This window comes from Lampris incognitus, chromosome 3 (genome assembly GCF_029633865.1).
Source record: "Lampris incognitus isolate fLamInc1 chromosome 3, fLamInc1.hap2, whole genome shotgun sequence".
NCBI lineage: Eukaryota > Metazoa > Chordata > Actinopteri > Lampriformes > Lampridae > Lampris > Lampris incognitus.
In genome coordinates, this window is record NC_079213.1 from 77,928,644 (window position 1) to 78,217,001 (window position 288,358).

Sequence of the window (288,358 nt, forward strand, 5' to 3'; positions counted from 1 at the left end):
ACTTACATAACTAAAATTTGGTCCTTCCTGTGCTTGTCTGATGCAGGGACCTTAACGCATTTGTTTCATCTAGACTTGATTACTGTAATGTTCCATTTTCAGGCCTGCTAAATGCTAGTACCAAAAGTCTTAAGATGATTCAAAATACTGCAGCTAGAATCCAAACTAAAACTGGAAAATGTGACATTACAACACCAATTCTTGCCTCCCTTCATTGATGTACTATCCATGTTATATCAGACTTCAAGGTGCTTCTGCTGATTTATAAAATCCTAAATGGGCTGGCCCCATTTTACCAATCTGAGCTCCTTAAACCGTACATTCCATCTCAAGCTCTTCACTCTCAAAATACAGAGCTCCGGGGGGGGGGGGGGGGCCGCTGGTGAACAGTAACATGTGAGGACGTCTTTAGATTGAGCTCCTGATCAGGGCGAACTTTTCATTAATATTTTAACTTTTCAGATCAAACACAGATAAATTAGGTTTAACACACACGATACTTAACCGCTAGCACACCGGACTCACAACGCTGTACTTGCATATCGATCATCTAGAAGACGCGATGGGCAAAAACAAATCCAGCAGTGACCAGGCCGCTAAAGCCTCGGGCTCTGTGAAAGCCCCGGACGAGGAGTCTACAGACCTATCTGGGGTGATGGCTGCCATCGCGAGCAGTGAGAGCAAGATCTTGGCACGGATAGATTCATTCACAGAGGATCTGAATGCAAAAATAGACGCTATAAAGCAAAACAAGAGACCCGTCTGAAAGACGTGGAGGACGGCCTGAACACATACTCAGACAAGACCACGAAAATGGAGGAGGACATCGGCCAGCTAAAATCTGAAGTCGCTATGCTACGCCAGAAGGTAGACGGCATGGAGGGGCGACAACGCCGGTGTAATGCACGCATTGTCGGGATAAAGGAGGGATTCGAGACCAGCGGAGGCCAGCAGCCTGCTGTTACCATCGCTACACTACTGCAGGAGTTACTGGGCCTCAGCTTCACCCCTGTAATGATCTGTGCCCTCTGGCTATGTTAACTTATAACATTAATAAAGCAAGGACAACTTCTCTCGTGCTGGGTGTTTATTTACCGACCGGATTCCGACTGACGTTCTTACATACATCACGTGACTTTGTTGTGGCGCTACGGAAAGCCGTAAGGGACATTAGCAAATCAAATGTTACTAGCAAATATTACATCTCCCTTTTACTGAAAAGTGCTGCTTTCTCTGCAGAGATACAGACCACGTTGAGCACGTTTATAAGCGAATACAATCTTAATAAGAAAGAATATGAAAGTGGAACTCTTATATAACTGGACTGCAACAAAGTAGTGTAAAACATTTCCTTCACTGTCTAAATGTGACACCGTAATAACATTTCATCTTTATTTCTCTTTTTCATTTCATTACTGGTAACTGCAAACAGCAGGTAGGTACACAAGGTAAGTGAACGCTGTAAATATTTCTTTTCAAAACATAGCAGGTATAGTACAGGTTGGTGTAAAATTCTCTCTTTTTTTAACATTCATAAGTCAAGGATTTGTCTTGGTTTGATCGTGCGACCTGACCTCGTGGTGTAACCAGGCTGTGTGTCTGGTTGTCGCTGATTGTTCGTGTCTGGAGGTTCAGCATGCTCTTGCTGATGGGCTTGTGTGTTGTTAGCGCTGGTAACAGTCTGCTGTTAAGTGTGTGTGTGTGTGTAGTGTGAGTGTTCACTCTGCTTTGTCGCAGGTGTTGACGTTTGCGTTGGTAGATCTGACCTTCTTTGGTTTGGATGTGGTAGCTCCTGTCTGTGTTCGCTGGTCTTTCCACAGTTGCAGGTCTCCAGGATCCATCCTCCTGCCGGAAGCGGATTGGTGTGCCTGCGGGCAGGTGGGGCAGAGGTTTGGCTGTTCGGTTGTAGTATGCCTGCTGGCGCTGTTGACATACCTCTCTCCTTTTGTGAACATCCTCCTGACTGGCGATCTGTGGCTGCAGGTGTTTTGCTGTTGATGGGAGAATGGACCGCAGCCTCCGACTCATCAGTAGCTGTGCCGGTGATTTCAGGTTGTCCACCGGTGTGTTGCGATACTCCAGTAAGCTCATGTAGGGGTCTTTGTTCTCAGCTTTGGCTTTGTCCAGGATGCGTTTGGCCGTCTGGACAGTCTTCTCGGAGAGGCCGTTGCTCTGTGGGTAGTGGGGGCTTGTGGTGGTGTGTGAGAAACCCCATGTCTGTGAGAAGTTGCGGAACTCACCAGAGCTGTAGCACGGACCGTTGTCGCTGATGATAGTCTCGGGGATTCCGTGTCGAGCCATTGCTGCTTTCAGCTTCATGATGACGGCAGATGAGGTGCAGCTGTAAAGTCTCTCTAGCTCGAAGAATCTGGAGTAGTAGTCCACAGTGACTATGAAGTCCTGTGAGTTCCATGTGAATAGGTCTGTGCCTATCACTTGCCACGGCCGCTCGGGTATGGCGTGTGACCTCATTGGTTCCTTTGCATTTGCGCTGCGCCGTTCTTGGCATATGCTGCAGTCTGCTACCGCATCCTCGATCTGTTTCCCCATGCCAGGCCAGAACAGTAAGTCTCTTGCTCGGCATTTGCTTTTTTCCACGCCAAGGTGGCTGGCATGGATGCGCTGTATCATGTCCTTGCGAAGCTTTTGGGGGACAATGATTCTCTCACCTTTGAACAGGATACCGTCCATTTCTGAGATTTCTGCTCTGTGGTTCCAGTATTCCTGGATGCTGGGCGGGCACTTTTTCTTTGTGTCTGGCCAGCCAGTGAGTGTGGCTCGTCTGAGTGCGGTGAGCTGTGGATCTTGCGCTGTTTCCTGCTTGATTTCTGTGAGTCTTGTGTCGCTCACAGGGATGTTGCTGAGGACTGTGTGCACTTGGGCCTCCATCCCTTCCTGTAGGTCACTGTCGTGGTGTTCTATTGACTTGCGTGACAGTGTGTTGGCCACCGGTATGTCCTTACCGGGGCGGTGGATGATTTGGATGTCGTATTTTTGGAGCGCCAGGATCATCCGTTGCAGCCGGGGTGGTGCTGCTGCCAGTGGCTTTTTTAGTATTGCCTCCAGAGGCTTGTGGTCTGACTCCACAATCACTTTTCGTCCGTACATGTACTCGTGGAACCTCTTGCAGCCGAAGACCACAGCGTAGAGCTCCTTCTCTATCTGTGCGTAGTTTTCTTCAGTGCTGTTGAGTGACTTGGATGCATAGGCAATTGGTTTGCCATCTTGGAGCATGACGGCCCCAAGGCCACTTTTGGATGCATCCACTTGGAGTCGCAGCTCTTTCTGCGGGTCGAAATATGAGAGTACTGGACCTGGGTGCTGTGTAATGAGATTCTTCATCTCTTGGAACGCCTTGTCGTGGACTGCATCCCACACAAACTCACTGTCCTGTTTCAGAAGCTGTCTGAGGGGTGAGTTTATCTGTGAGAGGTGTGGAGCGAATCTGGCGAGGTAGTTGATCATGCCGAGGACTGTCTCCAGCTCTGCTTTGTTCTGTGGGGGTTGCATGTTCTTGACCGCCTTCACCTTGTGTGGGTCTGGTTTGATGCCTTCGTGTGAGAGCGTGTGGCCGAAGTAGCTTACCTCGGACACGCATATGTGACACTTGTCGGGGTTGAGCCTCACCCCTCGCTCCCTTGTGCGCTTCAGCATCGCTCTGAGACGCTGGTCATGTTCCTCTTTAGTCTTGCCGAACACTAGTATGTCGTCCACTATGGCCGTCACACCATCCAATCCCTCATATGTTTCATCCACGCGTCTCTGGAACTCGTCTTGAGTGGACACGATTCCGAATGGCAGTCTGAGGAAACGATACCTGCCAAACACTGTGTTAAATGTCGTCAACATTGAGGATTCAGTGCTCAGTTTGATGGCCCAATAGCCTGACCACGCGTCTAACACGCTAAAGTACTCAGCTCCAGCGAGCTTTGTGGTGGCGTCCTCCAGCGTGGGGAGGGGGTAGTGAGGTCGTTGTATCACTTTGTTAAGAGCTCTGGGGTCTAAACACACTCTAAATTTGCCTGTCTTTGGCTTCTCAACAATGACGAGTGCGTTCACCCATTCTGTGGGTTCTGTTACCTTACAGATTATGCTGCCATTCTCCATGCTGTCAAGCTCGTCCCTCAGTTTGCTGCGTAGGGCGATGGGGATTCTGCGTGGCGGGCAGACGACCGGCGTTGCATCTGGTGTGACGCGGAAGGTGCACTCGCCTGGGAACTCTCCTATTCCCTGGAAAACATCTGCATACTCATCCATTATGCTCTGTGATGTGACATTGTTTTCCTCGCTCACAGCCATCACTATTTTTACCAAGTTTAGGTCACGGCATGTTTTCATTGCCATGACTGGTGGGGCGTTTGTGTCAATGACGTAAAAGTCCAGCATCATTGCATTGTCTCTGTACTTACATTTGAGTTTGCATGTAACTTTCACGCTCAGCGCGCCTCCTCCATATTCAGTGAGTCTGTGTATTGCTGGTTTCAGTGTCACATTTTTGAACAGCGCCTGGAACAGGTTGGTGGGAATAGTATTGGCCTGTGCCCCAGTGTCTAGTTTAAACTTTAGCTTCTGTGGAGGTGTGCCAATTCCAACCTCTACGTAAGCCTGCTCGTTGCTTTTTCCGTTGTTCTCTATTGAGATGCAGTCTATGTACAGCTCTGTCTGTTCTCCCACAGTGGTGCTCTCCACTGTAGTGTTGTCGAAGTACAGTTCTTCCTGCTCTCTGTCAGTGGTGTACTCTTCTGGGTTCTCTCCGACGGCATGTACTCTGCCGCGGTAGTACTTTGTCTGTCCCTGGGAGCTAGACTTGCATACTTTAGCAAAATGATTGAACTTCTTGCATTTAATGCATTGTTTACCCTTAGCTGGGCAAGTGGCTTTAGCGCCGTGTAGCCCTCCACAATAGCTACACGCCCTGGCGGCGGTGCTAACGTTACCCTCCCTTTGTCTGAAGTTAGCGTTAGCTGCTTTGGGTGCGTTCGGTTTGTAAGTCTTTCTGCCTATTGCGTGCACCGTTTCATGTGTGCTGCCCTGGCCCATAAACTTTAGCTGTTGCTTTGCTAGCTCGTGTGAGTGGGCTACATCTATGGCTTTCTCTAGCGTTAGCTCAGCTCCCTGGCTAAGTAGCTTTTCTCTCACTCTGGGTGAGTTAGTGGCAAACACGATGCGGTCCCTGACCATCTCGTCGGCATTTGGGTAGCCACAGTCTTTGACTAGGAGCTTTAGCTCAGTTACAAATTGTTCGAAGGATTCACTCTCTCCCTGCATCTTTTCATGAAATTTATATCTGGCATAAATCGGGTTTGCTTTGGGGGTGATGTACTCAGTGTACTTATCGTAGTACGTTTCTAGCTTCTTGGCTTGTTCTCCGCTGAGTGTCCAAGTGTTGTGCACATCGCGCCCTTTTCCCCCTATCCAGAGCAGGAGGTAGCTGCATTTCTCCTCTTCGTTCTCCCCGCGCAGGGGGCCCTTGAACATTAGCTCCGTTGTTTGTCGAAATCGTCTCCATGCTTCAGGTAAGTTCGCCGATTCCCAGTCCATCCGTGGAGCTGGAACGCCGTACGAATCCATATTGGGTATTTAAACTCCGCTACTCTGACACCATGTAATGATCTGTGCCCTCTGGCTATGTTAACTTATAACATTAATAAAGCAAGGACGACTTCTCTCGTGGTGGGTGTTTATTCACCGACCGGATTCCGACTGACGTTGTTACGTACATCACGTGACTTTGTTGTGGCGCTACGGAAAGCCGTAAGGGACATTAGCAAATTAAATGTTACTAGCAAATATTACAACCCCGACCCTAGACTGGGCTCACCGCGGCCTGCGGCACTCGACCAACGAAGGAGAACCCCCAGGATCATCGTGGTGAAGTTTCACTATTTCTCAGAGAGGGAGGAGGTTTTCCGCAAAGCTGCCCGTTCAGCTCCGTTGAGCCTGCACGGCAAGAGAGTGAGCATCTTCCCGGATTACACCGCGGCAGTGGCGAAGAAGAGAGCGGCCTTCCCCGAAGCTAAACGGCTCCTCCGGAGCTGCCAGGGCGTCAAGTTCGGGATCCAGTTCCCGGCGGTGCTTCGTATCACTTCATCGTCCGGCCAAGAAAAGCAGTTCGAAGACCCATCTAAGGCGATGGGTTATATCAGGGAGAATCTAAAGCCTCAGGACAATGTACAGTAAGATGTTGATAACCAATATATTTGTGGCTAACTGGTATTGGCGGCTAATTGATATTAGCTGCTAAGTGCCAACAGCTAGCGGAAGTAACTAGCTAAGACACCAAGACAACAGGGTAACGTTATGGTTTAACTTTATCTATCTACTTTAACTTTTGTAATTTGAGACTCACAGATAATGTTACAGTTTTCATTTAATAAGAATGTCTCATACCTGCTGCCCATTTAAAAAAGCTATTTTTCTGTTTTATTATTATCGTGTGTGTGCATGTATATGTGTGTATGGATGCTAATTATTATGAGACCTGTAACAATGCTTTGGTGACGACTGCTAGGGCGACACCCAGGTCAGTGTCACTTACCTACACAGGAACTGTATTATAACTGCTGTTATATGGGTGTAGATATATTTTCCTTCCTTTTCTTTTTTTTTAAATTTTTTTTAAAAATGTTTAATATGGATGTTGATATATAGTTCTTAGGTATATAAATACTTTTTGGATTTAATATAAGCTTAACAAGACCACTGTTCGCCCTGGTTGGGGCTTGTTAGAGGGTTTTTATATGGTTATTTGCCAGGTTATACTAGAAATGGGGGATGCTATCTCTAGGGAATTAGTAGATCAGCATGGGTTCTCAAGGCTCTGTTTTTGTTTTGTAGCTAGTAGGCAGGGACTTTTTCTTTTCTTTTCTCTTTTCATTTTTAGAAAAAATGTTTGACACTCAGAATACAGGTTATCTTCGTTTTTTGAGCTGGAATATAAAGGGAATTCACAATCCAGTAAAGCGTAGTAGGGTTTTTGTACATTTAAAATCTTTGAGAGCTGATGTCATATTCTTACAGGAAACCCACCTTCGGTCAAGTGAACACACAAAACTAAAAAAAGCTTGGATAGGACAAATTTTCTGTTCCAGGAATGAGAACAGAACGCGGGGCACGGCCATCTTGATCAGGAAGGGTATCCCATTCGTTCCACTACTGACTATTTCTGACCCCAGGGGAAGGTATGTGATAGTGACAGGTAACCTGTATGGTACACTTGTGGCACTGGCAAATGTATATGGACCAAACTGGGATGACCCACTTTTTTTCTCTAGTTTCATAGCAGCCCTCCCAGACTTAAATAATTACCGATTAATATTGGGGGGAGATTTTAATTGTGTATTACATCCATATTTGGACAGATCAAACCCAAGACCTAATAGTAAAGTTTCGAAGGCAGGTGCTGTTATCCATTCATTTATGGAATCCTACTCTCTTTTTGATCCCTGGAGAAGAAACAACCCAACCACTAAACAATACTCCTTTTTTTCCCCAGTGCACCATTCTTACTCAAGGATTGATTTTTTTCTCCTGGATAGTAGGGTCCTTCCTATGGTTAGGGGGAGCCAATATAATAGTATTGTTATTTCGGATCATAGTCCTGTACATCTAGATATAGGTTTCATAGACTGCCCTAAACCCCAACGCACCTGGCGATTTGATCCTCTATTACTGTCCAGGGACTCCTTTAAAAATTTTCTCTCCCAGCAGATAGATATCTTTATGGAATTCAACCATACTCCAGATATGCCACTAACTATTGTTTGGGAGGCTCTCAAAGCCTACCTTAGAGGCCAAATAATCTCATACACAGCACATGAGAGAAAGAAACATAAACAACGTCTAACAGAACTGTCCCATAGTATAGCGGAAGTGGACCGTTCATATGCCGATTCCCCAACACCTGAACTTTATAAGAAAAAATTATTATTAAAAACAGAATTCGACAATCTCTCCATTAAACAAACAGAACAATGATTCTTTAAATCAAAACAGACATTTTATGAGCATGGAGAGAAAGCTGGAAAACTATTAGCCAATCAGGTTAGACAGTCCATAGCCGCTAACACTATTTCTGAAATTTGCACAGCAGCTGGGGTAAAGACTGCCGACCCTGACACCATCAATAACCAGTTTAAACAATTTATATTACCCTTTATAGTTCAAAACCGCCCAGCGACTTGTTGCATATTTCAACTTTTTTAGATGGTCTGACCACACCAAAAATTGCCCTTGAAGACAGAGCACAGATAGACAGAGAGATATCAACAGAGGAAGTGATACAAGCAATTAAATCCATGCAGAGCAACAAAGCACCAGGTCCGGATGGTTTCACAATTGAAATGTATAAAGAATTTGCTACCAAGCTGGCACCAATACTTAACCTGATGTATCAGGAAATTTTTAACCAACAGAAATTGCCCCAAACTATGATGCAGGCAATCATATCAGTGTTACTTAAAAAAGAAAAAGATCCCCTAATGTGTGGCTCCTACCATCCTGTAAGCTTGTTGAATTGCGACTACAAAATCCTTACAAAAATCTTGGCCACCCGTATTGAAACTGTTGTCCCAACGGTTGTTAACCCTGATCAAACTGGTTTTATACCAGGCAGGCAGTCATTCTATAACATGCGCCGCCTATTTAATGTACTGTACACACCACATTCCGTAGAACAGACAGAAGTAGTGATTTCTTTAGATGCTGAGAAGGCATTTGACCGCATCGAATGGCAATATCTATTTGCTGTTCTAGAAAGGTTTGGCTTTGGTTTCACATTCCTAGCATGGGTTAAAATATTGTATTGCTCACCGACAGCCGCAGTGCGGACGAATAATATTATTTCTGATTATTTTTCACTCCATAGGGGCTGCAGACAGGGCTGCAGCCTCTCTCCTTACTTGTTCGATTTGGCAATTGAGCCACTCGCTATAGCTCTTAGGGCAGAGGATGGCATTAAAGGTATCTCACGAGGTGGTAAATTGCATAAGGTATCACTTTATGCAGATGACCTGTTGTTATATATATCCAACCCAATAGAATCTATACCAAGACTATTACTTACCCTGGATAACTTTGGTCGCCTGTCAGGTTATAAGATAAACTATTCAAAGAGCTTGCTTTTTCCGATTAACCACACTGATAGAGACTACTCTAGCTTTCCATTCAAACTTGAACATAATGTATTTACATATTTAGGAATCAAAGTCACTCATACAATGGGGAGGTTATATAACCATAACTTTAAAACACTAATAGAACGAACAAAACAAGATTTTAAAAAGTGGTCAACGCTACCAATTTCATTAGCGGGCCGCATTAATATAGTTAAAATGACAGTCTTACCCAGATTTCTCTATCTTTTTCAAATGATTCCCATATTCATACCTAAGACAACTTTTCAACAATTAGATAGATTAATTTCATCATTCATCTGGAACAATTCAAACCCCAGGATGAAGAAAATATACTTGGAGGTCCCTAAGGAGACAGGGGGATTAGGTTTGCCTAACTTTATTTGTTACTACTGGGCTGCGAACATTGTAAAACTTTTACATTGGGTATTTACATATGAGAATCAACAGGGTACAGATTGGGTTCACATGGAACTCTTATCCAATCCTTTACCGATATTCACCTCTCCACTACCACATAATCGTAACATACAAATAACAAACCCAGTGGTTAAAGCTTCACTTAGGATATGGCTCCAGTTTAGGAGGCACTTTGGATTAAAGCATGCTAGCGGTCTTTTTCCAGTAGCAAATAATCAATTCTTCTTGCCATCTGTGTTAGATAACACATTTCAACTTTGGCATAGAAATGGACTGGTGTTTTTCTGTGATCTATTTAAAGATGGAGCATTCGCCTCATTTGAAACACTTACCAAAGACCATAACATACCCAGATCCCATTTTTTTAGATACCTTCAAATCCGTAGTTTTGCCAAGAAAGTGTTTCCCTCATTTCCGTATCTGCCAACCAGGAGCCAATTAGATGTTATTCTAGAGAAGGATCCCTTTGGGAAAAACGGGTCTCTATAATTTACACACTGATACAGGGATTGAAACAGATATCCTGGGACAAAACAAAAACTGCATGGGAGAGAGATTTGGGTGTAGAGCTTTCTGAAGAGGCATGGCGGGACAGCTTAACTCGTATTCATACGTCTTCATTGTGTATACGACATGGGTTAATTCAGTTTAAGGTGCTTCACCGTCTTCACTACTCGGGGGACAAGCTTGCCAGAATCTTTCCCACCACAGACCCTAGCTGTCCGAGGTGCAGTCATAGTCCAGCCTCGGTGGGACACATGTTCTGGGCATGCCCCTCCCTCAACAGTTATTGGGGACAGATATTTAATGTATTCTCACATATCTGTAAACAGACCATAAACCCCGATTTTCACACAGCCGTCTTTGGCATACCACCCCCTAACTGCAAGGTCACAACTTTGCAGGCAAATGCTCTAGCATTTGCCTCACTACTAGCACGCAGACTGATCCTATTTAGCTGGAAGTCAAATAAAGCGCCATCATTTTTGCAGTGGTTGAGGGAGGTGCTGTCCTTTCTACCTTTAGAAAAGCTCCGATATAAAATATGTAAAACCCGCAAAAACTTTACTTTGACCTGGAGTCCTTTCATAGACTTTATTGAAGGGTTTCCCTTTTATTGAATGTACTTTTTATTTACCTGGTTGTAACGAAAATACTTATAGATATATGTGTACAACGTTATATTGTCTTCAAAAATATGGTTATTATGTAGAATTGGAATAAGAAATCCCTGCGTAGTCCTTTTTTTTTTTAGCCTTGGGGGGGAGGGGGGATTCCTGCATGTTTATTTTTGTTGTTGTTGTTGTTGTTGTTGTTGTTCGTGTGCTTTGTATACCTGTTCCAAAAAAACTTGAAAATTGGAAAATAAAGTTTATAAAAAAAAATACAGAGCTCCTGTGTGTACCCAAAGTTAAAATGAAGTCAGCTGGTGGCACGGCCTTTTCCTATCGGGCAACATAATTGTGGAATAGCCTGTCTTCTGCCGTCAGACAATCAGAGTCTGAGTCCTTTAAGACCAAATTTAAAACTAATCTTTTTACCTTAACCTACAATTAGTTGTCTTTTAAATCGAGTACTTCAAGACCTGTATTGCATGGTGGGTCAGTTTTCTGTCTCAGTGAATTTACCAAGCACTGTTCTGCCGACAAGATTATAGTTTCAATTATTGACTATTGCAAACTGTTCTCTTCTCTCACGGCTAGCTTGGTCTAGTCAGAAAGGCACGAACTGGTGAAGCCTCTTGGATGAGAGGCGAAACATCTTCATGGATATATACCAAGTCCAGTTGCACTTGATTCAATTCCTTTGGATAACCATGACCTGGATAAATGAGAACTTTCACAGACTTCTCTCACATCTTTTCTCTCGCTCTGAATGATGTCTTGTCCTTTCTCTTCTCCTGTGTATATGAATGGTGTGATGTGAGTCTCCCCCTGTGTGGATGTGTAGTCTGTCCTCCTCCCAGGTCTCCGTGGTGATGGTGGTTGCCACCTGGACACTGCGTGGCATCCACCTCATCACATTTTTATGTATCTTATAAATCCATATAATTTTGTTATCCTGTTTCGATGTTATATCCTTCTCTCCCACCAATATGTGACTAATGTATTTTCTTGCCTCTTCTCCCGTATATGTGAATGGTGTGATGTGAGTTTCCGCTGTGTGCATTGTAGTCCGTCTTCCTGCCAGGTCTATATGGTGATGGTGGTCATGTGGATCAGGTTCTAAGCTGTTCGGACGGCATCTGCACACTGCTTGGCATCCTTCTCATCATATTTTATAATTCCATTATATCGTTATCCTCCTTCAATGTTGTATTCTGTAAATTGTATTTTATTCTGGACACACAACATCCATTGCACGTCTGTCTGTCTTGGGAGAGCAATCCCTCAGCTGTTGCTCTTCCTGAGGTTTCTACCTATTTTTTTTTCCCTGTTAAAGGAGTTTTTTTAGGAAGTTGTTCATTATCTGATGCAAGGGTCCAAGGACAGGATGTTGTATTGCTGTAAACCCAGGCAAATGTGTGATACTGGGCTATATAAATATAACTGACTTGACTTGTTTTTATGCACGTTCAATAATCCTGGTAAGGATATCACAGAAAGTTGCATCAGTTCATCTGGACACAGCGTTTATTGGTAAAAACGTTTCATCACTCATCTAAGTGACATATCAGTCTCAACTGACTGCAGGTATCCCCACCCTTATAAACAATACTGTGGCGAGCCGACATGGAGAGATAGGGATCTCTTATTTGCAACGTTCGTGTCCCATACCGCACGACCCCGAGAGTGCTCTTTAATTTCAACACCCCGCCAGAACCGAACAGCACTGACGGGAAAGGAGAGGCAAGAGGCAAAGATTCATTTTAGAATGGCAGCTCCTGTGTCCCGTACACAGCACCACCCCAGGCGTGTACTTTTATTCTGCCCCTCCCCATTAGATGCCGAACAATGGCTTCCCCCAACAAGGTCGACGTTGAACAGGAGTCACAGTCACGGTCCTACAGTCAGTCAATGAGTCAGTAACATAGTCGTCTACCCAGTCCCAGTCAACCATCCAAACTACAACACAACAACAATCAAAATATGAACATTATTAAAGCATAATTTGAACACGAACATGAACAGTCCCATAAATCCTTGCCCTACCCGAGCGCGGAGCCGCCAACAGTCGGCGCGACCGCCTCCCCGGTCACTACCAATACAGTGGCATAACGACCGAAAACAACTATCGGTTTCATATGCAAATTTCCCCCGATATAAAAGTCATTGCAGTCTGTAATGATCTGTGCCCTCTGGCTATGTTAACTTATAACATTAATGAAGCAAGGACGACTTCTCTCGTGCTGGGTGTTTATTCACCGACCGGATTCCGACTGACGTTGTTACGTACATCACGTGACTTTGTTGTGGCGCTACGGAAAGCCGTAAGGGACATTAGCAAATCAAATATTACTAGCAAATATTACATCTCCCTTTTTCTGAAAAGTGCTGCTTTCTCTGCAGAGATACAGACCACGTTGAGCACGTTTATAAGCGAATACAATCTTAATAAGAAAGAATATGAAAGTGGAACTCTTATATAACTGGACTGCAACAAAGTAGTGTAAAACATTTCCTTCACTGTCTAAATGTGACGCCGTAATCACATTTCATCTTTTTTTTTTATTTCATTACTGGTAACTGCAAACAGCAGGTAGGTACACAAGGTAAGTGAACGCTGTAAATATTTCTTTTCAAAACATAGCAGGTATAGTACAGGTTGGTGTAAAATTATCTTTTTTTTAACATTCATAAGTCAAGGATTTGTCTTGGTTTGATCGTGCGACCTGACCTCGTGGTGTAACCAGGCTGTGTGTCTGGTTGTCGCTGATTGTTCGTGTCTGGAGGTTCAGCATGCTCTTGCTGATGGGCTTGTGTGTTGTTGTTAGCGCTGGTAACAGTCTGCTGTGAAGTGTGTGTGTGTGTAGTGTGAGTGTTCACTCTGCTTTGTCGCAGGTGTTGACGGTTGCGTTGGTAGATCTGACCTTCTTTGGTTTGGATGTGGTAGCTCCTCTCTGTGTTCGCTGGTCTTTCCACAGTTGCAGGTCTCCAGGATCCATCCTCCTGCCGGAAGCGGATTGGTGTGCCTGCGGGCAGGTGGGGCAGAGGTTTGGCTGTTCGGTTGTAGTATGCCTGCTGGCGCTGTTGACATACCTCTCTCCTTTTGTGAACATCCTCCTGACTGGCGATCTGTGGCTGCAGGTGTTTTGCTGTTGATGGGAGAATGGACCGCAGCCTCCGACTCATCAGTAGCTGTGCCGGTGATTTCAGGTTGTCCACCGGTGTGTTGCGATACTCCAGCAAGCTCATGTAGGGGTCTTTGTTCTCAGCTTTGGCTTTGTCCAGGATGCGTTTGGCCGTCTGGACAGTCTTCTCGGAGAGGCCGTTGCTCTGTGGGTAGTGGGGGCTTGTGGTGGTGTGTGAGAAACCCCATGTCTGTGAGAAGTTGCGGAACTCACCAGAGCTGTAGCACGGACCGTTGTCGCTGATGATAGTCTCGGGGATTCCGTGTCGAGCCATTGCTGCTTTCAGCTTCATGATGACGGCAGATGAGGTGCAGCTGTAAAGTCTTTCTAGCTCGAAGAATCTGGAGTAGTAGTCCACAGTGACTATGAAGTCCTGTGAGTTCCATGTGAATAGGTCTGTGCCTATCACTTGCCACGGCCGCTCGGGTATGGCGTGTGACATCATTGGTTCCTTTGCATTTGCGCTGCGCCGTTCTTGGCATATGCTGCAGTCTGCTACCGCATCCTCGATCTGTTTCCCCATGCCAGGCCAGAACAGTAAGTCTCTTGCTCGGCATTTGCTTTTTTCCACGCCAAGGTGGCTGGCATGGATGCGCTGTATCATGTCCTTGCGAAGCTTTTGGGGGACAATGATTCTCTCACCTTTGAACAGGATACCGTCCATTTCTGAGATTTCTGCTCTGTGGTTCCAGTATTCCTGGATGCTGGGCGGGCACTTTTTCTTTGTGTCTGGCCAGCCAGTGAGTGTGGCTCGTCTGAGTGCGGTGAGCTGTGGATCTTGCGCTGTTTCCTGCTTGATTTCTGTGAGTCTTGTGTCGCTCACAGGGATGTTGCTGAGGACTGTGTGCACTTGGGCCTCCATCCCTTCCTGTAGGTCACTGTCGTGGTGTTCTATTGACTTGCGTGACAGTGTGTCGGCCACCGGTATGTCCTTACCGGGGCGGTGGATGATTTGGATGTCGTATTTTTGGAGCGCCAGGATCATCCGTTGCAGCCGGGGTGGTGCTGCTGCCAGTGGCTTTTTTAGTATTGCCTCCAGAGGCTTGTGGTCTGACTCCACAATCACTTTTCGTCCATACATGTACTCGTGGAACCTCTTGCAGCCGAAGACCACAGCGTAGAGCTCCTTCTCTATCTGTGCGTAGTTTTCTTCAGTGCTGTTGAGTGACTTGGACGCATAGGCAATTGGTTTGCCATCTTGGAGCATGACAGCCCCAAGGCCACTTTTGGATGCATCCACTTGGAGTCGCAGCTCTTTCTGCGGGTCGAAATATGAGAGTACTGGACCTGGGTGCTGTGTAATGAGATTCTTCATCTCTTGGAACGCCTTGTCGTGGACTGCATCCCACACAAACTCACTGTCCTGTTTCAGAAGCTGTCTGAGGGGTGAGTTTATCTGTGAGAGGTGTGGAGCAAATCTGGCGAGGTAGTTGATCATGCCGAGGACTGTCTCCAGCTCTGCTTTGTTCTGTGGGGGTTGCATGTCCTTGACCGCCTTCACCTTGTGTGGGTCTGGTTTGATGCCTTCGTGTGAGAGCGTGTGGCCGAAGTAGCTTACCTCGGACACGCATATGTGACACTTGTCGGGGTTGAGCCTCACCCCTCGCTCCCTTGTGCGCTTCAGCATCGCTCTGAGACGCTGGTCATGTTCCTCTTTAGTCTTGCCGAACACTAGTATGTCGTCCACTATGGCCGTCACACCGTCCAATCCTTCATATGTTTCATCCACGCGTCTCTGGAACTCGTCTTGAGCGGACACGATTCCGAATGGCAGTCTGAGGAAACGATACCTGCCAAACACTGTGTTAAATGTCGTCAACATTGAGGATTCAGTGCTCAGTTTGATGGCCCAATAGCCTGACCGCGCGTCTAACACGCTAAAGTACTCAGCTCCAGCAAGCTTTGTGGTGGCGTCCTCCAGCGTGGGGAGGGGGTAGTGAGGTCGTTGTATCACTTTGTTAAGAGCTCTGGGGTCTAAACACACTCTAAGTTTGCCTGTCTTTGGCTTCTCAACAATGACGAGTGCGTTCACCCATTCTGTGGGTTCTGTTACCTTACAGATTATGCCGCCTTTCTCCATGCTGTCAAGCTCATCCCTCAGTTTGCTGCGTAGGGCGATGGGGATTCTGCGTGGCGGGCAGACGACCGGCGTTGCATCTGGTGTGACGCGGAAGGTGCACTCGCCTGGGAACTCTCCTATTCCTTGGAAAACATCTGCATACTCATCCATTATGCTCTGTGATGTGACATTGTTTTCCTCGCTCACAGCCATCACTATTTTTACCAAGTTTAGGTCACGGCATGTTTTCATTGCCATGACTGGTGGGGCGTTTGTGTCAATGACGTAAAAGTCCAGCATAATTGCATTGTCTCTGTACTTACATTTGAGTTTGCATGTGCCTTTCACGCTCAGCGCGCCTCCTCCATATTCAGTGAGTCTGTGTATTGCTGGTTTCAGTGTCACATTTTTGAACAGCGCCTGGAACAGGTTGGTGGGAATAGTATTGGCCTGTGCCCCAGTGTCTAGTTTAAACTTTACCTTCTGTGGAGGTGTGCCAATTCCAACCTCTACGTAAGCCTGCTCGTTGCTTTTTCCGTTGTTCTCTATTGAGATGCAGTCTATGTACAGCTCTGTCTGTTCTCCCACAGCGGTGCTCTCCACTGTAATGTTGTCGAAGTACAGTTCTTCCTGCTCTCTGTCAGTGGTGTACTCTTCTGGGTTCTCTCCGACGGCATGTACTGTGCCGCGGTAGTACTTTGTCTGTCCCTGGGAGCTAGACTTGCATACTTTAGCAAAATGATTGAGCTTCTTGCATTTAATGCATTGTTTACCCTTAGCTGGGCAAGTGGCTTTAGCGCCGTGTAGCCCTCCACAATAGCTACACGCCCTGGCGGCGGTGCTAACGTCCCTTTGTCTGAAGTTAGCGTTAGCTGCTTTGGGTGCGTTCGGTTTGTAAGTCTTTCTGCCTATTGCGTGCACCGTTTCATGTGTGCTGCCCTGGCCCATAAACGTTAGCTGTTGCTTTGCTAGCTCGTGTGAGCGGGCTACATCTATGGCTTTTTCTAGCGTTAGCTCAGCTCCCTGGCTAAGTAGCTTTTCTCTCACTCTGGGTGAGTTGGTGGCAAACACGATGCGGTCCCTGACCATCTCGTCGGCATTTGGGTAGCCACAGTCTTTGACTAGGAGCTTTAGCTCAGTTACAAATCGTTCGAAGGATTCACTCTCTCCCTGCATCTTTTCATGAAATTTATATCTGGCATAAATCGGGTTTGCTTTGGGGGTGATGTACTCAGTGTACTTATCGTAGTACGTTTCTAGCTTCTTGGCTTGTTCTCCGCTGAGTGTCCAAGTGTTGTGCACATCGCGCCCTTTTTCCCCTATCCAGAGCAGGAGGTAGCTGCATTTCTCCTCTTCATTCTTCCCGCGCAGGGGGCCCGTGAACATTAGCTCCGTTGTTTGTCGAAATCGTCTCCATGCTTCAGGTAAGTTCGCCGATTCCCAGTCCATCCGTGGAGCTGGAACGCCGTACGAATCCATATTGGGTATTTAAACTCCGCTACTCTGACACCATGTAATGATCTGTGCCCTCTGGCTATGTTAACTTATAACATTAATGAAGCAAGGACGACTTCTCTCGTGCTGGGTGTTTATTCACCGACCGGATTCCGACTGACGTTGTTACGTACATCACGTGACTTTGTTGTGGCGCTACGGAAAGCCGTAAGGGACATTAGCAAATCAAATATTACTAGCAAATATTACACAGTCCTCCCAGCACTTAACGGCAATCACTGTATTGCCGTTTGTGCCGGGGGACGTGGACCCGATCCTTCGGGTGGGTCAATTTCTGGCGCAATTTCAACACGTGGCCTTCCTTACCTGTAGCGGAGGGAAACTGTTCAGCACTGCAGAGGATTGCGCAGACGCGCTGAATCGCTCGTGTCGTGGGACATCCGTAGGATTATCCACGAAAAATTGTGCATAACTTTTCGTTCAATATCACACGAACCGTTTCATGAGAATATTGTAACGTGTATGGATAAGTAGCCACATTGGTCATCGACTGGTTAACGTTGTCGCTTGCGGAGTGGGAGACGCAGGTTCGTGTCCAGGCTGTGGCGAGGGTTCCGAATTCGCTACAATGCGTTAAAATAACACGCGGCTCCTAGCCGAGAAGAGTACAGATAACTCTTGTCTGAATGAGTGATAACGAACCGCCCGACGCCAAGCCGGGTGTGTTAAAATTGTGCATAAAAACAAAATGGTGTGTTGAAATTTTGCATTAAAACGAAGCGTAGTATTGAAATTTGCGTTAAAACAAATTGGAGGTGGTTAAAATTTTGCGTCAAAACAAAGCGGAGTGTGATAAAATAACATAAAGCGGAGAGTGTTAAAATTGTGTCAAAACAAAGCGGAGTGTATTTAAACAATGTTGAGTGTGTTAAAATGCTGCTTTAAAACAACGGAGTGCGTTAAAATAAAGCAGAATGCGTTAAAATTTTGGGTTAAAATTTAAGCGGGGCGTGTAAAATGAAGCATGCTCACTGCGCTTGCTACTTGAGTCTGTGTGGTTGTGGTTTAATTTAGAACGGTTTGTTATGTATGCACACATCGACAGTGCTGCATTTGATTTGGTGCTGTTCTATTGTGCTGGGATCGATTGGTGATGCCTGCGGGCTCTGGGTTGTTTGATCGGGTCTGCCTTTGATGCTGTGTCAGTCTAAATAAAGAATGCCACGGAGAGGTTGTGTCGAGCGACAGCGCTGCGTCCTGACGTGATTTCTAAATACAATACTGTTGTGCATTAATTTAGAACTGATTCAAACTTGAGCAGAACTACGTGTGCGTCATACGGGTTTGACGCACACACTCGAACCAATCAGACTCGTATTCTTTGTTACCATGGTATAAATCATTTTACATGGTCGGTCCACTCGATGTTGCCCGTTGAATTGAGGGCTTATTTACATACAGTGGTGCTTGAAAGTTTGTGAACCCTTAAGAATCTTCTATATTTCTGCATAAATGTGACCTAATACCATCATCAGATTGTCACACAAGTCCTAAAAGTAGATAAAGAGAACCCAATTAAACAAATGAGACAAAAATATTGTACTTCGTCATTTATTTATTAAGGAAAATGATCCAATATTACATATCTGTGAGTGGCAAAAGTATGTGAACCTCTAGGATTAGCAGTTAATTTGAAGGTAAAATTAAGAGTCAGGTGTTTTCAATCAATGGGATGACAATCAGGTGAGTGGGCACCCTATTTTATTTAATGAACAGGGATCTATCAAAGTCTGATCTTCACAACACATGTTTGTGGAAGAGTATCATGGCAAGAACAAAGGAGATTTCTGAGGACCTCAGAAAAAGCGTTGTTGATGCTCATCAGGCTGGAAAAGGTTACAAAACCATCTCTAAAGAGTTTGAACTCCATCAATCCACAGTCAGATAGATTGTGTACAAATGGAGGAAATTCAAGACCATTGTTACCCTCCCCAGGAGTGGTCGACCATCAAAGATCACTCCAAGAGCAAGGCGTGTAATAGTCGGCCAGGTCACAAAGGAACCCAGGGTAACTTCTAAGCAACTAAAGGCCTCTCTCACATTGGTTAATGTTAATGTTCATGTTCATGAGTCCACCATCAGCAGAACACTGAACAACAATGGTGTGCATGGCAGGGTTGCAAGGAGAAAGCCACTGCTCTCCAAAAACAACATTGCTGCCTGTCTGCAGTTTGATAAAGATCAAGTGGACAAGCCAGAAAGCTATTGGAAAAATGTTTTGTGGATGGATAAGACCAAAACAGAACTTTTTGGTTTAAATGAGAAGTGTTATGTTTGTAGAAAGGAAAACACTGCATTAGAGCATAAGAACCTTATCCCATCTGTGAAACATGGTGGTGGTAGTATCATGGTTTGGGCCTGTTTCGCTGCATCTGGGCCAGGGCGGCTTGCCATCATTGATTGAACAAAGAATTCTGAATTATACCAGCGAATTCCTAAGGAAAATGTCAGGACATCTGTCCGTGAACTGAATCTCAAGAGAGCATGGGTTATGCAGCAAGACAACGACCCTAAGCACACAACTTTTTCTACCAAAGAATGGTTGAAGAAAAATAAAGTTAATGTTTTGGAATGGCCAAGTCAAAATCCTGACCTTAATCTGATTGAAATGTTGTGGAAGGACCTGAAGCAAGCAGTTCATGTGAGGAAACCCACAAACATCCCAGAGTTGAAGCTGTTCTGTACGGAGGAATGGGTTAAAATTCCTCCAAGCCAATGAGCAGGACTGATCAACAGTTACCAGAAACGTTTAGTTGCAGTTATTGCTGAAGGGGGGGTCACACCAGATACTGAAAGCAAAGGTTCCCATACTTGCATAAGAGATACGGAACAAGATAAAAAGAAATTAAATAAGAGTTTCTTTTAAAAATGTAAAGATAACAAATGGAATGAAAAAGTGCAAGCTCAAAATGAAAGTCAAGCTATACAGAGAAGATTTCTGTGAGGCACAAATGCACACTGGTCTTGTGAGCTGGGGTGCCAGAGATGCTGGCTTGTGCACAACAAATGAAGAAATAATAGCAAGTCGGGGGCTAAAAAAGACAAAACAAAAAATACTACTTTAAATCATAGTTTTCAAATAAAGGTCCATCTTGACCTCCACTGATCCCCCCCCCCACTTGTCCCCCCACTGATCACTCATTTATAAGAAGTAATATTAGATTGAACAACTATCAAGTAGCAGGTTACCCTTCAACTTAAATTCACATAGTTATTATGATTTATGGATGGACTTGATGCCGTACAAAGTGCTCATATTTAAAATCTCACTGGACTGCACTGGATCACAAGGGGCTGAGAGATGGTGCTCAGGGACGGGGGAGACAAAGAGGCAGACAGTTCGGAGGGAGAGCAGGCAGGGTCCTCCTGCAGCAGCATGTGACTGCATGTGGGAGGTAGATGGAAAAAACACGGTCCATTGTGCGCAGCAGTAAAAATGCCATTCAGTTTACACTGGTCTTGCTGTGTGCTGTAAATGATCAAAGTAACCACCAGCCTTATACATGTTTCAGACTTTATTCTGTTTATTAGAAACCATGCCATGGTTTTAAAAGTTTGGTCGATGAACGAGCCATGTTTAAATTGACAGTGTAAATTTGTAATTTGTGATATTGGGCTATACAAATAAAACTGACTTGACTTGACTTGGAATATGTGGTGCCTCCATTAGAAACCACATCTCACTGTTAAATCTCGAACAACTGCTTGATTTCAATAATCTGCTTGGTAGGGAGCGGAACGTGTCATACCTGACACGTTCCGAGTATGCACAAATCCTGGAGGAACTCGTGATTACAAGTGAACTTTTCTGCCTTTAATTCTTGGAAATGTGAAGGTCGTATTATGGTGAGGCAGGCAGTGAGACTGAAGACGGACCACTCCCACTGCACATGACTACCAGAATTTCATACAGTCTGACAATGACCTAAGGTTACAACTGTCAAACAGAAAGCGCTGGCATATGTATGTATGTGTTGTTGCACATAAACACAAATTGTGAATTTGGTATTTGGAAAAAAATCTGTAATATGTAACAGAAACAACAGGACAACTCCAATATTGCTCAACTTTCACGTGATACACATGGTGTATAAAAGTAATACATTGCTAAACTGTGTGCTACCTAATCATAGTGAAGACACTCAAAATAAATGTCTATTGAGTCTCTTTTCATGTAAGTGACCAACTGACATTATGGTCCATAGTAACCTAAATAACAGTTATCTGGAGATGAATGACTGTTTATTACGTTGCATTCTCCTCCTTCTCAGCCTGGGGCCTTGACTACATTTGAGAGCACCTGACCACCGCTAGCATAATGTACTTTGTGATTATTACTGAAGAAAAAGCTAAGTCTGCAAAGAATGCTAATGATTTTTAAGCCAAATTAAGCAATCATAAAAAGTTTTTTCCTTCCTTCCTTCTGGTGTCCAAAAGCAAAACTTTGAAACATGTGGGGCCGTGCATGGTTTTACATGGTACATAGGAGTGAGTAGAAAAAGGCAGACACTCCCTACGGAGGGATTATTGCAGGCAGGAAGACAAAGAGGAATGTAAAGTGAAGCTTCTGCACGAGAGGAAAATGAGCTAAGTGATATGGGTCTTAGGAGTCCACATTTTTTCCCAGCACGTGAAGGGGGCCAAAGCCACACAGTCATGATGGTGAAGCAAGGCTTAAAACAGTAGACCTCTGAGGTAATTATGGGAGATTTCTTTAATCTCATAGAGGTGGAGGCTGACAGGAATGTCTAACATCGGGTCATAAGTCCCCCCTCGCCATGCCGCCCGCCATCTGTGTATCACACTGCAATCCCACTACATTATGTGAGAAGCATTTTAAGATTTTTTTATATATATATATATACAAAAAGCAACACCAGATTCAAGTCCAAATCAAGCATGGCCAGATGAAAGAGGAGAGATTGTCTCAAACATGAATAAAGCTCTGACCTAATGCAGAAAATTCAACAGCATGGTTTTTAAGCAGTGAGGAAACCAGCTCCTATTGCATTAAAACAGCAATGTTAATCCAGGCTACAATCACTGATGGGGACAAAAGGACTTAAGGGTATTGTTCAAAACAATTTTCAGATATATTTTAAATATTCAATTTTTAAACCACAAAAAAAACTTTGTTGCTGATGAGATGGCCATTACTTGATCCACCCCTCTCATTTTCTCCATTATAAAGTATATAATTTAAGATGAAATACTACTACTACTACTTTCGGCTGCTCCCGTTAGGGGCCGCCACAGCGGATCATCCATTTCCATCTCTTCTTGTCCTCTGCATCTTCCTCTGTCACACCAGCCACCTGCATGTTCTCTCACCGCATCCATAAACCTCCTCTTTGGCCATCCTCTTTTCCTCTCCCCTGGCAGCTCCATATTCAGGATCCTTCTCCCAATATACCCAGCATTCATAATTTAAGATAAGATTTACTTTAGTAATCCCCATGGGGAAATTCAATCTCTGCATTTCATCATCATCATCATCATCATTGGTAGTCACTCGAAGCGATTATGACCGTCCTCTCTGTTGGGTTGTCTACTTATGGGTCTTCGGATGGCTATAGAGGCTGATCTGCGATCCACATACTTTAGTGCAGTGTGGACAAGGCAAAGTGGTGGTGGTTGGTGGTTGAGCCTTTTTCTCTCTCTCCTTGTGGTGCTGTCGCTTTTTCTCTGCGGCAGTTCCATTTCATGATGTGCAGCTCCTTCTTGCATGGATTTCTTCCAGGAGTGCCTATCCAGTGCAATGTGTTCCCAGTTGCTCAATGTGATGTCGAATTTCTTCAGACTGGTCTTGATATTTTCCTTGAAACATTTCTTTTGCCCGCTGGCCTTCATGGAGCTGGGAGTACAGGATCTGTTTGGGGAGACACCTGTTGGACATGTGGATGACATTGCCTGTCCATTGGAGTTGGTGTTGCATTATTGTGGTGGTGATGCTAGTCATATTGGCTTCTTCCAGAATGCTGATGTTGGTGCGTCTGTCCTTTCAGCTGATCCTCACGATCTTTCGTAAGGATCTTTGGTGGTATTGTTCCAGGGCTCTCAGGTGCCTGCTGTAGGCGTTCCATGACTCTGCTCCATATAGCAGGGTGGGGAGAACAGCAGCTCTGTAGACCAGGAGTTTTGTTTGGGCCTTTAGCTCTCAGTCTTCAAAGACTCTTTTCCTGAGTATTGACCTCTGCATGTCTTTTGATGGTGGGAGGAAACCCCCACAGACATGGGGAGAACATGCAAACGCCACACAGAAAGGACCTGGGGCGGCCTGGGGTACGAACCCAGTGCTAACCACTGGGTCACCGTGCTGCTCCATAAGACTATTTTATGAAATATTGAAGTACCCAGTAATGTGGCTGAATAAATGTACTCTATAAATATCTGAGATAAATAAACCATACAGCATTTTAACATATAACAAAAGCAGACTCTGTCTTTTTAACTTAAATTTATTAACAGAAATGTATTAACATTTAATATGTAGGAATGGGACCTTTTGTGGATACATGGCACAATCATATTATATACATTCTTCATGGAGACAGTGCACAAACATGGTTGGGGAGGAGCATAAGTACAGGAATCTTAAAATGACCCTTGGGTGGGCTTTGATTGATGTGAGCCAGGTGAGAAACACTGACCTTTAAGTTAAAAAGGATCTTATAAAGAAACATCGCTATTATCAAGAAAGAAAACATTAATACCACTGATCTGTTACGTTTCATTTCTATATACAATCTAGGGACATGTAATCCACAAAAACCAATGAAAGAAATCTACCACAGTGCTAGGCTAGAGCCTTGTTTTGTTTTTTAAGCTCTTCAATATACATAATTTCCATGAAACACGACATCCATGTGTGCAGGTCATATCGGCACCCTTTTTATAGAAACTAAATAAGATCAAACTTTCTTCAGCTTATAATGCTTTCAAATCTAATTGCACATTTTCCCCCCACTTAGGTTTTTAGTCTTAGTAGAACGAATGCAATGTGTGAATGTGTATTAATAGGTGAGATTAACGCAGTCTTTAAATTGCAGCTTCTTCACTGCAACCAGTCGCAGGTTTTTTCAGTCAACATTTTAAAGGGGCAGAGTTCAGTGTCCTGTCAAGTAGTCCTGGGTGGAGTCCGAAGCGAAGGAGTCTGCATCCTCATTATCAGAATCTTCACTGCTGTCGTCGGCGGCTGGCTCCCCAGACAGAGCAATGCGGGCATAGTCATCTGTATCGATAGACTTGCAGAAGTGAATAGCGTACTTAAGTTTCTCCTCCAAAACCTGCTTGCAGGAGTACCTGGGCAGCTTGAGCAGAAAGAAACATGTGTAGGACTCTGGAAGGAAGTGGTCTGGGGGGTTATACTTATCCAGGACCTACACACAGGGGAGAATGGAGTTTTGAGTTAAATCCGCATTCATGTATGCCATTAGAACATCAACAAAACAAATAGTTAACAGTTCCAATCATGGACCTCAGTGTAGGCTAGTAAAATGTAAATTTCTCACCTGAACAACAAAATCCCGACCACGGAAGTCAGCGATGGTCCGGGGCAGACGTGTACGGCCCCAGACAAACCTGAGGAAGAGAGACCTCTCTGTGTTGGAAAATGACTCCATCACCTCCCAGAACCAATGGATGAGTGGCGCCGTGGGCTCCACTCCTTTATAAGTGGCCACTGATTTGAGGAGGTGGAGAGGGATGTCAGGGCTTCCACAGACCTAAAGTGGGGGGGGGGGGGGTGAAATTCACTGTGGGTTAGTGACTAATGCACAATGCAGAGGACAGAGCATGTGATGAAAACAGGTCACTAACATGGTACTAACAATGTGTTCCATATGGGAACTGAAGGTGCAGGGTAACCAAAGCTGCCCATTGGCTCACTAGCTGCTTGATGGGTAGGTAGCTAAGATGGGAGCCTCAATTACATGAGCAACCATGAGACACACAAATTGTAGTTCATTATATAGAGAAAGGTTCAAGTACAAAACTATATTTTCAAGTGCCAATAAGAACAGATTAAAGAACTATACTTGTCAGAAAAAAGGCCTCTCATCACAAAGAATGTAAAGAAATTTAATGAAAGAAAGCCACTTTATTTTTGTCATTGCACAGGTTACAACGAAATGTGTTCTCTGCATTTAACCCGTTCTATTGTATAGGAGCAGTATGCAGCTGCAGCACCCAGGGACCAACTCCAGTTCTTCTTTCCATTGCCTTGGTCAGGGGCACAGACAGGAATATTAACCCTAAGGGCCCAAACACACCAAACCAACTAGCGGCAACAAAAGCTGACTGTTGTGCTGCCTCACGTCACCTGCCGCCTGGGCCAAAAAGTAGCACTTAAACACACCGCAAAGACTACAGTCAATGGCCGACTAGCATGTACGTTATGCACTGAGTCACGAAGCTGAACAGCCAATCAGTGATCTCGCTACCTGACGGGCTCCACCGATTCAACATGCTGAATCGGCCGAAAAGCTGCCGACAGGGGTCCAACTAGTGCCGACGGTGCAGAACACACCACAAAAGCTAGGGTCACAGACGCTCACTGACAGCCTGACATTGGCCGATGGGTGTGTCAGAGCCCTAACATGCATGTCTTTTTGATGGTGGGAGGAAACCGGAGCACCCAGAGGGAATCCATAGACACAGGAAGAACATGCAAACTCCACACAGAAAGGACCTGGGATGGCCTGGGGTTCAAACCCAGGACCTTCTTGCTGTGAGGCAACAGTGCTAACCACTGGGCCAACGTGCCGTTGTGCTATTTTATCTTGTGGTGTACACCAACCTAGATTGTAACCATCTCTGCTCACCAGTTGCTTATTAGCTTAACTCAGGGGTCAGGAACCTTTTTGACTGGGAGAGCCATAAAAGCCAAATATTTCTAAATATATTTCACTGAGAGCCATATAGTATTTTTAACGTATAATAAATTAAATATGTCTTACTTTTAATGCGACTTCTGGTGCTGCATGGTGCGTATCGAGGTGCCGCTTTATATTTGACCGTTTCATCGATGCAATTTTATCATTGCATATTAGACATACCGCAGATCCTGCTCTCTCCACAAATGCAAATTCCTCTGTCCACGCAGCCTGGAATGCACGGTAATCATCGTCTTTTTTTCTTTCCGCCATCTTTTCCGTTACAAGGGTTGAAGCGGATAAACTAGTTGGCTATCTGATAAAATTGATTTCTTCACCTTTACAATGACCCGGACATGCTCGCGAGCCATTGGTTCCCGACCCGACCCACGGGTGACCCGTGACCCGTGAAATTTATCTTCAAAACTAATTTCTGTTTACTTTAAAATGACACAGTAGTATTAAGAAATATCACAAGTATTTTAAAATCAGTTCCAAACTAATTTTTTTTTTCAACTCAAAATTGTCTGGGAGCCATATGCCGTCACCGGAAGAGCCATATATGGCTCGCGAGCCATAGGTTCCCGACCGCTGGCTTAACTGATGGATCATCAGTTAAGCTAATAAGCAACTGGTAAGCAGATTTTTTTTTAAAACACGATCAATACAACTCAAGTCACTACCAAATGAAAAGTTAAGATGAGCCAAGTTGGGGTCCGTGGTGGTGTAGCGGTCTAAGTATCGACTTTGTGTCGATGCCGTTGCCCACTGGGACCGGGGTCCGCACCCCGGTCTCATCAGATCTGACTATGGCCGGACTCGATGAAGCAGCAATAATTGGCAATGCTGTCTTCAGGAGGGGGCGGAGTCGGCTTGTGTTCGTCACATGAATGCATCTCTGTGTGTGTCGGAAAAAGCAGTGAGTCGGCCTGGATTCGCCTTGTCACGGAAGTGGCGAGGCGTTTCCTTCGAGACTGACAGCCGGAGAGATGCAGTTGGCGAACGCATACAGTATGAGGGTGGGTGTTTGAACTAAGAATAGGGAGCGATTGGCCACTAAATTGGGAGAAGAAGGGGGAAATAAATAGAAAAAAAAAAAGAGGAGCCAAGTTCCCATGAAACAGTGGAAATAGTCACAAGTAAGAGATTGGTCCTTATTTGTATTGAATAGAACCTGGGTGGTACAGTGTGGTAAATTTTTAGATGTTCATTCTTCAATGAAAAAAATTCTAAAGAAATCAGACAGAGAAAGCAGTATTACTTCAAAAATCGCACCCATCGTTGCCTGTTTGCTTTTATCAAATAAACTATAATGTAGATAGAAGGCAACCAGAGAGGCTGCGATGATGTAGACTTTGCCTCCCCTATTTACCATGGTTTCCAGTTCATAGCCGGTGAAGAGGGAGAGCAGAGGAACAGGCACCACGCGAGCCATTCCCTCCCGCACTGCAGACACCTGCTCGTCAAACTCATGGAGCCTGCAGGGCACAAAAGCTTAGCAGGGTGAGATGGAGGGACATGTACATACACCAGTGAATAACAAACACAAACACACTAATATTTGAAAATTAATGACCAAAAAAACCGGCTGGTTCTCTCACCTGTAGTTTATTGCTAGGCGTACATATTCGGCCCGGTTCTCCAGGGTAATGTGGGAGTATTTGGAGCTGAGTTGGATGTCCTGGCCACTAGCATTAGGCACTGTGAAGGGCAGTGTCATGGCCTCAAACTCCTCAGCTGTGGCCTCATTGTCCCTGATGTACATCAGCCCAGGGATGAAATCCTTATCAACCTGCAAGGAATGAAGAGATGAGCATTATGTACTTAACACATGTATCTCTGCACTACTTGTTATTGCAAGCATATCAATCATCACGATTTTACACAGTATTTGTATGCTTACTTGCATGTACATGTGTTTTACAAACTCATGTGCCTGCTCCATTATTCTCCAAACTTATAAGGGTGGTGATGTGCTCTTGGCAAGTCTTGTGCCAAAATAGCTTCTCATCTAACCTTTCTAATGTCTCAAGGCAAAACCCCAAAACAAGAGCAGCATTGTGAGTAAGTGGCTTCTTCCCGCACGGAAATCCTCCTGAAATTGTTTCAGAGGCTCATGATTACAACGTGAAGGCAGAAGCAAATGCACATCTTCTATCGAAGAATAGCTTGTGTTGAAGTTCATAACCACATTCACTGAAACAAATGGATATATTCATACTGAAGAACCGGTAGAAGCTAAAGAAAGTCTTTTAATACTATATCCTTACTTAAATTTAAAAAAAAAATCATACTGTACCTCTAGGAATCAGTACCAAATCATGGCGCTTGTTAATTAGCACTGAACTGATGGGTATAAGTTGTAATCTTGGTAAGAATGTAGAGAAATGTATTAACTATATAATACTAGTTTATATAACTGATCTTAAGGGCTACAATTCTTACAAAAAGCCATGCAAAAAGATATACATTCCTTTTACTTCATGAAACGCATATGGAAGACAGAATTATTCTATCCAGAGAGAATTATGATATTCTAGATGACCTTTCAGATGGTTATAAGTGTGTAATGTGCAAGTAATATTATACAACCAAAGGTCCCTTATCTTGTTCACTGTATGTCTTGACGAAATAATGACATTTTTTTTGATGCACCGCCCAAATGAAATCCATCGCGAGTATTTCAGCAGTGAGGACATATACATAAAAAACCAATAACCTTATTACTGGGGGTAACATGTTAAAGGCAATGTTCTAATTAAAGGGTTTACATGGTTTGAAATAACCAGATTTTTTTGGAAAAACCTGGTTACACATCAATTCCTTGACTTATTGGTTAGTGGTAAGGCAGCTCCTCCAGTACTTTTTCTGGTCAATGCCTGATTGTTGCAGTGACAGACCTCAAGCAAGCATGTCTGATTATTTTCAATACCTGTCTTTCTGTTCATGTCGATTTCACACACACGCACACACATTATTCTAGAGCACCTTAACACAAGCATCACCATTTGTGTGCTTTACACAAATAAAAACAGAAAAGGAACAAAAAGAACACTGAATTAGTTGCCCTGTGTACAAAATGTGCTTTATAAATAAACTTGCTTGCTTGCTCACCTTATCCTCAAAATCAATAGTGTTTTGAAGGTGATGTTCATTACTGCCTACCAGCGGGTTAAGTGTAGATGCCACAGTACACCTGTCGCCATCTTACAAGGCTGTGATTGCAACTATTCCCCAATCCTCTGTGAATTGTACACATGGCCATTGTAACTTTGGTTAATGGCCACGTCTATCTGCATATGAAACCAATCGTTGGTTTCGCTCATTATGCAACTGTACAGTTTATAAGGGTGGGGATACCTTTTTCATTTTATAAAATTTTATAAGCTTTTAATAAACAAATAGGAACAATCACATATAAAATATAATTAAAAGAGTACAACGCACATAAAATGTACTTTGAAATACTAATTAAAAAAGTAATATAATTAAAAGACAGGTACTATAAAAAGAAAAGACAAAGTACAAAAAAATTGAATAAAAACATAGCCACTTCCCTACCGGGAATGACTAGAGCGCTACTTCCATCTACTTCCAGGGACATCTTGAGGGACATCATTATGGAGAAGGATGAAACAATGGTCTCTTACGATGTTAGGTCTCTCTTCATGTAAATTCTTGTTGATGAAGCAGTGGAGATGGTCCGTATGAAATTACAGGACGACCCCACCCTTAGCAATAGTACCACCCTTAACATTGACCAAGCCTATCTGCTTCTGAAGCTGTCTTCAGTCCATGCCCTTCACATATAGGGCCAGTACAGAGGTATGGGTGTGCTGTGGGTTCCCCTGTTTCACCTATACTGGCCAACTTGTATATGGAGGAAGTGGAAAAGAAGGCTCTGATGTCCTATCCAAGGACACCACCTAGCCATTGGTTCAGATTTGTGGATGACACCTGGGTTAAAATTAAATCTCAGGATGTATCACATTTAACTGACCCCATTAACTCTGTGGACAACCACATCACGTTCCCCAGGGAGGATGTGAAAATAATAGGGTTTGCCTTCTTAGACTGAAATTGCAGTTGGTGATGGGGGACATTTAATTGCTGATGTTTACCATAAACCAACACATATTGATCAGTACTTAAGGTTTGACTCTCATCATCTACTGGAGCACAAACTAGGAGTCATCAGGACGCTGTACCATCGAGCTGGCAATGCCCTCACCGACACAGCAGCCGGGGAAGGGGAGAAATCCCACATTAAACAGGACCTGGTTAAGTGTAGTTATCCTAACTGGGCATTTGTCAAAGCCAGGAAGATGCCAAAACAGTGCACCAGCTGATCAAAGAGAGGAGAAGGACAACAGCTGTCTAAGTGTAAACCAGTGGTGATTCCGTATGTGGCAGGAGTGTCTGTAGAGTTGAGATGTGTATTTTCCAAACATCACATCTCAATTGCTTTCAAATCCCAAACCACGCTGTGCCAGAAGTTGGTGCACCTCAAGGATCGGGTCCCTGGCACAAACAGAGCAATATAGTGTACGCTGTTAAGTGCCAGGAGGATTGCCGTGACTTGTACATTGGAGAAACCAAACAGACGCTGGCCAAGAGGATGGCACAACGCACAAGAGCTAACACGTCAGGCCAGGACTCCACAGTCTACACCCATCTACAGGCCAGTGGCCATTTTTTCAGGGATAAGGATGTGCACATCCTTGAAAGGGAGGAACGCTGGTTTGAACGGGGAGTCAAAGAGGTTCTCTATGTGACGAGGGAATGACCATCCCTGAACCGAAGGGATGGTCATTCATGTAAGAGTACATCTGTCATCATCTTACAATTCTTTAATTGCAACTATTCCCCAATCTCACCTCATCTCATCTTTAGCTGCTTTTCCGGGGTCGGGTCGCAGTGGCATCAAGCTAAGTAGGGCACTCCACACGTCCCTCTCCCCAACAACGCCCTCCAGCTCCTCCTGGGGAATCTCAAGGCGTTCCCAGGCCAGATTGGACATGTAGTCCCTCCAGCGAGTTCTGGGTCTACCCCGGGGTCTCCTCCCAGTTGGCCGTGCCCGGTAAACCTCCAAAGGTAGGTGCCCAGGAGGCATCCTAATCAGATGCCCGAACCATCTCAACTGGCTCCTTTCAATGTAGTCCATGGGCCAGACGATATTTCGGTACACTCAAGGTGGCAAAACTTACTTATAATTTTTGAAAGGATCCATGTCTGTAGATGATATTTTGGTATGATAACCATTCCTGAGCGGCAGCTGTATCACAGTTATCAGCTCATGAAGTTAACCACCCGCTAAACTAAATTGCATTTTAGACGCTGGTGCATATCCTGGTTTAGCCTCATGGTCAGGACATTTTTCAATGTTCTATAATATTGTCTTTGGTATCATTTTAAAGGGGACCTTCTTAGCTTTCATTCAAGCCCTGTTGTGGATATTTCTCACAAATATAGAGGTCACTTGAGCTCTTCAACCCGTCAATAACACACATCTTTCTGCAATTTTCGCCTAAACTATATACTTTCTTTTAGCCCTGTGGCATCTAGGAATATCAGGGACACAAAACACAAAAACTGGAATACTCACAGGACTGTAAAGATTCAGGAAATGTATAATATACCCATACTATTTCATTGTGTGAGGTGATTGTGAGCCTTAAATGAGAACTAGACCAAAGCCAGTTAGGTCACAAACTGGTCTCTATACATTTGTTTAAATACACAATCAAAACACATGATAAAAAGGAATACCATAGTGAGTGGGGTAATGAACTATTTTAATATTTTAAACAACATTGACATTTACATATACTTAGTCAATGATACATGTAATCCCATATCATTAGTGGGTATATGTAATGGTAATGGGTAGGGTAATGGGTATATGTGAATATGGTTACATTATTGTTATCAAGCTCTGGGTAACCAAGTCCAGAATCAACATCCTGTGCATCAATAGACTACTACCACAGTAATACCATCAGAATCATCACACTGTCATTCATCAAACTGCTCGTTTCTCTCATCATCTGACTCCCCAAGTTCAAAGTCCAGTTCTGGACCATCCTGCTGTTTTTGGTTACTGCAGGTCTGTAACCTGCACATGTCTGTGGATGGAAGTCCATTTGACAGGCACATGCAGCTTGGCATTTTGCATGAATGCACACACTTGCATGTTAGCATTTCCAAGACCACATCTGGTGCAGGTGGGGAGCGCATCCAGTAAATGGCCAGCTTGCCTTCATCGTCTGTCCATCCATACTCAGTAGGGCTTGGCACCACAGGGTTAGCCTGCAGACAGCACTTCCATATTGCTGCCTGATAGTTGGCTCGTTGAACATGCATAAAGAGACAGTCTCTACATGGTGGCAGCTGGCTGGACTCAACCTCTCCCCTTTTGGTGCAGAAGAGCTGGTAACGCAGTTTGTTCACCTCAGCAGTGCTGCTATTAGCAACATACATCCGACAGGTGAACTGCTCAATTTTCTGGAACAGCTCATCACTCACATTCCATGTCTGTCCCAGTTGACTAAAAGTCTCTTGGCAGGAAGTGTGCTTTCTCACTATCTTCAGGGCATTCAGCTTCCCTCGACCAGCGAATGCACTGACAGTGTCGCAGCCTGTGAAGGCATGTAAGCCAATTAGGCTGCCACAGATGCTGTCTCCAAGTGAACTTGCCAGTTTGGTGATGTCGACAAACCGTGTGCGGTTCTGAGTCCCACACTTCTGGTAGATGGGACAGGTGATGTCCTTCTGGAAGCCAAGACAAAGCACCATGACATCAGTGTCCTCAGCTGTGATGATAACTGACTTTGAGCCCGCATTTGCTGCATGCAATGCATGCAGGAGCAGACGGGTGTCAGCTTCTTCATGTGTGGAGTGCAGTTCTGCTGCTTCCTCACACCCATCTTCTGTCAACTTGTAGCAGGTTTCCTCACAGGTCATGTACAACACCTTGCCATGCAGCATAGCTCTGTATCGTGGGAGTTTCCACTCTTCCACCAGAAACTTGATGAGACTGGTCTTGTTGGAGGAACTGCACAGAAATTTTCTCCACTGCTGGACGTGGTGTCCCCCTGCAAGATTCTTGTACTGGAGAGTGATGTCTCCACCCCGGTTCAGTCGTTCAGCATCTTTGATCGAAGTCTGGTGATAGACATCAAAAACAACATCAATCCTCCCACTCTGTGCTCCCTCATGGAGGACCTGAGTCAAGGCTGACTCTGCCACCTGTGCAAAGGTTTTGTTGTTGCCATTCATTTTTTGGACCAGGCTCATCCCATCAATGATGGAAGTAGATGGGATTGGGATGTCTTCTGCAGGAGATACATTCTTTTCAAGCTCTCTGGCAAGTGCAGCCTTGTTTGTTTTTCGTAAGGACCCATCAGCATTTGCCAGTGCCCATGGTAGTGGGCCCAATGGGTAGGCAAGGACATCCTTCAGATTCACCTTCCTGCTTTCAGCCACCAGGATCATGTGACTGAAAAGGTTTCTATCTGCCTTCAGAACCACGTCCTGTACTTTCTTTCCATGAGCTTGTTTTGTGCTGACATTGGAGAATGTTTTCAGACTTTGCTTGGTCATCTTGTCGTGGAATTTCACAGGTGGTGGGTCTGCATCTAACCTTGTTTGCTGGAATGCTTGGTAGGCCTCTTCTCCTTTCTCAAGAGCTCTCAAGAGATCTATGGTCACATCAGGTGGAGCCATGTTGCCAGTGGAGAGGCTAACCAAATCAATCTCATCAGGGGACATAGGATTGAGCCAGTTATTCTCCATAAGGTCCATGAGAGACTGGACATCTGCTTCATCTCTCTTGATCCTTGGACTCTGTAGATCTGGATGAGACCATTTGCACCTGCCTTGACCTGTCAGGTCTCTCAGCTGTCTGAGGTACATGCTTCTATATTCAGCTGTGAGATAATATTTGGTCACAGCTCCTGGCTTCAAGCTGAATCCCTTTGTCCCTCCAGCTGTTTGGGTGTCTTTGTTCACTGTTTCTTCTATAGCTTGGTCAACAGGGATTCGGCCAAAGGGATTGGTGGAGCCCAGTTGGACTGAGAAGCCTCCTTCCATGAATTCTGTGTACACATCTGGGTGTGTGATGGGCAGCTCAGACATCTGGGCGTAGTAGTAGGGGAGGTAGCGTGCATAATTCATCCTGTCATAAGCAAAGCACCATGGGATCATTGCTCGAATGCTAGCCAAGTGTAGCATCCAGTCTCCCTCTCTGGATGCTCGGATGAGCCCCAACAAGATTTCAACCATGTCCAAATAGGACATCCAGAAGTTCGAGAGGCTGCCGTTTCCACCTCTAAGGAATTCACGGTAGACTTCAAATAGATCCATGATGCGTGTACAAGAGCTGTTCTCGAGGACCTCCTTCAAAGCATGTTGTGAGACTTCTTTCCCAAGGCTGTCAATGGTCTTCAGTGTCTCATTCAGGTGAGCCATGTCATTCCTGTGAGTTTCTTCCAACCAGGACAGGAAACCATTCAAGGTCAGTCGCATGAGAGCCTCATACAGGAGCTTGTGTAGTCGCACTGCCCTGTTGTACTTGCGGCCATCCATAACACCAGCAATTGAGCCTTCTGCAATCATGCCAGACTCAATGCAGAGGTCTTTGAGTCCAGCATCTTGGAAACGCTTTCCTATTATTGCCAGCAGTGTGCAGATGGTGTGGAATACCCCAAGCCTAACGATGATATCATGGAACTTGTCATGGTGTTTCCATGTGATCTCGACAGCCTTCGCATACAGGGCTTGGTCAAAGACACAGACAATCTTCCTCAGGCCTAAGCACTGCATGATGCTCAGTGACTGGTTAAGCACCTCGTTGACAGTAGACATTTGTGTCGCTGGAGCATTGATGGTAGGCAGATAGCCTATATTGTCGGGGATGACCGTCATCTCTCCTCGAGTCAGGATGTTGAAGCCTGTCCAGCTGCTGACTGACTGTTCTTCTTGTTGTGACATGTGTGCTAGGACCCAAAGAAGGTTTTTCTCTCTGGCAAGCTTAGTATTGGCTGCAGTATCGGCATCTGACTTTTTGCTTTGTGGTGGCCCTACCCGTTGTCCAGCATTGTAAGTTGGTAACATTGGTGGGGGTCCATCAATGCTCCTCTTCTTTGTTTTGGGAACAGTGGGCATGGGTTGGACAGGAAGTGGGTTGACTGGCTTTGCTTGCACAGCAATCCCATTGACTCTGTGAGATGTTCCCTCACCACTGACAGTTTCTTCAAGACGGTCGATATTGTCCCAGGCTAAAGTTGTGAATATGCCAGGATGGATGTTAGCTGGAAGGGCAATGCCACTCCCTGATGATGAGAGTTTCTGGAGACACAGGGCAGTGTTGATCTCTTCCATCTGTGAATAGGACACACTGTGACCAAGTCGGTTGAGGATGTTTATCAACTCTACATTTCCTGTCAACGATTTGACACTGAATGGCAGAACAATGTGCTTGGAAGGCTTGGTATTTCCACATGTCACTGCATATACTATGTCATGGCCAAATGACTGCAGAAGGCACTGCACTCTCTGGGATGCATGATCAGGATCATTTGAGCCTGTGAGTAGAGAGTACAGGAAGATAATGAGCGACTCTGGAATGGTAGGACATTCTGCTTCTGGTTTGACTTCAGGCGGCCAGGTTTGAGGAACATCTTGACTTTTAATGTCTGCTCTCAATTTGATGGCTGCTTTGGCTATAACATCTTGTGCACTGACACTTTTCAGGGTCTGCAGCTCCCTTTTGAGAGACTGATTTTCTTTGGCAAGTTCCCTCATGGACAAGTTATCGGGATAGAGGAGGAATTTTCCTTTCTCATCAGGGAATATCTGCAAGGCTCCAGCAAACTCACTCTCCAGGTTTCGCCTTATGTGCTTCTTGGTTGATTCCTTGACTTGGGCAATGCCTTGGGAGTTCATTGAAGCTACCAGTCTAGAAGAGAGATCAGTCATTGTCATCACTTGAGGATTGCCAAAAAGCTCCATCCTGATGAAGAGGAACAGCTCATTGTATGCCTTATTCACAGCAGCTTCATACTGGGCTGCAGCATCATCATCTTCATTGCTGGCAACCTCTCCTTTGGAAACCTCTTCTTTGGTGTAAAGTCTATAGCATGACCTGTGGTAGTGCCCTTCAGCTGCTACAAGGTCTCTACTCACAATGGCAAGGATTCTGCTGTCCCTTTTCTTTGTGGCTGCACTCCTGATCTTTGCATCAGCTCGCAGTTCTCGACACTGCACCAGTACTTCTCTCGTATTCTGTCTCTTGGAATATTTGCTGTTTTTCTGACAAAATATGCACTCTGCATCATAAGCCCTAGATGTACTTGGAGCATGTCGAGTTACTCTCTTAGATTGTTTCTCTTCAGCAGAGACACAACTTTTCTTTTCTTTTGCAAGGAGGCCATCAAGAATTTGCTTCATAGTGAAGATACTGCGACACTTTCTGTGGTAGTAGATTGCTGGAATCTGTCCCTCAGGAATGTCTTTTGCCAGTTTCAAAACTGGTGCATGATTTCGTATCTGAGCTGCCCTGAGCAGAGTTCTCCATGAGTCGACACTTTGTAGTGAAACCAGCTTATCTGTATCATCAGAACAGTGGATAATGCACTCCACCCGTGGGCGCTTTGGTATTGGGTAAAAACTTGCTTGTTCACCAGTGGCCATATTCAGTCAGTTTTCACCTGCCACATACAAACAAATACATGTAACTTAGGTGTATGAACACTACTAAAACAAAGTTTACTTTGCTTCACCAGCGTCATATTACCATTATTTATCTTACATAGCCACAAATAGATACATTACCTAGTTGCTATGCAACAGCTGTATTTTGTCCACATGAGGCCGCTAAAATCAACACAAGATGAAAGTTCCTCATAGCCACTTTAACTAATCATATCAACATATACATTAAAAGAACATGCTAACATTATGGGAAATTAGCTTACAATCTTCTCCAGAGTGAGACAAGAAGATAGATACCAGTTTCCTCTATATGTGTTTAGTAGAAAGCTATCTGGCTGCACGTTAGCCTAGCTTAGCACAATGAATGGAAGTACACAGTACTGGTTATCCTTGGTTGTTGGCCAACTAAGAACTGTCCCAGAGTTTAAGCTAGGCTAATCAGTACCAGGGGTGTTGAAATGCTATATTTGTAAAAATCTGGGCAAATACACAATCGTGAGAGGCACAGAAACAGGTTTCCTGAAAGAAAATGAAATGGCTGCTCATTTGGAAAGGTTATCATGTATTATTTTACTTCTGTTAGTGTACCAAATAAAATGGCACCAGTGAAGTTGTGTCACCTTGGGTGATATCGATATCTGGTCTGACCCATGGACTAACTGGCTTTGGTCTAGTTAGTTTCTTAGTAATAATGCCCTTCTAATTTAAGGTTCACAATCACCTCACACAATGAAATAGTATGGGTATATTATACATTTCCTGAATCTTTACAGTCCTGTGAGTATTCCAGTTTTTGTGTTTTGTGTCCCTGATATTCCTAGATGCCACAGGGCTAAAAGAAAGTATATAGTTTAGGCGAACATTGCAGAAAGATGTGTGTTATTGACGGGTTGAAGAGCTCAAGTGACCTCTATATTTGTGAGAAATATCCACAACAGGGCTTGAATGAAAGCTAAGAAGGTCGACTTTAAAATGATACCAAAGACAATATTATAGAACATTGAAAAATGTCCTGACCATGAGGCTAAACCAGGATATGCACCAGCGTCTAAAATGCAATTTACTTTAGGGGGTGGTTAACTTCATGAGCTGATAACTGTGATACAGCTGCCACTCAGGAATGGTTATCATACCAAAATATCATCTACAGACATGGATCCTTTCAAAAATTATAAGTAAGTTTTGCCACCTTGAGTGTACCGAAATAGGAAATTTTGGGCTCTGGCCCATGGACTAATGTGAAGGAGCAGCAGCTCTACTCCAAGCTCCCTCCAGATGTCCGAGCTCCTCACCCTATCGCTAAGGCTGATGAGCCCAGACACCCTACGGAGGAAACTAATTTCAGCCGCTTGTTCCCCAATCCCCTGTGCATAATACATATGCCCATTGAAACTCTAGATAATGGCCACGCCTATTTGCATATGAAGCCAATTGTTGGTTTCGGTCGTTATGCAACTGTGCTGTTTATAAGGCTCAACGTTTCTCCCACTAAACGTTGTGTCTAGATGAACTGATTCACCTTTTTGTGACATTATGGGAGATTTTATTTTTGTTTTTTCACCGCTCTTAGCCTGTCTTGGCCTCCTAACCGCCATGTGGATCACAAAAAAAGTTTTCTAAAGTTGCGCTTAAGACAGTGACAATGGCTGACAACTTGAGCGAGGGGAGCAACACTGATGCAGAGTACAGCAGTTACTTTGAGGAGGAAAACATCAATAAATTAGAAGATTCAGACCCAGATTATGACGTGACTGCTGACCAGCTAGCCAAAGCCCAGTGGGGGAGAGACATGTTTGAGGAGGAGGAGGATTTCGGCGAGTTTGCCGGATTCCGGACTTTTTGTTTATTGATATTTTTCTTTGAAATGTTTATGAACATTAGGACAAGGGCAATCATTTCCAATTAAAGCCAAATGTTTAAGCACTCAAATGGTTTTGATTTCATGTTTCTATCTGCCACAGAGGCTGAGAAAAAAAGTTTTAGTGAACACTGACAATTCTGTCAACTTTTTCAGAAAACCCTTGGGTTTTAGGAGGTTGTTTTCAAACAACGCCTTATATTTTAGTGTGTTTTTTGAGGGGTGCCTTGGGTCATAATGGGTTAAAAAAAAGAAAAATGGAGAGATGGAAGATGGATCCTTCAACCATGTTTATGAGTGTTGCCGTTGCGTAGTTTGCAACTCCACTGTTGACAACACACGAGTTTGGAACACAACAAATCACAATAGCCAGTTGCCCCAAGCAGAGTTTAGCAGAGTAGCCCACGACGGAGATCATCTGTCTTCATGGTAAGTAAGGATAATTGTCACTTGAAATACATTACTTAAATAATAATAAATATCCCCATCACTTCTCCTTAGCCTAAATAAGCCTGAAAACATTCATGTCAGTCATGCCTGGCTTTGCTGCAGTAACCTGAAAGCCGCTATCCTCAGTCAAAACATCAAAATTACGTTTAACGTTACGGTAGTTGAGTGGCGTGGCTAAGCTGTTGACAAACTTAACTGTAGGTTTATTTATGAAACATTGTGGCAGTTCTAGCGAGTAAACAAACAACGGTCCTTGTCACTTCTAAAAATTCTATGGCAACATTGCTTACAGCAGCTGATAACGCTGTCCATTGCTAAATTAGGTTACCCACAAAGCTAGCCATGTTTATCAGTGCAAGACCGCTAACGTAAATGAGCGGTTATACTATAGCATTAAACTTATTCTGCCTAAATGAAGCAATGGTAAATATATCTGTGACTTGCATGTCTGTAGTTACAGTCGGTGCATTGGAAGTTATTAAACCAAAGGGAACACATAAATAAGCATGAGCTGAACAGGTATCTAACATGGCTTGGTAGCCAAACAAAGTTACCTAGCTACACATAAATAGTCAGCAATTGCCCGATGCAGAACAGAACTTATAATTTAGCCATTTATTTTTATTTATTCTTTATTTTGTCAGTGTTCATTTCTAGACTTGGTTGACAATGTATAGTAATGTTAAACATTCTTTAATAAAGTTATTTGTTTAAGTAGGCAGCCTTCTGAGTACCTTTGCATAGTCATACTGGTACAAAAATCAGTGCACAATCCACCTTGAAAAGGTCTAAAATTCACTAAATCGGCTGCCATATTGGCAATCGGTGAATTTTTCCTCTCTAAAATTGGTATTGGCCTCAAAAATCCCGTATCAGTCAAGCTCTAATTATTTTCATGACAGTGCTGTGACAATAAGCAACTCAAACCTGAAAGACTTAACAAAAGAATTGATACAACTTAAGATTGTCATGAAGACAAAAGATGCTGGATTGACAGTGTCCAACTTTAAGCTGTATAATGGTTGCACATTGAAACAATTCTTTTTCTGGCACCCAGTGTTAACACTGTAACATTAGGTACTACATTTTGAGATGTCAAACATTCAGAATATGAGACTCATCCAAAGAACTGCACTGCCACATCAGCTAGAAGCTGCCTGTCATACTGGGAGACTGTGATAATAGTCTAAGTTCTTCCATTTCCAATGTCTAGGGCATTAAATGATAAAGTGACACTGAACCAGTTCAAGTCATTCAAGTCTTTTTTCATTGATCAGTTGTAAGTATTTTCCCTTTTTACTTGAAAATTAATGACAAATATTTTAAGGCACTTCTGTGATAGTTGTTAATCAACAGTGGTGTTATATTATACACTGCACAATCGGATATTATCAGATAAAATGCATAATTTACTTCATTCCGCTCTAAGAAGGCCGCTCTAAGAAAAATAAAGTAGGCTCATTATTTATTGTTTACCTTATTTTCTTTTTATCCATACCCCCCCCCCCCCATTTTTCTCCCCAATTGTATCCGGCCAATTATCCTTACTCTTCCGAACCATCCCAGTCGCTGCTCCACCCTCTCTGCCGATCCGGGGAGGGCTGCAGACTACCACATACCTCCTCCGATACATGTGGAGTCACCAGCCGCTTCTTCACATCTGACAGTGAGGAGTTTCACCAGGGGGCATAGCGCTTGGGAGGCGCTAGTCCAACGACCAGGACACATACCCACATCCGGCTTCCCACCCACAGACATGGCCAATTGTGTCTGTAGGGACACCTGACCAAGCCAGAGTTAACGTGGAGATTCGATCCCCATGTTGGTAGGCAATGGAATAGACCGCCACACTACCCAGACACCCCTATCTTGTTTTCTTTGCTAGTTTTTTTTTATATTTTCACCTAATGGGCACATGTTAGAATGTTAACTTTCAAAATGATGCTTGATGAAGTCTTATCTGTTAGTGCTAATGGGTTCAGTTGCTGCACACATTAGAGTGCAAAGTTGTAATTAGCTGAACCTGTTGTTATGAGCATCCAAATCCTGCATCATTTTGTTTCCATAATGTTTTCATTATATCACCACTGTTACTCATAGCCAGGTCAGTTACATTACTATCACCAGTCTAACGCTAAGGTCCTTGTGTTCAAGATGTTCTGTTCATAAAGAAAACTACAATTCTGAACTTTGCAAAATAAAGACTATTCATTTTGCAATGGAGTGTCATGCCATCTAAAAATATTCAATTCTGGTTCCTCTACGCCTTTTTTTTTTCCCCCATTCTCAATAGGGCATGAATAAAGTTGTTGCTCATGAATTTTACAGAAATAGGTATGTTGTGATTTGGGCTGAGCAGTCATAAAGACTTGAGACTCAAGCTGACTTGCATTTAAAACTCTTGTAAGCATCTTTGTTGTGTATGTACCTCACTGAGGTCAGCAATGGTCAGGTTCATCCCAGCCAGCTGTTTCCATACTGGCTCTGCCAGATTCAGACTGAGGGGGCTACCAGTACGGATGGCAATGCCCAGAAGCACTCCTGCGATTTAAAGAAAAAGGTAGAGCATGTTAATCCTATTACATAAGAACACACAGAACAAATGTCAACATTGTTCTACTTTCACACTGTTATGTGGAAAACACATGGAGCAATAGGAAAAAGAAATAGCTTCTTTGCAAGCACACAATCTGAGTACCTGAAGTTGGATGCAGAATCACTGAATGTGCAATTCAATCACAAACTTTTTCATAAAAAAAGAAAAGGTGGTGTACAATTGGAAAATGTTTACATAACGCATACATTTGGAAAAAAATGCAAAACCAAAAAGAGCACAATAGACAGATATGAAAAAAAACCAACATATATTTTAAGAAATAGAAAAACTATACATTTTCTTCAGTTGGATTGTTAAGGTGGAGTGATAGGGGCAGACGGAAAGTGTGTAATACCTAGGAAACGGAACATGTTCATGTGAAGCGGAGACTTGGCGGCGGGGTTGAGTAGAAAACAGTCTCTGTTGGCACCCGACTCATCGCGGCCGTTGGGGGTGACAATGAGGAGTGGCGTCAGGCCATTCTGCAGTTCCTCGCACATTTCGGCAATGGACTCGCTGTAGCCTCCGCCACAGTCATCTACAGACTCCCCTGAGAAAAGTGTGCATGAGGACGGTGAACAATTTATATTTTTTGCTGATAACCAATGATTTCCATGATCATTTTGGCTGATGCCAATGTCAATATTTTTCATTTCATTTCAATTCCACCATGTCTTAGCTTCCAGCAGTTGAGTTTACCTATCATTATACTGTAACTTTGATGCTTGGTACAGACAGAGACACCTAAAAAACACTCCTTTATTACTTCCTGTCCTGATCTATTACTAAGCACTACACTCTTTCCAAGTGTCTACATTCACTGAGGGAGAGAAACACAAATGACTTCAAATTAAATGGAGACGTGTACAATTTGTTTTGGCACAACACTTTCGCATATCTTTGTTTTTACATTTGTTGTGCAACAGGTTGATCCTCAAAGCTTCTCGATAAAATACTGATTATCACACTTGTCGTCTCAAGTGAAAACTGTTTGCTGTAAATACCAAAAAGGGATATTTGCTCCCTTCAGTCATCAATAAAATTTTTTAGAAATGCACATAAAGTTGGGTATAACATTAGAAATAAGCTTGTCACATTGAAAAAGAAATGGCCCACACTACAGACATTTCTACGTGAGATGTAGCGCCACCTGTCAATCCATCAACGGATGTCGTCATCACCGTCAACAACACATAACGAATGCATCATCATACCAGTGTGACATCCATCCATCCATTATTCTAATCGTTTATCCTGCTCTCAGGGTCACGGGGATGCTGGAGCCTATCCCAGCAGTCATTGGGCGGCAGACGAGGAGACACCCTGGACAGGCCATCACAGGGCCACACCCTGGACAGGCCACCAGGCCATCACAGGGCCACACCCTGGATAGGCTGCCAGGCCATCACAGGGCCCAGTCAGAATAAAAATGCCTCATTGGCGGCACAGTGGCACAGTGGTTAGCGCTGTTGCCTCACAGCAAGAAGGTCCTGGGTTCGAACCCGGCCTAATTTTTTATATCTGTCCTGATATCTGTAACACATTTTTTTTTAGCAATTATTGGCTGATACTTCCATAATTTACAAGTTCATTTTTAAAGAAAGAAAGACTAAAGATGTTACAACACAAACACCCCCCCCATAGCAATCTCTGGTTCCACTCCCATGTTCACTCCTTCAGCCAGCGGGCGATGGCACCTACCCACAAATTTGACCTTCCAGACGCGATGAGGGAGCAGCAGGCTGTCTGGGCTGAAAGAACTCATCTTGGCACACATCTGACCAAATACAGACTTTGTTCCATCAGGGCCTGCCAGGCCGCCTTTGCTACGAGAGCGCTTCACCTGCAGGGGAAAGGCAACAGGAAGGAGATTGTGGCTTGATCTTTGTGTCTCCGTTCTCCAATTTCAGACTCTTTGGTAGAAGGAGAGCCAACACTGATAGGCATGAATTCCTAGAAGTGACAGCCGTCTGCACCGTGCATGCAGCCAGAGCTACAGGGGGTTTGCATGGATGCAGTGGCCCGAATCAAAACTATGTGGAGTAAAGTCTACAGCTCAGACAAAGAGCCTGTACAGACAGGTCAGTGCACGGATCACACATCACACAAAAATCCCTTTATGAAAGAGATCACATGTAATGTTCAGTACTAACTCCGTCTGGAACATAGCCCGACAGTGAGGGAACGAGAGGCAGGAGAGGTGGGGGGGGTGGGGAAGGTTCAGAGGCTGGAGAGAGCATAAAGGAAGGTGGATGTGAGACTGTTCATGAGAGCTAGGTGACCGGGGTGCACGTTGCCTTCAAGGGTTTTCCATTATACCTGTATCCTATTGAGCTCTACTACAGGTCCATGCTGTCTGTCCCTCACCATTGTGGCCTGAACCACCTTCCGAAAAGCAGCTTCCTGTTCAGACAAAATAACAGATAAGAATGTGCTAATTAGATTAAATTCTTTGTGCCATGCAAGTTGTTTTTATTATCATTTTGGCTTGGCACTGCTGCCTCTGTATCATGTGCATATTCATGTAATTTTTAGATGGTGTGACACCTTACCTTGCCCTGAGAAATGAGGATGCCCCTGAGTGTGTCAAAGCCCACTGAGGGACCATGGCCTGTCTGTCCCAGCCGACCCTCCAGGTCAAACATGGGGATGCAGGGGCAGAAGAGCTCAGAGATGTGGTGCAGCAGCAACAGCCTGTTCCTCAGGGCCATGATGGTGATCTCCTGAAGGTGGTTGTACTCCATGGGAACCTTGAACATAACACAAAGTTAAATCAGTGACCGACAGTGCAACAGACGATTCATGTGAGCAGTGTCATGTGAGATTCCCACTGTTTGAGAAGCTTTACTGCCATCTAGTGGACGTCATATATTTTCACCTGTAGCTTTGCACAAACTCAGATCACAGTTTGCATGGTTTTAAAAGCATCTACAGGGTGTCCTGGTGGCTCAGCCAGTTAAGCACGTACCATGCAGTCTCAGGCCTGATCGCAGCATCGCCAGTTCAAACCAGCCAGGTGACTTTTGCTGCCTGTCTTACTACTCTCTTCATCCTGCATTTCCCTTCTCACTCTACTGTCCTGTCAAATTAAGCTAAAAAAAATATCCCTAAAAAATAAAATCAAAAGCGTTTTCAGTACCTGCGCTGGCAGTTTGCCGGCATTGGTGGGCTTGCTTGTAGACCAGGCGAGGGTGTGAGCGGAACCACAGGCAACCCTGTTAATCTTTTTGCCCTGCAGTGCGGCCACAAGCCGTGGCCTCTGGATGGCATTTGTTGTTCCATCACCAAGTTGGCCCTCATCATTGTCACCCCATGTGTACACTTCTCCTGAGTCAAACAAGACAGCAGAGCTTTCTATGCAGCCAAATGGGAAAAGCATGCCTCAAACAAGCTAAACATGACAACAGCATATAAGAACTTAATTTGAACATGTATGTAATAACTACTTTTATGTATTAAAAAATATCTACAGGCATGTACAAGTCATTTTCCTCCCTACCATCCTCTGTGCAGCACACACAGTGGAGTGATCCAGTAGCAATGGCAATGACCTTTTTCCCTTGAAGGCCCTGGACCTGTCGGGGCCTACGAACATGGTCATCAGAACCATGACCCAGTCGATGGTAGTCTCCTTTACCCCTGGGAAAACATGTATGCACATGTGAGTCACACACTTCCTCCTGTCTGTAACATTTCACAGTGATACAAGCAGCCACAACTGATGTGTGAGTGTGTACAATACCATACATACCATGTATACACTGCTCCAGACTTGGTGAGGGCTACAGAGAATTGTGAGCCACACTCCACTTTGACCACTCCCAGGCCAGTCAGAGAATCAATCTGTAAACACCAAGGCACATGGATATCAAGGTACAGATTTTATTCATTCTATCAATTCCACAGACCATGGACAACAATCATGGCAGTCTCCTGGATGAAGTCATTCATTCTGGCACATCTTACAGTGCAATGTGCCTTAATGTCTATTTTTGTTAAGCCCTGTTGGGTCTGTTTGTAAATCCAATTTGATCCTTAGTTTGAAAATGAAAGCACTCGAGTTTCGCGGATTAAGATGCAAAAATATTAGCAAGGTTTATGTGTTCAGGTGTCTGATGAGACAAAGTGACGATTGAGAAACATGTCAAATCATATTTACAATAGAGGGGTAAGTCATTTGAATAGCATGTAAATCAAAAATCCTTTGTCTATATGATATTCTTCTGCATCTCATTCGTCACTTAAGTTTGCTGAAGAGAGTGACATGAATAGGGAATTCTCAGTGTTCTCAATTAATTAATCTCCAGTTTGGCGTCAGAGGATGCACCGATGCCAGTTCAGGGATAAACTTCTTAGACAAAAAAAACATTAGATGCATTTCTAAAAGAAATTAGTTGCTAAAAACGTTACCACAAGCCAGAAAGCTGTCAACTCTATATGCACAGTTAATTGTTATATTTGGAGCATTCAGCCCGCTATCAATTAAAGGTGCTGTGAAGGGGTTGTGAGATGTTCTACTTGAATTCTGACCTCCATCTTTCATGGTGAGAATAACAAATCAAAGCAAGCAAGTCAAACACATTCAAAGAGAGAAGCAGGAGATAAAAACACATTTGCTAAGATGTGTTTTTTTTTAACGCCTTCAATAGATCCCTTTTTCTATTATAGTATATATACTGTATAGTTGGGGGAACTATGAGGGTAAGCCTTCTGATATTTACATGTCATATTATGCTTAATATAGTCATATTATGGAAAAGCTGACATATTACACATAGGACCTTAAAGCAACTCTTTTTTAGGTAGCAATCCTGGCTGAATAGGTGTGGGAGGCAATGATCAGAGGAAATTATGCTATTATGATACTGGTGAAACCTTGCGTAGAACATGACTTTCTTTAATTTCTGGCACTTGGCAAAAAAGTATACCCTGAATATTGGCATAATGACAAAGTAGCCCCTGGTGTATAGAGGTTTCCAGCGGATGCCAGCATGTTCTGCAGCGAAATTTTCCATACCTTCATGGGCACTTTGCAACCATCACTCCCTCCACGGCCCAGTTTGCCATAATCTCCATCTCCCCATGACCAAACCATGTCATCGTCCGTTAGACACAGAGTCTGGGCATCTCCACTGCCACAGGCTACATCAATAACCCTGTGACCCTGCAGTGCATCCACCTGAATAAATCACACAGACACCAACATCAGCTTTGCCTCCTAAGAATCCCCCTGGGCAAGCTTGTCAGAGTCAGGCAGCACAAACAATTTGAATCCTGTCCAAACACTGTTATCTAGAATCCTGCTTGACATGGTGCAAAACAGCCAAGTAACCAAGTGTACAATACAGCAGTTACAAATAAGATCAGAAATCAGTCAAGTGTATTGGAAAACCTTGTTTCTTAAAAATACAAGGAACATCATATATTATGTGTAGTACTGAATTAAACAAAGCACGTATAAATAAACTTGGGTTAGAGAGATGCTGTTTCTGTTGCCTACTGACCAGTTTGGGTTTGAGCTGGTCCTCGCTGTCTCCATGGCCAAGTCGGCCATAGCGACCTTTGCCCCAAGTGTAGAGTTCTCCACTGGCTGTGATACAGGCACTGTGTGCCCCTCCAGCTGCAATGTCCACCACTTCTACCCCCCTCAGGGACTCAATCACACGAGGACGGTCACAAGGGCTGGAAGTAAGAGCAGTCCGCGTCACTAGGAAGTATGACCTTTGCACTACCTACATCCTTTCATCTCATATTATCATGATTGTTTCCAAGTGTAGCTGTGAGACAATGTGTCATAGAGGTGAGCCTAAAAATGCCAGTGAACATCTTGACAGACAGCATATTATTAAGGATCTGAAAAATAAATGTGCAGGGTATATCTGATATTAAATAAGGTGTTGACCTCCTGTTTCCATGTCCCAGCTTTCCATCCTCAGCCTCTCCCCAAGAATAAACCTCGCCTTCAGAAGACAGAGCAAGGCAGTGCTTTCCTCCAGAGTTAACAGCTACTTTCCGGATGAAGACATGTTGGATGGACTCCAACAGGGTGGGAGTGGACACAGACTCAGTGCCACCAATACCCAGCCTACCCCCAGCTCCATATCCTGTTGCATACAGCTGAAGGCAGAGATCATAACACATCAGTATATCATCATTTACGTAGGATCTATAGCTCTATCAAATTCACATTGCCAATCAATATTTCAAAATGATTGTGTCATAATCTATACGGTAGAGCGGGCCGCCTACTAGAGACTGTGTGTCTCAGGTATATAGACAGTGTGCAACTGTTGGCACGGTGGCCTAACCTTTCCATCAGCAGTGACAGCAAAAAGAGTCTGCTCTCCCCCGATGAGCTGGACAGGGCGCAATGTAGCTAGGGCTTCAGTAGGAGTGGGCACTTTGACTTTTGCCCCCTCAATGCCCCCTAGCTGACCTCTGTGGTTGTGGCCCCAGCCGTAGATGGTTCCACTCCCTCCAGCAGAGAGGGTCCAGTCGTCTGGTCGCCGGTTCATCCACTGTACCAGCTGCTCATCATGCTCACGCTTGAATAAGTCATGACTTTCGTGGAGCCCATTCATGCTCTCATGATCAGCCATAAGCTCACGGATTTTCTTGGTCACCTTCAAAGAATAAGAATCGAGTAGAAAAAGGATTAACAACATTCTCGGGCTGGAGTATCATGAGAAAAATTGAAGACTGGCACAGACAGCGCAGACTGGTGCACCCACCTCATCCAGGAAAGGTCTGGGTAGTGGAGTCCTCTTGTCCAAAGCTACAGCCACTCTGGAGGCAGTGCAATATCTGCGGAACCATGCCCACTTATGGGTCTCTGCACAGCAGGGTAAGGTGTCCAGCTCAAGGTCGCAGGCAAGAGCAACCAACACCTAGACCCAATGAACATATGAGTATGTGACAAAAAATGGCTACAGATTCAACATAAACTCAAACCATCATTTTATTACATGGTTAAGGGCCAAATCCTTAAAATACCTTGAAAAATGGGCTGTGGAGCAACTGCTTCCCTCCCCTGACGATTGGGTCCTCATATTCATACTGCCTCTGCAGGGCCTCAGGAAGCCCCTTCACCAGGGCGGCCAGTGCACTGCCAGTGAAACTCTGAAATTACATGGATCATACATTTTCATTAAAAAATTGGCAGCATTGTTCAAATTGGGGAACTGGTTCTGCATGTAATTTCTCAGTGGAGCTATTCAGTGGACATTTCCCATCTGTGTATTCATAGAGTCCTCACCATAGAGCGAGCCTCGCCTTCACTCTCACCCAGCAGCCTGTTTATGTTAATGGACTGGCCGTACTCGGTGGTAAGTAGCTTGCGCAGTCTCTGCAAGGCCCACATCCTATGCCCAGCAGCTACAAAGATAAAAGATGATTAAAAAAAGAATCAGTATTAGGTATTCTACACATTTTTCATTTCAAGATGCAAGCTATTTCAAATGCTTAATTTCTTGACTAGATGGGGAGAAAATACACTGAAGTACAATATGTCTTCTATGTTAACAGGTGCTGGACATCACAACCAGTCAATCAAATGTGGGTCTAAAAATACATATAATGTTAAGATATCAGGAACTGAACAAAAACTTTCCCAAAACGTTTCCATTTTTTAAATCTTTGCCCAAAAACCTTTACAGGTGGAAATTTTCAAAAGTACTTTCCAAACCTGCAAAAGACCCCTACAGTATGCAGTTCAACTTTAAGAAAGAATCCTAGTCCTAAATGAAGTCTGTCAACTATACTTATAAATAATAATAATAACAATAATTACATTTATATACCGCTTTTCTAGACACCCAAACTGCTTCACATTGAAGGGGGTAACTCACCTCAACCACCATCAATGTGTAGCACCCACCTGGGTGATGCACAGCAGCCATTTTGTGGCAGAACATTCACCACACATCAGCTTGAGGAAAACTTACTTATTAAAAACATGTAAAGAAAGGGAATTTCCCTGATTGCTCTAAATCGTCTATTCTCTGAACCCCAATAAGCAGCCCAAGGGCCAGGTCCGGCCCGTGAGAGCCAAATATCTGGCCCACGCCAACCCATTGGCACTAACGCACCTGTTATTACGTGAAATAAAGTGTGTGCTGTTCTACTTTATTTTGACCTCACCCAACACTGTACACTTGACCTATGCCGTAGAGCATACGTAGACATAAGATGTACTCCATAGTCTCTACGGTCCTTGACTAGACAGAGCCACTCACCAGCTAAGTCACAGATAATTAATAACTGTCCTAAACCAAGAACATGGCCTCCGTGAAAAAGCGGAAAGTCGACCAGGAAAACCATCAGTTTAAATCCGACTGGACTGATCAGTTTTATCTTACCCGACCACGCCAATGCCAAACCGACATGCTTAATATGCATGCAGACCGTAGCTGTCTGCAAAGCAGGTAATCTCAAGCGGCACTTTGACACTATGCATGCTGCCAGTTTTAATACCAACTACCCTACAAAATCAGATCACCGCAAACAATAAAATAACAAATATGACATCATACAAGCACTCCGTTTCTACTATCTGTAAATCAACATCAGCACAAGAGAGTGCAACAGCTGCATCACTGCATGTTTCATGGGACCTTGCTAAAGCTAAGAAGCCATTCAATGATGCTGAGTTAATTAAAACATGTGCAATTGATATGGTTGACGACATTTTAAGTCATGATGAGAAAAACAAGGAAACGGTTGTGGAGCTATTAAAGCAGGTGCCATTGTCGGCTAAAACTGGGAAACAAGAAGAGTAGAACTTGTAGCGGAGGAGTGTTTTTTCCAATCTATTCGCCGATTTGAAGAAAGCAGAAGCCATATCACTAGCCATAGACTCGTCTTGTGACCGAATCAATATGGAACAGCTACATGTGTACGCAAGATTTTTTGATGGGAAAACCTTTCAGGGGAGCTACTTTGTTTGCTTCCTCTCTGGGCGCGCAACTGGGGAAATAATCTTTAATGACTTAACAGTTCTTTGAGAAGAATGGCTTGGATATGAGCAAATTGTGTCCGTTGTCACCGATGGGGCTACGTCGGTCAATGGTGCGACAACACAAGGGCTTGGTAAGCAGGCTTGTCGCTGTTAACCCAGCACTCTTAGCATTTCATTGCATTATTCACAAATCAGTGTTGTGCACTAAACGGTGTGGGGGAAAGGAAAGAGGTGATGGATACTGTGACGAGACTGGTAAATTTTGTTCGCAAGAGTTCTAGTCTGCAACATTGCCTTTTCAGAGCTTTGCTGGAGGAAATGTCAGCTGAACACAAGGATCTTTTGCTGCATAATGATGTTTGCTAGCTGAGCAAAGACCGTGTGTTGGAGAGGGTGCGCAACCTGCGCAATGAGCTTGTGTCATTTTTACCCGGACTACGGAGCTAAAAAGACCAAGAATATCAGGTTTTTAAGTGACAATAAGGTGATGGCATATGTTAATTATTTGTGTGACATCATGTCTCATCAAAATCACCTTAATCTGCAATTACAAAGCAAGAACCACACTGTTGCAGACATGTACTAGGTGGTTGAAGCTTTCCAGTCAAAGCTGAACCTTTTGGAGAGGCATTCACGGGAGAAAGTCACACTTTCCAAGTCTGCGGGAGCATTACAAGAAGAACGAAATGTGGGAGGCTCCAGCGATGAAGAATTTCATGACGAGCCTGGCAGAAAACTTCAAAGAACAATTTGAAAGCTCCCTTAAATTCTCAGGTGACATCCTCCTCTTTCTGAGACAGCCGTTCTCCGTTTTGGCTGACAGACAGTGGACTGCAGAGGCCAAAAGGCTGGTGCCTTTCACTGATGAGGCAACTCTTCAGATGGAGGTCTTAGAGATGGGAGCATCTGATTTGCTCAAAGCACAACACAAGGCCATTGGGGTGAGTAACTTTTGGATCAACATGGTTCCCCAAGCTCAATTCAAAAACATGAGAGCTATTGCAATGCTCCTACTCACAATCTTCCCCTCCATGTACATATGTGAGTCATCCTTTTCTTCGATGAACTCTATCAAGAACCAGGAAAGAAACACTCTCTAATGTACATCTTGGCCAGTGCCTCAGGCTTGCCACAACAGAATACAGGCCCAACATCAGAAGGACTGCCTCATCCCATTGCTCTCACTTCTCTCACTGATTGGTGAATGAACATCCATTTATTTTTGTCCATAATTACATGGTTGGTTTTGAACTTATTTTGTTTCAAGAGTGCTTTTTTTGTGTGACCTGCTTTAAAAATCCCAGGCCTAAATTATTACTACCACCACCACCACTACCACTACTAACTACTACTACTAACAATAATAATAATAATAACAACAATAATAATAATAATCGTAATAGCAGCAACAACAACATCTGCATATAAAACAACTTTTGCTGGCGCAATGGGGGAAAAAAAACAGACATTTTGCCCCTTGGCTTGGTGTGCATGACATGATTTGGTCCTTGGGGAAAACTAATTGGGGAACCCTACCCTATATATTATATTGTGAACTGCAAATCTCCTCTTACCCAAGGCGCTAAGCTGGGCACAAGCTGCCAGTGAAGCAGCTAACCGGGGTACTATGCTCCTGTTAGAGGCAAAGTTGAGCCTGAAGTCGAGCAAACAAGTGACCAGGTCCATGGAGGGGCAGGAGAGGATACAGCGATCAGACAGCAAGTCTTTGGGACCTAGTTAAAAAAAAAAAAAAACAGAACAAAACAAAACAAAACAAAACAAGAAAAGGCTTAATGTCACAGAGACCACTTTTATTTAGTATTATGACAGATTATAATTGCTGGGCTGACAGCAGTGTTTTAAAATGATTTTTGTTAGTTCTTACTTTTCTGAAAACTGATCAGCATATATGACTATCATGTCAGGAACATCCTCTACCTTATCAGAAGATCTGATTTAAATAAACCAGAAACACATTTATCTGGAATGATGTGTTGGTGTCTGGGAGAAAAGGAACCCTCCTCTGCCCACTTTACTGGGCAAACACCACATGGTCACTCATCATTTTAGACTGGCTCACTGTTCTTGGCTTTGCAAGAGCAAAGAGGGTAGACTGGGGAGACACTCTCTTGTGCAATCAGAGAAGTAGGTTTATGAAAAAAAAAATTAAACAAGTTCTTTCTTAGCGATGGTTTTTGGCCTTACATTGAGAAACGCCGACTACTTGATTACTAGACAAATCCGCTGTAATGACCAACTGTACTATGCAATACATTTTACAGGGGGACCCTAACCCTTGGATTAACCCACAGTGAGCTGACAGCACACATGCAGTAAAATATGGTGCTGTGACATAAAATTTGTAAAACCTCATAAAAATATCAAGTCAAGCCAAGCTTGTGTGTGTGTGTGTGCATATATATATATATATATATATATATATATACACTGCCCAATTCCAATGAAGTTGGGACGTTGTGTTAAACATGAATAAAAACAGAATACAATGATTTGCAAATCCTTTTCGACCTGTATTCAATTGAATACACTACAAAGACAAGATATTTAATGTTCAAACTGATAAACTTTATTTTTTGCAAATATTCACTCATTTTGAATTTGATGCCTGCAATATGTTCCAAAGAAGCTGGGACAGGGGCAACAAAAGACTGGGAAAGTTGAGGAATGCTCAAAAAACACCTGTTTGGAATGTTCCACAGGTGAACAGCTTAATTGGAAACAGGTGAGTGTCATGATTGGGTATAAAAGGAGCATCCCCGAAAGGCTCAGTCGTTCACAAGCAAGGATGGGGCGAGGTTCACCACTTTGTGAACAACTGCGTGAGCAAATAGTCCGACAGTTTTAAGATCAACGTTTCTCAACGTACAGTTGCAAGGAATTTAGGGATTTCATCATCTACAGCCCATAATATCATCAAAAGATTCAGAGAATCCGAAGAAATCTATGCATGTAAGCGGCAAGGCCGAAAACCAACATTGAATGCCCGTGACCTTCGATCCCTCAGGCGGCACTGCATTAAAAACTGACATCATACTGTAAAAGATATTACCCCGTGGGCTCAGGAAAACTTGGGAAAACCATCGTCAGTTAACACAGTTCATCGCTACATCTACAAGTGCAAGTTAAAACTCTACCATGCAAAGCGAAAGCCATATATCAACAACACCCAGAAACGCTACTGGCTTCTCCGGGCCCGAGCTCATCTGAGATGGACTGACGCAAAGTGGAAAAGTGTGCTGTGGTCTGACGAGTCCACATTTCAAATTGTTTTTGGAAATCATGGATGTCATGTCCTCCGGGCTAAAGAGGAAAAGGACCATCCAGATTGTTATCAGTGCAAAGTTCAAAAGCCAGCATCTGTGATGGTATGGGGGTGTGTTAGTGCCCATGGCATGGGTAGCTTGCACATCTGTGAAGGCGCCATTAATACTGAAAGGTACATACAGGTTTTGGAGCAACATATGCTGCCATCCAAGCGACGTCTTTTTCAGGGACGTCCCTGCTTATTTCAGCAAGACAATGCCAAGCCACATTCTGCACGTGTTACAACAGCATGGCTTCGTAGTACAAGAGTGCGGGTACTAGACTGGCCTGCCTGCAGTCCAGACCTGTCTCCCATTGAAAATGTGTGGCGCATTATGAAGCACAAAACACGACAACGGGGACCCTGGACTGTTGAGCAACTAAAGTCGTACATCAAGCAAGAATGGGAAAGAATTCCACCTACAAAGCTTCAACAATTAGTGTCCTCATTTCCCAAACGCTTATTGAGTGTTGTTAAAAGGAAAAGTGATGTAACACAGTGGTGAACATGCCCCTGTCCCAGCTTTTTTTGGAACGTGTTGCAGGCATCAAATTCAAAATGAGTGAATATTTGCAACAACAAAAAAAAAACAATAAAGTTTATCAGTTTGAACATTAAATATCTTGTCTTTGTAGTGTATTCAACTGAATATAGGTCGAAAAGGATTTGCAAATCATTGTATTCTGTTTTTATTTACATTTTACACAACGTCCCAAATTCATTGGAATTGGGGTTTATATATATATATATATATATATATATATATATATATATATATATATATATATATATATATATATATATATACACACACACACACACACACACACACCCTGAATGGAAGCACCAAGGAAGAAGTTTTAACACTAGCCATTGTAGTTTGTTGGAGTGCTGAAGAGAGTATTTAGCTGAAATCAGCTATTGCCGAACTTTGTAGTAGGAGAGGACTGTCAATGTTTAGCTAAGTCTAGTCTAGAAATTGCTCAATTCTGCAAGGCACATGGGAGAGTGCCTTGCAGAATGGAGTTCTGTAAGTTACTAGTTCATATTTACTAGCAGTTAGCTAGTACAGATTATTGCTATTAGTTTGGCTTGCAAGGAGGAAAAGATTGCTATTCTTCCACAGTTTGAAGATGCTAGGAACTAGCTAGCAGTGCAGTGCCTTCTATGTGGACATTTGAGGACATACTTCTAAGAGCAAGTGTCTTTATGCACGCTCAATAATCCAGGTAAGGAAATCACAGAAAGTTGAATGAGTTCATCTGGACACACGTTTATTGGGAGAATCTTTTCATCACTCATCATCACTTTTCATCACAAGTGACTTCTTCAGTCTCAACTGACCGCAGGTATCCCCACCCTTATGAACAGCACAGTTGCATAACAACTGAAACCAATGATCGGTTTCATATGCAAATTGCCGAAATGGCCTCTATTCTTAACCTGTTGGTAGGCAGTAATGAACATCACATTCAGAACACTATGGATTTTGTGGATAAGGTGAGGGACATCATTATGGAGGCGAATGAAACAATGGTCTCTTATGATGTTAAGTCTCTCATCACGTAAATTCCTGTTGATGAAGCAGTGGAGGTAGTCTGTATGAAATTACAAAACGTCTCCACCCTTAGCAATAGGACCACCCTTAACACTGACCAAGTGTGTCTGCTCTTGAAGCTATCTTCAATCCACGTACTTCACATACAGGAGTCAATACTACAGTCAGAAGCATGGGTATGCTATGGGTTCCCCAGTTTCACCTGGAGTGGCCAACTGTCTATGGAGGAAGTGGGAAAAAGAGGGCTCTGATGTCCTATCCAGAGACACCACCTAGCTATTGTTTCAGATTTGTGGATGACACCTGGGTTAAATTTAATCTCAGGATTTACCACATTTCACCAACCACATTAACTCTGTGGACAACCACATCAAGTTCACCAGGGAGTATGTGAAAAATGGCAGATTAGCCTTCTTGGACTGTGAAATTGCAATTGGTGATGAGGACATTTGATTGTTGATGTTTACTGTAAACCAACACATTGATCAGTACTTAAGGTTTGACTCTCATCATCCACTGGAGCACAAACTAGGAGTCATCAGGACGCTGCACCATCGAGCTGACAACATCCTCATTGATGCAACGACCGAGGAAGGGGAGAAATCCCACATTAAACAGGCTCTCGGTAAGTGTGTTTATCCTAACTGGGCATTTGTCAAAGCGAGGAAGACACCCCAACAGTGCACCAGCCGATCGAAGAGAGAAGAAGGACAACAGCTGTCTAAGCGTAAACCAGTAGTGATTCCATATGTGGCGGGAGTGTCTGAACAGTTGAGACACATATTTTCCTAACACTGTGTTTCAGTGGCTTTCAAACCCCAAAACACGCTGCACCAGAAATTGGTCTACCCCTAGGCTCGGGTCCCCCAGCACAAACACAGTAATATAGTGTATGCTGTTAAGTGCTAGGAGGATTGTACAGTGACTTGTACATTGGGGACACCAAACAGACACTGGCTAAGAGGATGGCACAAAACAGAAGAGCTACCTCGACAGGCCGTGGTCTACACCCATCTACAGGCCAGTGGCCACTCTTTCAAGGATGAGGATGTGCACACCCTTGATGGGGAGGAACACTGGTTTGAATCGGGAGTCCAAGAGGCCATCTATGTGAAGAGGGTACGACCATGAGTGATGAAACGTTTCTCCCAATAAACAGTGTCCAGATGAACTGATTCAGCTTTCTGTGATTGTAACAGCAAGTCTCTCAAAAACGAAACAATCCAGGACTGAAGTACCTGGAGAAATTCTGCGCTCAAGCCAACGGACAGCAGAGCTGACTTTTGGTTTTATGACAATACTAATGAGTTTGCATCCATGTTCATTGAGTGTATTAAAAGCCTCACCAGCAGCAGGCATGATGGGGTAAACAGTGAAGCGCCAGCCCCAGCCGTTGACTGAGCCATCACTGGTGAACTTCCACTTGAGTTCATCCCCAGGGATCCTCAGTTCACTAGACCAATCAGACCATTCCCGCCCTGTTCATAACACATATAACAGCTCACTTAATTAATTTCTATTCCCTCAGCTATGCTTGTACTTGATCAGGTGACATCAGGTTAGGGCTTATGTCATGGCACCTGAGCGAACAGATACAATCCTATTGGCTCCATCCATGATTGTTAGTGGGTCATGGCGTCTTTCAGTGGAACACTGCCTGTCAAACTCAACCCTCAGGCCCTCAGCACCTGCAAAAAAAGCGCAATAGAAAAAGATCTTTACACAATTCAAATAGGCAAATTTCATAAATACAAAAGACAGTACTTTATAGGTCAAGGTGGATGAGCGGTGTTTTAGTTGGGGTCAACGTCTTCTAAACAAAAGGTCTTCAGCTAACCACCATAGCAGCCATAGTGTCTATCAGCAGACATGGTTCCTATTTGTTGCACATTTGTATTTACCTGGGATTTTCACAGTGCCGCTGGTGGAGGTGTCATCTGTGTATGGGTGGCTGCTCTCCACCACCACTGGCTGGGACGACAGACGGCCACTTTGAGAGTCTGTGGCCACATCCTCCAACTCAGTCACACACAATTCTAAGAGCATGTCCGCAACCTGCAAACCATCAGAGACACACACAGTAGACAACCTTTACAAGTCAGCTTCTTTTAAATCGGGACATGTATGCACGCACGCGTGTACAAACACACACACACACACACACACACACACACACACACACACACACACACACACACACACACACACACACACACACACACACACACACACACACACAGTAGCAAAAGTATTTCACCTGTGGATAAGCTGTACCCATGCCAGAAAGCACAGCAGAGAGAACCTCCTTGCCCTTCTCCCCAGAGCGCTGAGACACTGCCAGCTTGAGCAAGTCCACCATCACGCGTGTGTCATCAGGCACCAGCAGGCAGGTGAACTCATCCAGGTACTGAGGTTCTGGACCCACTACTTTACTCTGACTTTCAGAGTCCTAAAAAAATAAAAAATTGTGTAAGAACTAGTCATTAATTTTTGCATGGAGTGAGATGTGTATGAATGGGTGTCTCTGGCTAGGGCAAATTCATATATACAAATCCTTCCTGGGTTGGCTGACCTCTTTTGTCTTGGTCATGGTCTCAGCAATGATGCTGGCTGCTCCAGGGTCATCAGTGACAGGGATGAAGGGACGTGAGGATGCACCGGAGGCCGATGGAGTCACGGCTGACGATGGGGTGATGGCATCTTCTGAGGAAGGAACCTGCTCCACACACACACACACAAAAAGAGAAAGCACAGATGTTGACATCGTTTTTTTAGTGACAGGATGGGAGTATGAATAAATATTTCAGCTGCATATTTCAGCATGTTATTTCAGCATCTCTTGATATATTCTCTGCACCATTACACTTTATCACCTCTTATTTCACCTGTATAAGTCAATCTTTGTGTATATATCTGAAGATTGATGTGTTGTAGTGTTGTTATTCTATATTAAGTACACAGAGAGCCACAAAATTGGAGTCAAATTCCATGTATGTGCAAGTTTACATGGCCAATAAACATGATTCTGATATGCATCATCCATGGGTTAGTTTAGCTAAGTCCATTACCCACCTCTCCCTTCTTGTCTTGCCAGAGGTTAGGGCTGATGCGCTCCTCAGTTTCAGGGTGGACAGGTGGCCCCTCTTCATCGCTCATACATGACGAAGAGGACGAGTCAGATGGAGGGACTGGGGAGCTAGATGGACACTCCACTGGCAACATCATACAGGCAGGCATCAGAGCATCTACTACTGAATCCCTGGGAACACAAAACATGACATGCAGCCCATCACATTAACACCCACTACAGCACTCAGCAAGTTAAATGATTTAGAGGAATGTCATCAATAATTGTCACATCTCGTGTAAACTGCAACAAGAAAATTCAGAAGACTGTAAAATCTATTTCTGGTTCAGTCAAAAATCACTCTTGTGCTCCAGCTTGGTCAGCAAGCAGCAGTAAGGAATCTAACTCAAAGTCAAATGAAGAGACCATATATCTCCCCAATTTTATTATGTTTAACCAGTCAGATGTAAAGTTGATTTAAGATGTTAATGACCTGCATCAAAGCACAACTAGGCATGGCTCCTTGCCAAACTACAAACCTCACAGTCTGAGATACTTGCTATCAGGGATCCACATGACTGTGGAATGGCTTGCTTGAAGAACAGGCCAGCTAATTCAGCTGAACTGCTTCGTAAAACAATTTAATGGACTAGCCTTTATGTCGTGTCTTTGCCAAGTTTTATTTTGGGTTGTAGTTTATATATTTATATTCATACTTTCTATGAATATTTCCAAACTGTATTTCTCAATTTTCATGCCTGTTGCCTACACAGCTTTGTAAAAACACTTTCTAAACTCCACTTCTATATTAGTGCTACGTAAAGTGTATCATCATGAGAGATACATTTCAACCCAGGGCACAACATACCTAGCATACATGATCTGCAAGGCAGAAAGCACATGAGACAGGGCCTGTTGTTTGGCCAGATTACCATCCAGAGACAGAAGGATCTTAGCCAAAGAGGGTCGATTAGGCTTCACACTGCTCTGCCCACTCATTTTGTTGCTGATAGCAGATGAATCACTGTCTGACTGGACACCTGTGTTGAATAGCAGCACCAAAAACACAAAAAAAAATAATGTCAGCTACATCATATAATGTTCATTTCCTGGGGATCCGCCCAAGACTTTGGGAACAGGCTCACTTCTGACAGAGGGGTTACCTAAGTAGGAGGCACCAAGGGAGTCCCTGGCTGTTTGAAAGAGGACAGGCTCGTGAACTGAGGGTGTGGTCACGTCTACGGTGGTCCAAGCCACGCTGTGGGATGAGCCACAAGCCACACGAGTGATCTTCTGGCCCTCCAGACCCTGCACCAGCGTGGGCTTCCTATTCACTGTGGTAGTACCATTTCCCTGCTGTCCATGGTCATTATCACCCCATGCATACACCTAAAGCAGGAATAAAGTTTTGTTTGAGCAAGTAAGCACTATCTGGTTCTATGATTTATATATAAAGCAAAAAAGCTAAGAGAGAAACTCTGAAAAAGAGGTGCAGGAAAGAAAATTGTGGTGGACATTTCATGTAGGCCAGCAGAGGCACACATTTTTCTCCAGAGATAGTAGGTGTAACCACTTGACTGTCGGCACGGAGGAACTAACACTGTTCCTATTTTTTTTCAATACTTTGGTCAGACTTTTATTTCCTGACTGAATTTAAGGTTTTGTTCTGTGTTAAATATAATGCATGCTGATGGTGACAGTGCTATGATTGACAAGTTTTGCCTATATTTCCCCTGCCTTCCCAGACTTTTATGCAATTCTAAAACTTAAGGACAAGGACATTTTTCAAAGCAATTTCCCATGATTTTCTCTCAGACCTGTAAAGAGCCTCAAGAGAATTACGTTTCACATAATTCAAGAGAAAAAAAAACAACAGTGATCTACATCCTAACTCCTGTAACAAATCTCGTAAAGTGCTAAAATATTGAGCAGCTGGCTAAGATCATCAAGGGTGAAAGGACATCATCAAATTATTCCTGAGTAAGTGTATATAGCACAAGGTGAAAGGACGGTTTTAACAGTGAAGGACAGAGGTGAGGGAGAGTAAATATATCAACTCCAAATACAGAAAGTAGTGGAAGCTGGAACGGCACCATATGGAACAGTGCCATGACAGTAAATGAACTAGTGCTTTACTGATGTGCTTTGGTTAAAACTGCTCTGGTGAACGTGCTTGGCACAAACCTGGCCTGTTTCAGTGACAGCCAGACAGTGCAGTGCTCCAACAGCCACGTGGACAATCTTTTTTCCTCTCAGTCCCTCTACCATCTGGGGCTTACGCACGTGGACATCAGTGCCATGGCCCAGTCGGAAGTAGTCCCCTTTGCCCCTGGTTGAAAATAAAAAGTAATTTGCTGTAAAACAAGGAGAAACCTGACCATTAATGATGCAATTGGCTGTATTATACAACCATCTTACCAGGTCCATACTACTCCTGACTTGGTGAGAGCCAAAGAGAACTGTGCTCCACACTCAATTTGGCAGACGCCCTGTCCATTGAGCCGTTCAATATTCTGGGGGATGTTGCAGCCCTCACTGCCCCCACGGCCCAGTTTACCAAAATCCCCATCCCCCCAAGAGAACACCAAGCCTGGTAAGAAACAATAATAATGAAGGACATGAATAAAGCCATCTGTCCACTTCTACAAAAGGCCCCATACAAAGGAGCAGAAACTGTATTGACAGCTGTACCTTCATCAGTGAGGGCTAGAGTTTGAGCATCCCTGCTTCCACAAGCCACCTGAATAACACGGTGTCCCAGAAGCACCTTCACCTGCATTGCAAAGATGGAGCAAGAACGTTAGCAGTTATAGGGATGCAATATATCAGCGATGAAATGTAAATTGAATGAAGTAAATCCAATATCATTTCATCATTTACATCATTATCAAGACAGATGACAGCAAAAAGCACCACCTAGGTACAGGGGACTTCTTTGCCCAACAAAGCCTTTGACAATGAATCTATTAAACACAAATTAGCATTTCTATCAATATAGGCCATATAAACATGCTTTAAAGTACACAGGATTGTAACAGTAGAATACGCAGTCACAGATCAGTAACTGCTGAAATTATTGGGCATTTAGTACCTTTCTTTGAAGCATACCTACATTTCAGCTTTGTAGAAGTGATATTGGCATTACAGTCTAAGTATTGTACTTTGAGATCTCTTGTTTTAGGGCTCTGTCCAGTTATAGCTACAGTGCTGATTAAGTGTCGTTTCTCATGTCCTGGCTGTCATTTGGAGGCCAGCATATGTTCGATTTACCAGTTTGGGCCTGAGCTGAGTAGTGTTATCCCCATGTCCGAGGCGTCCATACTCTCCCAAACCCCAGCTATACAGCTCCCCACTGGAAGTAATGGCTGCACTATGAGAGCTGCCACAGGCAATGTCCCGAATGCGCTTGGTCTTCAGTGCCTCAATCAATCGAGGCTTGTCACAGTTCCTGGAAGAAAAAACAAACCTTTAGCACTTATTTAATTGAAGGGGTTGGTAACAAAATCTACAGAGAAGTTAGTTGGATAAGAATAAGTAAGTGACTCAATTTTAAAACTCATGATCTAAAGGAGCTGAATCCCTATTTGAGGACACGAATAGCCAAGAGTCTAACCTGTGATGTCAAAAAAACCTGGAGGTGTTCTGTTAGCAACTGAAAAAAATGCCGTTGCACACTCACTATGTTTTGAAAATTAACAAACAAGTATAAATTGGGGAAAAAAAATCTTTATCCATCCTGGGTACTAGCACAGTGAACTGTTACCATCTCTACAGAGCTGCATGCTAAAATGACAAACTGACACTCACTGTCCCAGTGGAGGACTGTGGTGAATGTCATAAAAATAGGCCAAACTTTGATGATCAACAGTGATAGCACGATTCAGAAAGATTATCCAGGTATGTTCTTCTTTAAGGTGATGACATACATTCTGCTGAAGTGTCCCAGTTTGCCATCGTCTCCTTCACCCCAAGAGAAGACCTTTCCATCCACTGTCAGGGCCATGGCATGACGCCCCCCAGAGTGCACAGCAACCTTCTTCACCACATAGTTGCTGAGAGCGGTGATCTGGCGGGGAATGGGGATGGTCCCACTAGACAAACCTAGGCCCAACCTGCCATTTGTAGCCTCTCCGCATGCGTACACCTTCCCTTCCACTGTCACTGTATACACAACGCATCAAGTAAATTTGAAAAATCCAAACACTGCACACAGCTAAACATGTGGAAAATTATAAATGCATTGCTAGGCTGTGGGCCAGTGAATGAGGTTCAATAACATTTTAATCTATCTTGAATAACCCATTTCATTTTTAGATTAGGAGTGGCGCCCCTTGCCTTACATTTTCAGCATCTTGAGAACTAGAGCACTATTTGCCCCTCTTCACACCAATTGCAGTCGTACACACATGTAAACTATTCATGAAGTAGCAAGGCTCACTCACCTGCAAAGAGGCTCTTCGACCCTCCAGCCACTTGTACCACATTGAGAGCAGAAAGGGTTTCAGAAAAGGATGGCACCTTGATCTGTGACCAACACAAACAATATACATGAGCAGACCGAAGATTGAAGGGGGAAGTTATTCTCTCATCATGCAACACATTTCACCTTTGATCCCTTGAGTCCTCCCAGCTGGTCCTTGTCATTTAGTCCCCAAACAAACACTTTGGTCCTGATGGTGGCTGCTGACTCCAATCCTGATGATTTCTTACGGGCAAGACTGGCGAGCAACAGAAATTTGAGCTGAGTATTAGAATCTGAATCTAATGCATCTTCATTTTGTCATTTTGTTTGTTTTCAGTTGGAAAAATCAACAGGAATTGTATGCTATATTTTCTACAGGAATATAGCTGAAAGACACACAGAGACAGAGTATACATTGGCCCATAAAGTCAAACATCAGTCAACCAAACTAATCTCAAACCTGTCTCAATAGAAAAGCTTTCAGAGTGGAATTTACCAGTGTGGAAGAATTTATTGTGACCATCTTCTGTGTTAATAAACAAGAGCAAGTATTAAAAAGGAAATCTGGATTGGATTTTAGAGTTAAGATGGGTGGTGGTGTGTGTGTGTGTGTGTGTGTGTGTGTGTATATATGTGTGTGTGTGTGTGTGTGTGTGTGTGTGTGTGTGTGTGTGTGTGTGTGTGTGTGTGTGTGTGTGTTGTGGTTGGGGTGTTTAAACCAACTCTTGCAGAGCAGCTGATCTAAAATAACATCAACAGAACCTTCCCTTTTATTGTCTCACTTGTGAAACTGCCAGAGTACAAACTGCGATAAAGGTGAGCCAAGTTTGTCAGCACTACCATGCTTGCTAATGACAGGGTTATGATTGGGAATGTTAGATAGAATCACAACACATTCATTCCTTCAAAAGGAGGAGAACATAGGACTATACAACACATAGAGGAAAACAAAATGAATAACATGTATTCTCTGGGCCACCGTACCTCCCGGAGGCAGTTTTATCATCATCCTCTTCTTCATTGTCAGATGCAAGGAAGGGGACTGTGGCCAAGTCTTCATCTTCTGCTCTGATTCTCCCAACAATGCCAAGGCCATGAATTTTGCAGTCTATACCAGAGCTGCGGCATTGCTTGATGGCAATCTCAATGTATCTGTGATACTGGGGGAGAGACATAATCTAGGTTTTTAAAACTTGTAAGCCTACAGGGACACCTCAAGTGAGATTTTGGTTTGAATAGCAATGGGGAATTTAAGTCTATAAGCAAGTCTTCAGCCAACCAACCTCAGTGCAGTCACTAAGTAGAGGAACAGTGGTGTCGGTAGGATTAATATTGATTGTCTTCAACTCAATCAAGTTGTTCAGAGAGCTGCCACCTATACATTAAAGAGTTAAGTGCTTAAAATCATTTGAGTGATACAGACAGTGGATAACAATATAGACAGTGTCTGTGGTGTGTCTCCTTTTCACACAAGAGAAACAAGGAGGTATGATGGCAAGGAAAGTGGCAGAGAAGTTTTTCTTTGGGATGCCATTACCTGACACAACTACCAGAGAGGGCATGTAACTGCTGTCTGCTGGGTCCACAATCATTTTCAGCCTGTGGACCAGAACATCTGGGAATAACTCCAGACGAATCCAATGCTGCAGAAAAAGAACAACACAACCCTTCACACCATGCAATCCCATCTCTGACAAAGAAAAAGTCAGATCATTTTTGCTGCTGAAAAGCACTGTCACATCTCCCACCTTTCCCTGGGAGCCAGAGGACTGCCAGCACTGATCGCTGCAGTCAATGAGGCGTGAGACCTGGTTAATGGAGGATGAGACATTGAGGCTCTTGACAGCACGAGACCATTCATCAATCAGCATTCCGCGCTGGCTGCTGTGATGCTTCTTCAGCTGCTTTCCTGAACGCCCACAGAATGCTGGAGACTGGCCTAATGATGAGATAAACAACAGCTTTACATAAACATGCACTAACACCCAACAACTTGACGTTTGAAGTATGACTTCGTAAGTGACATACTTCACTGTTCCCTAAACCGACTTTTTTTTTCTTTCTTTTTTTTGTACTCGTGCCCTCCACATTGGTCAGGGACCACTTGCCCCCTGACAGATGCAGTACCCTTGAGGATGAGGAGGATCAGGTCTTGTTAAAGGAAACTACCCATATGTGGTTGCTGGCTGAATGGACGGTCTATGCTACCTATATGTCAACAACTATGCTAGTATATGAATGTGTGACTAACCAGGCTCGTTGATTCTGCCAAAACAATGCCTGGTGTTGTGCTTGCGGGTCTTGAAGCAGTTTTCACAGAAGTCAAAGTCATCGCAGTTCCTGCACTTGAACCTGGGACCATTGATGGGGAACATCTGACAGCCGTCACACCTGGCAATAGCATATCGGTTAGATGCCAACAGCATGACTGTGTGCACACAGGTCATCAATTTGGACACACTCCTACCTCACTCCAGGGTGAACACTGGGCACCAGCTCCATCTCAGACAGCAGGCCAGTCCAGTGAGACTGCTGAGGGAAGTCCACAATAACATCCTTTCCATTGGCACTGAAAGCTAAACCCAGCAGTTTGTCCAGTAAGATAACAGTTGGAGATGAAGATAAACAGAAACAAAAAAAGCGCAAATCTATTCTAGGGTGCTACAGAGATGGGCTTACCTTTCACAACTCCAACACTCCTGTGAGTGACAGAGCCCCACTTGTACTTAGGTGTGGTGACTGTTGGTTTCACCCTGACTTTGTCACCAATTTTTATATGGGATGGAGAACTCTGCGGTGGGAATCCTGATACAGCGACCAGAAAATATAAATCAGATTGGAAACAATTCCATTTATTTCCCACACTTCACAGAATCATACGCTTCAGCACATTTTAGGAGAAACAATGTTCTCCAGAATGAGTAAAACAGAATTAAAACAGAATGGGGGAAAAAGTTCTCACATTTCACCAACACCATCCACAACATTCAGTATCCAAGTGTCAGTTTACAATTGAATGAGCTAACAGCAGCACTTACCAAGGAGCTCATTGTGGATGTAGCGGACCCAGTACGTCCCTCCTTTCTGTTGCCAGTCACACTGCACATTCAAATCATGAAGTCCATCTCGATCCAGCTTGATCACTCTCCCGACGTCCCCCTCATACACTTCCTCATACGTTCTACAGCACTTTACCATCATCCCCACCTTCACAGAGGTTGATTATCTTTCAGAATAATGTCACACCTCCTGATATCACTGTCAGAAGATTTTAAGGGTATGTTTATCTTACCTGAATGTTCTCTCTCACATACACTGCGTAATCATCATTGCTTTGGAAATCTGATCTTTTCTTAAATGTTTGGCTCTCGGTGACCACTGCTCCCGGAGGCTGATGAAACAAATGGGCAAGATTAGATATCAGGCTGTTATAAATCATAGTATGCAGTAGACAAGTTGACAGGTTAATTGAGAGGTGACTAAATGGGGACATTTCTTTGAATAATGGCTCAGATAAAACAAAACGAATTACCACGGGGAAGGCAGGCTCTGTCTCCTCTAGCTCCTCCAGCACCTCCTCATCAGAGTATTCATCTGACACAGTGTCTGCATCTGACAGCTCAGTGATGTGAACATCAGGATGGTCCAGGAGCCAGCCGACTAGAGCCTCCACACCTGACAGTAAAAGCCCAATTACTCTCACATAAACATTACATAATTTACTATTACAAACAAGACAACAACAAAAAAATATTTCGCAGGGCTGCCGATATTTATCAGCAACCTCTTTTTGCCAAGTTCCCAAACACCACGTGAATATACTACCAGCTCAACTTTTTCGTACCAAAACTGAGGCCAAACCTGTCAGACAGTTTTTTTAGGATTATCAGCAAAAAGGAAAAGGTCTCCACTCACAAAGAAAATATTTACATTTATTTGAACTAAGACCCCCTAAAATGACATATGACATGCAAAAAAATACCCCCTAAGATGACCCAAAACATGTAAAAAATATTGTTTCACAAGTAAGCTGAAGACAAATGTAACAAATCATAATACCTGCTATTCAATGCAGGAAAAAGTTAATTTAAGTATTGAGCAGTTCTTGTCCTATGATTTGTTAAAACAATACACTTATATGTATATTTGCAGGGAGTGGAAATTCAAAATAAGGCTCTCCAACTATAATGATTATATCAATGTGTGGTTCCTGCATTATGAACCAAGGTGAAACATCACTTGTGTTACAGTGTTGCTGTATATTGTTTCTCATGAACACTAACTGTTGCAGGTACACTTCTGTCACGTGCTACTTTACCTGGGACACCAGAGGCACTGCCAGTAGTTCCAGATAGTGACTTCAGGGCAAACTCAATGTTTTTCCTTGGGAAACCCATCTCCATTAGTTGAAGAACTATGGGTAGTGGAGGGGTAGGAGAAGCCTTCTGTTTCTTCTGTTTGGGTGGTCTGACATGCTGCACTGTGACAGGAGTGGTGGCCTCACTGGAGCTGCTCTCCTCAAACAGTGGTGAAGAGGGGTGGGTGGATTCTACAGCCAGGTACTGACAAACTGCCAGAGCTGCAGCCTACACATAGAGCAATACATAGGTAGCATTAAATCTTAATCAGATAAACCCACTTTTTCTTATGTACTTTTTTTCTCCCCTTATCTTAATTTGGCACATACAAATTCCTCTTCTCCCAAGGAACCCACCATTGCAAAACCCTTACAGTGGCGTCCTCCGATACTTAAGGAGCCAGTCGATCCTTATTTTCATCTGCAGGTTTCTCCAGGAGAATGCATGCACAGGTTCATGCAATTTTCATCTGGTTTACCCACAGTTGTACAGGCACCCAACCACTTGTAGGAGTCACTAATTGCAATGGTGGGACACACTGGCCCTACTGGCTTCCCACCCAGGAGCATTTCCAGCTGTGCTCCCTGTCACACCTGGATGCCCATTATATGTTATATTATAGTTGAAATATATTTCATATTGGTTCACTGAAGAATGGTTGAGTCACCTCCAGCTCCTGCCTGTCAAATATGGCCTTGATTGGAGAAGGCTGGGTAGCAGCGGCCAGCAGCTGCTGTAACAGGATCAGTGGAGGGAGTGGCCCCTCAGGAGACAAGTCACCCGCATCAGGCGATGACACCACTGGGTCCTCTGCACAGAGAGATGCCATTGTTCCAATCAGCTCAAGCAAAAATATAATGCTCATTAATGGTAGACTATATTACAATATGTGGTTGGCAAAATGCAGCCAAATGCCTTTTTTCAGAAAAAAAGGGTATAAGTCTATCTAGTCTTCCTTGGAGTCATCAGTACATCCACCCACATGAGATCTCACAGCAAACCCCTGAGGTGTGCAAGGTAAAGAGACTGTGAAATCAGACATTACTAAATGCGCCCACCCACACAGTGGCTGCTATACAGAATTAAAGAGAACCTGCTCTGGTAATACATACACAGCTCATCGTGAGTGAGAACCATGTCCACCCACTGGGTGCCAAGCAAGCAAAACAAAGCACCAGGTGGGTGGGCTTGGGTCACTCATCATCGTGATCTAGGGACATTCTTCCCCCCCAGCAGTGGAGTGGAAGAGAAAGCAGAGGAGGATCGCTGGGATTCATTAGGTTTCTCCCAGCTTCCATCTCAGGCTGGCTGTAGATGACTTATTATTCTTCCCTGTCAGTTTTGCTTACCACTGTACAGAGTTTTATTCAAACAAAACTCAGTTATTATCCCCACCAAGCAGATAGCCTGGAGGGGATAGTACACTTGGTCGCGTGTGTGTGCGCAGCTAATCTTGCAAACTACTGGACCTGTCAGCCAAAAAAAATTTTGTGCAGTTATGACTGTATGCAGTTATGACTATGATGAGAACCTTTCGTGGTTGTGGGGATTCAAAACCTTCAAAAAGACATTTGTTCTCGCTATCACTCCTCCCTCTCCTCAGTCCCTCTCTAGCTCGCTAGACCGATGCTACTCTCTGTTGCTGCCCAATCTAAGTCAATCATACACATGCGCGACACACATCTAAGGTTGACTCTGATCGGCCAGCGACATGAACCTTGAGTTATTAAAAGAATTTTGATAGTTGAAAAATGCAAAAGTTATAAAGGAACAACTTCCTCTAGGTTGCAGTCAAAACAGGAAGTGTTGCATATTCTTGTCGCTGTCCGATCTGAGTCAACCACAGATGTGAGTTGCACATGCACAAGCGTAAACGATTTAATCAGCTTTATTATATTATGAAAATAAAGACAGGGTTAGGGTTAGACGAAAATGGTCATAGAGCAAACCTTTTCTTTTTGGAAAGTACAAGTTCATATCAGACTTGGTCTCATTCATGCGAGGGTCCACCTAGGAGGCTGCGCACCCACAGACTGAGAGGCAAAACGTTTTTATTAGGTAGATCTTTTTTAGCTTGAGCACTACATTATTAAAAACTTTTTTTTTCCATATTCCCCGTTCAATCGACAAGGCACTGTGCAAAAGTCTTACAATGGCAGGAAAAACACTGGTTTTTCTGTCCATGTGTGCGTGTATCTGTTCGCTGCTAATCTCACATACTACTGGGCCTGTCAGCCTAATACTTTTTGTGCACAATTATGACTATGATTGAGGACCTCTCATGGTTGCAGTGATTCAAAACCTTTGAAAAACCTGTTTTACACCGCAGTTGAGTGCTAACTCCTCAGCTGGTTTTTCACCCATGTCCAAGCATCGGAGCAGGGGAGATACGCCTGGCGGGGATCTTTACTCTACTGAGTGCAATTTTCTAGTTGTATGTGTAAACTGTCTTAACATGTCTGCTCGCATACCAGTCACTACATTTTTTATATTTTCTGCTTGTATTGCTACTTGTATTTCTTTAACTATTGGCAATTAATTTATTTTTTCTCTTTTTTCTCTTTCTTTCTTTTTTTTTTTGGGAACCTATAGATACATAAACTTTTTGGAAGTGCCTTTACAAATATGTCAGAATAAAACAGCAACATTTTCCCCATGCATTTCAAACCTTTTCATACCTGAACCTTTCAGATTAATTTTCCATACTTTATGGGCCTGAGCTGGAACCCTGCTTTGGGTGAAGTCTTACCACTGGGGTTGGGTCCTATGTCCACAACTGCGGGTTGGGAGAGGATCTGCCTGAGTTTGTCCTGGTGAGAGAGCAGGGCCCGTGCTGCCTTTAAAATATACAGCCTCAGCTGCTGGCACCGCAGCAAATGAATGTCCACCTGGTCAGCTGACAACAGAATGGATCACAAACACACACACCAATTATTCCAATTGGTCAACAGCTTGCTGCTTTTGCATAATATAATGAAAAGAATGGATAACAACATAATTAAGTGTCTGGCAGTGCCTGTAGAAAAGTGAGATGAATGCTACATGTGATTATTTGCTTGTGCGTATAATTTACTAATGTGTCATAACCATTGGTCTGCATAACCATTGGGCTGTTGCTTTCAGCAGCCTCTTTACATTTGTTGTACCTGTAAGTCCTCTGCTGAGGGACTTCTTCATGCGCTGTTTCTCTAGCTTGCTGCCTGCTAGATTGACCAGCTGGGCCCACACTGCTAGCATGGGCTCTGTGAAGGGCAAGTTCTGCACACCGAAGGACACTACTGGCAGCTGGGCAAATCAAAAAGCAAAAGTATCGGTACAATTGTCTAATGAGTATATCTAATGAGCGATCAGGGCCAATTAGTAAGTTGCATGTAGACACATGCAAGCATATAAAAACTTTGGTTACCGGTTTGAGTTGGCTGAGTAAGCAAACCCTACATGTCCTCATCTCATGAAACTGGACAGTGATGCGTCCTTTTGGGGTAATGTGGGTGACTGTTCCCTCTCCATACTCCTCATGAACCACCTGGCCGCCTAGTCTGAGACGCCCATCAATTCCTCCAATCACTGCCAGCACAGCCATCAAACTGCCCACTCTAGAGCCCTCTGGGTCAGGAAAGTACTCTTCCAGGTATGCCTGAAGTAGGGAGACAGCAGATTTATGATTTGGATTTTAAGTAATCAGATAATTGACTGCTTGCAAAATTCTGATTGGCATAACCATCCATCAATCATTGCTTAGCGATTGCCTCTACTTCCTATGCATCCAACAACCTACTAAGAGCAATAAAGAGCTGTTTTTGATGCAATATCCGACAAATAAAGCTGTATAGAAAGACATAGCGAAACAAAAAAGAATTGTTAAAAAGTGTAGTTGGAGCATCTGGGTGGCGTGGCAGTCTATTTCGTTGCCTACCAACATGGGGTTTGGCAGTTTGAATCCCCATGTTACTTCCGGCTTGGTCGGGCGCCCCTGTGTGTGGGAAGCCAAATGTGGGTATGTGTCCTGGTCGCTGCACTAACGCCTCCTTTGGTCTGTCAGGGCGCCGGTTCAGGGGGTAGGGGGAACTCGGGGGAATAGCGTGATCCTCCCACAAGCTACGTCCCCCTGGCGAAACTCCTCACTGTTAGGGGAAAAGAAGCGACTGGCAACTCCACAAGTATCAGAGGAGGCACGTGGTAGTCTGCAGCCCTCCCCGGATCGGCAGAGGGGGTGGAGCAGCGACCGGGATGACTCAGTGGAGTGGGGTAATTGGCCAAGTATAATTGGGGAGAAAAAAAAAGTATAGTAGGGGAACTAAAAGAGTTTTTCCTGCTATACCCAGCAACTAAAAAGTAATGTATTTTTTCATCCCTTCCCCAAACCTGAATTCACTTCTATGGATTTAAGTGTCTTTATGCATGCTCAATAATCAAGGTAAGAAAATCAAAGATGGTTGAATCAGTTCATCTAGATACAACGTTTATTGACAGATATGTTTCACCACTCATTTAAGTGACCTCTTCAGTCTAAACTGACTGCAGATATCCCCACCCCTTTAAACAATACAGTTGCATAACGACCAAAACCAACGAACGGTTTCATATGCAAATAAGGGCGCGACCATTAACTACAGTTTCAATGGCCATGTGTACTATTCACAGAGGATATGGGAATGTTTGCAATCACAGGACTGTAAGATGGCGACAGACAGAAGAATGTGTCTGACAGACAACTCACCCAGGCGGAGAAAGACGTCCTTGCTAAGGGGCTGAACTTTGCTGTCACGCCAAGGGAAATCCCGCTAGTGGAACTGATCACAGCCACGGAATCAGCGATCCATAAAAACAACATTGTGCACCCGGAAGCAGAGCAACTGCGGACGAAAGTTTCAGCCTGCCTAAGCAATGCGAAGGCGCCACCATCCAACATCAGCAGAGACAAGAGGAAAGCTTTCACAAATTTCAGTAAAGACAATAACATCATCATCCTCCTGGCGGACAAAGGCAGGAGGATGATGTATTAAACCAGACAGACCATCATGAGAAAGTTATGACGTTACTTAGTGGCATGAATATATATGAGCCCCTGAACTGAGATCCAGGTAATAGATACAAGAAAAAGGTGATAGATTCCCTGAAGCTGTTAGAACAGGACAATGCTATTGAAGAATTTTGTACCATAGATTATACCCAGGGGAAGCTACACCTAGTCTGTATGGTTTACCTAAAATACATAAACAGGATGTGCCACTACGGCCTATTGTTTGTATGATTTACTCAGTGACCTATAACATCTCTAAGTTGATTGCATCTATTCTTAACTCATTGGTAGGCAGTAATGAACATCACATTCAGAAAACTATGGATTTTGTGGATAAGGTGAGGGACATCATTATGGAGAGGGCTAAAACAACAGTCTCTTATGATGTTAAGGCTCTCTTCGCGTGCGTTCCTGTTGATGAAGCAGTGGAGGTAGTCCGTTTGAAATTACAGGCATGAGGACCATCCTTAACACTGACCAAGTGTGTCTGCTCCTGAAACTGTCTTCAGTCCATGTACTTCACATACAGGGTGCAGTACTATAGGCAGAGGCATGGGTGTGCTATGGGTTCCCCAGTCTCACCTGTAGTGGCCAACTTGTATATGGAGGACATGGAAAAAGGGCTCTGGTGTCCTATCCAGGGACAGCACCTAGCAATTGGTTCAGATTTGTGGACGACACCTGGGTTAAAATTAATTCCCAGGATGTACCACATTTCACCAACCACATTAACTCTGAGGACAACCACATCAAGTTCCCAAGAGAGGATGGGAAAAATTACAGGTTAGACTTCTTAAGACTGTGAAATTGCAATTGGTGATGGGGGACATTTGATTGTCGATGTTTACCATAACCCAACACATATTGATCAGTACTTAAGGTTTGACTCTCATCATCCACTGGAGCACAAACTAGGAGTCATCAGGACGCTGTACCACCGAGCTGACAACGTCCCCACTGACACAGCGGCTGGGGAAGGGGAGAAATCCCACGTTAAACAGGCCCTGGTTAAGTGTGGTTATCCTAACTGGGCGTTTGTCAAAGCCAGGAAGATGCCCAAACAGTGCACCAGCCGATCAAAGAGAGGAGAAGCACAACAGCTGCCTAAGCGTAAACCGGTGGTGATTCCATATGTGGCGGAAGTGTCTGAACAGTTGAGATGCGTATTTTCCTGACTTCACGTCTCGGTTGCTTTCAAACCCCAAAACACAATGCGCCAGAAGTTGGTCCACCCCAAGGATCGGATCCCCTGGCACAAACAGAGCAATATAGGATTGCCATGACTTAAACATTGGGGAAACTAAACAGATGCTGGCTAACAGGATGGCACAACAAAGGACAGCTAACACGTCAGGCTAGGACTCCACAATCTACACCCATCTACAGGCCAGTGGCCACTCTTTCAGGGATGAGGATGTGCACATCCTTGATAGGGAGGGACGCTGGTTTGAAAAGGGGAGTCCAAGAGGCCATCATGTTAAGAGGGAACGATCATCCCTGAACCGGGGGGGGCTAAGAGTACATCTGTCGCCATCTTGCAATGCTGTGATTGCAAACATTCCCAAATCCTCTGTGAATAGTACACATGGCCATTGAAACTGCAGTTAATGGTTACACCCATATTTGCAAATGAAACTGGTCGTTGGTTTGGGTCGTTATGCAACTGTATTGTTTATAAGGGTGGGGATATCTGCAGTCAGTTTAGGGCCCTGACACACCAGGCCGATGGTTGGCTGTCAGCTAATGTCGAGCCGTCAGTTGAGCGTCTGTGGCCCTAGTTGGACCCCTGTGGCACTAGTCGGACCCCTGTCAGCAGCTTTTCGGCCAATTCAGCATGTTGAATCGGCGGAGCCTGTCAGTGAGAAAGATCACTCTGATTCGCTGTTCTGCTTAGCGACTCAGTGCAGAACGTACATGCCAGTTGGCCATCGGCTGTAGTCTTTGCGGTGTGTTCAAGTGCTACTTTTTGGCACAGACAGCAGGCAATGTGAGGCGACACAACAGTCAGCCTTCGTCGCCGCTAGTCAGTTTGGTGTGTCTGGACCTTTAGACTGAATAGGTCACTTAGATGAGTGATGAAACGTATCTGTCAATAAACGTTGTTGCCAGATGAAACGATTCAACCTTCTTTGATTCTATGGATCAAATTCTAGTTTAAGAAAACTCTGTGGAATAAGATCATCTCGAAAAGGTTTTGAATACAGCAACAGCAGCTAAGGCTACACCTCAAATCCAACTAAACCAATTTTTTTCCTTAAATATGACACAGACTGGATTTTGAAGAGAAACATGAGCATCAAAAAAATAAAAACCCACACACATGGAAAAGTTTGAATTCAGATTTGGGACACTTTCAAAATGTTGATCAGATTATCAGATACATATCCTATACATGGCAATGTGACTTGTGTCTCAAAGCGTCAATCGTTGTTGTTCACTTGCACTGACGCCAGACATGGGTCCATTTCAAACATGAATGTGAACTATGAAACAAAACAAAAAAAAATCAGATCTGAGCAAAAAATAATAATAAATAAAATATATAAGAAAATATTGGAATTGAGTAATAAGGCCAGCAGTCTGAACATAGCCAAAAGGAGGTGGGAGATTCTGCAAACAGCAAATTAAAGGTACTTAAACAAGCAATTAAATAAAAATAAATTATCCATGGAAATTGTATAAATATGGTAATCAAATTAAAGCTTTTTCTGGAAAAAAAAATCTAATACCCATACAATTTTATCTTTTAAAACATCTGACAGCTCTACAAAGTCTGTTAGGTTGTAGTCTGATCTCAAACAAAACAATGGGTCCCATGTGAGGATGTGCGCCTTAGGAGCAAATTAATTTTCTTAGTTTGGATGGATATACATTTAATTGGTGGGTAAGGTGTACACGCCCATATGAGACCCGCTGTTGTGTTTGAATTCAGACCACAACATAAAAGATTTTGTAGGGCTGTCAAATTTTCTAAAATATAAAATTAGATGGGTTGTAGATTTTTTTTTTTGTTGGGAAAAGCAATACTTTGTATACCATATTTATGCAATTCCAATGGATGTGTTATTTTTGTTTGTATTTTACCTTTGACGCCAACATCATGTCATCATCCAATATCAAAGCAAACAACTGACATACAGTATACTTATAATTCACATAACATTGGACAATAGCACTTACTGCTTCAGACTGGCGGCCTGCCATGACGTCTCCAATGGAACTGAGCTGAATGTTAATGTATTCATTTATCAGGCCATTCCATTGACCTAGAGAGTGTAAAGTGCGCAGGACAGCAACAATCTCTTCAGCCAATGTACTGCTGTGAGTGGCAGTGAGGGACGCCTGAGGGCGGGACTTCCTCCGTCGCATGGAGCCCTCTGTGGCAAGACATAAGCATTTGAGAGAATGCATATGGGAGAAGGAAAAAAAACACTTAACTTGCACATTTCCATAAGCCTGAATGAAATCTTGGACCACACCTCTGAGAAGTGGCAGATCCGAGGAACAGGTGCTCAACAGGCTGCCCAGGAAGCCAAACAACTTCTCGACGAGGAATTTCATGTCCTGAGAGCGCTCCATCTTGTCCCATGATGGCAACACTGCCTGCAGAAGACGCAGCGCTAGGATCTGGAAACAGGGAGGTTGGTCAAAGTAAAGGTAGGGAAAACAAAAAATTGATAGTGGGGCACTTAAATGTGTTCAGGTGGGCTCGAAATGAAAACATAGAAATTACAAAAAACATTTAGAAATTTCATATACTGTACATAAAAAAAAGAACTCAGTGTTCAGTTCCTCTGCGAGTCCTCCTCAGATGGATCATACCATTTTTGAATACTATGATAAGCTGCTTGCCATACAAAATACACCCTCATAAGCCTCACCCCATCTGAAAACATATAGAGTAAGACCAGGTGTCAACCAGGGACTTCCTTCAAAGAAACATCTCTAGCCTCTGGAGGCAAGCACTTGGATAGTGCTACAGAAAAAAGCCAAGTGCTGAGTGCTGGGAGAATATGTTAGGTAGTTGTTGCTACATAGTGAGATACGTTTCATGGCAAAAATTTTGTTCCTGAGTTTTCTTTATTCAAATTATGATAATTTGCATAAAGTTTTGGTCAGCATTATTGGCACCGCTGAATTTTAAGTACATCATGTAAAATATCTCCTAAAAAAGTGTGCAGTGAAACAGCTTTGGTCTATATGCACTCATGTGTTTAGATACAGAACTGCACAGGATAAAACAATGACAACTTTTAAAAGAAATGAGGAAAATGTAAAAAAAAAGGAAACATTGCTATGATACAATTATTGGCACCCATCTGAGGAATTCAAATCAGTTAGAAAAAAGAACTAGATTAGACTCACCTGCGGTAAATTAAAAATTAGACTCACTTGTGATAAATTGTCAGTGCTCAGACAATGACAATGAATGATGGCTTTAATGCCTAAAGATGTCACTTTTATTCCGTTTCTTTTTCCACAATGGAAAAGACAAGAGAGCTGAGAGCATCAGAAATGCTATTATCACTAAACACAAAAATTCTAAAGGGTACAAGTAAACTTTATTTATATAGCACTTTTCAAAACGGCAGTTACAAAATTCTTCACAGTTAAAAATAAAATGCATAATAGTACACAACATATGAAAATAGCAAGTAAAACATATAATTTATAAAATGGAAACAAATGCAACAATAAAAGCCATATAATCATACAAAACAAGATTAAAAGATAAGTAAAACTGATAAGAATTGAAGAGTAACAATTTTACAAAAAACGCCAGCCTACACAAGTGTTTTTGGTTTTTTTACTTTTCCCCCCTTTTTCTTCCCAATTGTACTTGGCTAATTACCCCACTCTTCCGAGCCCTCCCAGTTGCTGCCCCACCCCCTCTGCCGATCTGGGGAGGGCTGCAGACTACCACATGCCTCCTCCGATACATGTGGTGTCGCCAGCCACTTCTTTTCACCTGACAGTGAGGAGTTTCGCCAGGAAGACATAGTGCATGGGAGGATCACATTTTTCCCCCAGTTCCCCCTCCCCCCCTGAACAGGCGCCCTGATCGACCAGGGCAGGCGCTAGTGCAGCAACCAGGGCACATAACCACATCCCGCTTCCCACCCGCAGACATGGCCAATTGTGTCTGCAGGGATGCCTGACCAAGCCAGAGGTAACACAGGGATTCGAACCAGCGATCCCCGTGTTGGTAAGCAACGGAATAGGCCACTACACTACCCGGACGGCCCACAATACAAGCAGGTTTTTAAAAAAGTTTTTTAAGATGCGATTCAGACTTGGCTGCCCTGACAGAGGTGGAGGCGATTCCATAGTGTTGGAGCTAAAACTTTAAAAGAACTTTGTTTAGAGCCTGGACCATGGGACAGTTAAGAGCGATTGGTCAAAAGATCTGAGTAACCTTGTTGCAGAATATTTGGTTATAAATTCAGAAATATAAAAGGGTGCCATGCCATAGATGGTTTTGAACGTGATCAAAAGGATCTTGAACTGAATTCAGAAGTGTACAGGAAGCCAATGTAAGTGGGCCACAATAGGGGTAATATGCTCTCTTTGTTTGGTGTTTGTCAAAAGCCTGGCTGCCACATTCTGAACTAGTTGAAGTCAAGCAATTGCAGACTCGCTTAAACAAGAAAAGACGGAGTTACAGCAATCCATGTAGAAGAGATAAAAGATTATTTACTCTACAATGGTCTTGGGCATTGCTGAACTGATTTTGGCAATATTTGAGTCGGAAAAAACAAGACTGAACCAATTTCTTAACGTGATGGGCACAATTCAGGTTTTGATCAAACACAACACCCAAGATTACTAGCAGAAGGTTTTATATTCCCTGCTAAGTGCCTGAGGTATGGACCAATACTCTTTGAAACCCGGTCTAGGCCAATGACCAAGATTTCTGTTTGTCTGTATTCAGCTGTAAAAAATAAATTGGTGACTTCCAATCTTTGATAGCAGTAAGGCAACATTGTAGATTATCTAGATTATTAAACTCGTCAGATTTAAATGATACATAGAGCTGGGTTTCATCTGCACAGCAGAGGTAGGCAACAATCTTAAATTAAATAATATGACCAAGGGGGAGCATATACAAGCTGAACAAAATGGGATCAAGGATTGAACCTTTAGAGCCACCAAATGACATATGAGCCCAACAATGAGACAAAATTATCAATAGCCACCCTGAAAGATCTTTCTGTAAGATATGAGGAAAACCAACTGTGGGCAGTTCCATTTATGCCGACCCAGTGCTTTAGTCTCTCCAGTGAGATGATATGATCAATAGTGTCAAAGGCAGCAGACCACTCTAACAATACTAAAACGGAGTTATGACCAGACTCTGCATTCATAAGCTTAGTTACTTTAAGCAGAATAGGTTCAGTACTATGCAGCTCGCGAAAATCAGATTGAAATGGGTCGAGAATGTCATTAGCTTCTACTATAATTAGTCCATGGGCCAGAGCCCAAAATTTCCTATTTCGGTACACTCAAGGTGGCAAAACTTACTTATAATTTTTGAAAGGATCCATGTCTGTAGATGATATTTTGGTATGATAACCATTCCTGAGTGGCAGCTGTATCACAGTTATCAGCTCATGAAGTTAACCACCCCCTAAACTAAATTGCATTTTAGACGCTGGTGCATATCCTGGTTTAGCCTCATGGTCAGGACATTTTTCAATGTTCTATAATATTGTCTTTGGTATCATTTTAAAGGGGACCTTCTTAGCTTTCATTCAAGCCCTGTTGTGGATATTTCTCACAAATATAGAGGTCACTTGAGCTCTTCAACCCGTCAATAACACACATCTTTCTGCAATGTTCGCCTAAACTATATACTTTCTTTTAGCCCTGTGGCATCTAGGAATATCAGGGACACAAACCACAAAAACTGGAATACTCACAGGACTGTAAAGATTCAGGAAATGTATAATATACCCATACTATTTCATTGTGTGAGGTGATTGTGAACCTTAAATTAGAAGGGCATTATTACTAAGAAACTAACTAGACCAAAGCCAGTTAGTCCATGGGTCAGACCAGATATCGATATCACCCAAGGTGACACAACTTCACTGGTGCCATTTTATTTGGTACACTAACAGAAGTAAAATAATACATGATAACCTTTCCAAATGAGCAGCCATTTCATTTTTCTTTCAGGAAACCTGTTTCTGTACCTCTCACGATTGTGTATTTGCCCAGATTTTTACAAATACAGCATTTCAACACCCCTGGTACTGATTAGCCTAGCTTAAACTCTGGGACAGTTCTTAGTTGGCCAACAACCAAGGATAACCAGTACTGTGTACTTCCATTCATTGTGCTAAGCTAGGTTAACGTGCAGCCAGATAGCTTTCTACTAAACACATATAGAGGAAACTGGTATCTATCTTCTTGTCTCACTCTGGAGAAGATTGTAAGCTAATTTCCCATAATGTTAGCATGTTCTTTTAATGTATATGTTAATATGATTAGTTAAAGTGGCTACGAGGAACTTTCATCTTGTGTTGATTTTAGCGGCCTCATGTGGACAAAATACAGCTGTTGCATAGCAACTAGGTAATGTATCTATGTGTGGCTATGTAAGATAAATAATGGTAATATGACGCTGGTGAAGCAAAGTAAACTTTGTTTTAGTAGTGTTCATACGCCTAAGTTACATGTATTTGTTTGTATGTGGCAGGTGAAAACTGACTGAATATGGCCACTGGTGAACAAGCAAGTTTTTACCCAATACCAAAGCACCCACGGGTGGAGTGCATTATCCACTGTTCTGATGATACAGATAAGCTGGTTTCACTACAAAGTGTCGACTCATGGAGAACTCTGCTCAGGGCAGCTCAGATACGAAATCATGCACCAGTTTTGAAACTGGCAAAAGACATTCCTGAGGGACAGATTCCAGCAATCTACTACCACAGAAAGTGTCGCAGTATCTTCACTATGAAGCAAATTCTTGATGGCCTCCTTGCAAAAGAAAAGAAAAGTTGTGTCTCTGCTGAAGAGAAACAATCTAAGAGAGTAGCTCGACATGCTCCAAGTACATCTAGGACTTATGATGCAGAGTGCATATTTTGTCAGAAAAACAGCAAATATTCCAAGAGACAGAATACGAGAGAAGTACTGGTGCAGTGTCGAGAACTGCGAGCTGATGGAAAGATCAGGAGTGCAGCCACAAAGAAAAGGGACAGCAGAATCCTTGCCATTGTGAGTAGAGACCTTGTAGCAGCTGAAGGGCACTACCACAGGTCATGCTATAGACTTTACACCAAAGAAGAGGTTTCCAAAGGAGAGGTTGCCAGCAATGAAGATGATGATGCTGCAGCCCAGTATGACGCTGCTGTGAATAAGGCATACAATGAGCTGTTCCTCTTCATCAGGATGGAGCTTTTTGGCAATCCTCAAGTGATGACAATGACTGATCTCTCTTCTAGACTGGTAGCTTCAATGAACTCCCAAGGCATTGCCCAAGTCAAGGAATCAACCAAGAAGCACATAAGGCGAAACCTGGAGAGTGAGTTTGCTGGAGCCTTGCAGATATTCCCTGATGAGAAAGGAAAATTCCTCCTCTATCCCGATAACTTGTCCATGAGGGAACTTGCCAAAGAAAATCAGTCTCTCAAAAGGGAGCTGCAGACCCTGAAAAGTGTCAGTGCACAAGATGTTATAGCCAAAGCAGCCATCAAATTGAAGGCAGACATTAAAAGTCAAGATGTTCCTCAAACCTGGCCGCCTGAAGTCAAACCAGAAGCAGAATGCCCTACCATTCCAGAGTCACTCATTATCTTCCTGTACTCTCTACTCACAGGCTCAAATGATCCTGATCATGCATCCCAGAGAGTGCAGTGCCTTCTGCAGTCATTTGGCCATGACATAGTATATGCAGTGACATGTGGAAATACCAAGCCTTCCAAGCACATTGTTCTGCCATTCAGTGTCAAATCGTTGACAGGAAATGTAGAGTTGATAAACATCCTCAACCGACTTGGTCACAGTGTGTCCTATTCACAGATGGAAGAGATCAACACTGCCCTGTGTCTCCAGAAACTCTCATCATCAGGGAGTGGCATTGCCCTTCCAGCTAACATCCATCCTGGCATATTCACAACTTTAGCCTGGGACAATATCGACCGTCTTGAAGAAACTGTCAGTGGTGAGGGAACATCTCACAGAGTCAATGGGATTGCTGTGCAAGCAAAGCCAGTCAACCCACTTCCTGTCCAACCCATGCCCACTGTTCCCAAAACAAAGAAGAGGAGCATTGATGGACCCCCACCAATGTTACCAACTTACAATGCTGGACAACGGGTAGGGCCACCACAAAGCAAAAAGTCAGATGCCGATACTGCAGCCAATACTAAGCTTGCCAGAGAGAAAAACCTTCTTTGGGTCCTAGCACGCATGTCACAACAAGAAGAACAGTCAGTCAGCAGCTGGACAGGCTTCAACATCCTGACTCGAGGAGAGATGACGGTCATCCCCGACAATATAGGCTATCTGCCTACCATCAATGCTCCAGCGACACAAATGTCTACTGTCAACGAGGTGCTTAACCAGTCACTGAGCATCATGCAGTGCTTAGGCCTGAGGAAGATTGTCTGTGTCTTTGACCAAGCCCTGTATGCGAAGGCTGTCGAGATCACATGGAAACACCATGACAAGTTCCATGATATCATCGTTAGGCTTGGGGTATTCCACACCATCTGCACACTGCTGGCAATAATAGGAAAGCGTTTCCAAGATGCTGGACTCAAAGACCTCTGCATTGAGTCTGGCATGATTGCAGAAGGCTCAATTGCTGGTGTTATGGATGGCCGCAAGTACAACAGGGCAGTGCGACTACACAAGCTCCTGTATGAGGCTCTCATGCGACTGACCTTGAATGGTTTCCTGTCCTGGTTGGAAGAAACTCACAGGAATGACATGGTTCACCTGAATGAGACACTGAAGACCATTGACAGCCTTGGGAAAGAAGTCTCACAACATGCTTTGAAGGAGGTCCTCGAGAACAGCTCTTGTACACGCATCATGGATCTATTTGAAGTCTACCGTGATTTCCTTAGAGGTGGAAATGGCAGCCTCTCGAACTTCTGGATGTCCTATTTGGACATGGTTGAAATCTTGTTGGGGCTCATCCGAGCATCCAGAGAGGGAGACTGGATGCTACACTTGGCTAGCATTCGAGCAATGATCCCATGGTGCTTTGCTTATGACAGGATGAATTATGCACGCTACCTCCCCTACTACTACGCCCAGATGTCTGAGCTGCCCATCACACACCCAGATGTGTACACAGAATTCATGGAAGGAGGCTTCTCAGTCCAACTGGGCTCCACCAATCCCTTTGGCCGAATCCCTGTTGACCAAGCTATAGAAGAAACGGTGAACAAAGAAACCCAAACAGCTGGAGGGACAAAGGGATTCAGCTTGAAGCCAGGAGCTGTGACCAAATATTATCTCACAGCTGAGTATAGAAGCATGTACCTCAGACAGCTGAGAGACCTGACAGGTCAAGGCAGGTGCAAAGGGTCTCATCCAGATCTACAGAGTCCAAGGATCAAGAGAGATGAAGCAGATGTCCAGTCTCTCATGGACCTTATGGAGAATAACTGGCTCAATCCTATGTCCCCTGATGAGATTGATTTGGTTAGCCTCTCCACTGGCAACATGGCTCCACCTGATGTGACCATAGATCTCTTGAGAGCTCTTGAGAAAGGAGAAGAGGCCTACCAAGCATTCCAGCAAACAAGGTTAGATGCAGACCCACCACCTGTGAAATTCCACGACAAGATGACCAAGCAAAGTCTGAAAACATTCTCCAATGTCAGCACAAAACAAGCTCATGGAAAGAAAGCACAGGACGTGGTTCTGAAGGCAGATAGAAACCTTTTCAGTCACATGATCCTGGTGGCTGAAAGCAGGAAGGTGAATCTGAAGGATGTCCTTGCCTACCCATTGGGCCCACTACCATGGGCAATGGAAATGCTGATGGGTCCTTACGAAAAACAAACAAGGCTGCACTTGCCAGAGAGCTTGAAAAGAATGTATCTCCTGCAGAAGACATCCCAATCCCATCTACTTCCATCATTGATGGGATGAGCCTGGTCCAAAAAATGAATGGCAACAACAAAACCTTTGCACAGGTGGCAGAGTCCGCCTTGACCCAGGTCCTCCATGAGGGAGCACAGAGTGGGAGGATTGATGTTGTTTTTGATGTCTATCACCAGACTTCGATCAAAGATGCTGAACGACTGAACCGGGGTGGAGACATCACTCTCCAGTACAAGAATCTTGCAGGGGGACACCACGTCCAGCAGTGGAGAAAATTTCTGTGCAGTTCCTCCAACAAGACCAGTCTCATCAAGTTTCTGGCGGAAGAGTGGAAACTCCCACGATACAGAGCTATGCTGCATGGCAAGGTGTTGTACATGACCTGTGAGGAAACCTGCTACAAGTTGACAGAAGATGGGCGTGAGGAAGCAGCAGAACTGCACTCCACACATGAAGAAGCTGACACCCGTCTGCTCCTGCATGCATTGCATGCAGCAAATGCGGGCTCAAAGTCAGTTATCATCACAGCTGAGGACACTGATGTCATGGTGCTTTGTCTTGGCTTCCAGAAGGACATCACCTGTCCCATCTACCAGAAGTGTGGGACTCAGAACCGCACACGGTTTGTCGACATCACCAAACTGGCAAGTTCACTTGGAGACAGCATCTGTGACAGCCTAATTGGCTTACATGCCTTCACAGGCTGCGACACTGTCAGTGCATTCGCTGGTCGAGGGAAGCTGAATGCCCTGAAGATAGTGAGAAAGCACACTTCCTGCCAAGAGACTTTTAGTCAACTGGGACAGACATGGAATGTGAGTGATGAGCTGTTCCAGAAAATTGAGCAGTTCACCTGTCGGATGTATGTTGCTAATAGCAGCACTGCTGAGGTGAACAAACTGCGTTACCAGCTCTCTTCTGCACCAAAAGGGGAGAGGTTGAGTCCAGCCAGCTGCCACCATGTGGAGACTGTCTCTTTATGCATGTTCAACGAGCCAACTATCAGGCAGCAATATGGAAGTGCTGTCTGCAGGCTAACCCTGTGGTGCCAAGCCCTACTGAGTATGGATGGACAGACGATGAAGGCAAGCTGGCCATTTACTGGATGCGCTCCCCACCTGCACCAGATGTGGTCTTGGAAATGCTAACATGCAAGTGTGTGCATTCATGCAAAATGCCAAGCTGCATGTGCCTGTCAAATGGACTTCCATGCACAGACATGTGCAGGTTACAGACCTGCAGTAACCAAAAACAGCAGGATGGTCCAGAACTGGACTTTGAACTTGGGGAGTCAGATGATGAGAGAAACGAGCAGTTTGATGAATGACAGTGTGATGATTCTGATGGTATTACGGTGGTAGTAGTCTATTGATGCACAGGATGTTGATTCTGGACTTGGTTACCCAGAGCTTGATAACAATAATGTAACCATATTCACATATACCCATTACCCTACCCATTACCATTACATATACCCACTAATGATATGGGATTACATGTATCATTGACTAAGTATATGTAAATGTCAATGTTGTTTAAAATATTAAAATAGTTCATTACCTCACTATGGTATTCCTTTTTATCATGTATTTTGATTGTGTATTTAAACAAATGTATAGAGACCAATTTGTGACCTAACTGGCTTTGGTCTAGTTCTCATTTAAGGCTCCCAATCACCTCACACAATGAAATAGTATGGGTATATTATACATTTCCTGAATCTTTACAGTCCTGTGAGTATTCCAGTTTTTGTGTTTTGTGTCCCTGATATTCCTAGATGCCACAGGGCTAAAAGGATGTATATAGTTTAGGCGAAAATTGCAGAAAGATGTGTTTTATTGACGGGTTGAAGAGCTCAAGTGACCTCTATATTTGTGAGAAATATCCACAACAGGGCTTGAATGAAAGCTAAGAAGGTCCCCTTTAAAATGATACCAAAGACAATATTATAGAACATTGAAAAATGTCCTGACCATGAGGCTAAACCAGGATATGCACCAGCGTCTAAAATGCAATTTAGTTTAGCGGGTGGTTAACTTCATGAGCTGATAACTGTGATACAGCTGCCACTCAGGAATGGTTATCATACCAAAATATCATCTACAGACATGGATCCTTTCAAAAATTATAAGTAAGTTTTGCCACCTTGAGTGTACCGAAATATCGTCTGGCCCATGGACTAAATGTATTTTTGGTGCTTTGAGCAACAAAAGATGAGTGCCATCCAGTTCCATTGTATTCAAGAGAAGGTAGATATCTCTACGGCCGATGTCTCCAAAACTGTGCAACTCACACCAAAACGATGGATCATTGGATGGATCGCTTCCGGCTTCGTGAGATCAATAACCGCTGTTTATTCTCTTATTCTCTCTTCTCATCTATATTCTGCTCTAACCTCTTCATTTGTCCTACTGATTACACTATTTTCTGTACTTAGTTCACTTATTGCTAGAACCCAGCCACAGAGGATGCACAAGCCAGTGCATCCGGTGAAAAATCTTTGCCAAATCGATCATAAATCGGATTTCCATACTGGATTGGTCGAGGTCCAGGTTATCAATGACCGCCACCGGTACTGTTGGCCAGCAGGGTGCCAGTGGAAACTATGCTACAGTTGGGCGAAGGAGAAGGGGGGCGGGGCATATCAGAGGCAGCAGGAGAGGAGGAAGGGTAGGAGTGTGGAGGTGAGTGTCAGAACTTTCAATGTTGGCACTATGACTGGTAAAGGGAGAGAGCTGGCTGATATGATGGAAAGAAGAAAGTGGGTATACTGTGTGTGCAAGAGACCAAGTGGAAGGGGAGTAAGGCCAGGAGCATCGGAGGTGGGTTCAAACTCTTCTACCATGGTGTGAATGGGAGGAGAAATGGGGTAGGGGGTAATTATGAAGGAAGAGTATGTCAAGAGTGTGCTGGAGGTGAAGAGAGTGTCAGATAGAGTGATGAGTATGAGCCGGAAATCGAAGGTGTATTGATGAATGTTATCAGCGTATATGCCCCGCAAGTTTGGTGTGAGATGGAAGAGAAAGAAGAATTCTGGAGTGAATTGGATGAAGTGGTGGGGAGTGTACCCAAGGAGGAGAGAGTGGTGATTGGAGCAGACTTCAATGGGCATATTGGTGAAGGGAACAGAGGTGATGAGGAGGTATGGTGCAAGGAGAGAAATGTAGAAGGACAGATGGCGGTGGATTTGTGCAAAGAGGATGGAAATAGCTGTGGTGAATACATATTTCAAGAAGAGGGAGGAACACAGGATGATGTACAAGAGTGGAGGAAAGTGCACACAGGTGGACTATATCTTATGTAGGAGGCGTGATCTGAAAGGGATTGGAAACTGCAAGGTAGTGACAGGGGAGAACGTAGCTAGGCAGCATCGGATGGTGGTCTGTAGGATGACTTTGGAGACCAAGAAGAGGAAGCCAGTGAAGGCAGAGCCAAGGATCAAATGGTGGAAGTTGAAGAAGGAAGACTGTTGTGTGGAGATCAGGGGGGAATTAAGACAGGCACTGGGCAGAGGTGGAAAACCTGGCTTCAGAAAGTAGAAGTACTAACCATGTATTTGCTCCACCCATGCACTAAACCAGCTGATTTCACTAATTAGTTCTCCAACCTGGCTGAAGTGTTGCGCTAATTAGAATCAGCTGGTTTAGTGCATGGGTGTAGCAAATACATGGTTAGCACTTCTACTTTCTGAAGCGGAGTTTTCCACCTCTGGCACTGGGTGATAGTGAAGAGTTGCCAGATGGCTGGGCAAGCACTGCAGAAATAGGGAGGGAGACAGCTAGGAAGGTACTTGGTGTATCATCAGGACAGGGGAAGGAAGACAAGGAGAGTTGGTGGTGGAATGATGAAGTACAGCAAAGTATACAGACGAAGAGGTTGGCAAAGAAGAAGTGGGATAGTCAGAGAGATGAAGAAAGAAGACAGCTGTACAAGGAGATGAAGCATAACGCAAAGAAAGAGGTGGCAAAGGAAAAGGCGTACGATGAGTTGTATGAGAGGTTAGACACTAAGGAGAAAAGGACTTGTACCGATTGGCTAGACATGGGGAAGGAGCTGGGAAGGGTGTGCAGCAGGTTAGGATGATCAAGTATAGAGATGGAAATGCGCTGACAAGCGAGGAGAGTGTGCTGAGAAGGTGGAAGGAGTACTCTGAGGGGCTGATGAATGAAGAAAATGACAGAGATAAGGTTGGATGATGTGGGGATAGTGAATGAGGAAGTGCGGTAGATTAGCAAGGAGGAAGCTATGAAGCAGCTATGAAAAGGAAAGACAGTTGATACTGATGACATACCTGTGGAGGCATGGAGATGTTTAGGGGAGATGGCAATGGAGTTTTTAACTAGATTGTTTAACACAATCTTGGTAAGAGAGAGGATGCCTGAGGAGTGGAGAAAAAGCATGCTGGTACCGATTTTCAAGAATAAGGGCGATGTGCAGAACTGCAGCAACTACATAGGTATAAAGTTGATCAGCAACAACAGGAAGATATGGGAAAGCGTAATAGAGGCTAAGTTAAGAGGAGAGGTGATGATAAGCGAGCAGCAGTATGATTGTGAGACCAACTATGTTATAAGGTTTGGAGACAGTGGTACTGACAAAAAGACAGAAGGCAGAGCTGGATGTGGCAGAGTTGAGGATGCTAAGATTTTCATTGGGAGTGACAATGAAGGACAGGATCAGGAACGATTATATTAGAGGGACAGCTCAGGTTGCACGGTTTGGAAACAAAGCAAGAGAGGCAAGATTGAGATGGCTTGGACATGTGTGGAGGAGAGATGCTGGGTATAGATTATGACTAGTTGATGACTTAATTGATTATGACTAATGGCTATTGCAAACTGTTCTATTCTCTGACATGTCTTTTCTCTCTCTCTGAATGATGTCTTCTCTTTTTCTGTGTGTGAATGGTGTCATATGAGTCTCCCTTGTGCGCACGTGCAGTCGGTTCTCCTTCCAGGTCTCCATGGTGATGGTGGTCGCCACTTGGACGCTGCCTGTCATTCCCCTCGTCACATTTTATTTTTATAAATCCATATATATTTTTTTTTTTTTACATGATGACGCTGGTCGCGTGGCTTGGGTCCTGGACTGTTCCGATGGCGTCTGGACACTGCTTGGCATCCTGCGCATCACATTCTTCATAAACTTTATAAGTCCATTATAATTGTGTTATCCTCTTTCAATGTTGTATTGTGTAAATTGTGTAAACACAACATCTATTGCCCGCTGTCCGTCTTAAGCGAGAGATCCCTCCTCTGTTGCTCTCCCTGGGGTTTCTTCCTATTTTTTCTCCCTGTTAAAGGGTTTTTTTTTTTTAGGGAGTTGTTCCTTATCCGATGAGAGGGTCTAAGGACAGGATGTTGTGCTGCTGTTAAGCCCACTGAGGCAAATTTGTAATTTGTGATATTGGGCTATACAAGTAAAATTGATTTGATTTGATTTGATATATTGGGAGGAATGCTGAATATGGAGCTGCCAGGGAAGAAGAAAAGAGGAAGGCCAAAGAGGAGGTTTATGGATGTGGTGAGGGAGGACATGCAGGTGGCTGGTTTGACAGAGGAAGATGCAAAAGACAGGAAGAAATGGAAACAGATAATCCGCTGTGTTGACCCCTCACGGGAGCAGCCAAAAGTAGTAGTAGTGGTAGTTCACTTATTGCTATAGATTTAGTAGTTTTTTTCCCCTAACGACTCTTGTGTTAGTGGGCAGCCTTTCGTTCCGAGTCCATTTACTAGCTTCGAGCTTAGCCTAGCTTAGTGGTTGACTTTATTGCATTTGCAGTCAAAGCAGCCCTGTTAAAATGATGGTGTGTGGACTGTTCAACAGTTACAGATGGGTTGTCTCCACTAGAGACATGTCCTTGAGTTAGAGAAGTTTCTTTGGGCTAGGATTACGTTAGATGTGGCAGGCACTGTGGATAGCCTTAGCCCAGGGCCAGACAGCAGGTCGGAAACCAGGGTGCTCCCTCCCACAGTCCAAAGACATGTCAGTCAGGTGAACCAGCTGCATTAAATTGTCCCTATATATATATATATATATATATATATATATATATATATATATATATATATATACACTACCGTTCAAAAGTTTGGGATCACATTGAAATGTCCATATTTTTGAAGGAAAAGCACTGTACTTTTCAATGAAGATAACTTTAAACTAGTCTTAACTTTAAAGAAATACACTCTATACATTGCTAATGTGGTAAATGACTATTCTAGCTGCAAATGTCTGGTTTTTGGTGCAATATCTACATAGGTGTATAGAGGCCCATTTCAAGCAACTATCACTCCAGTGTTCTAATGGTACAATGTGTTTGCTCATTGGCTCAGAAGGCTAATTGATGATTAGAAAACCCTTGTGCAATCATGTTCACACATCTGAAAACAGTTTAGCTCGTTACAGAAGCTACAAAACTGACCTTCCTTTGAGCAGATTGAGTTTCTGGAGCATCACATTTGTGGGGTCAATTAAACGCTCAAAATGGCCAGAAAAAGAGAACTTTCATCTGAAACTCGACAGTCTATTCTTGTTCTTAGAAATGAAGGCTATTCCATGCGAGAAATTGCTAAGAAATTGAAGATTTCCTACACCGGTGTGTACTACTCCCTTCAGAGGACAGCACAAACAGGCTCTAACCAGAGTAGAAAAAGAAGTGGGAGGCCGCGTTGCACAACTGAGCAAGAAGATAAGTACATTAGAGTCTCTAGTTTGAGAAACAGACGCCTCACAGGTCCCCAACTGGCATCTTCATTAAATAGTACCCGCAAAACACCAGTGTCAACATCTACAGTGAAGAGGCGGCTGCGGGATTCTGGGCTTCAGGGCATATCTGAGACTGACCAATAAAAGAAACAGATTAAGATGGGCAAAAGAACACAGACATTGGACAGAGGAAGACTGGAAAAAAGTGTTGTGGACGGATGAATCCAAGTTTGAGGTGTTTGGATCACAAAGAAGAACGTTTGTGAGACGCAGAACAAATGAAAAGATGCTGGAAGAATGCCTGACGCCATCTGTTAAGCATGGTGGAGGTAATGTGATGGTCTGGGGTTGCTTTGGTGCTGGTAAGGTGGGAGATTTGTACAGGGTAAAAGGGATTCTGAATAAGGAAGGCTATCACTCCATTTTGCAACGCCATGCCATACCCAGTGGACAGCGCTTGATTGGAGCCAATGTCATCCTACAACAGGACAATGACCCTAAACACACCTCCAAATTGTGCAAGAACTATTTAGAGCAGAAGCAGGCAGCTGGTATTCTATCGGTAATGGAGTGGCCAGCGCAGTCACCAGATCTGAACCCCATTGAGCTGTTGTGGGAGCAGCTTGACCGTATGGTACGCAAGAAGTGCCCATCCAACCAATCCAACTTGTGGGAGCTGCTTCTGGAAGCGTGGGGTGCAATTTCTCCAGATTACCTCAACAAATTAACAGCTAGAATGCCAAAGGTCTGCAATGCTGTAATTGCTGCAAATGGAGGATTCTTTGACGAAAGCAAAGTTTGATGTAAAAAAAATCTTATTTCAAATACAAATCATTATTTCTAACCTTGTCAATGTCTTGACTCTATTTTCTATTCATTTCACAACATATGGTGGTGAATAAGTGTGACTTTTCATGGAAAACACAAAATTGTTTGGGTGATCCCAAACTTTTGAACGGTAGTGTATATATATATATATATAATTTTGTTATCCTGTTTCAATGTTGTATCCTTCTCTCTCTGATGTGTGACTCATGTATTTTCTTGTCTCTTCTCCCATGTATGTGAATGTTGTGATGTGAATCTCCCCTGTGTACATGTAGTCTGTCCTCCTGCAAGGTCTACATGGTGATGGTGGTAGCGTGGCTCTTGTTCTAGGCTGTTCCAGTGGCATCTGGACACTACTTATGTGTGTCTGACATTCTTCTGTAAGAAGTTGGGTTGTTGTGAAGCGTCTGGTGTGTTGGTGTAGTGTTCTGTGCCTGTCATGTCTCACTCTCAACCTTCACCGCTGGCTAGCAGAAATGCGAACAGGAGAGCCAAGCACATAAGTCTCTTCCTGCCAGTACATAACCTCTCCAAATAGCAAGCCCTATGTAATGCCTCCTCGTGGCGGCACACGGTAACTGGGTACACCTTGGACCCTGGCTGAACTACAAGGGACTCGGAGGAGGTCTGGCTCCTCGACGTGTGGTACGCAGGCTCACCAGTGTGTGGATATTCCCTGATGCCCATGAACCAGCCCCCAGCTATGGGTTAAATAGTGCCACTGCCAAGTGGATACCTCAGCGGAGGAATAGGCTACGGGAGTAAACTCCTGAAGAAAATCAACATCCACAGCGCTGCTGTTTTTTGTTTTTCTTGCCCTTTTTATATCTGTTTAAGCCGGAGAGTACTGCTGGCGTCATGTGTGGCTATCGCTTCTTCCTCTCGTAGCCCCCCTTCCCATCCACCCCTGTATGTTTGTGCTATGTTTATCTGTTGTCTTGTTTCACCATCATTTATTATAATTATTGAGTGTTAGAAAAGCGCTATATATGATTTATTATTATTATTATCATTTATTGGTGTCCTCGTCATATTCTTCATATATCTTATAATTCCATTATAATTATGTTATCCTCTTTCAATGTTGTATTCTGTAAACTGTTTTATTCTGTACATATAAGATCAATTGCACGTCTGTCTGTCTTGGGAGAGAGATCCCTCCTCTGTTGTTCTCCCTGCGGTTTTTTTTAATCCTATTTTTCACCCTGTTAAAGGGTTTTTTTGGGGGAGTTGTTCCTTATCCAATGCGAGGGTCTAAGGACAGGATGTTGTATTGCTGTAAAGCCACCTGAGGCAAATTTTTAATTTATGATATTGGCCTATACAAAACTGACTTGAAAAATTGATATGAATAAATAGCACTACGGGTAATAGGAAAAACATGAATTTTTGATTTTGGGGTGAAGTCTCCCTTAAAAAGAATCATGAAATCAGAGGATTACCAAGGCACTTTCGAGCAAAATGTGCTACCCAGTGTACAGAAACTAGGTTTGGGTCAAAGATCATGGGTCCTCCAGCAAGATCAGGACCCAAAGCACACATCCAAAAGCACAAAAGAATGGGTGAAAGGAAAAATTTGATTTATTTGAACTGGCCAGCAATGAGTCCTGATCTCATTCAAATTGAAAGTCTTTGGAGAGCTGAAATCTTCCATTGGGAAAAAGAATCCTGCAAACACTGAAGAGCTTGAACGAATTGCAATGGAAGAATGGGAGAAACTACCAGCAGACAGGTGCAAGAAGCTTAAAGATGGCTACAAGAAACGTTTGGAGGCTTATCATTGTTGCCAAATGTTGTGCACCCAAATATTAGGCAAGGTTGCCTTTAATGATGTCCAGGCTATATTTTGTGTTTATTCTTTAAAATCACTACATGCGAGTTGAAAATGCATCTTTTTTTGTTTAATAGCCTTGGAAATCCTACTAAAATATTCTGATGATACAAAGTTGGTACATTTCAATTTATTTCTTAAGATATTGTACATGATATATGAAAAAATCATGGGTGCCAATAATGTTGACCAGAACTGCAACAATTTGATAATATGTCAAATAAACTGGATATCTATTATCAACAGTATTCATTAATTCAATTTCCTTTCTATTTTTCCTTCCTTGTCTTCTCTGCTATGACAAAGTAGATCTAGCTTTTGTTTCCTCTGTGCAGTTAAGCGAAAGTTGTTTCAACTTAAGTGCTAACAGTTTAGACTTTTTTTTAAGAGGCCAGGTCCCTGCGCTGGCTCAAGATCACAACCCTTCCTCAGAAAACAATGCAAAAACACAGGAAGCAAAATGAAGTCCATATTTAATGGCTTAAGAGTAGTGCGTAACATATATGGCACTGTGTGCTCTTGTTTAGGTTTATAGTTTGCTTTTGCTCTTGTTTAGGTTTATAGTTTAATTTTACCACAGTATCAGTAAGGGTACAAGGACGTGCCTTTTTGCTACGCTCACATTTAAAGTACAAGTCAGATTCAAATTACATTACGTAAAAACACACTAATGCCAGACAGACCCAATGAAAATTTAAATTGAGGTATACACTCTGAAGGAAGCACATTCAGGGTAAATACTTTTTGAAATAGTGATGATGAAATTTCTATTCTATTCTATTCTCTATTCATCTATTTCACCAAACACACTGCTGACTCGTGTGGCTGCCGCTTTTCCCCTCTCGTAGCCCCCCCCCCCTTCCCATCCACCCCTGTATGTTTGTGCTAACTTTATCTGTTGTTTTGTTTCAGCGGTGCTGGTTAATTCTAAAGCTGTTCAATCCCGTCAGCAAGACAGTTTACCCAACATATCATGCAACAGTAAGAATACATATTATTTTAAGAATCCTCATCCTCAGAGAATATTGTTTTGCAAAATATATAGTTTATGTTACTAGCTAAGGTATAACCATGATTTTTCAGGAATTTCTCCTTGCATAATTGGTCATATTATGCTTCTCTTGCTAACAAAGCTGACATCAGGTCTCTTTAAAGAATCTTAATTTAATTTTGGGCACTGCATGGGTTGAGAGTGTTCCAAGCACCTCTGAGGTTTCAAATACATTTCAAAACCATCAGCCTCACACAATAATACATAAACTGAGGATGATGGACTATACTAAGTTCCTCCCAACAAACTTCCCCACTAAACAGCATCACAAAATCTTTCAGGAATTCTTTCAAAAATTGCAAAAACGACACCATATGGCATACAGCACAAACAGCACATCTAACATATGAGTTAAACCCACCTGTCTCTGCAGAGTGATAGCATTGAAGGACTGGTGTCCTTCCACGATCCGGATGAGCAAGCTAATCCATGCAGAGGAGCTGAGGGTGCTGCACATTTGGGGCATGAGCGCAATGCTGCGGATGAAGCCCAATGTGCACCAGCTCCTGTGCTGCTCCCGAGACACCAGCCTATTTGAGGTACAGCCTGAAGGCAGAGATGGGACCAGTTAGAATGCGATTCATTTATTGTACCTGCTAAATACAAATCAGGGTCTCAGGAAGGAGCCCATCTCAGCAAGCTTTGGGCAGAAGAAAGGGAGACACTGGACAGATAGCTAGCCCATTCCAAGGCTCACACACACAAAATCACTCACATTATTCAAACTTATGGAAGATTTGGAGTCCCCCAATTCAAATACCTGACATGCATGCTTTTGGCCTGTAGGAAGCAACCCACATGTACACTGGGAAAACATGGTGACTCCAACCCAAGACCCACCATCTGTGAAGCAACTGTACTAAACACTGAGTCGTCATGTTGCTATATAAAACAAAAGGATAATTGGAGTTGCTTTCTTTTGTCCAGTTCATCCAGTAAGGCACTAAGTACACAGACTTTAACTTGGTTACCTGGTGCAGGCAGGACATATTACAAGTCACAGAAATACTGTGCTGACACACTCCGCGCAGGACAAAATGGTACCAGGATCTCGTATAGTGCATTCAAGATGTGCAGTATGAAAGCAGACTAAAATTAAATACATTCGTAAGCATACATAATTACCAATGATCTATCGTCTGCTGTCCCCGAACTGAGCTTATCCATTGTCTGAGGAGGCATCCACACAATAGAGCCACTAATCTTGTGTAAAGGTAAAATGCCCTCTGCTAATGTGTCAGATCAGCTACCTGACTTGTCATTGGCTCCACTCTCCACTAGCATCCTCAGCAGCCCACAGAGGGTCCGTGTCGCATCTGTCTGCAACACCTCTGCATAGATCCCAGCTGATAGAGATAGAGTCTTCAGCAGGTTTACTGTGCTGGTCAGCATCATTGCTGTAGGGTGGCTGCTCTTCTCCACCGGCTCACCTTCTACAATGCAGAGGACTTCATTAAACCTAGAGCAGATTTCGAACTGAGTTGATAAATACAATAAAGTAGTACTGTACAGTGCAGTGCAGTGTGCTGACCTATATCATCCTCTGTGTCAGAGTCCTCAGTGGCAGGCTGGGTAGTAGGTGGTGGCTCAGCTAATTTCAGGTCATACTTGCCCTCCTTGCCCATCCTATAGGAGTTGGTGCTGCTTGTATCCCACTGGACTCTGATCCAGCCATCCTCGCCCAGCTCCCCGATGACTCGTCCCAGACCAGGAGCCGGACCATCCTGAGCATTGTGTAAGCAAGGTCAAACACAACTCAATATGCTCTGTACTCAACTTTTGCCCATAAAACGTTGAGATGTGCCAACGTAAGGTTAATAAAGCAGTAATCCAAAAGCTGTTAACTTGTCCCTGATTGTATTAGCCTATTATTGTCAATATTAATCAAGTGCTCCAGTAATTTACCTGATCTCCCCATTTCCAGTCCAGTCCCCGCATGACTCTGGTACCTATTTTCATCATGGAAGCCAGCTCTGGGCCTGAGGCAGGCAGCGGGGTGGGGGCAGCCTCTTTCCTGGACTCTTCCAGTACTGTTGCTGAGCCTCCATGTGCACATAAACTCAGGTCCTCCTCATTGCTGTCTGCGCTTGGACCTGGGAATATAACAGTAAAAAGGGCACTCAATACTTCAGTATCCTCTATTACATCAATGTTGATGAATGACTTTGAAAAAACTATGTTTTTCTATGTCTTTTTGCTATGTTCTGTCTCCCAGGGGGTAGGACACAGCAAGCACTGTCTCCCTCTGTTGCAAATGTGCCTTGCATGACTTGACAGGCCTCACCAATGAGCCTCAGGATGCTCTGTGTAAGGGCCAGCATGCCAGAGTTCAGTAGCAGACTGAGGCTGTTGGCCCCGTGCTTCAGGGAGAGCATATGTATCATGGCAAGGAGGAAGCGGGCTTGTGGAATGGTGCCGAGGCTTGGTCCCGCTGGGTTCTCGTTAGTGATGGTTTGCAGGGGAACAGGCTGCACACCTGGTTAACAGACAAAAAAAATTAGCTTGTGTCCACTTCTGATCATTAAAATTCCATCATACAATCATCCACTTATTTTTGTCATCCTCTTGTGGCTATTTAACCATGCCACTCACCCAGTTCCTTAAACCGGACACTGGCCTCAAGCAGGATGTTGCGGACGTTCTGAATGGCCCAGGAATAAAGCTTGCCAAAGGTCACCTCCAGCAGCATGCGGTTAAATGGGGGTATCAGGTCCACATCCTTCAGGCAGTCAGACAGGGGCTCTCTGACAGTGAGAGTTGAAATATTAGAATGCTGGGGTAACTGAATAACTGATGGAAAACAGAAGCACCTACTTACATTATTCAATTAGAAGCCATATATAAGCTCTTGCAGTATTTGCCTTAACGGACATAAGCATTGTGTGAAATAATTTGTGTAACTTCCTTTGAATAATCACAATTCAACATGCTAAATCAAGGAAACTACAATGTCACTTTACTACAGACAGAGTGAAATCTCTAAAGCAAATTCTCCAGTTTATTCATTTATTAATTTTACCATAAATATAAAACTATTAACAAACCCAATGTTGGTCCCTTCTGGTATAACCCTCTGCCAGCCACAGAGCATTGCATACTGCACAGACGGGAGGAGGAAGCTTTTTGAGGCCAGCTTCAACATGGTGTCAATGCCTTCTAGCCTCACCTCAGCCCTCTCCAGCTGTTGGAGACCAAAAGTCAACAGCAGTCATGTTTCTTTCTCTCAATACGAGTCTAATGTGTGTGCTCTCATCTCAACACCATAAAAGTCAAAAAGAGTACTCCCTGCTTTTCCTTGGAATGGAATAATATGACCTATAACATTCACCCTCACTATGCTGTTATTACCTCTCCAGACTTTGACACAGACTTGCCCCTTGTCTACAACAGAAGTGTCTTCCCTGCATTTTCTAGTTGTCTGTCTCTCAAAACAGAAATGTGATTACTGTCTACAGTGGGTCTATGCATGTATGTAACTCGACTCATGAGTAGTGTAGTGTAATCTCAAGTGTACTTTCTTTTACATATTTCAACAGTTAAATACAATGTGGACACAAACGGAAGACTGTTACATATCTATAACATCCATCTTATGTAACACAACCTCACATAAGCTACATATCAAAGAATCAAAAGTAACGAACCACACTGATAGAATATCTGTTGATTTTTCTCACCTGTTTTAGAAGACACTTCCTCATCTTTTCCACGTCTAGAGGTTCTTCTTTCAGAGCAAACTCCACTATGGTAGCCATAAGGCTAGACTGACAGTAGGCCCCCTGAACACTGTGCTTAAGCCACCTGTATTTCTGCACATTGGCCACTGTGTTCAGAAGCGGTTGCCACTTGTCCTGCTGTAAAATAACAATCTTAAAATATCAAGCTATTTGAATACTATAGCCTCAGTCTTAGGTATAGCATTTCTAAAATGAAATATGCTTATTGCAAATGCTAAATTTTACCGTAAGTTAAGAGCTGAAGGTGATTACACATAGAACAAGGCTTTATTTATCCCTTTAGCCAGTTAATAGATGTCCAGAACCTGTGCATTAATAACATTTTGTCTCCAATCACACTTCACCATTGTGATTGGAGACAAAGTGACAGGAGCAATTCTGGTTTGCTACCACTGCTACTTGCATTTTATTATAAATAGCAGAACATGTGGCAGATGAGCTGTCAAACACAGCGACTAAATAAAAAAAAACCCGGAGAGGAGACAGTAGAAGGTAAATTAACAGATTACAGGAATATGGCTCAGGAAACAGGGGGAGCAACAAAAAAAAACCCTAACTGCTACTTTTGCTCATAACTTCTACACAAGAAAAGGGTAAAGTAACACTTAAGGAAACAGTCTTATTCTAATTTGTTAATGTTTGTCAATTTAATGTCAATGAAAAAGTATCTATAGAGCAAAATAATGCTGTTCTTACCATTTACTTTTTAATACTCTCTGCTTTACATTTTGTGGCTGTATCCTTGCAAGTACAAAGTGTACAAACCAAATAAAACAATAACATTTTGCAAGGTAATAAGACACTGGCCAGATGAGTTAATAGTTATTAGGCAACAGAAAATTCATTGGAAAAAGTGTTGGTATTTTGTTTCCAATTTTGTTTCCTGGGTTATACTGATATAGAAAAACATAATAAACAGACAGCCTAGTTGGCTAAAAAAAAAAAGAAGTTTTGAAAATAATTTAATTTCAGTGGGAATGCTGAAGTGTTAGGGAAAAAGTGAGCGAATGTAATTAAAAGGCTTTTGAGATTTTCCTATAACTGTTCTTACAAATCCTGAGATAAATTTTAAAAGATGTCTGCAGATCTGACTCTGTCACCTTGGGTGTCTTGCTAGTGGGTGATTTTCTATCAGCAGGTGCAGGGCTGATGGTAACATTAAGTTCCTCTTCATTGGTCCCTTCATTCTCGAGCTTTGGCTCTTCTTCATCAGCAGACTCTGATTTCTTAGGCACTAGAAAAAATATCAACACATAAGTATCAATTCAGGACATTATATATATATATATATATATATATATATATATATATATATATATATATATATATATATATAAAATGTTGTTAAAAGAAACACTCGGTAGGGAAAGTGCTCAACAAATAAGGGGCAAAATAATCCAGTGAGTCAATCATCAGCTGTCAATAAATGTGTGTGTGTGTGTGTGTGTGTGTGTGTGTGTGTGTGTGTGTGTGTGTGTTATCAATGATTCAGAATAATTGAGGAATTTACCTCTTTTTTTCCTGCGGTCCCTGATTAATTTCTGGGTAATCCTTTTCCAGCGTGGCTGAGAGCTGAGAAGTTTCAGTTTGGACACTATAGACAGGTCATTGCTTACAGCTGGACGCAGTTCGTTGAAGAGGAAGCGAAGCCGCTCAATGACTGGAGCGCACACCTCCTTATAAGAGCGGCCTTGTTCCTGATGGGTCTGATAGAGGTTGAGAAAACCGAGGTCACTAACAGTTATGTTTATTTCTCTGTGTCTCAAAACATGAGTCAAAATGAAAATTTCACCTTTATTCCGGTGAAAGGCAACATAGGCATGTAACACTTTTTTTTCAAGCATTAACAATACCTTGATTAAAGAGCACTTTGCCTGATACACCATGCGGCACACATCAATCACAGATTTGGGGAGTGACCGCTGCTTCCCTTGGTCCACCCTCAAGGCACACTGGTTGACAAGTGAGAGAGCGATGTGGCCTGTGACAACAACAGAAGTTGTCAGTCCACGAGAAAAAAAACTTAGTTAATTCAATTTCAACATTATAAAAACAATGAAACACATTTTAAAAATGTGGCAGACTAAAGTTTAGCTCCCTGTTCTTATTTCCAGAGTTCAATTTAGAAGGCAACTGCAAGGTTACCGAGGTCTTGATGTTTGAGCAGGCAGCAGAGCAGCAAGCGGCCAACTTCCTCTACAGGGTGCTCTGGGGGGAAGGTGATGGGCGTAATAAGGTGGTACTGCTTGCAACAACGCTCTATTTGGCACAAGAAATCCTGTAACGTCACAAAGAACACAGACATTTTTCACTGATCTGTCTTCTAAGTTAATATACTCCATACCTATATGTTCATTCAAGCTTCAATAAAAGTAAAAAAAAATGTGTTTCCATGAGCTTAGAAATACACTTCTTGAACACTAGATGTAGCTCCTTCAGAAATATAACCAACATGAAAACGCATCTGTATGAAAAAGTCTTTCAAGATTTATTATTTTAAAAGTTGCCATTGATTTTACATGTCAGTTAATGTTGGCCACATTTCATGTACTCCAAAGAAGGAAAGAAAAGGAAAAGTAAAAGCAGTTGGCAATTATCTAATGCCCAACTAATCACCATTATAATCACAGTGATGCTCTAGACATGTGAGCAACAGCTTACTTTCTCTGCTCTAGATTACCAGTAATGTAGGAACATTTTGAATGACACTGAAAATGTTGCTTAGTCAATATTAATTCAACAAAATTAATTCCATCTCCGTTTTTGCACAATGTCTTTACTTACCTAAACTTCCCTATCTAACTTTTCTCAAATGAGAGTCAAACTTTTTATCATTTGCATTTAGCCTGTCCAATTTGGTAAATCCTAATTTATGCAAAATTAAATGGATGAAAATCCATCTTGAGGAGGGCATTTGTTCTATTTCTCATGCTTGTACCTTCACAGTGTGGTCCTGAGTGTTGTTGTCAGCAATTGCCTGCAAGAAAGGCTGTGCATGGTCGCTGAGGGTTATCCTGCGGGAGTACAGCTTGGCCTTATCTGGAGTGGTTGTACCTGGGGAGCTGCAGTGGTCCTCATCCTTCTCTTCATTATAGTTATAGTGGATCTGACTGGTCTGCAAGCCTCCAGAGAATATGGAGGACTGGAGCCATTCTGAGAGAGAAGAACAAAAATGTCTCTTCAGAGACGCTAGGAAAGAATACCAAACAACCAAGTTCTTACGCTGGGTTACTTCTAAGTTACTGATCATTCTCATGAACTTACTGGCACATTCTATCTCCATAGGTGACAGAGGGGTGCTCAATGCCAGGTAGGACGCATGCAGCCCCAGCAGCAGCCCCAGGTTCCTCTCTGTGTCAATGAGTGGGGAGGAAAGACTGCTGAGGTCTGGGGTGGTCACTGTCTCCTGGTTGGGCTGAGAGGAGATCAATGGACAATACAGAGCAAACATAAGTGACTATGTAAACTAGAAGAGTGCACTCAGTAGAGTGCAGATCTCTGCCAGGCATAGCTCCCCCTCGTCGGTGCTTGACTTGACAACAAACAACCCCTTTTTTCACCTACCAGGAGAAGGGAAAATACGGAGGCACTGCCTGTGTATCTTCGCTTCTCCAGTGCTTGGACTTGGGCAAAAACCCAGCTGAGGTTAGCACTCAATTGCGGTGTAAAACGGGTTTTTCAAAGGTTTTGAATCACTGCAACAACAAGAGGTCCTTCGTCATACAGTCATAACAATGCATAAAAATTATTAGGCTGACAGGCCCAGCAGTGCGCGAAATTAGCAGCAGACAGATACATGCACACACAGACAGAAAAAAACTGTTTTTCCTGCCATTATGAAACTTTTGCACAATGCCCAAGTCAATTGAACAGGAAATATATAGCACTCAAGCTAAAAAAAATCTACCCGATAAAAACATTTTGCCTGTCAGTCTGTGGATGTGCAGCCTCCTAAGTGGACCCTCACACGAATGTGACCAATTCTAATATGAACTTGCACTTTCCAAAAAGAAAATGTTTGCTATATAACCATTGTGTTCTAACCCTAACCCTGTCTTTATTTTCATAATACAATAAAGCTGGGTAAACTTTACGATCACACATGCATGACTCACATCTTCGGTTGACTCAGATCGGGCAATGACAAGAATATGCAACACTTCCTGTTTTGACTGCAACCTAGAAGAAGTTTTTCCTTTATAACTTTTGAATATTTTGGATTATCAAAATTCTTTTAATAACTTTTGCTCAAGTCGCTGCCCAATCTGAGTCAACCATAGACGTGATGTGAGTCACATGCGGGAGCGTAAACACCCAGCTTTATTATACTATGAAAATAAAGACAGGTTGTTTTTGGTTTGACCAGTGTTCCTCCAGTTCTCCTGCGCTGAGATCACCAGTGAATGATTTGCTGAATTGCAAAATACGACTGACTTCTCGTTTACTTTCAAGACTCATACCCAAATACATAATGTTTTAACACCATCGCTGCCTGAACTAGTAAGTCAAACGAGCGCATGCGTGCATGTGTGCGACTCACATCTACAGTTGACTCACATCAAGCAGCAACAGAAAGCAGCGTTAGTCGAGTGAGCTTGAGAGTGAATGAAGAGATGGACCGGTGGTTGCGAGAACAAACGTTTTTCAAAGGTTTTGAATCACCACAACCACGAGAGGTTCTTGATCATACAGTCATAACTGTGCAAAAAAAATATTAGGCTGATAGGTCCAATAGTATGTGAAATTAGCTGCGGACACATGCATGCATGTTTGCATACACACGCACGCAAGCGCACACACACACACACACAATAAAAAGCAAATAGATAGATAGATAGATAGATAGATAGATAGATAGATAGATAGATAGATAGATAGATAGATAGATAGATAGATAGATAGATAGATAGATAGATAGATAAAAATAAAAAAATGAAGAAAGGCACTGAAAGCTAATCATGATGTCCCATACCTCCATATACTGGCCAACACAAAAGGCCTGCATGGACTCCCTGGTGTCCTCAAACTGCAAGGCAGCTTCCAAAGCAACAACAGGGTCCTCCCCTGCAAATTGGGCTGTGAAAGGAGATGTCTTGTTAGATCAATACAGATAGCAAAAAAGATTAAAAAAACAAAAGTAAAAATAAATAAATAAAACACAATACTACTACTACTACTATTTTCGGCTGCTCCTGTTAGGGACCATCAGAATCAGAATACTTTATTCAATGCTTTACTAAATGAAAACATGTATATATGTATATTAAAAGTCAATGATTTCATTTGTATTTCAAAGCTGATAACAACACAACCATAATGTATCTAAGAATGTTCTTTAAAATGAAAATGACACCAAACCCTGAAAATTCTATCTTGCAAGTGATCTGTGGCTTTTTACTCCCAAGAATATTTGATTTTATGTTTTACAGTCCCTGGCAATACCATTTCAGATTTTAACTGCAGTAAAAAAGAAAGAAAATTAATGAATAACAATATACACTAGGATTGAATCCTAATAATTCCAATTTCATGAAATGTCGATGGCTACACTACTAGTACTTCATGGTCCAAGCATGGTGTCAAACTAGGACAGGACAGCCCTGTTTACCTAAAGCCTTACCCTGACCCACCCGTACAGATCAAATATGCATCCAGTTAGGAATCACATCAAATGTTCACCCTACTTCAAACATACTGAAAGCTGATAAATGCAATTCAAGAAATTGCAAAAAGCACTTGATGATCCTAAAAAACAATAAAAAAAGGTTTTTGATCCATACCCAGGATGCTGTTTCCTGTTAGTGACTGGGACTGAGCCTGGAAGTCTTTGATATCATAGACCTTTCCATCAATGACTGTCCAGAAACCCCCATCTTTGTTGTGATTCTCTAGGTCAGCCTTGCGGATGAGGGACACCTCCTCATTGTTCTTGGAACTCTGCCCTGAAAAGAACGAACCTGCCACAGCATAACAAAGGCAAGTCACATAACAACCCGCACCACATTGAATAGACTCTCGTCTCTCCTCAACATCCTAAACTAATTAACTATATTGTTATATTCCATAACATAATTGCCGCTGTACCCATAATTCCCGGCCAGGCCAGGTCTTCATTATCATCTCGGTCATGTCCTGGGGCCAAGTGGTTGAATCGATCAAGGTGTTCCAAGAGTCCAGCCAGGAGAGGGATGGAGCCCGTCTCCTGCATAAGACCCGCATCAATGGTGAGCAGGAGGACAATGGACACCACCAACTCAGGCAGGAGCACACCTATCCAACAAAAGAAAATAAGTCATTTGTGTCTGACTCACTCATGTGAACACAACTCATGCTCTGGCTGTCTGAAAAAGTACACAAGGTCAGAGCGTGTGAGAAGGGGAGCTACCTGTTAAATCTCCCTCAATAACACGAGAGACTTCAGCAAAGTGACGGTGGCCAGTAAGGGCAATACTAGTTGCCACAGGGAGGATGTCCCCAATGTGGGTACATAGCAGGGCAATGTATTTCTTCAGCAGGGACCCTACACCCAGGAGCTCGGGGCCTACAGATAGGATTAAATGAACAATACATCAACTTTTCTCGCCTGCTGGGCACAGAAAAATTAGCCTGGCTGGCAAGCGTGACTTACTGTAACCATTGACGTTCTCTGTACCATTGACACCCAAGTAGAGCTTGCTGACCAGCAGCCGCTGGAAGCGCAGCAGCAGATCCAAGGAGGCAGAGCGCTCCTTACTGACCTGCTCTGCGTCTAAACAGTTAGAGATCCGCCGAGCGACATCCTTCAGCCTCGCGATGGTCTGGGAGGCAATGTTCCTGTGAGGATCAACTCTGTTAATCTACTATTAACTATTCAACAGTGGCACCACTTTGTGAAATGTCACCTGCTGTATGGTGGCCTAAACATAGCATATAAGACAATGATGGAGCTAAATACTACAGGTACCTCAATAGTTGTTGCACAAGCTGAACTAGTGGCAGGCTTTGTTTCCCGGCAGACTCATAAATTCCAGTATTGATAAGGTCTTTGTCCAGCATGGTGCGACAGCGGTGCATGGTGGAGGCGTTGGCCTCTTGTTCATCTATCTCCTTCTCTTTTTGAGCCTCTTTCTTGGCCTCAATATCCTGATGTGAAGAAAAAGTTGTAATGTGTGAAACTCAAATACAAAAAGAAATGTTGGAGTACCAGAGTTCAGGAGGAATGGATGCAGGGGATGTAAAGCATCATATTCTAAATGTATAAACAGACACTGATTTAAAGCTAGAGTGCAGGACTTTTATATATAAATGAAAGTCCTTGACATTTAAGCCCTTGCAAAATGAGTTCACACAATGATTATTTAAGCCCATCACCGCCAAGTAAATCTCTCTGTATTTCACAGTATACCGGAGTTTTAAATTTGGTGTCTGGGGCGACATTCCCACACTGCATTACCATGCTGGTGCACCAGAGGTGCTACATAGTGATGTGTTTTACGTTAATCATCAATGATTGCTTTGCCAAAGGTGAACCTCCGTGTGATGAAAGTGTTCGCATGCCTCCAATTGGCTTGCTTTCAAGGCTTTCTACCAGAAAGCTTCTGGGCTTGGAAGCTATGGTGGAAAAACCTAAGAAGCATCCAAGAATAAGTTTCTGATGCTCCAGCAAACAAAGAAATTCAGCGTTCACAGGAGGGATTAAAGTTAAAAAAAGAAAATGCGATCAACAGCGAGGACAAACACAGATAACCACTGGTGTAGCTTTTCCTCGTTAAGAGAGCGCCGAAAGAAGAGAAGTAATTAATAATAATCATAATAATACATTTTATTTGTGGGCACCTTTCAGAGCACTCAAGGACACCTTACAGAACACAGTTAAAAAAAAACAAAACAAGCAGCACTGTATCAGACAGCATAAAATCAAAACAGAGCAGGGTAGACAAGAAAAAGTACAACAGATAAGTATAAAATCATCATCAGCACAAAACTCAATGAAACGTGGATCAGACTGAATATGCCAGTTTGAAAAGGTACGTTTTAAGATGGGATTTGAAGTTTGAAAGAGAGTCAATGTTGTGAATGTCTTGTGGGAGAGAGTTCCATAGGTGGGGGGCAGAATGACTGAAGGCTCTGGACCCATGGTAGTCAAGCAGGCCAATGGTGTAGTGAGTTGGAGAGCAGAAGAGGATCTGAGAGTGCAGGTGAGATATGAAGGAGTTCAGAAAGCTATGAAGGAGCTAGGTTATTAAGCGCCTTAAAGGTGAGAAGCAGGATCTTGAAGTCAATACGGTATTTAACAGGGAGCCAATGGAGTTGCTGAAGAAGAGGAGTGATATGACCTATGGAAGGAGATACTCTCACTGCCAGAAGGGAGAGACAAAATTTCCACACTGCAGGTTTAAGGATTCATGTATAAAAATATGGTGTAAAAGGCACTCCTTTGATGGAAAAAGTAATTATTTCTATCGTCAATCAGACACATTTCAATCTGCAAATTCTTTACTAAAGCAAGATTCAGCGCATCTGTTTGACATAGAGATGACCAGAAATTGGTGTGTTAAGCAAATCATTCAAAAGATTAATCTTTTTGCCATCTGGCTGCAGTTTATAACCTAAGCAGAAAAGGAATTATGGACATAAATAAATTATGTGAGGGGAAAAGGAGCAGAGCCATGACTCATGCATTAAATGCACTGACCTGGATCTCCGCAGTGATGGCTGCATTCAGAGCTGACTCTAACCCCCCATCAGCCATCAGGCTGCTGACCAACAGGTCGATCATGAAGCGGCGCCCAGGGCTGACACTCATCTCATTTCCTGATGCTGAAAAAAGAAGAAATAAAGGACTCACTATATGCCCAACTCTCCAGCAGCAATCACCTGCTCATCTCTACAGCCAAGTGACTATTCTTGTGCTAAATTAGTCTTATTATACTACCCTGAGGGGTATTAATTATAAACGCACCAATCGATCGGCCAATGACCGAAATTGGCGGATTTTCAATTTGATCTGCCATGATCGTTGACCAGCCGGTCAGTCTCAGATATATCCGATTCTGTGCTGGTCAAATTTACACGCATGCACTTGCACGATCGTTCACATCGTGCACACAGAGGGACAGATAGTAACGTCACAACCACACACACACACACACACACACACACACACACACACACACACACACACACACACACACACACACACACACACACACACACACACACATGGGCTAAAACATGTCTACGAAAACCATTGTTTACTTTGGGAAAGTAAAAGATGTTAGATAAAGTGGGATACATTGCAATTCATTTTCAGTTAGATTTTATTTGTACAAAAAAGCGCTGTCCAGTAACCTGGACCACTTTTTTATTTTGAGATTTGTTCAAGTGCAAGAAGGTTCTGTAACCTCGTGCAGTTTTGGAGAAAATGCAAAAGTTATTTAGAAGAAGACAGACTTCATTAATCCCCATGGGGGGAATTCATCCTCTGCATCTAACCCATCCTAGCCATGTAGCTAGGAGCAGTGGGCAGCCGCCATACAGCGCCCGGGGACCAACTCCAGTTCTTTTTCCCATTCCTCGGTCAGGGGCACAGACAGGAGTATTAACCCTAACACACATCTTTGATGGTGGGAGGAAACTAAGCACCCAGTGGAAACCCACACAGACATGTGGAGAACATGCAAACTCCACACAGAAAGGACCTGGGACCTTCTTGCTGTGAGGCAACAGTGCTAACCACTGTCCCACTGTGCTGCAACAACATGAGCTTTAATAGTCAAATGTTTTATTATGAACATACAATTTAAATTTCCATTAAAGAAAAATTACAAAAATGTTTGTGTATGCTGTCAATAATTCTTGGGGGGTGGGTCGAAATTGGTGGATCAGATTTAAAAAAAAAACGGAATCAGCCAAGAAAATTGCAATCAATGCATTTTTTGCTTTATATGTTCTGTATGTCTGTCTGTTTATCTAGAGGACAGACAGACGTAGGGTTTTTAGGAAACTTGAGAAATGGACCCTAAATGCCCTGATTAAATTTTGGAATGAAGCAGGTAAAGATCATGAAAATGGTCAACATAAATTTTTATCCATACCTTTTCATCACAAATGGTTTGATTCACTTCAAATTCACAACAGATTTTTTAACTTTCTATTATGTTATTATGTTTCTATCCACTGTTATTGTGAGAAGTGGGATGTTCTGAAGATCTGTAGTGGTCAAAGTTCAGGGGCAGGGTTTGTTGGGCCGGAATTGTTAAGAGCTTTATTTTCCAACATACCTGTGTTAGGCAGGAGTGAGGATAGTGCCCTGGCCCTCTCCTCAGCAGTGGGCAGTAGGACTGACCAGCCACTTTGGAGGACAGCCTGGGCAGCTGCTTGCACAGTGTTTAACACCCCGGCATTGCTAGCCAGCATAACCACAGTCTGTTTCAGGTTGTTAAGCAGTAAACTGCCAAGGCCCAAGCCCAGTTCCTCTGGATCCACCTGGTTACTGATGGCTGCATGGAGCTATTAGACAGGCAACATTTTAGCCAGTATATTTTTGTGGGTGTAAGTGTGATGTGACAACAGAGGCTATAAAATTAATTTAAATTATTCTCAGCGGAAAACAAATTTCTGTTTACCTGAAGCCGAAGTAGGTTGAGAGTGGCCACTATCATACATTCCTTCTCCTGTGGGGGAGGCCAGTCTGAGCTGCCATCCATGCCTTCGCTGACCTGACGCAAGAGCAGGTCTAACTGCTCAAATGTCATGGGACACACATCCACCACAAAAGGGACACGTTGACCCACGGACCACTCTGAGCATGAGGACCAGGCAAAGCTCTGCAAAAACAAATTGATCATTATGTCCCTTCCACCATAATCAACACATTAGAAAGTCAAGTCAATTTTATTTGTATAGCCCAATATCACAAATTACACATTTGCCTCAAGGGGCTTTACAGCAACACAACATCCTGTCCTTAGATCCTCGCATCGGATAAGGAACAACTGCCTAAAAAAAAATCTTTAACAGGGAGAAAAAATAGGGAGAAACCTCAGGGAGAGCAACACAGGAGGGATCTCTCTCCCAAGATGGACAATGTGCAATGGATGTTGTGTTTACACAATTTACACAATACAACAATTGAAAGAGGGTAACAGAATTATAATGGAATTATAAAATATACATGAAAAATATGATGAGGAGGATGCCAAGCTGTGGCCAAACGCTACTAGAACAGCCTAGGACCCAAGCCACACGGCCAGCATCACCATGTTAAAAAAAAAAATTTTAAAAACGTATAATACGTATATTACCTGTCCTGGGCCACAGGAGATGCCAACTATGTGTTTGGAGTTGAGCTCTGGCAGTGCTTTGGGCTGCTTCTTATTGGAGAACAGTGTATCAAAATGTTGTAGCTTATCATTGCTGCCCCAGCTGTGTACCTCTCCATCATCAGTAAGAACAAGGCAGTGTGTGGAACCTACAGCGATGTCCATAACTTTCTTCCCTGTACAGAGAGAGACACTCACAGATGAGTCATTTAGTACTACTACCACTTCGAAAAGACGTTTTTCATACCTAACTCACCCTGTAGGCTGTCAAGCAACTTGGGGTAGCGGACATGCTCATCAGTGCCATGACCAAGTCGCTGGTTATCTCCCTTCCCCCATGTGTACACCTGGCCATCCTTGGTGAGGGCTACTGAGAACTGACTGCCACAGCACACCTTCACTATGTCTAGGTCCTGAAGTTTTTCCACCAGCTTGGGTGTCTTGCAGCCATCGCTGCCACCTCGGCCCAGTTTACCGTAGTCTCCGTCCCCCCAGGACCACACCTGACCTGTGGTTACCAGGAGAGGAAGTGTTTTTGAAAACTTAAATTGTTAACAAGACAATGGGGGGGGGTGATAATGGGAGACTTCTCTTAGTCTACACATGGTCAAAATTCAAGACAAGAGTACCGTTTCTCCCTCTTACCGTTCTCAGTCACCGCAAGTGTTTGCGCATCACCACTTCCACAGGCAACGTCCTGCACCTTTAGTCCTTTCAGCGCTGTCACCAGCATGGGTGTGGTCTGGTCCTCACTTGAGCCTTGAAAAACATGCAGGAGATAAATCCTTTTCAGTGATCACCAGATACAGAACGACTGATGAAGACAAGAGGGGAGAGATATCTTATATGCTACATTATGTTGTTGTAGAAGGAAACTGAAGAGCAAGGGGAGGGTGGCCAGCTGTTGCAGGGTGCAGATTGATCTTACCATGGCCCAGTCGACCATAATTCCCTCTTCCCCAGGTGTAGAGTTCTCCATCAGCCGTGATGGCAGCGCTGTAGGTGCTCCCACACGCAATGTGCACCACATGCTTCCCCATCTGCTTACCATTGAAGGCTGTTATCATGGCAGGTTCCTCTAGATACCTGAAATGAAATGGACCTCTGGTGCTATCATAAGGTGAAGCACTTCACCAATTATCCCTCAACAAATTAATTTGCACTGCAATGGGTAACTGAGTATATGATGAGGCATACTGGAAAAATATTTTCAGATTCAGGAAAGGGTAAACTGGTAAAATAGTACCTTCTATCCAGAAAGGATTGTGGGGTCCTTGGTTTACATAAAAATTTATCAATTATGTCTTTTGGATTTTTTTAGCATTTCTAAAAAAATATAATAATAATAATAATAATAATAATAAATTAACCATGAAGGAGAAGATCCGGAATCAAGCATGAAGGAGAAGATCCGGAAAGTGTACCACAAATATAATAATAATAATAATAATAATAATAATAATAATAATAATAATAATAATAATAACAATAAAAATAATAAATCAACCATGAAGAAGATCCGGAATCAACCATGAAGGAGAAGATCTGGAAAGAGTACCACAGGAGAGTGTGTATGGTACTAAAGAGCGAACTCAATGCGGCTAACAGAACTGAAGCTATCAACACCCTAGCGATACCTGTAGTGACGTAGTTTCAACATCATCAATTGGAAACTGAACGACATCAAGAGACTAGACACCAAGACAAGAAAGATGCTGACCATGGAGAAGACGCACCACCCGAAAGCAGATGTCGACAGGCTGTACCTACCAAGAGCTTCAGGACGAAGCCTAGTCCAACTCGAATTTACCTTCAAGACTACCACTATCAGGCTGGATGCATACCTGACAAAAACAGATGACCCACTCCTCCGAATAGTAAAACATCAGATCTACTCCATCAATAAAGAAGCTGCACAATTCAAGAAAGAGCCTGGTGTCCCAGAAACCCCACCAAAAGAAAATGAGGCAACTACCATCTACGCCAAATGAGTGAAGCAGCAGGCAAAACACCATGGCCAGCAGCAACTACAAAAAACCTGGGAGGACAAAGCAATGCACAGGAAGTACCCAAAAAGAATGAAAGACACAGACGTGGACCAACAAAAGACACACCAGTGACTGAGGAGCATCGGGCCGAAAGCAGAGATGGAGGGCCTGATAATCGCTGCACAAGACCAGAGCCTGGCAACCAGATCCTATCACCATCGCATCATCAAAGATGGAACAGACCCGAAATGCAGAATCTGTGGAATGTACGAAGAAACCATCGACCACATTGTCTCAGGCTGCATGGAACTGGCAAAGACCGAGTACATATACAGGCACAACAAGGCAGCAACATACCTGCACTGGAAGATTTGTAGGAGTGATAAGATCAAAACGACTGAGAAGTGGTATGAACATCAGCCACAAACGGTCACTGAAAACAATGATGTCACCATCCTCTGGGACATGCCCATCCACACTGACAGAGCGATAAAAGCCAACAAGCCCGACATCGTTATCAAGGACAGGAAGGAAAAGAGGTGCATGCTCATCAACATGCCAATACCATCTGAAAAACCACTTCAGGGAAAGTCACAGAGACGCTGACCAAGTACAAAGACCTGGAGATTGAAATCAACAGGATGTGGGGTATGAAGACTGAAACAACACCAGTGGTCATCGGAGCTCTAGGACTCATGAAGAAGGGAATGGAAAAGTTCACCAACTGTATCCCAGGCAACATCAACATCCATACGGTCCAGAAGATTGCCCTACTCGGGAACAGCCCACATATTACGACGAGTACTGTCAATCAAGTGACATCTGCCCTGTAGTGCCTCAGGTCCATAGTTTGGACCCGGCTCTACAGGTTGCAAAACAGGAAACACAAAAGAAATAATAATAATAATAATATAAATGGCCAGTATTTTGGGACACCTTTGCTTATCTTACATATTTTCCAAAGAATCCTGGAGGATTGGGACATATGAAAGATACAAGGACATTTACACAATTCTAACATTCAGTCAGCAAAAGATGAATAATTACTCTTTGGTCTAAGAAAGTTGAATCAGTTCATCTGGATACAACATTTATTGACAGATACATTTCATCACTCATCTAAGTGACTTCCAGTCTGAACTGAACCGATTCAACTTTCTTTAATTTTATTTTATTTTATTTATTTATTTTGATTTCCCCCCTTTTTTTTTCTCCCAGATTGTACCCGTCCAATTATCCCACTCTTCCGAGCTGTCCCGGTCGCTGCTCCACCCCCTCTGCCGATCCGGGGAGGGCTGCAGACTACCACATGCCTCCTCCGATACATGTGGTAGTCGCTAGCCACTTCTTTTCACCTGACAGTAAAGAGTTTCGCCAGGGGGACATAGCATGTGGGAGGTTCATGCCATTCCCCCCAGTTCCCCCTCCACCATGAAGTCACCCCAACCGACCAGAGGAGGTGCTAGTGCAGCGACCAGGACACGTACCCACATCCCACTTCCCACCCGCAGACATGGCCAATTGTGTCTGTGGGGATGCACGACCAAGCCAGAGTTAACACAGGGATTCGAACCGGCAATCCCCATGTTGATAGGCAACGGAATAGACTGCTACGCTACACGGACACCCGTTTTTCTTTGATTTTCTTACCTGGATTATTGAGCATGTACAGAGACAATACTCTTTGGTCTATTAGCATAAAACTTGGTAGAAATTTTTAAATAACGTATTTAAATGAGTGCAAATGTCTCCAGGACAAGTGAATAATTTAAAATAGATTTTCACACCTTCTTTCATTAATATTTAAAAAAAAAACATATCTTCAAGGAGACTAAACCTGTATAAGCAACACTTGCCTACATCCATAATTCCCAAAGCTTTTCAAGTATTCCATTACTTTGTTTTCCCATGTAGAAATCTTTTGTTTAAGACTTTCATTCTTATTAAAGATTTAAGACACTAGCTGGAAATCTCCAAGTAAGGTGATCCTTGCATAATGAAATGCTAACTAATAAAGATAACATAAACTTACGTGGTGTCTCCATGTCCAAGGCGGCCACCATCACCACAGCCCCAGGAAAACACCTCCCCATTGGATGAAAGGGCTAAGTAGTGCTGCCCATCTGGATGAGCTGCCAACTTCACAATCTTTCTAGAGCTCAGAGCATGGACCAACATTGGAGCCTACAAAAACATAATATAGTGCTTTGATCAGCAGCAGATACTGGTTGTGAGGATACGTTTCACCTTCCCACATACCCCAGAGAACACTGGTCACCATGTGGAAGGAAGATTAAAGTCAAGTCAATTTTATTTGTACAGCCCAATATCACAAATTACAAATTAATGCATATAAAAATAATTAATAAAGATTAATTATTAAAGATTAATGCATTAAAAAATTCTTTAAAAGCTCAAAAACTGACCAGAGTAGTACTCTTGTAGTTCTGAGTATAAACAGCACCACTGCTGGAAAGAATGAGAAATCCCTTCTCTGAACAAACAATTTGTGTGACACCGAGACTAGATAGGGCCTTGCACTGGATGGGTCCATTGACATTGGCATACAGCTTCCAGCCAAGCAGACCCCACGCAATCACCTCCTGCAGAGTTCCCTGAAACGGACAGAGTGAGAGCAGAAGAGCGTCAATCCCGGCTTTATAATATGTTGTGTGGGCTTATCCTTGGGACAAACTAATATACCAGATAAAGCGCTTTACAATTTTGTCTGTAAACAGTGATAACTTTTAACTATTTAAGGAGCAAAGCCTTTATCATGAGCAAATTCCTGTTTTTAAACCACACCTGAGACTGTCTGTGATGGCTTACATCAGCCAGTGTGTTTACAAGCAATTTTATAATTCGATTTTAAAAGATTATTGATGAAATTTTAATCAGAGTGAAATCCCAGTCATTCTAGTGTTAAGGCAGTAATTTGATTATGCAGATGCCATAAAGACCTCAATCAAACTAGCTTAATCAAATTATGGTTTAATTTGATGCAAGCATAAAATAATTAACAGAGCTAGATTTTTGGCCAATCACTTGAATTACTGTGCTTTATATACAGCTTAACCAGAATTCTTTCAGAGATTTGATTGTGCCCATGCACCAAAAAGTTAGTGATTTCCCCCACGATTCTGGCCACTGGCATCCAACCCAGAAATGAGAGACAAAAGGAAAACATGGCAAGCAGCAGAAAACAGTCATATTTCTGAAGTCGGACTGAAACAATGGACGTTCCTGCTAAATAAAATTAAAGAGCTTATTATCCTCAACTATTTTGGATGAGTGGCAAAACAGAAATGGAGACATTTTCCAAAAAATCTAAACACAATGTTGGAAGCGGGGTCACAGACAACATAATAGAAGTACATTTGATAGGCTGTCTAAAAGGAGAAATTAGAAAGAATATTTGTTTCCTTTCATTTTCCTTGCAGAGCCGAGTGAACTTTTGAACAGCAGGTTAACCCCGGTCATCTTCCAATTTTTACAACCCCACTTCAGGAAATGGCAGGGTTTTTTTTTTTTACTCAACCACTCAATAGCATTCACATTGACGTAATGTGCAACAGCCACTATGTTTACATGGAGTCAGTCTTACTGGGGTCAAATTAAAGTGATAGTTCGATTAAGGTGTCTACATGGGTTAGCAATAATGCGATATCTTCAATAACCGCGTTTAGATAGCTGCATCAAGGAATTGAAGTTTTCAGGTGATCAGTAAATAAAAGTAAAACACACAATTGGGAGGGCAACTTTGGCGAATTAAGCAATTTTGAAATAATCCCCCCCCAAAAAATCCATTCACCCTCTCGCCTCACTCTGCTTCCTTCTTCCCTCCTGTAATCAGCTTTCACATCCATGCCTGAGTTTGGCTGTTGTAACTGACATAACTAGTATATTTTCATTGATAATTCATGCATGTAAAAATTGAGATTTTTTTTCAGCAAATCTTAATTACCCCAAGATAATGCTGTGAAACACTTTTTTATATTAAGTGAAGTATTTATAAATCTAGGATAGACATTCTCTGTCCAACATCCTTATGCTGTGGAGTGAAATGTATAGCAGTTATTAATCTATGCATCTCTTAATTACCCCAACACTGATGTTGTGAAGTATTTTTGTACCTGAAGGTGAAGTATTTATTAAGATGAACGCTATAATATCCATCCACCTCTACAAGTTCCACAGGGATGACAAGAAAACTGACCAAGATTCTGCACGCGAATGATTGACAGGCAGTAGGACTGCTCTGTCACAGACAGCTCCCCAGATTGGTTGAAGGTTACTGGGCTTAGTAAAACCTCAACCAATCAGAGGAGGTCAGGTAAGACTTTGCGATCCTGATGCAGGGTTAAACACAGGGCTGGATTTTCTCTCAGACTATTTGAAATACTCATGGATGTAGGAGGGAAATAGAAATTGTTTGTGGAGAAAAATTGATTGTTTTTCCGTATGCTTTTCTTACTGTGTCCTAAAAAAAAAAGGATAATATTCTTGGCAAAAACAAAGTCATAATATAAGGGGCAATTTCATGGTATAAATACTTTAAAACATGCCTAACTTTTGAGACTATTATTTGATCCCTTTACCACCTCAAATTTAGATCAGAAAGCTACCCTTTAAATTCCTATCAAGGTACACATTATGCCCATCCATCCATTAACCAAGCCGCTTATCCCAATCAGGGTCACAGGGATGCTGGAGCCTATCCCAGTAGTCATTGGGCGGCAGGCGGGGAGACACCCTGGACAGGCCACCAGTCCATCACATTCACACACTAGGACAATTTAGTATGGCTGATTCACCTATCCTACATGTCTTTGGACTGTGGGAGGAAACCGGAGCACCCGGAGGAAACCCACGCAGACACGGGGAGAACATGCGAACTCCACACAGAGGATGACCTGGGATGACCCCCAAGGTTGGACAACCCCAGGGTTCGAACCCAGGAGTTTCTTGCTGTGAGACGACTGCGGTAACCACTGCACCACCATGTATGTTATGCATGTTATAACCTTCCATGTTATGTATCACTTTATTTTCCATGTTATGTAGCACTTTATTTTGTTAACCGGTGTAACTAATCTCCCTCACTTGAAGTCATCATAACAGAATTACAAAAGATACAACATGTAGATCTTAAGTCAAGAGATTGCTATGGCTTGATAAGTTTATACAAAAACACTTTTGATAACTTCAGATACAGTCCACAACAACAGTGACACAGGAAATTGTTCTATTAAAACGGTGAAAAAGTATTATGCCTAAAGATAAAAAAAAAAAATGTATTTACCTGCACATTGCCATGGTCCTCCAAAAAAAACACAAAGACAGAAAAAGGTCATTGGGATCAGTACAGCAACCACATGTAATGTGCCTTTCTGTGGGCCGATACAAAATCCGAAATCTAATAGTCAATACCAGCTGGTCACATAAATACAAAGCGTGCTTAAGTGAATTTGCTTCACAAGAAGACAAAACAAGCTCTGGTGCCAAAAAGACAGGAAGACCAAAAAAAAAAAAAATACTGAGAAGGACTGTGCTTATCATAACCAAGATAAAACAATGAGCTTCAAAACAACAAAGTAACAGAGAGGGTTGTGTTAAAAAGAAGGGGGGGGGCAAATAATGCAAGTGTGGATTTAAATGTTCATGCTAAAGTTGAGAAGGCGTCATACATAGTGTGCTGGTACCTTGTGTGAGGTGGGGGAACTGCACTGTGGAGGGCTGCAGGGAGAGGCCAAGCGATCCAGGTGGGCCATGATCACCACAGCGGTCTGTCGCAGGTCAATGGCCAGGTCATTATCCTGTGGCAAGGTTAAGTAGCGCAGGAAACTCTCATTTGGACTCAGAGGGGACATGAGAATCTGCAGTTGATCACAATATAGTCATTAGTTAGTGTGACAGAGGGGAGTGAGGTTGTACCTGCCTCAAGTCAGCATAATTGGCTCAAAACAGGTTAAATCCTGGCAACCAAGACACAATGTCCCTCTCAGCTGGCAATCAGAGGAGCTGAGGTGTTCCTAAAATAGGGTTCCTCAAACCTCCTGTTGAGGTCCTCACCCAAATCAATGACCATTAAGCTGTGAAACCCCATTCTATAAAATGTTCCTTCCGGTTGGATATGAATTGGAACAGAAGTGGTCAGCTGTATATACATAACTATAGGCAGAGAGAGTACAGTGAAAGGAGCCATACCTCTGATGTGAACAGTCATTTCTATAATATTCATCAAATAAGAAAACAGAGGCATTACACTATCCCTCATTTTGCTCAGGGATGCCCTGCAGCCCCCCAAAATCATTTTAGAAACTACTGTGCTGAAAAACACAGAAACCAGGGAGGCCAACATTTCACCTCAGCTTCTTCTTCGGGAATGGGCTCCTCCTTGCTACTATGAATATTATGAAAGCGCTGCAGGAGGGGCAGGAGGGGAGCACTGGTTCCCTGAGTGGAGCGCTCGTTGTCCATCTCTCTGGTGCCACTGTCCCACAGGCGCAGCAAGAGCAGCACAGCTGACAGAAGTTGACTACGAAAAATGTAATTGGAAAGAGACTGAGTAGATAGTGTGGGGAAAAGTGCATTTCCCTTCATTCAAACATGAGAAAAGCAGCATGCATCAAAAAGTATACGGTCAAGTCACCAAGTTAAATGAGACATACCTTAGAGTACCCCTCTGCACTGCCAGCTCTAGCAGAATGGCAAGGGCTAGATGCTGGTCCTGTAGAGGAATGTTGCCTTTGGAGCTGCCACTTCCATGTACATCACTGCTCCAAGAAGATAGTAAAATGAGAATAACACTTGACGTCCCACTCCATTTTAAGGTTATACTGCAACCCCCATAAATAAAAACATTAATGACTAACCTGAGGAACTTAGTAGCCCTCTCAACAACCTCCAGCCACACCGATGACACGGTTCCCTCATCAAACAACGTGGCCTCTGGTAGAGCACGCAAGGCATCCAGAGACTCCTGGAGCAGCTCACTGCAAAGATCTGCATCGTCACCTGTACCCCCCCCCCAAAAAAAGAAAGAAAGAAAAAAAATTGTCGATAGTTGATTAATAACATATAGCGCACATGCTATATCCTACTATATATATATATATATATATATATATATATATATATATATAATAAGATATATGACTTTAAACCCCAGCAGTTGAACAACAGAAGACTCCAGGTATTCAGGAGAAATACTATTTAACTTCTAAAAAACAGGTAGACCGCTTATTTGTTTCAATGCCAGACGTTTAAGGCTGAATAATTTCATTTGCCCCTCAAGACAAAAATGCCATTCCTAATTTAGGCATACAACTGCCAACACAGATGGTGAAATATTCTCTCTCTCTTTATAGCCCCTAACTTCAGTATTAAAAGTAATTTTATTATCATTTCACACATCCGTTTTAGTTTTTTTTAATCATCTTTTTTTATCATCTTTTATTATGTAAGGAATGTCCATTACCAGAATAAGACATCCCATAGCAGTCTGGCAGAGGAGCAGTTTACACCATTTTATATTTATGTATGAAAGGAAAAAAAAGCTGAAAATTATATTCGACTTAATACAAGCTTTTTTTCCTCTCTTATTTTACAGAAAAAAACATTCAAAATACAACATACATATATTAACAATAGGGAAATAAAATATTTCACAAACCCATCAAACTCTACAGAATACAAGAGGATAAGAATTAAAAATGAAAACAGGTAGCCAAAACAGAAAATAGTGGGGTAACCTGTAGGCTTTGGCATGGCTTCCAACCTACAGACCCCCACTAAATCAAAGAAATCAAACAAAAAATACACATATACCATACACACTACACTATTTAACCAAAATCCAACATCACCCTCCCTCCCTCCAAATCACAGTAAGTGTTCCTCTCCACAAATCCACTAATAAACTCTTCTTCTCTAACATAACTATACAACATATTAACATCTTTTTCTATTATCCTCCTACCCTCATAGACCCTGGTACATACTCATACACTAAATCCTTATCATTCTAAACCCCGCTCTCAAAATCACCATTGTAAATGGTGTTCCCCTCAAATGTGATTTTTGGATTTAAAAACACTGGTTGTTCCCACACCTGCTTCACATTCTTACATTCATACTGCACAAATTTCACAAACTCTCCTCACGCTTCCAGCACCTCCTTGTAAAACTCAAGACACTCCACTCAACATACCTTTCTCCATTTGCATATACACTCCACTCTCCCCATACCCTCCACATTTATAAATAGCCTCCCTTAAAAACACCTTCCATATATGATCCCTCTTGTTTCTTAAATATCTAACCATCATTTTCACCCTAAGCGCTTTCTTTTTCACCCCTAAATTGATTAACTTCAACCCACCATCTTCATACATAGTCATTTTCCATCACCTCCTTTGCTATCCTAACTCCCTTCCCACCCCACAGAAAATTACTCACCATTCTTTCCACCTCCTTCAACACTCTCAGGCACATCCAACACACTCATTTACATACACAATTGTACTCATAACTAATCCATTCACAACCACCACCTTCCCTTTCAGTTTCAACCCTCTAAGTTTCCAAAACCCCTATGTCTTCCCAATCTTATTCAGTATCTCTTCATACTGGTATATTACGCCTTTCCTTATCCTCAATCCCAAAATTCACACCTAACACCCTGAAATAATCCTTCTCTTTTAATCCTATTCCTAAATCTTCTCTACTTTCCCCTATATACACAACTTCTGATTTATCTATATTTACTTTAGCCCCTGATGCCCTACCATACAGCTCTAAACTATCTAATACCTCAACTACACTTTCCTTGTCCCTTACTGTAACTGTCGTGTCATCTGCATACTGATAAACTAAACTCACCTGCCCTCCTGGTAGCTCTATACCCCTAATTCTATCATTTCCCTTCAGTAGTGCCGCTATCGGTTCTGCCGACAAGGAGTACAGCAGAGCCGACAGGGGACACCCTTGCCTGACTGACCTCTCTATCTTAAATGTGTCTGTGATTATCCCATTGATTTTAATCAACTAACTGCCCTATTGTACATACTTCTGATCCATCCCACCAGCCTATACGCAAAACCAAAATTTTCCAAGACCATGTATAAATATGTGATCTACCCTATCAAATGCTTTATTCAAATCTAAACTAATAACTATCCCTGCTTTGTCTCCCTTCATAAAGTCAATTGTGTCTCTGATGCTACTTATTGTGTCTGCTATGTCCCTAGCTGGTATGCTGTAAGCCTGTGTGCTTCCCATCACTGTTCCTATAACTTTTTTGATTCTGTTGGCTAAAACTCTTGCTAATATTTTATAATCCTTATTTAACATGCTAAGTGGCCTATAGTTTTGTAATCTATTCCTCCTCCCTTTCTTGTAAATAATGCTGACTAACCCTGTTGACATACTACCTGGGATCTCGGTCTTTTCTTCTATCCACCTAAATAATCTATGTAACACTGGCACTAATTCTTCTCTAAACTCTATATAAAATTCACCAATTAAACCATCTATCCCTGGACTCTTGTTCCTACCTAACCCTGCTATTGCTGCCTCTGTTTGTTTTGTTTGTGTATAAGATTGTCTTAGGTGAGCTACCAACATACCTAAACTTGTTACTGATTCAAGAAACAAATAGAAATGATAGCCTGGGATCGAGCAATTGTCTTTTGTATCATGTTCCAAACACAAGGTCACAATTGGGGAAAGTGCCTTTAGTTAAGCTGCTTTGAAAATTTGGAATAATTTACAAAAGGACTGGAAAACTGGAGCATGACATACAAATTAATGATTCCAAAGCCCAGATTGATGAACTGCTGACTTCCAACTGTGTGTTTTTAGGATGCATTCTGCTTAGACAAATAATAGCACCGTTTTATCGTGACATCTGTTTTAGTTGACATGTTAAATGTTTTAACATCTTTGGCTTTTACAATTTGCAATTTACAATTTCGTTTAGCAGACACTTTTATCCAAAGCAACATACATCTGAGAGCTGATACAACACAAGCAAGGATCTAGGCAGGAGAGAACAACACGAGTAAGTGCCATAAAGCTAAGTTCGAGTCCGATAGGACGTAGGTGCTAACAGGCAACACAAAGAGACAATGCATAGAGTGCATAAAATGCACAGAAGCAGATTTTCTTCTTTCTTAAGTCCATCAAGTGCCAAGGTGTTCACGAAGGCGCTGGGTCTTTAGTTTTTTCTTAAAGATTGAGAGGGACTCTGCTGATCTAACAGAGTTACCAAAGACAAAGGGGTCTTTGAAACCTTCTCTACACTTCTTCAACCCCCCTCCTCCTCCTCCTCCTACTTCCTCCCTTCTCCCTGATGACTTCGTTAACTTCTTTGACATGAAGGTAAATGACATCAGATCCTCCTTTTCTCACGATTAGCGCTCCTTGCACTAGCCCACCCTCTACACCCTCCCTCAGCTCTCCATGTCCCACCCTATCCCACCTCACTCCCCTCTCCCTCGACGAGGTCCTCAACCTCAACACATCCAGTCGCCCCACCACATGCTCCCTTAACCCGGTCCCCTCTCCTCTTCTTCAGTCTACAGCACCTGAACTCCTTCCCTTTCTAACCCACCTCATCAACACCTCCCTCCAGGCAGGATGCTTTCCATCTGCCTTCAAGACTGCTAGAGTCACCCCCCTTCTCAAGAAACCATCACTTAACCCATCTGACGTCAAAAACTACAGACCGGTTTCCCTTCTACCCTTTCTATCCAAAACTCTCGAACGTGATGTCTTTAACCAACTTTCTTTTTTTACTTAAATTTGTTTCTGATTTTTCCCCTTTTCTCCCAATTTAGTGGCCAATCGATCCCTATTTTAGTTGAAACTCCCACCCTCATACTGTGTGCATTTGCCAACTGCATCTCTACAGCCGGCAGTCTCAAAGGAGACGCCTCGCCACTTTCGTGACAAGGCGACTCCAGGCCGAACCACTGCTTTTTCCCGACACACACAGAGACACATTCATGTGACGAACACAAGCCGACTCCGCCCCCCTCCCGAAGACAGCGTTGCCAATAATTGCAGCTTCATCGAGTCCGGCCACAGTCGGATCTGACGAGACCGAGGCGCAAACCCCGGTCCCCAGTGGGCAACTGCATCGACACAAATCTGATGCTTAGACCGCTACACCACTGTGGACATTTAACCAACTTTCTTTATACCTCCACCAGAACAACCTCCTGGACCCCAACCAGTCTGGGTTCAAGGTGGGTCACTCGACAGAGACGGCTGTCCTTGCAGTGACAGAATCGCTGCATGCTGCGAGAGCAAACTCTCTCTCCTCTGTCCTGATACTCCTGGACCTGTCAGCTGCGTTCGACACAGTGAACCACCAGATCCTCCTCTCTACCCTCGAGGGACTGGGTGTCACAGGCTCTGCACTCTCAATGTTTGCATCCTACCTGACGGGTCGCTCCTACCAGGTGACATGGAGGGGATCTGTGTCGGAGCCTCACAGACTGACTACAGGCGTTCCACAAGGTTCGGTTCTGGGTCCTCTCCTTTCCTCCCTGTACACGACATCCCTGGATTCTGTTATTCACTCGCATGACTTCTCTTACCGTTGTTATGCCGATGACACTCAGTTGACCTTGTCCTTTCCTCCCTCTGACACACAAGTAGACACAGGCATTGCTGCGTGCTTGACTGACATCTGGGAGTGGACGGTGACACACCACCTGAAGCTCAATCTGAACAAGTCAGAGCTGATGTTCCTTTCAGGGAAAGGTTGTCCGCACCGAGACCTGGCCATCACCATTGACAACACCGTGGTGACGCCAACTCGGACTGCGAGGAATCTGGGTGTGATCCTGGACGACCAACTGTCATTTGCTGCAAATGTTGCATCGGTTGCCCGCTCTTGCAGATTTCCCCTCTATAACATCAGGGGGATTCGCCCGTTCCTCACCGACAAGATTGCACAGGTGCTCATCCAGGCTCTGGTCATCTCCTGGCTGAACTACAGCAACTCCCTCCTTGCTGGCGCCCCAGCGTTGGCCATCAGAAATAGCTTGGTAGCCTTTTTACATCAAACTACATTAAACTACATTTATTTTACACCAAATAATGAATTAAAATTGTAGATAATGATAAAAGATAACATTATATACCAACGATGCTACGAATGGCATGTGTGCAGACGTTTGCTGGTGGAAAAAGTTATCCTAAAAAAATAGCTTAAAAAAATAGCCTCCCATGTAACTTCCTGTGTTTCTTAAAGGAACCACTACCTGTCACAGAAAACAATTGAAATGTCTTAGAAAAATTTCATTCACTAAACTACCGTAACAAGAGTTGGGGAAGATTCCCCAACCTGTGCTTCTGAATCTCGTTAGATTGCTGTTAACAGTAATCTGCCAAAATCAGTGGCAAAGGGGTCCGCGGTGGTGTAGCGGTCTAAGCACCGGCTTTGTGTTGATGCAGTTTCCCACTGGGGACCGGGGTTCGCGCCTCAGTCTCATCAGATCCGACTAGGGCGGACTCGATGAAGCAGCAATAATTGGCAACGCTGTCATCGGGAGAGGGGTGGAGTCAGCTTGTGTTCATCACATGAATGCGTCTCTGGGTGTGTCGGAAAAAGCAGTGGTTCAACCTGGATTCGCCTTGTCATGGAAGTGGCGAGGCATCTCCTTTGAGACTGCCGGCTGTAGAGATACAGTTGGCGAACGCATGCAGAACGAGGGTGGGTGTTTGAACTAAAATAGGGATCGATTGGCCACTAAATTGGGAGAAAAAGGGAAAAATCGGAAATAAATTTATATATAAAAAAAAAACCGTGGCAAGTCCATTCTATGGACATCAAATCTGCATTATCGCAGGGCATGAAGCTGTCCAGGGATATTTATATTCACCCCCCTCCTGAGGAAGGAGGTGGAAGTGTTCTATGGAAACTAAAGAAATGTGTATATGGTCTTGCTGATGCATCACTGTATTGGTATAACAAAGTGAAAGAAATCATGTTCAGCACAGGTGGTAAAGTGTCGCAGGTGGACCCAGCAGTCTTTTATTGGTTGGATGAGCAGTTTAAGGTTACTGGAGTACTTGCATGTCATGTAGATGATTTTCTTTGGGCAGGCTCATAAAACTTTACAACAGATGTAGTTCCTCAACTGAAGTCTGTGTTTCATGTTGGACGCAAGGAGTATGAAATTTCTGCTATGTAGGAATGGATATTGTCACTGTTGATGGTGTAGTTCAGGTACATCAGCATGGTTACATTGAAAATCTATCTATTAGATAGATCCATAGCCACAATTAACTTTTGCAGCAATTTGAGCAACAGTAGCTCTTCAGTGGGATCAGACAAGACCTATTAGCCTTCACTCCCCATGCGCATCAGTGAGTCTTGGGTGCCCATGACCCTATTGCTGGTCCACTGGTTGATCTTCCTTGGAACACTTTTGGTAGGTACTGACCACTGCACATTGGGAACACCCCACAAGACCTGCTGTTTGGAGATGCTCTGACCCAATCGTCTAGACATCGCAATCTGGCCCTTGTCAAAGTTATTCAGATCCTCATGCTTGCCCATTTTTCCTACTTCCAACACATCAACTTCAAGAACTGACTGTTCACTTGCTGCCTAATACGTATATCCCACCCCTTGACATGTGCCATTGTAACAAGATAAGCAATGTTATTCACTTACCTATCAGTGGTTTTAATGTTTTGGCTGATATATGTATGTTTATTGTCTATCTGTGCTCTGCTGTAAGCATAATTTCCCCCAGTGGGACATTAAAGTACTGATCTGAACTGAACTAACCTCTCTGGCTAAGCAAGGAGGTGCAACTTTGGCATCTTCAGACAGATTTTCTAAAATTAAAAAAAAACAAAAAACACACACAGACAAGTGTGTGAATGTGTGACATTCTACCTCCCTTCCCCATAACTCTTTCTACAGACGGTCCTCCAGGGCCACATCCAGCAGACGCCACAGAGCTAGGGATGCATCAATACCACTTTTTTTTAGACCAAGTACAAGTACTTATATTTGGGTATTTGCCGATACCAAGTACCGATATGAGTACTTCATTATACTACTACAGTTCTAACAATAACTTTGAAAACATGTTTTATTTTCAACAGAAGTTCCACACTTTCTGGCTGTAACAAATGAAATATAGGGCGTCCAGGTAGCGTGGTGGTCTATTCCGTTGCCTGCCAACACGGGGATCACTCAATCAAATCCCCATGTTACCTCCGGCTTGATCGGGCGTCCCTACAAACACAATTGGCTGTGTCTGCAGGTGGGAAGCCGGATGTGGGTACATGTCCTGGCCCCTGCACTAGCACCTCCTCTGGTCAGTCGGGGTGTCTGTTCAGAGGGGAGGGGGAACTGGGGGGAATAGCATGAACCTCCCACGCACTACGTCCCCCTGGCGAAATGCCTCACTGTCAGGTGAAAAGAAGAGGCTGGTGACTCCACATGTATTGGAGCAGATATGTGGTAGTCTGTAGCCCTCCCAGGATTGGCAGAGGGGGTGGAGCAGCAACCGGGACAGCTCGAAAGAGTAAGGTAATTGGCCAGATACAATTGGGGATAAATAAAAAAAAAAGGGGGGGGATCCAAAAAAAAAAAAAAACTCAAATATACAACATGATGCTATTGCTGAAATTTTAACATTCAACTTTGTGTTTTCCTGAAAAAACATGGCACTGCCAGACACTTAAATGTAACCTGTAACACATTCAGTGGATTTCAGTAAAACATACAACTGTAACAGAACAACTGAAATGATATGTTATCATATGTTAGTGCCAGGCACATAGGCGGGGTGGAGCGGGTTATTTACCTGCTACACCAACTGCGTCTGTGTTGCGTGTTGTTGCGTGCCAACCATGTTTTCTGAGTTTTCCGAGTAGATTCCTAGTGCATACTGAGTTTTGCCAAGTGATAATGCAGTTGGTTATGCAAGGTTTAGAAGCGTAGGCCATGTTAACTGGTATTGCATTATTTAACTAGATTGTTTTAACTACAGGATCATGGATACACATTGATTTAATTCATTTATTTTAATGTGCAATGAAAAAAAACTACAGGGTTACATTGCTGCGTCACATTGTCTCTGGTACAATGAGGTATTTATTTGAATCATTTTTAAACAGAATGTATTCTCTTTTTTTACACAGTTCTATGTAGTTTTTACCTGTTGAGGCAGAAGTGAAGCAGAAAACACGGCTGGCATACAACCATATGCAACAGAGTCACAGTGTAGCAGCTAACAAAAATGCTCCGCCCTGCTAAGGCGATGCACCGCGTCCGTGCCTTGGCTGTCTGCATTCATCCAAGTTACACATGCTTTTAACTTCATCATTTCTTGCTCCGTTTGGACAAATTACACATCGACATGTTTGTCTGCTTCTCAGCCATCACCCCGTATCGTCTATCTGGTTCCATCTCCTCTGCTTCCCGTAAGAATGGGGGGGGGGGGGGCACCACTCACTTTTCACAATCTCAGTAAAACTGTCTAGTCGGGTATCAGGTGCGGTTGTACTGGAGTAGTTTTACGAGTAAGAGTACTAGTACATGAGAACAGTATCGGACTGATACCTGATACTGGTATCAGTGCATCCCTACACAGAGCAATACAACATATATAGGTGCATCTCAAAAAATTAGAATATTGTGGAAAAGTTCATTATTTTCCGTAATTTAATTCAAAAAGTGAAATTTTCATATATTCTAGATTCATTACACATAAAGTGAAATATATCAAGCCTTTTTTGTTTTAATTTTGATGATTACGGCTTACAGCTCATGAAAATCAAAAATCCAGTATCTCAGAAGATTAGAATATTACATAAGACCAATCAAAAAAAGGATTTATAATACAGAAATGTCGACCTTCTGAGAAGTATGTTCATTTATGCACTCAATATTTGGTATGGGCTCCTTTTGCACGAATTACTGCATCAATGCAGCATGGCATGGAGGCAATCAGCCTGTGGCAATGCTGAGGTGTTATGGAAGCCCAGTTTGCTTTGATAGCGGCCTTCAGCTCATCTGCATTGTTGGGTCTAGTGTCTCTCATCTTCCTCTTGACAATACCCCATAGATCCTCTATGGGGTTCAGGTCAGGGGAGTTGGCTGGCCAATCAAGCACAGTAATACCATGGTAGTTTTGGCACTGTGGGCAGGTGCCAAGTCCTGCTGGAAAATGAAATCAGCATCTCCATAAAGCTTGTCAGCAGACGGAAGCATGAAGTGCTCTAAAATCTCCTGGTAGACGGCTGCGTTGACTCTGGGCTTGATGAAACACAGTGGACCAACACCAGCAGATGACATGGCACCCCAAATCCTCACTGACTGTGGAAACGTCACACTGGACTTCAAGCAACTTGGATTCTGTGCCTGTCCACTCTTCCTCCAGACTCTGGGACCTTGATTTCCAAATGAAATGCAACATTTACTTTCATCTGAAAAGAGGACTTTGGACCACTGACCAACGGTCCAGTTCTTTTTTCCTTAGCCCAGGTAAGACGCTTCTGACGTTGTCTCTGGTTCAGGAGTGGCTTGACACTAGGAATGTGACACTTGTAGCCCAGTTCCTGGGCATGTCTGTGCATGGTGGCTCTTGATGCACTAACTCCAGCCTCAGTCCACTCCTTGTTAAGCCCCCCACCCCCCTAAGTTCTTGAATCGGCCTTGCTTGACAATCCTCTCAAGGCTCCCTGTTGCTTGTGCACCTTTTCCTATCACACTTTTCCCTTCCAGTCAACTTTCCATGGATATGCTTTGATACAGCACTCTGCGAACAGCCAGCCCTTTCAGCAATGACCTTCTGTGGCTTATGGGGCACTGTCAAGAGGAAGATGAGAGACACCAGACCCAACAATGCAGACGAGCTGAAGGCCACTATCAAAGCAACCTGGGCTTCCATAACACCTTAGCAGTGCCACAGGCTGATTGCCTCCATGCCACGCCGCACTGATGCAGTAATTTGTGCAAAAGGAGCCCCGACCAAGTATTGAGTGCATAAATGAACATACTTTTCAGAAGGTCGACATTTCTGTATTATAAATCCTTTTTTTGATTGGTCTTATGTGATATTCTAATATTTTGAGATACTGGATTTTTTATTTTCATGAGCTGTAAGCCATAATCATCAAGATTAAAACAAAAAAGGCTTGACATATATCACTTTACGTATAATGAATCTAGAATATATGAAAATTTCACTTTTTGAATTAAATTACAGAAAATAATGAACTTTTTCACAATATTCTAATTTTTTGAGATGCACCTGTACAGCATTGTACAATGTACTGTGCTGTTTACCCTGAAAGGCTTGTGACCTGGTGCAACGCACTTTCGGGCAGCTGTCATGCAAAGATTCATTACTGTGTCAATAGCTACCAATCCATTCACATTACCAGAGCGCAATGCCTCCTTGCTGAAAATATTCAGGGATATGCTTACCTGACCTCCAGGCTCTGCGTAGGAAAGCAAAGGCGAAAGAGAGAGCTGCTCTGGAGCCCACCCTGGCCAAGCCCTCAACACCTTTACTGACTGGACGTTGGCTGGAATGAGAGGCAAACACACCATGATTAGTTCAGACAGCATTTAAACTGTACAATCAAATTAAGAGAGGAATTAATGAGATATCTGAAAAATATTCTACAATATTCTAACCTCAGTTCTTAATTAGATATGGTTCTAATGTTTGTGAACCAATTTTTCAATGTTTTTTCCCCCAATTACTCCTTCAGATGTTTGTTGGATTACTTGTATCAGTTTATTTCATATCTGTTTATTTATACATCAGTTTGTTTTTACTTTACATCATGTCATGTACAGACAATGAGCCTTCGTCCAAGTTCACATTACTTTTTTTACAAGACTCAGAACATTTTTCTACTATTTACTGAACAAATACAATCAATCTGAAAGGCAAGACATTTTGAAATGAACCAGATGTGTTTAATGTTGCCCAGTAACCCTGAAGGCTATTGAAGGGTTTTTGATACTTTGACCGCCTCTGTCTCCTGGCTGGAAGCTCCATTTTTTTGTACCTCTTGTTGTCAGCAGCAGGCAGAGGTGGGCTGGGGAGGCTTTTCCAGCGGACCTTATACTTCTCCTCCATCAGGCTGTGGCTGAGGGAGATAAGATAACGCTCCAGGATGACAAGGCGCTGGCGAAGGCGCTGGGCGGACAGGGTGCTCTTGGCCATCTGGGCTGCGAGCTTTTGCTGGTCATCAACCAGGACCATCAAGCAGTCCTTCAGTTCATTCTCATCTATACGTGCACACCGACATATGTGAAAGAGGCAAGGAAAGTATAGTTAGCCCACACACGTTTCTTGTTCTTTCTTGTTCTTTTTTTTTGGGGGGGGGGGGGCTTGTTCTGACTGGTATATTATTTTAGGGTCATCACATAATCACAAATATCTCTAAAGTACACTGCCAGTCAAAAGTAAGGGGACACCTTGCTTTGTCGTTGCAAATTACCTTCCCCTCTTAACATAACTACAAGATGAAATGTTTCAATAAAAAGTTAATCTTACCATTTTTCCTTGCAAAACCTACAAAAATGAGGGAACAACTGACAAAATTACTACCTTGGAAAAGTATACCCTTGTTGTTATGTTAGAATTTGATTTTGATTTGATTTTGATATACTTTATTAATCCCTGTGGGGAAATTCATGCTCTGCATTTAACCCTTCCCAGCTGTGCAGCTAGGAGCAGTGGCCAGCCGCCATGCAGCGCCCGGGGGACCAACTCAAGTTCTTTTCCCATTGCCTTGGTCAGGGGAAGTATTTACCCTAACATGCATGTCTCTTTTTGATGGGAGGAAACTGAAGCACCCGGAGAAAACCCACTGCAGACACGGGGAGAACATGCAAACTCCACACAGAGGACAACCTGGGATGACCCCCAAGGTTGGACAACCGCGGGGTTCAAACCAAGGACCTTCTTATTGTGAGGCGACAGCACTAACCAATGGGCCACCATGCTGCCCAGGTAGCCACTGATCAATTGACCAATCAACAGATCAGTGGCTACCTTTCAAGTATTTACACCACCTTAGGGCAAAAGATTTTATTTTTTTGCACTTAACAATTGTATGGAAAAAGAAAACTGCAAATTATTATCCAGGGGAAACCTAGTATTCATACCAAGGAAGATGCTGTGTAATGTTAACAAAACCTTTGTATGCATTTTTTTTAATGAATTTCAAAAGTAACACAGAAAATCAAACAATACTTAGAATTTTTTTTAAACACAAGGTGACCCAAAAACTTTGACAGCAGTGTACTTTAACAAGTGTTTAGTATAAAGTTATGATGAAAGCTTATTTCCTCATTCCTTTTTAAAAATCTCATTTCATGTAAATCCATCATTGTGAATTTACATATAAACATGATTCAGATTTTCAGAATCAAGTAGAAAATTACATAGGGACTACAATGGAAATAAGCCTGAGGACTTTATTTTGTTATCCCGACTCTTCCTTTATATGTAAGCGCTCACTCCCCCGAGAGAGCTGGTATTTGTTTTTTAAAATGAAATTGTCAAATAAAATCAATCAATCATAAATATGTTACGAGATTTATTATAAATGAAAAAAAAATATTAGACCCAGCCATTTCACACTGAAAAAATACACCCCAGTCCAAAAAAGCCATCAACAAGGAACATCAAGGGGACTTCCCCATATGAGATGCATTTCTTCGTTGCTCCACGAGGGTGTGACTAAATTCAAATTATGACCACAATTTATTTGCAGTTACTTGTTGGTACCCTGTTATTTTTTTGTCTTAACACTAAGTATAGCCCACTTTTTGCATTTTTGAGCCAGCCATGTCCTCTACCTGACCATCATGAGGAGGCCACTCCAAAGCCTTGCCCTCATCTGATCCAGGTTCCCCGCTGAAGCCAGATGCTAACCATGCAAACCTTTCCAACAGGGAACGGCTCAAATCGATGCTCACTTCCATGAAAGGTGATATATGCAGGAGAATTGATTTACTGGGTTCTGACCTTCGCTCGGAGATTACTTCGGTAAAACAAGAACTGGAAAATACAGTCGAACCTCTATGACAGCAGCTAAACTCCCATGACCAGACCTTACGTGAGCTGGAGTGTCCGTGCACAACGGCTACCAGCTGTCCAAGCTGGACTCAGCAGTGAACTCACTGAAAGCCCAGGTGAAACTAATGACTGACAAATGTGAGGACTTAGAAGGAAGGTTGAGGAGAAAAAAAATATTCGTCTGATTGGAGTTCCAGAAGGTTTGGAGGGTCCTTGCCCGACCGACTTTGTTGCGCAACTGCTAAGTGACATTTTTAAGCTGGTTGAGATGCTGTTACTTGACCGAGCCCACTGCTCTCTCCGCACAAAGTCTAAGGAGAGAGTGTCCCGTCCTTTCATCATCAGGATCCACTAATTCCATGTCCGCAATGAAATTTTGCGACGTGCTGGTGAAGTCTCCCAGGCCTCCCCACTCCTGTACAGGAAGAACAAAACTTTTCATCTTCCCTGACTACACTGTCTCAATCTCCAAGAAAGGTGCTGCTTTGCACCTTATACACCGGGACGGGTACTAAATTTGGTCTTCTGCTGCCAGCTGTACTGAAGATAATCCTGCCAGGCGGATCGACACACACAATCAATGATCCAGACTCAGCCATAGCCAACGCAAATATTAAAAAGTTAGTCACCCCCAATGCTGTGGTCTAGTGGGCAGTGGTGCACAACTCCTACCTTTAAAAATTAGATCTATTTTCTTATATGCCATACTTTTGAGTAATTAATGCGCTCCAATTATCACAAATTACTCAAGTGTTATGTCATATCACCTCTTTGATGGAACTTTGGTTTTATATCAGTTAAGACCGACAATGGGATTAATTAGCATGTGTCGTCTGGATCAGAGTCAAGACAGACAATGGGATCAGCATGTGTCGTTTGGGGAGGCACTTATGCGGGGGGGGGGCTGGTTTGTTGTTCACTTGTTATTCGCATTTTCTTTGTTGTACTGTAAATACTTGTCACTGGGTCACCTTATTTAAACTTTTGAAATTGCTATTTATTATTGAATACACTTGTACATACATTCACTTAAAGATGAAAATAGGATATGGCTCAACCTAGCCCATCTCGTCAGTCCAAGAGAGGGTTAAAATCTGTAAATTGGTACTGTAGAGGTCTAAATCAGCCAATCAAGCATACCAAAGTACTCCACCAGCTTCAACATTTAAGATCACATATCGTTTATCTCCAGGACACCCACTTAAAACTGTTGATCATGCCAGGCTGCATAGAAAGTGGGTTGGTCAGCTGTATCATTCAACTTTCTAGGGGAAGTCCAGAGGCATCAAAATTTTAATTCAGAAATCTATGAACTTTACTTGTTCTGACATTGTTTCTTACACTAATGGGAGATATGTAATTGTAACTGGTCATTTACATAATACTCCTGTGGCTTTTGTTAGTATTTATGGCCCTAATTGGGACAATGAGGCTTTTTTTTTCTCCAATCAGTGTTTTCTAATCTAACCAACATGTCCACATACTCCCCTATACATGGGGGTGTCGTTAACTGTTGGATTAATCTAGCATTAGACCGTTCCTCCACTAAAAATATGATGCCCTCACAATTAGCAAAAACCATTCAGTCCTTAATGGAAGAGTTTTCTGTGTTGGATTCCTGGTATTTTTTCACCCTTCAGGGAGAGTATACTCTTTTTTTCTCTAATGTTCATCATACTTTCACCCACATCGACTTTCTGGTGGATAATCACCTCTTCACATCTGTGCATTCTTGCTCATATGGTGCTATCGTGATTTCAGACCATGCTCCTGTCATATTGGAAAAACAATTTAAAAGACTATGATTTTAACAACCCCCTTGACGCCTTAATATACACTTGCTGTCCAATGAAGATTTTGTGAGTTTTATCTCACAACAAGTTGACTTTTTTCTATCACTAAATAAAACCCCGGGTATCTCCATGTCTGTGCTCTAGGAGACTCCAAAGGCCTTTTTACGAGGGAAAATCATCTTCACTTTCAAGTTATGAAGTTAAATTTAGGAAAAAGAGACTATCTGAAGTGAGTCAGCAGATAATCAGAATCAGAATTATGTTTATTGGCCATATAGGTTTGCACAAACATGGAATTTGACTCCGGTTTCGTGGCTCTCTCAGTGTACTTAACATAGAACAACACTACAACACAACAATCTTTTTGAACACAAGGATTGACTTATACAGGCGAAATAAGAGGTGATAATGTGCAATGGTGCAGAGAATATATCAGAGATGCTGAAATAAATGTTAGCAGGTTACTTACATGCCTGAGGTAGATGGACATGACAGAGTGTACCTGTATATGTACAATGTACAGTACAGTATGTACAAAATGGTTGGATTTATTTGACAGTGTTAAGCATTAATTTGAATGACAGCCTGCAGAAAGAAACTGTTTTTATATCTGGTTATTTTGGGGTACAGTGCTCTGTAGCACCTACCAGAGGGGAGGAGTTGGAACAGGTTGTGACCAGGGTGTGATGGGTCTGCAGTGATATTGTCTGCCTGCTTCCTAAGTCTGGAGGTGTAGAAGTCCTGAATGGAGGGCAGGTTGGCACCAATGATTTTCTCTGCAGATTTAACTGTCCGTTGTAGTCTGTCCTTAATTCAGCTTGAACATATCTATGCTGCTTCCCTGTCACCTGAGATTTTTAAAGAGCGGCTTTTACTGAAAAACAAACATGATATTCTCACTTCTGCTCAGGTTCAGGACATTTTACTCAAATCTATATCCACGTATTATGAACATGGGGATAAAGCAAGTCAGTTGCTAGCTCAATATTTATGAAAGGCATCATCTTCTCATCAGATTCCACAAATTCAGACCCCATCAGGTGTTACAACAGAGCCCAAATGAATCAACAAACACTTCAGGCAGTTCTATGTGTCTTTCTATTCATCTTAACATATTACTGACCCCTCCATCTTTGACCAATTTTTCAGCTCCCTCAAAATTCCCAAACAAGACCCTGACTCTGTTAAAACATTGGAAAGGCCAATCACTGTTGCCAAATTGAAACAAGCAGCTTTTTCCATGCAAACGGGGAAATGTCCAGGGCCAGACAGATTCCCAATAGAATTTTATAAGAAACTGTTTGATAAATTAGTCCCAATCCTAACTGATATGTTCATTGAATTATTTATGTCCTCTAACCTCCCACCAACTTTCACGCAAGCTAAAATCTCACTGATTTTAAAGAATGGTAAGGATTGGCTGTGAGCTATCAGCCCATAAGTTTGTTGTCGGTTGACCTAAAACTTTGATCTAAACTCCTTGCCATGCACCTGGAATCGGTTCTTTCCTCTGTCATCTCACCAAACCATACAGGATTTATCCATGGTAGATTTTCCTCTTCTAATATGAGGAGGCTCTTCAATATCCTGTTCAATTCCTGTACTTCAGTCGCATCAGAGATTCTAATTTCATTGGACGCAGAAAACGCTTTTGACTGAGTACAGTGGGGTTATCTTTTCTACACTCTACAGAAGTTCAGTTTTGGCAATATATTTATTTCTTGGGTGAGACTGCTATGCACTTCGCCCACAGCGACTGTTAGAACCAATAACACCCACTCAAAACCTTTTCCTCTCCACCGTGCTACTCAGTAGGGCTGCCAATTGAGTCCCCTCTTGTTCGCCATTACCATCGAGCCACTTGCTGTGGCTCTCCGGTCACACCCACATATTACAGGTGTACTGTATTGACGGTGTACTTTCAATGTGAAGCAGTTTGGGTGTCTAGAAAAGCACTATATAAATGTAATGATTGTCATTATTATCATTATTATTATTACTTGGATATGGTGTTGAACATACTGTTTCACTTTACGCGGACGATCTCCTGGTGTATATCTCCAACACATCAGTATCAGTTCCAAACGCTCTCAACATATTTACCTCTTTTGGCTGTATATCTGGCTACAAACTTGATCTGGCCAAAAGTGAGATATTACCCCTGAATCTGGCAACAAGAAACTACCCACAGCATAATTTTCTTTTAAGGTTACCTCAGGTAGTATTGTATACTTAGGTATTCAGTTTACAGTGTGATTTCAAGATTTATTTAAATCTAACATTCTCCCATTAGTTGCCAAGACACAGGATGTTTTTGGGCGCTGGTCTTTGTTAAATTTATCCCTAGTAGCCCAGATCAATAATGTTAAAATGAATACCCTCGGACTTCCGGTAAGATGGCGACTTGAATAGCAGCACAACTTTCTGCCTCTCGCAAGTTGGATAAAATAAATCCTCTAAAACACTAAACTCGACGCAAAAAAAGGAGAAATGAGAAGAGGAGGTAATTCGAATAAAGGTAGCCGTACAATCCAAAAGGGTAACGCACCAGATACACAGGGAGCGAAGAAACAGTCAGAGCAAGGTAATAGCAAACACGAGGTTGAAGAAGCTACAATGGCGGCGGACACAGCTGAGACATTGCGTGCTGGATTAGCAGCTATCGCTAAAGAGATAAAAGAATTCAAACAAGAGCTACGAGGTGACTTTGCCAGACTCAAAGATGCGGTGAAAAGGGAAGTGAAGGAAGAGATTGCTTGCTTCCGAGAAGAAATGACACAGAAGTTTGCAGAGAGCAACGGCGAAATACAGGCGCAGAAAGCGCACATGAGTGAGGCCCAGAAGGGCATAGCCGAGCTAGAGGAATGGCAGGCAGACTCGACAGAACTGCTGATGGACATGTCGACCCAAACGCACCAGATGCAAGAAAAAATAATGGACCTGGAAGGGAGGTCAAGGAGGAACAATATTCGAATCTTTGGTGTGCCAGAGGAAACGGAGGGAGGCTCCATTACCCAGTACGTGGAACAATTCTTGAATACTCAACTTGACTTAGAAGAAGGGACCAATCCCCAGATACAAAGAGCTCACAGAGCCCTCGCTCAGAAACCCCCTCCGACAGCTCCCCCCAGGTCAATAGTGGTGAACTTTCAACAGTTTGATATAAAAGAAATGATTCTCAAGAAAGCATGGAAAAAGAATAAGATAGAGATAGGGGACAAACGTATTTACTTTGATCACGATTACGCAGCTGAAGTGGTCCGGAAAAGAAAATCATATTTGGGCATTAAGAAAGTGCTCAAGGGTAAAGGAATTCGTTTCCAGACACCCCTCGCCAAAATAAGGATCCACTGGAACAACGGAACGAAGACATACGACAATGCCAGGGAAGCTGCGATGGACATGAAGACGAGAGGCTGCGACATCGAGATACCAGACGATGACACGGCAACCACGGCCACAGAGAAGGTGGAGGCGACTGGGATGCGAGCAGGGTGGCAACGAGTCCAAGGCGCGAAAGGAGGACGTGAAGCTGCACAGCGAGCGAAAGAGAAGCTCCAGGCCTATCGGAGAAAGTAGGATTGGTATCGTTCTGACTGAGTTGAGCTCCATTACAAAAGGCTGTTATTTTTGTTGTTGATTAATGTGTTTTATATTTGTAGTTTTTTTGTTTGGAGCTCTGTGGGAATATATGGAAAAAGAGTATCAATATGTCTAGATGATTCACACTACTAAAATAATGTCGCTGAATGTTAATGGTCTAAATATGTTAAAGAAGAGGGAAAAGGTTATGATTAAGCTAAAAAAGGAGGATGTACAAATCATATTCCTACAAGAGACCCATTTAACACAGATAGAGCATGGGAAACTTAAGAAATATGGGTACAGACATTCATATTATAGCTCCTACAAGGAAGGGCGCAGGAGAGGTGTTGCAATTTTAATATCAAACAAAACTCAATTCGATTATGATAGGGAGATTGGAGACAAGGAGGGGAGATATATTATAGTGAAGGGGAGGTTAGAGAACAAACCAGTGACATTGGTAAATATATACGCCTCTCCTGAAAGTGATAAAAGATTTTTTAAATCTTTGTTTGATGACATAGCAAACGAATCAGAGGGGGTCTTAATTTGTGGGGGAGATTTGAATGTCGATTTGAATCACAAAATGGATACGACCAGTATCAAAAGGACTAAAACACAGGTCACTCGATTTGTAAATATATCACTGGAAGAGATGGGGATGGATGATGTGTGGAGACAATTACACCCTCAGGAAAAAGACTATACACATTACTCAGCTGTACATAAAGTTCATTCAAGGATAGACTATTTCCTTATGAGCAAAGACGATATTTACAGAGTAAAGGAGTGTAGGATTGGAGGGGCGGATATCTCAGATCACAATCCAGTATATTTAGAAATTAATTTGAATTGTAGAAAGCGAAATACGGTTTGGAGGTTTAATGTGGGTCTACTGAATAGTGAGCAGAGTAAGATTATGTTAAAGACGGATATTCGGACATATCTAGAAGAAAACAGCAATGGGGAAGTAGACCCAACAATATTTTGGGATGCCATGAAGGCGGTCATCAGGGGAAAGTTAATAGCGCATTCAGCATTGATCAAAAAGGCAAGATCAATTATATCCAGAAAGAATACGGACAGGTTAAGAGAAATGGAGAGGGAATACCAGACTGCGGGAAACCCCGTGGTGTTGGAGCAAATCAAATCGGCTAAGTCAGACATTACTAAAGAACTGTTAGATGAAGTTGAGAAAAAAGGCTTGTTTCTCAAACAAAGATATTATGAAACAGGCCCGTGCGCAACTAAACTGTTGGCAAAACGTATTCGCAAACAGCAAGCAGTTGGCCATATACATAAGATCAGAGACCCCCATTCAAATGAGTTAACGAATATACCAGAAAGCATGGAGGACATATTTTTGGGATATTATAAAGAGCTATATTCACAACCCACACCTGCACCCGAAGCGGAAATTAATACCTTTTTGAATTCATTAGATTTACCCTCAATTGGACGGCTCCAAAATGACAAATTAACAGCTGACATCAAGATGGAAGAGGTGATAGATGCAATAAATTATTTGAAAAACAATAGAAGCCCGGGCAGCGATGGATACCCTGCAGAATGGTACAAAGTGTTTAGGGAAGAGCTGGCACCGTTACTTCTGAGATCCTTCAATTGGACACTTATCAATAATAAGATACCACCATCATGGTCAGAGGCAATAATCACAGTCATTCCAAAACCGGGAAAGGATAAAGAATATTGTGGGAACTACAGACCTATTTCATTATTAAATGTAGATTATACGGTGGCGTAGCGGTCTAAGCATCGGCTTGGTGTCGATGCAGTTGCCCACTGGGGACTGGGGTTCGCGCCCCGGTCTCGTCAGATCCGACTATGGCCGGACTCGATGAAGCAGCAATCATTGGCAACGCTGTCTTCGGGAGGGGGGCGGAGTCGGCTTGTGTTCGTCATGTGAATGCGTCTCTGTGTGTGTCGGAAAAACAGTGGTTCGGCTTGGATTCGCCTTGTCACGAAAGTGGGGAGGCGCTTTCCTTCGAGACTGCCGGCCGGAGAGATGCAGTTGGCGAACGCATGCAATACGAGGGTGGGTGTTTGAATTAAAATAGGGATCAATTGGCCACTAAATTGGGAGAAAAAAAAGGGAAAAATCAGAAATAAATTTAAAAAAAAAAAATGTAGATTATAAAATATATACGACAATTATCTCCAAAAGGTTAAACTCATTCATAGGTGATTTGATAGATGAAGATCAAACAGGATCATGAGAGAAAGACAAACGCATGAGAATATCAGAAGGACATTGCATATTGTTGATCAAGCGAGTAAGAGAAAACAAGCTACACTATTAGTAAGTTTAGATGCAGAAAAAGCATTCGATCGGGTGTCTTGGAATTTTTTTTATGCAGTATTGGAACGACTAGGGTTCAGCCATTAGTCAGTACAGTGCATTGAAACATTGTATCAACAACCTAATGCTCGGATTAAAATAAACGGGAGTTTAACGAACAAGTTCAGTTTGCAGAGGTCGACAAGACAAGGATGCTTTTTGTCTCCGACACTGTTCGCGTTATTCATTGATCCTTTAGCGGAGGCCATTCGCCAAAATGAAGGAATTAATGGAGTGACAGTGAATGGCACTGTCCACAAGGTGGGGCTATTTGCTGATGATGTCATAGCCTATCTTGAGCAACCACATACATCACTCCCTCAACTAATGAAGCTACTAGAACTATATGGTCATTTATCTGGATATAAAATTAACATCTCAAAAACGCAGGTGCTAGTTCTCAATTATACTCCAACCACAGAATTCAAGGGAAAATTTGACTTTAATTGGAATCTAAAAAAAAATCAAATATTTGGGAATTTACATTACCAAGGAATTGTCTAAATTACATAAAGCAAATTACGGCAAGATCAACGATGTGATGCAAAAGGATATTAATAGATGGTCCACTCTGCTACTTGACTTCAGCTCAAGAATTGAGACAGTTAGAATGAATATTCTACCAAGGCTTCTTTACCTATTCCAATCGTTGCCTGTAGAGGTGACTCAAGCTCAATTTGATAGGTGGGATAGGACAATATCTAGATTTATTTGGGGAGGGAAGAAGCCCAGAGTAAGGTATGAAACTCTCCAACTCTCAAAGGAAAAGGGAGGTATGGGTTTACCAAATCTAAAAGAATATTTCAAAGCTGCCCAGCTGAGATATGCTGTTGACTGGTGTAGGCAAGATTACATGGCTAAGTGGAAAGTCATGGAAAGGGAATATGGTGGGTACCCTATCCCGAATATTTTAGGGGATAAAGAAGTATACAAGAAAACAAAAACCCATATGGATTCAGTCACATTATTTACACTGGAGTTATGGTTTAAATTGATTAAAATCAACAAATTACAAGATGAGATACAGTTATTGAGATGGGTAGCATATGATAGAGACTTTACTCCAGCGAGGCATGATAGTTTTTAAACTGTGGGTTAACTGGGGAATCACAGCATGGTGCACTCTAGAGGAAAAAGGGGCGATGGAGAGTTTTCAGGGTATGAAAGACAAGTTTGATTTGGAGAATCATGACTTCTTTAGATATTTACAATTAAGGGATTATTACAACAAACGTATCAGGGGAGGACTCTCCATGGAAGTGAACAGTGTGATTCAAATTATAATTAACGCATATAAAGGGAGAAAATCTAGGACTATATCTGTACTATATCAAGCTCTCACAACTAATAAACACTCAACTACATATATAAAAGAAAAATGGGAATTAGAATTTGGCACAGAAATTACAGAGGAGGACTGGCAGAATATGTGGAAAGTTCATCAATCCTCCACTAGTTTGCGGATATGGAGGGAATTCTCCTGGAAAAATCTGATACCTTTTTTTATTACACCAAAAATCAAAAATAGATACTCCAGCACCAAACTGTCATGCTGGAGGAAATGTGGAACAGAGGATGTAGACCACTCGCATATATTTTGGAAATGTAATAAGCTAGCGATGTTTTGGGAGATGGTTCATGATGTAATACAAAAGGTACTTGGATATGACTTCCCTAAGTGCTATATGACCCTCTATTTCTGTAATTTTAAAAACGACAATATAGGGCCAAGTGATAGATGTTTGGTTAAGATACTGCTGATTGCGGCTAAGAAGGCAATCACAAGAAAATGGTGCCAGGTGGACGCCCCCACACAAGGACAATGGATGGAAATAGTGGAGGACATTCATACAATGGAAAAACTGACTCATCGATTGAGACTTACAGTACCTCGGATGGAAGACCAGTGGAAGAAATGGACATGGTTTAAGGGGCAAACACGCGACAACATAATTCATGACAACACTTAAGACTGGAAAGTTAGACCCACAGGAAGCTCTTGTAGTTCATTTTTTTGTGTGTTTTTTTGTTTGTTTGTTTTGAGTTGCCCTGTTGGGCTTGTGTGCAAGTAAATGTAGATAATTCAATGTTTACTTCTGAATACGGATGCCATGTTTGTATTGACCTAAAAACTTCAATAAAAACTAAAGTGATAAAAAAAAAATGAATACCCTCCCAAAGTTTTCCTATTTGTTCCAATGCCTAACCATTTTTCTTCTGCCATCCCCACTTTTGTAAGATTGATATATTAACATCTGAATTCATCTCGAGCAGGAAGATTCAAAGACTCTGTAAGACCTTGCTTCAGAGGCCAAAACCTCTCCGGAGTCTAGCATTGCCAAATTTTAGATTTTACTACTGGGCCCCTAACTTGCGAGCAATTCAGTTCTGGCTTCATCTGGAGGGCTCCCACTCTCCCCCAACATGGATAACGATGGAATCCTCCTCTTCTAGAACAGCCTCCCTATCTGCTCTTGTTCATGCTCCTGTGAATTTCTCAGTCTCTCCCCTTCAAAAAAATGTAATAGCCAAATTAACACTAAGGAAATGCAAACAATTCAAGCAATATTTTGGCCTTCAGACCCTCTCTGTCCTTGCTCCGTTAGCAACAAATCCAGATGGTACATTTTCTTCCTGGCATCCTTGTGGTATCAAAACAATCAGACTTAATATACTGATAACATTCTCATCTTTCCAACAACTCTCAGAGAACTTTAATCTTCCTAAACATCATTTTTCAGGTACTTGCAGGTGCATAGTTTTGTTAGAAATGCTTACCCTAGTCTTCCTAATTTACCAGCAGCTACTAGTGTCGACGCCTTTTTAACCCCACTACCCACTATGAAGGGTATAATCTCCTTTTGTATAGTCTCATCCACTCACTAAATCCTATCTCACTGTAAAATACTATGGAGTAGTGATTTACATTTTTAAATTGAAGATGATATATGGGATGAGTTTTTGCGGTGGGTTCACTCCTCCATCTCTACTAGACACGGGTTGCTACAGTGTAAGGTTCTTCATCACTATCACTTAACTAAGGTTATATCGTCAAGAATGTATGAGGATGTTGATCCTGTCTGTGATAGATGTCGTCAATCTCCAGCCACCTATATCCATATGATTTGGACATGTCCCTCTTTACATAACTTTTGGTTGGAAATATTCAATACAGAAATTTGGTACCACAGCCCATGCTACGTGTGGAGGCGAGCTCAACTATATCTAGTTGGTACCGCTCCACCTCCCACACCAGCTCAGGCTCCTTCCCTGCCAGAGAGGTGACATTCCATGTCCCGAGGACCAGTCTGTGATGCCAGAAATTGGCATGCCCCGGTCCCTGCCTTTGCCTGCCAGCTGGCCTGCATTGCACCCTACCCCAATGCTACCAGAGGGTATACTCCAATTATCGGGGCATCACATTGCTCAGCCTCCCTGAGAAAGTCTACTCTAGGGTGCTGGAAAGGAGACTCCGACCGACTGTCGAACCTCGGATCCAGGAGAAACAATGTGGATTTCATCCTGGCTGTGGAACGGACCAAGTCTTTACCCTTGCGGATGTGCTAAGAGGGGCATGGGAGTTTGACCAGCCAGTTTACATGTGTTTTATAGACTTGGAGAAGGCTTACGACCATGTACCCCAGGGCACTCTGGGGGGGGGGGTACTGCGGGAGTATGGGGTACTGCGGCAGTTGCTACAAGCCATCCAGTCCTTGTATAACCAAAGTGAGAGTTGTGTCCATATTCTCAGCATAAAGTCAAACATGTTTTTGGTGAGTGTCGGACTCCGCCAAGGTTGTCCCTCGTCTCCAATTCCGCTTGTGATATTCATGGACAGGATTTCAAGGCGCAGCCAAGGTGAGGAATGAGTCCATTTTGGGAACCTCAGAATTGCATCTCTGCTCTTCGCAGATGATGTGGTTTTGTTGGCTTCATCAGAACGCAACCTCCAGCACGCACTGAGGTGGTTTGCAGCTGAGTGTGAAATGCCCGGGATGAGAGTCAGCATCTCCAAGTCTGAGGCCATGGTTCTCTACCTGAAAATGGTAGATTGCGCCGTCCGGGTTGGGGATGAGTTGTTGCCTCAAGTGAAGGAGTTCAAGTATCTCGGGGTCTTGTTCACAAATGAGGGTAGGACAGAGCAAGAGATTGACAGGCAGATTGGTGCAGCATCAGCAGTAAAGCAGACGTTGTACCAAACCATTGTGGTGAAGAGGGAGCTGAGCCCTAAGGCAAAGCTCCCAATTTACCAGTCAATCTTCGTTCAAACCCTTACCTATGGTCATGAACTTTGGGTAGTGACCGAAAAGTTGAGATCGCAGATACAAGCAGCTGAAATTAGTTTTCTCCACAGGTGTTTGGGCTCAGCCTTAGAGATAGGGTGAGGAGCTCGGACATCCGGAAGGAGCTCAGAGTAGAGCTGCTGCTCCTTCGTGTCGAAAGGAGCCAGTTGAGGTGGTTCGAGCATCTGATTAGGATGCCTCCTAGGCACCTTCCTTTGGAGGTTTTCCAGGCACATCCAACTGGCAGGAGACCCCAGGGTAGACCCAGAACTCACTGGAGGGACTACATGTCCAATCTGGCCTGGGAATGCCTTGGGATCCCCCAGGAGGAGCTGGAGGGTGTTGCTAATCTCACAGGTTATTTCTGTCTCTATCAAACCATCAGCAATCACTGCCTTATTCAGTGTCACCCTCACACCTGCAATATCACATCATTAAGAACTTTATAGCTTTTGTAACTCTTTTGGCTAGATGCCTGATTCTTGTCAAGTGGAAATCCCCCACTCCACCTACCCATCACTCTTTGATTAGAGATATTTTCTACTTTGTTCATATGGGGAAAAAAATAGGTTTATACTGAGAGGATCATCCACTAGTTTTAAGAAGACATGGACCCCACTTTTTGCATACTCTAATAAAGTAACCTTTATCTTTAACCTTTAACATCTAGGACTGACAATTCTTAGACCACCTACAATATCCCTACCTAATTGAATGAAATGATTCACTTTGGACTTTATTGTCGCATACTCACATATGTGCAAGTGTATGTGTATACACACTTAGATGTTTACGATAACATTTGCCATGTAAGTACATAATTTCTGAGTTCTCATAGATGACCAATCTGTTTATTTTGCTTGTTTCTTTCTTTCTTTCTTTCTTTCTTTATCTTGTTTTGTTTACGTTCTCATACAGATGTTCTGTTTCTTTTCTTTGATAATCTGTTTTGTAATTACTTAAAGCCTCATTTGAAACTTGGTATATTGCTGTAAAGTTACTTGTCTGGAAACCCAATAAATAAAATGTTGGAGAAAAAAAACAAGGCACATCAAGCATTGACAATGCATAATTCACTGTAGCTCAGACATTTGCCTTTAAAAATATGGAGAACTGGCCAAACTGCAAGCAATAGCAACATTTGCAGTTAATGGGTGAGTAAAATCACAAACTGTTGGAGGGACTGACACAAAATCTTTAAATGTCGCTGTACAGACATTAAGCCTAGTTTTTCCTAATTCATGACAGGCAAAAAGAAGCAGTTTAAACAACAACATTAAGAAAAACCATCCATCCATCCATCCATTATCTGAACCGCTTATCCTGCTCTCAGGGTCGTGGGAATGCTGGAGCCTATTCCAGCAATCATTGGGCGGCAGGCGGGGAGACAACCTGGACAGGCCGCCAGGCCATAACAGGGCCCACACGCACGAGAGCGCGCGCGCACACACACACATTCATATCTAGGGACAATTTAGTATGGCCAATTCACCTGACTTACATGTCTTTGGACTGTGGGAAGAAACCGGAGCCCCTAGAGGAACCCACACAGACACGGGGAGAACATGCAAACACAGAGGACAACCCGTGATGACCCACCAAGGTTGGACAACCCCGGGGTTTGAACCAAGGACCTTCTTCCTGTGAGGCGACCGCGCTAACCACTGCGCCACTGTGCCCCATTAAGAAAAACCCTCTAGTCAAACTATGTCAATAGCTGGTATGAAATGAGTCTCCAGATCTGCTTACTCATACTGCAAACAAACAAACTAACAAATCAACAGAGGGCATGCATCGCTTCAGGAGCCTTTCAAAAAGCTAAGATAAAATCTAGCTAAGTGCATTTTCCACAAACATAACAGGTAACTGATAAAAAAAACAAATTGAGGCTTTCAAAAATGTATAATATCTGTAGTTTTAACAAGAGCAACAGTAAATATTAGAATTTTTTTTCATTAAACAAAACAATTAAATTTGTTTTTAAATTAGACAAAAAGGCATTTCAGACCTTTTCTGTACTCCAGGCATTTGGATGCTTTTCAATATTCCTTTGTGTTGGAGAAAATTGTTCATTTTATTAAAACAGAGCAACATAACAACACAGAGCAACAAACAGAGCATGATATTTTCACAACCTGCTAAAAAATGAAATGGTTTCTGGGAAGTTTTATTTAACATGAGTGTAAACTATCTCGCAACTGCTATATTCAGGAAAATTAAAATGATATTTTTGTGCTGCCCTGGTAAAAGTTGCAGTAATGAGCACAGAGTTCATTGTTCGCTGTACTAATTAAGCTATGGTGTCCTGCTAAATCTAGAAAATTACCACCACCATTGGAGGAAAGACAAATTTAACTAACAGTATGCAAATTTGTTATTAAAAACAAGAACACATCTTCCAATATTTCCAAGTAAACATGGCAATAAAATCTATTTTCCTGCAACTGCATGTCATCATGGTTCCTTTTGTTGCACTGTAACCTCATTATGTACTATATGTAATTGCTTGCCATCAATAGGTATGTGTTTGAGGACCACATGAGCAATGCAAACCCCAGCCCATCAATTTACAACACTCCCCATTTCCTTTTTATGCAGAGCCACCCATGCACAAACTTAGCTGGGTACTGTCTTTTTACTGGCTTTATTTTAGAATGGATTTCTCTAAAACAAAGCACATATTTCTAGTCTGGAAATTATGGGACTGCATGAAAATACTAAAGTTAGGAGCTATTATATGAAATTATTTTGATTAATGAATTTGGCCTGTGCGCCATAATCATCATTGTACTTTCATAATTGCAACACATAACTATAACATAGCTTTTCAATGCCACACTAGCAGAGCGGCTTCAGCAGACTGGGTCATATTCAACAGTCATATTCCACTTCTGCTTATTGCTTCGATTTTTAATCCAATAACTATCATGGAGAACCACTTTTTCCCTCATCACTATTCTTCAACACTGCCAATCTACTATTCTGACCTAATCAGTCACAATACATATTGTATTAAAATGTCTCTATTTGATAAGTGCTGCATGGAAGATGAGACGAGCTAAAATAGCAGATCTAAAATCCATTTAAGCTTTAAATAAGCCAGGCTGAAGCCCTGAAGTTTTGTGAGACACACTCTCCAGTCAGCTGCCCTTGGCCGTCAGGACAGATTTGTACTCCTACCAGACAAAATCCCTGCTATTCATTATAGGTTAACCGTAACTAAAATAAATATAAAAATAAATTAAGTTGGAACAGTGACATATTTATAGGGTGGATCTCATCTCCAAAAGAAAATCCATAATGGAGAGCAGATGTGCACAGTGAAAGAAATGACAACTTCCAAAAATTAGGGCAAGGCTTTTTGTCTCTTATCCCCTTCGGCACTCAGGTTGGGAAATCCCAATTTCATAACAATAGGTGAGGAGTACACTACATCTGTTAGAAGAGTTGCTGAGGCTGTCACATTCTCTAATTATGTGACTTCTCAGTGAGAGGGCAGAAAGTAGGCTATAAGGTTTGAACCTAAGCACCAATGAAAGAGCACTCGTGCATGAGATCCAATTACAGTGACTGTACTGATCTCGTAATATCAGACAAGCAAGAACACTTATGACACATAACTCATCGCAAACAGGCAGTGTGATCTCCAGTCTCAGTCAATGACAGAGATGCAGCAGCCTAATAACATTCAAACCTACAGTTGGTAAGACAACCCCACCGCCTCTGTACAAACACTCATTCATTCCCCAGGTTTCCCCCTTCCTTGTGCACTCTATATTGCTTATCTCCCACCACCATAAGACAGTCCCACCCACCATGGCCTCCCAGCAAACCCAGCCAGGGTCAGAAAGTTTATCTAGAGCTGGACCACATTATTAGAGGCTACCCAGATTACCACTTGGACACCAGAGCGGTAAAAATAACCCCCATGGCCAGCAGAATGCAAGTGCACATTTCAGTTCCTACACCTCACGTGCCAGTAAAAACAAGCAGACACCAGCAGGAGCCTTGCAGAAAATGGAATGATACAGAAGGTGGGCAAATCATGAAAGGGGTCAGTGTCCAGGGGCCAACTCTATAAACCATGCATACACATGAAAACTGTACTTGCGCCACTTTCCACGCAGACTTCCGAATGTATAAAGATCCACGGGTGGTGAGAATGCGTACCGGTACACCTTTCACACTATGTGTACCGTATATGCAGTCTTTTGAGACCGATTAGTGTGATGTTGCAAGTTGGCAAAAAAGTATAATAGTGTGAATTAGGATGACATTTTTTAGAGCTTTTCTTCTTTCACTACATTGTATTAGGATGTAATCTATAGTTTAAAAACCTTCACTATGATTACATAGTGATGTGTGAGTGGTTACCAACCTTTTTTGACAAGCCTTAACATCATTCTATCTTGAGTAAATATGTTTGTCACTTCGCATTAAAACAATTATAATGATAATGATCTTGATATAAATAAACAAATAACAGTACATGATCAATATAAAAAGATTATTCTGTATTATTGTAAAGTAAGAATATCCTACACCTTCAGGTGTGACCTTTTTTTAATCTCCTCCAGGGTCCGTAGCTCAGAACTAACAGCGTTCACTGCTTTGGTTACTTTCTGCTATTCAACTTGTTTCATTTTGTTGGTAATGCCAGAGCTAAGGCTTCCAAATAATACGTGTTTTCTTCTGTCAGTTTGGTCAACCATTATTTCCAAGTTCATAGTCAGTAAAATTGCACTTCTTGAAACCTTCCGCCATTTCTCCTCAAAACTAAACTAAATGCTGGCCCCTTATTTGCAAACCAGGCAATTAGGGTTGTGTTGGAAGCAATTTATAATGAATTGTGGGCATGGTCAGAAGGCTCATGCACATGTGCACAATTTCAGGATGATTGAGATGTATGAGGAAAAGACTGATGAAAAGACTGTGTTTGCATGTTTCCTGTTTTGTGTGTAGACAGATTTCTACACTTAAATATACACAGTTTTATACATTTGGCCCCTGGTATCAACAACTTGCATTTTGGTGTGCTGGATCTATGTGCTGCTTGAATGGCATGAAGATCTTCACTCACATAGAGAAAGGATTGAAATAACAAGGGCTAAAACAAGAGAACAGGACAGTGGATTTGTATTTCATTATAATTTTGTTGCACGTGGTTTGCAGTGGTCAAATTGCAACCTCATACAGGCGTCTCACTCACCAGGCTGCCTCCCCCAGTCCCAGGTCTCAATGATGGAGTGATGGACAGATGTTGACGTGTCCTCTTCTTCTTTCTTTTCTTTATCATTGGACTCATCCTTTTTCTGTGACCCAAAGCAATCAGTGCAGTCTTCTGAAGAGTCCAAGGGAAAAAAGAAGACAATGGGTGATATGTCATGTAATAAAAAGACAGTTCAATGTAAAACAAGCATCCTCATCTCACAGTGCCATACCTGGGTGAGCTGATTCTTCTCTGTTGAATGTAATCTCCTCATCCTTGACCATTTCATTCCACATCTCACTCAACCCCTCTGGAGAGAATGCCCGCTGACAACAGCAAAAATAGAAAGTCATGTCAACCTCTTTTTTTTATATTCAATGAATGTACATGGCCTTATTTATTAGCTTGTTTGCTTTTTGTGTTATTATAGTATGAGTTGGTTACAGTGTTTCCTTTACATTAATGTAGCAGTGAAGGCTTACAAATACAAAATTGTTTTAACCACTGAAAATTTACAAAATGCAATTGCTGTTATAGCAAAATTGGCTATGCATCATGATATAAATATATAAGTAAGCCATTCTTAACTTATAACACCTACTGAAATGGATCTTGGTATGGGTCTGGAAGCAGAAATAGGTCTCAAAGCCAAAATGACCCTACCTACCACATTTACAAACCTTGCAGATAGAAAAACTGAGCGATTGCTCAGACCCAAATATCTACCAAAACTACTGAAATTCTGTCCATAATTCAAATTGCATAACCTATCTTTTCCTGGGCCATCCTTAAAATGGCTTAAAATGATCTATAAATAAATACAAGCCTGACAGATATATATCAGTCATGAGCCTGGTGCTACACATTGCACAACTTTGCATCATGAAACAAGACTACAACAACAACAACAACAACAACTTTGTTTTGTATAGCGCCTTTGAAGGAACCCAAGGACGTGTTACACTGGGGGAAAAAAAGATTAAAATAAAGATCAAAAGACTACAAACCATAGGCCTTAGTAAAAAGGTAATAATAATAATCCATCCATCCATCCATTATCTGAACCGCTTATCCTGCTCTCAGGGATGCTGGGGCCTATTCCAGCAGTCATTGGACGGCAGGCGGGGAGACACCCTGGACAGGCCGCCAGGCCACCACAGGGCCACACACACACACACACACACACACACACACACACACACACACACACACACACACACACACACACACACACACACACACACACACACACACACACATACATACCTAGGGACAATTTAGTATGGCCAATTCACCTGACTTACATGTCTTTGGACTGTTGGAGGAAACCAGAGCCCCCAGAGGAAACCTACGCAGACATAGGGAGAACATGCAAACTCCAGAGAGGACGACCTGGTATGAACCACCAAGGTTGGACTACCCCGGGGCTCGAACCCAGGACCTTCTTGCTGGGAGGCGACCGCGCTAACCACTGCGCCACTGTGCCACCATAATGATAAAGCAAAGTTATATAGCGCTTTTGTAGAACCCAGCCACTGAGGATGCACAAGCCAGTGCATCCTTAGTGCCGGTCCCAAGCCCGGACAAATGGGGAGGGTTGCGTCAGGAAGGGCATCCGGCATAAAATCTTTGCCAAATCAAATATGCGGATCATAAATTACGGATGATCCGCTGTGGCGACCCCTAACGGGAGCAGCCGAAAGTAGTAGTAGATATAGCGCTTTTGTAGCACTCAAAGTCGCTTTACAGTAGTCAGCGGTGAAACAAGACAACAGATAAACATAACACAGACATACAGGGGTAGATGGAAAGGGGGGGGGGCTATGAGAGGGAGAAGTGGCAGCCACACATAACGACAGCAGTACTCTCCGAATTAAACGGATACAAAAAGTCAAGAAAAACAAAAAACAGCATGGTAGGTTTTCAATAGTCTTTTAAAATTGTCCAATGAAGCAGCGTTGTGGATCTCTGCTGGAATAGAATTCCAAAGGGTGACTAGGTCAAAACCTAGTATATGGCTGGACCGTGTATGGTCAATGCTCGAAATTATGGCCAATTTGTTACAGGGATAGTCAGTGGTAGTTTCTATATGAATTCATGGATAATAACTGTTCATCTGCAATTTTCTGCAGTGGTCCCAGTAATATTTATTGTTAAAGTGTACTGAAGTAGCATATCTAATAACATGGTTAAGCTACGTTCGAGTTAATCTCTATTAACAGATTATACATATATAAAATCTCTATTAACAGATTGTATATATATTATATATATATATAGAGAGAGAGAGAGAGAGAGAGAGAGAGAGAGAGAGAGAGAGAGAGAGAGAGAGAGAGAGAGAGAGAGAGAGAGAGAGAGAGAGAGAGAGAGAGAGAGAGAGAGAGAGAGAGAGAGAGAGAGAGAGAGAGAGAGAGAATTGCACAGGACATGATTTTGGTATCGGGAGCGTTCTGGTTTCCGTTTATTCCGAGTAGTACTGACCAATCACATTTGAGTAGGCATTGATTTATACAGGAACATGCTTTGGCTGCATGTTGGTAAAAGTCTGTGAACTTAATTTAATTGCAGCCATCCATCCATTATCCAAACCGCTTATCCTGGTCTCAGGGTTGTGGGATGCTGGTGCCTATCCCAGCAGTCACTGGACGGCAGACAGGGAGACACCCTGTACAGGTCGCCAGTCCATCACAGGGCCCACACACACACACACACACACACACACACACACACACACACACACACACACACACACACACACACACACACACACACACACACACACACACACACACACACACACACACACCTAGGGACAATTTAGTACGGCCGAGTCACTGAATAAATCAATCAAAAAGTGCTGACTTGAACCATAACCTTACTGAATCTCATTTTTACCATTACTTTTGTGAAATTCAGTTATCGATAAGTCGAGATGGCACAGCATGACTGAAAAACAAGCAGTTCAGCTAGGTAAACTGAAACACTCATTGCAAATGTCAAACAAAGGACATGGTTTTTTGCCTTCTTATAGACCTGTGGCGCTATACTATGTATGTGTTAGTAATTGCAATCATAACTATTCTAATTATCTGTTAACTCCCTTCCTGTTTCATCTGTTTCGATCTGCAGATGTCTCTCGTTTTTCTAAGACTCACTGTGTATTGACCGTTTTGTCAAGAGTGATTGCAATTTGGGGTGCTTTAACTCTGCACTCTCCCTCATGCCTCTCAGCACATGGAGAGTGGTTTTCTCTCCTATTCTGCTCTATGATGGACTGTTACAATGCGTAACCCGATGTAGAAAGAGCAGCAAAATATTCCGTTCTTAGCATTTCAGTAGTATCCACGAGCAGCAATATATTCCATTCATTAGCATGCAATAAATGTGGAATGAGCAAGAACCGCTGCGTCAATTCATTTTGAAAGTGCAATGGCCAATAAGGAAACTCCCACCTCCATGTTTACCGGTGACGTCGTTGGTCGGCCAACCAATCGTGTAACTTCATTGATGTCGTTGGCCTCCTGATCCAGTGGCCCAATCGTGTAACATGATCACTCAATCGCTTCAAACATGATCACTCCAAACATGATCACTCAGTCACTCTAAACATGATCATGGACAGACACTCGCAGTTGTAGGGCTGGCCAGTCCGGCCAAAAATATTCTCATGTGAAATGTAAAACCTTGCTTTCAAGGATCCAAGTTTTAAATGTCAATAACATGCCAACTCAAACATGACACTTGACCAGACACACATTTGAGCAGTACTGCTTTTATGACAAGGAGGCTCTAATGTTGGGCATAAAACACATTTCTACCACGATTCTGGCCCTCATTGAGCATTTCTAATAAACTCCCAGGATCAGGGTCAATACAAGCCAAAAAAGTCTACCAATCTTTTGAAGTCATGATAAATGTCAAAGCCCAAGTTGGATTTCAGAACTTACACCTGTGCAAAACAATTTCCTGTTCCCTCAATTTCCACATCCCTCTGGTTTGATGGGTCACAGAAAATTCATTTCGCTACCAAGTGAGCCAAGACAACAAATGCTGCTTAAAAAAGTTGTTAGCAGAAATCAGTGAACTCTTATTGCAACACATTTATTCTGATAATTCTCAACTATCCAACTCTATGGATAGTTGATTGGCTTAGATAGGCTGGCCTATTCTTGGATGGCTACAGATCTGGGTCACCTACTGTGTAATGGGCTATCCTTTCCACATTTTGTAGTCAGAACAACTTTGTGACAGTGTGACCAGAAAGTACAATTATACGTGAAAAGACTTTCCCCATCATCACCAGACAAGATTTTAGAAGTCCTGTGATCCAGTCGGAGAAAAACAAGACACAACAAGGCTGAACAGTCTAATCATGGCAACAAGCACTTGAAATTTGGTGCAGCTCTAAAATCTGAGCACAAACATCCATCCATCCATTATCCAAACCGCTTATCCTGCTCTCAGGGTCATGGGGATGCTGGAGCCTGTCCCAGCAAACAAAAATCATTTGGTATTGTGACAGAGTAAGACTCATAGCAAACACTAATACTCGCTTGTAAATACGTTCAGCAAAGGCTAATGCCACTGCTACACTTTTGAATAAAAACTATGCTGCCATGAACATAAACAATGACAAACGTCAAAGAATATTTAACCTCTGCTGGTTAACTTACCTGTAAGTCTATCTTCAGCCATTTGTCATGGAATCTCAGCTGAGCTTCTAAGGTAAAAGGTGGAGGAGGCATCTTTCCCTCTCTCTCCTGGCTGCAAACGCAGCCAACCTGTATGATAAAGTACATTTGAATTTCTTGTCTTAACACTGAACTTCACCTTGACAGTGTCACTAAAAGAAGGGGCTATACAAATAAAACTGACTTGACCCTCTAAGTGTGGATGCATATTTATTTAATCTTTGCAATGATAAATGAAAGCTTAACGAACACAGTATATTTGTATAGATTGAAGCACACTGGGACGACTTATGTACGTGAAGTTAGCAAAACCGGCTAGCTCTCCTTTGATTGCATGTCCAGTTTTGCGAGACTGAAATTTGTGTGAACATAATTAGCTTATGTTCATAAGCAAGTGAAATTGTTAAGGTCAAAACTCGAACCATTCATCTAGACAGATCACACTAATGGGAGGAATGAGAGGAATACTATTCATAGCTATTAAACAAAACGTAAATGAACGTTAGCGTTAGATAGGCAGGAACCGATGGCTAATATTAGCTAGCTAACGTTAGTTCTCACCTCAGGCTACAGCCAGAGATGTTGACCCTTACCTATGAATATTTAACAAAGCAGTGTAGCAGTCGGTAACACCCGAACTAACACTATAAGCAACATACCACACAGTGGTTATCGTAACTGTTAGCCATTTTGTTACGATATAAGACACTTTAAATGTAGGGTCTTGTCAAGAAGCAACACGCGCGCGCACGCACACTGACACAGCATCTAAGAGAGTAGCCTCACAAACCGTGCACCGCTAGCTCAGTAGCTAACGTTAGCTAGCCTACTGTAAAACATCCTGTGATCACCCAATGTTAGCTAACCATAGCCATCAAGACCGATCAGCTGATTTAACCGTCGATGGACGAGCTGCAGCGACACAATACTGAATCGGATGAGATGCAGCTTTTTGGAGAGTTTCAAAGATGCCCTAAGTAACACTTTGATTTTACCACGAAACGGATAAATTACCTGCGGTCTTTTCTTATGCTATTCGCGTCCCTTCAGCTGCTTTGGTGCATTAACAAGTCGTTCATATTGGAACTGATTGACAGTTGGCGGACCGGGGGAACGAGGCATAGAAACAAACGACGTGAGCAAAGCCAGTGTTTTAGTGCGATTGTTTATGTAACCCGGTTCTGTTTAAGCGGGAGTTCGAATAAACGGTTGTAATGGAGCCAGTAGCGAAACTCCACTCAGTTGCTACAGACAGTGTACAAAATTCTGCGCTTCTCTTGGCTCGGGGCGGGACAAAAAAACAGGGGCGTGGTCGGAATAAACGGAGCCAAAGCATAGCCACCAGGGGGAGTTGTGAGATATGTTTGTCAAATTGTCATTCATCTAATTTCAGATAACCGAATGTCGTCTTCACAGAAAAAAATGATTGCTCATAAAACTAAATTGTTACAATATTTCCAAACTATATATATATATACGTATATATTAAACACAAGGATTCTTACCACAAGGCTGACAAGCAGCTTCAGAAATTCTTACAATGTTACAATTTCATTTAGCGCTCATTTGGATAAAATTTGAGAGTTATTTTGAGAGTTAAAATTTGAGAGTTAACACAACACAAACAAGGATCTAGTCAGGAGACAACGCAAGTAAGTGCCAAAATAACTAGGTTCAAGTCCGATAGGACACTGTGTCAACAGGCAGTGCACAAAGGCAATGCATCATAGGGTGCATAGAAGCAAAAAAAATTTCATCTTGGTTGTCCCCAAAGCTTATCAATTCCCTGATGATGGACAGCCTCTGATTGGCTTCCTTAAAAAACAATTATGTGCAAACCCAACTTGTCATGAATATGTGCCCCCGGCCCGTGTATTTAAAATAATCTATAATCTCTACAGATTGGTCGCAGTGCTACCTGATGACTGCGTGGGGGGGTCTGCCAAAAAGTGCTGGTTTCGTTTAAACGCTGTTGCTAGAGAATAAACCAACATGAGCCATATCATCAGCTTACTTAGAATTGTGCCTGTTGTCACCTAACTTTTTTTTAAACTGAACACAAAAGTAAGGACCATACACCATACACAAATCCCAACATCCTGTGCATGAAACTGTTTGACTCTAGTTTGGTGGATCATTGGTTGATAACATAGTGGCTGAATAGGAAGCTGAAAATTTGTTACTCATTATCTACTTTCTAATCAAACTTTGCTATTTTTCTCCACGAATCAAATGCACCCTCTTACAGAATATTTCCCCTGCATCTTGTAGGGATTCTCAGTCTAGCTCAAGTTTGGTTGATGCTGCTGAAATATGATGTTGAAACTACATCTACAAGTGTTATGACGGTCTCCATTGTCGTGTTTTTGACTCACATACCTTACAAGCATAATCGCAAAGTATGTTGTACGCATCAATCATAATGTAGACCCCCTTATGTGCGTAAAATATGAATAAGGCAGATAGAATCCACAGTGGTCAGCTTTACTTATAATCAGAGGAATGAGAATATCTGTAATTGGATGGCTGTGAGGATCATTGAACATGATGATGATGATGATGATGATGATGATGATGATTATCAAAATATAACAGCTAATCAATGTAATGAATTATACCCTCAAACTCATGAATATTAATTAGCAACAACAACAAAAAATGAAGTTTTTTTTACTCAAATTAAGTGGGTGGCTTTCTCAAAATAAAGCAGCAATTTCAAGAATTTATAATATCATTTCACAATAAATGGCTGTCTCTAATCATGGAGTTTCTCCAGTCCAGTTGGTGGCGGCAATTCACCTTAGAATAACTAGTTTGATTGAGAAGAGATGAGTTTGGGTTTGTTTTGTTTTTTTAAGCAGACATTCTGGTCCACACTCCAGTCCAGTTGGTGGCGGTAATGCGTCAAATTGTTATTTGCCAACTACCAATAAACCTGAGTAGTCGTTCTGCAGTCTCCTCCTGCTGAGCAGTGACGGCGGCGGGTGTCACCGCCTCTCGTTGGAAATACGTTGATCGACTGAGAAAGTCATTGTTTTTGGCAAAGTCGGTGAACTTTAGCGTCAACTTTCTTTCTTAATAAATGTATTGTATGCCTGATGCAGGGGGGAAATGTTCGTAGTGGTGCGGTAAAGCCAAAGAGGAATTGGCAGCCACCACTCCTCGAAACGACAAAGTGGACTACAGAAACGCTGTGTCGCCACTCTTAACATGTTAAATGAGCGGTAACACATTATGGCTTTTGAGCGGGACGCATTTGCCATCTCTTTGCCAATGGCCGGGATAGTGATTGCGGTGACCGCAAGTTTCATCAATGGGTCGACGTTTGTGCTTCAGAAAAAGGGGATATTGCGTGCCCGCGATAGAGGTACCAGAACGATCTAGTCATCAAACTCATTAAGGTTTAGCGTTAATTTGCTGCATTTCCACTGAATTTTCACAAGATCAGACTTTTGCTAGCCAAATGACAAAGGAAAGCTTTGTGGTGTAGTTGATTGATGCTTTGTGTTTCATGCGAACGTAATTTCAATCTCCCTTTAGATGGGTCTTATCTGAAAGATGTCGTGTGGTGGAGTGGCACACTCTCCAGTGAGTACAGGTGTCATCTGCTAAATGGTCTGGATGTGCACTTCTGTTCCGTATTCTTAAACCCTTTCCTTACTGAACATGTTTTGCTCCTCTGTTAAAATGGCATTTAATATGCTACTTTGATGCCCTTCCTTTTCTAGCATAGATCTGGTATACGTCTGATGTGCTTGTTTGTGAATTCCTTTAAGTGATAGTGGGCCAAATTGGGAACTTCCTGGCATATAACATGGCCCCTGCTGTGATAGTTACACCCTTGGGAGCCCTTGGAGTGTTGTTTGGGTAAGTCAGTGTTAATTGGATCACCGTATGATTTTTTTTTCATAAGTTTCCCATTTCATATTAATATATATGATCACAAAACCATCCATCCACCCATTATCCCCTTATTAACCCCCTTATTATCAAAACTATGATCACAACTATGTTTTAAACCACACAGTGACCATATTATTTGAAATCTAAAGTCAAGAGTTCAGACCCAAGACACATTCAAAATGTGTAACTTTCCAAATACTTCTGTTGCTCATGGTGTATTATACTGACAGCTTTGTGCGTTTTGTCCAAAGAAAAAAAAAAGCAACTTCTTTTTTGTGATGTAGTGCTGTGCTGGCTTCATGGATCCTTAAAGAGCATTTGAATATCCTGGGAAAGCTGGGATACCTGTTATGTTGCTGTGGCTCTGTTGTGCTTATTATTCACGCCCCAAAGACAGAAACTGTAACATCAGCACCAGAGTTTGAAGAGAGGCTAACAGACCCAGGTTTGACATTTGAAATCAAGATTAATTTTCCCTATCTAATCATTGCCAATGTTTTAAATTAAGTTGCTAACCAAAGTATTACCATGACACTGTCCCCAAAGAATCAGCCTCCTGCATAAAGATTAAGTAAAAAGGCAAAAAAAAAAATTCTATCTGTTAGAATTGGGCTTGAAGATAGCCATTTTTAAAATCATTATTATTATTTTGGATGATTTTCACAAATTCAGAATATTTTTTACAATGACTTTTTGTTGCTTACAGCTGTGTTTGCTGCTAATTTTCCATGTGATCTTTACCAAAGTTGCAAATATAAAAGTAATGGTAGTGTAAATGGAAATCGTACTAATAGAAATGTGTTTTCTCTCCCTACAGTGCTTTTAACATATGCCTTATTGGTGCTCCTGCTCCTGATTGTGCTGATTGTGTGGCTTGCTCCTGCTCATGGCACTTCAAATATCATGGTATATGTGGCCATATGTTCCCTCCTGGGAAGCTTCACAGTTCCAAGTAGCAAGGGGCTTGGCCTGGTTGCACAGGATGTTTTTGGTGGGGGGTCATCGAGTGACGGAACCCTGGTTCTCTTTCTGGGTTTACTAGGAACACTGACATTTAGCATCCTTATACAGTTCATGTTCATTAACAAGGCATTAGAGTGCTTCAGCTCCAACATGTTTGAAGCCATATACTATGTGACATTCACATCCACAGTGATTCTTGCTTCTGCTGTTCTCTTCAAAGAATGGACTGCGCTGACTATAATTGACAGCCTTGCCATGCTATGTGGTCTGACAACAGTTTTTGTTGGAGTTGGTTTACTCCATATATCCCACGAGGCCTTACTCACTTGGAAACAAGAGGAGGCACGAGTCAAGATCGACTGAGATTCCAAGTTTGTGCCTTAACACATTTGGTCATTACCATGGTGCCTGTGTAGCATTTGTGATGTACTAATTCTGCTTTGGATGATAATGATTTGTAACTTCTTCAGCTTAGAATTAACAATTGGAATGTTAATGCAATTTATTGTGAAACAGTTGTCACCTTAGTATGACCCACAAAAATCACTAAAATAAAAATGAAGAAAACAAGTGCCTTTCTTTTGGCTCTGGAATGATTTCTCATTTCATACTTAGTAATACTTGTAGATACTCCAAGATGATGAGGTCTGTAGTTACAATTGATTTTCGTTTCAAAAAAAGTGTTTAAATGGAAAGCTCAGCTATGACATGCAAACAAACGAATCCTTAAAATTCATGGAGGTTATTTAAACCCCTCAAAATAAACTCAGAATCCTGAGCGATTTTTTTTCTCTTTTTTTTTGAAGCACTCGTTCGTTGGTGTTGGCGAGGTAGGATGCATTACAAATAATTCTGCTATCCAAAAGTATAGTGTCACCTTGGCTCCCCCCCAGGCATGGGAAGCGCCTCAACGCATTGCCTCTGTGCAAAAACACTTTTCCCCGGAGCTGGCCACAAACTCAGTGTAATTTTAGAAGCAGTCATTTGCATAGACTGGATGGTTGAATGGAGTGATTCCAGATGGATGGCTGCGGAACAAATGGCGCATCTGATAACGTGACAAACAATATTGTCTGACAATGCAAGTAAGCGTCCTATTCAAGGTCCACACCAGTATTTGTTAAGATTTCTTTTGCATCGTAAAACATTATCTTTAAATGCCCTAACACCATACACAATTATAAAAAGTCGTGTTTTAAGCAAGACTGTGTGACTTTTACCTATGTCGTTAAATGAGCAGGTTAATGGCCCTTAACCTAGGGAGGCGGTCCTTGTGTCTGCAAAAAAAAAAAAAAAAACAAGAAGAAGAAGAAGGCGGTAGCATGCAACGCTGCAGTCGTCAGCTGGGGTCGTTGCTAGCGGGCGCGCAGCAGTATGCGATGTTTAGCCGAAAGACCAGAGAGCAGGCTAGATATTAGCTAACCGTTAACTGCACTACCACCACCATTTTGCTGCTGGGCAAACCGATTACCGTTGGACAGGTATTTACATTATGACATCTCAGAGTTAGCGGTCTGCTAATTCTTTCAGTGAATTAGGTACTTTTGATCTCGGTACCTAAGGATGTTTCTATTATGCTTCATTTGTGTGACCAACTTGGGTAGTTTGCCTTTTAACGCTAGCTGTCACGCTAACGTGTTAACGTCGCATCGGATTGCGTCGAATTTCCAGGAATAAAGGACGTGAATGTATCGTTACAACGGTAAAATGCGACTGATACTTTTGACCCTGCTAATATTGATGTCCCGATAGCACCTAATTGCTATGTGGCTGTGTAGCTGGCAAATGTTTTTAATGCAACCCTTGCTAACGCTAATTAATCCACCTTAGCTGGCGTGCTATGGCTAATGCTTCCTGAATTCTTGTTTTGAGCTGACAGTCTTGACATGGGTGGTGTGATCCAGTTTTGCTTTGCATTTTTTCCCCGTTTTCATTTCAACACCTCTCCTATTAAACTGTCTTACTCTTGTTACTGCAGAAGTGTCAGAGACTTCATTGAACTGGCAGTGTGATTATTTTATTATTTTTTATGCTGTAATGTAATTTGGTGTTGCTATGAAAGGGTCTTCCAACACATTTATTAAAGACTTTACAGTTTGTAATCTCATATGTGAAAACGGTAGGTTGTTTGCTTTCAGAGCGATTTTTCTAGCGTTGGTTGTTTGACTGAAGACGTTGTTTTATCAATGCTTTTTTGGGTGCCAACATTCTCTTTAAGGCATTTCGGTTGGCCAGGATTGTTTCTCCGGTTAGCACCTCCAGTGTTTGACTGTAAATGTGACAGGCCATATCAACACATCCATCCTTACTATGGGTCAGGACCGTGGGAAGTATGATTTTTACATTGGCCTTGGATTGGCGATCAGCTCTAGCATCTTCATTGGAGGCAGTTTCATCCTCAAGAAGAAAGGGCTTCTTCGTCTGGCAAGGAAAGGGTCAATGCGGGCAGGTAATTAATTGAATGCTATGTGGATCAGATTGTATATGGTGTCCTATGGCAGAACAATTTTTCAGCTTGGCCGAGTAAACATTGACACTTCCTGCTGAATTTGAGCAACACTGAAACTGCTCAGAAGTCAAACCAGTGTGTGGATGGAACAATTTCACAGTTGTTTACACCCTACCTACATTCCTGCCTTGCCCAGTATTTTGTTTCATTTGCATATGCATTCACAAGGGTGTGTGTGTGAGTGAGTCCTGAGCACTCTCTTTAATTGCACACCCTAATCATGAACTCTACCAGTGTCAGCTGGCATTCACATTACTTCAGTTCAGCTACATGACCTTTTTTGGATTGGCTGCAAAGTATAGTTGTGGCCTGTGGAAGCAAATGTTATGAATATTTATTATTGTTTTGTTTACCCAGGTCAGGGTGGTCATGCATATCTGAAAGAATGGCTATGGTGGGCTGGTTTATTATCAAGTAAGTGATAACTCTGGGTCATTTTGAATATGGGTTGTTTGTATTAATTGACAACAAGGCAGTACAGAGAGAGAATAAATTCATCAGTGTACATATCTAGAGTGAATATTTTTAATAGTTTTTTCCTCTCTATACTCGTATGGCTCATGATTACTATCCTCCCTTTTGTTATTTTACAGTGGGGGCAGGGGAGGCAGCAAACTTCGCAGCATATGCTTTTGCTCCCGCTACTCTTGTCACCCCTCTAGGAGCCCTCAGTGTGCTTGTCAGGTATTAATCACTGTCACTGAATTACATTTCCCTATGTTAAGCATTTTTTCCCCTCTAACAAGGGAATCTTTCTTTTGGTGGCATTTAACTCCTAAATGTTTTTTTTTACTATCTGTGTGAAAATGCATCTTTAGAGTTACTGTGATTGACGGTACATGTTGTTGCAGTGCGGTCCTGTCCTCGTACTTCTTGACAGAGCGGTTAAACCTGCATGGGAAGCTTGGCTGCCTGCTTAGTATCCTGGGCTCCACCACCATGGTCATCCATGCTCCCCAAGAGGAAGAGATCAGCAGCCTTGAACACATGGCCAGGAAGCTGGTTGACCCAGGTACACAACAAACCTTACATTAAAGGTCCTTACTAGAGGTATTTGCTCTGCCTGGAATGACCTGTTAGTCATCTAATAAGAGCTTGTCATATCAAATTGATTGAGGCAGCACACTGAGTAAGGCAGTGTAGCTGACATTTTTTATTATCTTTTGTATCATTACAGTTTTTATTTATTATAACCTAAACCAGTTTAGGTCTGTCTAAATCCTATACATCCACTTTTATTTTTTCTAATAGGTTTTTTGGTCTTTGCCACTTTGGTTGTCATCGTGGCACTCATCTTCATATTTGTCGTGGGACCCCGGCATGGTCAAACCAATATCCTCGTGTACATCACAATCTGCTCAGTAATTGGGGCACTTTCAGTGTCCTGTGTGAAAGGACTAGGCATTGCCATCAAGGAAGCCATCGCTGGGAAATCTGTAGCAACAAATCCCCTGGCATGGATCCTGTTTTTTGGTCTTGTGGGTTGTGTGAGCACACAGATCAACTACCTGAACAAGGCCCTGGACATATTTAACACCTCCTTGGTGACACCCATCTACTACGTATTCTTCACTACATCTGTGCTCACCTGCTCGGCAATCCTCTTTAAGGAGTGGGAACACATGGGCACAGATGACGTGATTGGAACCCTGAGTGGCTTCCTCACCATCATTGTGGGAATTTTCTTGCTCCATGCATTTAAAGACATTACAGTTAGCTTGGCCACGCTTGCTGTGTCCATGAGGAAGGAAGAAAGAGCCTTTCCTATAGCCAATGGTGTAGCTTCCCACAGTACCTATGAACTACTGCATAACGACTCCACTGATGCCATGGAGGACAGGGAACTGGGCTTGCCTTTTGATAGTATTTCTAGAAGGAATGGTGCAATGATGGCCTCATAGGATCATAAATTGTTATGGCCCCCTATTGACTCACTGGCCAAGGCACTGATGTGGACTTGGTGTAAGAAAACCCTAAGACAATCAGCTTTAGAGGGGGGAAAGCATCTCTGATGGACCAACCGATTGTATTTAATATATTTAATTTGCCTTATTTTTCTCTGAATGACTTAATTAGTATACAGCTGGAACTTTATTTCATTCCATGTAGCCCTGTAAATATTGAGTTTTTTAAGAAACTTTTTGTTATATGTACGATATCTGCTATATACATGCACTGACATGCTTTCTATAAATCAACAATTTTTTTTTTTAGTTTTTTCCTCATATATATATATATATATATATATAAAATGAGGTCCTGCTGAATAAGGCTATATTTAAGGGACGGTCACCAAGATGTGTTCTCGTGATACTTGAAAGTAACAATTTTTGTTGGAAATCACCATGAACTTTTTTGTATTGTTTACATAAAAGCCAACAGATTTGTTACATATTTATTGAATTAAAATGATTAAAACATTTTAAACACAAGGCACAGTGAATAAATGCTTAATGAGTATGATCTTTGTTATTTCTCAAATTTCTTTTAAAATGTTTAGCATGCACATGTAACAATACAGAAAATACAATTTACTCTCACCCCCCACTTAAAAATCTGTTACCCTTTACCATTAATAATACACCACTGCAAACCCTTAAATATTTGATAAAAGTAATTTACCCCTTCCTGATCTATAGCTTCCCATAAGTATAAAACACTAGTTTATCCAAAAGGGGGAAAATAGCTATTTGTTTTCTGATAAGGCACAAGTGAGTACAAAAATTTATTGAGACATAAAAATGTGATCCAACTTGGGTTGTATCAGGGTCTGTTTCTTCTTGAGACCTAAAGTGGAAAAAGGAGTATTTCTGGCTGGTCTGCAAAAGGTAAATTATAATATTTGGAACTTATTGCTGGTCCACAATATTAACAGTGGAACAGGAATATCAGTTGCTGGCGAGCGATTGGTGAATTGGTGGTTGGAAGCATCGGACATGTTCCACTGGCATGTTTTCACCATCTCCAGACTTCAGGTACTTGTTCAGAATTGCAAAGATTTCATCGTTGATGATTTGGAATTTACGGATTCTGTCCACCATTTTCTTCAGCGGCTAAAAGAAAGTGGAAAATGTTACAACACTAAGAAGCTTGTAATGAAAACCTTAGGTGACAAAAATCTCAAATTGTCTTACTGCATTGTCAATTAAAAGTTATATTTGACAATAAATGGTTGATAAGAACGTATGGAAGCACACAAAAATGTTTTATATTAAATAATGTGACTTAGAGAAGGCATTCCCACAACTTGATTTACCTCAAAGTCATTATTTGGGTCACACAAAAAGTGCTAATCCTATTGGCATTTAATTTTTCAGGATTACATTTCAATTAAGTTAGGCATTTTCCTACTCTGGCTATTATTTAGCCGATCTTGTGGCGGTATATATATTCCTTAGTATGGATGAAATCCTCTAACAGAAAACTTTGGTTTCTTAGTATTACGGACCTTAATCTTTCAACTGTGGTTTGATTCATGTACTGCTAATATGAATTGCTTACAATGCATTTCAATAGGCAACAGAGCCTTATTGTTCCTCAGTTTTCTGTTATGTTCTGATTTCTGCTACAAGATTGCCGATATGCAACCAGCAAAGAAACCCCAGAAATGTCATTCACTTGCAACATAATTGATATTTGACTAATGCATTAGTGATCATTTGTTACAGTAATTTAATAATGGAGGGACCTGTAAAAATTGTGAAGCAAATTGGAGGGAGGAGGGCGAGGCTTGTTTTAAGCTTCTTTGCTTGCTTTTAATATTGAGCACTGCCGACCCATGTCCCTCTAACTCACCACACTCTTGATGATCTCATCTTTGCCATCATGTTTCTGCACTTTGAGGAGGTGGTAGCTGAAGTCCAGAATGTCAAATCGCCTATGTTGTCCAAGGAGGGCAATGATCATGCAACCTGCCCAATGAAGGCCGTCTCCAAAGCACTGCCTGAAAGAGAAGACGGAGTGAAAAAATAAGAATGCACAGGTGATGTGGTGTGGCAGTTAAGACCCAAACTATTTTGTATGTGACATTCAATTCAATCAACATGCAGTTGTTGCACTCACTCCACAGTGAATTCATGGGCTCCCACAGGGATGCAGTACACAAACTGCATGGCGCTCCAGAGGCGGTGGAACTCCACACACTCATCCACATGCATCACGCCATTGCTAGGCAAAGGCCCACGCCAAATGGGGTCATCCAAGAAACCTCTCACACGTGTGAGGATGACCTCGAACATCGATAAACCACAACACAGTCTCTCTTTGGTCAGCAGGTCTCCCTCACGAGCAATGGCAATTTGCTGAAACAGAGACAGGGCACAAATTAGTACATAAGTTGGTATGTATTAGGTACATAAGTAAATAAGGTATGCACTTATTGTACATCGCTTTGGATAAAAGCGTCGACTAAATGACTGTAATGTAATGTATTCAAATCCAAAAATTTAAATTTTGGTGGAAGTATGGATTTTTTTCAGAATCAAAATGCTATTTTCCCAAGCCCTTCTAAAAACTTCCCCACGTGACCTGATGTAGGTTTCTGCACTTTGTTTTACCATGGTTACACTGTCAACAAATTGCATGTGTGTATGTGGGGGGGGGGGGGGCATCAGCGCTAAACTGCGTCACTGCTTTTTGTTAATAGCTGAGTGGGTGTTTCCATTTGGACAACCCAGAAAAGAACCCAGATGGCATCGCCCTTTAAGCACCTCTCCCTCCCTGATGAGCATCTCCTGGTTAACATTTTCTTATAACTTGTTAAGCCAAGGAATCTTCTTATTCTTCGGCAGGCCATCGAAACGATGAGGACTGTGATGCAGTTTAAGCTGGTGTAACGGGGGCAGTCCTATGCTGTTCTATGCTGGTCAGCCTGCTGCACGCCCGTCACTCTCATCGTTAGCTCTGCGTTGTGTTCTATTTTCGGTGGGGTCCCAGGTGTTGTGGGGGGCCCTCAGTCTCTCATCATCATCATCATCATGATCAAGGAAGGAGGGGGGACACACAGGACTCTATTTGGCCCACCTTGCCATTTATTTTAGTTTCAAACCCTTCGACAAACGTCCAGTTCTCCAGCGGGAGCGGTGTTTCTTACGGACGTGGGGGTCGAAGTTCAACCACTACCCGGACTTCACTCGTGTGCGTTAGAAGGAGAAACCGTCCACGGGACTCCGATGTAAGAAAGGATAAACAAGTATTTTATCCCGCAGCTTGCAGTATCTTCTTACAGGGATACTCAAAGTTACGTTCTCCTCAACCAGCAAAACTGTCCTACGGTAAGAAACACGCGTGGCTCGGCTCGATCGCTGCTTGAGACTCCTCCCACAAAACAAAAATGGCCTCTCCCGCGTTCCCTCTTCCGTGTACCCACAAGACCTCTCTCTTAAAGCGACAGTACACGTATATGACGGTCGTTGGAAAACATACATAAAAGTAAATAATGACATAAAATAAAATGTAGTAAACACAAATCACAGCACACAGACAGGATTTGGTGATATTTCATACTCAAACAAAATAAAATAAAAACATTAATTTTAACCTGGTTACATTCACCCCTCCTGAAATTCACCAACATCCTGACAGCAGGATAAAAAGAGAAAGAGGAAAGGAAAAGCCCATCACTGACTACTGGCACAAGTGAAAAGAAGAACGTAGTCCTCCAGTCAACTTAGGAGCTACCTCGGTTACGAGGTTCAGAAAATAATGAGGTTGATCAAGTCTCAGTATTCCCCTAGATCAATGTGACGCCTGATACGCCACACCATGCACTTGGCCCAAAACAACCCTGTCTGATAGACACCTAATAACTCACATTAAACTAGTTTGAATGACTCCAACCTCCATCAAAGTTCAAACCCTCACACTCCGTAGAAATGGCATCTGAGCCATAGATTCTATTAACCTGTTCACTGACCTCACCACCCTCCCTGTGCGTGTCCTAACCCGACCATCGCTCTCTACTTGTGTGCGTGAGACAGTGCGAGCTGCAACATCTGTATCGAGTGAGTGTGGTGCTTCTGTGTGCGAATCAGTGTGAGATATAACACCTACATCGAGTGAGTGTGATGCCTCTATGTGTGGTGCATGTGTGTTGTGTGGTGCGTGTGTGTCGGGTGGAGTCTGAGCAGTGGCCCCCACAGGACTGACTACCAGACTAGACGGAATGAACTCTTCCGCTTCTGCCCACTCAGGTCTAGGCGAGTCTCCAAGTGATGAGACTGCTAGCCCCACTGCATCCCCTGAGACCGTCAGGCCATCTGCACTGTCCTCCTCATCGGACTCTGCGCAGTCAAGCAACTGACTGGTTGTACTGGACTCCTCACCCTGATCTAACTCAGGAAGGGGCAAGAAGTTGACCTCCAACAAACGGTTCCTGTGCACCACTCTGGTGTGCCCCTCTGCATCCTGAATCTTGTAGACGTGGATATTGGGGTTGACACCGACAACCGTGTACACTCCGTTCTCCCATTTGTCAGCCAACTTTCTCTTCCCTCGCTCACTCTGGTTCGCAACCAAAACACGATCCCCGACAGACAGGACAGTGCCCTTGGCATGTCTGTTGTACTGTCGCGCCTGATGCTGCTGCTCAGCCGTGGAGTGCTTCTGAGCGATCTCCATTGCACTCCTTAGACAGGAAAGCAGAGACTGAGCATAAGAGTCATAGTCAACAACGTGAGGATCATGCAAAACCTGCCTGAACATAACATCCACCGGCAGTCTTGGGACACGCCCATACATCAGGAAGAAAGGTGCATAACCCGTGGTCTCGTGAACAGTGGCATTGTACGCGAGCGTAAGAGAATGGATCTGCTGAGGCCACTGTTGCTTCTGCTGAAGCGGAAGGGAACGGAGCATATTCCCCATCGTGCGATTAAAACGCTCTGTCCCGCCATTACCCATAGGATGGTAGGCCGTCGTGTGGGACTTCGCTACACCCGCCAACTTGAGAAGCTCTGCAATCAGGTTGCTCTCAAAGTTTGTGCCCTGGTCAGAATGTATTCTTTCCGGAAACCCGTAAACACAGAATACATGATCCCAGAGTTTCTTGGCGACCTGCTTCGTCGTCTGATTGGTGCAGGGGAACGCGTGAGCAAGCTTAGTGAAGTGGTCAGTAACCACTAAGACATCGACTGACCGCTGCTTACTGTCCTCAGCGGACCCGAAATCCATACACACAAGCTGCATCGGTGCGGAAGTTTTAATGCTCTCCAGGGGCGCGCGAGCAGCTGGCTCTGGGGTCTTCCCAAACACACATCTCCGACAGCATCTGACATATGCTCTGATATCCCTCTCCATGTCAGGCCAATAAAAACGCTGCCTTGCAAGAGAGAGAGTACGGTCCTGGCCCTGATGACCAGCGTGATCGTGGATGCCAGACAGTGCCTTGTCTTTCAGACTCAGAGGTAAAACATACTGAGACCTCCTCTGCTTGGACACTGGGTCCTTTGTCACCCTGTACAAGACACCATCATTGACTTCCAACTTCTCCCACTGTTTCAACAGCCTGAGGACCTTCTGGTCAGCACCATGCCTCTCACGCCTCGATGGCCGCTTCCGAACAGCGACAAAGGGCAACACCTTGGAGATGCAGGGGTCCTGCTCCTGACTCAACCTGAGCTCCTCGGTGGATAACATTGGCAGTGTATCCTGACCACCCGACAGATGCTGAACGTGCTGGACCAAACTGAGTGCTGTGAATACTGATGCATCAGGCCAGTCACATTTGGCTTGACAAAAAGCCCTGACCTCAGCTGCATCACAAGCAAACCCAGATCGCGCACTACTCACTGTTTGGGACTGGCAACTGAGTCTGAAAACATCCTGCACAGAGTCCCCCTCAACCCCGTCGGCTTCCTGAGCAAGGGCCGGGTAGGGCTCCCTAAGTAGCCTCTGACTGACGGGCTTGGAAAAAGGGTCGCGACTCAATGCATCCGCCACCACGTTTTTCTTCCCTGGCAGGTGTTTGAGATCGAAAGTGTAAGACGCCAACTTAGACACCCAGCGGATCTCACACGCGTCAAGCTTCGGCTTCGTTAGGAGATAAGTCAGCGGATTATTATCTGTCCAAACGGTGAAGCTTTGACCCTTCAGCCAGTGGCTGAACTTTTCACAAACACTCCACTTCAGCGCCATGAACTCCAGTCTATGAGCTGGATACTTCCGCTGTGAGGCACTGAGTGACTTGCTTGCAAAACCAACAGGTCTGGCCTTGGACTCTCCTCGGGGCACTTGAGACAGCACCGCGCCGAGTCCGTCCAAAGACGCATCGACCGACAAAATGAAAGGCACCTCAAAGTCTGGATGGGCAAGCACCACACACTCCAGTAACATCGTCTTCAACAGATCAAATGCTTCCCCACATTCCACCGTCCAGTCTGCGGAGGTAAGCTTACGGAAGCTGCCATGGGGCTTCTTATCCTTAGCTGACCTCCCCCTCCTCTTTTGTCCAGCTGTAAGGGCGAACAGGGGCTTAGCCACGGAGGAGCAGTTCGGGAGGAAATGCTGGTAGTAAAATACCATACCAAGGAAAGATTTGATCCTACGAACAGAAGGCGTGCACCCATCACCTTCCATGAGATCCTGCACTGTCATGTTGGAGATGACCTCTACTTTGGAGGGATCGACAGACACACCTCCGCCATCAACCACGTGGCCCAAAAACCGCACCCGCTTCTGCAGCAGATGACACTTCTTCGGAGCCAGTTTCAAGTTGTTCTCCCTCAACCTCTGAAACACAGTGCGGAGCCTCGACAGAGCCTCAACCTCTGACGGCGCGAAGACAAGAAGATCATCAAGATAGCACAAAAGCTTCGTGAAGTTCAGATCCCCAAAGATCCCAATCATCATTCTCATGAAGGCTGCAGGGCTATTACAAAGGCCCTGTGGCATGCGATTGTATTCATGCAACCCAAGGGGAGTCGTGAAAGCAGTGTACTTCTTGTCATCTTCATGCATTGGGATGTTGAAGAAGCCAGAGGTGAGGTCCATCGTACTAAAGAGGCAGTTACCACCCAGCGCGGCAAGACAGTCCGACTGGTGTGGCAAGGGATGAGCGTCTTTCAAGGTCCGAGCATTCAGCCATCTGAAATCAGTGCAGATCCGAAGCCCGCCATCCTTCTTCCATACCATAACCAGCGGTGAAGCGTATGCGCCCGAGGACTTCCGGATAATCCCTTTCTCCTCCATATCAGTGAGAACCTGTCTCAACTTCTGATAGTGGGCTGGGGGAACCCTCCTGTAGGGCAAGCGAAAGGGGCGCTCATCCACCAGATGGATGCGATGTGTGTATCCTGTGACCTCGCCACAGTCCAGAGAGTCCCTGGAGAAGATGTCATGGTACTCGGTGAGCAGCTGAGTGAGCTGGGACTTGCATGCCTCACTAACCTGACAGGAGCTGAGGTCAATGTCACTGAGTCCGAGCTCTGACAAACTCCTAGCCGGCTGGACAGGGGGACAGGCACTATCTGTGGCGTTGGACTCATGCCTCCCTGCAACTGATTGCAGTCCCTGGAAAACATTAAAGTCCTCAATCGCCAAGCATGGAAACACATCAGCCAACTTGCAGTTCCTTTTCAGTGTGATGGCTTTGTCAGATGGATTGACAACAGTCATGGGTACCCACCTATCACCCCAGAGCGGTGTGACAAGTCGACCTACGAGGACACTGCGTGCAATGGCCTTGGAGTCTGTCGGCTCCACAACAACAGTGCTTCCAGCTGACATAGGCACCTTAGCAGGAAGTCTGCCCCAGACTAAGTGCTCGTGCCTCGGTAAGAGTGTCACGGCCTGGGTGAGCTTAACAGTACCTATCTTCTCAGGAACTGCACCACCCCTCCAGCGCTCTACATTCGTGAACATGGACAAGAACTGTTCAACGTCAGGACTAGACGGATGTTCCTGTCTGGACGCGATGTCCCAGTACTCAGTACCACTCTTGAGTACATGGGCCACATGTTTAATGACGTTTGTGCCGACTATCAGATCATCATGCTGACCGGGCACGACCAGAGTGGGTATGACAAAGGAAACACCATAAAGCTGCATGTTGAGGTCATAAAAACCATCAGGCCTAGTCTCCAGACCACCGCAGCCAATCAAGACAATGTTCTCTTCAGGCTGCTGCTTCTCAGGTAACACACCCCCAGAGCGGAGCTTCTCTACTGCATTTTCACTGATACTGCATGACATAGAGCCAGTATCCAACATGCCATTAAGCTGCACACTCTGGTTGACAAGAACAGGAGCATAGAACAAGTCACTGAAAGCCTGAATCCTCTGTGTTGCCTGAATGACCATACGCGAACCCTGAGGTGCTTTGGCACACTTGTCTTCATACAAGTGAGCCAGGTCGGAGACATCAGTGAGGGATACATCTACATTACCCACACCATCCCTCTCTAGGTGTGGGTTTAGTAGTTTAACGGACGAGACTGACGACCAGCTCTTCCACCAGGCTGAGAACGGAGCTGGTTGGGCGGCTGAGGGTGAGGACAGTCCCTCTTCCAATGACCAGGAGACAAACAGTTTATACATCGGTTCTCCCGGCTGCAGTGGGAAAATGTGGAGTGATCCGGAGACTTACAAACCCTGCACAACCGCTGCGGTGCGTCTGACACCTGCCCTGCGGCGCTAGCTGGCGGTTGAGTCTGCGTCGGTGTCCGGACTGCAGCGCTAACTGGAACCTGAGTCTGCATTTTGACCAAACGGTCTAGCAAGCTCACCAAACTCCTCATATAATCATCACCGCCAGAGACAGGTGCAGGAGACGGTGTAGGAGACCTTGCACAAAATGGTATAGGAGATGACGCATGAGCCGGGACGGGAGATAGCACCACCGGCACGGTCGTGTTCAAGTCGGGAGCCATGTCGACTACAGGGACATGAACCTGTGAATGGAACCTACGCTCTACCGCGCCTGCTTCACGTTGTCCACCTGCAGCAACACGGGACTTCCTCTCCAGCATGTGCTCATCAAGCCTCTCCTGGATCTCGCTAGCAGACCATTTCCCTGCGGACTTGAACTTAAAAACATTGGCAAGAGACTGATCTGGACAGTGTTTGATAAACATCATGCTTACCTCGTGGCTTGGCTCTTCAATACTACGGCCCTGCCACTTCAAGCATTCGTCAGCCACCTCCACTGTTTTATTAAGCCTAATCCAATACTCCATAGCGTCCTCACCTGGCTTGGGCAGCGTACTGTAAAAGTCCGCCAGGGGCATGCTCGAGTATGTGAGGTCACTAAAGTGTTGCTTCAGTACATCAAAAATAATGTGGGGGTTCGCTATGTGGTCGACAGATGTGTTGCGCAGCTTTATCCTCACCACGTCCCTTGCTTTCCCCATAAGCTTAGCTAGAATCTCATGTGACTGCTCACTAACTGGAATGGCTCGCTTCCTCAAATACAAAGTCATAAGGCTCTCCCACTCATGAACTGTAAACTTATCAGAGCTATCGCCCCTGAAAATAGGAGGCTCCCTAGCGTCTGTCTGCATTACTACTCTAACACTAGGCACTGTCTCCGAACACTGTTCAGCAGACCTAGCACTGTCTGTGTGTGTGTTTCTAAGCATTTGTGTTTCCTGCAGCTTAGCAGTGATTGACTCTCCTATCTTCTCTGCCAACTGAGTAATGAGCATGGCTAACTCACCCACTGGCTGCTTGCTGTTACCTAGCACGGCCCCTTCGCTGATACCTGGCCTGGCCCGTTCTACGTAGCGTGTGGAGGTGAACTGAGGAGTGCCAATTGTGGTCGGGTCTCTAGGTCCTGGTGCTCTGGTGTCTGGTTCCCCGCCCTCTAAGAGCTGCCCGAAACTCCTACCTACACCTAGCCGTAAACCCCCACCCACATCTAACTGGTACCCCCTCTCCATAGCACACTGGCGATCCAAAAGATCCTGATCAGCAATGTTACCCCCACCTACGTACGAACCACCCTCTGCCATGTTCCTACCTCTAACACTCAGATAAAATAAAAAATAAAATAAAAAAGTGAAAAGCTCAATTCATTTAAATAATTGAATCTAGAAATCACTAAGAGATTGAAACAATCACACACAATCAACAAATTCACCAATAGATTAATCACATATGCACATATCCAGTAGTTTAGATCAATAGATTATTCACACGAGTCCTTCAATCACATCAACATTAACCTTTTTTCCTTTTTTTTCCGTGTGTTTTTCTTCCTTCAGTATATACAAATGTCCTGTTCACAAGCCCAGTCCATGGTAACCACAGCTATGACTGTCCAGTGTCCACACAGCTCAACTCCAGTCCACTGTAACATGAGCGTACAGTCTATAGAAATACCTGAGGACGTCTGGGGCTTGATGACGACAGCAGCCTCCCGCGGCGAGCAACTGATGTCACTCTCAGGATCCAGGAGGGTCACGGCACCAATGTAACGGGGGCAGTCCTATGCTGTTCTATGCTGGTCAGCCTGCTGCACGCCCGTCACTCTCATCGTTAGCTCTGCGTTGTGTTCTATTTTCGGTGGGGTCCCAGGTGTTGTGGGGGGCCCTCAGTCTCTCATCATCATCATCATCATGATCAAGGAAGGAGGGGGGACACACAGGACTCTATTTGGCCCACCTTGCCATTTATTTTAGTTTCAAACCCTTCGACAAACGTCCAGTTCTCCAGCGGGAGCGGTGTTTCTTACGGACGTGGGGGTCGAAGTTCAACCACTACCCGGACTTCACTCGTGTGCGTTAGAAGGAGAAACCGTCCACGGGACTCCGATGTAAGAAAGGATAAACAAGTATTTTATCCCACAGCTTGCAGTATCTTCTTACAGGGATACTCAAAGTTACGTTCTCCTCAACCAGCAAAACTGTCCTACGGTAAGAAACACGCGTGGCTCGGCTCGATCGCTGCTTGAGACTCCTCCCACAAAACAAAAATGGCCTCTCCCGCGTTCCCTCTTCCGTGTACCCACAAGACCTCTCTCTTAAAGCGACAGTACACGTATATGACGGTCGTTGGAAAACATACATAAAAGTAAATAATGACATAAAATAAAATGTAGTAAACACAAATCACAGCACACAGACAGGATTTGGTGATATTTCATACTCAAACAAAATAAAATAAAAACATTAATTTTAACCTGGTTACACTGGGCAAGCACACCTGTGGGCCATCAGGCCTGCATTAGAGCGACAATATCGTCCACATTTGTCACAGACAAATGTTGTTTGAGTTGGTCTGTTATGTCTCATGGTTGGCCTTATCATAGGCTTCTTGTCTCTTTTATTCAACAGCTGTTCTCGATTGCCTTACTGTGGAGCGCCATCTCTATCTGTCCAGGGCCACTGTCTCCCAGCTGGAGTCATCTATGCCGCAGATCTTCATGTGGCGCTTGAGCACATCTTTGACGCGTAGCTTCTGTCCTCCCTGCTTCCTTTTTCCCTGGCATAGCTCCCTGTAGAAAACCTCTTTTGGTAGGCAGTTGTCTGGCATTCTTCTCACGTGGCCAGCCCATCTGAGCTGGGAGGCTGTTATTAGGGATTCAACACTGACAGTACCAGCACATCTCAATACTTCCACGCTGGGCACCTTGTCTTCCCATCTGATTTGCAGCAGCTTTCACAGATGACGAAGTTGTATCCTGGTGAGCTTCTTGATGTGCTTGCAATACAGGGTCATGCATTCAGTGGAGTATAGCAGAGACGGGGAGAACAGCTGTGTTGTAGACCTTGATCTTTGTTGTCAGCCTGATGTCATGATGGGACCAAAGTCGTTTGTAGAGGGCACCAAAGGCTTTTGTGGCCGCTTGGATTCTTCTGTCCACTTCTACGTCAGAGGGTTTGTATCTTTCACAGCACTGCCCAGACAGGTAAAGCACTCAGTGGTCTTCAGAGTTGCTCCATTAACCAAAATACTGGGCTGACCTTCTTCAGGGCTTTCTCTGAGGGGGAGGCTTGTACAGAAGCTCTGTTTTGGAGATGTTGATCTTCAGTCCAAAGAGGGTAGCCACTGAAGAGAAGCGGTCTACTATTTCTTGCATTTCTCCAGGATCATTGGCAACCAGAGCTGAGTCATCTGCATAGAGAAGCTCTCGAACACAAAGTTCTCTTGTTTTGGTAGATGCCTTGGGTCTCACAAGATTGCAGAGGTTTCCATCTGTTCAGGTCCTGATGTACAAGTCACCTCTCAAGTTGGCTGACATTGTTTCTAAGACTGCAGCAAGATACAACGTGAATAGGGTAGTCGCAAGCACACATCCCTGCTTCACTCCATGCTTGATGTTGAAAGCATCGCTGATGTCTCCTCCAATTGATACTATCCCTGTCATATCATCGTGGAAAAGTCTGATGATACTGATCAGTTTCTGGGGGCAGTCATAAGTCTCTAGCACTTTCCACAGTGTATCTCTATCAACAGTGTCAAACGCTTTTGACAAGTCCACAAAAACAATGTAAAGTGGCTGGTGCTATTCGGTCGCTTTCTGTTGGAGTTGTCTCAGGGTTAAGATCATGTCTGTGGTGTAGCTATACCTGATCTGAAACCACATTGGCTTTCAGGCAATACTTCACCTGAAAGGATGTTTATCCGGTTCAGTATCATCTTAGCCAGGACCTTTCCAGCACTCGATAGAAGTGAGATCCCACGATGGTTTCCACAATTGCTTCGTTCACCCTTCTTGTCGATGGTCACAATCAAAGCATCTTTGAAGCCTTGAGGAAGGCATAGGTTCTGCCAGCAGGTATTATAGAGCTTTAGTTGTTCTGACTTAAGTATTGAGGTGCCATGCTTCAGGATGTCTGATGGGATGCCATCTTATCCTGGTGCCTTCCAACTTCTGGTGTCTTTAAGTGCTTTCTCTACTTAAGCCATTGTGATCGGCTCACAGAGGTCTTCTCTTATCGGCCTTCTTGTAAGCCACTGGCATGCATTTGAATCTGCTGATCCTTTTTGATTCAAGAGGGTGCAGAAGTGCTCTTTCCATCTTTTGAGCCAAGGAATAACACTGAGCACACATGTTATTCTTCACCATTGTCCTACTGGGGCAAATTTGTAATTTGTGATATTGGGCTATACACGAGGTGCCAACGTTGAAAACCAGAACAGCAAGGGTGAAAAACCTGAATTTGCCCATAAAAACCAGAACATGGTCATCGATGGCAAAGTGAACTCGAAAAAAGTACCTCAGACCATTCTAAATGTATTGTCGTTTATTTATTGTTATTGTTATTCATTTCACATGTGTATTTGACAAGGTCAAACAACAGTCGGTGAATTAGGCTAGAACTACTACATCAAGCACTGTACGTTAAACTACTGTATGTTTGCTCCACTACAAGGCTTTGAAAAGCACAGCACTGTTCCTTTAAAGTGGATGCCATCAGACAAATTTCCAAGGTAAGAGAAAAGCTAACATTTTTTTAGGGTGGGTTAACCATCACTTTAACATAGAGAATTCCCCATAGATTATTAGATGACATTAATCAGTATTTACACCGATGAGCCACAACATTAAAACCAACTGCTTAAACCAGGTTTTTCATGATTAAAAATGCTTTCAACTGTATAAACCTGTCTATAAACACTTAATCTCTCATTATATGATATGTGTACTTACACAAGCAAATAATCATAAGGGAACTGAATTCTAAAGTTAAATTTTTAAATGAAAATGGAAATCTTGTAAGCTCATTGGGAAGGGGTGGGGGGTGCATTGTTTTGTTATTTAAATATCTTGGTACGTACTGGTGTTCATGATGACGTCTATCTTAACAGGTGCTCCAGGACCTCTAGAATGTTTCATATTAAAAAAAAGGACCACCCGCCATATTTAAAAATGCATGGCATCTAATCCTACATCAGTTTCACCCTTCTTCCCTCCATTGGAATTACATGGTACTGCATGTGGTGAAACTTGTGTAGGAACAGACCCCATGCATTTTGAAATATCCCCGTTATGTTGTGAAAAAGACATGACAGGCGAAGCGCTACTTGGAGCGTACTCCATTTAATCAACAACACAACTAACTATCTTCACTCACGTGACTCAGGTAAAACGTTTAACAGAATTGTTGACTGGATCTTTTCACATGCAGGTAATGCAAGAAGTTGAGTCATGGCCCCACCTACCTCTTCATTAAAATAGCATACAACAACTGGATATAGTTGTGCGTCTTCATCATTGCAGCCGTCAGTCACAAGTGAGAAAAAGTTTGACTTTTAACACAGTGGCCAAATCGGCCGTCAACGTAGCTGCCAAGGTTTCTGTAATAGCAGTTGTCTTGGTTCTTGCACACGCATACTTTGAGGCGATTTTGCTGTCCGGAAACGCAGCTTTAACAAGGTGACCTATCTTATCTGAAACGGTAATAGGTAAATTGTGTTCTATAATAAAATTGGTGAATAATGTCTCTGTGTTGATAATTCCACACTCACTTCGATCAGTGACAAGTCCGTCAATTGATTTGTTATCTCTGACGACCTTCGCATATCTGCCATGTTTGATGGTTTTATTGTGCTCTTTTAAATCGTTCAACCCACCATGTTTCATGGAAATGTCGCATCTGCAGTACTCACAATACGCATAAAAATCAAAGTTTACTTGGCTTGATAAACGAAAATAGTTTAGAATACTCATCTCTAAACTTTTGGTGGCAAGTCCTAACTTTCTTTGAGGTAGATGCTGTCATCATTGGCACTGCATTTAATTTTCTCGCTAAACTCACGCAGATTCTTCTTCTTGCTAGAGAAAAAGACCGCTTACATTGCAGCTGTTATTGAACTCTCATGGTCGTGATTAGTCCCACCTATTTCGGCTTCTCATTGGATGCCCAAGTTAAACTCTGCCATCGGACTGGTAGATAACTAGTGGGGGAAAAAAATCCAGAAAAAAAAAACGTAGCATTTATGACCTTTCTTGTAGCACCATAGCAGAGGCTGAAATCCGTAGCTACTACGGGTAAACCGGAACAGTTGGCACCACTGCTATACGAATAAAATCGACTTGACTATATTCAGAACAGTTCTGCACTCATACCTGGAAGCTGCCCAGTATAAATATTTTTCTATTTCTGGCCACTGAACAACTCCACTACAGCAGTTGGGGGTTTTCAATGCCTTTGCATAAAAGCACCTTGAAAGAAGTTGTTAAAGCAGTGAAGAGAATCCCTGCACCTTCCCCTACACTTTCAGAGCCAGCCCAGGAACTGATGACATTCCAGTCACAATCCCACTTTTCTAATCTCTAGGCTACAGTAACTGGCATTACCTGTGGAGTACCAAGGCGCTCAATCAGCGGGACCATGTGCAGGGCTGTGTATTTGGCCTCCAAACGCTTCATTTTGGCATCAAGGCGCTCCCCCTCTGCATACAGAGGACAAAGGAAGGCTTTACTCAAGGAACAAAGGCGCAAAACAAATAAATTCATTCTTTACAGTTGCAAAAGTGCCAGTAGTTAATTTCATTTACCTTTGACATGGACTCTGGGAAGAATATTCTGGAATGGCGCTGCGTGCAGCAAATCACAAACTTCCTCCTGGGACTAAAAGAAAGACAAAAATGAAAACATTGTCATGACTACACATTGTATAACATTGTTTAATACTGGGCCTCGCCTGGTAAGCAGGTTTGTGAAAATATGTCACCGTTGTGATATCAGCCATAAACTGAAGGTGGCACTGATAAGCTATAAACGTATAACTTATGGGGGAAGAAAAACACCTGTTGGTGCAGTATACAGACACCATGACAAGGTTTTATAATTATTCTGAAATTATGGGGCCCATATCACATTTGGGCTGCATAGCAATGCAGACCCAGAACTCAGTCCCATAGGTGCTGCATTTCTAACCACCATGTGGTGACGTGATGTGATGTGGTGATATTTCATCTAGCTTCTGCTGGGTTGAGGTCCATACCAGACTCTGTTCACTCAGCAGACAGAAGAGCATGGCGTTGCCCACTTCTCGCAGGTTCTGGAAGCACACAGTCTTAAGCTCAGCATACTCCACTATGTCCTTTAACTGGTGGTGAAAGAACTCCAGGATTCCTGAATGGGAAAACAAGAAATGAGAAATAACAGCTTGCAAATCACCTTTCCATCAACACATTTAATACCAGCCTAATCTATGATGCAGTTGTTTCTACATTGCTCCCCAATGTCGGCAGGTATGCCTTATGTGGGGAGCTGCACATCACATTTTCACTGACTTTGTTAGCTCTACACTAATCAGTAGTGAGTAATCTCCACGGGACTTTCATCCATACAGAAATATTAAAACTAAGTGTAGAAAAACAACATGGAACAATTTTAAAATGCACTTAACTCAGAATGTGTTATTTTACTGGCCCATGGATAATTAATGTCACATCTTCCTAGTTGTGGCAGGGGTTCATATAGCACTTTAACTGTATGAACAGATTCTCTAGTATTGGAAATGTCCAAATTATACTTTAAAAATGACATACACACTTCATATTTGAGCTTTCTCATGTTTATCTAATAAAAGCTTGAAACATAAAAAAACATACATGTTGCTATTAGACATTTCATTGGTGATTTTTTTTTATATCACCAAATGTGGTCTTGAGTAACACTAGTTTTGTGTATACCAATAAACTTGGATGAGAATTTTGCTGAAGAATGAGAATTTCCTCAATCTTGTGCAATTTTTCTCTTTTTATTGTGCAAAAGGAAATCAATGCATTCTCATAATTATTCCTTTTGCCCCAATTAACAGCACACAGATTTCTTAGATGTAAAGTTTCTTCATCTGCTGAACTAACCTGGGGAGCCGTACTCATGGCGTGGAAGGCGGCAGATCTTGGGCATCACCTCCATCAGAGTCTTTACATACTGTAGTATGGTGCCTTGGAGCTACGCAGAAGAAAAATAGGGTTTGTGAAGCTGAAAGGTCAAGCCGTTGAAATTGTTATATCAATCATAAAGTCCATCAGAAGAAAGGTGAAGACAAAAGGTGGAAAAAAAGAAAATGTCTGGTTCGAAGTGAACATCTCACAAAACATAGTGAATCAGCAAGGTTAATTTATTTCCCCAATTGTGTGGTTTATGTACTACGCATGCTACTAAAAAGACGAGGCCCACCCACTGCCTCTCAAACCTGCCGTCCTCCTCACCAAGCTTTTGACGACCTTCAGCAGCTCCTCCATCACCACAGCGATGCCCTGATAGCCCAGCAGCCTGCACATGGCCTTGATGTGTGGAGGTCCCAGGAAGTTCCTGTAGAAGCCAAATATGCTGCTGTATGCCAAGTTCAGGGCCTGCATTCACAGAGAGACATTGAACGCAAGGGAAACTGAGTTCATTTTCAAGAAATGGACAGCGTTCAATAACTTACTTTGCAATTACTTGGAAAAAAACATGTACACTTGCACCGTCCAAAGTGCGTCAAATTGTGGGTGTGCATTTGCAAGAGAGAAGAAACAAATGGAGGAATCAACTAGAGTCTGATCGAGCAGTTTTGATTTTTCTGTTAGAGCAGGTGTTTAGAAGTAGACTTTGCTCTACTTCATAATCAAAGCAGATGGTTTCTGGAAAGAATAATGAGTTCAGCCCCTGTGGGTATATGATTGGTGAGGCTACAGCTGTGTCACTTTATCCGTAACGACACGTCCAAAATATTAACATCAGCAGGCCAGGAAAATCACTTTGAATCCTTCTTCTTATGGCCAAAAATACATAAAAAGAGTCAAAAGGGGTGTCTGGGTAGCGTAGCGGTCTATTCCATTGCCTACCAACACGGGGATCGCCAGTTTGAATCCCCATGTTACCTCCGGCTTGGTCGGAGGTAACATGGGATAACATGGTCCCTACAGACACAATTGGCCGTGTCTGCGGGTGGGAAGCCAGATGTGGGTATGTGTCCTGGTCACTACACTAGCGCCTGCTCTGGTCGGTCGGAGTGCCTGTTCGGGGCGGGGGACAGCGTGGTCCTCCCACGCACTACGTCCCCCTGGCGAAACTCCTCACTGTCAGGTGAAAAGAAGCAGCTGGCAACTCCACATGTATTGGAGGAGGCATGTGGTAGTCTGCAGCCCTCCCCGGATCGGCAGAGAAGGTGGAGCAGTGACCGGGACGACTCGGAAGAGTGGGGTAATTGGCCAAGTACAACTGGGGAGAAAAAGGTGAAAAAAAAAATGAAAAGAGTGAAGCATTAAACACCGGAAGGAAACAGAATAGTTGAATTAAAAGGTATACAATAAAATTTTCATCTCAATCTAGCCCATATTTGACCCTATGAGTGTAATAAGAGTGTGGAGTGAGCCTGCTCCTCTTTATTTAGATCCCTAGTGCTGTCACAGTGTATATCTTACATGGTAAATCTTTAAAATAATTAAGTGTAATTATGTAAAAACAAATACACGTGTAAATTCCAAAATTTGGAAGTGGGCAGCAGGATAACCTATTAGTTAATGAGGTTGTCTCCCAACGGGGGTTGGGCCTCGGTTTGATAACACATGCATCCATCCTTGAGCAAGATCACTTTTAACCCATGCAGGGGTGAGAAATGAGCTAGCTTACCCTGCACCCAATAAGAGGGTGAAACAAAAACTTACCCCTGATAAATAAGAATAGTATAAACACAGTACATCCATAAGATGTTTTCTTGAAGGTGCATAATTACATCATTACTTGTTTTTTTTCCCTTCCAATAAACACTTTCTAACGTCAGAGATCAAGGGTCCCTCCCTCCCTGCAAGTCACCTCCCACCCCTCCCTTTGCCATTCAGCCACATCAGAGTTGATGCTACCGCTTTGCTGCATTAATCCAGCCGTATTCCCACTAATGTGGCAGTAGCACAAGAGACAACGACAGAGCAATCTCTGGTCCACTTTCCTGAGGTCGCCAGCGAACAAAACAGCTGTTGGAGACAGAGCACTTAATATCGAGACGGTGAGGAACAGACGCTAACATGAGAAAGAGGCTCAAGGACCACACATCACTCTGAACCAGTACCACAGACAAACAAAAACACTGGCAGGCGAAACGGCTTCTGTCAATGTTTTCTCTGGTAAGTTTTCATCTTGACATGCTTTCGCTGGACCGACCCTCATGAGCGTCTTCACTTGTTCCATTATGATATAGACAAGTGCCTCTTGTCATCGGCTTCAAATAATATGAAGGATGCATCAGACTGATTTTCCACAAGTGGGGAAAATAGGAATTTCTCCACACATACTTGCAGGACTTGGGTCAAATAAAAGTTTGTTGACTTGCAGAGACAACCTATTTGAATGTTGGATGAGAAAGTAAACCTTAAATACACTTTAAAGATATTCTTCTGGTCACTTCATCTGTTCGGGAGACATACATAATACCACTGTTTTATGAAACTCTCAATCTCAGTTCAGTTGTATTTACACAGGTTGGATTTAAAAAAAGCTGTTTGTGGAAATGGAGCAGTCAGTAACACTGACAACTCGGCATCTTTGAACCACACCTTGTTCTCAAAGAGACGATCTTTGTATTACATTCAAATCATAGCAGACAAAGTGACTTTCGAGATTTAGTTCTCTTGACCTGCTGCACAGCTTGTTAGAAAACGAAATCAAAATAATGAAAAGAGGAAGTATCGGGAAAAAGCTGGGGGGTTTTTTTTAGGGTGTTTTTTTTGTTTTGTTTTTTTTAGCTATTTGCTTGTGAGACTCAGCATCTTACATCTTAAGAAGTTTCATTTCCAAACTCGACACAAGAGAGGCTGCTATTACAAAGCAAGCAAAGTTGCTGTGATTTGATTTTGACCTGCTCAGCACCACTGCTGCAAAGCCTGTTTAATAAAACGCACATTAGTCTTTGAAATGACAATCAGCATCAAATCATCAAAGGCGTTACATAATCAGGGAATGGATTTTTTTCAAGAGATAATAGTCTTTAACAGACTTTTTTATTTTTTTAATCAACCATGCATATAAAAGACATCCTTTAAGGATAAGTGACAATATTTCAGCACATCACTGTGGAATGTTTATAAGGAAACTCTGACAGAAGTAGCATATGTGAAGATCGTGTACATGCAAAATCAGCGACATTGACTATGCTGATTGAACAGACGTCGAGCAATTATGCAATAAGGCTACAAATGGTTTGAAAACCTTTGCGGAGATGGGAAAATTATGGGACACTAATGTCAAAACTGAGATCAATGGTTTGCACGGAACAGTTTGTCATTAGTAACAAATACAATTATTCAAACCTCTAAAAACAGATTATATAAAGGTCAGGTATCAAAGTCAACCACTCTTAAGCCCCTTCAGAAAGAGCTGTGTTGAAGTCCCGCACTTTGCCATTACTGGGAGAACGAGGGGTTGTCAGCCCAGGATTCGTTATATCTCTGCAATTAGGCTGAAGAACGTGGCTGGTTGCTTCAGTGTGGTACTCCTGCTTTCAGGGGCCTTCAACAGACCTGGCACCACCCTGTAATAGGCAGTCTGAATGAAATAGATAAGCCTGGGCACAAACAGTCGCATTATGTAATTTGCTGAACATCTGTATGCATGCTACCACCCCTGCCCCCATCACTTGTACTTTGTTCCAGCTAATCCTTCACACATTGCAATGCATATTGTTTCTCTTTTTAATGTTTTTGTTTCATGCGAGTGTGCAAGGTGATGGGATGGGTAGGCAGGGTTCCTGCTCATCGTTTGTTTTGGTTTAGCTCTGGGTTACATGGTCTGGATTGCAGGGGGATGTAAATTGTTTTGTAGATTGTTGGTACCATATTCTATTTTGGGGTATGGGGGGGGGGAGCCTCTGGTCCACTTTTTTTTTTTTGAATGACATTGTAATGTCATCAAAATGTCAGTTAATATATTGTTTGAGCATCTGGGTAGCATAGCAGTCTATTCCGTTGTCTACCAACACGGGGATCACCTGTTCAAATCCCCTTGTTACCTCCGGCTTGGTTGGGCGTCCTTACAGACACAATTGGACATGTCTGTGGGTGGGAAGCCAGATATGGGCACGTGTCCTGGTCGCTGCACTAGCGCCTCCTCTGGTCGGTCGGGGCGCCTGTTCGGGGGGAGGGGGAACTGGGGGGAATAGCGTGATCCTCCGCGCTACGTCCCCCTGGCGAAACTCCTCACTGTCAGGTGAAAAGAAGCAGATGGCAAATCCACATGTATCGGAGGAGGCATGTGGTAGTATGCAGCCCTCCCCGGATCGGCAGAGGGGGTGGAGCAGCGACCGGGACAACTCAGAGAGCAGGGTGATTGGTCAGGTACAATTTGGGAGAATAAAAAGGGGGGGAAATCTATTATATATATAGCGTTTTTTTTTCCAGAAACCATCAATGGTGTTTAACCACATTGGCAGCTGATGAGTGTGTGATGCACGAAACAAGCTTGTTCTGCTATGTATGAAAGGTTTTTTTCCTACATCTATATATAAAGCAAAAGCGTATGTTTGTATGTTCGCTTAAAACTCCAGAAATACTCATTGCAGAACAAAAAGAAAGGTATCTTTCGAATCAGCACTTTCCAATGATTGCACAGTTCGAAAAATATTTCAAAAACCAAGCAAAAAATTTGATTTATTTACGAAATTGAGTTTATTTTGTGGCAAGTGCTTGCTCTTTCTTTCCGGTCATCTAAGCCTCTCCTCTCTCAATTACCCAGGTGCACTATAACTCATGAACCACAGCAACACCTACAGGTCGATGATCTATATGTCTATATACCTTTCTTATTTATATTATCTTTATATATATATAGAGAGAGAGAGAGAGACAGAGAGAGCGAGAGCCAGAGTGTATGTTTGTATGTTCACTTAAAACTCCAGAAATACTCATTGTAGAACAAAACGAAAAGTATCTTTAGAATCAGCACTTTCCAAGGATTGCAAAGTTCGAAAAATATTTCAAAAACCATGTAAAAAATTTGATTTATTTGCGAAATTGAGTTTATTTTGTGGGCAAGTGCTAGCTCTTTCTTTCCGGTCATCTAAGCCTCTCTCTTCTCTCTCGATTACCCAGGTGTACTATAACTCACGAACCACAGCGACACCTACAGGCCGATGATATATACGTCTATATACCTTTCATACTTATATTATCTTCATACATATATATATATATATATATATATATATATATAAAGAGAGAGAGAGCGAGAGAGAGAGAGAGAGAGAGAGAGAGAGAGAGAGAGAGAGAGAGAGAGAGAGAGAGAGAGAGAGCAAGAGTGTATGTTTGTATGTTCGCTTAAAACTCAAGAAAGAAAGGTATCTTTAGAATCAGCACTTTCCAAGGATTGCACAGTTCAAAAAATATTTCAAAAACCAAATAAAAAATTTGATTTATTTGTGAAATTTAGTTTGTTTTGTGGCAAAATGTGGCATCTTTTTGATATTCGATGCCATACATTGTTACGTCATATCGATCAAAGGTAGAATCTACCAGAAGAATGATGACGTTTTTTCCCTTGCATTCTTTACTTTTTCTTTTGTTCTCCCTTTTCAAATTTAGCTTGAGTCTCTGAACTCAGAGAACACAAAGGACTACAACCAAAGACCAAGCAATTAAACTTCCCATCAAAGTAGCTTTGGAGCCAGATGGAGTTAGCGATATCATCATATTAGATCACGGATAATCATCATGGGAATCACAGTCTACAACATCTCAGCAACCACAGCCAGGGTAAACTGGCCAACAACCCCCGGTTGCCTGGACACCTTTTACAGCGTCATGTACGATCCCAACTGGAACAGCCTGCTGATAGGTTATAAACGCAAGAGTTTCATGCACGAGGAACGCATCCCAGTCAGTCAGACAAGCACATACCTGGCCGGCCTCATCCCCCAGACCACCTACTTCCTGTGTGTGACGTGTCAGGCGGCCAATCCTGCCAGAGACCAGTGCCAAGTGTTCAACACCCCGAGTGGCCGCAATGAAGCCCAGGCCAGGGCAGGATGGGAGCTGGCCATGGGGGTCTGGATGGCTAGCAGCATCCTGCTCCTGCTCATCTGTGGCATCCTGCTATGGGGATGTCTCCGCACCGTCTGCCCTATCTCCTGTCAGACCACCGAGGGCCACCATGCGTCTGCCACCCTTGTCCACCCAGATGTCTCTGGATGTGTCTATGCTCCCAGCAACAGTGAATATGACACCAAGCTGCCCACTGTCATTCAAAATCCCTTCCTCTCATCCCAGACCGCTGGTCCCAGAATTCCCCAGGGCCATGAGCTCATGACACTCACCCAGACTAAGCTGTCTGGTAGTGAGTCAATTTGAGTCGATAAGATTGTTATCGCAGTGTTGCTCTGCTTACAGGATTGTTCCACGGTATTTTCTTCTACTGATGAAATCCCTATTGTGATCAGGATACATATAAACCTTTTTCTTTCTTTTTTTTTATGGAAATCATATCAAAATAAAACTGCTGAAACAGTTCTGTCAATTCATCCATCTTTTCCATCTAGTTCAATTTATTCAAAGGTTTCTTTTTGGTAAACTACATTAGGCTCACAAAAAGAACTTTTTCCCCTAAGACGTGTTTTAGTACTATTACAGACGCCAGTTTTGCTGATCACCATATACAACCCTTATTTATTATGTGTAAATATGCCTTCGTTGATTTCAGACTGTTTCCTGTAATTGCACTTTCCATGTTTTTAATGTGTTTTCTCATATGCAGTGAATATTTGGATCCAATAAATGGGATTGGAGGGGTCAGACACTGCCAGTGAAGTCATGTGGACCAAATACAACAAATAACCCACTGATTTAAGGAAAAATAGAAAATAAATAAATAATGTGTGAAATCAAATGTTTCTTGGCTTGTCAAACATGACCTGGGGTACCATTCTTTCTGTCGTCATACTGAAGAAAACCTTACACACCTTTGATCCATACAAATACTGGGGCTGTGCATTGGGCGGCTTGTCCCTCTGGAACTCCTGAGAGAAGGGCAAGACTGTGCGGACAAACCTAACAGACAGAAACATAGACGTCAGATCCAAGGAAAGGTGAGCAAATGATGTACAAAATAATCACATATTGTGCCTAAAGAGAATTAATCAGGATTGCCATGGTCTAACGTCACAATATCGCACACTTGAATTGGGATGGCAATAGATTTCAAAAACAATTAAGGCCACGAAATTATCCCATCTTTGTTACCCCTCCAACTCCTGCTGTGTGGGTGTGTGTGTGTGTGTGTGTGTGTGTGTGTGTGTAAGAGATAGATAACATCGTTTCCAAGTTCCTTGCTGCAGTGTTGAGGAAACCAGACACAGCTGTGTGACCAGAAATACAATTGAGGTTATGGTAGACAGAAAAAAGAGCCAGAGTAACTCTATAAAAATTCTACTTGTATCTCATACAATGAATGAACAAGTTCTGATGGTGTTTTTTAATATTGACAGTATTATGGACATGGACATTAATGTAAAAGGCTTCCAATCTTCCAAAGTGTTGGTTACCTTTGACAGACTGTCTGCCTTTCACCCACAGAACATATGGTTTCCTATCGGGCAGGTCTCCTGTGAGGAAACTACAGGATGCACAACAGTCTGCAATGTTCCAAGAACTGACGACGTCAGTAGTAATGTGTATACTGACAAATTACACATCCAACAAAGAGCCTTGCTAAGTCATCTTCCATTATGGACCAAATCTGGTGCTTAGACTTAGCACCAAGGATTCAACCATTTGAATCCATTGTCAACTAGACTCAAAAGGGCTTACTGAGGAATTAAAAATATGAAGTTGCCTATTAAAGTTCAGGGCCAAGACAATAAGCCATTAATAAGCCTATAATTTATTATTTATTAGTTCATCATTTCTATGCAGCAGGAGCATTTAGATTTCAATTTAGCGTTTTCAGACAGTCTGGTAAAAACTTAAAAGTCTGAGCCTATCTAGACTCCCTTGGTTCTCCTTAAACACCAAAAGAGAAAAATACATGCATGAAATTTGGACTAATGCCTGACAAACAGCTGTCATTTTAGGCTTGATTAAAATTTTGTACAAAGTATCCTTGAAATACCTGTTTCATCTGTTTGTTGTCTTTTAATTTTGCAGTGCATTAAGTTCTTTATGACTTTGCTTTGAGTGCTACAAAAATATATTATCATCTTTATTAGTTGTAGTAGTAGTAGTATTATAATGTTGGTACATGGTCAAACTTAATCGACCAAGTAGTTAAGCCCTGGCACATTTAATCTCCACTAATATAGGGAAATCTGAGGGGGGAAAAAATCACAGAATAACTCACATGTTGGTGGAGCCATTGTAGCAGTAATTGGGTAAAAAGGAATAACTCACCTGTTGGTGGAGCCATTGTAGCAGTAATTGGGTAAGAAGTCATAGTTGAGCTCCCAGAAGACATGAAGCGTTATCCTGCCATAGGGAGCTGACACGTTGTGGTTGGCCTCACGGAACATGGCGTCCATACTATCCAGAGTCAAGAACTTACTGAGGAGCTTGTGTGTCATGCGATTGATCTCCAGAAGCCCCTCCAGTTCCTAAAGCCCAGGTTTAAACATGGAGAACAATCAGGAACTAAATTTCAGCAAAATAGATAGATAGATAGATAGATAGATAGATAGATAGATAGATAGATAGATAGATAGATAGATAGATAGATAGATAGATAGATAGATAGATAGATAGATAGATGGATGGATAGATAGATAGATAGATAGACAGATAGATAGATAGGTGGCAGTCATGACAGGCACAAATACAGGTGGCAAGACTACCATGATGGAGGTGAGGTCCTCGCTTTCAAAGCGATTGATGGCCAGCTCCAGAGACTTGTAGAGTGCAGCAGAGACTCTCTGAGTGATCAGCCTGTTCAGATCAATGGAGCGACCTAGGAGCTGAGGTCCACAGTTGATCAGATATCACGTAGACAGACACATGTCATGTAACACAGAAGGAGAGCACTATGAGGTGAGACAGTATGAGAGGCAAATACCTGCACATGGCGCTGCTTCAGCAAAGTTTCATAGCGGTTGGATGCAGGCCACGGAATATTAGCCCCCTGGTTCTTGCAGTCAGCTCGCAATCGTTTGTCAAGGAGCAGACTGGAAATAATTAAGTGAAGAGGAGAACAATTTGGTAGAATTTCATTTCATAAATGTCACATTTGATTTATTATTATGCCCCATATGTTAATAAATCAAATAATGTGTTTCATTATGTTCAATTCTTAAGACGCAGGCATGCATTACAACACCGTTATACTTAATCCATACCAACACCCCTTATAATGTCAACAAAAACTAATATTCTACCTACCTTCCTGCTAGGATTTTATAGTAGGCAAATATTTGATCAGCCAGCTTGTATACAAATTGATCAAAGCACAAGTTCACCTGGAAAAACATCAGAAAGGTTCATATATGGTTTAATATTAACCATCTTCAAAATGAAAGAAAAGGCTTATACACAAAACAAAAATTAAATGAAACATTAATGGCCACTATTTAATTCTTAGAACTGGGGGGAGAAAAGTCAACATCTGAGGACAGAGCTTTATTTTACTTAGATGACATCAAAGAAGATCTAAGGCACATTTGTAACTTGGCTTATTTCTATTCCTGGGCTCCAGAGTACGACCATTTAGTCACATTTTGCGCCTAGTTTTGGCATCAGTGCGAGTAAATTTTAAACCTAGGCGCACTGGTGCGACTTGCAACATAACAGTGTTTTTATTTTAATCATGCAAAAACCAGTAAGAGCGAGAACTTGTGTGTGAATGAGTGGGCCTGGCATATGTATGTGTGTGTACACGTGTGAGAGAGAGGAGTTACCGTGAGGCCCTCATGATGTGACCAAATCAAAGCAGCATCGTGTATGTGTGTGTGTGGGGGGGGGGGGTCGCGTGCGGGATGTCAGTCGCCACTCACTAGGACTTGCTCTCGTTGTGAAACGAGCAATGAAACGAACTATTGATTCGTTTTTTTAAAAGCAAAGACCCTCCTTCAGACCCTCCTTCTGTTCCACCGACCCAAACTGATGATAGTTCAGTTTATTGGAGTGATAGCTGATACACTTAAAAAGAAGCGGAGAGAGATACATGGTGCTGTTTATAAGGGAGGCCAGTGAATGTTTTGATTGGCCATGTGGAAGTCCAGCATGCAAATGTGAAAGGTATGTAAGGAATTTGACTCCGGTTTGGCCCATTGTACTTGCACACAGAACACACAATCTTCAGAAATATACACTAGGAATGACTATATACAGGTGAAACCATTTATGTGAAATGTAAACAGGATATAGTGCAAAGAAGTGAAAGAGTGATGATAAATAATGTAAAAAAGCATTACTTTACAGTAAGTAGGTGGTTATGTACAGTATAATACAGCTTGTTCAGATATGTGAGTGACATTTATTGCACTTTATTTTTTGTAGGTACAGTGAGTATTTTACTGTTCCAGGGTTATTGCAGTGCCACAGTGAGTTTGATGTCAAGGAGGCTGTACAGATGTGGTTCAGTCAGGGTAAAAGACAGAGAAGGCCCAAATACAAGAGTCGGCCCTTACAGCCTACTAGTGGCCCTCAGGGAGTGTGCTCTAAACTACAGGGAAGAGACGGAGCAGCATACTGCATGAGTTCAGTGTTTACTTGTTTTGTTGTGGTTCTTGTTCTGTAATGACAGTAATGTTACTGACCACATACCTTATGCTTGCATTTTATAAATGTATTACTTTAAGTAAACTGAAGCTGAAGTTATTTGGTGCCTATGTTTACAAAATGCACTTGTGCTAGGGGATCCAATCCTTGGGGTGGACCAATTTCTGGCGCAGCATGTTTTGAGATTTGAAAGCAACTGAGACACTGTGTTTGGAAAATACGCAACTATACTGTTCTGCCACTCCCGCCACATACGGAATAAACGCTAGTTTACGCTCAGACAGCTGTTGTCCTTCTCCTCTCTTCAATCAGCTGGTGCACTGTTTGGGCATCTTCCTGGCTTTGACAATCGTCCAGTTAGGATAACCACACTCTTACAATGCTGTGATTGCAACTATTCCCCAGTCCTCTGTGAATAGTACACATGGCCATTGTAACTCTAGTTAATGGTCACGACAGTTTGCATATGTTACCGATTGTGGGTTCAGTCATTATGCAACTGTGCTGTTTATAAGGGTGGGGATACCTGCAGTCAGCTGAGACAGAAGAAGTCACTTAAGATGAGTGATGAAACATTTCTCCCTCTAAACGTTGTGTCCAGTTGATCTGATTCAACTTTCTGGGATTTCCTTATCCAGACTATTGAGCATGCATCAAGACACAAGACCATATCAACTCTAAAACTACAAAAATAAACCCCTCGGATAAAGATCCCAGATCAGCAAGGATTATCAAGTCCTTTATATTTAGATCACTATTAAATTATCCAGGTCAGCAGGCTGTAAAAATACTGCATTTAATGACAATATCTTTGGTAACTAGGTTAGATAAGAGTAATAAAAAACATGTTATATAACTTAAAATATACATTTAAACAATATCACATAAAATGGATGAGTGACCGCATGTAAAGACTGAGACGCTCTTGTAAATTAATTCTGTGGCATCAGCGTATCGTGTAGCCCCTGATCTCAATGGCAGCATAATGTACTCTCTTGGTGTCACTTCTTCACTGCATCTCAGATGTGGACTTTACATAAACACAAAAATGATTCTAAAAATGTCCAACAAAAGTCACAGTCTGCAAGAGCATATTCCATTTCAAACCGTTACCTCAGCCTCTATTTCGTCATAAAGAAACTGCTTCTTGAATTTGGTCAGGGCGTAGTGTGCACTATCATTGTACAAGTCCAAAGGGTACAGTACATATCTGTAGAGAGATGAAAGGAATACATATTTTACCCCAAAATATATTAATTTTGAAAGTAAGAGTGAAAGACAGGCTTCTGTTTGGATAAGAATAAGACCAAATTTGATTTAACAAAAGTAAAAAGGAGAACAGAAAGGGCAAAAACCAACGGAGGCAACAAGACCACCATAATAGGTAGATTAGATGAGATGTATTTTGATGGTTCTCATGGGGAAATTGAATTGTTGCTAATTAATGCAAGTTGGTAAAATTACAGAGGCCATTTTTGCCATGTTAGCAGTCACCAGTCTTTTGCTTAATGGATAATAACAGCTATATTTATATTTTCATATTACATTTAAGTTTGTTCTTAGTAGAGATTTGATGTTAATATACAAGATTGTAGTGTAGTATTTGACAGGGAGTAATGCAACCTGACTATTTTAAACCATCAATTCAAGTGTAATGCGAGGAGATGGAAACGGATGAGCCGCTGTGGTGACCACTAACAGGAGGAAAAAAAAGAGGAAGAGGAGTAAGAAAAAGGAGGAGGAAGAAGAAGAAGAGAAGGAGGGAGACTGTGCAGAGGATTTTGAATGTGTATAGTCAATAAACTTAAGACAGTGGTGCTTTATTTGATGTTTTGGTTCTGCGCCACTATACTGCCTACTGACTTTGAGGTCTAACCACAGGCTGTCGGCTTTACTTTTCAGTAATTTAGTATGAACAGTTGATGAATGACAGCCTTTTTTCTTTCCTGCCTGAGGTCTTGTAAGGCCTGCTTCGAACCATAATGCTCTTGTTACAGTACTTAAAGATAGCCAAGCATTAGAGTTTTCCCCCCATTTTACATGATTTTTGGGGCATTTAGCCGACAGTCTCAGCCATCATGACTTAAAATGAGTGCTCCACTGGAATAAGATTTGACTAGTACCTCACCAAAAATACAAGCAACTCAAAAATAAGGTCAACAGTTAGAGTGGACAAAATAAGAGCTAAGGGGAGAGATAGCACTGGTTTTCAGAGAGCAGTTAGTGAAAAGACAGGGCATATGACTCAGCTGACATGAGGCTCTTTCTCCCCCATTACTTTTCCACACAGAGTAAAAATTAAACATTAATAGTAGTTAAAAAAACAACTACTAAAGTTACTGGAAGCCTCTTGCAAGGCAAACCATGTCACTGTAGACTGAAGATGAGTCACAGGATTAAGGAAGCACTATGGCAACCCCTCCTCTGCCCTGGCTGCCCTCGCCTTTCACTGCTCAAAGGATGCCTAACTTGTTTGTGATGGTCTAGGTACAGTTGTCCAGGTGCTTTCAATATACTTCTACACCTCCATGTTTACACAAGTAATTTAAAGCTGTATTTTAATCCATCCATCCATCCATTATCTGAACCGCTTATCCTGCTCTCAGGGTCACGGGGATGCTGGAGCCTATTCCAGCTGTCATTGGGCGGCAGGCGGGGAGACACCCTGGACAGGCCGCTAGGCCATCACAGGCCTGTTTTAAACCAAAGAAAAAAATTTCTCCGTGATAAACATAAAATGTGCACCATTTTGATGTCTGTTAATGCAATAATGTGATTTAGTGAAAGAGTAACAGCAAGGGAAATGAATAAAATCCAACAGAGGGATGACATTTTTGGAGAACTGAGGAGATGCAATGCAGTCATATGTACAGTCATATGAACAATGCAGTCATATGAACGATATGAATTCAAACAATTGCCTCATCAGGGTCTACTTAAACAAATGCTGTTCTCACTCCATCATTGAAGCCTCCTTGGTCTCCAAGATGTGGTCAGTGAGGATCCAGGGCATGGACATCTCAATGGGGAACTGGATCCTACGGCCCATGGTCAGCTCTAGAAAGAACTCCCTGAACCATAGCTGGGAGAGGTCGCAGCAATGTTGCAGGGTCTCTGGATGAAATGTGGGGATACACGAGTTTTATAAGAGATGTCAATCAAACAGCAGTTATGTAAGGGCCCCAGGGGGTCTCAGGGGCCATGGGATCTTACAGAGTTAATGGGGACTTTTTTTTTACCACTGAAGTTTAGCAGATGAGTATAAAAGAATGACTCGCGGTGGAACTTCTCAATATCTAGGATGGTTGGGCCTTCCAGGCTGCTGCGCAGTGTCTTCTTTGAGCCACTCTTGTCAGCAATTAGAGATTCCAGCATAGTCCTCACCATGTAGAGCTGAATACAAAGAGAAGGAGCAGAGGGCAAAGCTATAACTAATGAATGACCACAAAAAAAAGAAGAAAAATCTCAAGCAGATGAAGATCTTTTTAGAGTCAATTCACTGGTGGTCTCACTTGCTACATGACCTGCAAACACCATTTATCTTCCACAAATTCTGATCTTATCACATGTAGGTGGCTACACTTCCAGGTTGGAACAAGGCACCTTTTGCAGTTAAATTTCCCTGAACATTTACCAGGCATTATTATAGGTCCATAAAGCATGGCATTATTGTATCAACATGCCAGTGATTGCGGTCCACTTTTTTTGACAACAGCGCAAAATTACTTATGTCACCTCAGTAGGACAATATCTCACTACCCAAAGCCATTGTCCAACATCTCTCCTTAGCCCTCAAAAAGATGGGATTGGGGAGTTATGTAGTGATTAAGGGAGATGAAAAAAAGATGTTAATAGTTTATTCTTGGTTTTATAGGCCTGCACTTGGAACAAGAACTTGTTCTTGGAACTGAGGGCTATGCTGATACCGCTGAGTGGTTTATGCAACCTAAAATATGCACTGCAAGATGATGTGTCATAAAGAAATATATAGCCACAAGGGATTATTATTCAGCCCTAACTGCAATCAATGCAATGTAAAAAAAAAGATATCAAAAACTATTAAATTCAATCTTTATAATTTTAGGCAAATTAGATCATCATTATCAGAAAATGCTGCTAGGGTGTTTCTTCACTCAATTATTTTTTCTCATATTGAATACTGTTTTACAAACTGGTCATTTACAAGTGCAACAACACTCAAACCAACAGTATCACTCTTTAAAAAAAGCCATAAAAATCTTCGACAGAAAGCCTTCTTCTTTTCACCATTGTAATATTCTAGAGAAGCACAATCTTCTAAATTTCAAGAATTTTAAAACATTCAAATATGCCTGCTCTGTATACAAGTCATTACATGGTCTTGCCCCACCTCCATTAAATAAACTCAATAAAATAAGAAAAAACAGTACAAGGGCCTCCACTAGAGGGGATTGTGAGGTACCCTTCAGGTGCACCACTTTTCAGTCAAACAGTGTTATCAATTAAGGGCACTAAGATCTGGAATAACATACCTTCTGCAATAAGGGAATGCCCCACATTTCCCACTTTTAAAGCCCATTTTAAAAAATGGCTCAAATTACACCAAGTTTGTGATCATTTTTAATTGGTGCGAGCTCAGTCCAGCTTTGTCCTGCTGATTATATCAGTCACTTGTGTGTTATGTGTTTCATGATATTATGTTGCGTTGTATTGTGGTGTATGGTTTTGTGGGGTGTATATTGTTGTATTGTATGTATTATTGTGTATTTTAGTATTATTGTATTGTGTTGTGTTGTGGTGTACCACATCTGATTTCATTTTTTGCTTTGACCTGCTTAGGGACAACGGATTTAAATTAGCAGTATTGCTACAATCCGGCATGTTTATATGTGTATCTGCGATACCAATGTTCATTAATATGCACTGTTCCCATTCAAATAAACAAACAAATAATAATGATAATAAAAAATATAGAATCAAACAGGTGTACCATGACAAGTATGGCTTATTAATAGTCACGCTGAAATAAACTGACGTGAATAGAAGTATTAGGGAGGTAATAACAGATGATAACAGCACAGTATAATAGTAAGAGTTCAGATGTTGAAGGTTATAGGAGGCTAGAAGCTACGAGTTGGATTATGGCTTAAGTAGCATAAAAGCCCTAGCTCAACCTTGTGAGTATATTTATAGGCTTGTGATTATATCTCCATTAGCCTTAGGTGATTCACCTTTGACATTCTGTATAGGAGACCTAGGTTAATATCTAATGTGCTTAACAGATACCCATGGATTAAGCTTCTCCACAGAGGAGACCCCAGGGTAGGTGATTGTAAGGCAGAAAAAAAGCCTGAATCTTTGCAAGCCTAGTTCTTTTCCTTTGCCATGGATGACTCCTTTTCTGTCTGGGTCTGGACATACGTCAGACTTGGGTATAAACTGAATTTTTATAATCTTTGTTAGGTGGTATGGGTGAAATGATTTAATAAATAAAGAAACCTTTTCTAGGTAAGGAAAGGGTGTGGAGGCTGAGGCAAGGATGTGATACCTGTGTACTGGAGGGCCCTACTGCCCGACGTGGGACCTTGATATCGAATCCACCCTTGGGATCTTTCTCTCCACGGAGAGCAGGATCATTGTGTGGCTCCCGACCAGTCTCCCAGTCACAGATGGTCTTTCGGATGGCCTGGAGGACGCTGAAAAGAGCATAGACATAAAAACTGCTCTTAAGATTGCCCATAATAACACACGCACGCACGCGCACGCACGCACACACACGCACGCACGCGCGCGCACGCACACACACACACGCACACACACACACACACACACACACACACACACACACACACACCAGCAATACTAACAGCTAATTTCAGGGGGTAAAGAAATATTCATATTATGTAAGATCAAATAAGAGCAACTGAATTTGACAATAAGCACTCCTTTGTGACACATTCATGGTCAACTGCAGGCATGGTTTTTGTGTGGGAGGGAGTTTAATACGTCCCCATTGTAGCAAACATATTGCTTTGTGATTTATTAGTGGGAAAAGCCAATGCAGAAAACATTGCTGTCACAGACACACATTGCCGCAAGGCCGTAGCAACTCAGCAGGGTGACATCGATTATAAAATACAGATTTCTGTAGGAACACTTAGCAACAAAGCTAGTCATGTGGAACAAAAGCTTTCTGACAGATATGCAGAAAAAACGGTGAACCATAACATCTAAACTAAATAAAGTGCATTTTGTTCCACCTGCTCACAGAATATCAATTTTTCCCAGTAAACAACAATGACAAAGTTGAAGAATCCTCTCTTAAAGCTTCCAAAATAGTACAATGGTACAACAGTATGGTCTATACCTCTGGATGACATTCTTCTTCTTCTTGATGGCCTGGCGCAGTGGGTCTCGCAGGGTGACCTGGGCAAAGTCCTGCAGGGCTGAGTAGATGGTATGACGGATGGCATGATTGAACACGCTCTCCATTCGCCCCATCAACACCTGCAAACCTTTTATCATGGCCATCACCTGCCAGGAGCACAACATGCAATCAGCGGGAGAGTGAACATATTAAGAGAAAAAGAATTGTTGAAGTGACAGCATGACAGGTCCAGGAAAAAGATGAGTGACCTCCACAAGGGCAAACTTCTCCTCGCTAGTGTAATTGTATCTGGTAGCTCTCTCATACTCTTCAGCATTATCTGGGCATTCCTTGTTGGAGTACTTGTCTGTTGGATGCACCAGCTTCCAGGAATACTGCACAGAAAGTGAACAAAGAAAGTCATAAAAACAAAATATGTGGCCCGAAACCCTAAAGAATGAAGGAGACCTGGCCAATTCTTTGAGGTACTATTGAACAAGGCTAATTACCCTGAAAACAAAAAAATTGCTGACATTTTTCTTCAATTTATAAAAAATGCTTTGCTGGGTACTGGACTCAGATGGAAAAAAATTGGTTCCCCTGGCAGCCAAGTAAAATGCCTGACTAAAATTCACCATGAGACAGCAAAGATTAATTCTATTCTAAATTGAAAAATTCTAGGCATAAATGTTGCATTTCAGTTGGTCTCCTTAATATCAGTTAATCTCCTTCAGTTTGTTTCCTTGCAACCCTTGCGTTGACAACAAAGAAGGTACACAAGTGAAGCAATAACACTTTAAATATAGGTATGTCCAAACATACCCAGAGGAGATTTCTATAAGACAACAGGCGAAGCAGTGCTTTACCAAAAAACAAACAAAAAAAACATAACACACATATTACATAAAACATCTTTTTTAGATACCAACATTTCATTAGCATGGCTATTTCCTCTGTGAATCACACAAAAAAGTGTCACTGTTAAAAAAAAAATGTGTCGTGGGTATTGTGCAACATAGCGTCCTCCTGAGGTGACACGGGAATGTTCTGTTTCACTAACTCAATGTAAGTGAATTTAAGTTGACGTAGCACCTTACATGTTGTTGATTGGACAGTTATGGTTTATGTGATGTCTACAAGACATGTTATTTTGTAATGTTAATTACTGCTTTCTAATGCTTTGTATTGAATTGTATTGTTTGTTCAAACGACCAGGAAATGCCGGAAATGCAGGGATAGCCACATGCATTAGTCAGTACATGGAGCCATTCGCTTCTACACACAAGGACTGATGAATCAATGTCGTAAATTGTTGTATTTCATAACATGTTAAAGTTCATATATTAAGGGTTATTTGATGAAAATGTGTTTAATAAGTTAAGATTTAAAATCGTTGTATTTACAAGTATATAGAAGGTAATTCATGCCTTTGTAATACTAATTCCAGTACAATTCTAAGTTTGTTAAAAACAACACAAGACTTCATTAATTTTCCTTCTCTTTATTTTTATTATCCTGCAGTTTTCACTCCATGTCATTATGAAGGAGTGACCAATAAATGTTTCTGCAACTACGACGACTCTTTCTTCAGTTTGAATGGAGCTTAGCGTTGTGTTTAGTCTGCGGTTCTTAACGCCCTTTTGAGAACACTAAAGTTTATGACGTGTTTTAATACCCACCCAGTGAAGCAGTGGGTGGGCATTAAAATCTCGTCTTTCCTCGACCTGAAAATGATTGACACCTGTCTAACCAATCAGAAAACACCAGTTAATCCTTTCCGATCCTATATTGACTTGTTCTCCAATTTTCATCATACCTTTTGGTATTGAAAGCGTGGTGAAAGATAAGATAAAGAAAGGCAAGAAAAAAAGATTAGCCTAAGATAAATTAGTGATTACTATAGTAGTTTTTGGTGGTTCTTGTTTAAATATTGTAAATATTATAATATTAATCTGTTCAGATCTTTATTGTTCAACTTTATATTTGCATTTTTGATCTTGACCTCGTGTGGTAGCCTTGTACTGTAGGCCGACATTAGTTGTTCTTACTAGCTTAGCTAGCTAGCTGCTAGCTTAGATAGCTCCTGTCCTGTCTTTAGCAATTTTTGCAAAGAATTATGATGGATGCAAACATCGTGGGCCGGATCCTATGGTAGTCTTTTCACACTTTCTCTTATGAGGAAAAACTGGGAGTGAAAGCAAAGGGGAGACCAAAGCCCCCCATCGAGCTGGTGCAGAGACTGGGCTCGGTAAGTCGGAGTTTTAAGTGTTCTAGGTGGAGTGGCTAACGGGGAGTGTGCTAAGAAACCGCTTGTATTGCTGGCCTTGCGTGATGTTTAAGTGTGCTCCTGCAGCAGATGGGTGTTCTTCAAAGTTTGCAAGAGATGGATTTGAGGATCTATGAAATTTTGACAGATCTGTTAAGCTTCCATGAAAAATCAAAGGAGCATGTCAGTGTAGCGTACAATCAAGTCTGTTGTGAAATGTGAGCATTGATACTCTGATTGATGAAGGCAAGCGTCTCCAGCTGGCAAAGCATAACGACACGGTCTGGAAAAACCATGACATTCTGAAAAAGTTGATTGATTTAGTGTCATTGGGTCATCAGGACTAGGCATTTAGGGGGCATGATGAGAGTGAAAAATCCGATAATAAAGGAAACTACAGAGAGATGGTAGAAGTGTTTTCCCGTTATGATGATGTTCTGGCTGCTCATTTGAAATCAGTGAGGGATGTTTTAAAAATATAATAGGGCGGGGTTGGTTGGGTTGTTGCTTCACCAAAAATTTTGGTAAGCAGCTGCCACTGAAAATACCATCTTTTAATACAAACTTCTTTAACCAGTTTTTGTGTATGCAAAATCCTTTACATGGAAAGCATGCTATCCTCAAAAAGAATCAATATTCACCACAGTCAGAATTTAGCCATCCTTACCACTTCCATGACGTGAGCACTCCACTGAGAGAGCAGCTGCATGCCCTGCAGAGCCAGGTCAAAAAGCTTCCTGTACTCTGAGTCAGTCTTCTGGGCTTCCTGCCGTCCTGATCCAGTCACCACCTGAACAGTAACAAAGAAACACACTCCTGAACTCTCCTCTTATCTACAGACGGCTTACTGTAGTGACAGCCGGATTTTAAAAGATTTGGACCCTAATGTACAATTCACAATAGCTGCACATCTAATTGATGGTATAATTCTAGGAGGTACTAATTCTAACATGGCAAGTTAGTCAAAGCTTTCCATTCAAAGCACTCAAATCAGGTCATTTAAAAAAAATTGTAAGGGTTGTTAAGCATGCTGAGATGAAGAATATCATACCCTAATGACACCCCTGTTTCACAGAGCACAAATACTACTGGAGAAGGAAAACAACAGAAAATGGGATGAGTGCATCTTATTTCCCATCTAAAGGGGATTCTGCTGTCAGTGCTTTAACAGCTCATGATCACAAGCAATGTGGCAAATATCCATAGTGGCAAATATCCATATGAATTGAGATGAATTCTAACCCCTGAAAATCCACTGTGACAAGGCATCTGCTGAAAAGCTGATTATCTCCCTACTTTCATCCCTCCCATAAGTGATGGCCCCTAAGGCTGAGGTATATTGGAGTGCTGTTGCTGTGGCAGGCTGTCCAGACAGGTGGCAGATATGCAGTCCATTTCAATTTAAATAGGCTTGTATGTTCAGGTCTCACAAGTTCATGTGGAAATCCGTGGGCAAGATGCAAGTTAAAGATGCTGGATTAAAAACCACTGCTGTAGCTTGCCGCAAATTAAGCAGTCTGTATCAGCCTCTGTAAGATATTTTAACACCTTATTAATGGGTAATATACAACTGGATGGATCTCCCACTTTCTACCGTATCCAAATACACACTGACCTCACTGTTACTGTAGCGCGCCAGCTCAGAGATGAAACGCATGTGATCCTCCCGGATCTGAATCATCTGCTCACAGATATTGTACTGAGGGCTGCTGGATGTAGATGTACAAGACCACCTAGAGGGGGGCAGATTGTGCAATGAATGTCTTTATGCATGCTCTATAATTCAGGTAAGAAAATCACAGAAAGTTGTATCAGTTCATCTAGACACAACGTTTATTGAGAGGAACGTAGACGAGTGATGAAATGTTTCTCTCAATAAACATTTTGTCCAGATGAACTGATTCAACTTTCTGTGTGCAATGAAGAGCTGTTTTGATTTTGAGAGAGAAAGGGAGCAAGCAATGGAAATATAGTAAATGCATTATGGACTCTGTAAGACAAGCAAGAGCATGGAAAGACTGACAAGACTGTGACTTGTTTCAGTGTTTAGAAATAAACATAAGACTGAAACTATACGACCTGTTTGACATTTGTTCCTCATGAGAATATTTCCAAGCAGGTCCAAATGCTTAAATAGGTCTTGGAAAATTTTGTTAACTTTCTCTCACTCAAATCTGTTTTTTTTTCTAAATGATGTTTCACACAATTTTTCTTTAAACAGAACTGAAAACTAACCAATACCTGTTGAAACATTCTGTTACAGCTGTGGAAGCATATGATGGGACTAATTTTAAAGTATGTTATTTCCTCCGAGAAAATATCTTGAGGATTGCTATGTTATCAACTGCTGCTCACTGGTCAGTTTTATATATATACACACATATACACACATATACACACATACACACACACACACACACACACACACACACACACACACACACACACACACACACACACTTATACATATATATAGATAGATACATACATACGTATATATACACACATATATATATACACACACACATATAAAAATGTATACACATATATGTGTGTATATGTTGGAAAAAATTATATATGTGTGTGTGTGTCTACGTGTGTGTGTGTATATATATATATATATATATATATATATACACACACACACATATACATATATGTATACATATATAGACACTGTCTATGTGTGTGTGTGTATATATGTATATGTGTGTGTGTGTGTGTGTGTGTGTGTGTGTATATATATATATATAGCGTTTTTTTCTGAAACCGTCAATGGTGTTATAAGTGCTCAACTAATGAGGAACAGAATATCAACAGGTACAGGAGAAAAAGTTTTAATGCATTGCAGCTGATGAGTGCACGACGCACGAAACAGGCCTGTACTGCAATGCATTAAAACTTTTTTCCTGTATCTGTGTTGAGATATATATATATATATATATATATATATATACACATATATATATACACAACGTTTTTTTCTGAAACCGTCAATGGTGTTGAGTGCTCGACTAATGAGGAGCGGAATATATCAACACGGATACAGGAAAAAAGATTTTAATGCATAGCAGGTATGCATTAAAATCTTTTGTGCTATGCATCAAAATCTTTTTTCCTGTATCCATGTTGCGCTATATATATATATATATATATAGTATATATATATATACACGTCCTCTGTTTGAGTGTTTGTTGCTGGCATTCATGACGAAAATTCCTTATAAACACACCAAACTTCACCCGAATAATAGTGTACCAAATCATAGAAACCACAAATTAGCTATTGAAAATGTGGCAGCAAGATATTCGTCTTGCAGCTACACACTAAAACACTCACATGTGCAGAGTGGTTGCTAAAGAAACATTCCTTCTGCATGCAAACATGCAAACTTCACCAGTGCCAACACTGCCCCTGGCAGGAATAAAACCCAGGAGCTTTTTGCTGTGAGGCAGCAGTGCAAGCACTGCACCACCATACCAAACGTGCCAGAAACAATGTTCATTGGTATTCATAATCCACAAAATAGGTATGCATTCAAATGCTGTGCTTGAAGGACAGGACGTAGGCACATCTTTTTCAAAGGCGTTAGCTTTTCTTGCGCAAAACCAATTTCTAATGCTAAGGCAACTTCACATTTAAGAGCCATATCTCAGATTGTTTATGTAGCTCTGAAAATAAATGGAAAATCCTTTACTAGAAAATTAAATTTAAACTACCAGTGCCCCTCCAAGCCAAGACAACCAGCCCGAATTAATTGAAGGTCACTTTCCTTACCTGGATTTGTTCTCTTCAAAGTGAGCACTCGTCTTGATGTACCTGGACAGCTCAATTTGCATATCACCAAACAGTGGAACCACCTGGAGTTGCTGTAAACAGCAGGAAAAAAAATAGATAATTGTGCAGTTATTTTTTGATGATGAAAGTATTACCTAATTTATCTAAATCACTGGACAAATTAAGGAGTTAAGCAATTTGCTAAAATGAATGAAAGAACGATTATCTGATCTTTGGAGATAAACATTTCAGTGTAACAATGTCATTTGCATTCACTTTTCATGCCACAAAATCTTAACTACATTTGTGGAAATGCGCTTTTTCCCCAAGATCTACACAGTTCTGCAAAATTAGCTATTTTGTTTTGGGTGAAAAGAAAACTTAATTTCTCTCCTTTCAAAGAACCCATTTTGACTGCTTCAGGAGCAAAAATGTGCAAAAATAATAATAATCTAATTTCATATGATGGTGAAAGCTCAGTTTAGGGAGATGGACATTAACTTTCCATTAGAGCAAGTCTACTGAGAAATACAGAAATCTGACTTGAGGTCTCTTGATTACAGCTCAACTAGATTAGGATGAACACCTCATTCTCAAAAACAATATGGCATCCACGCATCACTTCTGATTACATTTTATCTAATTTCATTTATTGGCAGTTCATAAGGTTTTAGAATCATACTCCAAATATGGTTTAAAAGTACAGATAAGGTGATATTTTCAGTAAATTTCTCTGGTACCATGTAATACCACTTTAAAAGAGATAAATGAGAAAAATTCTACTGCAAATTAAGGATACTCGAATGAATTTTTGCACAGTTTTGCAAAATGTGTTTATATCTTATGATACAGAGAAACACGAACACAGAATGTCCCCCATACCTTGAAAAATTTGTCAATCTTGGTCAGGTTAATTCTCTTCTTTGCATCTAGTTTGTAAATGTTACTGTTATTTCCATCCATCAGGTACAAGCCAAAACCCATTACCTAGGGAATTGGAACAGGGGTTATAAATACAAAAAAAGTCCACTGCTATCCGTTTTTAGCTGGTAAATTGTTTAGTTTGACCAGGATCAAATACAGGGAATTCAATAGTATTATTGGTAAACAATCCATCCTTGCTATTGAAAGCTTACCTTAAGCAACATGTGCTTCTCACTGGGAGTGAGGTACATCTTGTTCTCATAGTAATCGACACACAGGTTTACAATGTCTGCTAGTAGTTCATCATATCCACTAATAACTTCCAACTGCTGCTGCAAAGACTAAAATAATGAGACTGTTATGAGTACAACTTGAAATACCACTACTACTACTACAAATAATAATAGTAATATTGTCATCATCATCATCACAAGGTTCCTACACGTTTCCAAAGTCCATTCCACTTATCCGAAACCTTTTTTTTTATTAACTGATTTTAATTGACGGTTTTGGTTAGTGATTAACATGACGTTGAGTGATATTCGCTGGACAAAATGTCTATGGACTCAAATATGGCACAAAACAGTTGGTCTACAATCACATAAAATGTCCTTCTCTAAAAGACAGGGTTTTAAGTAAATCCAAAATGCCTTAAAAAAAAAACCCTGAAAATTACCAAACTCCTTTGCTATACTCATTCAGTTTTTCGAGACTTGTGTAGGACCCCTGTGTAGGACCAGCTGACCAAAATACTGCGAGAAAAGTTGTCAAGGGATCTTGTCACGCTAACCTAAAAATGAAGTCAGAAGTTTGTTTTACATGAGCTGTTCCATCTAACCTGTGTGATTTTGTTGTGGTTTGCCAGGAACATGGACAAGTTCTGAGACTCCTGAATGGATGCAGGTTCAGACATTTTCCGGAGAAACTGGGCTGCTCTAGAGGGATGACAGGGTGAGAAAGGTTTCAGTGCTTTAGGGGTGATAAATAAAGGATAATTCATTGAGTATGCCACATTACGCCTTCCCTTGCACCAGTCTAATGATCGTGGGCAGCCTTTGTGTTGGAATGGAGAACACAGAGAAACAGGTCCTTGGGGATGCTGACTAATACTGCCATCTAGTGTCTTTTTGTCAATTAAGGTTAGGAGCACGCGTGGTTTCTCTCCCTCAGCCACCCGTCTCCGGGCTGGATTATCCACTGGGCATTCTGGGCTCGGGCCCAGGGGTCCTTACGTATTTGGGGGCCCAAGCAACACACAAAAAAAACAAAAAACAAACAAACAAACAAAAAAATTAAGGTCAAAAATCAATCATCTGTGTTACATTACTTTTGACCCAGATCCCTGCCCCCCTCTCACTACGCCGTCAAAGTGACTATCAAATCTCTCAGTGAAGCCACAGACAGACACACAAACATGCCACGACGGTTAAACTTGACTTAGAGGGGGAACAGAAACAATGTACACCAGGAGGACAGAAAAAAAGAATCTCAAGTAAGTGGATAAAGAAGCCAGGTAGCCAGGCTACAGAATTAAGAAGTGGGTGCAGCAAATGAAAGAGAAAATGAGAAAAAGAGGACAGGGAGGCATTCTAAGGGCAACTGGAGACAGGAAGAGGAGATCATGACAAACAGACAAGACAGAGACAGCTCCTGAAGAGCAGAGGAGAACAGTAGAGAGACAGTCAGCCAAGAGGAAAGAGACAGCAACAGGTGTGTGTGTGCGTGTGCATGTGTGAGAGAGAGAGGAAAACTTAAATTAAAGGTGCTATATACAATGTTCTGCACCAGCATCTCAGACCAAACCAAAACACACACACACCCACCCCCTTTGCGTTTTTGGCTATTATTTCATTTGGTTCAGTTGGAATATTCTTTTACCTAGTCACGCTCTACCTACAATTCCATGTAAATTCTCCGCCATTGTGTTGGAGGTGCAACCCTTATACACTGAGATGCAAACATGAGAGGAGGTGGTTTGTTAGCGTGCAAATAATTTACTTTTAAGTTGTTTTATCGTTTTTTGGTACATGTCATCCGATTACATTTCTCAGCTCGAGCCAAGCGCTCCAGCACACTATAAACAGAAGTTGAAGCTTTGTGGACCGAAGGATTGTCAGCACAGATTGCCTGTTGATGTGTGGGTTAATCATCCTGAAGAATCGCCACCAGTTGACTTCAGAAACATTTACCTTATAGACACTCCTGGTTAGTACACATCGAATTTACTTATTGTAGTCTTTAAATATTTAATTATTTGATTATGGGTGGTTGATAAAGTGTTTCCTGTAATTTGTTTACAGCTGTGGTGCTTTGGGCATAATTCTAGTTTGGTCCTACATCTGATGCCGTTTGTGTCTAAGTTATGTTTCAAGTTGAGGTTCTACTGTCAAAAATGTTTTGGGGTTTTGTTTTTTTTTTTGTGGATTTTTCCCCCTTTTTCTCTCCAATTGTATCTAGCCAATTACCCTATTTTCCAAGCCGTCTCCCAGTCGCTGCTCCACCTGCTCTGCTGATCTGGGGAAAGCTGCAGACTACTACCACATGCCTCCTCCGATACATGTGGAGTCACCAGTCGCTTCTTTTCACCTGACAGTGAGGAGTTTCGCCAGGGGGACACAGTGCGTGGAAGGATCACACTATTCCACCCAGTTCCCCCTCCCTCCCGAACAGGCGCCGCCCCAACCGACCAGAGGAGGCGCTAGTGCAGCGATCAGGACACATACCCACATCCGGCTTCCCACCTGCAGACATTGCCAATTGTGTCTGTAGGGACGCCCAACCAAGCCGGAGGTAATACGGGATTCGAACCAGCAATCCCTGTGTTGGTAGGCAATGGAATAGACTGCCATGCCACCTGGACGCCCCTGTTAAAAAAAATTTTAATAATACTATTCAATATTTCCAAAGCATCTGTATCACACTTATTTGCAATGTCCGAAATTTATGCAATGTCGGGCTTGGGAATTTAAAAAATGAATATTTGGAGCGCCCGTCTTCATTTTTGACCAGCTTCCAAACCAAAGAACAGAGAAGCTGAGATTACAACACACAGAGGCAGCGTGACTTCATTCTGTGCTCAGGACGCCATTACTACACTATCTATTTACATAGCAAATAGTTGTTTGCTGCTATATTAATGTTCAAAATCATGTATAGCACCTTTTAAACACAGTATCATCATTATGAAAGAGCAAAAACGCTCCGGATGCTTTATTTTCCCTTTAATATAAAATACATTTAAGGCTTTTAGTCAGGTTGTATTGTCATGGTTACTTTCAAGGGTTACTTTTCATTTTCCAGTGAGGTACAGTGCTCTCCATAACAAATTAGATCTGGTCTGTCTACTATGTTTGATTTATTAAAGAAAGAAAAAAAGCCTCATTACCAAACCAAGTTGGCTAGCGGCCCACCAAACATTTGTGCCCAGGGGTCTGTAACTTGATGATTTGGGCCTGACCCTGCTCACCTAGCGGGTTTCATTTACTATCTTAACATTACCGTTTGTAGGCTGAGTGGTCATTCTTCACACTGCACTTCATGTTCTTGAGCTCATCCAGCACAGCAAACATGTTGATGAACTTTCCCAGGGTGAGCAAGTATGCCTCAGACACAAAGTCCTTCCTGCGTTCGGCATGACAAAGACGACGGACCTCCCCGCAGAAGCGATCAATAGCTGTGCGCTAAATGCGAGATGGAAAGAGGGGTCAAAGGTTGAAAATAATTTCATAAAACCCTACATCATATTATATCTAAACCACTCAAGTCGGCCAAGAGCATTACCTGAAAGTACATGAAATTCATGAGCTTGGTGACTTCAGGCTCCAGCACCTCCACTGTCTTCTCATAGATCTCCACTCTGTTGGGCTGCTCATTGCACTTCACCTGCAAAAATTTTTTTTTTAAAAAGCGGGGGGGGGCAGCAGGGGTGAGGAATAACTGAGAACAGGCTGAAGAACAGTGATGAGACTAAAATGTTGATGTCAACCTGGCCATATTTTACACTACATGAATGCTTTTTTTTTTTTTTTTGCATTGAATAAGTATAAATAACTGCTTGAACTCCCGTCACACACCAAGACGGCATCCTATTGGCTGACACAGACCTTGTTACACTGAATGAACCAAAAATATCGTATAATACAAAGAAACAAGGATTTTGCCTGTGACATGAGACATTATTCTGCATTTTAAAAATGAAATTATACAGTCTGTTCAGAGCTAAGGTGAATGAGTAGCTTTTAGGAAGAGAATAAAGCTTGTGTTTAAGATGTATGGTATCGTCTGAGGTTAGCCAACTCAATGCTACAAGGAAACCACACAAAACAGAGTGGTTACCTGTGGTATAGCACGTGAACAGCTTCTCCATGTGTAGAGCATGATGGCATACTCCTGCCCCTCCTCCAACATCTCATTCTATGAAGAAAAAAATTTTTTGAGAATATCCTCAGCAAGTTTAAACAGATGACTGAAGGTCACTGTAGCTCCTACAAAGCATTCGCAGATAAAAATCTCAAAAATTTCAACATTTTTCCAACAACAATACATCCTAAACACATGCAAATGGAGACACACACACACACACACACACACACACACACACACACACACACACACACACACACACACACACACACACACACACACACACACACACACACACACACACTTTACAAAGCTTGCATGCATTGTTGCCTCCATTGTGAGACACTGATTCTCTGGGGGCAGCAGAGTAGCGCTTCACTGCTTTCAAAACAGCCCTGGCTGCATACAAAGTGCTGTTTGATTCAGACCCCAAGCTTTAAAACTGCAATTATCCCTCACTAATTAGACACAAAGCACAACTATTCCTGATAGAACAGCTCCAAAGCACCCATTTGTCCCTGAGCCATTGGGGAAACCTCGTCTCTTGGCCCAGCTTCTGTGTGCTGTTTGATGGACAACTCCCAACGCTCTGACAGGGGGACAAGTTGACCTCATTCAACAATATACTTCACCAGGCCCCTTTTCTAAATTATCCTTTGTTTAATTTTTCTTTTTCGTATTCTGATTTTTTTCCTTTGCCATTAAGTGAGGTGACAGTAGGAACGAACACCTTAGAGCAGGGATGGGCAACATGATCCAGAAAGGGCCGGTGTGGGTGCAGGTCTTTGTTCCCACCAAGCAGTTACACATCTAATTCTATTAGTCAACCGACGGACCTTGATTTGTGGACTCAGGTGTGTAACTGCTTGGTTGGAACAAAGACCTAAACCCACACTGGCTCTTTCTGGATCATGTTTCCCATCCCTGCCTTAGAGGAAGTAAACAAACGAGGCTGTTTCCCAGAGATAACCTCCTACTTTACCATGCTAGAATGAACTGTGGCCTGTTCAATGTATCTGGCGATGCCGGTGACAAAAGCATTACGGTCCTCAAAGTTGGTGTTGAAGTTGGGCTGTTGAGAGATGGAAAAGGGTGTTAAAGGAAATTGTAATAGACATCAATACTGGTATATCAGCCTCCAAGTAAGGTCAAGGGGATATCTGTATTTGACAATTTCCTCAGTACTAAAGCCCAACAGTAAGAGTCAGGTGTCACATCTCCAACTGCGATTAAAAAAAACTCGGAGCCATTACTAGCAGGGCCATCTATTCAGTTCTACTGGACTTCCAAATTGATGCGCTGAAGTACCAATTTAAGAACCAGGGACAGCCATTTTGAATCGTTGCAGTAAGTTATTTTTGGGGCCCCCAGATTAATCACAGGTAAAAAAATAAAACAGGAAGAGTGTGGCGCTGCTGTGAGAAGATGTCATTTGCTGCCAGCAGCACACAATGAGTCCACTAAATAAATCAAAAAGGTCAAGTGTAATCAACTGGGGGTCAATTACTTAATGCAATGAATATAACAAATGAAATCAGATACAACGTAAATTTCAGAGTCAGAGTCAGTTGTGTTGGCTAAGTATGTTTTCATTCCACAAACATACAATTATTACTATTATTGTATAATTATATATTATATACTATATTATTCTAATATTAATATATATATATATATATATATATATATAACACGTATATATACATATATAATATATAAGTTAATTATATATTATATAATTATATATTATAATTATTATATGCAACATACATACAATTATGAAAAGTAAAGATGCAACAAAATTAAAGACATGATAAAAACAAAATTGATAAAAAAATATGGACATGGCATGGTTGCCAATTCAAGTACAAGCAGTAGGCCTTTTTAAGGTAAAAGTAAGATATTGCACAGGAAGGTACATATTACAACATAGGGTAAAAGTGAATATGGCACAATAGATACAGACAGGACAGTAAACAATGGTAGACAATAAGTAATGATATTATAAATGGTATGGTAATAAAGATTTATTTTAATATATTTTAAGGTTCCATTTTTCTCATCAAAATCATCATCAGCACCTTCAACCTCTAATCAAAGACAGTTTTCATGTGTCCGTTGTCAGATTATGACTCGCCTTTGAATGCCAACATATTTCCAATGTTGTGGAAATAACTCAATGCATGAGTTCATGAAAAATTTATAAAGCTCATAAAACATCATATCTATCTATCATTTCATTTTAGTTGATGTAGCTACTGAAGAACAAAAATTAGCATATTAATTTCACACAGATTTTATAGACTGTGAGTGGAGAGTGGATTTCTCAGTCATTGACATTCAAAGACAATTATTTAACATAATTTGTCAGGAAATATCTTTGTGAAATTATATACAGAAATGTTGGTGCTCTATGCAAAATGTGCAAATAAACTAATTTCCCCCATAATCAACTCCTGGTTTCTCTCACAGCTTACCTCACAACCTAATTTGAATCACCATTCTACTATTGACTTATTGTCCAACACTGGGTCATAAAAAATAAAAAAACTACGTATATTCACTCACTCACTTGCGCGCGCACACACACACACACACACGCACACACACACACACACATACATACATTGTCCCATTGCTGGGCTACGGAAACATGATCTGTCACTTGAACCAAATCTAGTTATTACATACAAATTTTAGGACCTATATTTGCTGTCAAAAACAAGCTAATTTAGATGTTAGAGCACACTGAATTTGACAAGCCATCACTGAGAGGAGTGCCATTTTGGGCACATCCCTATCATCGGGTGTTTTCCATTTTTGGTATTCTACCCCCACAGAAAACTGTTGATCCTTATGATTCCTTAGCAACAGACCACAGGCTCTAAGAATAGGCACAGTAACATCATCAACTATCATCACCTTTATCGGAGCCCCCCAGGGCTACATATGTCCTCAGTCCCTTTTTCTTTTTTTTAAATTAATTTATTTCTGATTTTTCCCTTGTTCTCCCAATTTAGTGGCCAATAGAGCCCTATTTTAGTTCAAACACCCACCCTCCTCGTACTGCATGCGTTCGCCAACTGCATCTCTCCGGCCTGCAGTCTCGAAGGAGACGCCTCACCACTTTCGTGACAAGGCGAATCCAGGCTGAACCACTGCTTTTTCTGACACACCCAGAGAAGCATTCATGTGACAAACACAAGCCGACTCCGCCCCCCTCCCGAAGACAGCGATGCCAATTATTGCTGCTTCATCGAGTCCGGCCATAGTCGGATCTGACAAGATCGAGGCACAAACCCCGGTCCCCAGTGGGCAACTGCATTGACACAAAGCCAATGCTTAGACCGCTACACCACCACGGACCCCCTCTCAGTCCCTTTTTCTACACAAACGGCTGTATCAGCCCTTCACCCATCACCACTTACTACTTACTCTGATGATACTGCCATACTGGCACTACTTAATGACAATAACTCCATCACAACTGATCAACACTCCATTTCTCATTTCAGACAATGGTGCACAGACAACTACTCCCTGAATATGGACAAGACAAAAGAACTGGTCATTAACACACCACTCATTGGACTGAACCCCATCTGCATCCACATTAAGACAGTAGGACAGGTTAACAATTTCAAATATCTTGAACTCACTTTAGACAGTAAACTCAGCTTTGATCAACACATCACTAATATCCATAAATGATCCCAGCAAAGACTCCACATCATCTGTAAGCTCAGAGCACTTTGTTGCCCCCCACCTCCTGTTATTTTGCAAAAGCATAATCCAGCCCATCCTGGGGCTTGTTTCAGAAAGCGGGTTTAGTGAAAACTCAAGAGTTAGCTGACTCAGAGTTGAAGGAAATGCTGGGTTTTCGGTTTCACAAAGCCAACTCTGAGTCAGTTACTATGGCAATATACTATGTGACGCTAACCTGTCGCTGGCCGATTGTCTTCAATTAATCTCGAGTTTCTCTCTCTTTAGCTGATGTTTGCAGACCGAAGGAAGTGTCTCAAGAAGTTCTCCAAATCAGCGTTTCCCAACCCAGTCCTCAAGGAACCCCTATCCTGCAGATTTTCATTGTGACCCTGCATAGGTAGCCCCGCTTATACTTACTCAACCAATCATCTCACAGCACTTAATTATGCAAGGTGCGCAACATCTGACATAATTCATCGCCAATTGGTTGAATAACTACAAACAGGTACCTATTCAGGGTTGCAAAGAAAATCTGCAGGATAGGGGTTCCTTGAGGACTGGGTTGGGAAACATTGCTCCAAACAACCTGCCCCTCTATTGTTAGAGATGTTTAATGAGTCCTTGCTGCAAGGCACATTACCGCCGACTCTCAAACAAGCTGCCATATCTCTAATACCTAAAAAAGGAAAAGACCCATGTTCATCATACCACCCTATCCCACTCCTAAACGTGGATGTCAAAATACTTGCCAAAGTTTTACCATGCAGACTTGAAACTGTTCTACCCACTGTCATATCCGAAGACCAAACAGGGTTTATCAAGGACCGTCACTCATTCACAAATGTGCGACGGCTTCTTGATGTGATCTTCTCTCCAACCTTAACAATTGTTCCAGAAGTTGTCATTTCCTTAGATGCCGAAAAGAATGGAACTACTTATTCTTTTCCCTCGAAAAATTTGGCTCAGAGAGCGTTTTATCTCTTGGGTGTGTTTACCATACACCTCTCCTCAGGCATGCATATGCACTAATACTGTCAGGTCCAAATTCTTCCAGTTGGGCGCCTGGGTAGCGTAGCGGTCTATTCCGTTGCCTACCAACACGGGGGTCGGCGGTTCGAATCCCCGTGTTACCTTCGGCTTGGTCGGACGTCTCTACAGACACAATTGGTCGTGTCTGCGGGTGGGAAGCCGGATGTAAAAAGAGTAGGGTAATTGGCCAAAAAGAAAAAGAAAAAAAAATTCTTGCAGTTAACACGGGGGACACGCCAAGGGTGTCCAATGTCCCCCTCCTTTTCGCCATTGCTATCGAGCCTTTATCCATAACAATTAAGGCCAACAGACTCATCCCACGCATCATGAGGGGAGGAATTGAGCATAAAGTATCCCTGTATGCAGATGATTTGTTACTTTATGTATCAGATCCAAAAAGAGTCATTCCATATATCGTAGTCACTCTCAAAACTTTTGGCACTTTCTCTGGATATAAGCTCAATTGACCCCCCCCCTACCAATCAGCTGGCAGGGGATATTACACAGTCTGATTTGCCATTCACTCTTTCCCCAACAACCTTTAAATATTTAGGAATCAACATTTCCCAAAATACTATATCACTATTATTTAACAACAACTTTTCTGTACGAACAACAGAGAAGATCTTCAAAGGTGGAACAGCTTGCAGATCACACTGGCAGGGAGAGTACAATGTATCAAAATGGATATTGTCCCTCGATATTGGTACCTATTACAATGTTTGCTTTTTTTCCTCCCTAGGTCTTCTTTTTGTAGCATTAACATTATGTTTTCCTCATTTATATAGGGCAATAAATCTCCAAGGCTTCAAAAATCCTTATTACAGAGGGGTAGATCGGAGGGAGGTTTGGGATTACCAAATCTGCAATTTTACTACTGGGCAGCCAACATGCAAAAAATTGTACATTGGGCCTTCTATCCTAAAACCAAGTGGTGCCAACTGGAATCACATTCATATTACTCCTCCTCCTTAAAAGCTTTGGTATGCCATGCTAACAGATTTAAACCCAAACAATACACAGATAATCCGATAGCCATATCCACTTTGAAAATCTGGCAACAAATCAAACAACACAGTGTCTGGAACACGCTACCCCTTAACACCCCAATATGTAATAATGAACTGTTCAAACCTGCTAAGATTAATGCCAGATTTTCTTTTTGGGGCAGACAAGGCCTTAATACCATTGGTGATGTTTATAGTGAAGGCACATTTTCCAGCTTCACTCAGTTGTGCAATACCTTCAACCTACAGCAATCTGACCTGTTCAGGTACTTCCAAATTTGGCATTTCCTCAAATCAAACACACCTTCTTTTCCAGACGCCCCACCCTCTTCGGGAATTGATAACCTTTTAACGGTGACAAAAATGATAAAGACGGCATATCTCGTTTTTATATAACTTCCTAGCTCCAGATACACCCTCAGCTTTGCTGAAAATTAGAACATAATGGGAAACAGAAATTGCCGTTATCATGCCTGACGATTGGTAGGCTAAAGCGCTTAAAGAAATAAAATCTTGTTCATCTTGTGCAAAATTTCAACTCATAGTTCACAGGGCACACTATAGTAAATCTAAACTTGCCAGGATATATCTGAATATGGCTGACACCTGTGACAGATGTTCTCAGGCTCCTTGTAATCTCACTCATATGTACTGGTCATGTCTGAGACTGGGGGAGTACTGGAAATCTTACTTTCAAGTCATTTCAGTAATATTAGAAAAAGCAATAGAACCATCCCCGCTGACTGCTATATTTGGTATACCTGAAGCTGGCAAAATCATGTCAGTAAAGCAAGCCAATATAATCTCATTCACCTCTGTAATAGCCCATCGGAGAATATTTCTACCATGGAAGAAATCGTTACCCCCATCTCCTACTTCTTGGCTGTGTGATACCATGTCTATTTTGGAGTTGTAAAAGATCAAATTCTCCATACGAGGTTCGACAGACAAATTTTACAGTCATTGGCAGCCTCTGATCTCTTACGTTAAGAGTCTGACCTCCCTTTCCCCAGAATGACTACCCAGATGAGATGATTAACACAATGTAACAGCTAAATCCTACAGTTTGGTAGAACACTGAAAATCTTCAAATCTCCCAACAACTTATTATGCACTGTAACGGCCCATACATATACGCAGTACACTTTGCTCTCGTTTATGCTTGTATGTGTGTGTATTTTTTTTTCTTGTTCTCTTTGTTTTACACTAATGTACCTCATTTATTATTGTTATTATTATTCTTAACAGTAATGTATTTTTGTTATTATAGTCATATTTTCTTGACCTAAGATAAGGAGCTCAAAAGACTAAGTGGTGGTTGTGTGTGTGTGTGTGTGGGAGGGGGGTAGAGGAAGGGGGGCTGGGCGGGTTCAATAATGGAACAATTTATGTTAATGCATTGTTTTATGTTTTCCTAAAATGTTCCTAAAATGTTTGTTTTCCTAAAATGCCAATAAAATATGTTCATAAAAAAAAAAAGATCTACCTTTACGACTATGGGCAGTCAAAGTGCAAGCAAAACTGTGTTGTTTCTGTGGTTTCTTATGGGGGGGAGAAATGTTGTGTGTGAGCCACACCAGTCATGGCTCTAGTTGCCACGGTAAGCATGGCAGTTATACGACAGTCTGCCAAAAATAGGTTTGTGGAAAAAGACGTAAAGAGAGCAACTGAAGTTGTGATGCACTGGCACAATAAAATTGAAGTGTTCGAACTGAAGTTGCAGTCCGCAAGTTATCAAACATAACAGTTAGATTAGCAATATGTGTTTTCCGTTTTGCTTTCCAGGTAATATTTTCACTTTTTCAATTTTGTTATTCAAGTTCGACCATGTCTCTCTGAAGTTCAAATTGTTTAAAAATAGTATTATGGTTGTTAAAATGTTAGTTTTGATGTCGGTCATTTCCTAACAGACATACTAACATATGCAATGCATTAATATCTAAACTGGGTATTTATCTTGACAGCATATAGAGTTTAAAAACTGGCCATCAATTTGACCGCCCATGGTCCTTTGAGGTAGGAGTGAAATCCCAGTCGTTTTAAGGCATTTAGGTGTCGTTTTCAAATAGACAATACTGCCAGTGTTGGGATGGCTGAGAATTTTTTTTTTTTTTGCTTAGAAAATTTCACTAGCTACTTAATGTTGAATGTAGCCACTGAATGCTGTTTAATGAGGTAGGGTAGGCTAAGCCAGCGTTTCCCAACCCAGTCCTCAAGGAACCCCTTTCCCACAGATTTTCATTGCAACCCTGCATAGGTAGCCCTGCTTGTACTTACTCAACCAATCATCTCACAGCACTTAATTATGCAAAGTGTGCAACATCTGACATAATTCATTGCTTATTGGTTGAATAACTACAAACAGGTACCTATTCAGGGTTGCAAAGAAAATCTGCAGTATAGGGGTTCCTTGAGGACTGGGTTGGGAAACACTGGGCTAAGCAACATTACAATTGCTTGTAATGAAATTATACCTTCCCTGTGTGATATATATTTTTATATTTCATCTTCAGTTACGGCCAAATATGTTTTGTGCCTAATGGGTTGCACCTGCATAAATATCAAACATGCACGTGCACGCGCACACACACACACACACACAATCACACACACACGTATACATATGGTATAAATGTTGAATATAAATGGAACAGACTTTTTTTTTCAATTAATACTGAAGCATTGACTCGGTCAGCAATTTTCTGCAACGCCAGCTTAAGTTCTTTTGCGCTGCTGCTTCTGTATTGCTTTTTTTTTATATATATATATATATATACTCATTCTGCATACGCATTCATTAATATTTCTAACTCCAGTGAGGTAAAGTAGGATGACCTTTTTTTCTCGCCGGTTGCCATGATGAATCTTAGTATCGGACTCCATTGATGATGGCTTTTTGTACTCATCACACACGCTTATCGTGTTGATCGAACTAACTCTTGAGTTAGTCAACCCAGAGTTAAGGTTTAAACTCAGAGTTTGTAAAACCTGCTTTCTGAAACGGGCCCCAAGCTGTACTGTTCTCTGTTTCTATACCATGTTGACCATCTCCAACAAAAACAAACTTAACGGGGCGTCCAGATAGCAGAGCGGTCTATTCTGTTGCCTACCAACATGGGGATCGCCGGTTCAAATCCCTGTGTTACCTCTGGCTTGGTTGGGTGTCCCTACAGACACAATTGGTCGTGTCTGCAGGTAGGAAAGCGGTAAAAAAAAAAAAAAGTTAACCAGGATCACACATGCTGCCTCTAAGATCATCCACTCCCCTACACCCAACCTCTCAGACATGAACGACAAAGCCATCACACACCTGGCACTCGCAACAGTGAATGACACTGATCACCCACTCAATCCATAGTTCACACTACTTCTGTCAGGCTGTAGATACAGGACTCTAAAATGAAGAAGAGCTTGCTTTGGCTTAAGTTTTGTCCCCTTCCAGTGTTGTAGTACTCGAGTCCAGGACTCAGACTCGAGTCCAGGAATCGGACTCGACTTCTGATTTTCAGGACTCGTGACTCGAGTTGGACTTGAACACTGATGACTCGGACTTGGACTCGAGCATTGACTGCATTCAGACTCGGAAGTTGGAGATGAGGACTCGGACTTGTTCATTGATAAAGACTGTTTTTTTGTTTTTGTTAGTTTTTTTGTAATAGGCCCTAATAATTTGGCATAAGATATTGATGGCTATATTAATACCGTAACATCATTCAATTTCGTGCAAGGGCAGGCACGTGTGTTCTACTTACATGCGGATTCACGTGCATACCCTCATGTTCAGTAACAGTAAGTGCTAAGATAGCTAAAGAGACGCCCCGAATTGTGCACTTTGCTTACATGGATTTTACATCAAAATCCAGCAAGAGCACTGCTACATGTTTGATATGTAAACGAACTATTGGGGAGAAGACCAGGACAACCTCAGACTTCAACAGACATCTGTCAAGGACGCACCCAGAAAAGTAAGTGTGATGCAATCAGTTGATGATATGTTTGGTGATCAGTTAACATTAGCTAACTAGCTAGCTAGCCAACGTTAGCCAAGTTATATGCCTAACCTAGCTTGATCATTTGTGTGCCATCAGTGTCAGTAGCTAGTTAGTTAAGTCCAACAGAATCATATCATTAGAACCAAGTTAATTTTGTATAGATAATGTTAATTTTCCAAAGCCGAGTCTCCCTCAAAAAGCAAGCATGGGAAACAGAAACTGTGTCATTTTTGTCTAATGTAGCACCTTTTTTATTTGTATGTCAGCTTTTTTACGGTAGCAGAGTGGAGCACTGGAGCCCATCTTGGAACTCGACTCAGACTCAACCTTGATGACTCGGACTCGGACTCAGGTAATGGGGACTTGACTCGGGCTCGACTCGGGCTCTTCTTTGGGGACTCGGACTTGGACTCGGACACTGGGGACCCAAGACTCGACTCGGACTCGAGGTTTAGTGACTCGACTACAACACTGTCCCCTTGTGCCATAACATCACTAAACAAACTGCCTTGCTGACCGAGCATAGAGCCAGATTTATTTGTGGGTGTGATACGTGTATATGTGCTGGGCCACAGGTGGATGCATGTTGACAGTTGGGGGGGGGGGGTTTGTTTGGTTTTTTGGCCGTTTTCACACACAGAATGACATCTGTTGAATGCAGTATGATGTATTATATCTTAATCATTTCTTCACTCATGTTCAAAAAAAAAAATAGTGGACTAGACAATACCATTTGATTGATTTTTGAGAGATAAAGTATACATCTGAGTCAAGAAGGCCTCATTAGTACTTACCTGGTACATGAGTGAGGAGGGGAGAGGCTCAATGCAGGGCTGCTGGTCGGGGAGGGGTAGCTCCTCCAGAAGGTCCACATTGGAGAGGGCATCCTCTAAGGTCACTGTGGACGTCATACTGCTGAAAGAGTGGAAAAACTAAAACTTTACAGCAGTTGTCTCAATAACCACGACACACAGTATGTTAACATGAACCCGTGGTGAAGACAAACAGCTGTTTAATTTCAGAACAAAGCTTTTTCTTTTTTTTAATACTCTACCCTTTCTATTCCATGATAAAACCTCAATTTAGACTAAAAATACTCTAGACCTATTCGTGGGATTTTTGCCCTTGGCTACTATTTTGTTGCAATTTTGATTATCGATTATCAACTGTGGAAAGAAAAAAAAATTTTTCAATTAACTAAGACTGTCCTATACCATAAAAAGTGTTAGTATTTCCTTTTTTAAAGACTTATTTTGCAATTCAGCCTTTGCTCGACAGGACAGTTGAGATTCCTGGAAATTGCTGGGTGAAGAGAGAAGAGGAAGACATGCAGCAAAGGTCCTGTGGCCAGATTCAAACCTGTGATGCTGTAATCAGGCCTCAGCCTACATATACAGTGCATCCGGAAAGTATTCACACCCCTTCACTTTCCCCACATTTTATTATGTTACAGCCTTATTCCAAAATTGATTAAATTCCTTTTATTTTTCATCAATCTACATACAATACCCCATAATGACAAAGCGAAAAAGGTTTTGTAGAAATTTTTGAAAATGTATTAAAAATAAAAAACTGAAATATTGCATGTACATAAGTATTCACACCCTTTGCTATGACACTCAAAATTGAGCTCAGATTCATCCTGTTTCCACCGATCATCATTGAGATGTTTCTACATCTTGATTGGAGTCCACCTGTAGTAAATTCAATTGATTGGACATGATTTGGAAAGGCACACACCTGTCTATATAAGGTCCCACTGTTGACAGTGCATGTCAGAGCAGAAACCAAGCCATGAAGTCAAAGGAATTGTCTGTGGACCTCCGAGACAGGATTGTATCGAGGCACAGATCTGGGGAAGGGTACAAAAAAATGTCTACAGCTTTGAAGGTCCCGAAGAGCACAGTGGTCTCCATCATTCGTAAATGGAAGAAGTTTGGATCCACCAGGACTCTTCCTAGAGCTGGCCGCCCAGCCAAACTGAGCAATCGGGGGAGAAGGGCCTTGGTCAGGGAGGTGACCAAGAACCCGATGGTCACTCTGACAGAGCTCCAGCGTTCCTCTGTGGAGATGGGAGAACCTTCCAGAAGGACAACCATCTCTGCAGCACTCTGCCAATCAGGCCTTTATGGTAGAGTGGCCAGACGGAAGCCTCTGCTCAGTAAAAGGCACATGACAGCCCGCTTGGAGTTTGCCAGAAAGCACCTAAAGGACTCTCAGACCATGAGAAACAAGATTCTCTGGTCTGATGAAACCAAGATTGAACTCTTTGGCCTGAATGCCAGACGTCACATCTGGAGGAAACCAGGCACCTCTCATCACCTTGCTAATACCATACCTACAGTGAAGCATGGTGGTGGCAGCATCATGCTGTGGGGATGTTCTTCAGCGGCAGGAACTGGGAGACTAGTCAGGATCGAGGGAAAGATGAATGGAGCAAAGTACAGAGAGATCCTTGATGAAAACCTGCTCCAGAGTGCTCAGGACCTCAGACTGGGGCGGAGGTTTACCTTTCAACACGAAAACGACCCTAAGCACACAGCCAAGACAAAGAAGGAGTGGCTTCGGGACAAGTCTGTGAATGTCCTGGAGTGGCCCAGCCAGAGCCCAGACTTGAACCCCATTGAACATCTCTGGAAAGACCTGAAAATAGCTGTGCAGCAATGCTCCTCATCTAACCTTACAGAGCTCGAGAGGATCTGCAGAGAAGAATGGGAGAAATACCCCAAATATAGGTGTGCCAAGCTTGTAGCTTCATACCCAAGAAGACTTGAGGCTGTAATCGCTGCCAAGGGTGCCTCAACCAAGTACTGAGTAAAGGGTGTGAATACTTATGTACATGCAATATTTCAGTTTTTTAATTTTAATAAATTTGCAAAAAATTCTACAAAACCTTTTTCGCTTTGTCATTATGGGGTATTGTATGTAGATTGATGAAAAAAAAAGGAATTTAATCCATTTTGGAATAAGGCTGTAACATAACAAAATGTGGGGAAAGTGAAGGGGTGTGAATACTTTCCGGATGCACTGTATATATTACACACCGATGTGACTGAACCATCAGGATGCCCTGGTATCAATATAACTGATGAGGTCATTTGATAGCATAAAAACCCTTTAAAATGTAAGGCAAATTTGAATTTGAATCTATCTTGATGGGCTACCTCTGAACTGCATGGAACAGAGCTTAATAATTAAAACCCTGAACCTTTAATTAAAAAAAAACAGTGAACCAAAGAAAAAGATAAAGGAGTTACAATTAATGTCAAGTAATATATTCATATACTATTGTTAGGGACTGGTTGAATTCTAACCGTCAATTTTGTGATACAAAAGCCAGGACGTTCTTTCTTTTAAAATCAATAACAGGGGTCCGCGGTGGTGTAGCGGTCTAAGCATTGGCTTTGTGCCGATGCAGTTGCCCACTGGGGACCGGGGTTCGCGCCCCGGTCTCGTCAGATCCGACTATGGCCGGACTTGACGAAGCAGCAATAATTGGCAACGCTGTCTTCGGGAGGGGGGCGGAGTCGGCTTGTGTTCGTCACATGAATGCGTCTCTGTGTGTGTCGGAAAAAGCAGTGGTCCGGCCTGGATTCGCCTTGTCACGAAAGTGAGGAGGCGTCTCCTTCGAGACTGCCGGTCGGAGAGATGCAGTTGGCAAACGCATGCAGTAGGAGGATGGGTGTTTGAACTAAAATAGGACTCGATTGGCCACTAAATTGGGAGAAGAAAGGGAAAAATCAGAAATAAATTTATAAGAAAATAAAAATAAATATCAATAACATCAAATTTTGCATGAGGAAGCAAATTTAAATGAAGCTAGAATAATTATGAAAAATACTGTGGTTATTACCTTCTTCCCTTAATCAAAAGCTGAAACTGAATTTTACATTTCACTTCATTATATTACAAGCAAATTACTATGCTGAGTAGCCCTGGAAATGAGGGGAGGTGGGCTTTGGTTTGCATTCTATCATTACTGCTGACTGCTGATTGGGGAACTTCATTGACATTGAACAATAAAAAAAACAAAAACACATTGCAATCAGAACTGACCGCAAGTCAAACAATACCCAGCTACTCTAACCAGTGGCACAAAGAACCGTTGGTGGCAGTATGCACAGACCCAGGGTCAGAGGAGGTCAATCATGCTCTGTTCAATAGAGGGGAGGTAGGGCACGGAGCAGGACAAGGAGAGGATTCCACATCGAACAGCACTGACAAAGAAAATCTAAATAACCTCATTAAAGCATTTAAAAGCTGTAGATTGGAAAAGTTTAGGCCTAACATTTGCCCTCTGTTTGATATAAAAAGATCCACTTCTTAAATGACTGCGATTTGTAGACCAGGGATTTTGCAGAGCACCAAAATTAGTTGGAAAAGAGGTTGTCTGAGTCAGTCTGTAGACTAATACAACACCGCCGCAAAACTAGGTAGCAGCGCTGTGCATGCTACGTTGTAATGTGCACGCCTGAGCTAATCTTATTCACATTCTCTGGCAACAATGGCAGTGAGTAGAATGTTTGCAAAATAAACAGCTTTGGTGAGCAAAAAGCTGGTTTGGTTGACATGGTCTGTAGATGACCGAACGTGTTGAGAAGGAGACCAGAAAATTCACCATTTTTGTTCACCAAAAGCGAGGGATAGATAAACACACACATACAAACACACACACACACCCAGGAACACACAGTAAAGCATCATAAAGACTACAAAGAGGAGAACACAGTTGGATGGCAATAGTGTATTAATGCCTAATCCAAGGATTAATCACATTCCAAAAATAGTTACTGTAACAGTGACAATAACTTTTTAAAAATAGTCGGTCACCTTTTTTCTTACTTTTTGAGGGGTTAAAGCTAAATCTCTGAAATACATTCAATGTTTTGGTTAGGTGTAGTTCTTCATGCAATTCTCCACACTGGGTGTTCTGACACAAAACAGGTTGAAAATAATCCACGATTACCACGAAGGTGACTGCGCTCCAAATACAACTCCCAGGATTTGACTGCCGTTAAACCAGTCTATTTTTTGGCCACATTATGCTGGCCTAAAAATGAATTGGATCACCAAAGTCATGTCTTTGGATTTTTATTTGGAGCACATTGTGTTCAACTAGTTGAGATATTATTTTCGTGTCGTTAAAATTAAAGCACAATCGTGAAAAACATCACAAAAAAAAAACAAGCAGAGCAGCTGAAAGCCTCGTCACTCTGATAGCGTTCTTTCCACTGCACACCAGTTGACCTTGTGGTTCCTCTATTCAGCAGTTTTTGAGGGGATTGTTTGGGGGTGAAAAGTGTTTAAAATGCTAAAAGAAACAATGGGTTAACTTCAGAAATTCTGCACATATAGCTTTACTGATTGGCCTCCGTGATTCACCTTTACCAAAATAAATGTTGTAATAATAATAATGCCTTTCTTATGGAAGTACAAAACTCATAGGACAAGCAGAAAACATCTCTACAAATCCAAATCTAAAGGAGGACTAGCTCTTCTGAATGTTATGCTCTAGTACTGGGCTTCTGCCATTAAGTCATTTGCCTTTTGGCTAGATACCTCAATCTCTCCACCTAACTGGTTAAAAATAGAATAGGTGCTATACTGCCAACTCTGATAGCTTACTATAATCTTACCATACATAACCTAATACGTATCTGGAAACAAATTAAATCCCATTTCAGTCTTAAACCTATAACTCTCAATCTACCCATCACAAGAAAACCCATACTCACCTCATCCAATTTAGATAAAACCTTCTGCACATGGAGTGACTCGGGAATCCAAAGTGCCAAAGATTTACACTACCGTTCAAAAGTTTGGGATCACCCAAACAATTTCGTGTTTTCCATGAAAAGTCACACTTATTCACCACCATATGTTGTGAAATGAATAGAAAATAGAGTCAAGACATTGACAAGGTTAGAAATAATGATTTGTATTTGAAATAAGATTTTTTTTACATCAAACTTTGCTTTCGTCAAAGAATCCTCCATTTGCAGCAATTACAGCATTGCAGACCTTTGGCATTCTAGCTGTTAATTTGTTGAGGTAATCTGGAGAAATTGCACCCCACGCTTCCAGAAGCAGCTCCCACAAGTTGGATTGGTTGGATGGGCACTTCTTTGAGCAGATTGAGTTTCTGGAGCATCACATTTGTGGGGTCAATTAAACGCTCAAAATGGCCAGAAAAAGAGAACTTTCATCTGAAACTCGACAGTCTATTCTTGTTCTTAGAAATGAAGGCTATTCCATGCGAGAAATTGCTAAGAAACTGAAGATTTCCTACACCGGTGTGTACTACTCCCTTCAGAGGACAGCACAAACAGGCTCTAACAGGTACTATTTAATGAAGATGCCAGTTGGGGACCTGTGAGGCGTCTGTTTCTCAAACTAGAGACTCTAATGTACTTATCTTCTTGCTCAGTTGTGCAACGCGGCCTCCCACTTCTTTTTCTACTCTGGTTAGAGACTGTTTGTGCTGTCCACTGAAGGGAGTAGTACACACCGGTGTAGGAAATCTTCAATTTCTTAGCAATTTCTCGCATGGAATAGCCTTCATTTCTAAGAACAAGAATAGACTGTCGAGTTTCAGATGAAAGTTCTCTTTTTCTGGCCATTTTGAGCGTTTAATTGACCCCACAAATGTGATGCTCCAGAAACTCAATCTGCTCAAAGAAGTGCCCATCCAACCAATCCAACTTGTGGGAGCTGCTTCTGGAAGCGTGGGGTGCAATTTCTCCAGATTACCTCAACAAATTAACAGCTAGAATGCCAAAGGTCTGCAATGCTGTAATTGCTGCAAATGGAGGATTCTTTGACGAAAGCAAAGTTTGATGTAAAAAAAATCTTATTTCAAATACAAATCATTATTTCTAACCTTGTCAATGTCTTGACTCTATTTTCTATTCATTTCACAACATATGGTGGTGAATAAGTGTGACTTTTCATGGAAAACACGAAATTGTTTGGGTGATCCCAAACTTTTGAACGGTAGTGTATATCTTGAGGGTACATCTCCTACCTTCACACAACTACAAAGGAAATTTAGTCTGCCAAACAGCAACTTTTTCAGACATTTACAAATTAGAGATTACATATGACAATGTTTAATAGGATTTGAAACTGAAAGACAATCAACAACAGACAATTGTCTTAAAATGTCACCATATCAAGACAATTTCATCTCCTAGCCATATGACACCCTACTATCAATAACTTCTCCATCTTCTGGAAGTTTTAAAGCCAGCTGGGAAAAAGAAATAGGTATTCAAATACCAGATGACATATAGGAAGAAAGCCTCGAACACACACAAATGCTCCAACAACACCAGACACCGTCTTGAAACCATTCCCCCCCCCCCTTTTCTCCCCAATTGTATCCGGCCAATTATCCCACTCTTCCGAGCCGTCCTGGTCACTGTTCCACCCCCTCTGCCAATCTGGGGAGGGCTGCAGACTACCACATGCCTCCTCCAATATACGTGCAGTCGCCAGCTGCTTCTTTTCACCTGACAGTGGGGCGTTTCGCCAGTGGGACGTAGCACGGCGATAGTGCAGTGACTAGGACACATACCCACATCCGGTTTCCCAACCGCAGACAAGGCCAATTGTGTCTGTAGGGACGCCCGACCAAGCCGGAGGTAACATAGGGATTCAAACTGGCGATCCCCGTGTTGGTAGGCAATGGAATAGATCGCCACGCCACCTGGACACCCCATCTTAAAGGGCAGACTCCCACAATATAATACAATTTGGCAACCCCTCATGTCATGCTGCGCACATAGACATTCCTGAGTTGTAACGTGTACTTATACACCGTTTCATTTTACTTAATGAGTAAATGAGTAGTGACAGAACAGGTAGGGGGACAGGAAACAGGAAGAGGTTTAGGAAAATAAGAAAAACAAAGGGGGAAGATAAAGGTAGGGAATTAATGTTACTAGACTGCCTTATTGGAGTTATGTTCCCATTTTTAGATTTATTTTATGTCTATTTTATGTCTCCTATAAACACATTTAATTTGTCTTTGTCATTTTTATTTTATTCAAATTATGTTTATTTTGAAAAAAAAAATCTTTCTTTCTCCTTCTAATTTGCTGGTCTTTGATACTGTTCCAATCTCAAAATACAATCCTATATCTTTTATATCATGTCTTATATATATATCTGTGAATGTACATGAATATAATCTTATAATTCTTTCATGTAAATGAAAATGAACATTGACACAACAATAGACTGTATGTATAATAGTCTTTGGCTCAATAAAAATAATATTTGAAACAAAAGAAACTGTTTGAATGAGCTCTTATTGTTTTTGTCACATCTACATAACTGGATTTTGTCTTCAAGGAACACAAACACACTATTGACATGTGGGTAATTCACAACTTGCGTCTCCAGTAAAAGAACATTTTGAATAGATTTTTTAAAATGATTTGGTGGGGATATATGTACATATATATATAATCCAGTGAGTCAAGTAAATTCTTTGGCATAAAACAGGCTTGTACTGTCTCATAAAGAATTTACTTGACTCGCTGGATTATTTTGCTCCTTATTTGTTGAGCACTTTCCCTACCGTTGAGTGTCTCTTTTAACAAAGGCATATATAAATAAATGTAGGAAAAAAAACTTTAATTCTGTATTAACTTTAATTCTGAATTAAAGTTTTTTACCTACATCCATCTTAATATTCCGCTTCTCATTTGTTGAGCACTTTCAATCAGCAAAAACACTGGAACCAAATCAGTAAGGTGTCCAGAATTATTTAAAAAGTAGTTAGTAATGGATTACTTTTCTATATTTGGTTAGAAGTGATGACAGCAGAATGGGGTAGTGGTGCTGGTTATGAAAATAAAGTTTCTTAAAAGGGGAAGAACGATAACCTGAAAAAGCAGTACACGTTATTCTTATTGTTCAAGTCTCACTAATGCAAAGTATCTAAATTAAACCAAGCCAGTTTTATGAGCTTCAAAACAGAGAAGTGTGAATCATTTAAGACCATCCAAAAAAGAGCATGTGACAAGACTGAGACAGTGAGAAGGCACAAGTAACAGTGAGGTCAAAGCTGTACATCTAATATGTCTTCACATTTCAGCTACAGACGTGTGACAATAATTTGTGTAATAAGGAAGCTGTGTTGTTAGTGCATACAAAAAAACATAATATTTAAGGAAACTGTTGAAACAAAGATGTAAATAACATTCAGGTTATGATACAAAGCAGCTTGATTGAAAAGGTGTTATCATTCCAGCAAGTTCGATTGGTCACAGCTTCTGTTTAGACGTAGACTGCTTTTATTTGTCATTGCTTTACCCAATGTTTGTCATTGCTTACCCGATGGGTTTACTTTAACTCTACAGACTGCCTTCTTTCAGTTTGAAATAAGGAACCCGGGTGATTTTTCTTTTCTTTTCTTCAGCTCAGAGTTCCTCCTAATAATGCAAAATCTAGAAGCCGTCTCCTCTAATAGGCAGAAGAAGAAAAAGACACAAACAAGGAGCAAATGAGGAGTCATGATTTGGTGGTACTGTAGCCTGCGGTCCTCACTGACGTTGCACGCCACGTGTTAGTAGGACTACAGCCATATTTAAACCATAAGGAGCTTAAACCTGCCTCAATCAGGTAACCTAAGTGTGCCAAGTGGAGGGCGAATACAAGGCTCTGCTGCAGCAGTAGGCTATGTGGAACCGATGGATGCTTTCCTTCCTGTCGCATGGTGTGTCTTGCATAGTCTCCAGACTTAAATCCAATCTAAATCACCCAGTAACCCCTAAAGTTAAGAAACACGTGCCATGTTGCCTCCTCCAGCCTACACAGATATCATTTTGGCAGTTTAGAGTTTGACTTGCATCAAGGTAAAGTAAGTTAATACAATGCGAAGACAGCAGTTATGCAGTTTTCTTAATTTCAAAAAGGTGAGAGAGAGACCTGTTGAGCATTGTGAAGTGAGCTACAATGTGTAGAGCAGATAAAGCTTGCAACTTTACAATCATCAGGCCCTGCTTAAAAAAAATAAAACACCCACAGATTCCTTATGCAGTATGCGAAATTCGAAGACTGAGAGCAGCCCGGTGTTGTTCTCTTTCTTTATTGATGGCACCTTGTGGTTAACACAAAGTAAGCCATGCATATTCAACATTTCTCTGAACTGAGAAACCACTGCACCATCAAAAAACATTAAATACTCATAGACCGTTCAAAACATTTCCTCAAGAGGCAGGATGGGAAGACAAACGGTTGCCATGGTAACTAAATACACTAGAGGAACATCATCGTCACTTTAGAAGAAGTTCTCTTCATGTCTCATGCACATGGTGTGAAAAAAAACCTCTAATGTGTCGACTAGTTTATGACTATAATGTCACAGTTTTCTTGGTGCAGAGGAAATCTGTGAGGCCAAACTTTAAAGCAGGCCCTCCAGACACATTTGTCTCACTTTTTATTTTTGAACAACTTGTGTCACTGGCACACACACACACACACACACACACACACACACACACACACACACACACACACACACACACACACACACACACACACACACACACACACACACTAAATGCAAACAAATGACAACTGAGCTCTCTTCTCTTCTGGTCATATTGAAGTACTTTTTGACTGATCAATAGCCTCTACATCGAATAACTCAAGACTGTACTATCTCCCATACATCCAACCCTACTTCACCAAAGTCAATTTACTCAGTGTACTCATACAGTTTGTGTGCTACTGACATGTAAAAACATGCAATTGAGATTGGGTGTCCAAGGTAGCGTAGCGGTCTCTTCTGTTGCCTACCAACATGAGGATCACCGGTTCGAATCCCCATGTTACCTCCGCCTTGGTCGGGCATCCCTACAGTCATAATTAGCCGTGTCAGCGGGTGGGGAGCCGAATGTGGGTATCTGTCCTGGTCACTGCACTAGCACCTCCTCTGGTCGGTCGGGGCGCCTGTTCAGGGGGGAGGGGGAACTGGGAGGAATAGTGTGATCCTCCCATGCACTATGTCCCCCTGGTGAAACTCCTCACTGTCAGGTGAAAAGAAGCGGCTGGCGACTCCACGTGTATCGGAGGAGGCATGTGGTAGTCTGCAGCCCTCCCCGGATCAGCAGAGGCGGTGGAGCAGCAACCAGGAAGACTCAGAAGAGTGGGTTAATTGGCCAGATACAATTGGGAAGAAAAAGGGGGGAAATCCAAAAACAAAACAAAAAATGCCTGTGAGATTAGGGGCCAAAAATTATCGCTCAAGATCCATCAATATTACAGATCTTTCATGACATGAATTTGACTTTCCCTGATTTATTTCTATGTTCTACAATAAAAGAAGACAAGCGGACATGGACCCTAACCCTAATGCTCACTGGAGGAATGGTTTCCAAATGCTTGTGAAAAAGTAAACATCCTTCAGCATACTGTCCTGGTGGCTAAAAAATGCTACTGATATCCAAAGCAAACAACCAAAAATGTTGCATATTGAATAGTGAATACTCTCACTTATTATATATCCAATTCAAATTTGACTCTTTTACACATGTCCCATTTGTTTTGAAATGACATTGTAGCATACCAAATAGTGCAAAAAGTAAAGGGCAGTAGAGGCTTTCGAGGGAACTATAAGGGAGACATTTTTAAGTTGAAAAAGCCCTCAACACTGAAAACCATGTAAACCACTGCTCAACTTTTGACAGCCAAATTCTCTAGCTGACAGCCAGAATGGTATTCTTAACTGAACCCATTCAAACCATCCCTTCTATCCATGTCTGAGGTCAACACAACTTTGTCAGCATGCCGCATTGACCAATATGAGGTTAATGATGAGAAAACCCTCATATCTCTAACAGGGATCATCACAGTTAACTACTGATGCAACTAGAGAGCTAAAGATTGCAGCTGAGGTTAAATAATGTTAAAGCAAGATAACGCCACAGGGCAAAAAAAAGCTCTTTTAACACGTCGTGAATCTACATTGGGGTCATTACACATCCCTTTATTTTCACTTGTCTCCCGAAGACTCGTCCTCATGGGAGATGAGAGGCGAGGAGATAAAGTGGGTGGGGAAAAGAGCAGTCCAGGAAAGTTTGGGACAAGCTCCTAATGTGAGGATCACAAGGCTGATCCCACAGGTCAGATAGCACAACTCACATCAGAAGGCTCATACGGTTACTCCAGCTTCTCACCACGTCAGAATATAATGGGTGGGGTGGGGGGGTCGTTTCCTGCTCGGTTTCCTCGATGTACACATTAACAGCTATTGAAAAGAATGGTGGCGTGACACGAGTGAGACAAAATAACGCAATCTTTCATTTTTTTTTCAGTAACAGACTAGGGAGGAACCGATCTGGACTACAAACGGGAAAAAACGTCTCTCATTCACCGACAGGCTCGTGCGTTTACAGTGTCAGCCGATTTCCTTTACACTTCAAAACGTCAGCCGATATTGATTATTACCGAAGTCTGCTTTGAAAGTCAACTTGACACTCCCGAGTGTCATTGTTCTCGGGAAATCTCGAGGGTTAACGTTTTGAGACCAACGCCTATGAAAAGGGCAAAATCGAGATCAGATTTAGGGGTGGAGGTACGTTAGGATTTTAACACCCCCACCCCCTTGTGAGTGCGGGTTACCGCCGCAGACTGACTACAAGGTTAGCGCACTGTTTTACTGTAAGTGTACGGAGCAATAAACCCTGAGACGAAGGCGTAACGTTATCAGCCCCGTTTCTTTTGGGGATGACCCCAGTTTTCCCTTCCACCGTGGCCCGGGAATATTCACACACACACACAAACACACACACACACACCAGGCCCCGAGAGAAAAACTGGGCTCGGCGTCCGGACGAGTCACATTCTCACCGCAGCACGCTGTATTTTGACGTCCATTTTACAGCAAAGCCCTCGAGTGGCTACACAGAAGTAGAAACCGCAACCAAAAAAAGAAGGTATCAACGAAGGAAACACCCAAAGAAAACATCAAAAACTTTTGTTTCTTTCTCTGCTCTTCTCCCACCCTCGGTTAGCCGGGAGCGGAGCGCACTGCAGTTTGAAACAAAGTTGAAGTATACTCACTCCGAGTTGTTTTATTTTTTTTTCCTCCCAAGGAATAAATACGGTGTGTTGGTGAGATCTAAGGCGCCATAAAGGAACGATACTGGGGAAATGCAGATCCCCGCTGGTGAATTAAGGTTGTGGAAGTCCCTCCGTTCTCGGTTTCTTTTTTTTTTCCTTTTTTTTCTTCTTTTTCCGTGGCGGAGAGGAATCTTCCCCTCGATATTATCATGGGCGGGCAGAGCAGGGAGTTCCTGCCCTGTCCCACTGTAACAGCAGGGACATTAAACAGGAAACTCCGAACTGCACTTACAACTCTTCTCCACTAGGGACATCAGAGATAAAGGGTAATATTAGTACAGCGGCCCCCCCCCCCCCACACACACACACACACACACACACCCCTTGAAAATGCAATTTATTTTGAGAGATAAATTAATTTCGAAATGAAAGTTGGTATCGTATTTGGGAATCAAGACAACATTTTAAGAACGTTCAAAAGCTTTCTTTTAACGTTCCATGAAGTCGGGCAAAGTGCACTTCAAATACTTTCAGACATGATGTCTGCAAGTTACATGATGTCTGCAAGTACTATCGATAATTCATGTAACCTGTATGTATTCGGTCGCTATAACTCAACAGTTCTGTGCTGGGGGAACGCAAGGGCTCATGGGACTGTAAATGTTCAAGGTTTCCTCTGTAGGGTGTCCGGGCTCAGCCTTAAAGATGGGGTGAGGAGCTTGGACACCCGGAGGAAGCTTGGAGTAGAGCCGTTGCTCCTTTGCATCGGAAGGAGTCAGTTGAGGTGGTTCGGTCATCTGATTAGAATGCCTCCTGGGCACCTCCCTTTTGAGGTTTTCCAGGCACGGCCAACTGGGAGGAGACGCCGGGGTAGACCCAGAACTCGCTGGAAGGGCTACATGTCCAATATGGCCTGGGAGCGCCTTGGGATCCCCCAGGAAGAGCTGGACGGCGTTGCTGGGTAGAGGGACATCTGGAGTGCCCTACTTAGCTTGCTGCCACCATGACCCGACCCCGGAGAAGTGGCTGAAGATGAATGAATGAGTTCATGTTTTGATTGTTGTGGTTATGTTATGTGGTTCTCAGTGTTTGTGTGGCCAAAACAATTTTAAGGGCTAGCTAGCAATGTGGCCACCATGGCCAGGACTCCTGTGGCGGTTGGTGGCCTCCAGCCAGTGTTCATATTTGTGTGTTCTGTTATGTTGGTAAATAAAAGAGCATTCCCGGGGCCGTGTGGTGTATGGGGCACGGGGATTGCCATAAAACTGAGAACTCTGCCTCACGACACCTTCTTCCATGCAAGCTCGCCAGATTGGTGTCAGAAGTGGGATCCGAGCATTTTAGGCTGAAGAATGGAGAGAGAGAGAGATCCAGAGATTGTCCCTAGGTATGAATGTGTGTGTGTGTGGGGGGGGGGGGGCTGTGATGGCCTGACGGCCTGTCCAGGGTATCTCCCCGCCTGCCGCCCAATGACTGCTGGAATAGGCTCGAGCATCCCCGTAACCCTGAGAGCAGGATAAGCGGTTCAGATAATGGATGGATGGATGGACACGGAGCAGATCCTTTGGCGCTTGGAAAACCTGGCATGGAAAATGACGGAGCTCACCCGATGGCTCCAGTGCACCGCGACCCCACTGCTCCCTAGAAGCCAGAAGTGCCAGTACAGGGGAACACCTGCTGCCTGCTGCCACTGACCGCCCCCTAGCGACATGGAGGACTGCTGCCAACAAACTACCACCGCAGGTCCCCACATCCAGCTTGTCACACCCAGAAGTTGTGCATAGAATACCAGCCAGTGTGCCCAAGTACAGCAGATTAACACAGCTAGAGCCGTACCTCTCACAAGTCCAACTAGCGGCATGGCACAGCAGCTGCAACAATGAAGAAGCTGCCATTCACCTGGCCCTGGCGTTGGAGAGAAAGGCATTGCAGATGCTCCTCGGCCTAGCCGCAGCAGAGCAGCGGGACCTCCAGGTCCTGACTATGGTGCTGGAGAGGCAATTCAGACAGCAACCCTTAACTGACCAGAACAGGGAGCAGCTAGCCAGCCGCCACCACCAAGAAGGAGAGAGTCTGGACACTTTCACCACAGATGTGCAGCTGCACACCCAACATGGTTACCTGCAGTTCAACGTAGCTACCCAAAAGGAGCTGGCCCTCCACGCTTTCCTGCAGGGGCTCATGCCGGCGTGGTTGCGCCAGCATGTGTGCCTCGCCATGCCCAATCCCTCAGCGAGGCTCTCTGTGAAGCTGAATGGGCCGAGGTGATACTGTCCACACGGCCTACCCAGCAGAAGGCCCCTGCTCTTCAGCTGCACATCAGATTGGCTCACTATGATGATGAGGAGGAGGCAGAAGAGATCTACCAAGTTCGGCCTCCACCACAGCAGTCCTGGCGATGGCCTCCAACATCTGGACGACATCCACCCAGCCGACCAACCGCTGTTACCAGTGTGACATGCCTGGTCACATAGCCCGTGACTGCCCAGCACCAGCACAGAAAGCCAGGGTCACCCAGCCACTGGGGAAATTACAGGGGGAGTGGCCTAGTAAGAGGACCGCCACTCCAGTCTCCAGCCCCCCTTCAAGGCCGATGCATGCTGGTTGGCCACCTAGGTCATACCAAAGGACTGTATCTGACCTGCCAACTCAACGGTCGAACCTGCTGGGCCCTGGTAGACAAGGGAGTCTACCATTTCGCTGATGTGACCTGGCATCCTCCTGGGTACCACCGGCCCACTCTTAGTGGCTTGGTCACCAACCAACACCCAGCTGATGATGGTGACAGGTGAAAAAGGCTGGCATGAGAGGTAAGAAGTCACTGCGAGTCCAGACTGGAGACCAGGAGCCGGCACACGAGTTCTGGCTCGTCAACATCCAAGAACCATGCATCTTCGGCCTGGACCTGCTGACCTACTGAGAAGCCCGTGTTAACGTGTTGGGAGCCAACATCACCCTCGGCATGAAGACCGTGGCACTCCAATCCGGTCAGGGGAAGAAAGGGCCGAAAGACCAATGAGCCAGTTGCCACCAGCAGGTACAGGGTCCCTGTACCTCTCTGCCCCAGAGGCCCAGACCACCATCCAAGCCACCTGCCAGCACGCCCACCATCAGTAGGCCTGCATCACCCCAATCTGCCTCAGCCCTGACCGCTGAGCCTGCCATCCTGCCATCTGCTGAGACAACTGAGGCCATACACAACTTATGGCAACACAGCAGCGACAGCCTTGACCCACAACAGTGCCACAAGTTAAAACGCCTCCTTGATGACTATGTGGACATCTTGACTGCTAGAGACAAAGACTGCAGGCAGACTGGGCTGGTCCAGCATGCCATCAAAACCAGCCCAGCCCAGCCCATCTGTCTGCGCCCCCATCGGCTGGCCCCTCGCTAAGCAGCAGGTGGTGGAGGGGAAAATCTGCGAGATGGCTGCTGCTGGGGTGATTGAGCCCTCCGACAGTCCATGGGTGGCTCCAGACATCTTGGGGAGGAAGAAGAACGGTGGCTGGTGGTTCTGTGTGGACTATTGACGCCTTAACACCATCACAAAAAAGGACTCTTACCTGCTCCTTTGAATCAATGACGCCCTCGACCACATTGCCGGGTCCAGCTGGTTCAGCTCCCTTGACCTGCATAGTGACTACTGGCAGGTGAAGCTGGCCCCGACTTGAGACCAAAGACTGCCTTCACCATCGGGCAGGGTCTGTGGCAGTACTGGGTCATGCTGTTTGGGCACTGCAACGCACTGGCTACGTTCGAGTGGCTGATGAAGAGGGTGCTGGTTGACATACCCCAGAGCCGTTGCGTCGTGTACCTCAACAACCTGCTGGTACACGCCAGCAACTTTGATTGAGTCTTGTCCAACCTGTGTGAGGTCATCACTGCCATCCGTTGCACCGGGCTGTGGCTGAACCCTGTAAGTGTCACCTGTTGACAAAGGAGACGAAGTTCCTGGGCCATGTAGTCAGTGCGTGTGGCATCACCACTGACCCAGTTAATGTGGCTGCCATTCGAGACTGGCCAACCTCTGCTAACGTCGGTGAGCTGCAAAGCTTCCCTGGCCTGGCATCATATCACCACTGTTTCATCTGGGACTTCACAACCATCACCAGTCCACTCTACCACTTTACCGACAAGGGCTGACTATTCAACCGGGAGAACGCCTGTGCTGCAGCCTTCACCCAACTCAAGGCAGCTCTCACTGAAGCCCCAGTCTTGGCCTACCCCGGTGCCCAAAAGTCCCTCATCGTGGACACTGATGCCATCAATGTGAGGATCAGGGCTGTCCTCTCCCAGCGGAGAGATTTTGAGCGTGCCATGGCCTACTTCAGTTCTGCCCTGAGTCAGGCAGATGAAAACTACTGCATCATTCAATGCAAGCTGCTGGCAGTGATCCTGGCAGTACTGCACTTCTGGCCGTATTTGCACGGCAGCCACTTCCTCATCTGCACTGACCACACCTCACTTACCTGGCTCCTAAACTTTAAGCATCCTGAGGGTCAGGTTGCCTGATGGCTGGAGGCCCTTCAAGGGTATGACTTTGAATTCCAGCATCAGGCGGACTGACATGATGCTCTCCCGGCACCCCTGTGCAGCATGAGAGTGCCACTACTGCCAGTGGCGAGAGGAACAGGGCCAGATGATACCAATGGTGGCAGCCATCCAGACCGCCAGCAACAAGGAGAAGTGGTTCCCGTTGACCACGCAGCAACTGAGGCAGCAGCAGGAGGCAGACATGACCCTGGCACTGGTGAGGAGCTGGCTGGAGATGGGGTGGCACCCCAAGTGAACAGAGGTGCCAGCGCTGGGACCCGAGGTAAAGGCCTACCACTTTCAATGGGGCAACTTCGAGCTCCACGACAGGTTGGCGTACCAGAGGTGGCAAACTCCCGGACAAGGGAATGACCTCCTGCAGCTATTGGTGCCCCGTGTGCTCCGTCCCCAGGTTCTCCAGATGATCTATGGCTTGGTGGAGGCAGGCACTATGGGAACACCAAGACCCTCCACCGCCTCAAGGGGCAGTTCTACTGGCCTGACTGTCGATGAGACATGGAGCTACATGTGCACTGCTGTGCCAAGCTCCACAGCGACCAAGGGTAGAATTTCAAGTCCCAGGTCTTCAGTGAGGGTGAACAAGATGAGGACGACACCGCTCCATCCTCAAAGCGACAGGCTGGTGGAATGGTTCAACCACATCCTGATCACTCAGCTTGCCATCCTCACCAGCCAACACCAGCGGAACTGGGACCGCCACCTGCCCCTGATCCTGTGGTCCTACCGGACTGCTGTCCGGGAGTCCAGCCAGTGCATGCCTGCTGCCCTCATGTTTGGGCGGGCACTCCAGACACCAGTGGACTTGGCGTTCAGGGCCCCGCCCGAGCCTGAGATTGCCAGGGAAAAGAAATGGACTACTTACAAAGACTGAGGGATCACCTGCAGGCGGTCCAAGACAACAGCCGCCGGGCCCAGGCCAACTCTGGAGTGCAGCAGAGGAAGACCTATGACACATGGTGCCTTGGGCAGGCCTTTGTGCAAGGGGCCAAAGTATGGGTGTATTGTCCCGTTCACAAGAAGGGGATTTCCCCCAAGCTTCGCAGCCAATGGCAGGGGCTCGGCAAGGCTGTAGGCTGGTTGTCTGAGGTAGTGTACCAGGTGCCCATTCCTGGCCGAGGGGACATGGTTGTGCTGCACCGGGACAGACTCTCCCCTTGCTCGGCCTGTTGTTGGGGGGGGGGGGGCGACAGCAGCACGCCATGCATCAATCGTTGTGACTCTCCTCCAGTTGCGCTTCCTGTGAGCCCCAGGCGGCCTGTTCACCAGCGACGGCACCCTGGGCATTTGAGGAGTTATGTGATGGGTGATGGGGTCATCGAGGACAACTGACCCCGCAGATGGGGGCTATGTAGCGACTGGAGGAGGCGGTTGCTCTAACTATCGACAGTTTTGCGCTGGGGGAGTGCAAGGGCTCATGAGACTGTTAATGTTCAACTTGAAATCGTTGTGTTTGTGAGCGGTATAAAAAAGGCAGCTTGAACTTGATGTGGTATTCATGTTTTGATTGTTATGGTTATTTTATGTGGTTCTCAGTGTTTGTGTGACCAGGATAATGTTAAGGGCTTGCTAGCAATGTGGACACCATGGCCGGGACTCCTGTCGCGGTTGGTGGCCTCTAGCCAGTGTTAGTGTTTGCGTGTTCTGTTCTGTTGGTAAATAAGAGAGTATTCCCAGGCCCATGCAGTGTAAGGGAAACGGGGATTGCCATAAAACTGAGATCTCTGCCTCATGATGCCTTCTTCCATGCAAGCTCTCCACAGTATTTTTAATGGATGTTGTTGTTGGGGTAGAAAGCAAGAAAAGTGCATTTCATGGCAGGCCTTGTTTTCCATTTGCTGTGAAATACACCCCCTGCCTAACTCTGACTAGGAAAGTGTCACATGCATGAAACTGACAGATTACACAAACTTGCCACTTGGCGTGATATGCACTCCCTGCCTAACTTTGACTAGTAAAGTGCCCCGTGCAAGCAAAACACCAGCCCTGCTGTGAACCCTACCCCTCGTAATTTTCTTTCTGTTGATCCCTGCATCAAATGGTTTTCAGTGTACAGATGGGGCTAAGTATGTGTCATTCTCATGCACGTGACACTTTCCTAGTCAAAGTTAGGCAGGGGGTGCATATCACAGCAGGGGCCAAACTAACCTTGCCATGAAAAGCACCCTGTATTTTTATTTCTTTTGATCCCAGAATCAAATGGTTTTCGCAGTGTACAGATGGAGCCAGTATGTGTAACCAGTCAGTCTCATGCACGTGACACTTTCCTAGTCAAAGTTAGGCGGGGGGGGGGGTGTTTCACAGCAAATGGAAAACGAGGCCTGCCATGAAATGCAGCCCACCCTTGTAATGTTCCTCCTTTCTACCCCAGCATAAGGTACATATGACAGCATACATTTGTAGCCTGTATATGTATGCGTTTGACAGGTCTGAAAATAGAATAGTCAGTGGTAGATGGGGAATTTATTTATTCATTTTATTAAACAGCAAGAAAAACATTTAATATCTTAAAAACAAGAGTATTTGATATTGAGAACAAGCAGAAAATTAGAATCCTGTTTAGTATCCATTAAAAACACATCGTCACCTTCTTAAAATAATGGCCTAAGTCATATTTTCAAGTTTTTCAAAAAACAGAATAAACTGACAAATTTTGTTTCATTTTCAGTTTATTCTGTTTTTTGAAAAACTTGAAAATATGACTTAGGCCATTATTTTAAGAAGGTGACGACATAGAGGTTACGTGGCTTGTCTATAGCAGGCTATTGGCATGTGCACTTCAACTCTTTCACAGTAGACCACATTACATTTTCAGGACAGCTGATATTCAGGATCAGAAGGCTATTCTTATATGAGTAGCCTATATACAGGCTAACTCCATTTAAAGCACGTACTTTTGAACCTATAAAAGAAAAGCTAGGATTATTTAGCTGTATGAAGCGCCACATGAAATACTTTCAACTTGCTCAAAAAAATCCATTTTATTTTGCCATTATAGCTGGGGTGTATTTCTACAGAATGCGACGTCATGGAATAAAAGATGTTGTTTTGCGGTCGTTATTATCTGTTATAAAATATGTGTTTTAAGGATTTTGTGTTGGGAAGAAATAACTGATGTTCTTCTATTCCTTTCAAAAAGTATTGTAATAACGAACGTAAACCAACCCGAGCTATAATTATGAGCAAATTGAAAGTATTTCACATGGCGTTTCGTGCAGCTAAATAAGGGGATGCATTTCACGACAGGGGTGCGTAGATATTACGGAACACCGGTAACAGCAACGGTAGCAACACGGCATACAACTATCTTAAATTTAGGAAAAAGTTGACATTTCGAATTTTCTCTCAAGAAAGTTTTGAAGACCTGGAGTGAAGTTGCCGGATGGACAGTGGTTCCAGATCAGTTTTTAAGATCCCATTGTGGGTTTTTTCTTCCGCTTTTCAAGGTTTCGGTTTGAGGTTAGGCAGTGTTCTAGTGGCTGAGGTTAGGATCAGGTATGGATTGATGTTAGACACTGGATGATGTCTTCTCCTTTCTCTTTTTCTGTGATGTGAGTCTCCCTCGTGTACGCATGCAGTCTGCCCTCCTCCCAGGTCCCCATGGTGATGGTGGTCACCACCTGGACACTGCTTGGCATCCCCCCTCATCACATTTTCTTTTCATATATCTTAAAATCCATATCATTTTTTTATCCTGTTTTAAAGTTATATCCTTCTCTCACTAAGATGTGTGACTATTAGTTATTTATTTTTACATGGTGATGCTGGTGGCATGGCTTGGGTCCTGGGCTATTCTGGTGGTGTCTGGACACTGCTTGGCATCCTCCTCATCATATTCTTCATGTATTTTATAATTCCATTATAATTCTGTTATTCCCTTTCAATGTTGTATTCTGTACAAAAAAGAAGTGGAAAATGTGCAACGGATGTTGTGTTCACACATCCATTGCATGTTGTCCATCTTGGGAGAGAGATCCCTCCTCTGTTGCTCTCCCTGAGGTTTCTTCCTATTTTTCCCCCTGTTAAAGGTTTTTTTTTTTTAGGGAGTTGTTCTTTATCTGATGTGAGTGTCTAAGGACAGGATGTTGTGTTGGTGTAAAGCCCCTTGATGCAAATTTGTAATTTGTGATATTAGGCTATACAAATAAAATTGACTTGGCTGTTTTCTAGTGGCAGAGGTCAGGGTGTGAGGTTAGGGATCATATATTTAGTATGTTATGAATCTGGTCTGGGACTAACAGTGTTGCCAGGTTTGATCGACAACTTCCAGCCCAGTCCAGAAACTGTCAAAAGCCACATGGCATGCAGGTCAACGAAAACATTGACTTGTCAGTGTTAATCAAATATTTTTCAAGAGCAGATATCATAGTAACTATTGGTTTTATTACACAATTTCAAAAACAAAATCTTTTCCTTACTTAGATTATTTCAAAAGCAGAAAACTTCCCATTCTGGCAACAGTGATTTGGAAAGTCCTATGTAGTACGTAGCAAAAATAGCTAGATGTTTTCCAAAAAAAAAAAAAGCCTTAATTCTACAAATAGACCTATATCAACGTTAATATTGAAGTTAACTTTATTCACAAAATCTAATATGTCTGCATGATGGTAGACTGATAGGCCCACTGATATGGATAGTTATCCTTCAAACAGTAGACCTATTTTTGATATTTATTGCTGGCATTGAGTTGGTGATGGGGGAAAAGGGCATATTATTCACTTTGGAATTAATGTGACAGCAAACTTTTGAAATATATCTTGACCTGTGATTGGCTTTGTTACCTTGCTAATTACTCTATCACATATTTAATTTTAAGAAAACACATTAATGAAAAATGCACCATTTCATGTTTAAGTTGCAAACTATCCTCAATTTTCCTTATTCCACTCAGTGATGAAAGCAAATTTCTTCATGAAATATATTAAAGTGTCAAATTAGCTTAAAAAAATTGATTTACATGCTTAAGCTACAATCGGTCAGTAAAGGAATGATATTGACAACTGACATGGCATACACTGAAAGCATTGTGCAGGATTTATTGTGCATAATATGTACATGTTAATCACAAAAAACATGACAGGATGTAAAAAAAAATATACAAAACTAGAAGCTGCCATAGAGAGCTCTAAATGTGCACAAAGGGTATGTACGAATTCTGTCTTCAAAAGACACACAGCACTCTGTGACACCAGGTTGCCCAAGTCCTACATCTATTGCAGTGCAGACAGTGACATAATCACACATCTCACATGTTATGATGCAAGTTATCACTGAACAACGACTGCAGTCACAGACAGGAGGGATGAGACAGAGAACCACACAGTCGAGTTCAGATGTCAGGCAAAAACATCCATACGTCAGCCTGCCCTCAGCACTGCTCAAAACCAGCCATCAGAGACAGGGCGAGAGACTCCACTGGAGGAGGAAACGAGGAAAATCAATATGGTTTAAAAAAAAAACATCCCTGTCTAAGCAAAATATAAACTGCACAGTTTCAGGGACCGACAAATGAATCTTGAAGCATTAGTAAAAGCACTTGTTTCCTTGGATCAAATAAGTTTTCATGGATTCAATAACGGGCCCATGTTTTACTCACAATGAGGAAATGAGCCACGGCACACAGCTTTGTTCAGTATAGTCACAAGGAACATGTGACAGTTTTTGAAATCTGACTCCATCTTATCTATGGACTCTATCCTGAAATTCAAAGATAAACACAATATCTCAATACAAAAGGCAAGTCAAGAAAGCTAAATAAGAACAGAAAAGTACAGGCAATGGTTGGTATTTTGTTCATATCAATAATGGTAAGAAAAACGTGAAGGTTTAATATACATTACATTTATTTTTCATTTAAAGCATAACGTGTTGAGAATAAGTAATTCATTACACTGAACCAGATGCAGTTAAATGGGTCATTGGGGCAACAAGCAACACTGGTTTACAGGTAAGGTTTGACTTCACATATTGGTCCATATGGTTAGTAGTACCCCCACAGAAAAACAAAACTGAACAAACTGCAGAATTGCACATTAGAAATTGTTAATCTTCCAAATTAGTTCAAATCAAATCTAATTTGGCCTGCTCAAATGCCAGAATTTAACCTTAATGATCACTCCATAAGCACAGCCACTGCAGCTGAAATGATTTATTTATAACTTAGACACTGAAAGAAAAGCAACCAATTATACTGAAACTGTTACGTAAGAGTTTATGTGAGTTCCTCTTGAATTCAGTTGTGCAATGTTTCAATCCTTGTGTTGTGTAACTGTCCTGTAATGTGTCAGCACCAATTAACCAAATTTCTTGAGGTCAAATTTCTTGAGGGTTTGTTCTACTTGGTGTCTTAAAATATAGTTTATTTTTCTTAATGTTAAATTTGGATCATAGATATACATGCAAGCATACATGCAAGCATACATGCAAGCATACATACATACATACATACATAATCTTACCAAAATGTAAGACACAATTTCTCTCAACAGTTTATATGAGAACACTTACTTCCAAGCACCAAATCCGGCTTGCCATCGATCAGAGAAGATAAGCACTAGATTGAGAACCTTCATTATTGCCTCCTTCACAAAACTGACCTGAGGAAACATCAAGTGCTGAGTGGATAAACAAACTGACACAAATGCAACTGCAGAACTAACCCAACCCAATCATATCAGTTCATATGAGCAGAATATGACAAGACAACATCACAAAAAATAAATCCTAAGCATAATTTTTATTTCAGGAGTAATTCTATAGGGATTCGCATTATGACTAAACCTGTTCTCGCAGGGTGTCTGCAAGTTTTGCTATGTTATATTTATGACATTTTAACACCATCATTTAATGCTTGTTAGAAAAATGTATAAAACCGAATTCGCAGGTGAGACTGATGTGAAAATAAAAACAACTTTAGAGCTATCAGAATAAAGGTATGATGAAGTTGATTTTTCATCCCAAAGATTTCAATAACTATTTAATGGCCCTGTTTGACTGTAAAAGCTAACCTGAAGCTTTCTGCATCTGAAACTTTCCAAAACCTATGCAAATTCTGAGACTAGCTGTTGTTTCAGTTTCCACTGAACTTCAAAAACGGCAAAGGTCTGAACATATGCTGTTAAAAAGCAATGGCTATACTGGTACATCAATTTTTCATGTAATGTTTTGCACCATAAACAACAGCCGGAGCCAGTGGAGGAGGTTGTGGCAGTAGTGTTGTTTTTTTATTATGTTTCACTCTTATGTGAACATGAGATATCAACTGATACACTTCCAGAGATGGAGAGCATTCCAAAAGAGGATGAAAAACTTCAGAAAGAGGAGAGCTGAATAGAGAAATCCACTTGTAGAGGCAATTAAGAGCAACATCGTGTGTATGAGAAACTCAACAAGCCAGACTCGAAAACTCAGATTTTTCCTCCCGTGACCAAGGCCGAATTGAACTTGGTTTGACAGCTCGGGCACGCCTTGGTAAATTCAGATGATGAAAAAAACGCTACAAGACTTAATCTGCCTTTAGCAACTGTACTCTGACAGTAATTTTAAAGCCTTGAGTTTAGATAATGGGATTTAGGATGTTTCCGAACTTTTTTCAGGACCTGACGACACTCTTTATTGGGTGCATGTTTACCTTCTCCCTCAGCAAACAGCGGTCATGAATGGTTGACAGGTATCTGTAATGGATCTTGATCAGCTGGTCCAGGTCCTTGGCGTCCTGTACCTGGTGCTGAAACTCTAACCCAGTGCTATGCAGGATCTACCAAGACACAGTTTGGCCATAGATAATTCAGTTAACATCGATTTTCACTTCATATGTTAATCTACAACTTTATGAATTGATTTAGATATATGAAGTAAAGAATAGATTACTCCTGTTGTGTAAAGCCTTGTATTTTGAAAAACTTGGACACGATAAGTGGATGAATAATTATTTGATATTCTGTAATACCAACAGCTAATGGCTGATTAAATTTCAACCATAACCCTTAGGCTCATGAAACCTATACAAAACACACATACTAGCATTTCAACATAAACAGAGATGTCAATAAGAAAATAAGAACTTTTTTGTAAACCCCTAACATTGTATTTTTATCATGACAACAGTGATATGCAGCATCATTTCATGGTCTGTCTTTAGACTTACTCTAGTCATGATGTAGTTGTGCAGACTGTTGACAAAGTGCATCAATTTGACCCGCAGCAGACACATCCGGTGAATCTGTTGATTCATAGGTTCTTTGAATGTTGCTTCCTCAGCTGTGTTTCCATCCAGTTTCTTGGTGACCACAGTCAAATCTATGGGAATGAAACACACACCAATACAAGAGGAAATTATTTGAGAGGCAAAAGGGAGATTAAAAAAAAGTCTAAAATAAACAGATTCTCCACACTACATTCTCAAAAAATTGGACAAATAATTTGTCCTCTGCTATTAAGCACAACAGAGTTTTTTTAAGACCATGTTTCACTGTCACACACACACACACACACACACATATATATATATATATATATATATACACACACACACACACACACATACACACACAAATATGTGTGATAGCAAACTGCTACAAGAATGTCTCACACAACTCAGAGAGATAGGGAATGCAGGTAAAGGAAGCAGTAGTAGAGCCATGGCAGGACAAGCCCCACTGTGGGGTGTACCACTGAGGGATACCAGAAGTGGCTGACATCAGCAGCAAATCCTACCAATCGCTGGAAAAGGGAGGACTGAAGGACAGCACTGAGGCCTTTATCATAGCAGCACAAGGAGCAGACACCAGGTATATAGAAGCAGGGATCCACCTCAACAGACAGGACCCAAGGTGCAGACTGTGTAAAAATGCCTGAGACAGTCCAGCACACAGTACAGGGTGTAAGATGCTAGCAGGGACAGCATACTCTGAGCGGCACCACCAAATTGCAGGAATCATGTATAAGAATATCTGCGCCAAATACAAGCTGGAGGTGCCCAAGTCCAGATGTGAGGAACTGCAAAGGGTAGTTGAGAATGACAGGGCTAAGATCCTGTGGGACTTCCAGATACAGACAGATAAACAAGTACTGGCCAACAAACCACTGGTGATGGACAAAGAACGGAAGGCTGCGGTGGTAATAGATATAGCAATCCCAGCTGACAGCAACATCAAGAAGAAGGAATATGAGAAGATGGAGAAGTATCATGGGCTGAAAGAGGAACTAGAGAGGACATGGAGAATGAAGGCAGGTGGTCCCAGTGGTGATAGGAGCACTCGGGGCTGTGACCCCCAAGTTGGGAGAGTGGCTCTAACAGACTTCAGGAGTAACATATGAGATCTCTGTCCAGAAGAGTGCAGTTCTAGGAACAGCTAAGCTACTGAAACTCCCAGACCTCTGGTAGAGGATATGAGAATGAGGAAGATACAAATACCACCCACATGGGTGAGAGGAGTTTTTTATATACGTACACACACTAATGTGTGAGTGTCTGTGTGTGTGTGTGTGTATGTATGTATGAACTTCATGTTTCTTTTTTTGTCATTTTTCTTTGAACTGTGCTTCCCAAAAAACATACCACTGAATCGCAGTGTGTCTAAACTGTATTTTGCCCATTTAATCTGCAGCAGAAGAAGAAACACTTGATTGTAGATCCTCTGACACTCAGAGCTGATCACAATGTCAACAGGCCAGGGAACCTAGAAGGCAAAAATTAAGACAATGTGAAGTCTGCAAGTTTTGAACTGAACCCTGAAAATATAAGAAAACACATTCACCTTGCTTACCTTGTAACTCAAGGTGAGCACATCTAGATTATTCACAGGCTGCTTTTTCCTGGCAGGGTCTATGGTCTCCAAGAAAATGGATAACCTGTAATGCGTAAGTATGCAGTTGAACAAGGCATAGCTCTATTAACTTGACTATTTACAGGGCTTCTGAAACTAGCATTTTTAAAAACATCCAATAAAACTGGATAAATAGGAAAAACAAATTCTCTTTAATTCTTACATAAATTATATTCATGCACTACCTGCTACTGTCCTCTGGGTCGCGCTGCCCAACTGCCTCCTGCAGCTGCACATTGAGAAAAGAGAGCTGTTGCCAGCTTTCCTTTTCTAGCACTTTGTCAAAGATGGCTGTATAGAAGTCATACATAGTATCTCCAGCCTCCAGGAGAAAATAGTTCCTCATAGCTTGTAGGTATTCCAACAATCTGTGGGATACATCAGAAACAGAAGAACAGAGTGAAGTAAACTTAACGTACCTCAGGAAGTGAAGTTTATGCATATAGCACAAAGTACGTGAAGAAGAAAATAAAACATAAAAGGCAATAAAAGACACAACGAAAGAACTTTAAGACTAATAATAGAGTAAAATAAACACAAGAGCAAATGCAGTATATCTTGTATGATGCAATAGCTGTATGACCAACACTTACTTGTAGTCCTTCTTCAGTGTCTTCATAAGGTTCCCGCAACACTCAATGTACCGCCTCTCAATGTGAGGGTAAAGACAAGAGCGCAGGGTCAATTCAAATGTCTGGCAAGTCACAGACTGAGATGAACGGTCTACTATGAAATCCCCTCCGGAAAACCTCTCATGGAAGTCACTCTGCTCCAGGTAGAGCCTGAGGGAAGCAGTTTGTCAAAATCTCCTTCACATCCAGAACATCCTTTCTGCACTGTGCAAACTGAAATATGTCAAGACTGATGCAGAGACTGTCATTTTTTCTAAAATTATTCCATTTTCAACTTGTAGGGTGACCAGACGTCCCGGTTTGTTCAGGATTGTCCCGGTTTCAAGCTGGGTGTCCCAAGTCCCGACAAATATCTGTAAAATTTTTTGGTGGGAGGGGATAAAATTCCTTCAATGTATCATGTCCGGCGAGACAGAGAAGCTTGTGAGCGCATGCATGTGTGTGCGCGTGCATGAATGTGCGGTACACTTTTTAGGGTCCCGGTTTGGGAATTTGAAAATCTGGTCACCCTAAAGTTGTTGCCCTTTTCTTTGCATGCCCTAAAACAGAAATTTTTCTTAATGCTGAAAATAGAAAAATTGTTTGAAACATTTCCCTAACTATTTCAAAATCCTGCATTTTTAAATCCTACATGGATCTACAAAAGACTTAAAATTAGCTTTCATGTAGTTTTGAACACAAAAATACATATATTTACATACCTATATCAACCTAAACACAACCACTGAAAAAAAATCTCCTTTCCTGTTGATGTCCAAAAATCATTCTGCATTTGTCTTAGGTGAAATTCAACCTTTTTTAATGCACTCATAGTATGCTGGCCAGGGAAAAGAGCACCAGCTTCATCCCTAAAAAGTAATACTATTGTTTTGGTCATAGATTACCTTGCAAAATTGATGGCCAACAGTGGATCATGGACATCATTGATCTGCAGGTGCTGTGCCACAATGGACTGCATCTTTATAAGGCTCCTCTTGGTGGCCTGTTGCTCAGTAATTGTATCTGTTGGTGATTGCTCACGACTGCATAGACGTGACTGCACTGACTCGAGGAACAGTGTGTATAAACTCTTCCTCTCAGCATCTGAAACATGCATTTAAGGAGATCAGGGATCCCTTGCACAGGATTAAAAGTCTGTACTTATTGTGATACATTGTTATTGAAAAAGAAAAATCTGCATCTATTTTGTGTGCGTTACTTACCCAAAACAATGTAATTATTTATACATTTGACATGCATGGGTATGTTAGACTAAGATGTTCCCCAATTTTCATTCTTATGAATTAAACAAAAACCTATGAAACCCCCTGAAATATCACCCAAACATTGAACAACAAACCACTGAGCAAAGGGGGGTGGGAAATCCCATTGCACTCAGCAGCCATTAGACAAACACTGACCTCTAGAGGAGCTTTGACATGGCTCAGTCTCCTTGCAGTCTAAATTTCTGAGCAGCTGCATGGACTTTCCAGCCATGATAATCTGCTTCAGGACAGGTTTGAGGAAGGACACCATGGTGAGCTGCCTGCTGCTGGAGCCCTGATCCCCTCCAGAGCTCCCACTGGCAGCGTCATTAAGCTTCTCCTCATTTTCCACTGTCTCGGACACGCTGTACAATGTGTAAGTGGCATACCAGAAGTCCCTGTGGTTTACTGGCACATCCTTGTTCCTGTGCAAGGAAATGTTGGGCTAACAACTCAGGTTGGAACAAATACTCAGTGGTTCTTTTTGAAAGAGAGTCAAATGTCCATACTAGGTACCTTTGGATGATAAACTCTTTGGCTGGGTCAAATAGGTGTCCATGAACTATCCATTCATCAACAATCTCCAGGTATGGTCTGACTGTCTCTGTCCACAATGAAAATAATAGTGCCACCTAGGACAGACAGCAAGCAGAACTGATTGTATGACTGGTTTTAATTTCCTTAGAACATCAGAGGACAAATAAATGAGATTTTCGACCATGAATACCCTGGATAAACTCACAGCTTGCTCTGATGCCTCCCCAACACTATCATATTCAATGATAGCCTTGTAAAGGGTGTTGAGCAAGTGTGAAGCCCGCACAACGTTGGGGGTCTCTGGGGGGACTTCGGCGACTCCAGTACAAAAAACTTTGTGCAGCACTTTGATCTGTGCCAAGTGAGGGCTGAGTCGCTCCAGAACAGCAGACAAGGTCACTGTCTCATCTACAAGAGGGAATATATCAGGAACATATCAGCCAGGACACAAACCCCTCACTGACCAAACTGATAGAAATGCTAAAGACACTTGCCTTTGCATATGAGTTCTTTCTCTATTGTAGTCAACTCCTCTTTGAAGCTGGTGAAGTACTTATAGAGTGACCAGACAAAGGCCTGATAGGTCCTGAAGGGAGGCTCAGAGCCCTTCTTGGAGCTATGGGATGAGCCTGAGCCAGAGCCAGAGCCAGAGCCAGGAGGACATGGCTCAGAGTTGTATCCAGTCACCTCATCTATGAACTTTTGCAGCCTAAAGACTGCCTGACCATACACAGCTATATGTTCCAGGACAGAGCGCAAGCAATTCTGAAGTGCAGAAAGAGAGATGACTGAAGTCAGATGGGGGCCATGCAAATGTATCTAAGTGGCCATTAAAAAATAACAAGCAATTTTCAGACTCTGATACTTACACTGGTCAGATGAGTCACTACTACATTATTCCTTACTGACACTTTCCCATCATGATGTTGAAATATAAAGTGTTTCTTCAGACCAGAGAGAAGCCTGTAACCACAATCCCGAAGTTGCAGCTCAGTTAACAAGAAAGACGAGACAAACTGAAAACACCTACATTAGCATATGAATTCACAGCAATTACCCAGTGTTAGTCAAAAAGGACTCAAAGGATCAGAAGATTTAAAAGCCCCTTAAAAGTGATTATGTCTGAGAGTGGGGGGACAACCTTCTTAACCAGTTTGTACATTAAGCATGTTTACTTACAATCAAACACTTGAAAAGCCTCCCCTCTTACCATAATGTCTCCCGTATAACTTGAGTCTCTGTGACAAAGGACTTTTCTTCTGGCAGATATAATGGATCAGTGTTATATAAGTGTTGGTCCCTGGGGAAAGAGAATAGAGATAATATATTAAGCGTTAATGTTGAGTAAGCATTTTTCAACGACTACCATTTACATAGCACCTTGTGTGAGTCTTTTTCATACAAAACACGCATGCTGCATTTCTATTTCAAGGCATGAATGTAAAAGTGCCTTACCAAACATTGAGCAAGTTGGAGTGTAAATGTAAACTGTGAGAGAAACGAGGGGCGTGAGCTACCCAATACGGTGTCACCACATGCTGCTCAAGCCACGCACGGGCATCAGGCTCACCTACTGTAATAGCAATAAAAATTAATTTGTTGAAAGATTCAAAGAAGTTTCAATACAAACTCACTAGAACCCAAAAAAATTAGAGTTTAATATTATCAGTAGGTAGCAACGCACGTATATATCAAAATCAATAATGTTTTCATCACATTTCATTATATAATTTTGATGTGCAATTGGTTCACACCTGTCCATGTGACTGGAACAGTTTTATTTGTGTTCTCCTGATCCTCCTGAGGAGTTCTGTCCACCTGGATGCCAGAGTCCCCCCTGCTGATTGGCTGTTGGCTGTCTTCCTCGTCATTCTCTTCCTCAGACCACTCCTTCAAAAAAACCCCCCCAACATATTAAACACATAGGTGGAGATACAATATAGGTTCCAAACTGGGACTAGGACAGCAGGAGTACAATTTCTGATTTATTACAATGTATCTAATAACAACAAAATTACAGTTTTTTTTTACGATTGCTTACGCACTAAAATTAACAAGACTAGGTCAAAACCTAGTATATGGTTGGACCATGTATGGTCAGTGTTTGAAATTGTGGCCAATTTGTTACAGGGATAGTCAGTGGTAGTGTCTATAATGGGAATTACTGGATATTAAATGTGCATCTGCGATGTTCTGTAGTGGTCCCAGTAATATTGTTGTTAAACATTCCTCTCTTAGCATTTCAGTAGTATCCACAAGCAGCAATATAGTCTGTTCATTAGCATGCGATAAATGTGGAATGAGTCAGAACCACTGCGCTGATTAATTTCGAAAGAGCAATGACCAATAGGGAAACTCCCGCTTCCCTGTTTACCAGTGATGTCATTGGTCGGCCGACCAGTCGTGTAACTTCAGACGTCGTTGGTCACCTGATCTAGCGGCTCAATCATGTAATTTGCTCACTCAGTCACTCTAACATGATCACTGACAGACATTCGCGAATGTAGGGCTGGCCCCGCTGGCCAACAGCATCTGTCTGCGGACTGCAATACAGGGGCCCAACATACAAGAAATGCCCCCAAAGTACAACACACGCACAAATCAGTACAAGAAATGCCTACTTGCCAGTTCAAGAAATGTCCTCGAGTACAAGAAACCCCCTCCGCGTCCACACACTGAGGTTAAGGTTGGGAGGTTAAGTTTAGGGCAAGTGACACTAAACACAGTGTTTTGCAAAATACTTCTCTACATTAGACACAGAAATCTAAACATGACGCCATTACAAGGCACTGCCTTTCAAAATACCACACCTATTAACCAAATGATCAAACACAGCCGCCAGGTGTACAGGCACTTAGGTGCTTAATTGTAGACTCACCAATCAGACATAAGCACTATAAAAAGGCAACAGAGTGTACCAGTCTTCAACAAAAATGGAAGGCAACGCTGCAGTAAGTGGAAGAGGTAGACCCGGAGAAGGACGTGGACAAAGATGAAATGAGATTCGAGCAACATTGGTTGACCATGTTGTAAACCATGGGTTGATATTGAGAGAGAGGCTGGACAGAGAGTTCAGCCCAACCTCAGCAGATATACTATTGCAACAGTACTTCAGACATTTTGACAAAAAGCACAGGTGAAAAACAACTTTTCTCTATTGTCTACAGTAAAATCAGTATAATGTAGCCTATTATATGCACTGCATCAGTACTTTTTGGTACCCATTCACTGCATTCCATGTTTGAAACAATGCACGCTGTCCTGTGACATTTTACATGTATTTTAATTGGTCTACATAGGATTGAGGGTCGAGAACGTCAAGGAGGAAGGGGCCCCACATTCTCAGAGGAACAAGAGAGAGCTATCATAAACATGGCTTTGGCCAATAATATAATATGCCTCAGAGAACTTCAAACATCCTCAGTGACCACAAAGTTTTCAATAATGTCCATCAGGTTTCTCTATCAACACTAGGGCGAATCCTTTAAAAAGATCACATACAGATGAAACACTCTACTGAGAGCCATTTGAAAGATTCTGAGCGAGTAAAAGACCTGCGGCATTAATATCTGGAGATAAGTAATGTACACTTCAGTAATGTGCATTGCACACAGAACCTTTTTACATGTAAATTTATCTTAGGCCTATATTGAACTACACACAACGCTGTCTTTTTTTCAGTTTTGCAAAATGGATACCAATGCAATCCTGCATGAATTTATCTTCATGGATAATGTTTGATTTAACCTGACAAAAGTAAGAAGAAGAGGGAGAAACATCATTGGCCACAGAGCTATTTTGAATGTCCCAGGCCAACATGGGTGGCAACATCACAATGTGCATTGCAATCACACAGAATGGGGCCCTCAACTGCCATGCCAACTTAGGTCCTTACAACACAGCCCACATATTCACATTTTTAAACAGACTAAACAACATTGTCAAAGCAAAAGACCGAATGGATGCAGAGCGGATGATATACATTGTCATCTGGGACAATGTATCTTTCCACCGATCTCCTTTGGTCCAAAACTGGTTTCATCGGCATCCACAATTTTCACTTCAGTACCTCCAACCATACTCTCTCTTCCTTAACCCCATTGAGGAGGGTTTTTTTTTTTTTTTTTGGCCTGGTGGTGGAGGGTTTACGATCTCCAGCCCTATGACAGGATACCCCTCATTCAAGCCATGGAGGAGGCTTGCGACCCAATTGATGCAGGGTCTGTCCAACGATGGATTCACCATTCAAGACGATTCTTCCCTCTCTGTCTTGCGAGAGAGGATATAGCCTGTGATGTGGACGAAGTGCCATGGCTAGATCCAGCTAGGCGAAGAGATGATGTTTTTATTCATGCTTTCTTTTTTGTCTCCACAAATGTTTTTGCTGTGTTTATGTACTATATTCTATTTAGAATATGTGCTGTTCTGATTTTCAACGCAAAATGCAACTTTTGGAAATGCATAGATGCATTAGCTGATTTTACAATGAGGCACGAAATAAATATTTTCCTCAGTGTGCAGACTGGTCTTGTGTGTTGTGTTTGGTCAATATACTCATGTACTTTTACTCTAACAATATCTCTGAAAAAGCCCAAACCCACAGTATATTAGAAAAGTAGAAATGCTAAAAGTGTTTTAGATTGAGCACAGTGGTGTGTAACTGGTTCAAACAGAATCAAACTGTATTGTGCTACATTAGTGTCAGAAGTGGGATGGTGAGACCGTGAGGCCATCAGAAGCGCGTGCGCCCAGAGGTGTGAGGGAGCTGATATGCTGAAGCGCGGGGACACAGTTCCCGAAGGAGAGGGGTAGTGTAACGACCACGGATAAGTAAACTCATTAGCCCTTGGCTAACGGATCGGACCCTTTAGTCGACTGGTTAACGTAGTCGCTCGTGGTGCGGGAGACATGGGTTCGTGTCCTGGCTGCGGCGGTTTCCGGCTGCCCCACTGAATTCGCTACATTGGATGTGCCATCGGTGTGTGCCATACGGGGATAAAACTGGGTTTTTATAAATTATTGTATAGTTTTGAATGAAGTGTTTCATTTTGCAAAAGATTTGAGCTTTTCTGCTACTTATGTGTGTGGTTCTGTGAATTGTGTGTAGTGTTTTGACAAAATGAGTCCTGTTTTCAAAATTGTGCTAAGCGATCGTAAAAAACTGTAAGTCTCTGTTACACTGGTCTTTTATTTCTACTATGATTATTGCTTTCTGTTGAAACCAGATAACAAGATAGACTGTAATGCCAAAAGTGCTCTTGAATTACACACGGGATTATTTTTGAGGACATAGGTTCACAAATTGTAATGTACCAACAGGAGGTAGTTAACTGATTACCTTTATCATCCACACAGTACCAAACATCTCAGCTTAATAAACAGCTATGTATGATTTACTCACAGGCGTATCTGGGAAAGGTCCAATGTCTATGTCCTCGCCTTCTATCAAATATTTAGCCCAATCAAAATGATCCTCTTGCTCTGGACAGACAAAAGTTGAGGCATAATGGTTAGCTTGATAGATAAACAGTTCAAAAGGCTTAAAAATACTGCAAGGGATATGAAACAGCCATGCAAAGGACTCACCAGCCTCTTTCAACCTGGGTCTCTCAGTGAAATTTGTGTTTGATGGGGACCCCGATAAGAAGAGCAATAGTGAAAGGATACTATGATGAACATCAGTCTAAAAATCAAACAGCATTGAATGGTTTCTGACAGTTCCACTAAGTACAAAAGCATAGCACAAAAGTATTAATGTACTGTAAATGTGAGCAATGATGGGTGCTGTTAAGCTACACTGAATTAGTAATTTTGCAGCTACCAGCATTGACCCTGCAGTAAGTGGTAAGTACAAGTACTGTAAGTTTCATCTTCATCTTGGTACAGTTATTTTAAGCATTTAGCTGATACCCTCTTTCTCCGAAATTCAGCACAACCCACAAAAACGGCACAGCACATAGCTACAATGTCAAGACAACAGATATTAAAACAATTGTTCTGTCAGTGGAATAATAATTGATGGAGAAGGATTAGGTGAGGAGACAGCTGGTACACATCAGGGCTTTGAGTTGTGGGCTGTGTTGACTTGGACCCTCACTCTATTATGGGTGGTGTTATCCTGTTAGTTCATCCAGTTGCCATACCTTAGTCCCCTCTGTGTTTGGTAAAGGAGAGTTCAAGAATTCTTCAGTCAGTCTCGACCAGCTCTCAGCTTTACATATGTCAGAGTGTACCATGAGCTTTTCGTAAATCCTAGGGGACATGAAAATTATGCTTGACGATGTCATACAAAACACTCGACTTGTTTTGTGAGGACGATCATGACAGACCTACTTACCCACTTATACTACGCTGGATTTTATGGCTGTCAACATCAAGGTAACGGTGGAACCTGAGACGTATTGAGACACGACAGTTTGAGCATCTACATCGTTAGTAAAAAAAAATTTTTTTTAAACTGTCCTGTCATTACTTACTTGAAGTTAGACCAAGCGAATTTCAGTGCCAGCTGGAAGTTTTGATCATCCTCATCTTGGATCCCGCTCATACATTTGATCAAATTCTTGGTTTCGCTCTCAGTCTCCTTTTCGAATTTGGTCCAGTGTGACATGTTGATGTTGCAGAGCTGTTACTGCTAGCTAAATATTAACCAATGTTTACGGCAACCGATTGGGATAAATGTGTGGCAATCATAAGATACGTGTCCTTAACGCGTGTAGTATTACGCTGTATGATATAATAACACTCATTGCATACGTTTGTGTATTCATCCATTAGCTCATGTTCTCATAAACTCCGCGCATTTTACCTCGAATGTAAACTTCCTGTGAGGGTAAGTGCGCATGCGCGTAACTAAAGCCCTATATTTTGCTGCTGAACTTTCCGCATTTTTTTTCGATTTTTTTAAATGCAAAAACATTTTAGATTACATAAAATGTATCTGTTTTAAGCTGTAATTTTACAGCTAAGCTTTCCATAATATATAATTATTTTACTTTCAGCCTCCAATCTTGTATTTAAAATGTAGCACGCTGGTGTAACCGAGGGTTTGCAGATGTCGCCTATACTGTATGAAACTATAAAATAACAAATACGGAGGTTCCACTTTCACACGAGGACCACTTTATTTGGATTCTTCCCCCAACAGAACTCCACAGCAACAACACTGCGTACAGCACTTCCGCTCTCTCTTCAGCCTTCAAAATAAGAGCTCAAGGCATATACTGTGGCAACAGCTTATAACAGGAACTTAAAATCACTAACAGGCTAAGTCCAGAAAAATAGGTTACATACCTCCCCTCCCACAAAAAGAAACGTCCTCGTTTCAAAACAGTAACGCTATAAGTGCAAAAAAACACAGGCTTGTCCAAAACATTATCAACCTGTCCTCCTAAATATATACTGCTCAAAAAAATAAAGGGAACACCTAAAAACACAATATAGACCTCGATGAATGAAATATTTCAGCTGAAAATCTTTATTTATTAGACAGAGGAATGTGTTTAGAGCAAAATAACCTAAGAATGATCAATGGAAATCAAAATCATTAGCCCATTAAGGTCTGGATTCAGAATCATACTCGAAATCAAAGTGGAAAATGAGAACATAGGCTGATCCAACTTCTGTGGAAATTCTTCAAGACGATTCAAAATGAGGCTCAGTAGTGTGTGTGGCCTCCATGTGCCTGTATGCACTCCCTACAACGTCTGGGCATGCTCCTGATGAGACGACGGATGGTCTCCTGAGGGATCTCCTCCCAGACCTGGATCAGGGCATCGGTCAACTCCTGGACAGTCTGTGGTGCGACATCGCGTTGGCGGATGGTACGAGACATGATGTCCCAGAGGTGCTCGATTGGATTCTTGTCTGGGGAACGTGCAGGCCAGTCCATAGCATCAATGCCCTCGACATACAGGAACTGCTGACACACTCTGGCCACATGAGGACGAGCATTGTCATGCATGAGCAGGAACCCAGGGGCCACTGCACCAGCATATGGTCTGACAATGGGTCTGAGGATCTCATCCCGGTACCTAATGGCAGTCATGGTACCTCTGGCTAGCACGTAGAGGTCTGTGCGGCCCTCCAAGGATATGCCTCCCCAGACCATCACTGACCCACCGCCAAACCGGTCATGCTGGACGATGTTGCAGGCAGCAGAACGTTCTCCACAGCATCTCCAGACTCTCTCACGTCTTTCACGTGTTCAGTGTGAACCTGCTCTCATCTGTGAAGAGCACAGGGCGCCAATGGCGAATCTGCCAACCAAGATGTTCTCTGGCAAAGGTCAATCGGGCTGCACGGTGTTGGGCTGTGAGCACAGGCCCCAATTGTGGACGTCGGGCCCTCATACCATCCTCATGCATTCTGTTTCTCACTGTTTGAGCAGAAACCTGCACATTAGTTGCCTGTTGAAGGTCGTTTTGTAGGGCTCCGGCAGTGCTCCTCCTGTTTCTCCTTGCACAAAGGACCAGATAGCGGTCCTGCTGCGGGGTCGTTGTCCTCCTGCGGCCCCCTCCACGTCTCCTGGTGTACTGGCCTGTCTCCTGGTACCTCCTCCATGCTCTGGACACTGTGCTGGGAGACACATCAAATCTTCTTGCCACAGCACGCATTGATGTGCCATCCTGGATGAGCTGCACTACCTGAGCAACTTCTGTAGGTTGCAGATACCGCCTCATGCCACCTCTAGTGGTGAGGGCACTAGCAAAATGAAAAACTAACCAAAGATCGGCCAGAAAAGATGAGGACAGGCAAATGGTCTGTGGCCACCACCTGCAAATCCATTCCTTTTATAGGGGTTGTCTTGCAAATTGTCTAATTTCCACCTGGTGGAAATTAGACAATTTACCAAAAGGTGAAATTGATTCACAAATCAGTGTTGCTTCCTAACTGGACAGGTTGATATCTCAAAAGTGTGATTGACTTGGAGCTACATTGCATTGCTTATGTGTTCCCTTTATTTTTTTGAGCAGTGTACATATATAAAGCAGAAAACACACACTGAAACCAAAAAAAGTGCATATCAATCTGCGAACCCCAGACGGAACCCAACACCATAAAACAAAATCTTAACAATAACATTATGCATGTTATCCCTCACGTCACTGCACAGTCTCAATAAAGTATGCCACACTATGCCCCACGTACACCGGAAAGTTCTGATACACCATAGCATCCAGACATACTATATACATATGAGAAAAAAAATGTACCATCACAGTAAAAAACATGTCAAGTGACCTCGACAAACATTCAACAGAAATTCCAACAGTCATATTGACTTGTCTGTGATGTTTTTTGTTTTTCAAACAGCTAACCAAACCTGACAAAGTCCTTGAAACGAAGTGGTTTTCTCACAATCCTCCCAGAACGAGCAACAGTCTGTAGTGGCTCACTGGTGCCTGTAATCCGAACAGTCTCTGTGTCACCAGAGGCCAGCGGCTCCTCAGCCACAAAGTCCCTCTCTGGCGACCCCTCGTCCAGCAGCGAGGGAGCATGAAGAGGAGAAGCCGGCAGGCTATCTGAAAAACCAGCAGCCACCGGTAGTGTGTATGGTTTCAGTCTATCATAATGGACGACCTGCCCCTGTCCATCAAAGTCCAAAGGGCTGCCAATATGATAGGTGAGTCCAGGTTTACCCTCAGAGCCCAACACAGACAGGACCCTGTAGGGCCCCTTCCGAGCAAATTTCATATGGTCCTCTGTCGGATTATGCAGCCATACCAGATCCCCTTCTGCATACGGCTGGTGACGGACCGTTCCATCATAGTACAACTTCTGCTTCTCGTGAGCGTCAGCGCCACCCTGCCTGGCACCAGCAAAAGCAGTCTCCAGCCTCTCTGCCAGAGAGGCCACAAAGTCAGCATGAGAAAGAGGTAAGTCCGAACGCACCAACTGAGATGGCACCAACACATCCACTGGAACACGAGCCTCCCGTCCCTGAGTTAGATAATACGGAGTGTAGTTGGTGCAGGCATGAACAGATGTGTTATAGGCGAAAGCCACCTGTTTCAGATAATTGTCCCACTCACCACCACAGGCGAGCAATGATTATAAGGTGATTGGGATTATAAGGTGTAGTGCGTGTTTTCTTAATTCCCAGAAGCTGACACAGTCTTTGAACAATCTCAGCTTCAAATTGCCGGCCCTGATCACTGTGGACCACTTCAGGAACGCCATGCACCAGCACATAGTCTTCAAACAAACACTGTGCTACTGACTGGGCCATTTGGTTAGGGAGAGCATACAGATTCACATACTTGGTAAAGTAGTCTTCCACTACTAACACATACCTGTTTCCCTTAGAAGTCACTGGCAGTTCAAGGATGTCAGCTGCCACTCTCTGGAATGGCCGAGTTGCTCCCCATCGGTGCATGATGCTTAGGCACCGGGGCCTTGCGGGTTTAACATGGGATGCACTGCTCACACCACTGTTGAATATCTTTGAACATGGAAGGCCAGTAGCAAGTTTTCCTTGCACGTTCCCACACACGTTCCACTGAGAAATGTGCCGATGTAAAGCCCCCATGCAGATGCTGCAGCACATCAGGGACCACCGAGGAGGGCATGACAACCTGACACAGAGCATCTCCGGTGAGGGGAGGGTTCACCGCCCTGCAGAGTAGTCCATTAACAACAGAGAGGCGGGGATATTCAGTCCATAATTTTCTAAGCCACCGGGAGCTACCTCTCATCCACCCCCTAGGTGGCCGAGAACCACTCCTCTCCATCCAGTTCAATACCTGCCTAATATCTGGGTAGCCCGTTGTAGCTCCCTCATTTCCGTTCCATCATGTGACAGTGCATACATGAAAGACAAATCCTGCGTCTCACTGCTCCTCTCCACACGCTGTTCCCCTGCGTCGAAGTCAGAGGTCTGGGGGTTCCCAGTGGGTGCTTGAAGCAGCTGAATGTCTGTTTGGGGAACACTTGGCCCTTCCTCCGAGCCTATGACATTCACTTGTTTTGGCGGCCGTGTGGTGACATTTACCACCCTGAGCTCGGGGTCCTGAGGACGCCGTGAGAGTGCTCAGCGTTAGTATGCTGTTGCCCGTCCTTGTGCTGTATAATCCAGTTATAAGGGTCTAGTTCCAATACCCATCTCGCTCTGCGTCCCGTGGGATCCTTGTCAATAGAAATGCCGCGCAGGCCCAGCAGAGGCTTGTGATCAGTTACGATGGTAAAGGCAGCTGATCAAAAGTAATATCTGAATTGGCGTATAGCCCACACTACAGCCCACAGTTCTCTGTCAAATGTAGACCAACGCCGTTCCGGGGAAGTGAGCAATTGGCTAGCGTATGCCACCACTCGCTCCAGTCCGTCCCTGTCCTGAGCCAATACAGCCCCAACTGCTTCCATGGAGGCATCCGTGTACACTTTAAAGGGGATGTTAAAGTCAGGCATGGTGACAACCGGAGCAGATGAAAGCACCCCTTTCAGGTACTCAAAGGCTGTGTTACACTCAGTTGTCCATCTGAAAGGTGTGTCTTTGCAGGTGAGGTGATGCAGAGGAGCTGCACGCTGGGTAAAGTCCCTAACAAAGCGTCTGTAGTAAGAGCAAAGGCCCACAAATGCTCTCACTTCGGTTGGATTCTGTGGTGTGGGCCAGGTTCTGACTTTATCTGTGTTTCGAGGGTCGGACTGTAAGCCATGGCGAGAAACAACATGTCCCAGGAACACTACATGATCTCAAGCCAGGTGACATTTCTTAGAATTCAGCCTGAGGCCGGCTGCCTGAATCCTGGAGAAAACTTCGCGCAAACTGGAGAGATGGTCCTCAAAGGTGGGGCTGTATATTAGAATGTCATCGAGGTACACCATATAAACCTGCCATGGGAGTCCTCTGAGCACCAGCTCCATCATGCGCTGGAATGTTGCAGGTGAGTTAGTAAGGCCCAATGGCATCGACTGCCACTGATAGAGGCCCCGGCCCATTGTGAAGGCAGTTTTCTCCCTGTCCCCCTCAGCGACCTCGACCTGCCAGTATCCATTAGAGAAGTCCAACATGCTGAACCCCAGGGAGCCCGCCAGTGCATCCAGGGTCTCGTCCACCCTGGGGAGAGGATGAGAGTCTTTCACGGTTATACTGTTCAGGCGACGATAATCAATGCAGAACCTCCACTCACCATCCTATTCTTTACAAGGACAACAGGCGAGGGCCAGGGGCTGCAGCTTTCCTCAATTACCCTGTCAGCCAGCAGGGCGGCCACCTGCCTGTCTGTTTCCTCTCTCTTTTCTGGTGAAGTCCGGTAGGCGCGCTGCCGTAGAGGAGGATGATCACCGGTCTTGATGTGATGTTGGATAACTGTGCATTTGCCAGTCCCTCCTTTTGATGTGCTGAATATCTCCTGATGCTCTGCCAGCAGTGCAGCCAGTTGTGCTTTCTGTTGCTGACTAGCGGGAGACTCCTCCAGTGACACAAAAGGCACATCACTGGATGAAATGACAGAGACAGTCTCCATCGGAACCTGTGGGAGTGACACGATTTTGGACTCATCCACAGAGAAAAACTCCCCCAGGTGCACGCCTTCCCTCAGTATAATGTCCTGATTTGTAGGGTTCAACACACGGGCTATGGTGACCCCGTCTTTCACAGATGTCACTGTGTGAGCTATGACACACTCACTTTTGCCTTTGAGGTTGGGTGATAAGTAGCCCACAAAGTCAGGGAGCTGGTCAACGGGCCCAGGTGGGGACACACTCACAGGCACCAGCATCTCGGTGAGGGGGGGCAGTGTCATGACAGTGGCGATGGAAACATTACAACACTCAGGAATCAGGTCTTTGCCACTCAGAAGTGGAAGTACAGTGTCCCATAGGTGCAGTTTACCACGGGCATAATCCAGGAGGGCGTGATTTGTGACAAGAAAGTCCAGGCCCAGCAGCGCTGTTTGTGTGGACTCCCTAATGACGTGGAAAACATGCTGCCGGGAGGTCTTCCCCAGACGCAGTGTGACTGTTATGGTACCCAGTGTGTCAAGCATCTGTCCATTCACTGCCCGCGCAGCAATAAAGTCCGCTGTTAGGGGCCGCTTGTGCAGGGCTGGAACAGACATGCGGAAATTGTCACTGATAAACAACTCGGTTGCCCCTGAATCGACCAATATGTTAATTTCAGTCCCTTCAATGCTTCCCCTCACGTATGAGATTCGCTGCTCTGTCTCGTCTGGTGTCATGGCATTACTCGGGGAGGGGATAAGCATTCCTCCCTCCAGAGGGCCCATAGGCTCTGTAGCTGGTGTTTGGGCCGCAACATCAGCTACATCTCTTTTCCCGACTGGTTTGCTGAGTCTTCCCTCTTGGAGGAGAGAAAATGCATGCCTCGCCGTCTCTGTGTTTCCTCATTAGAGGGGCTCCTAGCAGGTCTGGGACCCCGCCAACTTGTGGAGTTGGCTCGGTTGTTGCAGGGGGTCCAGTAGTCCTGTTTCTCCCTGGGGCCTCCTTCTGCTCACCGCTCGCGCCAGCCACGGTCAGGTGAACGCCCTCTCTGTTCACCCCATGTGCGAGACTGACAGCCCTGCTCCCCACAAGTACACTGACACTGACCTCCACATACTGGGTGAGGGGCTTTCCGTTCATCTCTCCAGCGGCTGGATCGCAGTCGGTTGTTTTCCTCTGCCATTTGTTTCATTTCCATCCTCATTTCCCTCATATCCGCAGTAAGTCTATCCATAGCTCTGCACAAACCACTCCCATCAGATATGGAGTGCACCATAGCCGCTGCACTGCTTTCAGTGGGAGGCTGGCGTACGTGGGTGTTGACATAGTCCATCTTTAGGGCCTCTCGGGCCATCTCACACCGGCCAGCAATGGTCAGGGCCTCAGCCAAATCAGTAGCTCCCTGCTCGTGACATTTAGCTCTCAGCGCCGGGTCAAGTCCAGCCAGAAATCTGCGAAATTTCTCCTCTTTCTGAGCTATATCACCATAGCCTGGGAATGCTTCTTGAACTAGCTTGCTTATTTCTGCTGCATATACTTCCAGCCTCTCTCTGGGAGCACGGAGGCGGGCAGAGAGGTTTGCTCTGAAACAGTCAAGAAAATGTCTTTGTCCGAAAGCCTCCTGCAATTTCTCCTTTACCTTAGCGTAATCCGCCTGAACAGCAGCTGGCAAGCTATCCCATAGCAGAAAAGCAGCCTTTGTTAGACGTGTTGGTAAAATCCTCACCAGTTCAGAGTCAAAGTCATCGCCAGTGCCTCCAACCAGCGCCTTCACCGCCACTTCGTATTGTCTGGCCCAGCAGGGGAAACTTTTGTTTTTCCTCCCCGGAAAATGGCGGCGGGAGTTCAATCCTCACGTTGCTGGCGAACGGCTTTTCTCCACGTTGCTCTCTGTCATTATAGTCCAGCGGATCCTCGTATTTCCACATGTTGCTCCTCAATTATCTCAGAAGACAGCAGCAAGATGAGTGAAGTCTTCGTGCACACACCGCGCCGGGTTTCCGACACGACGAAGCTCCGCCGTTGCTAGCTGAGGCTAACTGAGAAGCTAACTGACTCTCCGAACCTTTCTTTTCGGTAATTTAAACGTCTTTCTTTTGCGGGACGTTGGCACAAGCATCCCACCGCTGCCACCAATGTAACAGAGGGTTTGCAGATGTCGCCTATACTGTATGAAACTATAAAATAACAAATACGGAGGTTACACTTTCACACGAGGACCACTTTATTTGGATTCTTCCCCCAACAGAACCCCACAGCAACAACACTGCGTACAGCACTTCCGCTCTCTCTTCAGCCTTCAAAATAAGAGCTCAATGCATATACTGTGGTAACAGCTTATAACCGGAACTTAAAATCACTAACAGGCTAAGTCCAGAAAAATAGGTTACACTGGGTTTAGTGGTAGTCTTCAATAAATCCACACTTTGTATTCTGCCCTTACTAGGATATAGCTGATTTCTAGCTTGGCAGATAGCTAACAGGGTTCCTCAATAAACATCCAGGAGTCAGCAGGTAAGTTTAGATGTTTACTTTCAGAAGCACTGTGAAACTGCAAAACAGAGATAAAACATAAATGAATAAAATGTTACAATTTGTAATGCATTTGACTCTTTCTTTATATCAACAAACGCTGAGTCATTAATTATTATGCACAACACAAATATACACAAACGTGCGGAAATTATCATGGATTAGCCACTACAGCTAACTAGCCATTAGCTTAATGCTAACTTAAAATTGAAAATGCCATAGACAGGCTAACGCGTTAGCATCGCTCGCGTTTTTAAGTTTACCACACGTCTATTAACTGTTTCAGAATACCATAAGAGGTAAGCTTAACATAAATATGTAAGTATTACTTACAGATATATGCTCTTTAGGGTTCAGCAGAGAAAAATGAACAAATGATGAGTAAAAAACAGTGGTTTGCGTCAAGGCTTGATTCCGTGTAAAGGAAACTACGGCAAGTCCACATGAACAAACAGCGCAGCACAACAGTCAACGTTAACCTTCTCTTAAAGGGCCAGCACACTCCCCGCCTGGTATAATGTGCTATACCACTATGTCCCTCTGAGTAGCAGCACTACGTCTGAGACGGTTCTTGAATACACCCTGGGGGAGCCGCCTTTAACAACTCTCACTTCCACTTTACGGACCCTGTTGTCCTGACCAGGAAAGTTATTTACAACAAGTCCTGTAGGCCAGTGGTTCTCAACCTTTTTGGGGTCCTGGACCCCCTGCGTATTTTTGATCTACCCTGAGGACCCCTCCACCTGATCTTGGGGGAGGGGGGTTGCAATTTGATAGAAACAGTAGAAACTGCATTTTAAATTGCATTATAGCATTTATTCACTCTTTGGGGCAAAAATAAGAGCTTTCAGTTGTAACTTAGATATAGTTAACAAAACAGAATTCTTATGCAGTAACTTTCAGATATATGTAACAAAACAGAATATGTATTCAGTAACTTTCAGATATATGTAACAACAGAATTTTTATGCAGTAACTTTTAACAATGCAAACGGGAGCGAGATCTCTTATTAAAATACAATAAATTACACTTGTGAAACAGATGTAATTAGAGAAAAAAGTCCTGTTACCCTTTATAGTTTAGGTAGATAAAGGTCTCAGTCACATTTGAGTAAAATAATCCTATTTCTATAAATGTCATAGGATCTTTTTTTAAAGATATTTTATTTTCACGGACCCCTTGCAATTACACCACGGAGCACTAGGGGTCCGCGGACCCCCGGTTGAGAAACACTGCTGTAGGCCATTCATTCCGTTCGGCCTGGCTGTCCTTTAGAAGCACAACATCTCCAGTTTGCAGACTAGGTTGGTCTGCTTGCCATTTCCTTCTTGGCTGGAGTGTCGTCAGGTACTCTTGACGCCATCGTCTCCAGAATGAATCAGCAAGGCCCTGGACTTGCTTCCACTGACTCCGATAGAGATCCTTAAGGTCAAGGTCTCCTGAAGGAGCAGACACAGAGTCGACCTTTTGTGTTAAGAGCATGGCAGGAGTGAGTACAGTGGGCATGTCTGGATCTGATGACACAGGATTGGCCGTGCATTCATTATGGCAGCGACCTCTGCTATCAGCGTGCTGAGAACTTCATAAGAAAGACTGGGCGAATGCACCTTGATCAACATGCTGTCTAAAATGCGCCGAGCAACCCCTGTCATTCTTTCCCACACTCCGCCGATGTGGGAAGAGTGTGGAAGATTGAAGTCCCAAGTACAGCCTTGGTCTTTGAGGTAAGACTGAAGCTCTGCATTTTCAGGTGTCATGCCAAGTTCTTTGCATGCGCCAACAAAGTTCATCCCTTGGTCTGAACGAAAGAGCTTTGCTGGACCCCTGATGGCAGTGAACCTTCTAAGCACATTTATGAAGCTCGATGTAGACAGAGACTCCACAACCTCCATATGAACTGCTCTTGTGACCAAACAGGTAAACATGACAGCCCAGTGCTTGCTTTCTGAGAGGCCTCCCCTGGTACGTCGAGCACAGACAGTCCATGGACCAAATACATCTAGTCCAACCTGTGTGAATGGAGGCGCTTGGGTGAGCCGATCAGCAGGTAAGCTGGACATTTTTTGTTTTCCATGCTTCCTCTTAACCTCCTGCAGGTGACTCACTTGTGAATGATGCTTGATACAAGTCTTTTCCCTCCCAGAATCCACAGCCCGGCAGACCTGACGGCCCCTTCAGTGATGTGCCTACCCTGATGTGCGACTCGTTCGTGGTAACACTGCACCAGCAAAGTAGCAATATGGTTGTTTTTAGGGATGATTATGGGATGTTTCTGTTCCCAGGAGATTGCAGCTGATGACATGTGGCCACCAATCCTCAGCACACCATCTGCATCCAGGATGGGATCGAGCTTTCTGAGAGGGCTGTGTTTTGAGACAATCTCTCCTTTGGACAGACGTTTGATTTCCTCTTTAAAGGCCTCTTGCTGTACAGTCTAGAGTCAATTACTGTCCTTGCCTGTGTAAGCCCATCTCCTTTTGGTATATCCCCCTCTGGAGCTTTAGAACAGGATCTGACTTTCTGAATGAGCTTGGCTATTCTATGTGTGAGTAGCAGGGGCGTAACCACGGGTGGGCCTGGCCTGTCACAGGCCCACCCATTTCAAGCCCAGGCCCACCCAATCACGATGGCTTACAAGCACGTAGGCCGGCCCCTTTTACGTACGTAGAACTGCAAAATCTGAGAGCGCATACCATCACGCTCTGTATTTTTCATTGCTGCTAACTAGCCAATAGCCAATAGTTAGCCATAACTTATGGAATGGCGAAACAAAGTTCAATCTTCCGCTTTTTTAAAAAGCCACGGATGGAGGAGGAGGAAAGCACACCTGCTCCAGCACCGACTGAGCCGCCCAATGAGAGTGAGATACCGCCGGAGAGAACGACAGAGGAGGCTACTGCTTCTCCGTTGCAGGCAGCTTCTCCTCCCCCCTCTGACGACGGTGAGACGATTCCCTTGACCATGCCACTGCCAGATTTGTCTGCTTTGGATGAGCCACCCACGCAGCCTAAATTAGTGTTCCCCGCAACCAACATTTCAGGAAAATTACGTTCTTTTTCCCATAAGTGGTATGAAGAATTTAAGTGGCTTGAATACAGCTCAGCAAGGAACGCTGTTTTCGGTAAAATGTGCAGGCATTTCCCCGAGCCCCATTTGGAAAACACGTTTTTTCGAAGCGGGTTTGTAGATTGGAAGCACCTCCGCCAGGCATGCTCGAAACATCAGGCTAGCAACCCCCCCCCCCCCCATTGTATTGCACTTGGTAAATTTGAGGGTTACAGAGCAAGCCTGCAAGGTCGGGGAACTGTTCTAGACCAACTAAACCCTGAGGCAATGGACCGCTCATTTGTGGAAAGAAATCGTGATCACGTAAAGGTGGTTCTGGACATTGTTATGTTCTGTGCAAAACAAGAACTGTCATTACGTGGACACAAAGAAAGCGAGGAAGCAGAAGCACTAAACAAGGGAAATTTTTTAGAATTGTTTAAATTCATTTCCAAATACGACCCAGAAATTCAAAGTCGCCTTCAACAAATGCCTAAAAATGCAACGCTCATGAGTGCAAAAATTCAGAAGGAATTGCTAGAATCTGCTGCCTCATTACTGTTGCGCAAGATAAAAGCAGAGCTGCGTGAATCACCCGCCGCCTACCGTGCCATATTAGCGGACGAATATAAGGATATGTCAAAGCGTGAACTGGTCGCTGTGTGTATTAGGTACATTCATGCAGGGACAATAAAAGAAAGAGCAATTGGATTTGTAGACACCGGTGATATGAGTGCAAACGCGATATCTGAGAAGATTTTAGAAGTGCTGCAACCACTGGAACTTGATCCCTCTCTGTGCGTGGGTTTAAGCTTTGACGGGGCTTCCGTAATATCAGGGAACAGAGGGGGTGTGCATGTTATTTTAAAACGCACTTTTCCAGACGCGGTATACGTCCACTGTAATTCCCACCGTCTTAATTTAGTTCTTTGCACCGCATCGAAAGTGTCGGGACACGTCAGCACTTTTTTCGAGACATTGAACTCTCTATACAGTTTCATGACAGGTGCGCACAGACACGCTAAATTCCTTGAAATACAGAAAGAGCTTCATCCTAACAGGCGATGCCTGGAGTTAGAGCGCTCAACAGACACAAGGTGGAGCTCGAAGTCAGGATCAGTGAGCAAGGTTTTGGTGTTACTTGACGTTATCTTGGAAACACTAGCACAATTTTCCGAAACTAGTGTATTGTATTTAGAAATCACGTCAGGACACAGCGCTGTCGCTTGACACAACCTCTCCGTGGCATTCTTTATTTAGACTGACACAGCATCAAAGGCAGACCCGATAAAACAACCCAGAGCCCGCAGGCATCACCAATCGATCCCAGCACAATAGAACAGCACCAAATCAAATGCAGCACTGTCGATGTGTGCATACATAACATTCCCCCCCCCCCGGCAGGATTTCAAACATGAAAGGTTGACACAAAGTCCTCTAGGTGGCCAGGGCGTAAACGTGTGCGAACAGGTCGCGGGGCGGCCTGAGGCTGGGCAGGCCGAGGTGGGGAGGGAGATGGCAGGGGAAGCTGAGGCCCAGAAATGTCTGGGGGCCGTGTAGGAGCTGCATGAAGCCCCGGGGCGTCTCGCCATGCTGAGGGAATGGCTATGGTTGTGTCACCAGCTGTGTGTGGCGGAGCTGACACCTTCCGTAGACGACTGGGGTGCCACCGAGTGCCATCGCTGAGGAGGTAAGTGGCTGGGCCCAGCTGACGGGGGACTTGGAGAGGAGAGGACCAGTATGAAGCCATTTTATTGTCCCTGTGGGGCCTGCGGACCCTGACCCAGTCTGACACATTGATGTCTGGCACCCTGGTTCGTTTTGACTGGTCAAACCGTTGCTTCATCCGCGTCTGCTGACGAGTGACTGAGGCTCTGACCCCAGAGGGAGGTGCCTAAGGTGTGGAGGGGCGGAGCCTGTCAAGGGGCATGCACAGTTCCCGGCCTAGCATGAGAGAGGCTGGGGAGACGCCTGTGGTCGAGTGCTGTGTGGCCCGATAGTGCAGCAAAGTGTGACGGATGGCCTGCGTGAAAGAGCACTCTTGGGCCATGTGTGCTCTGAGGCCGTTCTTCAGTGACTGGTGAAAACGTTCAACGCCGCCATTGGCCTGGGGGTGGTAGTACGCAGTGCGTATATGACGGATGCCCTTGCTTTCGAGATAAGCAGTGAACTCAGCAGAGACCAGCTGAGGGCCGTTGTCAGTGGTGATGGCCTTTGGGAGGCCCCAGCGAGAGAAAAGAGAGTCCAGGAAGTCGATGATGATCTGTGAGGTCACAGTGCCGGAAGTGGTGAGTTCAGGCCATTTTGAGTGTAGATCGTAGGCGACCACCATGAAGCGTTGGTGGTGGGGAACTCCATGGATCTCACCACAAATGTCCAACTGCAGGTGTTCCCAGGGCTGAGAGGGCCAGGCGAGAGGTTGCAGGGGTGGGGGAGCCTGGTGGCCAGTCTTGCCACTCACAAGGCAGGCAGAACAGTCCTTCACCAGAGCCTCAATATCTCTGTCTATCCCCTGCCACCACACCAGGTCTCGGCAGCGCTGTTTCAGTTTCACAATGCCCAGATGGCCTTCATGCGCCGTATTCAAAACACGTGCACGGAGAGCAGCTGGGACCACTGTGCAAAACCCACGTGCCACGCAGGTGTCGTTCCAGCAGGAGAGCTCCTGTCTGACTCGGGCGAACGCAGCCAGCTCATCTGGGACCTTGTGAGGCCAGCCGTTCTGGATGTAGGTGCGGAGCTGGGAGAGGACAGGGTCCTGTTCGGAGGCTGCCCTCAGCTCCTGCAGAGAGACAGTGGCCTGGAGGGGTGTGTGTAGCATTTGGACAATGTCCTTTTCCACACAGTCAGTGTCCGTCTGTGGAGCTGGGGTGGAGACAGAGCGAGAGAGCAGGTCGGCGACAACATTGTCTCTGCCTGGGGTGAACTGCAGGCTGAAGTTGTACTGGCGGAGGCAGTCAGACCAGCGGTGCAGCCTCAGGGGTTTGTGGCCTGTCCCAGATGTGGACAGCAGCGTTGTCAGGGCCTGGTGATCTGTCCTGAGGGTGAAGGAGCGGCCATAGAGGTAGAGGTGCCACCTTTCACAAGCCCAGATACAGGCTAACGCCTCATGCTCACCCACGGAGTACCGCTGCTCGGCCAGGTTGAGGGCACGGGAGGCGAAGGCAATGGGCTTCTCCACACCGTTCTGGGTTTGAGACAGCACGGCCCCTATCGCTGTGGCTGATGCGTCACAAGTCACAAAGGTGGAGCTGGAGATGTCGAAGTGAGCCAACACTGGTGGTGAAGTCAGTTGAGTCTTGAGATCACGCACAGCGTCACTGCATGCCTTTGACCACACCCATGGCTCGTCCTTACGCAGCAGCTGGCGCAGGGGGGCTGTGGTCGCAGAGTACTGGGGAAGAAACCTCAGGTAGTAACTTGTCATACCCAGGAAGGAGGCGACCTGGGCGGCCGAGCTGGGCTCAGGGATGGCCTGAATGGCGTCCACGTTGGATTGTAGTGGAGTTACACCGCTCGCTGACAGCCGGAACCCCACGAAGTCGATGGCTGGCACAGAGAGGACACATTTCTCAGCATTGAGAGTTAGCTTGTGCTTGGACAGGGCTGCGAAGACCATGTTAAGGCGCTTGTCGTGGATTTCACTGGTGGGCCCATGTACCACTATATCGTCCAGATAAATGGCCACGCCCAGTATGCCAGCCAGCACGGAGACCATGATTTTCTGGAAGCAGCTAGGGGCGGAGCTGAGACAGAAAGGCATCATGGTGTAGCGAAACACTCCTGCATGTGTCACAAAGGCTGTGAGGTTTCGGCTGCTGGGGTGGAGGGGCACCTGTAAGTACCCCTGTCTGAGGTCGAGCTTGGAGAACACCTCAGAGCCATAGAACTGAGCAGTGAGTTCTTCTGAGGTGGGCAGTGGATACTTATCAGGGACCACTGCCTTATTTACTGCACGTAGATCGACGCAGACACGCAGGCCCCCCGACTTCTTCTTAGCCACCACGAGGTTTGAGACCCAAGGTGACGCGTCCACCGGTTCAATGATGCCAGCTTCCAGCAGTTGTTGCAGCTCGGCGGAGACCCCATCACGGAGAGCCAACGGGATGCGGCGCAGTGGTTGGATGACAGATTTCACAGCAGGGTTGAGGAGAGGTTGATGGGTGAAGGCGGAGAGGCAGCCCAGCCCCATAAACAGCGATGGCCACTTCTGCTGCCAATGCGTGGCGACAGTCAGGATTGCTGCCCCCCTTGTGTTTAAGAGGGAGAACCCCAGAGCGGAGAACAGGTCCAGGCCCATCAGGTTGGCCCCACGGCGTGCCACATGAAAAACTGCATTGGGCACCAGCTTGGTTCCATAGCGGACAGTCAGTTGGAGAGAGCCAACCAGATCGATTTTGGAGTCACCATACCCTCAGAGGACAGCTGAGGGTGCGGACAGTGGCAGTGAACCGAAAAATTGACTGTAGGTATCAACATTCAGGAGAGACACACTTGCACCGGTGTCCAACAGCAGGGGGATGCACACATCATTAATGTTGACTGTGCATGATTTGAATGACACTGGCCCAGAGCTCACCTTGTGAATGACGGCGGTTGAAGACTGGGGGGTGTGGCCCTCTGACCCAGCCGGGGAAGATCGACAGACGTTGGCAAAGTGATTGTGCTTACCGCAGCTACGGCATGTCTGGCCACGGGCAGGGCAGTTCTGAGCCCTTGAAACATGAGACCGAGACCCACAGTTACCACAGGACTGTTGAGGGCGGGGCCGAGAACGCCGTCGTTGCAGTTGCAAGACGTCCCCAGTGGAGTCGGCACCCGCCTCGCTCTGGTTGGGTTGCGTCCCGAGGGGCAGCCGTGAGTAGAGGGAGGAGTCGTTGGCAGCTTGACTGGAGGTGGCCACTTGCTGTGTATTTAGCATAGCAGCACACTCAGCTGCTCCCTCAACCTGTAGTGCGATGGTAATTGCTCTGGACAGCAGCAGATCGTCTTTTTCCAGCAGGAGAGTCTCACGCACCTTTGCGTTGTTGGTGTGTTCGATTAGCTGGTCGCGAACCATCTCGTCATGAAGCGCGCCAAACTTGCATGAGCTAGCTAGCCCTCGCAAATTAGCTACGTACTGCCGCACAGACTCACCAGGCAGTTGGTGTCGCTGACGGAATATAAATCGCCGAAGGAGGGCACTCTGTGGAGCAGCAAAATGGGTGCTCATAAGTCCCACAGCTTCGGCAAAGCTTGTGACGTTCCCCAGAGACCCGAGCACACGATGACCCTCTGCTCCCAAGCAGTGTAGCAACAGAGCCGTCTTCCTAGCCTGGCTCACGTCGTCGAGCCCTGAGGCGATGATGTAATTTTCAAAACTATGTAACCAGCGAGTCCATGGTACCGGAGGCTCGCCAGGTAATGCCAGGAAGGGGGCAGGTGGTGGGAGAGAGATATCAGCCATCCTCGTCGCCAATATTGTATTTAGAAATCACGTCAGGACACAGCGCTGTCGCTTGACAACCTCTCCGTGGCATTCTTTATTTAGACTGACACAGCATCAAAGGCAGACCCGATCAAACAACCCAGAGCCCGCAGGCATCACCAATCGATTCCAGCTCAATAGAACAGCACCAAATCAAATGCAGCACTGTCGATGTGTGCATACATAACATAGTGGTCACACTAAAGTTGAAGCCGAATCACTTTTGCAACAAATTCAGACGAAGAAATGTTTGTTTTTGCTGGTTACATTCGGGAAATTATTCGAGAGCAGCGATTTTGCAACAAAAGGTTTACAGAGTGGCTCATTGACTGTCACTGACTGCATAGATCTAATTCAAGGCCTCAAAGACAGTTTTGCATAGTTTAGAGATAATTCACAAGGTGATTTCAACCAAGTGTTAAAACTAACAGAGGAACTGATGGAAAGAATGACGTCTCCAGCTGGGATGTCACCGGCGCTCGGGAGAGAAAGCTGCCCGCGAGATTCAATGAGTCGGTGGTTACCACTAGTTTGGGCAAAGCTACAAACGTGAGGAACAACGCTGACCTGAAGCAGCTATGGATTAACATTCTGGACAGGCAGATTACTGAGCTGGACAGTCGCTTTCAGCAAGATCAGTATGGCCTCATGCGAGCAGCCGCTGCTTGTTTACCAGGATCAGTTACGTTTGCCCAGAAAGAATCATTGCAGGCATTCGTGTGATCATTACCGGATATCTATCGAGGACGCGGAATGGACCGTTTTCATTCAGGCACTGCGTCGTAAAGTGGAGAGGGGTCAGTGTTACCCATCCCTCATTTAAGTGCTGGACAGCTGCAACTCTGACGTTTTCCCAAAAATTAACAGACTGTTAAGGGCAATGATCACCATTCCCCTGACTTCATGTACTGTTGAAAGACTCTTCTCCACTACAGGCCGTATCAAAACATGTCTAAGATCTTCCATGCTAACTGCACGCCTCAACAATCTATCCCTGTTGTCCTTTGAAAGGGAACTTACTGACTCTTTGGACTATGATGAAATAATCTCGATCTTCAACGCTCGCCCTCGGTGTCTACACATTGTGCTGTAAAACTTGTACTATAGGCCTATAGCTTACATGTTGTATCATGATCTTTTAGACTGAGTCGGGCTGTTTTCCTCAGTGATGTTTAAATGGTTGTGTAGAGCCTGGCGAGAATGACTGACGTGGTATTTGTTTAAGTGGGTTTTTATTAAAGTTTTAGTATGTTTCTTGGTCACGTACTAAAAACCTGTGTTATGTGTTAACTGCTGTAATATGTTCGAATTTGCGTCTTGTTTGAAGAATAATTGCTGGAAAATTTTGGCCCACCCATTTTCACTCAGGCCCACCTAAAAAAATATTCCTGGTTACGCCACTGGTGAGTAGCTTCCAGCTGGAAAAGCGTTCGAACCTGTGAGAACTAAACCGTGTCTCAGAAGCTTTTGTAGCAAAGGTCGCAACCAGTGGACGCATGTCTGCATCCGTGTCTGGTTCAACAAGCTCAAAGGACTCTGGCTGGGTAAGCATAGCTCCATCATCTTTTTTAAGAAAGGAGGGTCCTGAAAACCAATTTGTCTCTCCCAAAAGTGTAGCTGGTACTGATCATGTACCATGGTCCGCAGGATTGTGTTCCGTGCTGACAAAGTGCCACTGTTCTGGCTGTGATGACTTCCGAATGCGTGTGACTCTGTTAGCGACGTACACATATACTCCGGTTGGTGTTGTAGATATAGCCCAGCACAACTCTAGAGTCAGTGCAGAACTTCACTGTGTGGATCTTGACATCTAGTTCATCCAGTAACATGTCAGCTAGCTCGACTGCGAGCATGGCCGCACAAAGCTCCAGACGAGGCACAGTATGAGAGTCACGTGGTGCTAATTTGGATTTCCCCATGCAGAATCCCACATGACTGTGTCCTTCATCGTCGACTGCTTTGAGGTAGGCCACCGCAGAGATGGCCATGGTGGACGCGTCGGAGAAGACACATAGTTCCCTGTGCTGTGTGGAGAGCAAGGAAACAGGTAGGTATGGCCTTGGTATGTGAAGTTCCTCAAGTGCCTTGAGTGAGTCCTTCCAAGAATTCCACTGTGTCTCTTTTTCAGCAGGTATTGAGGCATACCATTCGCAATGCTCAGTACATAGTTCTCTGACTAGCGCCTTGCCTTGTACTGTTATTGGAGCCACAAACCCCAGTGGGTCGAATATGCTGTTGACCGTAGAGAGAATACCCCTATGGGTAAATGGCTTCTCCTCTCTAGAGACAAGGAAGGTAAAGCTGTCAGTTTGAAGGTGCCAGTTGAGACCTAAGATTCTCTGCAGGGGTAAAGGATCCACACCTAGCTCTAGGTCTTTCAGCTCTTTAGCGCGTTCCTCGGATGGAAACGCTTCCATCACTGCAGTATGGTTGGAAGCTATTTTGTGCAGTCGGATGTTTGAGTCAGCTAACATTTCTTTGGTCTTTTTCAGGACTCGGAGGGCATCGTCGTCAGTGGAGAATGAGGTAAGTCCGTCATCAACGTAAAAGTTCCTTAGAACGAACTGTTTTGCCTCCATGCCATGTTCTTCCTGGCCTTGCAGGGCCGCTCTTCTCAAGCCGTATATGGCAACAGCGGGGGAAGGGCTATTGCCAAATACATGAACGGTCATGCGGTACTCTGCGATCCTGTTGGCAAGGTCATTATCCTCGAACCAGAGGAAACGTAAGAAATCGTGGTGTTCCTGGCAGACTTTGAAGCAGTAGAACATTTGTTGTATGTCTCCTGCCACTGCCACAGGTTCCTTACGGAAGCGAGTGAGGACTCCAAGGAGTGTGTTATTTAGGTCAGGGCCACTCAACAGGACGTCATTAAGGGAGACGCCATCATGCTTGGCGCTGGAGTCAAACACTGCTTGTACCTGGCCTGGTTTACGTGGATGATAAACCCCAAAGATTGGTAAGTACCTAAAGGAGCTGGGCCTGAGAGTAGGAACATTGTACGCCGGCCTGATTAGGACGGCCAGGGAGTCTGTGTACGCCGGCCTGATTAGGACGGCCTTGGAGCAGGAACGACACCTGCAAAACAACACGAGGAAAACGTAATCGACAATGACGAAGGGAAACCAAAAAAGAAGATCACGCCTGTCTCCGAAAAGCACCACGCCTTGTTGTTTTAGTATATATCACTATGTGTTTCTGTTATTTGGCAGACGACTCCCGGTTGCACCGAGGGTACGTCTCCAGCGCTGCAGCATTACCTGTGAACTATTTGTTGTATGCCAAATAAACCATCACGAACCAGCAAGAAGCTGTCTGACTTCTTATTTGCCTATGTCGACCTGAATCAAAGAACCGGGCGAGTCTTTTGCAAAAGATAAGACTCAACAATTGGTGCCGTGACCCGGATTCTGGCTCGACGGACAATTCGACACACTCTGGGACTACAGCCAACCGTCGCCAACTCTCCATCCAAATTGCAGGAGCTCCGTAACTAAGGTAAGCAGAATACCTTTTCTATAATAATTCTGCCGGACCCCGGTCCGTTTGCAAATTGGATGGAGAGGGGGAGATGGAGGAGAAAAGTCCCTACTAAAAAGTATGAGAAAATATAATTGTATTGTGGCATATGCAATGAATGTGTTTCACATGTAATGTTTAAAACACATAGAGAAACACCACAAGGGAAAGAAAATAAGTGTCCTAGTTTAGTATAGCAAAACCATTTGGACAAAATAAGACGTAATTAAAAGAACGAGTCTGGGACCGTCTTTTTCTCTCTGTAAAAACGGAGAGTTGTCACAAATTTAGGAAGAAATAAGTAAGAGAAAGAATAAGGACACAGGGAAAGCTTTGTTGTTTTTCACAAACTGTGGGGTGGTTTCCTGGTTTACGAGACTTTTTTGCCTGTGTGGAAGTTTTAAACACACACCAGGCTCCGAAACCAGTGAGTTTGCTTGTCAAATGGAGAAGGCCTAGAAAAATATAAGGGATAAGAGATAAGGTCAGGGACCTAGAACACTGTATAGCGCCTCCAGAGTAAAAGGGGACACTTGGGGAGTGATACCTGAGCGAGATTTGAAGTGAAGGTACAGCCGCCCCGTGTGGGTAGAAGCCTGCTGTATCGTTCTCGCTCAAGGTGATCAAAGTACCGGCGGTTGACATTGGGTGACCCGACGGGGCCCCAACCTCTTCCGTGGCTGAGTTCCCCGCCCTCCCCTGGACCTAGAGTCGACTTGGTTGGTGCATCAGAGTATGTGAACAAAGTGTCTTGAAAATGTCTGATAAAATTGAAGCAGTGATAGATGGCTGGCAAAAACTACCCCATTACACATTAGGCAGGGTCCTGCACAAAGCCCTAATGTTAAGAGCATACAGGACTCTGCCCGGAGAAAGAAACAAATTGGCAAAGAAAATAGTGGCATGGGCACATGAAATGCAGGAAGAAGGCCTGCTAGGGGCGTGGACTGATCCACCACCCAGCGCACAACTACTAGAACAATATGAGGAACAAGCCCGCGTTAAAGCGGCTAAGGCGGGAGAAAAAGTTGAACAGACGGGATGTCTAACAAAGAAATCACGGATACGAAAAGCAGAACGAGAGGCAGACAGACAGGCCACCATGGCCGTCTGGTTTTTCGAAATGTTACAGACTATGCCGAAAACGCCGAAACCAACTCAGCCAGAAACAAAGCAGAAAAGCAGAAAAGAGCAAGATAAAGCAACCAAAATAAAGGAGGAAGAAGCAGAAAAAGGGGGGCTAGACTAGGGGAACACCTTTACCTGACTATAGAAACCCAACCCACTGCCCCTCCACCATATAGTCACAACCTGTTGGTAGAAACACCCTCGGCGTCAAAAACACGACCCCAGGGCACAGTACAAGATATACAGGCCCCTCTAATGACTGTTAAAGGCGGGGTCATAGGTGTAAGCATCGCCCCAGACAACGCAGAAAACGCTCCCGTCACTCAAGCAGACCTGGAGCAGAAACTCGCGCTGATAATCAAACACATGAACGAGATAGAGAAGAAAAAAAAAAGAAATAATAGAGCTGTGGGGAATGACCGCCCAAGAACAAGAGAGATGAGGAATGGCGTATGCAAGTAGCTTAGAAAGACATACTGAAGAGTCAGAGGAAGGGAACGAGAACGTAATGCAAAAACCAGACAGTAGGAATAGAGGGGACGAAGAGTGGAAAGAGATGGATGAGGGAAAGAAGATAAAGCAAGAAACAGCAACTAAAGCTAAGACTAGGAAAAAGAAAGTTGTACAAAAAGTACAGTAACAGTGAGGATAATGCAAGTGATTCAGAAGGAAAAAGCACAGGAAGTGATTAAATGGTTGGTTAAAGAACTCATACCCAGATTTGGGTTGCCAAGAACCATCAGATCAGATACTGGTGCCCACTTCACAAGTGAGGACCTTCAGAAAGTTGAGGAAATGTTTGGGATCAAACACAAATACGGCTTGGTCTATCACCCTGCCTCTCAGGGACTGGTGGAAAGAGCAAATAGGACAATCAAGGAACAATTGGGGAAATTATGTAGCGAACTAAGCCTGAAATGGCTAGACGCCATACCATTGATACTGTTCAACATGAGATCTCAACCAAATGCAGCACATGGGTTAACCCCTCATGAGGTGCTAACGGGTAGAAAAATGCCATGCCCATTTACCACTTGCCCTACCACAGACGAACACACTCTTACAGGACAAAGAGAAGAAATTGGTGATTACGTAACAATGCTTAACATAGCGGTGAAGTGTTTGTCCTCACAGGTACAGGAAGCACTTCTGCATGATCCAGACAACGTCGTCCCACCACCGGTGGAAATAGGGGAATGGGTGTTGAGGAAACAACACTGAAGAAATTGGAGTGAACCACGTTGGCTTGGACCATTCCAAGTGGCCCAAGCTACTGACTACTCCCTGAAAGTCTGGTTGCAACAAGGCAGACTAAGCAACTGGTGGCACAAGATTCAGTGCTGCAAAACAGACGCTCCGACCGAGCGGACACTGACTGACATTAGAAAAAACCTGAAGGACCTTGACAGTGACTATGACAATCCCGATGAGACCTAGACATAAGACAGGAAATCCATTTAGGCTACTCGGATGTGACAGACTCCAAGGACTGATCACCCTATGGTGTCTCTCACTGATGATAGCAGGACCACTGTTGTAGTGGAAAATGGCTCAGGCCTCACGAGAACGATCTAACATAGAGTCAATTCATATTAAGAGAACTGGAACCCCACTAACTGATATCGCTAATGATACCAATCTGACCCAAATACACCACCACGTAACTAAAAGAGCAGTCAACGCAGCTCTAAGGGACAAATGTTTATCAATTTACGGGGGAATAGAACTAAATTATACTACAGGGAAAAGCTACACGTTCCAATTCGACCTATGCGATGTAATTAACGGTGGGGAGAATCCCCAGGCATGGAGAGGTTATGACATGTACCTCTATGGAATGATGGGGCGGCACCCGACATTCGGGAGGTGTATGTGCAATGTTCGGCTCTCAGTGTTGTACTTTTATCTCAAATAACACAGCGCCTGATGGCACACTTACCAGGGCATTGACAGGTCTAAAGATGCTCTCAGACAAGCTCCAGGAACATTCAGGGGTAAATGACCCATTTGGAAACTGGATGACAAGGTGGTTCGGTAAATGGGGGAACTGGCTGTCCTCCTTAGCCGGGCCCACAATGGTCGTAATAATAGTATTGATTATTGGAATTTGCTTCTGTATACCTATGTCCAAGGCATTATGCATTCGATGCATGGACAAACACATGAAATCTAGTATAACATCCCTCCCCTTGCCCTACCAGATGACAGAAGTAGAATTGCTCAGGCCTTTCAACCCAGACGGAGAGAGCCTGTTAAAAAGTGAGATAGGGACGTTTAGGGAGGATAACCACTCTCTCAACAGTTACCATTCTGGAATGCTCGGTATGGGCCATCCCCCACGAGACGAAGGGGGCCTAGAGGGACCGGACCTCAGTGAGTTGGATTCGGATGACCCAGACAGCCCCCTGGACAGCCCTGTCTGAAAGAGGATCCATAAAGCATGCATTCTACGTTTATGTCTCTATGCTTGTAGAAACGGCCTAGCCTCCCTCAGTTAACTACACTTTGTATTACTTATATACATCTCTGCTGTGTGCAATGAAGAAACGCTTGCTGCTTGTATTTCGCACCTATGTACCCACACGCTACACATAGGCCTCGCAGGTCATTGAGGAAGCCACAGCGGTGCCTTGCAAGGATGCCCGGGGAACATCCCACCCTGGGGCAGAATCAATGACCGAATACTGATACAGATACCCACGCACCACACTTTAAATATTATATGAGGTGATAAATCACCTCAACAGGGGGACTAAAGGAGCTGGGCCTGAGAGTAGGAACATTGTACGCCGGCCTGATTAGGACGGCCAGGAAGTCTGTGTACGCCGGCCTGATTAGGACGGCCTTGGAGCAGGAACGACACCTGCAAAACAACACGAGGAAAACGTAATCGACAATGACGAAGGGAAACCAAAAAAGAAGATCGCGCCTGTCTCCGAAAAGCACCACGCCTTGTTGTTTTAGTATATATCACTATGTGTTTCTGTTATTTGGCAGACGACTCCCGGTTGCACCGAGGGTACGTCTCCAGCCCTGCAGCATTACCTGTGAACTATTTGTTGTATGCCAAATAAACCATCACGAACCAGCAAGAAGCCGTCTGACTTCTTATTTGCCTATGTCGACCTGAATCAAAGAACCGGGCGAGTCTTTTGCAAAAGATAAGACTCAACATACCAACACTCTTGTTCCCCACTGAGTGGTGGGGCTGGTTCAGCATGACCTGCTTCAAAGATCCTCTGCATGAAAGCAACCATGTGTTCCTTCATTTCTGGCCTTTTTCCAAGAGCGTGGCGTAACGTCGAAAGACGCTTGACTGCTTGTCCTCTATTGTTAGGGAGTTTGCGCCTTGGTTCCCTGAAGGGTAGTGGCGCCACCCAACTGTTTGAGTCATCCATGAAGACCTCCCTGTCCATTATTTCCAGAAAGGCTTTGTCTTCTACAGACATGGCAGGCTTGTTGTCATGTGGCGTTCGCTGGAAGACTCCTTCACCAAGACTGTCTTTTTCATCAAACGGGTCTTTCGTCTCGTCAGCCCTTGGAGCTTGATGGCGATGCACTGGAGGATCAAACTTCTCTTTGATGTGGAGGCTGTTAGGGCAGGGGTCAAACAGCGAAGTACGCCCATTACTCAGCACATTAGTTCGTAAACATTGACACAATCTGATTTGTGGGCTCTTCCGAGACAGACCTCCCCTACAATCACCCAGCCCAAGTCGAGACACTGGGCGTAGGGGGCGTCGTGGGGTCCATTGCATTGTTCTCGAACCTTATGTACCCGTGGTATGTCTCGGCCGAGCAGGATAAGGATGACTGCAGAGGGATCTAGAGCTGGGATCCTGTCCACGACCCCCTTGAGGTATGTATAGTGTCTAGCGCTCTCAGCCGTGGGGATTTCTGACTTGTCATCTGGGAGCATGTCACATTCGATTAGAGTGGGGGGTGGAATGTGAGTTTTACCATCCATGATGATATTGTTAGCTCATCGCCCTATGGTTTCAATGACTCCAGAGCAGGTCTTCAGAGTGTATGCTGCCGTGCCCTCTGTAATACCAAAGAGTTCAAAAAAATTCTGTTCTTGCCAGGGACGTATTGCTCTGCTCATCCAGGACAGCATAAGCCTTGACTGCTCTCTCTCTCTGGCCTGCTGGATAAACTCTGACGAGACAGATTTTGGAGCACGATCTTGACCTGACTGTAGTCCCACAGATGTCAGTGCGTTTTGATGTGACAGCTTGAGAGGCTCCTTCCCCTTGCTCCCCGCCTTGATCTCTTGTGGTTACAGAAGTTTCAGTTATCCACGGAGCCGGACCGGGATGTAGTGCAGTAGGGTGGCTGTCGCTCTTGCATTCTCTGCACTGAACATTTTTTCCACAGTCTTTGGCTAGGTGACTGGATGACGCGCAGCACCTATAGCAAATATCCTTCTCTTTAAGTTAGGCTTTCCTCTCATCCAAGGATTTGCTCCTAAAACCACGACACTTCCTAAGGGGATGCGGTTTGTTGTGGAGTGGGCATTGCTTGTCTGGGTCGGCCATCCTTTTATCTGAGGGGTTGTCATGGCTGCTGTCAGTCTACTGAGACCTCTGTCTTTTTGACAGAAATGGGTGTTTTCACGTTGTGTTTAAAGGAGTACTCTGCCTTTCCCATGCTCAATCCACATGTGAGTGGGGCAAAGCTTGGGTCGTTGAGCGTTTTGGCTTGATCACAAACAAACTTTGCAAAGAAGGAGAAAGGTGGATAAGATGTGCGGTGGCTTTCTTTGTACCGAGATGCTAGAGAGACCCACTTGTCGTGCAGGGAGTATGGCAGCTTTTGGACAATCGGAGTGATGCCGCGGGATGTGTCCAGGTAATTGAGTCCAGGTAAAAATCCATCTGCCCTGGCCGCTTCAAGCTCCAAGAGAATGTCTCCCAGCTCTCTCAACCTTTGATTGTCTCGGTTTGAGATTTTTGGAAAATCATCAACCTTCTTAAGGAGTGCATTTTCTATGGCTTCCGGCGATCCATAGCAGTCTTCCAACCTTTGCCATACCATGCTCACACCTGCTGCTGCATCGTGGATGTGGACTGCTCGTATTCTCTTTGCATGCTCGCGTGATTTTGATCTGAGCCATTTACACAGCAGCTCAAGCTCCTCCCTTGATGTCAGGTTTAAGTCCTCTGTAGAACTGCAGAAAGATGCCTTCCAGGCCCAGTAATTTTCAGGATGATCGTCAAACCTTAACAACCCGGAGCTTATCATCTCACGACGTATTAAATACTTGGCCAGATCGGTTGTAGACGATGAACTGGGCTCGGTTCTGGGAGCAGCACCTGTATGTGGCTGAGGAGGTTGGTAGTTACTGCTGAATGGTCTTGTATTGTGTGACTGCATTTGGTGGCTGGAAGTGTCTTTAGATGGATTTAATCTGTGCAGATGCTCTCGCTTCTTCAGGTAACCGGTCCTGAATGAGCTTTGGGCATGAGGGTAATATGGAGTAGCATCATCCCTCAGTCTGAACGTTTGCCGAACAGGTAAGTCACAGAGTTCGCTTGACTCCTCTTCACCTTCCCCCATATTATTTTCAGCTGTCTCACCATCGTCCATTGTTAGCTGGCGCATTGGTGTTGATGTGGATTCCAGTGGCTTGGAGTCCTGGTGAGGATCAGGTTTTGGATTCTCCATGTACTTATGCTCAGCGTATTAATTTTTTAGGCTAGCATGATCTAGCTCTCCGAATTCGTTCTCTGCAGCTGCTTCCAGAACATTAGCTTCGGCGACGGCAGCGGCGCTCTCTAGCCTCAGTGCGTGTAGACTGGCTTGCAGCTCTGCTTTCCTTCTAGCAGCCTCAGCCTTTTGTTGCTCCTCTTCAATGTATGCTTGTGCTTTAATCATGTCCGCTTCTCTTTGTGCAAATAATGCTTGCACACGTGCAGCCTCCACTTTTGCACGTGCTCTGGCTGCAATGGCGCTGGCTGAGGAGTGCTGACTGGCACCTGAGGTGTTGGAACATACTGACCGCGTCTCAAACGTGTCTTCATTATTATCCATTGTGTTTCCTGCAGCTTTGATGGCAGAAGAACTGTGTTTCCACTAAGATCCACTTTTCTGTAGGTAACCCGTTAGGCGTCTATCTTTTCACTATTCTGCCCTTACTAGGATATAGCTGATTTCTAGCTTGGCAGATAGCTAACAGGGTTCCTCAAACATCCAGGAGTCAGCAGGTAAGTTTAGATGTTTACTTTCAGAAGCACTGTGAAACTGCAATACAGAGATAAAACATAAATGAATAAAATGTTACAATTTGTAATGTATTCGACTCTCTTTATATCAACAAATGCTGAGTCATTAATTATGCACAACACAAATATACACAAACATGTGCTGAAATTATCATGGATTAGTCACTACAGCTAACTAGCCATTAGCTTAATGCTAACTTAAAATTGAAAATGCCATAGAAAGGCTAACGCGTTAGCATCATTCGCGTTTTTAAGTTTACCACACATCTATTAACTGTATCAGAAGACCATAACAGGTAAGTGTCATGTACCGGTTTGGCATGTAAGGGCACCCGTATGTATGTGACGTCACCTGTTGATGTGGGGAGAAGCGCGAGGAATATTATTCGGGCAGTCTTGCAATACGGTGGAATAAAGCAAGCCACGTTAGGCATTGTGTAATAACGGTGTGCCTAATCATTTATAATTGACACCTAAATAAGCATATAGGTGGGAATAACAGATCAGAACAATGGCGACGAGTGATGTACCGAGCCTAAGCTAAGTGATGAGCTAAAGTTCGTAACGTTTAGTTAGATCTGAAGTGTAGCTAACAGTTGTAGCTAGCTAGCGCGGCAGCATGGAAAAGACAGCATGCGTACCGGCGTTTGATTGCTACTCAGACCTGGCGACTTTGGGGCCGCGGTGGACAAGATGGCTAATGTCATTTGAACTGTTTGCTGATAGGAAAGGTCTGATCATCGATAACACAGAGGATGCAGTGAAGCAACGCCGGAGAGCACTTCTTCTGCATCACGCAGGTCCAGACACACAGGACATCTTTTCAACTTTGGACGGCACCGGAGAGGTGACTGATTATGATGCCGCTGTTGCAGCTTTGAACAGATATTTCGTGCCTCAAGTAAATGCTACATTCGCCCGCCAGACATTTCAGAAAATCTCCCAGAATCAGGGGGAGACCGTACAACAATTCGCTACACGCTTGAGACGTGCGGCAAGAGACTGCGGTTTTGGTGGAGACACAGACGATCAGATTAGAGATGCAATTGTAAGCAAATGTGTTATGCTCGCGCACCAGAACCCGACCCGTGTGGCGAAACCCAAGACAGACAGACACAGGATGACTTCAAAGTCCACAAAGGGGGGTTTTATTGTGGGAGGGGAATGTATGGTGGAAAAAAAACGTTGTTAGTGGGATGTGTGAATAAACTATGTGTGGTATCCCGTGGTTTGCGTGTATAACTATGTGTGAGTGTTTTTAGCCTATGTGTGGTGCGGTATGTAAATGACCAGGAGGTGTTGAAATAATGTGTGTGCACCTGGCAAGACAGTCCAGTCCGTGATCCAAGAGGGGTTGTCCGAGAAAGTCCGGGTCGAGGCCGAAAGGAGGGGTCCAGGTAGAGGGACAAGGGGGGAGATCGCAGGAGAGGTCCGGGGAGAAACGTGAAGGTCGCTGGGGACGAGGGGAGCCGTGGAAGTCGCGGAGGGAGAGTCTTGGGAGGAAACAGAGACACGAAGATAAAACACTGGGGAATAAACAGAATGCAAGGAACGCTGGAGGGCTTGTCAGAACTTTACCGCAGGATTCAGTACGTCGAAGCACGGAGTGGTGTTCTGGGGTACTTCTTGTAGAAGGCTGCCTGATTGCCGCAGGTGCGCCTGATGGATGATGGCAGACACCTGGTGCAGTGCAGCGCTCGTCTCCTCAGAGCGCGAGCCGAGCGCTCGGATGTTCCCGGCACGTCCGAGCTGGGGGAGTGGCTTGAACGTCAAGTTATATTCGCCGTAGACTCCTTGAGGAGCGTGGTTTGGTGCTTGCTCGCGCTCTCGAGCTGGCGGCACAGTGTGAACAAATTGAAGAACAAATGGCGGAGATGTCTGTGAGGGAGGGGAAAGCAGAGGCGACTGTGAGTCGTGTCTCACAGAAAGGAGGGAAATATCAGAAGAGAGGACAAGGGAGACCGGGCGCGTATAGCGGAAAAACGGACAAAACGTGTTTTAGATGTGGACATTCAGACCACTTTGGGAAAGACCCCAATTGTCCCGCGCGCGGCCAAACGTGTCGCAAATGCAATGGTAGAGACCATTTCGCAAAGCAATGCAAAACAAAAAGGTGCAACAGGAAAGGAAAAAGTGCATAAAATAGAGATAGAAGAACGTGTTTATGCCTTTGTATTGAGTGATACAAACAAGTCAGATAGGCTCAACATAAATGTGGGAGGAGTTAGCTTGAAGATGCTTGTCGACTCCGGGGCTACTTGCAATGTGATAGACGAAAAGACCTGGGAGGGTTTAAAGTCAGAGAAAATTAGGTGCCACTCATATGTCCCAAAGCCAGAAAGGAAACTATTTTCCTATTCATCTAACCAACCTCTACCCATTAAAGGGGCGTTCACATGCAAAGTAAAAATAGGAGACCGCTGTGAACAAGCAGAATTCATAGTAATCAGAGGTGATGGAGAACCACTACTAGGAAAAGAGTTGGCCATGAAACTAGGTGTACTGAAAATAGGTGCCAACATATCAGCCGTCAGAGACATGAACCAATCACTTCAGCAGCAGTACCCGACTATATTTCAGGGGGTAGGGAAGCTGAAAACAAAACAGATAAAGCTACACATAGACCCAGAGGTGACACCAGTAGCACAGCCACTCAGGCGTATACCCTTCAACCTACGGGCGCCTGTGGAGGCCAAGATAAAAGAGCTCCTAGATCTAGACATAATAGAACCGGTCGATGGACCAACACCATGGGTAAATCCAGTGGTCATCGTGCCCAAGGCAAACTCAGAAATAAGACTGTTTTTAGACATGCGACAGGCAAACCTTGCCATCATCAGATAGGAGGTATCCAATACCCACTGTGGATGAGCTACTACAAGGGATGAATTGATCGGTGGTGTTTAGTAATCTGGACTTAAAGTGGGGCTACCACCAACTTGAAATGACCCCAGAATCACGCGGAATCACCACATTCGCCATCCACAACGGAGTCTACAGATACAAGAGACTCATCTTCGGCGTGTCTTCCGCCAGCGAACAGTACCAGCATGAAATCGCCGCTGCACTGGCTGGTATAGAAGGTGTGGAGAACATCTCAGATGATGTCATAGTCCACGCTAAGGATGAGGAGACACACAACGAGCGACTACACACAGTCATGAGGAGATTGGAGGAGTGCGGACTGACGCTAAACTCTGCCAAGTGTCAGTTCAACATGGATCGACTGATTTTCATGGGAATCCTGCTGTCTGAAAAAGGAATCGGTCCTACAGAGGAGAGAGTGAGAGCTGTGAGCGAGGCGAGAGAGCCGGAAAACGCATCGGAGGTGAGAAGCTTCCTCGGGCTCGTAAGTTACAGCAGCAGATTAATTCCACAGTTTGCAACAGTGTCAGAGCCGCTGCGACGCCTGACAAGAAAAGACACTCCGTTTGAATTCGGTCCAGAACAGAAACAAGCGTTTGAGGCGCTGAAAGAGGGCTTAGCCAAAACAGGGACACTAGCCTACTTTAACAAAGATGCACCGACCAAAATCATTGCAGATGCCAGTGTTATGCTCGCGCACCAGAACCTGACCCGTGCGGCGAAACCCAAGACAGACAGACACGAGATGACTTCTAAGTCTTCAAAGGGGGGTTTTATTGTGGGAGGGAAATGTATGGTGAAAGAAGGCGTTCTGTTAGTGGGATGTGTGAATAAACTATGTGTGGTGTCCCGTGGTTTGCGTGTATAACTATGTGTGAGTGTTTTTAGCCAATGTGTGGTGCGGTATGTAAATGACCAGGAGGTGTTGAAGAAATGTGCGTGCACCTGGCGAGAAAGTCCAGTCCGTGATCCAAGAGGGGTTGTCCGAGAAAGTCCAGGTCCGAGATCCGGGAAGTCGAGTCCGAAAGGAGGGGTCCAGGTAGAGGGACAAGGGGGGAGATCGCAGGAGAGGTCCGGGGAGAAACGTGAAGGTCGCTGGGGACGAGGGAGACGCGGAAATCGCGGAGGGAGAGTCTTGGGAGGAAACAGAGACACGAAGATAAGACACTGGGGAATAAACAGAAAGCAAGGAACGCTGGAGGGCTTATCAGAACTTCACCGCAGGGTTCAGTACGTCGAAGCACTGAGAGACGTTCTGGGAGGCTTCTTGTAGAAGGCTGCCTGATTGCCACAGGTGTGCCTGATGGATGATGGCAAACACCTGGTGCTGGGCAGCGCTCGTCTCCTCAGAGCGCGAGCCGAGCGCTCGGATGTTTCCGGCACGTCCGAGCTGGGGGAGTGGCTTGAACGTGCCGGGGAGGCAGCTCGGGGCGGTGTAAGCACAACAGGACCCCCCCTCCTACGGGAGACACCGGGCGACCGTCCGATGGCGTTGGGGTGGGCCCGATAGAACTCCTCCAGGAGTGCAGGGTCGGCCAGGTAGGACCGGGGAACCCAGCTGCGGTCCTCGGGCCCATAGCCAACCCAGTCCACCAGGTATTGGTACCCACGCCCCCGGCGGCGTACGGCGAGCAGCTGGTCGACATCCCAGACCATGTCACCACCGTCGAGGACCCTGGGGGGTGGAGGAGCTTGGACAGGGGGAGACAGGGAGCTGGTGGCTACCGGTTTGAGGCGCGAGACATGGAAGACGGGATGGATCTTGAGTGAGGTAGGGAGATGGAGACGCACCGCCGAAGGGTTGACGATGCGGTCGATGGTGTAGGGACCGACGTAGCGGGGAGCCAGCTTCCGGTTGAGGGTAGGGAGGGGCAGGTCCCGGGCCAGGAGCCATACCCTCTGGCCAGGTCGATAAGCTGGGGCCGGCACTCTCAGCCGGTTGGCGCTGCGCCGGGCCCGCTCTGTAGCTCGCAACATAGCGGCCCGGGCGGTCTTCCAAACGCGCCGACATCGGCGGAGATGGGCCCTCGTGGACGGGACCGCCACCTCCAACTCCTGATGGAGGAACAGAGGGGGTTGATAGCCCAGGGAACACTCGAAGGGGGACAAACCGGTAGCCGAACTCTCCATGGAGTTGAGCGAGTACTCCACCCAGGGCAGGTACTTGCTCCAGGAGGCGGGGTTGCTGGTGGTAACGCAACGCAAAGCCGCCTCCAGGGCTTGATTGGCCCGCTCTGCCTGCCCATTGGTCTGGGGGTGATACCCGGAGGAGAGGCTGACCGTGGCCCCAATCCCCTTACAGAAGGCCTGCCATACCTTCGAAGTGAACTGGGGACCACGGTCAGAGACAATGTCCAGGGGAATCCCATGAGGTCGGACGACGTGGGAGACGAGAAGGTCCGCCGTCTCGGCTGCAGAGGGGAGTTTGGTGAGGGCAACAAAATGGACGGCCTTGGAAAACCGGTCGACAATGGTCAGAATGGTGTCATTGCCTTGGGACACGGGGAGGCCAGTTACGAAGTCCAAGGCAATGTGGGACCAAGGTCGGCCGGGGACAGGAAGGGGGCGTAGGAGACCTGCTGGAGGGCGATGGAGAGCCTTGCTGCGGGCGCAGGCTGCCACGAACTCTCTGGTGTCTGCCTCCATGGTGGGCCACCAGAAACCCCTGCGGATGAAGGCCGCCGTTCGGTAGACACCGGGGTGGCAGGCAAGATGGCTGGAGTGGCCCCACTCCAGCACCTGGGGCCGGACAGAGGGAGGCACAAATAGCCGGTTCCGGGGTCCATTGCCTGGGTCGGGATGGGCGCGCTGGGCCCTTCTCACCACTGATTCGATGGCCCAGGTGACGGCACCCACCACCCGGGCCGGGGGAAGGATGGTGTCTGGGGCGTCAGGGGACCCCTCGGGAAACAGACGGGAGAGGGCGTCTGCCCTGACGTTCTTGGTGCCCGGGCGGTAGGTGAGGGTGAAGTCGAACCGGCTGAAGAAGAGAGCCCAGCGCGCCTGCCTGGGGTTGAGCCTCTTAGCCGTCCGTACGTAGGTCAGGTTTTTGTGATCGGACCATACGATGAACGGCTGCCCTGCTCCCTCCAGCCAGTGTCTCCACTCCTCTAGGGCGGCGTGGACGGCCAGCAACTCCCTGTTGCCGATGTCATAATTCTTCTCCGCAGGACTGAAACGCCGGGAGAAGAAGGCGCACGGGTGGATCTTCTGGTCCTCCTCCGACCGCTGGGAGAGGACGGCTCCGATGCCCGTGTCCGATGCGTCCACCTCCACGATGAACTGTCTGCACGGGTCCGGGTGGGCGAGCACCGGAGCCATTGTGAACAGCCTCTTCCGGGCCAAGAAGGCGGCTTCCGCCTCCGAGGTCCAGGAGAAGGGGCGGAGGTTGGAGGTGAGTGCAGTGAGGGGGGCGGCCACACGGCTGAACCCCCTGATGAAGCGCCGGTAGAAGTTTGCAAACCCCAGGAAGCGCTGGACTTGCGTCCTGTTGGTGGGCCGTGCCCACTCCTCCACCGCTCGGGTCTTCCTGGGGTCAGTGCGGACGAGCCCCTTCTCCACGATGTGGCCAAGGAACTCCACGGAGGCGGAGTGGAACACGCACTTCTCGGCTTTCACGAAGAGCCTGTTCTCCAGCAGCCGTTGGAGGACCAGGCGGACATGCTGGTGGTGTTCCTCCTCAGTCCTGGAGAACACGAGTATGTCATCCAGGTACACCACCGCGAACGTGTTCAGCATGTCCCGGAG

General features: G+C 43.5%; 5 protein-coding genes across 8 annotated transcripts; 2 read left to right on the forward strand and 3 right to left on the reverse strand.

The window, feature by feature from the left end:
- Window positions 1-23,859: 23,859 nt before the first annotated feature.
- herc2 (HECT and RLD domain containing E3 ubiquitin protein ligase 2) lies at window positions 23,860-154,310 on the reverse strand. The gene is made up of 91 exons (XM_056275683.1): window positions 154,190-154,310; window positions 153,158-153,265; window positions 148,717-148,810; window positions 148,485-148,616; window positions 129,235-129,457; window positions 128,642-128,742; window positions 118,050-118,191; window positions 117,846-117,950; window positions 117,541-117,712; window positions 116,877-117,050; window positions 113,601-113,789; window positions 113,207-113,358; window positions 110,115-110,272; window positions 109,832-109,945; window positions 109,443-109,694; window positions 109,169-109,362; window positions 108,491-108,691; window positions 108,146-108,374; window positions 106,558-106,682; window positions 104,827-105,005; window positions 104,512-104,696; window positions 104,269-104,424; window positions 103,968-104,153; window positions 103,664-103,840; window positions 102,856-102,959; window positions 101,148-101,298; window positions 100,822-101,036; window positions 100,029-100,161; window positions 99,737-99,864; window positions 99,394-99,589; window positions 98,984-99,117; window positions 97,824-97,997; window positions 97,191-97,327; window positions 96,739-96,890; window positions 96,431-96,622; window positions 96,052-96,239; window positions 95,678-95,870; window positions 95,397-95,579; window positions 94,508-94,692; window positions 76,138-76,285; window positions 75,839-76,035; window positions 71,042-71,272; window positions 70,782-70,920; window positions 70,385-70,531; window positions 68,303-68,445; window positions 67,596-67,863; window positions 66,810-66,952; window positions 66,570-66,668; window positions 66,316-66,484; window positions 65,957-66,082; window positions 65,745-65,853; window positions 65,529-65,668; window positions 65,026-65,216; window positions 64,815-64,920; window positions 64,561-64,652; window positions 64,262-64,437; window positions 63,422-63,533; window positions 63,258-63,339; window positions 62,742-62,976; window positions 62,086-62,263; window positions 61,507-61,588; window positions 61,234-61,405; window positions 61,000-61,144; window positions 59,979-60,204; window positions 59,684-59,855; window positions 58,821-59,007; window positions 58,321-58,464; window positions 58,006-58,197; window positions 57,650-57,803; window positions 57,329-57,436; window positions 57,095-57,226; window positions 52,440-52,598; window positions 49,165-49,283; window positions 48,903-49,028; window positions 48,641-48,796; window positions 48,218-48,532; window positions 47,812-48,026; window positions 47,414-47,591; window positions 46,927-47,088; window positions 45,661-45,752; window positions 45,409-45,548; window positions 45,049-45,236; window positions 44,462-44,659; window positions 44,229-44,312; window positions 43,611-43,752; window positions 42,265-42,459; window positions 41,742-41,854; window positions 27,894-28,084; window positions 27,665-27,770; window positions 24,931-25,143; window positions 23,860-24,798 (listed from the first exon to the last, which is right to left on the reverse strand). The coding sequence occupies exons 2-91, from the start codon at window positions 153,227-153,229 to the stop codon at window positions 24,526-24,528; spliced, it is 14,487 nt and encodes a 4,828-aa protein (XP_056131658.1). The 5' UTR covers window positions 153,230-153,265; window positions 154,190-154,310; the 3' UTR covers window positions 23,860-24,525.
- Window positions 154,296-158,603, forward strand: nipa1 (NIPA magnesium transporter 1). Of its 2 annotated transcripts, none has more exons than XM_056275682.1 (5): window positions 154,296-154,310; window positions 156,716-156,763; window positions 156,952-157,042; window positions 157,363-157,523; window positions 157,896-158,603. In XM_056275682.1, coding segments are annotated over exons 2-5 (762 nt in total). In that variant the 5' UTR covers window positions 154,296-154,310; window positions 156,716-156,762; the 3' UTR covers window positions 158,405-158,603. The 2 variants fall into 2 exon arrangements, with proteins under 2 accessions (XP_056131657.1, XP_056131656.1); XM_056275681.1 differs by lacking the exon at window positions 154,296-154,310 and adding an exon at window positions 156,158-156,542.
- Window positions 158,604-159,386: 783 nt separating this feature from the next.
- nipa2 (NIPA magnesium transporter 2) lies at window positions 159,387-162,451 on the forward strand. 2 transcript variants are annotated; one of them, XM_056277974.1, is made up of 6 exons: window positions 159,387-159,522; window positions 160,260-160,490; window positions 160,908-160,964; window positions 161,144-161,234; window positions 161,369-161,562; window positions 161,802-162,451. In XM_056277974.1, exons 2-6 carry the CDS (start codon window positions 160,352-160,354, stop codon window positions 162,449-162,451), a joined length of 1,131 nt encoding a protein of 376 aa, XP_056133949.1. In that variant the 5' UTR covers window positions 159,387-159,522; window positions 160,260-160,351. The 2 variants fall into 2 exon arrangements, with proteins under 2 accessions (XP_056133949.1, XP_056133951.1); XM_056277976.1 differs by having other exon boundaries at window positions 161,402-161,562.
- Window positions 162,452-163,435: 984 nt separating this feature from the next.
- cyfip1 (cytoplasmic FMR1 interacting protein 1) lies at window positions 163,436-230,821 on the reverse strand. Of its 2 annotated transcripts, none has more exons than XM_056277973.1 (31): window positions 230,599-230,821; window positions 218,319-218,436; window positions 208,774-208,863; window positions 207,765-207,842; window positions 207,210-207,311; window positions 206,928-207,109; window positions 204,268-204,364; window positions 203,642-203,770; window positions 203,388-203,492; window positions 202,506-202,597; window positions 200,343-200,460; window positions 199,395-199,517; window positions 196,731-196,856; window positions 196,462-196,628; window positions 195,643-195,790; window positions 193,355-193,508; window positions 193,073-193,229; window positions 191,229-191,325; window positions 188,778-188,854; window positions 188,455-188,563; window positions 188,237-188,356; window positions 187,800-187,999; window positions 186,374-186,461; window positions 179,658-179,801; window positions 179,307-179,397; window positions 178,439-178,569; window positions 177,990-178,062; window positions 177,790-177,884; window positions 164,613-164,851; window positions 164,346-164,493; window positions 163,436-163,603 (listed from the first exon to the last, which is right to left on the reverse strand). In XM_056277973.1, exons 2-31 carry the CDS (start codon window positions 218,433-218,435, stop codon window positions 163,439-163,441), a joined length of 3,762 nt encoding a protein of 1,253 aa, XP_056133948.1. In that variant the 5' UTR covers window position 218,436; window positions 230,599-230,821; the 3' UTR covers window positions 163,436-163,438. The 2 variants fall into 2 exon arrangements, with proteins under 2 accessions (XP_056133948.1, XP_056133947.1); XM_056277972.1 differs by having other exon boundaries at window positions 218,319-218,439.
- Window positions 230,822-240,183: 9,362 nt separating this feature from the next.
- Window positions 240,184-254,191, reverse strand: tubgcp5 (tubulin, gamma complex associated protein 5). Its single transcript, XM_056277006.1, has 23 exons — window positions 253,866-254,191; window positions 253,727-253,780; window positions 253,533-253,641; window positions 252,976-253,072; window positions 252,791-252,870; window positions 249,144-249,279; window positions 248,845-248,962; window positions 248,600-248,689; window positions 248,259-248,352; window positions 247,884-248,154; window positions 247,595-247,797; window positions 247,369-247,484; window positions 247,009-247,277; window positions 246,493-246,691; window positions 245,570-245,758; window positions 245,162-245,344; window positions 244,917-245,001; window positions 244,709-244,829; window positions 243,296-243,447; window positions 242,780-242,905; window positions 241,657-241,745; window positions 240,746-240,846; window positions 240,184-240,564 (listed from the first exon to the last, which is right to left on the reverse strand). The coding sequence occupies exons 1-23, from the start codon at window positions 253,997-253,999 to the stop codon at window positions 240,518-240,520; spliced, it is 3,063 nt and encodes a 1,020-aa protein (XP_056132981.1). The 5' UTR covers window positions 254,000-254,191; the 3' UTR covers window positions 240,184-240,517.
- Between the last annotated feature and the right edge of the window lie 34,167 nt (window positions 254,192-288,358).

What these genes read in the sequence shown, in the direction of transcription:
- herc2 (XM_056275683.1), bottom strand. Translation starts at nt 153,229, where the DNA reads ATGCCTCCTCCACCTTTTACCTTAGAAGCTCAGCTGAGATTCCATGAC. An exon ending in TGGCAGAATCAACGAGCCTG is followed by an intron (nt 65,217 to 65,528) that starts GTTAGTCACACA and finishes TCTCATCATTAG; the next exon opens with GCCAGTCTCCAGCATTCTGT. An exon ending in CCTTGGTGCCTCCTACTTAG is followed by an intron (nt 59,856 to 59,978) that starts GTAACCCCTCTG and finishes TATTCAACACAG; the next exon opens with GTGTCCAGTCAGACAGTGAT.
- nipa1 (XM_056275681.1), top strand. Translation starts at nt 156,410, where the DNA reads ATGGCTTTTGAGCGGGACGCATTTGCCATCTCTTTGCCAATGGCCGGG. An exon ending in GCCCTTGGAGTGTTGTTTGG is followed by an intron (nt 157,043 to 157,362) that starts GTAAGTCAGTGT and finishes TTTGTGATGTAG; the next exon opens with TGCTGTGCTGGCTTCATGGA. An exon ending in AGAGAGGCTAACAGACCCAG is followed by an intron (nt 157,524 to 157,895) that starts GTTTGACATTTG and finishes CTCTCCCTACAG; the next exon opens with TGCTTTTAACATATGCCTTA.
- nipa2 (XM_056277974.1), top strand. Translation starts at nt 160,352, where the DNA reads ATGGGTCAGGACCGTGGGAAGTATGATTTTTACATTGGCCTTGGATTG. An exon ending in GAAAGGGTCAATGCGGGCAG is followed by an intron (nt 160,491 to 160,907) that starts GTAATTAATTGA and finishes TTGTTTACCCAG; the next exon opens with GTCAGGGTGGTCATGCATAT. An exon ending in GTGGGCTGGTTTATTATCAA is followed by an intron (nt 160,965 to 161,143) that starts GTAAGTGATAAC and finishes GTTATTTTACAG; the next exon opens with TGGGGGCAGGGGAGGCAGCA.
- cyfip1 (XM_056277973.1), bottom strand. Translation starts at nt 218,435, where the DNA reads ATGACGTCCACAGTGACCTTAGAGGATGCCCTCTCCAATGTGGACCTT. An exon ending in CCACAGTTCATTCTAGCATG is followed by an intron (nt 207,843 to 208,773) that starts GTAAAGTAGGAG and finishes TTTTCTTCATAG; the next exon opens with AATGAGATGTTGGAGGAGGG. An exon ending in CCATGAGTACGGCTCCCCAG is followed by an intron (nt 178,570 to 179,306) that starts GTTAGTTCAGCA and finishes TTTCCCATTCAG; the next exon opens with GAATCCTGGAGTTCTTTCAC.
- tubgcp5 (XM_056277006.1), bottom strand. Translation starts at nt 253,999, where the DNA reads ATGTCACACTGGACCAAATTCGAAAAGGAGACTGAGAGCGAAACCAAG. An exon ending in CAAACACAGAGGGGACTAAG is followed by an intron (nt 253,073 to 253,532) that starts GTATGGCAACTG and finishes TTTGATTTTTAG; the next exon opens with ACTGATGTTCATCATAGTAT. An exon ending in GGGAGGCATCAGAGCAAGCT is followed by an intron (nt 247,485 to 247,594) that starts GTGAGTTTATCC and finishes TGTCTGTCCTAG; the next exon opens with GTGGCACTATTATTTTCATT.